This window comes from Bubalus kerabau, chromosome 10 (assembly GCF_029407905.1).
Source record: "Bubalus kerabau isolate K-KA32 ecotype Philippines breed swamp buffalo chromosome 10, PCC_UOA_SB_1v2, whole genome shotgun sequence".
In the NCBI taxonomy this organism is placed as follows: Eukaryota; Metazoa; Chordata; class Mammalia; order Artiodactyla; family Bovidae; genus Bubalus; species Bubalus kerabau.
Window position 1 is genome coordinate 108168089 of NC_073633.1, and position 214412 is coordinate 108382500.

General features: G+C 41.4%; 5 protein-coding genes and 2 long non-coding RNA genes across 12 annotated transcripts; 6 read left to right on the forward strand and 1 right to left on the reverse strand.

Moving 5' to 3' along the window:
* Positions 1–7105: 7105 nt before the first annotated feature.
* PATL2 (PAT1 homolog 2) lies at positions 7106–80796 on the reverse strand. Of its 6 annotated transcripts, none has more exons than XM_055538946.1 (14): positions 16519–17121; positions 16116–16206; positions 15297–15502; positions 13784–13926; positions 13213–13293; positions 12849–12987; positions 11317–11437; positions 11122–11219; positions 10858–10911; positions 10624–10757; positions 10342–10501; positions 9710–9850; positions 8939–9036; positions 7106–8065 (listed from the first exon to the last, which is right to left on the reverse strand). In XM_055538946.1, the coding sequence occupies exons 1-14, from the start codon at positions 16555–16557 to the stop codon at positions 7888–7890; spliced, it is 1683 nt and encodes a 560-aa protein (XP_055394921.1). In that variant the 5' UTR covers positions 16558–17121; the 3' UTR covers positions 7106–7887. The 6 variants fall into 6 exon arrangements, with proteins under 6 accessions (XP_055394921.1, XP_055394920.1, XP_055394923.1 ...); XM_055538945.1 differs by having other exon boundaries at positions 16014–16206; XM_055538948.1 differs by having other exon boundaries at positions 16463–17121.
* On the forward strand, positions 13983–15340 carry LOC129621929 (uncharacterized). The gene is made up of 3 exons (XR_008699820.1): positions 13983–14714; positions 15052–15104; positions 15210–15340. It is a non-coding gene; the product is annotated as an uncharacterized LOC129621929 (long non-coding RNA).
* Positions 28350–30402, forward strand: LOC129621928 (uncharacterized). The gene is made up of 2 exons (XR_008699819.1): positions 28350–28557; positions 29280–30402. It is a non-coding gene; the product is annotated as an uncharacterized LOC129621928 (long non-coding RNA).
* LOC129621927 (beta-2-microglobulin) lies at positions 34049–42317 on the forward strand. The gene is made up of 4 exons (XM_055538953.1): positions 34049–34206; positions 39921–40196; positions 40701–40728; positions 41701–42317. The coding sequence occupies exons 1-3, from the start codon at positions 34140–34142 to the stop codon at positions 40712–40714; spliced, it is 357 nt and encodes a 118-aa protein (XP_055394928.1). The 5' UTR covers positions 34049–34139; the 3' UTR covers positions 40715–40728; positions 41701–42317.
* LOC129621926 (beta-2-microglobulin) lies at positions 55355–61594 on the forward strand. Its single transcript, XM_055538952.1, has 4 exons — positions 55355–55512; positions 59266–59541; positions 60046–60073; positions 61077–61594. Exons 1-3 carry the CDS (start codon positions 55446–55448, stop codon positions 60057–60059), a joined length of 357 nt encoding a protein of 118 aa, XP_055394927.1. The 5' UTR covers positions 55355–55445; the 3' UTR covers positions 60060–60073; positions 61077–61594.
* A 9958-nt stretch (positions 80797–90754) lies between the features above and the next one.
* On the forward strand, positions 90755–128624 carry TRIM69 (tripartite motif containing 69). The gene is made up of 7 exons (XM_055539033.1): positions 90755–90877; positions 113470–113946; positions 114783–114878; positions 117492–117725; positions 118503–118525; positions 118608–118732; positions 128083–128624. Exons 1-7 carry the CDS (start codon positions 90755–90757, stop codon positions 128622–128624), a joined length of 1620 nt encoding a protein of 539 aa, XP_055395008.1.
* A 6160-nt stretch (positions 128625–134784) lies between these two features.
* TERB2 (telomere repeat binding bouquet formation protein 2) lies at positions 134785–183551 on the forward strand. The gene is made up of 7 exons (XM_055538954.1): positions 134785–134876; positions 134991–135072; positions 135838–135977; positions 138066–138127; positions 140890–140975; positions 171142–171230; positions 183076–183551. The coding sequence occupies exons 1-7, from the start codon at positions 134813–134815 to the stop codon at positions 183216–183218; spliced, it is 666 nt and encodes a 221-aa protein (XP_055394929.1). The 5' UTR covers positions 134785–134812; the 3' UTR covers positions 183219–183551.
* The last annotated feature ends 30861 nt before the right edge of the window (positions 183552–214412 follow it).

The window sequence follows — 214412 nt, forward strand, 5'->3', positions numbered from 1 at the left end:
TCCAAATCCAAGATGTCTGGCTCTGGGTTGGTGATCACATCATTGTGATTATCTGGGTCATGAATATCTGTTTTTGTATAGTTCTGTGTATTCTTGCCACCTCTTCTTAATATCCTCTGCTTCTGTTAGGTCCATGCCATTTCTGTCCTTTATTGTGCCCATCTTTGCATGAAATGTTCCTTTGGTATTTCTGATTTTCTTGAAGAGATCTCTAGACTTTCCCATTCTATTGTTTTCCTCTTTTTCTTTGCCTTGCTTTCTGAGGAAGGCTTTCTTAGCTCTCCTTGCTCTTCTTTGGAACTCTGCATTCAAATGGGCATATCTTTCCTTTTCTCCTTTGCCTTTCGCTTCTCTTCTATTCACAGTTATTTCTAAGGCCTCCTCAGACAACAATTTTACCTTTTTGCATTTCTTTTCTTTGGGGATGGTCTTGATCACTGCCTCCTGTATATGTCACGAACTTCCCTCTGTAGTTCATCAGGCACTCTATCAGATCTAATCCCTTGAATCTATTTGTCACTTCCACTGTATAATCATAAGGGGTTTGATTTAGGTCATACCTGAATGGTCTGACCTTCAACGTGGGATAGATCCTCTAGGCCCGGGCGGCAGTGAGGAGATACCCCTCGTCCAAGGTAAGGAGCAATGGCTGCGTTTTGCTGGAGCAGCCGTGAAGAGATACCCCACGCCCAAGGTAAGAGAAACCCAAGTAAGACGGTAGGTGTTGCAAGAGGGCATCAGAGGGCAAACACACTGAAACCATACTCACAGAAAACTCGTCAATCTAATCACACTAGGACCACAGCCTTGTCTAACTCAGTGAAACTAAGCCATGCCTGTGGGGCAACCCAAGATGGGCGGGTCATGGTGGAGAGATCTGACAGAATGTGGTCCACTGGAGAAGGGAATGGCAAACCACTTCGGTATTCTTGCCTTGGGAACCCCATGAACAGTATGAAAAGGCAAAATGATAGGATACTAAAAGAGAAACTCCCCAGGTCAGTAGGTGCCCAATATACTACTGGAGATAGTGGAGAAATAACTCCAGAAAGAATGAAGGGATGGAGCCAAAGCAAAAACAATACCCAGCTGTGGATGTGACTGGTGATAGAAACAAGGTCTGATGCTGTAAAGAGCAATATTGCATAGGAACCTGGCATGTCAGGTCCATGAATCAAGGCAAACTGGAAGTGGTCAAACAAGAGATGGCAAGAGTGAATGTCGACATTCTAGGAATCAGCGAACTGAAATGGACTGGAATAGGTGAATTTAACTCAGATGACCATTATATCTGCTACTGTGGGCAGGAATCCCTCAGAAGAAATGGAGTAGCCATCATGGTCAACAAAAGAGCCCGAAATGCAGTACTTGGATGCAATCTCAAAAACGACAGAAAGATCTCTGTTCGTTTCCAAGGCAAACCATTCAATATCACAGTAATCCAAGTCTATGCCCCAACCAGTAACACTGAAGAAGCTGAAGTTGAACGGTTCTATGAAGACCTACAAGACCTTGTAGAACTAACACCCAAAAAAGATGTCCTTTTCATTGTAGGGGACTGGAATGCAAAAGCAGGAAGTCAAGAAACACCTGGCGTACCAGGCAAATTTGGCCTTGGAATATGGAATGAAGCAGGGAAAAGACTAATAGAGTTTTGCCAAGAAAATGCACTGGTCATAACAAACACCCTCTTCCAACAACACAAGAGAAGACTCTATACATGGACATCACCAGATGGTCGACACCGAAATCAGATTAATTATATTCTTTGCAGCCAAAGATGGAGAAGCTCTATACAGTCAGCAAAAACAAGACCAGGAGCTGACTGTGGCTCAGACCATGAACTCCTTATTGCCAAATTCAGACTTAAAGTGAAGAAAGTAGGGAAAACCTCTAGACCATTCAGGTATGACCTAAATCAAATCCCTTATGATTATACAGTGGAAGTGAGAAATAGATTTAAGGGCCTAGATCTGATAGATAGAGTGCCTGATGAACTGTGGAATGAGGTTCGTGACATTGTACAGGAGACAGGGATCAAGACCATCCCCATGGAAAAGAAATGCAAAAAAGCAAAATGGCTGTCTGGGGAGGCCTTACAAATAGCTGTGATAAGAAGAGAAGCGAAAAGCAAAGGAGAAAAGGAAAGATATAGACATCTGAATGCAGAGTTCCAAAGAATAGCAAGAAGAGATAAGAAAGCCTTCTTCAGCGGTCAATGCAAAGAAATAGAGGAAAACAACAGAATGGGAAAGACTAGAGATCTCTTCAAGAAAATCAGAGATACCAAAGGAACATTTCATGCAAAGATGGGCTCGATAAAGGACAGAAATGGTATGGACCTAACAGAAGCAGAAGATATTAAGAAGAGATGGCAAGAATACACAGAAAAACTGTACAAAAAAGATCTTCACAACCCAGATAATCACGATGGTGTGATCACTGACCTAGAGCCAGACATCCTGGAATGTGAAGTCAAGTGGGCCTTAGAAAGCATCACTACCAACAAAGCTAGTGGAGGTGATGGAATTCCAGTTGAACTATTCCAAATCCTGAAGGATGATGCTGTGAAAGTGCTGCACTCAATATGCCAGCAAATTTGGAAAACTCAATAATGGCCACAGGACTGGAAGAGGTCCGTTTTCATTCCAATCCCAAAGAAAGGCAATGCCAAAGAATGCTCAAACTACCGCACCATTGCACTCATCTCACACGCTAGTAAAGTAATGCTCAAAATTCTCCAAGCCAGGCTTCAGCAATATGTGAACCGTGAACTTCCTGATGTTCAAGCTGGTTTTAGAAAAGGCAGAGGAACCAGAGATCAAATTGCCAACATCTGCTGGATCATGGAAAAAGCAAGAGAGTTCCAGAAAAGCATCTATTTCTGCTTTATTGACTATGCCAAAGCCTTTGACTGTGTGGATCACAATAAACTGTGGAAAATTCTTGAAGAGATGGGAATACCAGACCACCTGACCTGCCTCTTAAGAAATTTGTATGCAGGTCAGGAAGCAACAGTTAGACATGTTACAACAGACTGGTTCCAAATAGGAAAAGGAGTACGGCAAGGCTGTATATTGTCACCCTGTTTATTTATATGCAGAGTACATCATGAGAAACGGTGGACTGGAAGAAACACAAGCTGGAATCAAGATTGCTGGGAGAAATATCAATAACCTCAGCTATGCAGATGACACCACCCTTATGGCAGAAAGTGAAGAGGAACTCAAAAGCCTCTTGATGAAAGTGAAGTAGGAGAGTGAAAAAGTTGGCTTAAAGCTCAACATTCAGAAAACGAAGATCATGGCATCCGGTCCCATCACTTCATGGGAAATAGATGGGGAAACAGTGGAAACTGTGTCAGACTTTATTTTTTGGGGCTCCAAAATCACTGCAGATGGTGACTGCAGCCATGAAATTAAAAGACGCTTACTCCTTGGAAGAAAAGTTATGACCAACCTAGACAGCATATTCAAAAGCAGAGACATTACTTTGCCAACAAAGGTCCGTCTAGTCAAGGCTATGGTTTTTCCTGTGGTCATGTATGGATGTGAGAGTTGGAATGTGAAGAAGGCTGAGCGCCGAAGAATTGATGGTTTTGAACTGTGGTGTTGGAGAAGGCTCTTGAGAGTCCCTTGGACTGCAAGGAGATCCAGCCAGTCCATTCTGAAGGAGATCAGCCCTGGGATTTCTTTGGAAGGAATAATGCTAAAGCTGAAACTCCAGTACTTTGGCCACCTCATGCGAAGAGTTGACTCATTGGAAAAGACTCTGATGCTGGGAGGGATTGGGGGCAGGAGAAGGGGACGACAGAGGATGAGATGGCTGGATGGCATCACTGACTCGATGGACGTGAGTCTGAGTGAACTCCGGGAGTTGGTGATGGACAGGGAGGCCTGGCGTGCTGCGATTCATGGGGTCTCAAAGAGTCGGATACGACTGAGCGGCTGATCTAATCTGATCTGAATGGTCTAGTGGCTTTCCCCACTTTCTTCAATTTAAGTCTGAATTTGGCAATAAGGAGTTCATGGTCTGAGCCACAGTTAGGTCCCAGTATTGTTTTTGCTGACTGTATAGAGCTTCTCCATCTTTGGCTGCAAAGAATATAATCAATCTGATTTCGGTGTCAACCATCTGGCGATGTCCATGTGTAGAGTCTTCTCTTGTGTTGTTGGAAGAGGGTGTTTGCTATGACCAGTGCGTTCTCTTGGCAAAACTCTATTAGTCTTTTCCCTGCTTCATTCCGTATTCCAAGGCCAAATTTGCCTGTTACTCCAGGTGTTTCTTGACGTCCTACTTTTGCATTCCAGTCCCCTACAATGAAAAGGACATCTTTTTTGGGTGTTCTTTCCAAAAGGTCTTGTAGGTCTTCATAGAACCGTTCAACTTCAGCTTCTTCAGCGTTACTTGTCAGGGCAGAGACTTGGATTACTGTGACAGCGAATGGTTTGCCTCTGAAACAGACATTCTGTCATTTTTGAGATTGCATCCAAATACTGCATTTCGGACTCCTTTGTTGACCATGATGGCTATTCCATTTCTTCTAAGGGGTCCTTGCCTACAGTAGTAGATATAATGGTCATCTGATTTAAATCCAACCATTCCAGGCCATTTTAATTCACTGGTTCCTAAAATGTCGATGTTCACTCTTGTCATCTCCTGTTTGACCACTTCCAATTTGCCTTGATTCATGGACCTAACATTCCAGGTTCCTATGCAATATTTCTTTTTTACAGCATTGGACTCTACTTTCATCATTAGTCACATCCACAACTGGGTGCTGTTTTTCTTTGTCTCTGTCTCTTCATTCTTTTCTGGAGTTACTTCTCCACTGATCTCCAGTAGCATATTGGGCACCTACCAACCTGGGGAGTTCATCTTTAAGTGTCCTATCTTTTTGCCTTTTCATACTGTTCGTGGGGTTCTCAAGTCAGGAATACTGAAGTGGTTTGCCATTCCCTTCTCCACTGCTTATTGGGCTGCTGTTTCTGCTTACAGGCCCTGGGTGGGGCAGTGTCCTTGGGACTGGACCAATCCATCATAGTAGGGCTGACTTGATGATGATGTCAAATAATACCATTATATTAATAACAGGATGGGAAAAGGGTAGAAGTGGTAGAGTTCCTGTTTCCTACTTCTCTTTCCTTTAAGAACTATATGACTCAAGATCACAGCAGAGGGGGCAAGAAGAGATGGGGAGTAGGCATTTTGGAAAGGTCTCCTTAAGGATACCAGTGCCTTTCTTAACACCTTCTTTTCCACAATCTATGGGGTCACACAACTATCAAAGGCCAACTCCTATTTGTGCTTTGATTCCCATCCTCCTCCTGTTGTTGGAATTTGTAAACTTTTTCTCTCCACCATGCCTACCCTTCCCCCACGCCTTTATAGGTGTGCTTTCATGATTATATATATATATAATCACTTTAAAAATAGCCTTTTAACCTACAGTGAGTACTGCTGCTGCTGCTGCTAAGTTGCTTCAGTCGTGTCCGACTCTGCACAACCCCATAGACGGCAGCCCACCAGGCTCCCCCATCCCTGGGATTCTCCAGGCAAGAACACTGGAGTGGGTTGCCATTTCCTTCTCCAATGCATGAAAATGAAAAGTGAAAGTAAAGTCGCTCAATCGTGTCTGACTCTTCGCGACCCCATGGACTGCAGCCTACCAGGCTCCTCCATCCATGGAATTTTCCAGGCAAGAGTACTGGAGTGGGGTGCCATTGCCTTCTCTGACACTGAGTACTACCTACTGTCAAAATTTCTCTGCTTCCCTTTCAGAAGATTCCAAATTGACTCTTTCTGTAGTCAACCCTCCTCTCCTTCCCTCAGCCTTTCTATTCAGGCCAACATCTCCACCTCAAGTGTCCCTTAAGGTCAGTGAGCATAAATGCCAAAACCAACCATTACTGCTCTCTCTCTTCATTCCACACTCCTCCCTTGAAATACTTTTTTCCAGCTTTGGTAACCCCCTAGTTTTCTCCCTATCCTTTCCCACAGATAATACTTCCTCAGTCCCCGAGGTTGGCTTTTCTTCCTATATCATCTTTCCCTCTCTCCTAACTTGTAATACCTCTGTGTGATGATAGCTCCCACTTCAGTGTCTTTATCCCTGACCTTTTCCTTCAACTCCAGACTGCTCTTTACCTACTTGATATATCTACTTGGATTTCTAACAGGACTCATATTAAATGTCTAAAATAATGATGATTACTCCCCAAATGCACTTTTCTGTTTTCCCCCACATTATTCTAGGGCACCCACCATTCACTCTGCCAGAGAGGCATCCTGGATACTTCACAACCACCCTTATGCAGCCCATCAGCAATGTCTGTCAACTCTTATTTCCAAAACCTCTTTCAAACCTCTTCTCTCTGTCTCCACAGCTCTTTAATTCTTGCTCCAACTTTGAGGGGGAAAAAACCCCAAAACTTTTGAACATTTTTTTCCTCTGCTTTCTATCCTGTTTCCCTAGCAATCAGCAGTCAAGAATGATCGTCTCAAAACAAAAGTGACAAAATCAAAGTCACTTCCCTGTTCAAAATGCTGACATCCAAGCACAGTTGGAAAATCCAGATTTTTAAAAAAGGGTTACAGATGTGTACCCTGCCTCCTGCTCTCATACCTCATCACCCCCACCCCTTATCTGTATACTTCAGCCACATTTTCCTTCTTTCTTTTCTTCAAACACACCGAGTTCATTCTCACTTTAGGGGCTTTGTGCTCACTAGTGCCTCTGCATGGGACACTCGTCTTTGATTCCAGCCTGACTTTAACCTCTAATTGACAGACCTTCCATTTCACTCCAGTCACCCATCCTCCAGTTGTGTTTCCCCCACAGTATTTATTACTACTTGGTTATCTTCTGTCAGTCCCTGTCCAACCAGAATGTGAGCTTCAGAAGAGCAAGGACTTTTCTTTGGTCATCACTGTTTCTCAACCACCTAAAATGGTACCTGCTTCAAAAAAGGGGCTCTAGTGTTTGTTGATGAGTGAATGACCCTGTTTGTCAAAGTAAACCAAACATTTCATATCTCAAGGGCGATATTTATATCCAACCCTCTTAGCTCAGCTAGGGCTACTTATAAAAAATGGCAACACCAGAACAGTTTTCAAAGTCAATCTATTGTTCAACACAACAAGGACTTGTCCCTCACATTAAGGACACTTGTGAAGCTTCACACAAAAGAAAGTGACTTTGATTATACCTCTTAACTTACAAACAAGCTGAAGCACTACATTCTGTTATCTTTTAAATTATACCTCATTTTGCTCTGCCTTTTTAGGCACATAGTTCAGTTTTCTGAAGCATGAGTAAAAGTTTTGGGCAAGGTCTGCTGATATATCAAGGCGTACAACTGTCTTCAGACTCTCTGGATCCCTGTGGGCAAAACCTATACACAGCTAGCGTCTGATCACTTAACTTTCCCCATATATAGGCATTCTGGAACAACCTGATCAGTAGATCAAAACAAACCTACTAAAAGAGGGATCAACTCCAAATAACTTCCCTTTATTGTATGATGTGATTAGTAACTCTGTCCAGCAGATGCAAAGTTCTGAGGAAAGATGACTTACTTGTTCTTTGTGCGTTTACATCTTGTTTACATTTGAGTTGTCCCTCAAATACTTTTTGAATGAATAGTTCAACTTCTCAAACTAATTCTTACTCTCAAATATCTTAGTGTGATAAATAATCAAAGTTCCTAGGGAAAAAATGGAAAGGTTTGGCTGAAGAAACAGGCCATACAACCCTAACTTGGAGCAGACTGGTTACTCAGTAAGTACCCACGTCTAGAAATACTTCGAAAAGCAAATTATCCTCCATAATCTTGGTTTAAACATAGTAGAGAAGTGGTAGAGCCTAGTCTGGGCTTCAACCCGGGGCTATGATCTTATTTCCACGGTCACATACTCCATCCTAGCCTCCAGCTTCTGTACCAATTGTTTGTCCACGTGGTGACAGAACAGGGGAAGAAGGTTGCTGGGGAAGGCCAGGGGTTCTGCCAGTGAGGCTGTAGGCATCTGAGCAATCTCCCAGGCAGTGAGAATCACCATGTCTGTCCTGGAGGGCAGAGAAGAAACACATCGGCATCTTAGTGTTTATGCAGGAAATATACTTAGGGCCCAGGTTTCTTGTTATCTTTGACCACCACTTACCACCCTCTGCACCCACAGCAATTAAGATAGAGCGTTTGCCTGTTTGGTATGTGCCAGGCAATGCTTAGTGCTTTACGCCTCTTCTGTCTTGCTTAATCTTCAGGTCTCTAACTGGTTAGTACCATCATCCTTCGATCCCTAGTTTATAGGGGAGGAACGGGCTAAAGAAAGTGAAATAATGTGCCCCCATGTTATGCTGCTGGTAAGTGACAGAAGCAGAATTCACACCTAGGTCTGCTAAACTCTAAGGCTTGTCTCTATTCTTGCCTGGAGAATCCCATGGACGGAGGAGCCTGGTGGGCTACAGTCCACGGGGTCGCAAAGAGTCAGACACGACTGAGCGACTTCACTATATATTGCCTCCCATGGGGGACAGCACTCTAGGCACTACAGGGGAGAAAAAAAAAGGGGCAAAACAGCTACAACTCTGCTAGTCGCCTCTTCTCTGTCCAACTTCCTCCCCCGTGCTTGATTAAACCACTCAGGAAACAGCTAATCTGGTTTAGCCTACATATCCCAGGGGGGTTCCCAGGTGGCACTAGCAGTAAAGAACCTGCCTGCCAATGCAGGAGATGCAGGTTTGATCCCTGGGTTGGGAAGATCCCCTGGAGGAGGGCACGGCAACCCACTCCAGCAGTCTTGCCTAGAGAATCTCATGGATAGAGGAGTCTGGCAGGATACAGTCCATAGGGTCACAAAGAGTTGGACACGACTGAAGCAACTTAGCACACATCCCAGTGGTACTGAAATAGTATTTACAAGGTTTTTATGATCTTACCAAGCCGAATGGTCACTGCTGGGCTCCTTGAGGGAAGAATTCAGTGATACCAGCTGCTCCCCATGACTTAGCAGTGCATAGAGCAAAGATATGCCAAACTGCAAGTGATAAAGTGTCAAAGTGTCCAGGGTAAAAATGAGTTTACCATAGGCATCCAGTGCTTCCCTGGCTCTGTTGTTTCCCAACTAAAAGGGCAAGTTCATAGGTACAGACGGAGTCCAACACCCACAACCCATCAAGTTTTACCCAGGCTGGCCAAGAAACTCTGAGCTCTTTCCAAGGAAATCACTGCTCTGAACTGTCCAAAAGATTCCTCTGGGAAGCTGATGATGAAATACACAGTTGTGGTCTCTACCCTGAGGAGTCAGAGACTGTAGGTTGGGAATGGACCCAGGAATTTGATGTGGGTAGGATGTGGAGCCCATTTTAAGAGGCACTGCATGAGGCAAAGATCTTCAGAAGGGGTTCACAGGATAATCCACTAGAATATTAGAAGATATGAGATCTTTCACATATAGATCTCACCTTGTATTTATTATGCACCTAATTTAAGTATAGTGTTCCATTTATATGATTTATAAACACACAGGTGGTATAGTTCAGAATATTTTTTGTAGTAAAAGGATTCACTATCAAAAATGTTTGGTGACTTCTGATCCAGAGGCACCATCATCATCTGGAGCTTGTTAAAAAATCAACCTCACCCTGGGTCTATTCCAATAAGCACCTGGAGCCTCCTGTGGAGAGACGGAAGCCTTCCACACGTGTTACCTGATTCTGAAGCACCATGGTGATTGGCCGCTCAGAGGAGCCAGGTGGTAGCCGCATGAGTCCCTGAAGTCCTTGGAGGAGTTCACTGAAGGTCAAGTGCCTGATACATTTGCTCAGAGGTTGAAACAACATTTGCAGGGCCTGCAGAAAGATCATAAAGGGCCTCTCTGACTCCTTGACAACTTCACCTCCAGGCTCTTTCTTGCCAACCTGCTTCTAGCCACTTCTGATCAGCTCAGACCTACCAGGCCTATCACCACTGAAGTGCCTTCATCCCTAGCTGCGACCCCTCAACACCACTTGTCCTACATGCCTTCCCTAAGCGAAGGAGCCTGGGGCTCGGCACTTATCAGGTGGTCCTCATCTTCTCTAACCGCCAGAGCACACGCACACCTGTGTTACATATGCCCACGGGTTTTCCTTTCTTCACTGTGCCTGAAGATCAAAGATCATCAGCTGTTCCTGTGGCAGTCTTCTATAACCCCCTCCCCTGAGGGTGGCAGGGTGAGTCTCCCTCACCACCCAAAACCTTCTCTGGCTTCTCTGAGGGTGGGAAGTAGAAGGAGGAGAAGGGATAAGCATTGCTAACCCATCCACAAAACCATCCTCTCCTCCACTCCGTGCCACACTACCTGATCGGCCATGTCCCTCTTGACCAGGAAGGGCAGGTGGCGGGTGATGGCCAGCAGCAAGCTGACGGCTCGATCCCGGGGCAGGAAGGGGAGGAGCCGGGCCACCAGGGCTTTCCCCTTCCCCACGGACAGCGCCTGCAGGAAGCCCTCATCCGCAGCCCTGCAGGGACACAGGCGAACATCGCAGGGCTCGGCTAGAGCAGAGGGCCGGTGTTAGAAGGGAGGGGCCGAAGCTAAACTACTGTCTGCTCCTGGGAAAGGGTGTGACCGTCCCACACTCACTCCAGATTATTCTGCCCCTGGGCCTTTAAGGCCTGGAAGAGCTTCTCAACCCGGCTGCTCTGCTGCTCAGAGTCACGGGGCTGCGCAGGCGCATCCTGCTGGCCATCCTCTATCTCCAGCAGCTGAAGGAACATCTGGGAGCGTGAGGGTGGGGAGAGAGGGAGAAGGGGCCAGTGTGAGCATATCCTGTTCTCAGCGGAGGCAAGGAACTCACTGCTAAGGCTGAGGTCTCACCTTCTCAATCCGGTACAGCACCCACAGCCTCTGACTGCTTGCAGCTGCTGTCTCCTAGAGAAAGAGTCCCTGGCTGTCAGCCACAACTCCAACAGCAGCAGCCCACGCCTAGGCAGACCAGGACGTGAGCTGGAAAGACTAAATCGCGAAGCCTGATTACTCCCCTTTCTCTTAGCTCACAATCTGAACTCATGTATGACAGTGCTCCAGACCTTTCTCCAAAACACAGGGAGAGAAAAAGACTGTAGGAAGATAGACTCCTACCTGCTCTTGAGTTCCGTGTGGCACAGCATCGATAGCTCGGCGAGGGGTAAAACACGTCGATACAGCTACCTGGCCCAGGGAACCCTCGATTCGAACCACTGTGTGGAAGGAGTCAGAAAGGCACGTGCCCCTCTGCTTTCCACCTGGGTCCAGCCAGATGTCCGTCCCAACCCAGCAGGTCAGCCCCGGTCCTACCTGATTCATAAGCCTCCGCCTTCTGAATGTAAGGTGTGACCAGCTTGAGAGACTCAAATCTGCTTTTTTGCCCAAGCAGCTCTTCATCTGCCTGCTTCTTCTCTAGTTTCTGATAATATTCCTGAGAGTTCACGGATTAGTTAAATGTATACTCGGTTAAACGTAAGAGTTAGGGTTCTCCAGTGCAAGCTCTTAGTACACCCTTGTCTACAGCATTCATTCCAGAAATGCTCCTGGGATATAAGGCTCTTCTAGAGCCACAATAAAACATCTTCAGCACCTTAAGCCCCATGCCACCTGATCTGGGGCCCCCATCCTAAGGACTTGAAGAGCTAGGATGGAAAGGCAGAGAAGCAAAGCAGAGAGCCCGGAAGTAAAATGTGTCCCAGGGTCTGCAGGCTTCCTTCACTCCTTATTCTAAGTTATATGCGGTCACCCCATCCTCCCCTCTCCCCATTTTAATTTGATGGTCCTACCTGTTCTGTCCCAAATCAGCATTCTCTGATGGCATGACAAGCCACCTCTCTCCATGGAAGGACAGAGAGGACACTGCTGTCCACTGGCCTCTCGGCCAGCTCTACTCTTGTGGGCTGGCATAGCAGCTCTACTATCTTAAGACTGCGAAATCCAGAACTAAAATAAAGCCACTGACTGAGTTAAGCAAAGGTTTGAAAAAGCTCCTTCATTGAGAAACAATGTCTAAAAGTCAAGAGTGTAAGATGATCACATTCAAATTTTGAAGCATGGTGGGAAGAAAGGAGGAATCTAACGTCAATAGGAAGGAGATAAAGGTGGGAACCTTGCTAGTGGGCTCAGGTGGTTGAAGAGAAAGTGAAATAAAACTTAGACAATCCAGAAAGTGAAAGTGCTCAGTCATATCCGACTTTTTGTGACCCCATGGACTGTAGCCCACCAGGCTCCTCTGTCCATGAAATTCTCCAGGCAAGAATACTGGAGTGGGTAGCCATTTACTTCTCCATGGGATCTTCCCAACCCTGGTATCAAACCCAGGTCTCCTGCACTGCAGGCAGATTCTTTACTGTCTGAGCCAAAGGGAAGCCCAGACAACCCAGAACTCATGGACAAAGGGTAGACAGGAAGAAGACAGAAAGGAGTAAAAAAAACCTGCCACATTTGTTCAAGAAATTGAATTCCATTACCTATAAACGTTTCTTGTGCTTTAGATCTTAAAAAGTAAAAGGTAAGTAGACGAATGTTTATAACAAGTCATTTCTAAGAGAAACCAATGTGTACGAAAGATGAGAATGTCATTTTCAGACTGATTAGGAGAAATTCTTGTCAAAGGATGGAGACAAAAATCTCAGAGTGTTTAAGGAATCACAAATAATCCCCTGCAGCTGAAATTTAGGAGAAAGGGAAGGAGTTTGGATGCCAAGTATAGAAATATGACCCCATCCTTTCACAGTCGTCCCTCCCACGAGAAGGGACTTGGTGACTGTGAGCTGAAGGAAGGCTCTCAGGGCTATAGAGTCAGGCCATTTGCCTCCAAGGTCAGAGGCCCTGGGACTCACCTGGTAGTAATAGTCATCGAGGCGGGGGTTTTCACTCTGCAGCTGAACCATCTGCACTTTTACCACCCAGTCCTTCTCCTTCTGTGTCATGAGGTTAGCATAGGAGTCTGGCTGCTGAGACCACTTCTTGGCTGGGGGACTTCAAGCCAGGAGGAGGGCTCTTTAGACCTACACCTCCCTGACCCTTCCTACCTCAACCCCACCTGCCTACCCCATCCCCAGAGAACTCCCCAAGGAGTAGAGAGCCTGGAGCTGGATATCAGGGGGAGGGTGGGGGTGGGGCTTTGGGGGAGGTGCCTTGCCGCAAGGGAAAACCCAGCATGCAGGGTGTTTCACTCAATCCTGCTCCTCCTCTAGGCTTTACCTTCGTGTTCGACCCTGCTGTTGCTGCTGCTTCAAGATCCGCTGGTGCTGAGGGTGGAGCTGGGTCAGATGACTAGGGAGACTTAGAAAGAAACGTGGGCTGGGTGGGAGCAAGCTCTTAGCACCCTCCCCCTTTCTTTTAGCCTCTGGGAACCTCAGCTGGACAGCTATGGGACCTGACCTGCTCAGGACCCTACCCAATGTCGGCCACATGAAGCATCACTATCCTAGCTCAGCAGGGTTCACATCCCCTCCAAGATGTATATCCCTGAGATGGGGCTGCAGGAAATCCCGACACGATAGAAAACCATTTGGCCTGGATATCAGGACTTCTGAGTCCTAGGCTCAGTACTCCTGGGCCAGCTGACCTCAGAGAGTGCTGGGCTTCCATCTCCTCATCTGTGAGGGAAGGGACTGCATGTCATCTCATACTTCTCTTAGTGAGTTTCTCTAAGTATTTTTCTGTGGCAGCTGGTAGAAGGGCAGCCATGCCTCCTCAGCTACTACCTCCCATCTTCTGGAGGTAACCCAGCCTGTCTGGACCCCAGGGGAGGGGCGCCCTGATCTAGCACCTGAGCCTCAGGGGCCACGAGGTGGGCAGGCTGCAGAGGAGCGATGGGTCTGGCGCAGGTAGTTGAGGTCCAAAGTGGCGGGCTGCAGAGCCGGCACTGGGGAGGGAGGGTCGGAACGGAAGGGGAGCCAGGTGGTCCGGGGTCTGCGAGAGGAATTTCAGGGTCTGAGAGAAGCACGTCTCCACCAACAGATCCTGCCTTTGCTGCTGATTGCCTTTCTGCCCTAGGGTCTCACCTGCCTTTGCCTTGAAGAACCTCACCCAACATCTGCCACATAGGGGCCCCTCCAGCCAGTCATGAGGACACCAGACTGTGGGCCCCCTTGTTTCCAGCAGGTTTGTCACCCCCTAGGGAGTAACTCTTGGCCCCTGACAATGTGGGAGCCTGTGCTTTTTCCTCTGTGTGTGGGTCAACTCCCCTTCTTTTCCCGCTCTGAGGGTCGTCAGACCTTGTCTTCAGCCCTTCTCAGACCCCTCTGAAGCCCTGCTCAGCCTACACTTCCCTTCTCTTCTCCCTGCTGGATTTCTGGCAGCCCCTCCACGCCAGGTCATGTGTTCTTTCTAGCACGAGGCTCAGTGCTATTTATGTTCTGTAAGCTGGAATTGTTTGCCCTTTTTCTAGGAAGGCCAGCTGTCGCAGGACCCGCTCTGTCCTTTACCAAGCTTCTCTGAACGACAGGCGTCCCCCTGTCCATACCCTTACCTCACTTTGCTGCATCCCCAGAGCAAGGTCAAGAGCAGAGTTTAATGTTAAGAAAGGGGACCCTCCAAACACTGCTTCTCAGTACCCTGTCTTTTTCTCACAGCATGGAGACTGGAGACACTTATCTGCCACAGAAAGTGCAAGGAGGCAGGGGGCATCCCCGGAACACCAGGGGCCGTGATTCCAGGGGAGCTAAGACCTTTCTGGAATGGGAGGGAGGAAAACTCAGGTAGAAATGAGCCCCTGTGATAACATCTACATTCACCAGTGTTAATGGGGGAGGTGAGCAGCAGGACCAACAATTTCCAATACCCAGGATACAGGCAGCCTGGCCCTCCCTCAATTTCAAAGTCAGTAGGGTCAGGACCCCCTCTCCTTCCACCAAAGGGAAGCCAGCTGGCATCTGAGGAGTTAAGCTGAAGCAGGGTCTGAGTAACTTCATTTCTGCACGGGAACCCCTTGTGCCTCCCCACGTGCTGATGGAATCCAAGGGACTGCAAAGACACAGGGGTCCAAGGTCAAAGACGACTCATTTCACCAGCTGGAGTGAAAGTGACTCATTTCAGGAGCAGAGCAGGATCCCTGGGTGGCTGACAGCCCTGCTGGACCTGCATTCAAGGTGAGGGCAGCATCAGAAACTAAGCGGGAGACAGACAGAAGGAGGGAAGGAAGGCGAGAGTCTACTGGGGTTCAAGCCTGAAATAGAAAGTTTTCACCCACCTAGAGAGGGGTGAAGAGAAGAGAGATGTGGCGCAACAGCCTGTGAGACGCAGACCGCTCGGGACAACCCCACACCCTCCTGCCGCGGCACCTGGCTGTTGTGGACAGCGCTCTGGACAGCTGGATCCCCCAGATCATTCTCCTCCTCCTCCTCCTCCTCCTCCGCTTCCTCCTCCTCCATGTCTGGTGCTAAATCTGGATCCAGTTCCTCTTCCTCCAATTGAGAGGCAGACACCAGCCCTTCCTCCAGAGCCAAGGGGACATGGGGCTTGCCTGAGCCTTGGTCTAAGCGGGAGCCTGTGGAGGAAGTAGAAACAGGCTCAGCTGCAAAGCGCCTGGCCGAGAGAGGATGCTTCTCTTGGCACTTCTGCTCACGCACCATCTCCAGCACATCTTCAAACATTGCCTCTTGCTGTATGAGTTCAACCCAGCCTCACTATCCCAGGACGCCCCTAGCCACCCCTGACTGCAGCAAATAGGACCCGGCAGGTACCAATCGCCGTCACCTTCCTCAGCCCCTCTTGCATGGCCTCATTAATACCACCACAGGCTTTTCCACCTGCTCAGCCCCCTGACAGCCCTTTCTGTGCCTCTTTAATCAACCAAGTTCCAGCTGCCCTGACTCATGGCAATTTAACCCTCATGTGCCAGAGACTTTACATGTATATGTTCATGTATCACTCACAACAACAATACAAGGCTGGTGTTGATCATTTTTCTCTGAAGGTGAGGAAAATAGACCCCATAAACGTGATTTCAGTCACCCTCATGATGTAGCAGTAGGTAAGAGAACTTGGGGATTACTCACAGCAGTTCGACTCAAACCCATGTCTATCCACTGAACCACATCCCCAAGCCGCTGAACTCCTGGGACTTTTATCAGATACCACAGACCACTTGGTGATATTACCCTGGAGGCATTTTATCTTTTCGGGCTGGCAGACTTGCTCCAAGGCTGTTTCCTCTGGCGAGAGAGCATTGTTAGCCTCTGGAAGGTAAACCTGGGGCAGGGAAGAGACCCAGAAACCCCTGTCCTTAGTAAAGGATGGTCTAGCATCGAACCAACCAAAGTCTCCCCCCAGCAAAGCTGTCAGAAAAGTTTTGATCCAGATCTCCAAGGAGCAGAATCCCAGGCTCTCAGATGGCCCTAAACCCCCCCACTCTCTGACCTCAGCTCTAGGGAGCTATCCTGCAAAGGGACAGAAAGGAGAGGCAGGGCTAGGAGTTGGAGGAGAAGCACTCCCACACAGTCACTACCAGCCTCAGTCTGTGCACAGGGAGGGGTGCCCAGCCGTCTGGCTGCCAGCACCCACCCCAGCACCGTGGCTGTCCTTTCTGCCCAGCGTGGCCATGGCAGCCTGGGCCAGGCAGGCTCGCTGCCCGGGCTTTAAGATTCCCAGCCCCTGCCTTGCTCCCCCGTTAAAGGGCCAGCATCTCCAACCACTGCATCTTGGTAGAAATGTCAGAACACAAACTCATGAGAAAGAAAACCCTTGAAAGGGCAAGAGAATTAGAGTGCATTTTGAACCATCCGCGGTTGTGAGTACAGTTTATTGGGATGGGTTATTTGGGAGCAGGTATTTAAGAAGAGGATCCCTGTTTTCCACAGTCTTAATAAGAACTTTGTCAGGTTATGTTCTCTTCAATCCCTAACCTTGCTCCATTAAATTGGATAGGAAATCCCCGGTGGATCGTGAGGCTACTACAGAGTAGCCAGGTTCTCAGTGCTTAAGGGCAGGATGCTTGTGGAACCTGAAGGGCCACCTGCAGATGATTGCCCTTCCTGGTGAACTTGTGTCTGCTTGAGCTTGAGCCTGTTACCCACTCCTAGTGAATGCAGAAGTCAGATTCTCCAGATGAAAACACTTCTGCATGAGTTATATAGATAACTCCCTATCTTCTTGGCTGCTGTAAATGGAAACCTGGTTCTGATGCTCAGGAGTAAAGAGAAAAGGAAATAACAATAAAAATCAACACTTCAGGACTGCTGGTAGCAAATGCTGAGACCCATTTGGGCCTCATCCAGCTCCTCAGTGATTCTGGGGTCTGTGCCCACATCCTGTGTTCAGCTGAAGTACACAGGCTTTACACAAGCTCTGAATAAAACTAAAGAAATGAAGATAACTCTCTTCATTAAAAATGCAAGTGAGAGGCCTATTGTCATGGTTATAGAGCCATGATTCTGGTGCCTCCAAAGAAAAATATTCTTTTCAAAAGTTTCTCTGTAGGTTAGAACTATATGAGTGAGGGGACAAATTTAAGTAGCTTGAAAGTTACTGATGCAATCTTAAAAACGACAGAATGATCTCTGTTCGTTTCCAAGGCAAATCACTTAATATCACGGTAATCCAAGCCTATGCCCCAACCAATAATGCTGAAGAAGCTGAAGTTGAACGGTTCTATGAAGACCTACAAGACCTTGTAGAACTAACACCCAAAAAAGATGTCCTTTTCATTACAGGGGACTGGAATGCAAAAGTAGGAAGTCAAGAAACACCTGGAGTAACAGGCAAATTTGGCCTAGGATTATGGAATGAAGCAGGGCAAAGGCTAATAGATTTTTGCCAAGAGAACACATTGGTCATAGCAAACACCCTCTTCCAACAACACAAGAGAAGACTCTACACATGGACATCACCAGATGGTCAACACCAAAATCATACTGATTCTATTCTTTGCAGCCAAAGGTGGAGAAGCTCTATACAGTCAGCAAAGAGAAGACTGGGAACTGACTGTGGCTCAGATCATGAACTCCTTATTGTCAAATTCAGACTTAAATTGAAGAAAGTAGGGGAAACCACTAGACTATGCAGGTATGACCTAAATCAAATCCCTTATGACTATACGGTGGAAGTGAGAAATAGATATAGGGGACTAGATCTGATAGATAGAGTGCCTGATGAACTATGGAATGAGGTTCGTGACATTGTACAGGAGACAGGGATCAAGACCGTCCCCGTGGAAAAGAAATGCAAAAAAGCAAAATGGCTGTCTGGGGAGGCCTTACAAATAGCTGTGATAAGAAGAGAAGCGAAAAGCAAAGGAGAAAAGGAAAGATATAAACATCTGTTTGGTGGAGGATGCCATCTCTGGGGCTGAGATTGTCCCTTGCCTTCCAGCTCTGGCTGTCGCCCGCCTGTCTCTCTGCCTCTGGTGGGGGGAGGGGGGCAGGGCCAGTCCGCAGCCAGCTAGCTCTCCTCTGGTGATTGCTCAATCCTTTGTTCTGTGAGAGCACCAGGCTGTACCTTAGAGCTTTTCGAGGAGAAGTTCTCTCTTTTTTTTCTCTCTGGCTGTCCCACAGTTTGGGTTGCTATTTCACATTAGCTCCTTCAGATTGTCCTCAGGGCTTTCAAGCCAGGTCCCTACCCTATGCATGCATGCGCCTCCCTGTTCAGCCCCCACTCACTGCTGGTGGACTCAAGTGTCTGGGATACCAGAGTCGTGGCTAGGCATGTGATCTGTCTCCCCACAGGCCTACTGATGAGAGGGTTTCCTGGTGTTTGGAAACTTCTTCTCCTTCACGACTCCCTCCCCGGGAAGGGTCTCCATCCCTAACTCTTCTGTCTCTCTTTATCTTTTATATTTTGCCCTACCTCCTTTCGAAGAGAATGGGCTGCCTTTCTGGGTGCCTGGTGTCCTCCACCAGCGTTCAGAAGTTGTTTTGTGGAATTTGCTCAGCGTTCAAATGATCTTTCAATGAATTTGTGGGGGAGAAAGTGGTCTCCCTGTCCTATTCCTCTGCCATCTTAGGACTGCCCCCACCTCCTAATAATATCACCTTGGAGGAAAGGATTTCAACATGAATTTGGGGAGAACACAGATATTTATTCCAAAGCCATGACCTTTGAGGAATATAGGCTAACGGTATAAAACTACTATTTTTTAACTGATATTTTATGTTAAATTATAATTGGTTATGAAAATCTCAAAAATGATACTGTTCCCTAAAACTATGCTTGTACTTGCATTGTAGGATAGGTGCATATGTAGACAGAGAAAGTTGAAACTTTTGAAAAGTTTGAAAACTTTTCCAAAAGTTTTTCAAAAGTTTGAAACTTTTCCAAATCTATATTCAATCTATAGGCAGGTAATTCAACTTTCTGTGATTAATCTGAAATTGCCACATTCACAAAGAAAACTCCTAGTTAAGAGAAACTCAGAGATTGCATCAATAAATAAATGTTGAGCAACTAACACTTCATTTCAAATTTTTTTACTTTTTCACTTCAGTGTTCATCTATTTAAATCATCTGTGACATTTAGAAAATTTTTTCACCTTAGGATAATACAGTTATTAATAGGGCTTCATTGAATTATACCTAAACTCTGCAAAATATTTGTTATACACAATTGAATGAATTACAACTGAATAAATTAGATTGGATAAACAGACAAAAATGAAGGCTTTCACACTGAAACTATATTAGTTTTATTTTTCAGACTGCTTGAAAACAAGTTGGAGGAGACTGTTAATGATAGGCACAGTGATAGTTTATTGCATTTTTCAGCCTCTTTTTTTTCATGTTAAATAGCTTGGAGTTTTAAGTTCAACTTTTCTGCTTACTTTCATATAGATGAATTAACATAAAACTGAATGGCTGACACAACACCAGGACCATTAAGTGGCTCATAGACCAGAACTTAACTCTATTAAAAGTTGCTTCTTTGTACAGTTTGATCATGAACTTCAAGTGTTCTAAGTAGAATGTGGATAGGACTACTGCTGCTAAGTCACTTCAGTCGCGTCCGACTCTGTGCGACCCCATAAATGGCAACCCACCAGGCTCCCCGTCCCTGGGATTCTCCAGGCAAGAATAGTGGAGTGTGTTGCCATTTCCTTCTCCAATGCATGAAAGTGAAAAGTGAAAGTGAAGTCGCTCAGTCGTGTCCGACTCTTAGCGACCCCATGGACTGCAGCCCACCAGGCTCCTCCATCCATGGGATTTTCCAGGCAAGAGTACTGGAGTGGGGTGCCATTGCCTTCTCCGATGGATAGGACTACATTTGCTTAATCCTGATTTGATGGTGATGATGGTTCCAGGATGTCTTTTGGTTTCATATCCAACTCTTCTGTGCCTAGAATATACCACCTCCTGTGCTTGGTCCACTTCCCCAACACTGGGCTTTCCTGGTAGCTCAGGTGGCAATGAATCCACCTGCAATGCAGGAGACCAGGGTTCAATCCCCATAGTATCCAGGATTAATTCAGAGAGTCACCTTTCAGAAATGGTGCTGAATGTATAGTCACCAACCTTAGTGTCTACACTATGTACTCCACCTGATTTTCTCTGTTCAAAAACTGAGGTTTTCCTTCCTGGAGAGGCAAGATGAAAGTCAATATCCTTTCCTGCTTTACCTGAAATGTGGTAATTGCTATCCACTGAGGTCAATGTCACTCTAAATTAGGGCTGAGGCTGGCTCTTGTCATCCATCCTATTGAGCTGGAAGAGGTGGACTCAACCAATTTGGTTAAGAATCTTCAGATAGTGGTATCAGTCATCCTCAGATCTGGAAGGATGGTCTGAGACAGGAGAGAACCAGGATGGGCTGTGGTCACTTTCTGAACCCTTGTGAGAGTCTGCCTCCTCACATTTCATTTTGAAAAATTTCTTACAAAAAGTAGAAAGAATGATAAATTTAACTTCTGTGTATCCTTCACTTGGTAGTTGATAACATTTTGTCTATCAGTATTCTTTAAATAAACTTCTCTGCTGTATCAGGCGGTATCTGTCTCCAGTGATCAGGGACTTTGGCTAAGAGACTATAAACAGAAAATTCACAGAAGGAAAACAAATAATATGTAAACATGTGAAATATGTTAAACATTTCCTCTTGAGAATATAAATTCTTTGGACCAGCCCAGCACCCAGCACCTAGCAAGGTGACAGTAGATGCGGGTAGCACCTGACGGACTGCTGTAAACACCGAGGCCTGACGGACAGGCTGGGGCCGGACCAAGAAGAAAGAAGCAAAAGCTTTGGGCAATGTTGTCCTGGGAACTAGAGGGCTCTTGCTCTTACTCTCGTTCCCTGTTCAGCATGGCAACCACTGGTAGAACAGGAGTGGTTTGGCCCACTGGGTGCATGGTGGAGGAGTTAAATAGTCCAGAAATTGCAGGGCCCAAGACTCCTGACCAAGCCAGGCTACAGCAAAGCTCCTCCACGCTCATCTGTAGAGCTGATGAGAGCTCTCCCTCACACAGGAGAGTATCCTGAGTGTGCTGTGTGGCCAGATTTGGTTAACCAACAGGAAAAGACAACATGGAAAAGGCAAATATTTATAGTGACCTAGATACCTGGCAACAAAGGCCCAAAACTGATTCTGGAGCTGTATTTTTTTTTTTCCCTTGCTGCTGTTATAAAGCACAACAAACCTGATAGCTTAAACCAACACGATCTATCACCCTACAGTTCTGTGAGTCAGAAGCTCAACACAAATCTCCTGGGCTTAAAATTAAGCAGGGTTGCTTTTCTTGCTGGAGACTATGGGACATTCCATGAGCTTACCTTTGCCAGCTTCTAGAAGTTGCCTGCATTCTTTGACACATGGCCGCTTCTTCACCTGCAAAGCCAGCAGCTGCAGCCCTCTGATCATGCTTCTGTAGTCACATCTCCCTCTGACCACAGTCAGGGAAAACTTTCTGCTTTTAATGACCTCTGTGTTTATACTAAAGACAGTGAAAGTAAAAGTGAATTCACTCAGTCGTGTCTGACTCTTTGCGACCGCATGGACTGTAGCCTGCTAGGCTGCTCCGTCCATGGGATTCTCCGGGCAAGAATACTGAAGTGGGTTGCCATTTCCTTCTCCAGGGGATCTTGCCGACACAGGGTTTGAACCTGGGTCTCCTGCGCTGCAGGCAGACTCTTTACCTTTACACTAGGCTGACCCCAGTCATCTCTGATAATCTCCCCATCTCAGGGTTCCTAACCTTAATCACACCTGCAAAGTCCCTTATGCTATGTAAGGAAACATATTGAGAGGTTCCAGGAATTAGGCTATAAACATCTTTTTGGGGGGATGAAGAAGACATTATTCTCCCTACCACAAGGTGTGATATGGAGAAAAGTCTAGCATTGTTAATGGTAAGTAGGCAGTTCTGTATATAATGACATGGAAAATATCTATGATATATTGTGAACTAGAAATAAACATGTTCAGTAAGTATTTATAGTATGTCCTAATTTTGTAGAATTTCCATTGTTCCCAATAAATGCTGAATGAATTCTCTCTAAGCCACCCCCACTGTCAAAGCCTGGCTTCTGGGGGCAGATGGTGGAGCCTACCTCAACCCTCAGCTCTCAGGGTATTGGGTGGCAGCCGGGGTGGTTTTGCTGTCATTGGTCATTAGATTTTTGGCTAATTTGACAAATGATTAGTTGTCTTTTAGCAAACCCATTTGTGGCAAATTGATCTAACAATGATAGTAACAATGATGACAATAAATAATGAAAGAAAAAATGATCACAGATTCACCAACCCTCTATTTACTGGCTCCCGCCTTTGCACCTAGACTGCCCCTACTCTGTGTTTGATGGCTCTTGTGTTTGATGTGTATACATCCCTCGCATTTTTGTCCTGTTCATTTTGTTTTAAATTTCTGATTCTTCACTGAACAATTCTTTCTTCACAGTCCTGTTTAAGGAGACGTGTTTAGAAAAGTTCAAGAAACCAGAAAGTGGGGAGGAAAGAATCTGATGCAGGTATAGGAGGGGGTGGCCAGAAAGGGCCACACAGTCTGATTGGTCAGAGGCAGGTGCCAGTCAAGCAAGCTGGAAAGTGGGAAGGTGGGGTTTAGAGGAATTTGCCGAAAGGGAAAAAGGACATTTGCAGGAGATTCTTAATTTTTGAGAGTGCTGCATGGAATCCCAGGCAAGATAGAAAATCCAAGTTGGGATTCTGCAGTTTGGGGTAGGTTCTGAGATGCAGACCCAACAGCCTACGAGGGGAAGAGACCCAAGAAAGGCGGCTGGCCAGTAGCTTCGTCGTTGGCGCAGTAGTCCCCAGGCGTGGCGCCTAAGCCTTGGCTCCTGCGGTTGTCCTGTGCCCCACACTGTTAGGGGGTCTTGGCTTTAGCATTTAGTCAATGCTGCTCTTGATCCAAGCTGAGGACTGAGGCTAACTCTAACTCCATTTATGCTTTTAGTGGACACTGAGTTCTGAACATCTAATAAGAGCAGGCTCTGTAGTTATAATATAAAAATATATCACCTTCCCAGCTATATATAATATTCCAATATATCCACGAAGGGATGGGCAGCAGAGCTTAACTGCTTCCTGAGGGGAGGAGAGTGAGCGGCAAGAGGCACAGGAGGGTGCTCTCACCTTCACTCAGTGGGCCTCTGTCTCCATTTTGGCAGCAGACCCACATTCACATACAGGAACTGTAATTAAAAATAAAAAGCAGTCAATACTGATACATTGTGGTTACTACTGTTTATAGCTCTGCACTGCTTGATTTATTTAATACCCAGTTGGTATGATTTTCCAATGAGATCACATTGGCAGTTGGAAGAGTGTTGTGGTTACAAACAAGCCTGTGGGCAGAGATTCCTCAGCAACCAAATCCTTCATCTATCTCAACTTTAGTCTGCCCAGGTAACTCTCCCTCAATTAGTGATAATAGTACTTGATTTCCCAGGATCCTGCCAGGTTTTTTGCCCTCTTTTCTATGGCTTCTGACTTAGTAGCTCTCAGCACACAAAACAACTGCCCTCTGTGTCCCATTTCCTTTGGATCTGTTGCCTGTTCTATAACAGCACAAACCTGAGAATTCAGTCAGAATGAACACCTTAGGTGGCTGCTAATAAATTAATTTATTAGCAGGAGTGGCGGCTGAGAGGAGTTACCCCACGTCCAAGGTCAGGAGCGACGGCAAGAGAAGATACCCCATGTCCAAGGTCAGGAGCGGTGGCGTGAGGAGATATCCGACATCCAAGGTAAGGAGCAGTGGCTGCGCTTTGCTGGAGCAGCCATGAAGAGATACCCAACATCCAAGGTAAGAGAAACCCAAGTAAGATGGTAGGCGCTAAGAGAGGGCATCAGAGGGCAGACAGACTGAAACCACAATCACAGAAAACTAACCAATCTGATCACATGGACCACAGCCTTGTCTAACTCAATGAAACTAAGCCATGCCATGTGGGGCCACCCAAGATGGTCATGGTGGAGAGGTCTGACAGAATGTGGTCCACTGGAGAAGGGAATGGAAAACCACTTCAGTATTCTTGCCTTGAGAACCCCATGAACAGTATGAAAAGGCAAAAAGATAGGTCACTTAAACATGAACTCCCCGGGTTGGTAGGTGCCCAATATGCTACTGGAGATCAGTGGAGAAATAACTCCAGAAAGAATGAAGGGATGGAGCTAAAGCAAAAACAACACCCGGTTGTGGATGTGACTGGTGATAGAAGCAAGGTCTGATGCTGTAAAGAGCAATATTGCATAGGAACCTGGAATGTTAGGTCCATGAATCAAGGCACATTGTAAGTGGTCAAAAAGGAGGTGGCAAGAGTGAACGCTGACATTCTAGGAATCAATGAACTAAAAAGGACTGGAATGGGTGAATTTAACTCAGATGACCATTATATCTACTACTGTGCACAGGAATCCCTTAGAGGAAATGGAGTAGCCATCATAGTCAACAAAAGAGTCCGAAAAGCAGTACTTGGATGCAATCTCAAAAACAACAGAACGATCTCTGTTTGTTTCCAAGGCAAACCATTCAATATCACGGTAATTCAAGTCTATGCCGTGACCAGTAATGCTGAAGGAGCTGAAGTTGAATGGCTCTATGAAGATCTACAAGACCTTGTAGAACTAACACCCAAAAAAGATGTCCTTTACACTATAGGGGACTGGAATGCAAAAGTAGGAAGTCAAGAAACACCTGGAGTAACAGGCAAATTTGGCCTTAGGAGTACAGAATTAAGCAGGGCAAAGGCTAATAGAGTGTTGTCAAGGGTAGGCACTGGTCATAGCAAATACCATCTTCCAACAACACAAGAGAAGACTCTACACATGGACATCACCAGATGGTCAACACCGAAATCAGATTGATTATATTCTTTGCAGCCAAAGATGGAGAAGCTCTATACAGTCAGCAAAAACAAGACCGGGAGCTGAATGTGGCTCAGATCATGAACTCCTTATTGCCAAATTCAGACTTAAATTGAAGAAAGTAGGGAAAACCACTAGACCATTCAGGTATGACCTAAATCAAATCCCTTATGATTATACAGTGGAAGTGAGAAATAATTTAAGGGACTAGATCTGATAGAGTGTCTGATGAACTATGGCCAGAGGTTCGTGACATTGTACAGGAGACAGGAATCAAGATCATCCCCAAGAAAAAGAAATGCAAAAAGGCAACATGGCTTTCTGAGGGGGCCCTACAAATAGCTGTGAAAAGAAGAGAAGAGAAAAGCAAAGGAGAAAAGGAAAGATATAAGTAGCTGAATGCAGAGTTCCAAAGAATAGTAAGGAGAGATAAGAAGGCCTTCCTCAGCAATCAATGCAAAGAAATAGAGGAAAACAATAGAATGGGAAAGACTAGAGATCTCTTCAAGAAAATTAGGGATACCAAGGGAACATTTCATGCAAAGATGGGCTCAATAAAAAACAGAAATGGTATGGACCTAACAGAAGCAGAAGATATTAAGAAGAGGTGGCAAGAATACACAGAACTGTGCAAAAAAGATCTTCGTGACCCAGATAATCATGATGGTGTGATCACTCACCTATAGCCAAACATCCTGGAATGTGAAGTCAAGTGGGCCTTAGGAAGCATCTTCACAAACAAATCTAGTGGAGGTGATGGAATTCCAGTTGAGCTATTTCAAATCCTGAAAGATGATGCTGTGAAAGTGCTGCACTCAATATGCCAGCAAATTTGGAAAACTCAGCAGTGGCCACAGGACTGGAAAAGTTCAGTTTTCATTCCAATACCAAAGAAAGGACATGTCAAAGAATGCTCAAAGTACCACACAATTGCACTCATCTCACACGCTAGTAAAGTAATGCTCAAAATTCTCCAAGCCAGGCTTCAGCAACACGTGATCTGTGAACTTCCAGATGTTCAAGCTGGTTTTAGAAAAGGCAGAGGAACAAGAGATCAAATTGCCAACATCTGCTGGATCATGGAAAAAGCAAGAGTTCCAGAAAAACATCTATTTCTGCTTTATTGACTATTCCAAGACTTTGACTGTGTGGATCACAATAAACTGTGGAAAATTCTTGAAGAGATGGGAATACCAGACCACCTGACCTGCCTCCTGAGAAACCTGTATGCAGATCAGGAAGCAACAGTTAGAACTGTATATGGAAAAACAGACTGGATCCAAATAGGAAAAGGAGTACGTCAAGGCCGTATATTGTCACCCTGCTTATTTAACTTATATGCAGAGTACATCATGAGAAATGCTGGGCTGGATGAAGCACAAGCTGGAATCTAGATGCCGGGAGAAATATCAATAACCTCAGGTATGCAGATGACACCACCTTTATGGCAGAAAGTGAAGAATAAAGAGCCTCTTGATGAAGGTGAAAGAGGAGAGTGAAAAAGTTGGCTTAAAGTTCAACATTAAGAAAACTAAGACCTTGGCATTTGGTCCCCTCACTTCATGGCAAATAGAAGGGGAAACAGTGGAAACTGGCTGACTTTATTTTTCTGGGCTCCAAAATCACTGCAGATGGTGATTACAGGCATGAAATTAAAAGACGCTTACTCCTTGGAAGGAAAGTTATGATCAACCTAGGCAGCATATTAAAAAGCAGAGACATTACTTTGTCAACAAAGGTCCGCCTAGCAAGGCTATGTTTTTTCCAGTAGTCAAGTATGGATGTGAGAGTTGGACTATAAAGAAAGCTGAGTGCCGAAGATGTGATGCTTTTGAATGGTGGTGTTGGAGAAGACTCTTGAGAGTCTCTTGGACTGCAATGAGATCCAACCAGTCCAGCTTAAAGGAGGTCAGTCCTCAGTGTTCATTGGAAGGACTGATGCTGAAGCTGAAACTCCAATACTCTGGCCACCTGATGTGAAGAGCTGATTCATTTGAAAAGACTCCGATGCTGGGAAAGATTGAGGGCAGGAGGAGAAGGGGACGACAGAGGATGAGATGGTTGGATGGCATCACCAACTCAATGGACATGGGTTTGGGTGGACTCCGGGGGTTGGTGATTGCCGGGAGCCGGCATATTGCATATTGACTGCATATTGCATATTGCATATTGAGTGCAGCACTTTCCACAGCATTATCTTTCAGGATCTGGAATAGCTCAACTAGAATTCTATCACTGCCGGGAGCAGGAGCTCTGCCCATGGCAAAGGTCATGAGGAAGGAGGCTCGGCATGTGCAAAGGCGGGATCGAGCCTCAGGAGTACCCCTGGAAATTCTCGAGCATCTACCCCCAAACCAGAGTCTGCCTACTTTCTGCTTTGTGCTCTCACCAACACCTCTGACTTCACAGGGGGGCTGTCCCCCACTACCTCTCTCTGAAAAAAGAGTTAGCTTACAGCTCCAGTTAATAATTCCTGGGTGTGACAGTGTTTCAACCTACAAACTCCTTTGGATATCTTCTAGCCTGCCTGAATAGGTTTTTCCGGCCACATGTGATTGTTCAGAGCCTCCCAACTGTGACAGGCAGGAGATGTTCTAAACTGTCTAAACACAGATTCCTTTGAGTAGTTAAAAGATTGATTAGAAATTGTATTGGTGAAGGGTTTTTCACTTATTGGGCCAATGTTTGCTGCTAAGTCTCCATACTCCTTACCTACTGTGTCCTTGGCAGTGTATTGATTGATATAATGGGTGTATAGAAATGTAAGTAGTAGCCTCAATGTTTGTAACCTTGGACCCTTGAGTTAATTCTTTTCTTGATTGAGCCCACCTCAGCTTTGCCCTATAGGAATGCAGCTTTGTCCAATGCTTTTTTGGAGGCTGGTGCCTGACTTTGGAATAATCACCTTTAGAGAAAAATAAGTTTCTTAAAATGTTAACAGGCCTCCTGGCCAGAAGATGATGTAAATCACCTGAACTTTTGCATATGATAAGTTTGAAAGCCTGGCTTCGATTAGAACCAGGAACTGCTGTCCTTGCATGACTCCACCCCTTCCCCCATTATCCTCTATGCACAACTTAAGGTATAAAAACTACTTTGGATAATAAAGTGCGGGCCTTGTTCACCGAAACTTGGTCTCCCCATGTCGCTCTCTCTCTCTCAAATTCTGGCTAAGTCTCCATCTGGAGCGCGGAACCCGCCATGCTTGCTAATTATGCCTGGGCTTCTAAGATCCGACCGGGGAGGCCTCAGTGTCTCCTCTCCTTCGGGAGAACGGAAGGACGCCTGCGGCATACGTAAGTGGTGCAAACTTCTTGTCTTGAAGTTTTATTGGTCTCCCGCGTAAACCAAGCTACTCAGCCTCTTTTCTCCACTGAATTTTCCTACTGAGCTATCCTCATTCTATTACTCTTTATATCTTTGATAAATATTTAAATAAATAGGTCACCTATGCCGTCTCTCCTTCGAATACCCTGGATCAGCTGGGGCTGGACCCCGGCAGGTGATGTACAGGGAGGCCTGGCGTGCTGTGGTTCATGGAGTCACAAAGAGTCGGACATGACCGAGTGACCGAACTCTCCTGAATAAATTAGTTATTGTGCTGATTTCAACTCTAGGTTGGCATCTCCTGGTTGGCAACCTGGGGTCTTCTTATGCTTTATTTTTCCTTACAGTATTTACATTTGCCACAAAGCCTGCACTCAACTGATATTGCCTGCATTTAATAGAATTTAACATAAATGATTGAGGATTACCATCCCCCAAACAGACCTAATCAGGATGAATTTGTAAGAAGGCAGCCATCTTCAAACTCAGCAAGTAAAAACATTTAATGATAATTCTCTCTGGATTGCAGAATCCCTGGGGTTTTAATTTTCTTCTTTATAGTTTTTAGATTGTTCTGACCTTGTATCATGTGCACACATTTTTTTTGGGCAGAAAAAAATAAACATAAGTTAAAAAAAAAATACTACTACACATGGTGATACTGGCTCTTGTTTCTCGGCATCACTTCTAGGTTTTAATTCTCGCCCTGAGCCAAGCCACCCAGTGAAACATTTCCTGTGAACCTTCTCAGAAGTGGTTTTCAAGTGGATATATGAAGCCTTGCAAATCACATGGGCTAGCACTTGAATCGTAGCTCAGAGTGAACATGGACAAGCGTCTTAATTCTCTGAAACGGTCTCTTCATCTGTAAAAGAAAGACCTACCTTCTGGATTGTCATGTAGTTGGATCAGCAGCCTCCCAAACTTTAATGTGTGGATGAATCACCTGGGAGGTTGTTAAAATGCAGGCTCTGACTTAGTAGGTCTAGGATGGCCCCAAGGGTCTGCATTTCTAAGAGCTCCTAGAAGTGGGGCTGACGTTGTGCTGCATGAGCCACGCTCTGCAGAGTGACACAACATCTGCCAGAGCCCGGGCACGGATGTCCTAGCTGTGCTTGTTCCTCTCCTTGCAGGGGGCCTGGGTTTTCTGGCTGCTTGATGAGCCCGCCTCAGAGAAGCGCTGACTGAGATCTCTTAAGGTGCAACCCAACTCACCTGAGCTTCAACCTAGTCCTATTTTCTCCCCACTTCAATATCCTTACTTTGTTTTTTTCTGTTCAAGGACTTCATTCTTCTTTGGCCTAACAAAGATACTGGTACCTATGCTTTTAGGTTATAATTTTTAATTAATTATTTTATTTTTGGCATTTTTAGATTTTATTTTAATTATTTATCTTATTCAAAAATAAAATAATAAAATAATTATTTTATTTTTAGCTGCTGCGTGCATGCTCGTTCTAGTTGCTGTGAGCAGGATTACGCTACAGTTCTGAGGCGTGGGCGTCTCATTGCGGTGGCTTCTCCTGTTGTGGAGCATGGTCTCTAGGGCATGTCCACTTCAGTAGTTGTGACCCAAAGCTTGTGCAATCTTCCCGGGCCAGGGATTGAACCTGTGTCCCCTGCATTGGCAGGCAGATTCTTAAAACACTGGACCACCAGGCAAGTCCAGATTATTTTTAAAATGTTATTGAGGTATAATTGATATATAATAAATTGCACTTAGAGTATATGATTTAATAAGTTCTACAGTATGTATACACTTGAGAAACCATCATCATACTCAAGATAATGACATATCCATCACCTGCCCTAAGTGTCCTTAAGCTCCTTGATGCACCCTCCGACCCCTGGATACCAACCATCTGCTTCTGTAACATAGACTAGTCTGCCTTTCCTAGAATTCTAAATACAACGAATCATGCACATTTACTCTTTTACTATCTGACTGTTTATCTTTCAGCCTAATTATTTCGACCCTATGGATCATAGCCCGCCAGGCTCCTCTGTCCATGGGATTCTCCAGGCAAGAATACTGGAGTGGGTTGCCCTTCCCTTCTCCAGAGGATCTTCCTGACCCAGTGATCAAACCCGCGTCTCTTATGTCTCCTGCACTGGCAGGCGTGTTCTCTACCACTAATGAAACCTGGGAAGCCTCATTTATTATCTCACTTTTTTCTTTCAGGCTAATTATTTCATCCATGGTATTGTGTGTACCAGTAACTCATGTCTTATCTATTGCTGATAGTGTTTCATTGTATGGATAGCTGCCATAATTTGTTTATCCATTTGTCTGTTGATGGAACTTTGGCTTTTTTCCAATTTCTGATTGTTACCAATATAGCTGCTTTTAGCAGTTTTGTACAAGTCCTTGTATCGACATACACTTTCATTTTCTCTTGGGTAAACACCTAGAGTGGAGTGGTTGGGTCATTTGGCCAGTGTATGCTTAAGTTTAAAAAACTTAATCTATTTCCAAAATAGATGTACCATTTTACATTACCAACAGAAGAGTATGTAGTTCCATTTCTTCCACATTCTTGAAAATATTTACGACTGTGAATAAACACAGTAAAAATTTTTTTTTAGGCAAGTCATTAGGGCCAAAAAAACCATTTCCATCATTTATCCTACTCATGGGAGATAACACTATTGAGAGAGTCATTTCCTAGGCAGGTTGATAAGAAGTCTAGGGGGTCTGGAATTCTCAAGGAGGAAGAAGGGACAAACTTTTCCTTCTCTACATTCCTTAGGATTATATAACAATAATGTATCCTGCCTGAGGACAGTCTCTGGATTAAACCTTCTGGCTAATTCTGTTATCTTTAAATGTAGATTACGGGAGTAGGTCTGGTGAGGTCTTTACAACCTCCAGACATTCTTTGGATTCATTGGAGAGTACATAACTTCATTGCTAAACTAGCAAGGGGGTACTCTTTCTGCCCCCTTCTGATGCCTATGTCAGAAGCTTTCTCTATCTCCTTTATACTTTAATAAAACTTTATTACACAAAAGCTGTGAGCGATCAAGCCTTGTCTCTGGCCCTGGATTGAATTCTTCTCCTCCAAGGGCCAAGAATCCCGGTGTCTTCGCGTGATTCAACAACCTTTCACTATCGAAAGGCCATGTTTGTAGATTTCCAGAAGTTTGCTCTCATAAGAGAATATAAAAAAGTAATTGAAAAAAGCACTTTTCTCTGTCTTCACTGCTTTTTAAAAAAGTGTTTTTAAAATAGATTTTCTTGGGGAATAGATCAGATTCTATCTTGTAAGAATTTTAAGTATTACAGTATTTGTCTGTGATGTGGTAAACAAGGACTATAGAAGCTTCCACTAGCTCTCCTTCTTCCTATACCCCCAGGGCAGTAGAAAATAATTCAACACTAACATTACAGGCCCTCAGTTCAGTTCAGTTGCTCAGTCCTGTCCGACTCTTTGCCCCCCATGGACTGCAGCACACCAGAACTCCCTGTCCATCACCAACTCCCAGAGTTTACTCAAACTCATGCCCATTGAGTCAGTGATACCATCCAACCATCTCATCCTTTGTCGCTCCAGTCTCCTCCCACCTTCAATCTTTCCCAGCATCAGGGGCTTTTCAAATGAGTCAGTTCTTTGCATCAGGTGGCCAAAGTATTGGAGTTTCAGCTTCAGCATCAGTTCTTCCAATGAATATTCAGGACTGATTTCCTTTAGGATGGACTGGTTGGATCTCTTTGCTGTCCAAGGGACTCTCAAAAGTCTTCTCCGACACCACAGTTCAAAAGCATCAATTCTTTGGCGCTCAGCTTTCTTTATAGTCCAACTTTCACATCCATACATGACTATTGGAAAGACCATAGCTTTGACTAGACGGACCTTTGTTGGCAAAGTAATGTCTGCTTTTTAATATTCTGTCTAGATTGGTCATAACTTTACAGGCCTTAAGAGCCTTAAATGAGTTAACAACAAACAAAAGGGAGGGGAAGGAGTGTCATTCCTCATGACATTATATCTGACAATTATTCTTTTATTTCAAGAGAGCTATAGAGAGAGCTGGTAGAAAAAGTAGGTAAAGAGCATCAATAATCGTAGTAGACGCTTAGGATCACAGAACACCCAGTATGTGCTCCCTGGGGCTCTCTCTGTGCACATTCCCCTTCATTAGGTCTGTGGAGAGTAACCTGCTTTCTTTAGTGTAGACCCAAGCTCCACAACAGGGATTACTGAAAGGTCTAAAACTAGGGGAAAGGAATCCAGATGACATTTCTTGGGCTCTCTGGGGAAGCACCACCCACCTCCCTTCAGCTGCACACCAGGGTGATTTCCAAGACCTCTGTCACTCTCGGCCCCCAGGTTCACTTCCTCTTCCGGGTATTCCACTCCAGAAATGATCCTTGGACTCAGCCACCAGGTAATGTCAGCTCCTTTTTATGTTATCTACGGAGAGTGGGTCTTCTTAACGAGTCTTTGTAACACTGACACCCTCTTAGAATCTATAGGTCTAACTTCTTTGTTTGAGCCCACAGAAGATGCAACCCAAATTCATACTAAAATTGTCCAGTCCTCTATCTTCAGGCCAGTCTGTACCCTCACTCTTTGTTTTCCTATCCCTAAAAATGTAACGGGGTAATTCCTACATCCTAGGGTTTATTCACGTATTCCCTCATATGTTCAGCCATCCCTTCCTTCATGAGTTTCACCAGCCACTCATCTGTACACTCATTCATTCAGTTCATCAAGTACCTAGTCCGTGCCAACCACCATTCTAGTGTGCTAATTCGCAGGGAGTAACGTCCCTCGAGGCGGTAGATACTCTGATGCTCTAAGCAGTTACTGCTTTTATAAGAGTTTTACCCTCAGTGGTCATTTCTCCACAAACCATCAATTACTTAAATTACAACGGCAAGATACGGACCAGAGTTTCTTGGCACAGACGTTCCGAAATGCCTTTCCTTTTTGGAACATATTCAGGAAGCAAGAAAGTCCTCCTTCATGCCAGATGGTTCTCTGAGCTGGCTCCATGAGGCCTCGAGGTTCCTGGAAACTTTTCTTGCCCAGAGAATCCAGAAGACTTGCAACGTATTTCTGGGCTGGAATTGCGAACCGAGTTCTGATTCTGCCCAGTACCGTTCAGTCTCTGTCCTTACCCTTAACAGTTCTAGGCTTCAGTTTTCCCGACTGAAAACCAGGTGCTAGGCTCCTAACTGGCTGTGGCATGCATGGTAAGCAAGTCCCTTTGCCTTTCTGGTGCTGTTCCGAAAAGCGAGGGTTCGTCCACACTGAAGTTCTAGGGTGAGCGGTGTGCGCCGCAAGCTTGGGCGCGCACCCCAGATAAGAGGGCGCTGATGTACAGGCAGCGAACGCACCGAGCCCAACCCTGCCTTCCTAAGCATCATGAGACTTACGAGAAAATGAAACTGAAAACCGGGAAGCCTGTTTCTAACCTGCCCCGGCCTAGTTCGCTCGGAGACTTGTGACGGCCCGGCGGGCAGGCTTCCGATTGGCTGCCTGAGTGCGGACTATAAAGGCGAGCGCGGAACCCAGCCGCTCACTCCGCCACCGCTGCTGCAAGCATGGCTCGCTTCGTGGCCTTGGTCCTTCTCGGGCTGCTGTCGCTGTCTGGACTGGACGCCATCCAGCGTGAGTGTCCTCTCCTCTCTCCCCTCTTCCGCCAGCCCGTCCTGTCCCGATCACACCCACTTGGCACCCTGGGCACTAACCCTGTCCACCCCCGTCCCGCTCCCAAGTTTTCCTTCCCAGCTCGGTGGAGGAGCACCCGGCTTCGTCTCGGGCGGTGGAAGCGGCGGGGTGCGCGGGGAGTGGGGAGGGGGTGCGACCCCAGGTCGCCAGCTTCCCCGGGATGTGGGGAGGGAGCCCCTGGCTAGCCCGGACGGTACCGCGTGGGTCGGGACGGAGTTCCTGGGTGCGGATGTGGTTCAGGGCGGGCGAGGTGGGAGAGGGATTGTCTTCCGCTGGTTCGCGGGGCTCTGGCTGCCCCCGCGCATCTCTGGAGTGGGGGGAGGGCTGGCGGGTCCCAGAGGGCAGGGTTGGGGGCTGCGAACGGGTGGAGACAACGCGTGGGCTTTGGGGGAATCGCCGCCAGCGTATGTCGGCCAGCTGGCATCCTGAGGGCCAGGAGCTTCCAGCAGGAGCCGGGCAGGTTCACCTGCCCCTCTGTACTTTTCCCCAAATAAGGGACCAAACCAGAATGAGGAATTTTCTGGCGACTTTCGTGGAATGCCTTGAGGTTTAACAAACCAATTCTCGTCGTTAATTCTCTTGTTCTCCTTACACTTCGCTTTGAATAATAATCATAGAGGTCCCCGTTGACAGCTGTCTGTCCTGCGCTGTGTGCTGCGTCATTTAATTGTGAAAGGGGTCTGCGATGTAAATACGGTGCCTATTATCAGGATGTCACAAATGAGGAAAGGGAGGCTGAAAAGTTGAAGTAAGTTAACCCCGCAGGGGATCAGTCGCAGACTGTAGAACCTGATCAGAGCCTTGGCCGGGTGGTGCGCGCCTAGGGTAGTCACCGGTGCTTTTTTCCCAATCTTCTGGGGTGAGGTTCTAGGGAGCAAGCTGGGCGGGTATGGGCTGTGGCCTTTGTTCACAGAGGGCTTCCTCCTTTGGCTCCTGGCCTGGTTCTTTCCAATATGAAGTGTGTCTCTACTTTCAGTTTTGAGTAAGTGAAGGTTTATCAGTCAGAAAGGTTGTAAAACTAGGGCTAATAATCAACGCACTTACCCAGGGTGTCAGGGACACTGCGTTTAGACACCTAAGTACACTGAAGCTCGGATTTCTCTTTCATGTGAAAATGGAATTTAAAATTTATTTGCCAAAAAAACACATGATATCTGTATTATCACTATTATTGATATTTTGTTGTGGCTATAGAATTCTTTCAAAAAATAACAAGCAGACACTAAAAAGTATGTTCATTAGAAAATTTCCAAGATAATACATGCCTGGAAAATACACGGGGGATTTATAGAAGACATACAAAAAACATGTAAGTGTGATTCACTTTGGGAGGAAGAGGTCTATTTTCTGCTCTTTCCCTGTGTAGGTTTTATTTCAGTCTGGGTGTAAATTAAGTTTTCAATTAAACTACAGAAGCTAAAATAACTCCCCCCAGTAAGTTAGGCCAGATTCAAAGTAGGCCTGTCTGATACACCTCCTCCTCTTCAGTTCAGTTCAGTCGCTCAGTTGTGTACAGCTCTTTGTGACCCCATGAACCAAAGCACGCCAGGCCTCCCTGTCCATCACCAACTGCTGGAGTCCACCCAAACCCATGTCCATTGAGTCTGTGATGCCATCCAACCATCTCATCCTCTGTCATCCCCTTCTCTTCCTGCTCTCAATCTTTCCCAGCATCAGGGTCTTTTCAAATGAGTCAGCTCTTTGTATAAGGTGACCAAAGTATTGGAGTTTCAGCTTCAAAATCAGTCCTTCAGTGAACACCCAGGACTGATCTCCTTTAGGAAGAACTGCTTGGATCTCTTTGCAATCCAAGGGACTCTCAAGAGTCTTCTCCAACACCACCATTCAAAAGAATCAATTCTTCTGTGCTCAGCTCTCTTTACAGTCCAACTCTCACATCCGTACATGATCACGGAAAAACCATAGCCTTGACTAGACGGACCTGTGTTGACAAAGTAATGTCTCTGCTTTTTAATATGCTGTCTAGGTTGGTCATAACTTTGCTTCCAAGGAGTAAGCGTCTTTTAATTTCATGGGTGCAATCAGCATCTGCAGAAGTCAGCCACTGTTTCTACTGTTTTCCCTTCTATTTGCCATGAAGTGATGGGACTGATGCCATGATCTTAATTTTCTAAATGCTGAGCTTTAAGCCAACTTTTTCACTCTCCTCTTTCACCTTCATCAAGAGGCTCTTTAGTTCTTCTTCACTTTCTGCCATAAAGGTGGTGTCATCTCCATATCTGAGGTTATTGATATTTCTCCTGGCAATCTTGACTCCAGCTTGTGCTTTTTCCAGCCCAGCGTTTCTCATGATGTACTCTGCATATAAGTTAAATAAGCAGGGTGTCAATATACAGCCTTTTCCTATTTGGATCCAGTCTGTTTTTCCATGTAGAGTTCTAACTGTTGATTCCTGACCTGCATACAGGTTTCTCAAGAGGCAGGTCAGGTGGTCTGGTATTCCCATCTCTTCAAGAATTTTCCACAGTTTATTGTGATCCACACAGTCAAAGGCTTTGGCATAGTCAATAAAGCAGAAATAGATGCTTTTCTGGAACTCTCTTGCTTTTTCCATGATCCAGCAGATGTTGGCAATTTGATCTCTGGTTTCTCTGCCTTTTCTAAAACCAGCTTGAACATCAGGAAGTTCACGGTTCACGTATTGCTGAAGCCTGGCTTGGAGAATTTTGAGCATTACTTTACTAGCGCGTGAGATGAGTGCAATTGTGCGGTACTTTGAGCATTCTTTGGCATTTCCTTTCTTTGGAATTGGAATGAAAACTGACCTTTTCCAGTCCTGTGGCCACTACTGAGTTCTCCAAATTTGCTGACATATTGAGTGCAGCACTTTCACAGCATCATTTTTCAGGATTTGAAATAGCTCAACTGGAATTCCATCACCTCCACTAGCTTTGTTTGAGATGCTTCCTAAGGCCCACTTGACTTCACATTCCAGGATGTCTGGCTCTAGGTGAGTGATCATACTACTGTGATTATCTGGGTCGTGAAGATTTTTTTTTGTCAGTTCTGTGTATTCTTGCCACCTCTTCTTAATATCTTCTGCTTCTGTTAGGTCCATACCATTTCTGTTTTTTATTGAGCCCATCTTTGCATGAAATGTTCCCTTGGTATCCCTAATTTTCTTGAAGAGATCTCCAGTTTTTCCCATTCTATTGTTTTCCTCTATTTCTTTGCATTGATTGCTAAGGAAGGCCTTCTTATCTCTCCTTACTATTCTTTGGAACTCTGCATTCAGCTACTTATATCTTTCCTTTTCTCCTTTGCTTTTCTCTTCCCTTCTTTTCACAGCTATTTGTAGGGCCCCCTCAGACAGCCATTTTGCCTTTTTGCATTTCTTTTTCTTGGGGATGGTCTTGATCCCTGTCTCCTGTACAATGTCATGAACCTCCATCCATAGTTCATCAGGCACTCTGTCTGTCAGATCTAGTCCCTTAAATCTGTTTCTTACTTCCACTGTATAGTCATAAGGAATTTGATTTAGATCATACCTGAATGGTGTAGTGGTTTTCTCCACTTTCTTCAATTTCAGTCTGAATTTGGCAGTAAGGAGTTCATGATCTGAGCCACAGTCAGCTCCCAGTCTTGTTTTTCCTGACTGTATAGAGCTTCTCCATCTTTGGCTGCAAAGAAAATAATCAATCTGATTTCAGTGTTGACCATCTGGTGACGTCCATGTGTAGAGTCTTCTCTTGTGTTGTTGGGAGAGGGTGCTTGCTATGACCAGTGCATTCTCTTGGCAGAACTCTATTATACTTTGCCTTGCTTCATTCTGTACTCCAAGGCCAAATTTGCCTGTTACTCCAGGTGTTTTTTGACTTCCTACTTTTGCATTCCAATCCTCTCTAATGAAAAGGATATCTTTTTTGGGTGTTAGTTCCAGAAAGTCTTGTAGGTCTTCATAGAGCTGTTCAACTTCAGCTTTTTCAGCATTACTGGTTGGGGCATAGACTTGGATTACCGTGATATTGAATGGTTTGCCTTGGAAACAAACAGAGATCATTCTGTCATTTTTGAGATTGCATCCAAGTACTGCACTTCGCACTCTTTTGTTGACCGTGATGGCTACTTCCTTTCTTTTAAGGGATTCCTGTGCACAGTAGTAGATATAATGGTCATCTGAGTTAAATTCACCCATTCCGGTCCATCTTAGTTTGCTGATTCCTAGCCTATCGATGTTCACTCTTGCCATCTCCTGTTTGACCACTTCCAATTTGCCTTGATTTATGGACCTGACATTCCAGGTTCCATTTGCGATATTCTTAGAAAAAAACCCAGTCAAACAAACACCCCCTCCCCCCTCCACACACATGCACACAAACCTGCCCATCTCCCTCAGTGGGAAAATGCCAGGGGGGATGAAAATGTGCTTTCACTACTATAATAGTATATACAGTACAATAACAAGTTATTAGAAATTCATTGCAAAGAGGTTTCTGATTTATCTTCACTTTCAACTGTGGAAAAATATCAGGGCTTCATTGTATTTCCAACCTAGCTTTTGGTACAACTGGGGACATTTTCTTTGATAATAGGATGTTTCTAGAGAGATACATCTGATCACAGTGGCCTGGTTAATAGAAAAATGGAGTTTATAATATTTTCTTTCTACATTCCCATGAAGTGTCTAGACATGCATTCCATTAGCAAACCCCCTGTTCTGTAGCAACATATAATATCGTCAACCTGGCAGATTATGGAAGTCACTTGGCCATGCTCATTAAAAATGCAGATTCCACTGTCACATGCATTACTCCACTTGGTCCTAATGGAGAGTATGATGTTTCCTATTTGCCACAGTCCTCACTCTTCCCTATTGTTCTTCCCCAGCCCAACCCACTCATCTAAGGTGCTTTCCAGCCCCTGTAGGTGTTTCACTTTTGTTTCTTTGTTGTCTGGCTCATGAAATCAGGTGCACATTCAGATAGAGATTTGTCATATACACTCTAGACATGATGAACAGGTTGTGTTCTGTAGAAATATACTTTGGGTTGACTCTGTTAGGAACCTGAGCAAGGAGGTAACAGTAATCACACCTGCCATTTACCAAGCAGCTGCACTGCGCAGGGCTCTGTACTAGGCACCTATTGAGAAGTCTGGTGGGTGTGCATCTAGACAGGAGACCAGGAAGAAAGAAGTAAATGTAAGGAAAATAATTGACGGGGCTGAAACAGGGTATAATCAGGGAGTGTTTTGATGTGGCCACTCTGGAGGGTGTGTGACGTGAGAAATGAAGCTCGATCAGTAGACTGGGGCCAAATCATGTAGACTCTTGAGTGATATAGATTCTATGTGCTGAGGAGCCATGAAGCCTTCTTGAGAGCCTCCACACACAATTCTTAAAAGATACAGCACAGTGTCCATTGACAGAAAAAGATGTTACTAGAAATCTGCGAGAAAAAGCCTGAAAGACATGTGTAGGGGAATTATGTTGGAAAGATACTAAGTCATGGTGTATCCCACAAACTGGAGGTGGCCTTTTGCAAAAATGGAAGGTCATTTGGCCCAAGGGAAAGTGGAATTGGGAGAAATGGAGGATCCAGTATAAACATTTGGTGCCTGATCTAGCTTTAGACCAAGGTAGCCCCAAGTGGAATGCTCTGCAATTTCATCTGTCTTTCCCTGCCGCTCCTCAGGTCGTCCAAAGATTCAAGTGTACTCAAGACACCCACCAGAAGATGGAAAGCCAAATTACCTGAACTGCTATGTGTCTGGGTTCCATCCACCCCAGATTGAAATCGATTTGCTGAAGAATGGGGAGAAGATTAAATCGGAGCAGTCAGACCTGTCTTTCAGCAAGGACTGGTCTTTCTACCTGCTGTCCCACGCCGAGTTCACTCCCAACAGCAAGGATCAGTACAGCTGCCGAGTGAAACACGTTACTTTGGAACAACCCCAGATAGTTAAGTGGGGTAGGTTTTCAAGTTCTTTGGTTAACCACTGACAGTTGTTTCTGAGCACAGCCGCGGCATATAGCTGCTTTGATATAAAAACATCTGCATACTGGGATTATCAGGGAATGTTATTAAAGCTCTGCGTAGTGGCACCCTCTGAGAGAGCTGGGCACAGTGTGGTCGCTGAGAACAGTGGCTTCCCTGCAGTGAGAGCGGGCACTCCCAAGGCTTCTTCCCTGTGGCCTCCTTGGCTCTCCTGACAGCCTCGGGCACACCCAGGACCAAGGAGGGTTTCCGGAAGGCACGGGCCTTGTGTGCAAGCCCTGCTATGGTAGGGCCCTCCAACCCTGGCATCCTCCAGTTCTCTGGATGGCTTGGGATCTCAGGCTGGTAGGAAACGTCTAGGTTTTTCTTCACAGGCTCTTCTGCCATCTTTGTTTATAACAAGTTTAGACTTTTGTAGTATGCAGTATTTCAGAAGTCAAACCTAACTGTTTCCTTTCTCCATTTTCTTTTCCATAGATCGAGACCTGTAAGCAGCACCATCGAGGTGGGTTTCTAAGCTTAAGAAGCCCTATTGTAATATCAGTATCCTGGGGACCATTACAGACAGCTCTAATATGATAGGCCTCACAGTCTGGAAGACATTAATCAGGGTAACAATTCAGCAGGCAGAGAAGAATCCCATGGGGTCCCATTCCCTGCCCCTGGGAGCGGGGGAGATGAGGAAGGCTGTAGTCCTGGGTGTGACTTTCCCAGCATCACTAACCCTCTAAAGGGAGGACAGAGGAGCTGCAGGTGTGGGGTTACAGGCAGAGGCAGCTGTTACCCACAGCACCTGCAAGTGTTTGCTCTTCTGCCGTTTCCATATTAGGCATCTCTGGGCCTTCAAAGGTGAACTGTCCCTCCCTTTGCGTGGCAGCTCTTTGCTAAATAGCCTGAAGAGAAGAGTGACATGGGTCTGCAGAGACACCATTCCTAAGTGTCTGGGCACTGTAGTTGGGTCTTGAAGCTCCCAGTCCAGTAGAGGAGAGAAGTGGAAACAAGATTGTTGTGACTCGATGTAAAGAACTGTAACAGATGTATTGCAGCTCTAGCACCCAACTCGAGCAGCATGAGACGGGGATTGGACTTCTCTGCCACTGCAGGTGGGGGCCAGAGCAGATAATCCAGCTTTTCTGGGAGATTTTATTACTCAGTGTGTCTTGGCATGGAAAACCTATTCAAATTTCCTGTTGCACTGTAGGACAGGGAGGTTAATTTGCAAGAGCATCAGAGAGTTTGGCTGACCTGCCCAGTGTCGCACAGTTACTAAATGTTAGAGTGAGGATCTGAACTCTAATACCAGCACTCTCTTGTCTAAGGTTGTAGGAGAACCAATGGGATAAACTAAATGGTTTGCAAAATCACCTGCAGTTTTATCAACAGAGATTTATACAGTGAAAGTTAGATAAGTTTGGTGGTGCTGTCTGTGATATAAAATAAATGTATTTATTATTATTCCTTTTCTCTTTTTTTTCAGATTTGAACATTCTTCATTTGGTCTAATATCAAATTCTGTTTCCTTGCTCTTTAATACTGATATGCTTTTATGCTTTATGCACATAATCAGAAGTGGTATTCATGTTATCACAAATAACTTCTTTATAATTTTGCCTTGGCTGCTGCACGTCCATGTTTGGCCTTCCTATGCAGGTGTCTACAGTGGAGGTGCTGGCATCTTAGAGGTGGGGAGGACAATTTCAGATTTACCATCAACATCTGGGTGTCTTCTGCATACGAAACTGCGTAATAAGATACTTATGCATGTTAAAGTAAGCCTCCAATTTTGTAACTTTGGTTACAATTTTGGGAAAATTTTGGAAAGATAATTTTTAGAGTTATGGAAATTTGTTAATTTTTAGAATTATGGAGATTGTAGATGAAGCATTTTGCCATATAAAGTTTATATGTTATCTCCTATATCTGTTAGAAACTTGGTTGTGCCTGGTTTTACTATATATTTTGTTTCACTAAAACAGTGGTAAAACATTGTGTTCAGCTTCTCAAAGGAACAACAGCTGACTTCTCAATGTCAGTGGGATCCAGAACATAGCAGAAAGTCGTCATGAATGTGATGAAACAACTTCCTACCTAAAATTCTCTATTCAATAAAAATCCCTTTAAAAAAAATGACTGCATGATAAACATTATTAGATAACTAAGATTGCTGCACCTGTCAGATCCTCACTAAGCATCTAAATGATACATTTGAGGCAGAGGGAAGGCCTAAAATATGAGAGAAAAGGGAGAGTAATACAAATGTATCAATTTTGTAATCTAAATATAAAATAGTAATGGTTGGTAAAGTGGTTAGAAAAATAAAACACAATAACCTAAGTGTAGAAAGAGTAAACAATGTTAAAGTATTTGATGGACTTTTTACCCTGAAGGGTAAAGTTACAGACTTTTTGGTAATTTAAATATGTACAATATATTTTTGGGCTGTCCTCAAAAAGAACATAGGCTGAATATTTAATATCCAACTAGAAGATGGCATAGGAGCTTATGGAGTGGTAGTAATGTTTTTTTCAATACTCAGTGAATTTATCATAAAAAACTCATAGCTGGGGAAAAAGGCAAATTTACTTAGACTTATAAAGGTTTTCTTAATATACATAAGCAGACACATGCACTCATTAATAGAAGTCTATTATAGGTATTTTACAGGTAAAATCAGAAATAAGGATCTTTCCTGAAGTTACACCATGGAACTTCCCTGGTGGCCCAGTGGCCAAGACTCTGTGCTCTCAGTGCCATGAGTGAGAATTTGTACGCCTCAACCAAAGTCCCACGTGCTGCAACTAAACACCAGAGCAGCCAAATAAGTAAATACTTTAAAAAAATTAAAAAAGATGCCCACTGTCCCTTTTGAGTGATGTTATACTAGAGGTCCCAGCAGTAAATCAAGACAATGAAAAAAAGTAAAAAGAATAAATATTTGAAGAGAAGAAACAAAATTGTATTACTTTGATGCTATATATAGATTATATAGAAATGTCAATAAGATATAAAAGATAAATTCTCTTATTAATCCTAATAATAAATTTGCTGGACAAAAACATAAAAATGCATTTCTTTGTACGGGTAACAAAGTAAATTAAAAATATATAATTTATAATAGCAATAGACATAGTACTTAGATTTATATAAATGGGCTTCCCAGGTGGCGCTAGTGGTAAAGAACCTGCCTGCCAATGCAAGAGACTTAAGAGACATGTGTTTGATCCCTGAGTCAGGAAGATCCCCTGGAGAAGGGCACAGGAACCCACTCCAGTATTGTCTGGAGAATCCCATGGACAAAAGAACAATTTATGATAGCAACAGACATAGCACTTAAATATATATAAAATAGATATGCTATATATATTCAAATAGTGTTTAAATGCACATGCCAATATAAAGCTAACAAAAGATGTCAAGCTTTTCAGCCTCCATATGTTGGATTTTTTAATAGTTTTTCTCTAGATGTCAAGCTTTTAATGGAAAAAGTATAATGTTTTATTGAAATAAATTAATGACAAAAAATGAGAGAGTAAGGTTATGGATAGGGAGATTAAATATCCTAAAGACATAATTTTTTCCCAACCTGATATATAGATCTACTGTAATTATTTTAAAACATTTTAATAGGTTTTCATGACACTTGACAAGTTGATCCTAAAATACGGAAGAGGGTTAATGGAGGGAGAAAGATAAAGATGCTCCTGAAGAATAATAAGGTGAGAGATTTATAATTAAAACAGAATGGAAATGACTCAGGATGGATCAAGACCAACGAACAGAATAGAGCCCAGAAACAAACTTGTGAATACACGGAAACTTGATACACAAGGCATTTCAGATCAATTGTAAAAGGAAGGGCTTTTGAAAAAACATGGTGCTGAGACAAATGGCTATCAATATGTGGTGGAAAAATAAGTCCCTACCTCACGCTATGGGCTTCTCTGATGGCTCAGTGGTAAAGAGCCCGCCTGCCAATGCAGGAGACGTGGGTTGGATTCCTGGGTTGGGAAGATCCCTTGGAGAAGGAAATGGCAACCCACTCCAGTATTCGTTACTGAAGAATTCCGTGGACAGAGGAGCCTGGCGGGCTACAGCCCAATGGCGTCGAAGAGTCAGACACGACTTAATGACTCAACAACAACCACCTCACACTATGCACAACTGTAAGTTCCATCAGAAAAAGAGCTAAATACCAAACAAAAATTTTAAACACAGGAAAAAAAAAAACCCATTTTTATGAAAAAAGCCCTCAACATAGAAGTCACAAATTATATGTATATAGCTAAAGACTGATTGATTAATCTCATGATTTAGAACTACAATAAAGTTAGACTCCATAAAAAAAGTAAAAAGTCAAGTCACAGATTTGAATATATTTGCCATACCTAAAACAAAGGATTGTATCTAGAATATATCACACTACAAACCAATATAGTATTATATATAATAAATTAATGGAGTATGTATATACATAATGCAAATTAAAACCCATCATACCATCAGAATGACACAAGCTTTAAAAATCTGGATATGCCAAGTGTTGGGAAAAACATACCCTAAGGAGAACTCATTACATTGCTGGTGAGAGCATAAACTGATAAAACAACTTTGGAAAACTAGAGTATTATGTAGTAAAGTTAAATACGCACATGCCCTATGACCCAGCATTTCTGATCCAACATAGAGAAGCTCGTGCACAGGCACCTGCAATAGGTGTAAAAACTGTTCACTCGGCAACACTTTCCAATGGCAATCAACTGCAAACAACTTAAAGCTGGATTAAAAAGATACATTCAGACAATGGAATGCTATACAGGTTGAAAATGAAAGAATTGTCCAACTGTCCTTATAAAAATGAACATGGATGAATCACAAAAAAAATGTTAGTGAAGAAAATCCAGCAAGTTCCCCCAAATATATACAGTGATTCCATTATATACAAAATTAAGCAGTGCCCAAAAGTAAATAGCATTATTTATATATATGTTTATATGGAGCAAGTAAGATAAATAATTGTTGCAGTGTTATTTACCATAACTAAGACAAGGAAGCGACCTAAATGTCCATTGGCAGATGAATGGATAAAGAAGAGACAGGACATACGTGGGCTTCCCTGGTGGCTCAGATGGTAAAGAACCCATCCGCCTGCAATGTGGGAGACCTGGGTTCGATCCCTGGGTTGGGAGGATCCCCTGCAGGAGGGCATGGCAACCCACTCCAGTATTCTTGCCTGGAGAACCCCTATGGACAACGTAGCCTGTCCACGGGCTTCAAAGAGTTGAACATGATTGAGCAACTAAGTACACACTACACACACACAATGGAATATTACTCAGCCGTTAAAAAGAATGAAATACAGGGTAGGAAATGGCAACTCACTCCAGAATTCTTGCCTGAGAAATCCCATGGACAGAGGAGCCTGGTGGTCTACAATCCATGGAGTTGAAAAGAGTTGGATATAACTTAGCAACTAAACCATCATCATGTATTCTATCACTTCAGTTCAGTTCAGTCGCTCAGTCGTGTCCGACTCTTTGCGACCCCATGAATCGCAGCACGCCAGGCCTCCCTGTCCATCACCAACTCCCGGAGTTTACTCAAATTCATGTCCATCGAGTCGGTGATGCCATCCAGCCATCTCATCCTCTGTCATCCCCTTCTAATGTAAGTCTGGGAACATACATTAGTTCATTAGAAGTGGGTATTTTTTGATAGTAGTTTTAACAGGTGATTTACATTTTTATCTTTATTTTTACCTATGTTGTATGAACTTTTCATAAGGGATAAGAACTTTATAATTTGAAAAAATAAGCTAAGTGGAAAAGTTACTTAAAATACCAAACAGAAAATGCTGTAAAGAAACCAAAAGGAAAAAACAGAAACAAAGCCCCAGCTCTGCTGGCACCAGCATCATGGTCCAAAGGTTAAGTCCACATTGTTTTTCTTGGCACCAAAGTCCTTCACAGGCTCTTTGAACCCTCTATGTGAAATAGGTTGCTTTTCTGGAATCATTATCTATCCAAGGTATATGAACCAGAATGTCTGAACTCTTTGAGGAAAGAATTTTCCCCAGACCAGCCCAGCACCCAGCACCTAGCAAGGCGACAGTAGATGCGGGTAGCACCTGACTGACTGCTGTGAACACGGAGGCCTGATGGACAGGCTGGGGCCGGACCAAGAAGAAAGAAGCCAGAGCTTCGGGCACCGTTGTCCTGGAGACTAGAGGGCTCCTGCTCTCAGCATGGCAGCCACTGGTAGAGCCAGGAGTGCTTTGCCTCAGTGGGCGCACGCTGGAGGAGTTGAACAGAAATGGCAGTGCCAGCTGGGCCTACATCCCCGGGGCTGCCTCAGCTCAGCCAGGGCCATGACAGGAGGGGAGGACCAAGGCTCCTGACCAAGCTGGGGCCCAGCAAAGCTCCTCCCCTCAGCTGCTGGGCTGCTGAGAGCCCTCCCTCATAAGGAAAGTACCCCAAATGCGCTGTGTGGCTAGATCTAGTTAACTAACAGGTAAAGACAACACAGAAAAGGCATATGTTTACACTGAGATAGGCTCCTGGCAACAAATGCCCGAAACTGTATGATTCTGGAGCTGTATGAATGTTTTTGTTTTTTTCCTTGCTGCTGTTATAAACTACCACAAACCTGATGGCTTAAAAAATACAATCTATCATCCTACAGTTCTTTAAGTCAGAAGTCCAACACAAATCTCCTGGGCTTAAAATTAAGCAGGGCTGCTTTTCTTGCTCGGAGAAGGCAATGGCACCCCACTCCAGTACTCTTGCCTGGAAAGTCCCATGGATTGAGGAGCCTGGAAGGCCGCAGTCCACGGGGTCGCTAGGAGTCGGACACGACTGAGCGACTTCACTTTCACTTTTCACTTTCATGCATCGGAGAAGGAAATGGCAGCCCACTCCAGTGTTCTTGCCTGGAGAATCCCAGGGATGGGGGAGCCTGGTGGGCTTCCGTCTATGGGGTCGCACAGAGTCGGACATGACTGAAGTGACTTACCAGCAGCAGCTTTTCTTGCTGGAGAGTATAGGATATTCCATGTGCTTACCTTTCCCAGATTCTAGAAGTTGCTCACATTCCTTGCTCCATGACCCCTTCTTCACCTGCAAAGCCAGCATGCTGCAGCTCTCTGATCATGCTTCTGTAGTCACAACTCCCTCTGACCACAGTCAGGGAAATAAATTTCTCTGCTCTAATGACCTCTGTGGTTATACTGAGCCTATCCAAATCATCTCTGATAATTTCCTCATCTCAAGGTCCCCAACCTTAATCACACCTGCAGAGTCCCTTATGCTATGTAAGGTAACGTATTGAGAGGTTCCAGGAATTAGGCTATAAATATCTTTTTTGGGGTATGGGGGGAGGCATTATTCTCCCAACCACAGAAATGTCTATTATTGTTCATGATAAGTAGGCAGTTCTCTATATAAAGATCTGGAAAATATCTGATATACTATGAACTAGAAATCAGCAAGTTCATTAAATATTTATGGAATGTCCTAATTTTGTAGAATCTCCATTGTTCCCAATAAATGCTGAATGAATTCTCTCTGACCCACCCCCCACCCATCATATCCTGGCTTTTGTGGGGTAATGGTGGGGGCTACTTCATCTACTCAGCTCTCAGGGTATTGAACAGCAGAGGGGAAAGTCCCACCTCAGTATTGTAGTCATTGGTCATTAGATAGATTTTTGGCTAATTTGATAAATGAAAAGTTGTCTTTTAGCAAACCCATTTGTGGCAAATTGATCTACAGTTAAAACCATAATAGACAACAATGATAATAAATAATGAAATAAGGGAAAATGATTACAGACTCATCACACTTCTACTTACTGGCCCTCCTTTGTACTGACACTGGTCCTACTGTGTGTTTGATGGCTCTTGTGTATACATCTCTGGCATTTTTTTCCCTGCTTGTTTTAAATTTCTGATTGGTTACTAAACAATTCTTCCTGGTTTCTTCACAATCCTGTTTAAGGAGAAGTGTTTAGAAAAGTCCAAGAAACCAGAAAGTAGAGAGGAAAGAATCTGATGCAGGTTCAACATAGGAGGGGGTGGCCAGAAAAGACCACACACTCTGACTGGTCAGTGGCAGGTGTCAGTCAAGCAAGCTGGGAAGTGGGAAGGTGGGGCTTAGAGGAATTTGCCCAAAGGGAAAAAGGACATTTGCAGGAGATGCTTAATTTTTGAGAGTGCTACATGGAATCCCAGGCAGGATCAAAAAATCCAAGTTTGAATTCTGCAGTTTGGCGTAGGTTCTGAGATGCAGACCCAAGGGCCTACGAAGGGAAAACACCCAAGAAGGGCGGCTGGCCAGTGGCTTAGTCACTGGTGCAGTAGCCCCCAGGGACGGCGCCTAAGCCTTGGCTCCTGCGGTTGTCCCGTGCCCCCACAGTGACAGGGAGTCTTGGCTTCAGCATCTACCTAACCTCACTCTACATCCAAGCTGAGGACTGAGGCTGACTCTAACTCTCTTTATGCTTTTAGTGGACACTGAGTTCTGAACACCTCATAAGAGCAGGCTCTGTAGTTATAACTTAAAAATTCATCACCTTCTAAACTGTATACAATATTTCAATATATCTATGAAGGGATGGGCTTCCTAGTTGGCACTAGAGGTAAAGTACCTGCCTGCCAATGCAGGAGATGTAAGACACACAGGTTAGATCCCTGGGTCAGGAAGATCCCCTGGAGGAGGAAATGGCAACGCACACCAGTGTTCTTGCCTGGAGAATCCCATGGACAGAGGAGCCTGGTGGGCCACAGTCCACAGGGTCACAAAGAGTCACACACAACTTAGCATGCAGGCAAATGAAGGGATCGGCACCAAAGCTGAACTGTTTCCTGTGGGGAGGCGAGAGGGAGGAGCAGACACAGGAGGGCAACTCTCACTTTCACTCAGTACACCTCTGAGTTATTGCATTTTGGCAGCAGACATCCATCATGTATTGGAATTGTAATTAAAAATAAGAAGTATTCAGTACTTGCAACACTGTGGTTACTACTGTTTAGTTTTGTACTGCTTACTTTATTTTATACCCAGTTGGTATGATTTTCCAATGAGATCACATTGGCAGTTGGAAGAGTGTGGTGGTTACACACAAGCCTTTGGCAGAGATTCCTTAGCAACCAGATCCTTCACCTGCCTCAACTTTAGTCTGCCCAGATAACTCTCTCTCAATTAGTGATAACAGTACTAGGCTTCCCGGGATTTTGCCAAGTTTTTCCAGCCCTTGGTATGGCTTCTAACTCTCAGGAAACAACACTCCCCTCTGTGTCCCATTTCCTTTGGATCTGTTGCCTGTTTTATAACAGCACAAACCTGAGAATTCAGTCAGAATGAACACCTTAGGTGGCTGCTAATAAGTTAATTACTGTGCTGACTTGAACTCTAGGTTGGTGTTTCCTGGTTGGCAGTCTAGAGTCTTCTTCTGCTTTATCCTTACAGTATTTACATTTGCCACAAGCCTGTACTCAGCTGACATAGCCTGTATTTAATGGCCCAGACAAGTAAAGATTCTACCTGCAATGTGGGAGACCCAGGTCAATCCCTGGGTTGGGAAGATCCCCTGCAGGAGGGCATAGCAACTCACTCCAGTATTCTTGCCTGGAGAATTCCATGAACAGAGGACCTTGGTAGTTACAGTCCATGGGGTCGGACACAGCAACACTCACTCATTCAATGGAATTATCAGGCGAGTGTATCCTCCTTAGTTCTGTCTTGTCACAACAAAGATTTGGAGTGATGGACATTAAAGCCCTCAGCGCGTCACAGCTCTCAGGTCTTGGACAGACCGTGTTATAGCTCTTAGACAAAGTAGTGTTACAGCTCCATTTTATTTAGAAAATAGCATGGGAATCCATCCTCGAGGTGTGAGGGCATGCCGACCCAAAGACGTGAAGAGAAGAGAGTGGGGGAAGGTGCCAGCGTGCGGGAGAGAGAGACAGCACACTTTCGCTCCTCTTTTTATATGTTTTTCCTCCCCATGGGCCTGCCCTATGTAAATTGGGCTAGCCAGGAGTGCTGTTTGTTCTACCTGAGGTCCTCGTTCCGGTCCTCGGAGCTTCTCTTGACCTTCCTTTGTTCTATTTTCAAGGGCTTTCCCCTGCCTTGTCTTTTAGCCACCGCCATTTTGGACTCCTGTTTTCTATTCTAACTACCTAACAGAATTTAACACAAAAGACTGAGGATTTCCAGCCCCCAAACAGATCTAACCAGGATGGAATTTTATTTTTTTATATGAAGTAGAGTTTATTTACAATGTTGTGCCAACCTTTGCTGTACAGCAAAGGGATTCAGTTATACACGTATAGACATTCTTTTGAGCAGGCAGCCATCTTCAAGCTCATTAAGCCGATTAACGATAGTCCTCTGATGTGCAGAATCACTGTGGTTTTAAGTTTCTTTATAGTTTTTAGATTGTTCCAATTTTCTATCATATGTGTATAATACTTTTTATCTATGGCAGAAAAAAATAAATGTGGGTTTAAAACAATACCCCAAACTACTACACATTGTGTTAATAGTTCCTGCTTCTCTGCATCCTTCGTATGCTTTTAATTCTTGCCCTGAGCCAAGCCACCCAGTGAAACATTTCCTGTGAACCTTCTCAGAAGTGGTTTTCAAGTGGATATATGAAGCCTTGCAAATCACATGGGCTAGCACTTGAATCGTAGCTCAGAGTGAACATGGACAAGCGTCTTAATTCTCTGAAACGGTCTCTTCATCTGTAAAAGAAAGACCTACCTTCTGGATTGTCATGTAGTTGGATCAGCAGCCTCCCAAACTTTAATGTGTGGATGAATCACCTGGGAGGTTGTTAAAATGCAGGCTCTGACTTAGTAGGTCTAGGATGGCCCCAAGGGTCTGCATTTCTAAGAGCTCCTAGAAGTGGAGCTGACGTTGTGCTGCATGAGCCACGCTCTGAAGAGTGACACAACATCTGCCAGAGCCCGGGCACGGATGTCCTAGCTGTGCTTGTTCCTCTCCTTGCAGGGGGCCTGGGTTTTCTGGCTGCTTGATGAGCCCGCCTCAGAGAAGCGCTGACTGAGATCTCTTAAGGTGCAACCCAACTCACCTGAGCTTCAACCTAGTCCTATTTTCTCCCCACTTCAATATCCTTACTTTGTTTTTTTCTGTTCAAGGACTTCATTCTTCTTTGGCCTAACAAAGATACTGGTACCTATGCTTTTAGGTTATAATTTTTAATTAATTTATTTTTGGCTCTGCTGGGTCTTAGCTACTGCGTGCAGGCTCTCTCTAGTTGCTATGAGCAGGATTACGCTACAGTTCTGAGGTGTGGGCTTCTCATTGCGGTGGCTTCTCTTGTTGTGGAGCATGGTCTCTAGGGCATGCCCGCTTCAGTAGTTGTGACCCAAAGCTTGCGCAATCTTCCCGGGCCAGGGATTGAACCTGTGTCCCCTGCGTTGGCTGGAGGATTCTTAAAACGCTGGACCACCAGGCAAGTCCAGCTTATTTTTAAAGGGTTATTGAGGTATAATTGACATATGATAAATTGCACTTAGAGTATATGATTTAATAAGTTCTACACTATATGTTGCAAGGAGAGCCAACCAGTCCATTCTAAAGGAGATCAGTCCTGGGTGTTCATTGGAAGGACTGATGCCAAAGCTGAAACTCCAATACTTTGGCTACCTCATGCGAAGAGTTGACTCATTGCAAAAGACTCTGAACCTGGGAAGGATTGGGGGCAGGAGGAGAAGGGGATGACAGAGGATGAGATGGCTGGATGGCATCACCGACTCGATGGACATGGATTTGAGTAAACTCCGGGAGTTGGTGATGGCTAGGGAGGCCTGGCGTGCTGTGATTTACGGGGTCACAAAGAGTCGGACACGACTGAGCAACTGAACTGAACTGAACTGAACAGTATGTATACACTTGAGAAACCATCATCATACTCAAGATAATGACATATCCGTCACCTGCCCAAAGTGTCTTTAAGCTCCCGATGCACCTTCTGACCCCTGGATACCAACCATCTGCTTCTGTTACATAGACTAGTCTGCCTTTCCTAGAATTTTAAATACAAAAAATCATGCACATTTACTCTTTTACTATCTCACTTTTCCTCTTTCAGCCTAATTATTTCAGCCCCAAGGATCATAGCCCACCAGGCTCTTCTGTCCATGGGATTCTCCAGGCAAGAATACTGGAGTGGGTTGCCATGCCCTCCTCCAGGGGAATCTTCCCAACCCAGTGATCAAACCCATGTCTCTTATGTCACCTTCACTAGCAGGAGTGTTCTTTACCACTAATGAAACCTAGGAAGCCTCATTTATTGTCTCTCTTTTCTTTCAGCCTAATTATTTCATCCATGGTATTGTGTGTACCAGTAATTCATGCATTGTTTATTGTATGGATAGCTGCCATAATTTGTTTATCCATTTGCCTGTTGATGGAACTTTGGCTTTTTTCCAATTTCTGATTGTTACCAATATAGCTGCTTTTAACAGTTTTGTACAAGTCCTTGTATCGACATACACTTTCATTTTCTCTTGGGTAAACACCTAGAGTGGAGTGGTTGGGTCATATGGCCAGTGTATGATTAAGTTTAAAAAACTTAATCTATTTTCCAAAATAGATGTACCATTTTACATCATCAACAGAAGAGTATGAAGTTCCATTTCTTCCACATTTGGGAAAATATTTACTGTGAATAAACGCAGTAAAAATTTTTTTAGGAAAGTCATTACGGCCAAAAAAACCATTTCCATCATTCATCCTACTCATGAGAGATAACACTATCAAAAGGCCATGTTTGTAGATTTCCAGAAGTTTGCTCTCATAAGAGAATATAAAAAAGAAGTAATTGAAAAATGCACTTTTCTCTGTCTTCACTGCTTTTTAAAAAAGTGTTTTTAAAATAGATTTTCTTAGGGAATAGATCAGATTCTATCTTGTAAGAATTTTAAGTATTACAGTATTTGTCTGTGATGTGGTAAACAAGGACTATAGAAGTTTCCACTAGCTCTCCTTCTTCCTATACCCCCAGGGCAGTAGAAAATAATTCAACACTAACATTACAGGCCTTCAGTTCAGTTCAGTTGCTCAGTCCTGTCCGACTCTTTGCCACCCCATGGACTGCAGCACACCAGAACTCCCTGTCCAACTCCCAAAGTTTACTCAAACTCATGCCCATTGAGTCAGTGATACCATCCAACCATCTCATCCTCTGTCGTCACCTTCTCCTCCCGCCTTCAATCTTTCCCAGCATCAGGGGCTTTTCAAATGAGTCAGTTCTTTGCATCAGGTGGCCAAAGTATTGGAGTTTCAGCTTCAGCATCAGTTCTTCCAATGAATATTCAGGACTGATTTCCTTTAGGATGGACTGGTTGGATCTCTTTGCTGTCCAAGGGACTCTCAAAAGTCTTCTCCGACACCACAGTTCAAAAGCATCAATTCTTTGGCGCTCAGCTTTCTTTATAGTCCAACTTTCACATCCATACATGACTATTGGAAAGACCATAGCTTTGACTAGACGGACCTTTGTTGGCAAAGTAATGTCTGCTTTTTAATATTCTGTCTAGATTGGTCATAACTTTACAGGCCTTAAGAGCCTTAAATGAGTTAACAACAAACAAACAAAAGGGAGGGGAAGGAGTGTCATTCCTCATGACATTATATCTGACAATTATTCTTTTATTTCAAGAGAGCTATAGAGAGAGCTGGTAGAAAAAGTAGGTAAAGAGCATCAATAATCGTAGTAGACGCTTAGGACCACAGAACACCCAGTATGTGCTCCCTGGAGCTCTCTCTGTGCACATTCCCCTTCATTAGGTCTGTGGAGAGTAACCTGCTTTCTTTAGTGTAGACCCAAGCTCCACAACAGGGATTACTGAAAGGTCTAAAACTAGGGGAAAGGAATCCAGATGACATTTCTTGGGCTCTCTGGGGAAGCACCACCCACCTCCCTTCAGCTGCACACCAGGGTGATTTCCAAGACCTCTGTCACTCTCGGCCCCCAGGTTCACTTCCTCTTCCGGGTATTCCACTCCAGAAATGATCCTTGGACTCAGCCACCAGGTAATGTCAGCTCCTTTTTATGTTATCTACGGAGAGTGGGTCTTCTTAACGAGTCTTTGTAACACTGACACCCTCTTAGAATCTATAGGTCTAACTTCTTTGTTTGAGCCCACAGAAGATGCAACCCAAATTCATACTAAAATTGTCCAGTCCTCTATCTTCAGGCCAGTCTGTACCCTCACTCTTTGTTTTCCTATCCCTAAAAATGTAACGGGGTAATTCCTACATCCTAGGGTTTATTCACGTATTCCCTCATATGTTCAGCCATCCCTTCCTTCATGAGTTTCACCAGCCACTCATCTGTACACTCATTCATTCAGTTCATCAAGTACCTAGTCCGTGCCAACCACCATTCTAGTGTGCTAATTCGCAGGGAGTAACGTCCCTCGAGGCGGTAGATACTCTGATGCTCTAAGCAGTTACTGCTTTTATAAGAGTTTTACCCTCAGTGGTCATTTCTCCACAAACCATCAATTACTTAAATTACAACGGCAAGATACGGACCAGAGTTTCTTGGCACAGACGTTCCGAAATGCCTTTCCTTTTTGGAACATATTCAGGAAGCAAGAAAGTCCTCCTTCATGCCAGATGGTTCTCTGAGCTGGCTCCATGAGGCCTCGAGGTTCCTGGAAACTTTTCTTGCCCAGAGAATCCAGAAGACTTGCAACGTATTTCTGGGCTGGAATTGCGAACCGAGTTCTGATTCTGCCCAGTACCGTTCAGTCTCTGTCCTTACCCTTAACAGTTCTAGGCTTCAGTTTTCCCGACTGAAAACCAGGTGCTAGGCTCCTAACTGGCTGTGGCATGCATGGTAAGCAAGTCCCTTTGCCTTTCTGGTGCTGTTCCGAAAAGCGAGGGTTCGTCCACACTGAAGTTCTAGGGTGAGCGGTGTGCGCCGCAAGCTTGGGCGCGCACCCCAGATAAGAGGGCGCTGATGTACAGGCAGCGAACGCACCGAGCCCAACCCTGCCTTCCTAAGCATCATGAGACTTACGAGAAAATGAAACTGAAAACCGGGAAGCCTGTTTCTAACCTGCCCCGGCCTAGTTCGCTCGGAGACTTGTGACGGCCCGGCGGGCAGGCTTCCGATTGGCTGCCTGAGTGCGGACTATAAAGGCGAGCGCGGAACCCAGCCGCTCACTCCGCCACCGCTGCTGCAAGCATGGCTCGCTTCGTGGCCTTGGTCCTTCTCGGGCTGCTGTCGCTGTCTGGACTGGACGCCATCCAGCGTGAGTGTCCTCTCCTCTCTCCCCTCTTCCGCCAGCCCGTCCTGTCCCGATCACACCCACTTGGCACCCTGGGCACTAACCCTGTCCACCCCCGTCCCGCTCCCAAGTTTTCCTTCCCAGCTCGGTGGAGGAGCACCCGGCTTCGTCTCGGGCGGTGGAAGCGGCGGGGTGCGCGGGGAGTGGGGAGGGGGTGCGACCCCAGGTCGCCAGCTTCCCCGGGATGTGGGGAGGGAGCCCCTGGCTCGCCCGGACGGTACCGCGTGGGTCGGGACGGAGTTCCTGGGTGCGGATGTGGTTCAGGGCGGGCGAGGTGGGAGAGGGATTGTCTTCCGCTGGTTCGCGGGGCTCTGGCTGCCCCCGCGCATCTCTGGAGTGGGGGGAGGGCTGGCGGGTCCCAGAGGGCAGGGTTGGGGGCTGCGAACGGGTGGAGACAACGCGTGGGCTTTGGGGGAATCGCCGCCAGCGTATGTCGGCCAGCTGGCATCCTGAGGGCCAGGAGCTTCCAGCAGGAGCCGGGCAGGTTCACCTGCCCCTCTGTACTTTTCCCCAAATAAGGGACCAAACCAGAATGAGGAATTTTCTGGCGACTTTCGTGGAATGCCTTGAGGTTTAACAAACCAATTCTCGTCGTTAATTCTCTTGTTCTCCTTACACTTCGCTTTGAATAATAATCATAGAGGTCCCCGTTGACAGCTGTCTGTCCTGCGCTGTGTGCTGCGTCATTTAATTGTGAAAGGGGTCTGCGATGTAAATACGGTGCCTATCATCAGTTCAGTTAAGTTCAGTCACTCAGTTCGTGTCCCACTTTTTGCGACCACATGAACCGCAGCACTCCAGGCCTCCCTGTCCATCACCAACTCCCGGAGTCTACGCTAACCCTAACCCTTGAGTCTGTGATGCCATCAAAGCATCTCATCCTCTGTCGTCCCCTTCTCCTCTCGCGCTCTATCTTTCCCAGCAGCAGGGTCTTTTCAAATGAGTCAGCTCTTCCCATCAGGTGGCCAAAGTATTGGAGTTTAGCTTCAACATCAGTCCTACCAATGAACACCCAGGACTGATCGCCTTTAGAATGGACTGGTTGGATGTCCTTGCAGTCCAAGGGACTCACAAGGGCCTTCTACAACACTACAAGTCAAAACCATCAATTCTTTGGCGCTCAGCTTTCTTTATGGTCCAACTCTCACATCCATACATGACTACTGAAAAAACCATGGCCTTGACTTAGACGGACCTTTGTTGACAAAGTAATGTCTCTGCTTTTTAATATGCTGTCTACATTGGTCATGAAGGAAAGTATGACCAGCCTGGAGAGCCTATCATCAGGGTGTCACAAATGAGGAAATGGAGGCTGAAAAGTGGCAGACAGTAGAGCCTGACCAGAGCCTTGGCCGGGTGGTGCGCCCCTTGGGCAGTCACTGATGCGTTTTTCACAGTCTTCTGGGGTGAGGTTCTAGGGAGCAAGCTGGGCGGGTATGGGCTGTGGCCTTTGTTCGCAAAGGGCTTCCTCCTTTGGCTCCTGGCCTGGTTCTTTCCAATATGAAGTGTGTCTCTACTTTCAGTTTTGAGCAAGTGAAGGTTTATCAGTCAGAAAGGTTGTAAAACTAGGGCTAATAATCAATGCACTTACCCAGGGTGTCAGGGACACTGTGTTTAGACACCTTCTAAGTACACTGAAGCTCAGATTTCTCTTTCATGTGAAAATGGAATTTAAAATTTATTTGCCAAAAAAACACATGATGTCTGTATTATCACTATTACTGCTATTTTGTTGTGGCTATAGAATTCTTTCAAATAATAACAAGCAGACACTTAAAAGTATGTTCATTAGAAAATTTCCAAGAGAATATATGCTTGGAAAATACACGGGGGATTTCTAGAAGACATACAAAAAACATGTAAGTGTGATTCACTTTGCTGGGGGTGGGGGGTGGTGGTGTCTATTTTCTGCTCTTTCCCTGTGTAGGTTTTATTTCAGTCTGGGTGTAAATTAAGTTTTCAGTTAAACTAAAATAACTCTCCCCCAAATGCAGAAGCAATAAGTGGCTGAAGCCAGATTCAAACCCAGACCTGTTGGATATACCTCCTACTTTTGGAAATTACTGTTGTGATACCCTTGCAAACCCGCCCCCTGCACAAACCTGCCTAGCTCCCTCTAAGGGAGGATTCCAGGTGGGATGAACCTGTGCTCTCAATACTGTAGTATGTATTATGGTCTAGTTATTAGATCCGCCTGCAATGCGGGAGACCTGGGTTCGATCCCTGGGTTGGAAAGATCCCCTGGAAAAGAGAAAGGCTACCCACTCCAGTATTCTGGCCTGGAGAATTCCATGGACTCTATAGTCCATGGGGTCGCGAGGAGTCGGACATGACTGAGCAACTTAACTGTCACTTATTAGAAGCTCAAATGTAAAGAGGTTCTGATTTATCTTCACTTTGAACGATGGAAAAATACCAGGGCTTCATAGTATTTCCAGTCTAGCTCTTAGTGGGACTAGGGATCTTTTCTTTGATGATGGGATGATTCTACAGAGATATATCCAGTCACAGTGGCCTGGACTCCTCCTTCTCTGTACCTCCTGGACATAGAGGATGAACTGACCTATGTAATCATGTCCCCTGAGTGTATTTGTATTTGGATTATATACATATATTTATATCAGTCTGTAAATTTAGTAGCATTAACAGTTCACTTAGAAAAATATATATAGCTTATAATATTTTTTTCCACATTTTCATGGAGGGTCTAAACATGCATCTCATTTTGGAATCCACCTGTCCTGTAGCAATATGTAATATTCTCAACCTGGCAGAGTATGGAAGTCACTTGGCCATGCTCATTAAAAATGCAGATTCCACTGTCACATGCATTACTCCACTTGGTCCTAATGGAGAATGTGATGTTTCCCATTTGCCACAGTCCTCACTCTTCCCTATTGTTCTTCCCCAGCCCAACCCACTCATCTAAGGTGCTTTCCAGCCCCTGTAGGTGTTTCACTTTTGTTTCTTTGTTGTCTGGCTCATGAAATCAGGTGCACATTCAGATAGAGATTTGTCATATACACTCTAGACATGATGAACAGGTTGTGTTCTGTAGAAATATACTTTGGGTTGACTCTGTTAGGAACCTGAGCAAGGAGGTAACAGTAATCACACCTGCCATTTACCAAGCAGCTGCACTGCGCAGGGCTCTGTACTAGGCACCTATTGAGAAGTCTGGTGGGTGTGCATCTAGACAGGAGACCAGGAAGAAAGAAGTAAATGTAAGGAAAATAAATGACGAGGCTGAAACAGGGTATAATCAGGGAGTGTTTTGATGTGGCCACTCTGGAGGGTGTGTGACGTGAGAAATGAAGCTCGATCAGTAGACTGGGGCCAAATCATGTAGACTCTTGAGTGATATAGATTCTATGTGCTGAGGAGCCATGAAGCCTTCTTGAGAGCCTCCACACACAATTCTTAAAAGATACAGCACAGTGTCCATTGACAGAAAAAGATGTTACTAGAAATCTGCGAGAAAAAGCCTGAAAGACATGTGTAGGGGAATTATGTTGGAAAGATACTAAGTCATGGTGTATCCCACAAACTGGAGGTGGCCTTTTGCAAAAATGGAAGGTCATTTGGCCCAAGGGAAAGTGGAATTGGGAGAAATGGAGGATCCAGTATAAACATTTGGTGCCTGATCTAGCTTTAGACCAAGGTAGCCCCAAGTGGAATGCTCTGCAATTTCATCTGTCTTTCCCTGCCGCTCCTCAGGTCGTCCAAAGATTCAAGTGTACTCAAGACACCCACCAGAAGATGGAAAGCCAAATTACCTGAACTGCTATGTGTCTGGGTTCCATCCACCCCAGATTGAAATCGATTTGCTGAAGAATGGGGAGAAGATTAAATCGGAGCAGTCAGACCTGTCTTTCAGCAAGGACTGGTCTTTCTACCTGCTGTCCCACGCCGAGTTCACTCCCAACAGCAAGGATCAGTACAGCTGCCGAGTGAAACACGTTACTTTGGAACAACCCCAGATAGTTAAGTGGGGTAGGTTTTCAAGTTCTTTGGTTAACCACTGACAGTTGTTTCTGAGCACAGCCGCGGCATATAGCTGCTTTGATATAAAAACATCTGCATACTGGGATTATCAGGGAATGTTATTAAAGCTCTGCGTAGTGGCACCCTCTGAGAGAGCTGGGCACAGTGTGATCGCTGAGAACAGTGGCTTCCCTGCAGTGAGAGCGGGCACTCCCAAGGCTTCTTCCCTGTGGCCTCCTTGGCTCTCCTGACAGCCTCGGGCACACCCAGGACCAAGGAGGGTTTCCGGAAGGCACGGGCCTTGTGTGCAAGCCCTGCTATGGTAGGGCCCTCCAACCCTGGCATCCTCCAGTTCTCTGGATGGCTTGGGATCTCAGGCTGGTAGGAAACGTCTAGGTTTTTCTTCACAGGCTCTTCTGCCATCTTTGTTTATAACAAGTTTAGACTTTTGTAGTATGCAGTATTTCAGAAGTCAAACCTAACTGTTTCCTTTCTCCATTTTCTTTTCCATAGATCGAGACCTGTAAGCAGCACCATCGAGGTGGGTTTCTAAGCTTAAGAAGCCCTATTGTAATATCAGTATCCTGGGGACCATTACAGACAGCTCTAATATGATAGGCCTCACAGTCTGGAAGACATTAATCAGGGTAACAATTCAGCAGGCAGAGAAGAATCCCATGGGGTCCCATTCCCTGCCCCTGGGAGCGGGGGAGATGAGGAAGGCTGTAGTCCTGGGTGTGACTTTCCCAGCATCACTAACCCTCTAAAGGGAGGACAGAGGAGCTGCAGGTGTGGGGTTACAGGCAGAGGCAGCTGTTACCCACAGCACCTGCAAGTGTTTGCTCTTCTGCCGTTTCCATATTGGGCATCTCTGGGCCTTCAAAGGTGAACTGTCCCTCCCTTTGCGTGGCAGCTCTTTGCTAAATAGCCTGAAGAGAAGAGTGACATGGGTCTGCAGAGACACCATTCCTAAGTGTCTGGGCACTGTAGTTGGGTCTTGAAGCTCCCAGTCCAGTAGAGGAGAGAAGTGGAAACAAGATTGTTGTGACTCGATGTAAAGAACTGTAACAGATGTATTGCAGCTCTAGCACCCAACTCGAGCAGCATGAGACGGGGATTGGACTTCTCTGCCACTGCAGGTGGGGGCCAGAGCAGATAATCCAGCTTTTCTGGGAGATTTTATTACTCAGTGTGTCTTGGCATGGAAAACCTATTCAAATTTCCTGTTGCACTGTAGGACAGGGAGGTTAATTTGCAAGAGCATCAGAGAGTTTGGCTGACCTGCCCAGTGTCGCACAGTTACTAAGTGGTGCGGTTAGGATGTGAACTCTAATACCAGTATCCTTTTCTTTAATGTTGTTAGTGAACCAGTGGGATAAACTAATAGGTTATGCCCTTTTAATTCATCTGGAAAATCTCCTGCAGCTGCTACTGTTACCAAGAATGATTTATATACAGCACAAGTTAGATAAGTTTGGTGGTGCCCTCTGTAATCTAAATAAAATGTATTTGGTAATAACCCTTTTTTTCTTTTTTTTCCCCAGGTTTGAAGATGCCTCTTTTGGGTTGGACTAATTCCAAATTCTGTTTTCTTGCTTTTTAATACTGATAGACTTTTATGCTTTGTGCACATAAATAAGAAATTGTATTGATGTTACCACAAACATCTTCTTTTAATTCTCTTTGTGCCTACGTTTCCCTGTAGTGTGGTCTGTGTTGGCAGTAAGCTGCAGTGGAGGTGCTGTGCTGGCATCTTAGAGGTGTGGAGGGAAGAACTCTGACGTCCAACATCAACATCTTGGTCAAGTAAAGTCTTCAGGGTGTTTTGCGCACAAATTGTAGTCAGATACCTATGTGTGTTTAGAGTAAATCTCCAGTTTGTAATTTTCCTTAGAATTTTGCAAAATGTTGTGACAGATATTTGTCAGAATTATTGGAAATATGTTGTGGTGGATGGCATTTTGTCATATAAAATTATATTTAGTTCTTTCTTCTGTTGAGACATGGCTATGCCTATTTTCATTTTATTTTGTTTTACTAATTAAAATGTGGTAAAACTTGATGTGTATAGTACTTATTTTTAACTCCTCTTCTAATGCCTTCGTTCAAACAGGGAAGTGGTCTTCAGGTATCATTTGGAGAAGAATGTAAACTCCTGATGTGTAGGGTTTTGCTCACAGTGAAAGGAGCATCAACAATTTGCATTTTACAAATGAGGAACAGCCTCCCTAAGAAGTTAAATAAGTAAAGGGTCTGTGGTCTGCTGGGAGATCTGGCTTCTGTCTTTTAACCAGAATTCTGTTCCCTGGGCTAAGGAATGAGGAATGTGCAGACTCTCAGAGGGAGCAGAAGTATCTGGAGGATTTTTTAGTAAGCGATATATCCCAATGAAAAATACTAGACTTAAAAACCTCATAAGGCATAAATGAGGCATAGTTTATACTTGATGATCAGGTTTGTACATTTTTAAAAACTTGACCGTGAATTTGAGTTAGTGCTAGGTTCTGACAAGGTGAATAAAACTCAATACTGCTTTCAAATTGCCTTAGTGGAGGTGGAGACATGCACTTAAATAGTTAAAATACTTCCTGATAAGCAGTATAGCATAGTTATGTCCAAAGAACTAGGTGATAGGAGAATGTGTTCAGGGAATAAAATACTTAAGGTAGATTGTACAGTAGTTCTGTTTTTATTTCTTAAGGAACTCCTATATTGTTTTCCATAGTGATTGCTAATTTACATTCTCATCAACTATGTACTAGGGTTCCCTTTTCTCTAATATTTATCTATCTTTCTGACTGACTGACTTTCAATATGCAAACACACAAACTTTGGGTAAGTGTTAGGGAGCCATTTGCTTGTGCAGAGTTTTACTGGGTAGTGGTTCTTCCAGTTAAATGGGGCCTGAGTTAAGGAGGTAAAATGGTGAGATGTATAGAGGTATGACAGGTGTGGATAACTCCAAACAGTGGTGCAAAGATGAAACGTGCACCCTGGATGCACATTAGAATTGTAGGGTAAGGGAGTTAGAGAAGGCAGGGTTTGGAAAAAGAATGAGACCGGCACTTTACAGGAACAGATCACCTTTAATGAGGCAAGAAGTGGCAGCAGTCAGATTAGTGAGCTGCTGCCCTAACCCAAGAAAAAAGTAAGTATATATAGGCATATATGTGGAAAGCTACTGTCCCTTAAGGGGCCTGTTCTCCAAGGTTGTTCAGAGTAGTTTTCTCTTAAGTGGCTGGGGCAAGGAATTTTGGAGATCAGCCCAGAGGCTGGACCGGCTAGGAGCTGGGTGTAATCAGCCTTAATGTCCATTTTTTTCTTCAGGTGAGAGAGTTGTTTGTTTTGCATAGAATGGTGGGGAGGACCTGAAGGGGAGTTTTAATTCCTGGCTATTTTGAGCCATGTAACTTTCCTTCAAGAATTACCTATGGAACTTAAATAAAAAATACCAGCTCTAAAAATTAAAGCCTATTAAAAAAACCCACCACCTTCCCAAGCACCAATCCAGACCAACTAAATCACAATCTGTAAGTATGGAGCCCACATATCAGTAGTAGTATTTGTTTTTTTGCAGTTAAAGCCTTATTTTTTTTTTTACAGCAGTTTCAGGATCTCAGCAGCACTGAGGGGAAAGTGCAGATACTTCCCATATACCTCGCACCCACAAATGCGTAGCCACTATCAACATCCCCTGCCAGAGTGGTACATTTATTAAAACTGATGAACCTACAGTAACACATCATAATCAACAAGGTTCATAGTTTAAGGTTGTTCTTGGTGTTTTGTTCCATAGGTCTAACCCAGATGAACTTTTTGGCCAACCCAATATCATAACATGTATCCATCATTATACTGCCCTAAACTATGTGCTCTACCTATTAATTTCTGCCATCCCTGGAAATCATTGATCTTTTTTTCACTGTCTCCATAGTTTATCCTTATCCAAAATGTTATATCCAGAATCATGCAATATGCAGCTTTTTCATATTGACTTTTTCCATGTAGTTATATGCATTTAAAGTTCCTCCATGTCTTTTTTTAATGACTTTATAACTCATCTTTAAGCTTTGAGTAATATTACATTATCTGGATGTACCACAGTCTATCCACTCATCTACTGAAGTACATTTTGGTTTGTTCCAAATTTGGGTAATTATGGATGAAGCTGCTATAAACAGCATGTGCAGGTTATTGTAGATGTAAGTTTTCACAGTATTTGCTTAAATTTTTACATAGTTCTTATGTACAGCCAAGGTTGAGACTCATTGAGTTACATCATAAAAGGCTTTTTTGTTCCATGTCACTCAACAACTATTTTGTGAAAAGCTGCTTTGCTGGCTGATGTTTCAATGTAATGACACTTTGGAACATGCTTTAGTCTCCCATTTCAGAAGAAGAGATTGATCAAAGAGGAGAAATACTGGAGCTTAATTAAGCTTATTAAATATAACTGCAGTTGCAAATTAAAAAGTAATAAAGAATTAGATCTTATATTCTGACTTGGAAGAATACCCATGTTCTATGGCTGAAGCAGAAAAGCAGTTTCTAGAAAATATATATTGTAAGCCTTTATATATAAGTATATGCATTTTATATTTGTATCATACACCAAAGCCAGTCCCGTAAGTAACGCCCTGCTCTGAATTATTATTCAAGGCAAGGATGAGGGTAAATAAAGAGAAAGCAAGTCATTTTCCTTAGTGTCAGCTGGTGTTTTTCAGAAACCATATGTACTGGGGGGAGTGGGGAGGGACTTGGGGGAGGGATGGGAGTTGGGATTAGAAGGGGAAACCCCAGGCTCAGACTCTGAGCAGTGGTATTCCCCTCCTGCTGTTTACTGTGGCCAACAGTGAGGCCTGTGCCTTGCTCTTCTCAACACAGAGATGTGGCAGCTGAGCCAACCACCACCTACCATGGCCTGGCCAGATGGAAGGAGGGTAGGACCTATCAATACTGCCTACATTTTCCCAGGCAGAGAACTGGTCTCACTCCAGGCTAGGCTGGTGAAAGGGCCCAAGGAAGCTGTCGCTCAGTTTGGAGCAAACTGATTATTTGAAGAATTGTTTTGCTAATTGATATATAAATTTCTTTCTTTCAAGAAATTGATTTTATAATTGTTAGGTGGCGCTAGTGGTAAAGAACCTGCCTGCATTGGCAGGCAGGAGACATGAGACTCGAGTTTGATCCCTGGGTTAGGAAGATCCCCTGGAGGGCATGGCAACCCATTCCAGTATTCCTGCCTGAAGAATCCCATGGACAGAGGAGTCTGATGGGCTACAGTCTGCAGGGCCGCAAAGAGTCGAGCACAACTGAAGCAAGAGCACACATAACACACACATCATCAAGTAATGAAAATAAAAAGAAAATATTACAAACCTTTGTAATCTCTCATAACAGGATTACCACCTTTTGGATCCCACTGGATTCTCTCAACCCATCATTTTCCATTTTATGTTACAGAGATCTTTGTTAAATAGATTCTCCTTGCATTTCCTTGTAATTTCCCACTTAGGAGAATTAGATCCAAGAAACTAGAGAAAGCACAGAATTGGATGCGAGTTTTAGAACTGCAGGGCAGCCTGAGAGAACCCCATAACTTCACTGACCAAAGCAAGTGATACTGAGAAAAAGCTGTAAGGTGGGAGCTGTGACTTAAGGCAATAAACCATAGTAAAGGGAGAAAAAACACCTGGAAGAGTCTAAAGAAACACAGAAACGCAGGTTAGAATTCAACAATTTTAACAGAACTGCTCTGTTGACCCAAGGAAACATCAAGAGATGAGACTGTGACTGTAACTTAGTGGTTTGTGGATAATATTCCTCAAGAATGGTGCTCAGATCTTGGCAACATGGTAGTCATCCTGCTCATTCATTTCAGAGCATCAGTATTTACAATCTCAGGTATTCCATGCTGAGGGGCTACCTCTGATCCCATTTTTATATAGGCTTAAAACAAACCATATTAACCTTTTAACTTTTTTCTCAATCTCTCTAACCAGATTAACACCAACAAGAAAAGGTCCAGAAATGTATACAACAATCTCTTAATGATATTTATCTAGGGGCAAGGGCCAAGATGTCAGGAGAACATGAAGACAGAGTTTTAAAATATAATTCTACATACTTCTTTTATTATTTGAATGTATGTTCATAATTTTTGAAAAACAGAAAGTCTGTATAGGCAAAAAAAACCCAAAACCAACTTGTGAATTCCACCACCCAGAAATGATGTTCATTTTGGTATGATTAGTTTAAAAAATATTTTTACTTATTTTGCTGCACCAACTCTTGGTTGTGGCACACAGGATCTTTGATCTTCACTGCGGCATGTGGGATGTAGTTCCCCAACCAGGGATTGAGCCTTGGTCCCCTGCACTGGGAGTGTGGAGTCTAGCCACTGGACTGCCAGGAAGTCCCTAGTGTGGTTAGCTTTTCAGGAGATTTTAACTTTTGTTCTATCTTTTAAAAATTGGTCATTGTTATTATTTTTAAATTTTTTGGAATAATTGTTATATCTCACTTTGTTTCCACTGTCCCCAGTGAAAACATGGCATAAAGGGAAGCAGTACAGAGGGCTGGCAAATGTTCATTTCTAGTTTTTGTCAACAACTACTGTCCCAATATGTTTGGGCTGTCGCTTTTACTTATATTTCTTATATTTTAAACCAGATAAAACTCAAAGCCTTTAATAAAATCAGCATTTTGTCTGTGATGTAGCCATCAAGATTTTGCCTCACTTTTTCCTTGAATTCTAGGCTTTTACAAACAAAACAAACAACAAAAAAAACCAAAAAACACCTGAAGACTAAAATTGGGGTCCCAGATATCTTAAAAGAAACAAAGTTATCTGTGAGTACCTTAATTGGAAATGTTATGCATTAAAAAATATTCTGATACTTCAGAGAGCACAAGAAGAGTTTAATAGAAAAAAAAAACCCAAGTAGTAAATGTAATTACAAATCACACTTTGATCACATATCAATTACTTAAGTGAAAGTCACTCAGTCATGTCCAATTCTTTGGGACCCCATGGACTATACAGCCCATGGAATTCTCCAGGCCAGAATACTGGAGTGGGTAACCTTTTCCTTCTCTAGGGGATCTTCCCAACCCAGGGATTGAACCCAGGTCTCCCACATTACAGGCGGGCTCTTTACCAGATGAGCCACAGGGGAAGCTCAAGAACACTGGAGTGGGTAGCCTATCCCTTCTTCAGTGAATCTTGCCAACCCAGGAATCGAACCTGGGTCTCCTGCACTGCAGGCAGATTCTTTACCAACTGAGCTATGAGGGGAGCCCAAGTACTTACTATGCACTAAATTCCATACATCTCCTCTCATTAATTGGATACAGAGTTATTTATCTTCCTTAGTCCTCCACAACACAGATGATCACAAATTCTACAAAACTACAGCATATTAAAAAGCAGAGACATTACTTTGTCCACAAAGGTCCGTCTAGTCAAGGGTATGGTTTTTTCAATGGTCATGTATGGATGTGAGAGTTGGACTATAAAGAAAGCTGAGTGCAGAAGAACTGATGCTTTTGAATTGTGTTGGAGAAGACTCTTGAGAGTCCCTTGGACTGCAAGGAGATCCAACCAGTCCATCCTAAAGGAGATCAGTCCTGGGTCTTCATTGGAAGGACTGATGTTGAAGCTGAAACTCCAATACTTTGGCTACCTGATGGGAAGAGCTGACTCATTTGAAAAGACCCTGATGCTGGGAAAGATTGAGGGCAAGAGGAGAAGGGGACGACAGAGGATGAGATGGTTTGATGGCATTACCTACTCAACGGGCATGGGTTTGGGTGGACTCTGGGAGTTGGTGATGGACAGGGAGGCCCGCAGTTCATGGGGTTGCAAAGAGTCGGACATGACTGAGTGACTGAACTGAACTGAAGGAGATGTTATATTTCTATAAAACACAGGCCCAGCTGAAGATGGCAGTGATGTGCAATCTTCCCCTCCTCCATGGGCCACTTCCTCTTTTTACTGTTTTTCATTTAGAAAACAGAGAGGACTCTTGATGCCACACGATGCCATACTGTTACTTGAAGTGGTTTTCTAGGTATATTAAGCTGTCTGCAACTGTGTATACTATTTTCCTCATCTGAAGAGTCAGTGAATGTTTTACATATTGTTCTTGCAGAAGCAGGCCCTGAGTCAAGGATCTGGGTGTATTAATCTGTGATTTAGGGCTTCCGGGAGAAATCAAAAAGGGTGTGGGGATGAAGGATAGGAAATGAGAAGAAGCCAAATGAGGGTGTGATTTCAAAAATCCTACACTCAACCTATGCCCATGGGAGCTCAGAACACAGGAGTGCATGTCAGAGATTGTCCTGCCTTGTAGCAAAGGAGCTGGGCTTTGGTATTCCACATCAGCCTGGCTTTGCTTGGACGATGCCAGGAGTGTGAAGGGTGAAACAGAATGCCCAGGTACTTCCAGCTCACTCCAGTGCCTGAGGGTAATTTGCAGCCTAGGGGTAATGCACATGTGCTAACTGATAGCAGCAAAATATTGAAAAAGCTGGGGATGGACTCACAGACCATGGGTGGAGCATCAGTTTGCTACTGTGGGTTTCCTGTAAACTTCCTCTGGGGGTACACAGCACATGTAATCACAAACTTTCATTGTAAGTTATAAGTTTCTGACCATAAAGAAGGCAGAGTGACAAAGAATTGATGCTTCTGAATTGTGGTGCTGGAGAAGACTCTTGAGAGTCTCTTGGACTGCAAGGAGATCAAACCAGTCAATCATAAAGGAAATGAACCCTGAATACTCATTGGAAGGACTGATGCAGAAGCTGAAGTTTCATTGCTTTGGCCACCTGATGCAAAGAGCTGACTCACTGGAAAAGATCCTGATGCTGGGAAAGATTGAAAGAAGAAGAAGAAGGGGACGATAGAGGATGAGGTGGTTGGGTGGCATCACCGATTCAATGGACAAGAACTTGAGCAAATTCCAGGAGATGGTGAGGGACAGGGAAGTCTGGTGTACTGCAGTCCATGGGGTCACAAAGAGTCAGACATAACTTGGTGACTGAACACCAAAAACAAAGCATTAAAGTGTGAATGAATGCCACTGAACTCAGACTTGAGTTTAAATCCTAATTCCACAAATGGAAGGGGAAAAGTCATGTTTCTGTTTAAGTTTGAATTCCAACTCCACAAAAGAAATTGGAAAAGCCATTATTACTGTCTCGATTCTTTGTCACCAAATCCATAAATGGGAGAATCATCTTTACATCAAACGTTTACTCATTTATTTGGTCAATCATTCATTCAGTGAATATGGAGTGTCTACTCTGAGTCAGGTTCTGTTCCAGGGTTATTCTGAGAAGGGGATAGTGGTAAGAAGAGCTCCATAAAATGTAAAGCTCTAGGTAACTGCTTTATTTCCAGTGGTTATTTATTTTCACAGCTCACTAGAACACATAAAATTGCCTAAAACCACAGCAGGAGATACAAGGAAAAACTTCATACAGAGCTGGTTGGGGGGAAAAAACCAAGTAGAGCTGTTTCCGGAGTGTCTAGACCTGCCTCTGTCACAGTTCATCCTTTTTCAAATCTCTTAGCATTTCCTATCATTGGTTTCCTTATCTGTAAAATGAACAGTTCTCAGCTACTAACCAGTGATTACCTGTTAGAGTTCTAGGAGAGGGAGTTAACAGTCAAGTTCAGGCTTGGCAGACTGAGGTGGGCACAGTCCCTAGGACTCCAGTGTAGATTAGAGGCTTCAACTCCAATCATACCTAGCACCTCCTGTTTATAACAACTGTTTAATGGTAATCTTTTTACTAATTTGATTATGAAAGCTAAGCAACTTAGTATGTGAATGCTCTAGCCTGGCTGCACTGGCTACCGTAAAGAACTGTCAGATGCTCGCAACTGGCCTAGGATCTCTGTCACCCATGACATTGATGACTGAGAATTGCATTATATGCATGGCTCCAGTTCAGATATGGTATTGCTTGCTGTGGTATGATTCTCTGAAATGGTGAAAAATCTCTAGGTAAAAAACCAAAAGCAAACAAACAAACAAAACCAAATACATATCTTCCTTTGAGTTGCCTGGTAGTTGCCTTCTTGGAAAATTCAGTGTATATGGGTCTGGCATAGTAAATGATCAGTAAATAATCAAGGAAAAAAATTAAAATAATTGAAAAACAAAACTCACTTCATCATGTGATTGTAAAGCCCAGATTACAAGCAGGGTTTTTAAAGATAGAGAGGAAGAAAGAAATAGAGTGCGTGTATAGGCTGGGGTCCCTGGCTCAGCCCTTAAATATCTAGAGGGACCCCATCACCTGAACAAGCAAAGGCAGCCCTATTAATTTTCAAAACTTCTCCCAGAGAGACATACTGCCATTAGGAACCAGTTTTCCAGAAAGTGAGAGTTGCTAATCTAATGACTAGGGGGAAAAAGGAGAAGGCAATGGCACCCCACTCCAGTACTCTTGCCTAGAAAAATCCCATGGACGGAGGAGCCTGGTAGGCTGCAGTCCATGGGGTCGCTGAGGGTCGGACACGACTGAGCAACTTCGCTTTCACTTTTCACTTTCATGCATTGGAGAAGGAAATGGCAACACACTCCAGTGTTTTTGCCTGGAGAATCCCAGGGACGGGGGAGCCTGGTGGGCTGCCGTCTATGGGGTCGCACAGAGTCGGACACGACTGAAGCGACTTAGCAGCAGTAGCAGCAGGGGAAAACAAACAAACAAACAAGGCAACCAACTTGGCCCCTCCCCTTTCTCGGAAAACAGACCAGAGAAAGACTCCGGACTGCGAAGTCCCCTTTCTAACCTGAAACAGCGCTTTCTGCCCGGAGACTTGTGACAAGCTACCACGGGCTTGAATTTTAATTGGGCAGTTGAGAAACTAAAATAGCGGGTTAAAAGGAGAGAAAGCCTGTGATTTCTGCCAACGGGTTGGTGGGGATGGGGGCCCTGACTCTCGCTCCGTGACCTTGGCTCTGTTCTCTGGGCACTGCCGCCAGCCTGACACGCTCATCCTGAGACCCCGCGCGCTCCCGCCCGCCCCGCGCTCTGCTTCTTCCGTGCAGCCCCGACCCCTGGCTCCTGGGCTCGGCTTGTTCAAGCTCAATCTTGAGCAGACCAACAAGCCGCGGAGAGGCCGGAAACTGGCAGCTGCAGGAGCGCCGGCTTCCTGTTCTATTCTCACAGGACAGCTACCAAGACGGGACAGGGAGAAACAGGAGACAACATCACGGTCCTTGATAAGCTGCTGGGTGCGTGGGTGGGGGTTGAGGACGCTGGGCACTGCTTTGCAGGGCCGCCTGGTGTCACCCCAAGGGTTCTCTTTTCCCGGGCAGAGCGGAGGAGGGGCAGGCTGGTCACGAGGTCAGTGGTCTGTTGGGAGACAGGCGTTTGTGGGTCCAAGGTAAGGACCGCCTGAGTCAGCAGGTTAGCGCTTAAAGTGGAGCATTAAGCACTGGGCACTGTCCCCTCCTCTGGGCTCCCACCATTCTGCTCTGGGGCGCCACACTTCCTCACGAGGTTCAAGGACTTGTATCTAAATATCTCACACTGCTGTGCGTATCACTTCTGTGGCATCTTAGGTGTTTTTTTTCGTTAAAGCTTTATTGAGGACTAATTCACAAATCGTAAAATTCACCTATTTACAATGTTCTTCAGCGGGTTACAGTATATTCATGGAATTGTGAAACTGTCTTCTCAATATTAAAACATTTTCATCACCTCCAAAAAGAAACATTGTACCGATTAGCCATCACTACCCATTTCTCCCCAACCACTCCCAGGCTAAGGAAACACTAATGATTCTGTCTGGATGGATTTGCCTATTCTTTATAAATCATATAAATGGAATCATACAGTATGTGGTCTTCTGTGACTGGCTACTGTCACTTGCTATAGTATTTTCAAAGATCATCCATTTAAGCAACTATTACTTTATTTCTTTTTATTGCTGAATAATATTCCATTGTATATTACACTACATATTGTTTAGTCATTCATTAGTTAATGAGCATTTTGGTTGTTTCGACTTTTTGGCTATTAAAAAATAATACTATTATCGACTTTTATATGCATGCATGAATTGAACTGATGTATGCTAAGTCATTTCGGTCATGTCCAACTCTGTGTGACCCTATGGACCGTAGCCTGCCAGGCTCCTCTGTCCATGGAATTCTCCAGGCAAGAATACTGGAATGGGTTGCCATGCCTTCCGCCAGGGGATTTTCCTGACCCAGGGATTGAACCTGCATTTCTCATGTCTCTTGCACTGGCAGGCAGTTTCTCACCACTAGCACCACCTGGGAAGCCCCACCAACATGCATGTACAAGTTTTCAGTTCTCTTGGGTGGAGTGGAATTCCATCTAGAAGTGGAATTGCTGGGTCATATAGTAACTATATCTTTAACATTTTCAGGAACTGCCAGGCTGTTTTCCAAAGATGCCACACCATTTTACCTTCCCACCAGAAGCATATGAGAGTCCCAATTTTCCTACATCCTTGCCAACACCTTTTTTCTCTTCCCATCTTATTGTGATATAATTGACATACAGCACATAAGTTTAAGGTATTATATCATAATATGATTATCACAATAAGTTTAGTGAAAATCCATAATTTCATATAGACACAAAATTAAAGAAATAGAAAAAATGTTTGTCTTGTGATGAGAACTCAGGATTTTCTCTCTTAACTTTTATATATAACACCCTACTGTTCATTATATTTATCATGTACATTTAATCCCTATACATATAACTGGAAATCTGTACCTTTTGACTGCCTTCACTGAATTCTCCCTTCCACAACCCCCTGCCTCTGAGTAACCACACATATGATCTCTTTTCCTATGAGTTTATTATTGAAGTATAACTGAAAATGCTATATTAGTTCCTGTTACACAATGTAGAGATTCGATGTTTCTATTCACTTGAAGATAGTAACCGTGATTATACTGTCAGCATACAAAGATATCACATAGCTACACTATACATTTTATACCCGTGACTTATTTTGTAGCTGGAAGTTTGTACCTCTTTATCTCCCTCACTGGTTTCTTTCCTTCCTTACTCCCTCCTCTCTGGCAACCACCAGTTTTTCTCTGTAATTAGAATTGTTTCTATTTTGTTATGTCTGTTCATTTGTTCTGAAGTTTAGATTCCACATATAAGTGAAATCAGACAGTATTTGTCTGTCTCTGACTTATTTCATTTAGCACAACACCGTCTAGGTCCATCCATGTTGTCACAAAAAGCAAGATTTCATTCTTTTTTTATGGCTGAGTAATATTCATTATATAAATATATATGCCACAACTTCTTTATCCATTCATCTACTGATGGGCATTTAGGTTGCTTCCATATCTTGGCTGCTGTAAATAATGCTGCAATGACAGAGAGGTACATATATCTTTTCTAATTAGTTTTCTTTGAATAAGTTTGTTTTCTTTGGATAAATACCCAGTAGAGGAAATGCAGGATTATGAGGTAGTTCTAGTTCTCATTTTTTGAGTAATTTCTATACTATTTTCCACAGTGGCTGTACCAGTTTACATTCCCAGTTCACAAGGGTTCCCCTTTCTCTACATCCTTGACAACACATCTTATTGGTTATCTTTTTGATACTGGCCATTCTGAAGTGTGAGGTGATATCTCATTGCAGTTTTGATTTGCATTTCTCTGATGATTACTAATGTTGAGCATCTTTTCTTATGTCTGTAGCCATCTGTAAGTCTTTGTTGGAAAAATGTCTATTCAGATTCTCCGATCATTTTTAAATCAGTTTGTTTCTTTTTATCTTTTGTTATGTAAGTCCTTTGTATACTATGGATATTAACCCCTTATTAGATATAAATTTGCAAATACCTTCTATTCAGTAGGTTGCCCTTTCATTTTGTTAATAGTTTCCTTTGCTATGCAAAAGCATAGATGAAGTCCCATTTGGATATTTTTGGTTTTATTTCCTTCCTTTGCTTGCGGAAACACATCCAAAGAAATATTACTAAGAGTGATGTCAGAGAGCTTACTGCCTTTATTTTCTTCTAGAAGGTTTGTGGTTTTAGGTCTTCTATATAAGTCTTTAATCCATTTTGAATTTATTTTTGTGTATACTGTGAGAAAGTAATCCAGCTGTTTTTTTGCATATAGCTGTCAAATTTTCCGGACATCATTTACTGAAGAGGCTATCTTTCCCCTACTGTACTATTCTTGCTTCCTTTGTCCTAGATTAACTGCCTATAAAATGAGGGTTCATTTCTGGCCACTGTGTTCTGTTCTTTGGTCTATTTGTCTGTTTCTAAGATGGGCAGGTCATGGTGGAGAGGTCTGACAGCATGTAGTCCACTGGAGAAGGGAATGGCAAACCACTTCAGTATTCTTGCCTTGAGAACCCCATGAACAGTATGAAAAGGCAAAATGATAGGATACTGAAAGACGAAGTCCCCAGGTCAGTAGGTGCAGAATATGCTACTGGAGGTCAGTGGAGAAATAACTCCAGAAAGAATGAAGGGATGGAGCCAAAGCAAAAACAATACACAGTTGTGGATGTGACTGGTGATAGAAGCAAGGTCCGATGCTGTAAAGAGCAATATTGCATAGGAACCTGGAATGTTAGGTCCATGAATCAAGACAAATTGGAAGTGGTCAAACAGGAGATGGCAAGAGTGAACGTCGACATTCTAGGAATCAGAGAACTAAAATGACTGGAATGGGTGAATTTTACTCAGATGACCATTATATATACTACTGCGGGCAGTGAAAGGTTGTTGTTGAATCACACGCAGACACCGGGATTCTTGGCCCCCGGAGGAGAAGAATTCAATCCAGGGCCAGAGACGAGGCTTGATCGCTCAGAGCCTTTGTATAATAAAGTTTTATTAAAGTATAGAGGAGATAGAGAAAGCTTCTGACATAGGCATCAGAAGGGGGTAGAAAGAGTACCCGCTTGCTAGTGTTAACAATGAAGTTATATAATCCAAAGAATGTCTGGAGGTTGTAAAGACATCATCAGACCTACTCCCATAATTTACATTTTAAGATAACACTGTCCTCAGGCAGGATACATCCTTGTAAAGACCAGGTCTACTCCCATAATTTACATTTTAAGATAACAGAAGGTTTAATCCAGAGGCTGTCCTTAGGCAGGATACATTATTGTTATATAATCCTAAGGAATGTGGAGAAAGAAAAAAAGGTTTGTCCTTTCTTCCTCCTTGAGAATTCCAGACCCCTCTCTCCTTGGGGACCCCTAGACTCCTTATCAACCCGCCCAGGAAATGACTCTCTCATTCCCCTCTTTTCTTTTAGGGGAATTATGTTGCCTAGGGAAAGGGGGCGTCGTTCTCATTCCATAACTGCTTCTGAGCTGACAAGGGGTGTTGTCCCTAAATTGGTGAGGCAACATATTCTCCTAATCCTCATATTGAGGATATCTGATCCAGGGGCCCCAAATAGTAGCTGGAGGAAGCTGCAGCAGTAGCAGGAGTTTGAGCAATCATTTGTAACTTAAAAGTTTTCATGCGGCTAGAAACAAATCCAGTTATACCATTATAGATGCAGGGAGCAAAGAGCAAAAACAAAACAATCAGAATCAAAATTAAAAGTCACATTATGTCCATAGTTAAAGTGCAAAGTGTTGCACTAGTCCATTTTAGGGTTGGTAGATGTCATCAGATGAAGAAGAGGCATCGCATGTGATTGTTGTCAAAGGTATTCACAGACTTGGAGAAAGTCTTTTCCTTGAAGTGGAGATGTCCACCTCCGGAAGCCTTCCACTGATGAAGAGGGGAGTGCTCCACAGACCCAGCAGTTAGACCGATTGTGGAATGCAGCATAGGAGTGAGCCCAGGACAGGAAGGCATTGTCTTGAGGCTCAAAAAGCAGACTCAGGATTTTTGGAGTCAGCAGAAGTAGACTCACATAGATTATCAGGCCCATCCGCTGCCCTTTGCTTAACTCTAGAGCTCGGGTCAGGGCCACAAGCTCTGCTAACTGAGCACTGGTTCCCTGGGGGAGAGATTTTGCTTCCAAAACCTGTTCAGCAGTCACCACGGCGTAACCTGCTTTATGCTTTCCATCCTGAACAAAAGAACTGCCATCTGTAAATATTTCCATGTCAGGATTGTCTAATGGGGTATCCTTTAGATCCTCCCGAGCTGCATAGTTTAAAGTTAGGAATAGAGAACAATCCTAATCAGGTGTTTCATTTTCCTTCTCAGGAAGGAAAGCGGCAGGATTTAGATTTCCACAAACTTTAAGCTTAGTTACTGGTCCTTCTAACAACGATGACTGATATTTAAGAAGCCTACTGTCTGTCATCCAAATATTAACCTTAGAATTTAAGATTCCACTCACATCATGAGAAGTCAGTAAGGTAAGGTTTCGTCCATTAATTATTTTTAAGGCTTCAGGTGCTAATAAAGCCACTGCCCCAATTACTCTTAGGCAGTGGGGCCACCCACGTGAAACTACATCTAATTCTCTGCTTAGATAAGCAACAGGTTGCTGGTGAGGCCCTCCGGGTTGTGTCAAAACTCCCAATGCCACACCTTTTCTTTCAGTGACAAACAAATTAAATTCTGACCCTGTGGGCAAGCTAAGAGCTGGAGCTTGCATGAGAGCAGTCTGAAGAACCTTAAAAGCCTTTTGAGTTTCTGGAGACCAAACCAGTTTGTTGGTTTGGGCCTGCTGAGTTTCAGCTATAAGTTTATATAAAGGCCGGGCAAGTTCCCCATAACTCGGAATCCAAATGCGACAGTAACCTGTGATTCCCCAAAATCCTCTCAATTGTCTTAAAGTCATAGGTAGGGGATGATTTAGTATAGGTTTAATTCTCTCAGGGCCTATGGCCCTAGTCCCTTCTGATATGATTAGGCCCAGATATCTAACCAATTGTTGACAAAGCTGAGACTTTTCTCTTGATGCCTTGTAACCACAGCCTGCCAGAAAGTTTAAGAAATCTTCTGAGGCTCACAAACAAACTTCCTCTGTCTCAGCACAGAGAAAAATATCATCTACATACTGTAACACCACTGCTTCAGAGATATTAAAGTTTTGTAGATCCCGTGACAAACTTTGTCCAAATAAATGAGGACTGTCACGAAATCCCTGGGGCAAAACTGTCCAGGTTAACTGAGAAGCTGGCTGAGTAGGGTCTTCAAAGGCAAATAGAAATTGACTTTCTTCCGCCAAAGGCACTGAATAGAAGTCATCCTTTAAATCAATTACTGAGAAATATTTGGCCCGTTCAGGAATTTCAAACAATAGAGTATAAGGATTAGGCACCATGGGGTGTAAAGGAACTACAGCCTCATTTATTATTCATAAATCTTGAACTAGTCTCCATTTACCATTCGATTTCTTTATACCCCAAATAGGAGTGTTGCAAGGACTGTTACAGGGAATTAATAGTCCCTGCTCCTTTAAATATTTGATGATGGGTTTTAACCCTTCCTCAACTTCAGGTTTCAGTGGATACTGCTTCTTATGTGGGAATACGTACGGGTCTTTGAGCTTAACAACTACAGGAGTAGCATTTTGTGCTCGACCCACAGATTTTCCATCAGCCCATACTCTAGGATTTACATTTTGTTCAACTAAAGGGAGAGAAAGGAAGGGCTCCATATTCATGAAAACAGAGGCATGGACCTTGCTCAGTATGCCGTCGCTGCTGCTAAGTCGCTTCAGTCGTGTCTGACTCTGTGCGACCCCATAGATGGAAGCCCACCAGGCTCCCCCATCCCTGGGATTCTCCAGGCAAGAACACTGGAGTGGGTTGCCATTTCCTTCTCCAATGCGTGAAAGTGAAGTTGCTCAGTCCTGTCTGACCCTCAGTGACCCCATGGACTGCAGCCTACCAGGCTCCTCCGTCCATGGGATTTTCCAGGCAAAAGTACTGGAGTGGGGTGCCATTGCCTTCTCTGTTGCTCAGTATATCCCTTCCCAAAAGGGGTGAGGGAGATTCTGGCACGATCGGAAACTCGTGTGAAAAGAGCACAGAATCCCAGTTGCAAGATAAAGAATAGCTGAAATAATACCTTTTGGCTCGTCCAGACAGTCCCATTACGGAAGCGGATCAGGAAGAAAGTGGGCCAGGGGCTTCAGTAAGCACAGAGTAAGTTGCCCCAGTATCTAAAAGGAAATCAACGGATTGGCCCCCCCACAATTATTAATACCCGGGGTTCCTCAGGTGTAATTAGGACAGGAGCTTGTGTGGGGACCCCCGGGCACCTTCAGTCCTGATTGTCTTGAGAGTCCAACTCCTGAGACCTACGCCTCTGGGGGCAGTCTCTCTTCCAGTGTGGTCCTTTGCAGACCGGACATGGAGCCGGGGGCGGCTTAGATGCCTGAGGGCAATCCCTCTTGAGGTGCCCCTCCTTTCCACAGTAATAGCAAGCCCATCCCTTTTCACCTGGGTCCCTCTGGGCATTTTTCTCAGGCTGTTTAAGAACGTTTTTCATAGCCATGTCGAAGGCTTCTGCCTTTTCCTTTGTCTTTTTTTGCCTTTCTTTCTTTTCCTCATATTCCCTACCATAATAGACTGTCTGAGCCAGTTGTAACAGAATATCTAAAGACTGATTTGGTCCATACGCCCGTTTTAATAGCTTTCGGCGGATATCTGGAGCTGACTGAGTGAGAAATCTATCCTTTAAGATCACTTTTCCCTCTTCACTTTCAGGATCAATCTCAGTGAATCTGTGAAGGGCTTCTCTCAGTCTATCTAGGAATTTACCAGGAGCTTCCTTCTCCTCCTGTTCTATGTCGCCAATTTGCCATAGTTTAAAGGCTTAGAATGCGCCTGCCTAAGTCCTTCAAGAATACATCTAACAAAATGACTCTGATCCCATCTTCCTTTAGCTGTGTTGAAGTCCCAGTTTGGTTCTATAGTTGGGACCGCCTGATTCCCCCTGGGGAGGGCCGCTATCTCGTTCTCCCTCTTCCCTACTGATTCATTACCAAGCCATTCATCTCCATAAGCAATCGCTTTTCCCAAAACTCGAGTCTTTGACTCGGGAGTCAGCATTTGTCCCAAGATATACATCATATCCTTCCAAGTGAGGTCATAAGGCAGAGTAACACCTTTATAAGCTCTAATATATTTTTCTGGGTCCTCTAGATAGTTTACCAGATCCTCCTTGATTCTTTGTATTTCTTGATAAGAGAAAGGCTTATTAACTCTCACAGACTGATTATTTCTCCCAGTGGGTGTTTCATAAAGAGGCAACAGCTTGTGCGGCTGTTCCTCAGTCTCTCTGGCTGTTCTGCGCATATGATCCCAGGGATAGATTGGAGAAACCTGTTTTTCCTCTTCTCTTTGTCTCCTGTCCTCCATCTCATCTTTTACTTCGATGGTCTGAGTTTCTACTGAAACCAGAGTAGCCTGAGGTCTTACTGAGACAGGAGTTGTTTGGACCTCCATGTGGGCAGTTTGAATCTCAGTTTGGATTTCCACTGAGACCAAGGCAACCCTTCTGAGGGGGGTTCTCTGGCTTTCAGTTTGCTCAGCTTGGAGCCCCGGGTACGGGGGCAAAGTGGGAGGACAGGAGGGAGCTGAAGGTTTCACGCCCAAATCGATACCCTTAGGACATAAGTCTGGCATATTTTGCAGAGAGAAAAAGGGCAACACATACGCCATTTCTACCCATTTCCCTTGTTCCTTACAGAACCGGTCTAATTATAGAACAGTATTAAGAATCCCTCCAACTGGCCACTGTTTGCCGTCCTCCAATGGATACCGTGGCCATGCAGTATCACATAGGAAGACCAGGTATGTCCTCTTTAAGCCCTGGGGATCAAATCTATCCCAGTTTTTCAGGATACAGTTCAAAGGAATGAGGCTGGAATTGTTAGCTCCCATCTGTAAGAGAGAAAAAAGCGACCAAGGCCATTTTTCTACCGGAGGCGTCCCTCCCTGCTCTAGATGGGGGTGTAGACAGACGTTACACCAAAAGCTTTTCCTTCCTGGTCAGACTTAGTCTGTCCCTTACCGACGCAGGCGCAGTCCACGTCCCTCCTGGTTCTACCACCGAGATGGGGTGGGGATGTACCAGGGGTAGACTTGATAGCATCCCTACTTGACGTCCAGCTCTTCATCTTTAACCTTGCTTGCCTCTGATGTCACCCAGGGGGACACTACTGGGGGAAACATTGAGTCACCTGAGTGCCTGTGCACGACCCTGAGTATTTCCTGACCACAATAAGACCGACACGAACATAAAACTGAGATGTTCTTTCCAAGCGTCACCACACCAGTATAAGAACCTCCTCTGATCCACTAAGAGCCAGCGTTACCAAAGAAAAAAAACCCATTGCAGTCCCAATCTGAGTAACCTTTAACCTCAGAGATGTTCTTGGAGCTAGAGCTCCATCTAGCTTCCGAACTTTTGATTTCTACCGAGGCTAGGCGCTTTCTTGGCTACCCATCCAAGTTTGGGACCTAAGCCACAGTACACAGTAACAGTATAGATCACAAGTCCCTTGAAAGTCTATGATCCGATAGATTACATTAGTACTTCTAATTCCCAAGGAGTTATGAAATGGTCAAAGAGACTGAAAAGTTTGACCGAGAAAGGAGAGTTCAGTCCACACGCTTTGCCCATTTCTGGTTTGTTTCCGAAGGAGATATTGGGTGCCTCTTGACATTGGCAGGTCGGTATAACCCCCTGACAGGTTTCTGCCATAAGCCTTATGAGATCACCGTGGAACCCCAGGGCAGGGCTCCTTACTTGCTTCACACAGGGCATGTCATTCATTCACACAAGCACACCGTAGAGTTAGTAAAGCACAGCAGAAAACATGTTTGCTAAGAGAACAAAGAACTAAAGCTCCAAGCATCCTTACCTTGTCCTGAAGGATCCCGGACGAGCCTCGAAGATGAAAGGTTGTTGTTGAATCACACGCAGACACCGGGATTCTTGGCCCCCGGAGGAGAAGAACTCAATCCGGGGCCAGAGATGAGGCTTGATCGCTCAGAGCCTTTGTGTAATAAAGTTTTATTAAAGTATAGAGGAGATAGAGAAAGCTTCTGACATAGGCATCAGAAGGGGGTGGAAAGAGTACCCGCTTGCTAGTGTTAACAATGAAGTTATATAATCCAAAGAATGTCTGGAGGTTGTAAAGACATCATCAGACCTACTCCCATAATTTACATTTTAAGATAACACTGTCCTCAGGCAGGATACATCCTTGTAAAGACCAGGTCTACTCCCATAATTTACATTTTAAGATAACAGAAGGTTTAATCCAGAGGCTGTCCTTAGGCAGGATACATTATTGTTATATAATCCTAAGGAGTGTGGAGAAAGGAAAAAGGTTTGTCCTTTCTTCCTCCTTGAGAATTCCAGACCCCTCTCTCCTTGGGGACCCCTAGACTCCTTATCAACCTGCCTAGGAAAGGACTCTCTCAGCAGGAATCCCTTAGAAGAAATGGAGTAGCCATCATGGTCATCAAAAGAGTCCGAAATGCAGTACTTGGATGCAATCTAAAAAACGACAGAATGATCTCTGTTCGTTTCAAAGGCAAACCATTCAATATCACAGTAATCCAAGTCTATGCCCCAACCAGTAATGCTGAAGAAGCTGAAGTTGAACGGTTCTATGAAGACCTACAAGACCTTGTAGAACTAACACCCAAAAAAGATGTCCTTTCATTACAGGGGACTGGAATGCAAAAGTAGGAAGTCAAGAAATACCTGGAGTAACAGGCAAATTTGGCCTAGGAGTATGGAATGAAGCAGGGAAAAGGCTAATAGAATTTTGCCAAGAGAACACACTGGTAATAGCAAACACCCTCTTCCAAAAACACAAGAGAAGACTCTACACATGGACATCACCAGATGGTCAACACTGAAATCAGATTGATTATATTCTTTGCAGCCAAAGATGGAGAAGCTCTATACAGTCAGCAAAAACAAGGCAGGAGCTGACTGTGGCTCAGATCATGAACTCCTTATTGCCAAATTCAGACTTAAATTGAAGAAAGTAGGGAAAACCACTAGACCATTCAGGTATGACCTAAATCAAATCCCTTATGATTATACAGTGGAAGTGAAAAATAGATTTAAGGGCCTAGATCTGATAGATAGAGTGCCTGATGAACTATGGACTGAGGTTTGTGACATTGCACAGGAGACAGGGATCAAGACCATCCCCATGGAGAAGAAATGCAAAAAAGCAAAATGGCTGTCTGGGGAGGCTTTATAAACAGCTGTGAAAAGAAGAGAAGTGAAAAGCAAAGGAGAAAAGGAAAGATATAAGCATCTGAATTCAGAGTTCCAAAGAATAGCAAGGAGAGATAAGAAAGCCTTCTTCAGCGATCAATGCAAAGAAACAGAGGAAAATAACAGAATGGGAAAGACCAGAGATCTCTTCAAGAAAATTAGAGATACCAAGGGAACATTTCATGCAAAGATGGGCTCGATAAAGGACAGAAATTGTATGGACCCAACAGAAGCAGAAGATATTAAGAAGATGTGGCAAGAATACACAGAAGAACTGTATAAAAAAGATCTTCAAGACCAAGATAATCATGATGGTGTGATCACTCACGTAGAGCCAGACATCCTGGAATGTGAAGTCAAGTGGGCCTTAGAAAGCATCACTACGAAAAAAGCTAGTGGAGATGATGGAATTCCAGTTGAGCTATTTCAAATCCTGAAAAATGATGTTGTGAAAGTGCTGCACTCAATATGTCAGCAAATTTGGAAATCTCAGCAGTGGCCACAGGACTGGAAAAGGTGAGTTTTGACTCCAATCCCAAAGAAAGGCAATGCCAAAGAATGCTCAAGCTACCACACAATTGCACTCATCTCACACGCTAGTAAAGTAATGCTCACAATTCTTCAAGCCGGGCTTCAGCAATATGTGAACCGTGAACTTCCAGATGTTCAAGCTGGTTTTAGAAAAGGCAGAGGAACCAGAGATCAAATTGCCAACATCTGCTGGATCATTGAAAAAGCAAGAGAGTCCCAGAAAAAACATCTATTTCTGCTTTATTGACTATGCCAAAGCCTTTGACTGTGTGGATCACAATAAACTGTGGAAAATTCTTCAAGAGATGGGAATACCAGACAACCTGACCTGCCCCTTGAGAAACTTATATGCAAGTCAGGAAGCAACAGTTAGAACTGGACATGGAACAACAGACTGGTTCCAAATAGGAAAAGGAGTACATCAAGGCTGTATATTGCCACCCTGTTTGTTTAACTTATATGCAGAGTTCATCATGAGAAACGCTGGGCTGGAAGAAGCACAAGCTGGAATCAAGATTGCCGGGAGAAATATCAATAACCTCAGATATGCAGATGACACCACCCTTATGGCAGAAAGTGAAGAGGAACTCAAAAGCCTCTTGATGAAAGAGAAAGAGGAGAGTGAAAAAGTTGGCTTAAAGCTCAACATTCAGAAAACTAAGATCATGGCATCTGGTCCCATCACTACATGGGTAATAGATGGGGAAACAGTGGAGACAGTGTCAGACTTTATTTTTTTGGGCTCCAAAATCACTGCAGATGGTGATTGCAGCCATGAAATTAAAAGACGCTTACTGCTTGCAAGGAACGTTACGACCAACCTAGATAGCATATTGAAAAGCAGAGACATTACTTTGCCAACAAAGATCTGTCTAGTCAAGGCTATGGGTTTTCCAGTGGTCATGTATGGATGTGAGAGTTGGACTGTGAAGAAAGCTGAGCGCTGAAGAATTGATGATTTTGAAGTATGGTGTTGGATAAGACTTTGGAGAGTCCTCTGGACTGCAAAGAGATCCAACCAGTCCATTCTAAAGGAGATCAGCCCTGGGTGTTCTTTGGAAGGAATGATGCTAAAGCTGAAACTCCAGTACTTTGGCCACCTCATGTGAAGAGTTGACTCATTGGAAAAGACTCTGATGCTGGGAGGGATTTGGGGCAGGAGGAGAAGGGGATGACAGAGGATGAGATGGCTGAATGGCATCACCAACTCGATGGACATGAATTTGAGTGAACTCCACGAGACGGTGATGGACAGGGAGGCCTGGCGTGCTGCGATTCATGGGGTTGCAAAGAGTCGGACACGACTGAGTGACTGAACTGAACTGAACTGATGCCAGTAGCATACTGTTTTGATGACTGTAGCTTTGTAGTAGAGTTTGAAATCAGAGCATGTGAGACTGTCAGCTTTGTTCTTCTTTGTCAAGATTATTTTGGCTAGTCAGGATCTATTATGTTTCTTTACAAATTTTAGAATTATATGAAGAGTGTCACTGGTATTTTGATAGGGATTGGACTGAATCTGTAGATTATTTTGGGAAGTATGGTCACTTTAGCAATATTAACTCTTCAAATCCATGGACACAGTGTATCTTTCCATCTGCTTATTTCATCTTTGATTTCTTTTATTGCTGTTTATAGTTTTCTGAGTACAGGTCTTTTATGTCCTTAGATTTATTCTTAGGTATTTTATTCTTTTTGATAGGATTGTAAATGGGGCTGTTTTCTTTCTTTTTTTACACAGCATCACAGCAGGGTTTATTGTTTCTTTGGTACTGTTTTCTTAATATTTCTGACAGTTCATTGTTACTGTATAGAAATGCAACAGATTTCTGTATATTAATTTCATATCCTGTTACTTTACCAAATTCATTGATGAGTTCTAGTAGATTTACGGTGGTGTCTTTAGGATTTTCTACATATAATATAATGTCATCTGCAAACAGTGAAAGTTTTACTTCTTCCTTTCCAACTTGGATTTCCTTTTTTTTTTCTTTTTCTTGTCTTACTGCTATAGTTAGGACTTCCAATACTACACTGAATAAAAGTGGTGAGAGTAGTGGGGAGAATAGGTATCTTTGTCCTATTTCTGATCTTTCAGCTTTTCATTATTGAGTATAACATTAGTTGTGGGCTTGTCAATGTATGGCCTTTATTATGTTGAGGTATATATTCCCTCTATACCCACTTCATTGAGTTTTTAATCATAAGTAAATGTTTAATTTTGTCAAAATCTTTTTCTGCATCAATTGAGATGATCATATAATTTTTATTCAGTTAAGTTCAGTCACTCACTCGTGTCTGACTCCTTGTGACCCCATGAACTGCAGCACGCCAGGCCTCCCTGTCCATCACCAACTCCTGGAGTTCACCCAAACCCATGTCCATCGAGTCGGTGATGCTGTCCAACCATCTCATCCTCTGTTGTCCTCTTCTCCTGCTGCCCTCAATCCCTCCCAGCATCAGGGTCTTTTCAAATGAGTCAGCTCTTTGCATCAGGTGGCCAAAGTATTAGAGTTTTAGCTTCAACATCAGTCCTACCAATGAACACCCAGGACTGATCTCCTTTAGGATGACTGGTTGGATCTCTTTGCAGTCCAAGGGACTCTCAAGAGTCTTCTCCAACATCACAGTTCAAAAGCATCAATTCTGCGCTCAGCTTTCTTTATAGTCCAACTCTCACATCCATACATGACTACTGGAAAAACCATAGCCTTGACTAGATAGACCTTTGTTGACAAAGTAACATCTCTGCTTTGCAATATGCTGTCTAGGTTGGTCATAACTTTCTATCCAAGGAGTAAGCGTCTTTTAATTTCGTGGCTTCAATCACCATCTGCAGTGATTTTGGAGCCCAGAGAAATAAAGTCTGTTCTTGTTTCCACTATTTCCCCATCTATTTGCCATGAAGTGATGGGACCAGATGCCATGATCTCCGTTTTCTGAATGTTGAGCTTTAAGCCAAGTTTTTCACTCTCCTCTTTCACTTTCATCAAGAGGCTCTTTAGTTCTTCTTCACTTTCTGCCATAAGGGTGGTGTCATCTGCATATCTGAGGTTATTGATATTTCTCCTGGCAATCTTGATTCCAGTTTGTGCTTTCTCCAGCCCAGTTTCTCATGATGTACTCTGCATATAAGTTAAATAAGCACGGTGACAATATACAGTTAATGTGATGTCCTGTGAATGCTGACCCATCCGTGCATCTCTGGGATTACTTGATCATGATATATGATCCTTTTAAGGTATTGTTGAATTTGACTTGCTAATATTGTATTTTGTAAGGATTTTTACATCTATGTTTGTCAAGGATTTTGGCATATAATTTTCTTTTTTTGTGATATTTGTTTGGTTTTGGTACCAGGATGATACTGGTCTTATACAATGAGTTCAGAAGCATTCCTTCCTCTTCAGTTTTTTGGAACAGTTTGAGAAGGATAGGTGTTAACTGTTCTCTAAATGGTAAGTCATCTTGTCATGGGCTTTTTTTTTTTTTTTTTGATTGGGAGTTTTGGAATTACTGATTCAATTTCATACTAGTAATTGGTCAGTTCATATTTTCTCTTTCTTCCTGATTCAGTCTTGGGAGGCTGTACATTGCTAGGAATTTTTCCATTTCTTCTAGGTTGTTCATTTTATTGGCATATAATTGTACCCAGTAATCTCTCTTTTACTTTGATTTTCGTTTATTTGGGCTCTCTCTTTTTCCTGATGGGTCTGGTTAATGCTTGATCAATTTTGTTTATCTTAAAAAAAAAAAACAACTCTGACGTTTCATAGATCTTTTCTATTTTTCAAGTACCAGTTTCATTTATTTCCACTCTGACACCTTTATGATTTCTTTCCTTACACTAACTTTTGAGTTTTGTTTATTCTTCCCCCTTAGAACTGAACCGCCAGGAAGTCTTGTCTCCAGGTATGTTTTTAATTTCTTCTTTGATTTCTTCAGTGATCCATTGATTGTTTAGTAGCATATTGTTTAGTCTCCATGTGTTTTTTTCCCCTTGTAGTTATTTCTAGTCTCATGGCATTGTGGTTGGAAAGATGCCTGATATGATTTCAGTTTTCTTAAGTTTGTTGAGACTTCCTTTGTGGCCTAGTACATTATCTATTCTGGAGAATGTTCCACGTGCACTTGAAAAAATGTGTATTCTACTGCTTTTGCATGGAATGTTCTATATATCTGTTCAGCTGTTCTAATATAGTGTTTAAGGCAGTGTTTCCTTATTGATTTTCTGTCTAGATGATCTACTGATGTATGTGGGGGTATTAAAGTCCCCTACTATTATGTTACTGTTGACTTCTTCCTGTATGTCTGCTCATATTTGCTTTATGTATTTAGGTGCTCTGTGTTGGGTGAACAATTGTTATTATCTATTTTTTTTTTGGCCATGCCATGTGGCTTGTGGGATCTTCGTTCCCTGACTAGGGATCAAACCCTGGGCCCATGGCAGTGAAAGCACTAAGTTGTAACCACTGGAGTACCAGAGAATCCCCATATCTATCTTTTTAATTATAGTCATCCTAGTTGGTGTGAAATGGTATCTAATTATGGCTTTGATTTGCATTTCCCTAATGATGATTAATGATGCATTATTTTTAAATTACAAAATAATTTTAAAGAAGTATCTTCATGCTGAGGTTTTGAGAAGTTTAACTATCTAGGTCACATGTCCCAATATCACAGGGACTAGACTCAAACCAAATCTCTCTATGGCTAATGCTTGGACTCCATACCCTCTTTTCTACAATAGAATCTAGGATAAAACTTCACTAGCTGCCTCTGTTAGAAAGGGAATCCTGGCCAAGATGAACCTCTGCATGGACTAATTGGTTCATTCATCTCTTATTTACTATTAGAAACTCAAATATACACAGAGCTTTTTAGTCTCTCCATTTTCACTCTGAAAAAAAAAAAGTGTTTTATTGAGATTCTCATAATGGATCTTGGATGAAGTAGTGACCCTTTCTCCTTGGTTAATGATTTTGTGCTTCTCTTTATGTTAGTGCCCACTGGGCTTCTCCTTCTCCTCCTCACCATCATCAGGACATGGAATGAGGAGGGACACAAAGTTTAAACTAAGTTTAAATGCACAGTTATCAAAATTTTTGAATACACTTTCCTCTATTTATCTATATATTTTATGCTGCTGTCAATCTTATTTTAAGGATTATTAATGCTTAATTTTTCCTTTTTCTTCAGTTAAAAATTCAGATTGAGCTTTCTCGTAAGTGGCTCCCAGAAGATTCACCCCACCCCACTGTGGGAACACAGCAGTTGTGGAGGTGGAAACAGGAATGGAACCAGAATCAGAGTTCAAATATACTGGAAAATCTGAGCTCAACCAAGAGCTGTGGGACATTGAGGAGTTTCAGTTCAGTTCAGTTGCTCAGTCTGTCTGACTCTTTGCGACCCCATGAATTGCAGCACGACAGGCCTCCCTGTCCATCACCAACTCCAGGAGTTTACTCAAACTCATGTCCATCGAGGTGGTGATGCCATCCAGCCATCTCATCCTCTGTCGTCCCCTTCTCCTCTTGCCCTCAATCCCTCCCAGCATCAGGGTCTTTTCCAATAAGCCAACTCTTCACATGAAGTGGCCAAAGTATTGGAGTTTCAGCTTTAGTATCAGTCCTTCCAATGACTATCCAGGACTGATCTCCTTTAGAATGGACTGGTTGGATCTCCTTGGAGTCCAAGGGACTCTCAAGAGTCTTCTCCAACACCACAGTTCAAAAGCATCAATTCTTCGGGACTCAGCCTTCTTCACAGTCCAACTCTCACATCCATACGTGACAACTGGAGAAACCATAGCCTTGACTAGACAGACCTTTGTTGGCAAAGTAATGTCTCTGCTTTTCAATATGCTATCTAGGTTGGTCATAACTTTCCTTCCAAGGAGTAAGCATCTTTTAATTTCATGGCTGCAATCACCATCTGCAGTGATTTTGGAGCCCCCAAAAATAAAGTCTGACACTTTTCCCACTGTTGTTTAGCATTCACTATAAACTTTGGCACAGGTTACTTATTTCTCTGAACACTGGATCTAAAAAGCACAAAGAACACAAGAATGTACTATGGTATCAAGGTGAGTTCCAGACAAGCAAGAGAATTCCACACATCTGTGGAAGGGGGCACAACTCTGGACATGATCTTGGAAGTGGAACTGATAGGACTTGGGGAAAGTTATGAAACAGCTGAACTCACTTGTGAATCTCTAGACCCTGCAGTGATTAACCTAACTCACCATGTCTCTGTTGTGATTACTGAAGAAAGGAGGAGGTCAGGTGGAAATACAAGGTCACTGCATGGCCAAACTGGCAGCTGTGTGGTGAGCAGTGATAAGAAGGGGTTGATAAGGGACAGAGATGCATCTGTGACCAACAGTACCTACCATAACGCCCTGGAAGAAGAAACTTTAAGTTGCACATTACTTGGTTATATCCACTGTTGAAATTGTATGGATAGGCACTCAAGAGATTGAACTGAGTAAATGACATGTCTACTTTACAGAATGTGGCCACATCTGTAGGCAGTGCCTCTGCACTTCCCTTAAATATACTAAAAATTGTCCAGTTTGTTTGAAAAAATTCAGCTGCCATCAGTACCACTGCATCTATATATGAAGTGTGCTATGTTGCTCAGGACAGACGGATAACCTAGTTAAGATTTTCCCATGACCTTATGCAGAAACTATAGATTGTTGCCATTCAGTACACTGAATTAAAAAAGCCTTGTTTTAAAAACTGCTCTCTGGAGTATATAGAAAACTCTTTCATCGTACACGCTATGAGACTACCTTTTGATTTGTTTCATGCTGCAGGGCTTGACTTGGTTGTCATAGCATGCTAGAGGTTGGTGGTTGTCCTCAAAGCAAATTTTCCTTTCTTCCTCATAACAGTCAATTTTAAATTGGCCATATATGGGCATTTTTGGTCATGTAAATAAGGGCAACATCCTAGAGATCATGGAGCAAATAAATGGAAGGAACCTGAGAGACTGACAACTTTGCAAACCAGAGCCACCTACAAGTTTGGGCTTTTACTTGAGAGGTGAATAAACTTCATTCTTATTTAAATAAACATTATATGGGGTCTTGTTTAAAGAAATGGAAACTTTATTTTAATTAATGGACTAAGGAGGGTGATATTTCCCTGGTTTCTTTGAATTTCATGACTCCACTAGAGTAGAAGGAAGTCAGTCCTTTATAACCACCTCGCCAACCAGCACGGTGGAGGTAGGTATAAAAGCAGGCCCCATGTCCTGCTGGGACTCCTAGTGGCTGTTAAAATCAGCCTGAGATGTCTAGACACTGGAATCTAGAGTTGGGCTTCCGTGCTTTTTGACCTGCCACACCAGAGAGAGGCTGCCTTAACCCTAGGTTTACAAGTGTGCCTGCCTTCCACCATACTGGTCAGCTAATCTACAAGTTGGTGTGCATCTATGTGAACAAATACATCACTGCATCCACATCCCAGGTGCTCCTGCAGTCTGACTGAGTCACAGGCCTTGAGAAAGCCTCCTTCTCACCATCCTCCAGCACACATTAGCTCTTTTTTGTTTTGAAGAAAATCATATAGGACTCATAATTTCATCTGCACTTTACAATTATAGAGGACATGATTTCTCCTATGTTCTCTCCTTTTCCCTCAGAATGAAATGTGAAGTAAAGTGTATTCTGTACTTACAATTGTTGTAGCAGTGTTGCTTTTCTCCATGGAGGCTCAGTTGTGCCAATGGAGCAGTGCCCATCCCAGCACCATGTCTGTTCTACACACTGTATTCTCTGCAATGTCTCATACTTCAGACCTCAGTTGCTTGACTTGGCACAGTATATGCAAGATCAATGTGGTATACACCTTTTATGTGGGTTTCTTTGTATGTTATAAAATGAAACGAGGAAGAAAAATAACATGAAAATTAAAAAAAGTGATAAATATTAGATGTAGAACTTCCTACATTTCAATAGTCCATCTTTTGTGTTTCACTTTGGAGACCATAAATTGCTCTATGACATAGCACAATATATCACAAACTTGGCTAATGATTGAAACACCAGAGGTGCCTATTAAATACAGATTCTGCTTTTGCATGTATTATCCATGCAATTACTAGTGGTAAAGAACCCGCCTGCCAATGCAGGAGACATAAGAGACACGAGTTTGATCCCTGGGTCAGGAAGATCCCTTGGAGGATGGCATGGCAGCCCACTCCGGTATTCTTGCCTGGAGAATCCCATGGACAGGGAGCCTGGAGGGCTACAGTCCATAGGGTCACAAAGAGTCGAACACTACTGAAGCGACTTAGCATGCATGCACATGTCCATGTGATTAGGGAAAAGGGCATATTTTCTCCAGCTTGCCAGAAGCCCTTGACTCTCCCTAATGTGCTCTACCCAGCCATATTTACCTTATGTAGACATTGGAGTTTTTGATCTCTGCTTTATGGGAAAAAATGCCTTTGGGGGAAGTTGGGCAGCCATGGCGGCAGGGCCCTGCGCTGACTCACACGCAGCAGTAGTCTCTGCAGTCGCCATGACTGTAGCCGCTCTCTTCCCATACAGTCAGCGCCTGCGGCTAGCCAATGGAGAGAGCCCCCAGCAAGTGTTGCCCTTTGAGCTCCTGCTGCACTGAACAACCGAGAAGGACCCCAATCAGGGCTGCCCTCTGAGTGCTGCCTGTGCTGAGCAACAGGGAAGAACCTGCCAGGGCAGCCTTCTGAGTGTCAGCTGCCAGTGGCTAGAAAAGAATTCTAATAGTATTATATCTCCTGCTCCAGTAGCCGCTGGAAGACAAGAATATACAATGGGGAAAAACAGTCTCTTCAATAAGTGGTGCTGGCAAAATTGGAGAGCTAGTGTAAAAGAAAGAAATTAGAACACTTTCTAACACCAAACACAAAAATAAACTCAAAATGGATTAAAGACCTAAATGTAAGACCAGAAACTATAAAACTCTTAGAGGAAAACATAGGCAGAAGACTCTTTGACATAAATTGAAGCAAGATCCTCTATGACACACCTCCTAGAATAATGGTAATAAAAACAAACAAATGGGACCTGAAAAGTGAAAGTGTTAGTCTCTCTCTTTGCGACCCTATGTAGCCTTCCAGGTTCCGCTGTCCATGGGATTCTCCAGGCAAGAATACTGGAGTGGGTTGCCATTTCCTTCTCCAGGGGATCTTCCCGATCCAGAGATTGAACCTTGGTCTCCTCCATTGCAGGCAGATTCTTCACCATCTGAGCCACCAGGGAAATTAAACTTAAAAGCTTTTGTACAGCAAAGGAAACCATAAACAAGATGAAAAGACAATCCTCAGAATGGGAGAAAATAATTGCAAATGAAGCAACTGACAAAGGATTAATCTCCAAAATATACAAGCAGCTCATGCAGTTCAATATCAGATAAACAAACAACCCAATCAAAAAATGGGTAGAAGACCTAAAAAGACATTTCTCCAAAGAAGACATACAGATGGCCAATAAACACATGAAAAAAATGCTCAACATTGCTCATTGTTAGATAAAATGAAAAGTGAAAGTGAAAGTTGCTCAGTTGTGTCCGATTCTTTGTGACCCCATGGACTATACAGTCCATGGAATTCTCCAGGCCAGAATACTGGAGTGGGTAGCCTTTCCCTTCTCCAGGGGATCTTCCCAACCCAGAGGTCGAACCCAGGTCTCCTGCACTGCAGGTGGATTCTTTGCAAATTAAAAACTACAATGAGGTATCACCTCACATGGTCAGAGTGACCATCATCAAAAAATGTACAAACAATAAATGGGGGCCAGGATATGGAGAAAAGGGAACCCTCTTGCACCATTGGTGGGAATGTTAATTGACATAACCATATGCAGAACAGTTTGGGGATTTCTTTAAAAACTAGGATTAGAACTACCATATGACCCAGCAATCCCACTACTGGGCATATATCCTGGGAAAACCATAATTCAAAAAGACACATGTACCCCAATGTTCACTGCAGCACTATTTACAATAGCTAGGACATGGAAGCAACCTGGATGTCCATTGACAGGTGAATGGACAAAGCAGATGTGGTACATATATATACAATGAAATATTATTCAGCCGTAAAAAGGAACAAATTTGAATCAATTCTAGGGAGGTAGATGAACCTAGAGCCTGTTATAGAGTGAAGCAAGTCATAAAGAGAAAACAAATACTGTATATTAATGCATGTATATGGAATCTAGAAAAATGGTACTGATGAACCTATCTGCAGGACAGGAATAAAGATGCAGACATAGAGAACAGACTTATGAACACAGCCAGGGAAGGAGAGTGTGGAACTAATTGAGAGAGCAGCATTGAAACATATACATTACCATGTGAGAAACAGCTAGCTAGTGGGAAGCTGCTGTATAACACAGGAAGCTCAACCCAGTGCTGTGTGACAACCTAGAGGAGTGGGGTGGAGTAGGGTGGAGGGTAGGAGGGAGGTTCAAGAGGGAAGGGACATATATATATACTTATGGCTGATTCATGTTCTTGTGTGGTAGAAACCAACACAACGTTGTAAAGCAATTATCCTCCAATTTAAAATAATTTTTTTTTATAGTATGATAGACCTATGTTGTTAAAAAGATGAATAAGATCGTATCCAAGATGGTAAAGAATCTGCGTGCAATGCAGGAAACCCCGGCTTGATTCCTGGGTCAGGAAGATCTGCTGGAGAAATGGACAGTGACCCACTCCAGTATTCTTGGGCTTCCCTGGTGGCTCAGCTGGTAAAGAATCCACCTGCAATGCAGGAGACCTGGGTTTGATCCCTGGGTTGGGAAGATACCCTGGAGAAGGGAAAGGCAACCCACTCCAGTATTCTGGCCTGGAGAATTCTGGGTCGCAAAGAGTGGGACACGACTGAGTGACTTTCACTTTCACTTGCAAGAAGCTCACAACTAGGGGTCAAGAGATGTGAAAACAGTTATAATACAAAGAAAGAAAGAAAGAATGTAGTGAAGGGCTTCCCTGCTGGTCCAGTAGTTAAGAGTCCACCCTGCAATGCAAGGGACATTGATTAGATCCCTGCTCTGAGAAGATTCCAGGTGCCAAGGGGCAACTAAGCCAGTGCTCCACAATGCTGAAGCTGTGCCCTGGAGCCCAAGAGCTGCAACTACCAAGCCCACGTGTCACAGTGACTGAAGCCCGCATGCCTAGAGCCCCTGCTCTGCAACAAGAGAAGCCACCATAATGAGAAGCCTGAGCACCGCAACGAAGAGTGGCCCCTGCTTGCCACAACTAGAGAAAACCATGCAGCAACGAAGACACAGCACAGTCAGTAAATAAATAGATCTTTAAAAAATAAATAATAATGCAGTGAAATAAAATCTATGATGGAAATTTCTGCTAGTTGCTGCTGGGGCATAAAAGAGGAAATAACTGACTTCTCAGTAGCTTTCTTGGAGTCTTGAAGATGGAAAATTGAACTTTCAATTTATATTAAGTTCCACTGGAGTTCTTGAAGATTAATACCTCTTATAGATACTAATATCTCTTGTTATATTTCAAGACAAAGTTAATTTGAAGGGGCATTAGTTTTGTAAACTATTTTCTGTATCAGTGTTACTGCAATAACAATAACAATAGCTATGACTATTTATTGGGTGCTTACTATATGCCAGATGCTGCTCAGTACTTTACATAAATTATCTCATTTAATCCTCGAAACAATCCTCTGAGTTATGTATTACTATCTCTATTTTACTTTTTATTTATTTAAAAATTTTTTGGCCTTGCCACGTGGCTTGTGGGATCTTAGTTCCTCAACCAGGGATGGCACTTGTGTCCTCTGCAGCAGAAGGGCAGAGTCCTAACCACTGGACCACCGCGGAACTCCCTATCATCTCCATTTTACATATGATAAAATTGAGGCTTGGAAAAGAAAAGCGACTTTGGCTTATGACTATATTTTCGTTTTCCACTACCCCCATTACCAATTATATGGTAAAACCTGGTATGTAGTTTATATTTTTTTATTAGTGTATAATTGCTTTACAATGTTGTGTTAGTTTCTGCTGTAGGACAACATGAATCAGCCATATGTATACGTATATCCCCTCCCTCTGGGACCTCCCTCCCACCCCACTCCCCCCATCCCACCCTTCTAGGTCATCACAGAGCTGGTATGTCGTTTATTAAACACCACTGTCTACTGCCCCCTTGCCCAAAACTTTATTTTTGAATAGTGAAATAAAATCTTGAAATGCCTTTTTGTGAGATTTTGGACCTTTTGCTAAATAGGTTTTGGAATAACAAACTTCGAAGGTAGAAGGGAAGCCTCAGGAATTCATACTTTACAGATGGAAGAACTGATTCCAGAGGAGTTAAGACATTTTAGCCAAGGTTACTCATCGTTCTGGAGGGAGACAAGGCTTGTCTCTCCTAACCCACTATTCTTGCCCCAGGGTCAAAGACTCAAGAATGTGCTGACTTCAATGTTTAATACAATCATCTTTACTAAACATTGTTAAACATTTTAACCAACAATAAAACATTCAAGATGAAACATTTTTTTTTTTTTTAACTTGGGGACATGATTTCTAGGTGATCATCAGCATTTCATAGCCATTTATTTGACAAAAAACTTGATCCAATGAATGCTGTGTACCATCAAGGTAAGCATGACACAGCATAACCCAGCAGCTGTTCATAACTTAGGGAGGGGGCAGACATGCATTCAAACTGCTAAAATAATTATGTACAAACATGTACAAAGGAGAAGAAGAAGAAGGCAATGGCACCCCACTCCAGTACTCTTGCCTGGAAAATTCCATGGACGGAGGAGCCTGGTAGGCTGCAGTCCATGGGGTCGCGAAGAGTCGGAAACGACTGAGCGACTTCACTTTCACTTCATGTACAATGGTCTATTACGCTATACAAATGTGTGAAGCAGTGGTTCTCAGCTGGAGGATGGGTCCCACTCCCATATCCCCAGCAGACATTTGGCAATGTCAGAAGATAATTTTGATTCTCACAACTTGGGGGTGGGGGTGATACTGGCATCTAGTGAGCAGAGGCCAGAGATGCGGCTAAACATCCTCAAATTCATAGGTCAGCTCCCCAACAACAAAGACTTAGGCAGCCCAAAATGTCAACAGGGCTGAGGCTGAGGTGGTATACAAGCAGCAAAGTATTTTCTACAAGGGACTGGTTATGGAAGAGTTTACTGAAGAGATAAAGATTGGGGTGAGGGAGGGTTGGCCCCCAGAAGAAGAATCAGCATGTGCACAGCCACAGAAGCAGCATATGTAAGCAATCACACACTTGTGGGAGGGTCATGGGCCTAAGACTGAACAGCTAGGTAGGAGCTGACATAGGAGAAAACAGACTGAGTTGGAGGAGCCACTGTGAGAACCACGGGTCCTGTTCTGGCGCTTAACAGGTCACTCAGGAGCACAGGCTAGGTACTGATCACTGCCAGTGAAAACTGTCAAAGTGTTTAAAATGAGACTTCTCTCATCTTGTGTCCTTATGGTCTGGGGTTCTCCAGGCATATTACTTTCTCAGAGACACAATGCATAGGCTGTTTCAGTGGAATGTAAGCTCTCAGGTGGAATGGGAGAAGGCAATGGCACCCTACTCCAGCACTCTTGCCTGGAAAATCCCATGGACGGAGGAGCCTGGTGGGCTGCAGTCCATGGGGTCACTAAGTGTCAGAAACGACTGAGCGACTTCACTTTCACTTTCATGCATTGGAGAAGGAAATGGCAACACACTCCAGTGTTCTTGCCTGGAGAATCCCAGGGACGGGGGAGCCTGGTGGGCTGCTGTCTCTGGGGTCGCACAGAGTCGGACATGACTGAAGCGACTTAGAAGCAGCAGCAGCAACAGCAATGCCACTCAGCTGGGTCTCAACGCTGTGATGAAATCAGGAGCAGGGATGAAGTGGTTATTCCTCATGCATTAGTCTTACAGGCAAACGATGATGTTCCACTTTCGGGTAGCAATGTAGGCCAGCAATGGGGATATGTGACCCTTAAGATTAGACTGCCACCTTGAATCTAAATGAGTTGTTTTCCATTCCCTGCCAAAAAACGGTGGGCAGGGAGGCTGTTCCAATCAGGGTTTCTCTTTCTCTTAAGCTAACGATGACCAAAGCAACTGACAAACTGTCACGGAATCTGCCAGACCTCACTCTGGCCTTCCTGTCTCCCCAGCTCCTGAACTTTCCCTCCTTCTCTCATGCTCTGGGCCCATTCTTAGCAAACTAACAAGTCTTAGACTCCTGATCTGCAACCATCCTAGAGGCCTGTTGAGCTCTGGTCCAAGTGTCTATCTCTGCCCCCTGGTGGCCTGCTGATAGAGCTTCATGGAGGTGAGCAACCTTTTTCTAAGTTAGCTGGTTTACTGAATATAATGTGGAAAACTGGATCACAGAAGAGGGCATGGATTTTACAGCATGAAAGAAAATTCAGGGAAAGAGTTAACTTGTGGCAGTTTATAGCTTCTATATTCTTTCCAGGCCTTGGAATAATTGAGAATTTAGAGAAGAGAGTATGGTAGGAAGTATTGAAATCCACCACAAACTTTTGAGAAAAATTAACTATACAAAAATATACTTTCCTTCTTTCTGTAATCATGTTATTATAGTTTTATATTGAAAAAATTTTATTTGCTCATTATACTATCACACTTGGTATTTAACACTTAAAGTTGAATTGATTAAACATGGTAAATTGAATTCCTTCAAGATCTCTTCAGAGCTAAAATAATGCAGTTATACTCTGAAGTTAGTGTTTTCTTGATTGTCATATAGATATAAGATGTTTATTTACTACAACTACAGGAAAGTAAAGAAAAAACTCACTAAGATTCATCAACAAGAAACTGTGACATGAATTATCATTTCCGTTAGTTACCACTTCTTATATAGTTTAAATTATATGTATATTAGTCATTAAGATCAGGTTCTAATTTCCTCTATCACAGGACATTTAGATTTGCTCTTACCCTTCTCTGTCCTTAGCTGTTGAAACAAAAAAGGTGTAAGTATTCTGTTTATAATTTCTAGAGAAAAAAGTTTCCATTACTGCCTATTCCTACTACATTCTTATTCCTTTACAGTGAGGTCAGTAAAAATACTTTTTTCTAATAATAAAAAAATTGTGTAATTGTGAACCTCCCCTTATTTCAAAATTTCAAGCAGAAGCTGGAAAGGAGTGAATTAAATGACTTAAGATCTCTTTCAATTCTGAGCTCTGATAAGTCAAAAAATTCATAATTCTCCATTATGTGAAAATGGCAGGATCTGTGAAGCATGTCTTGCTAGTATGGTGACTCTCTGCCATGTGATTTGTCCTGTAAAGATGAATCATATTTCTCTGATCTTTTGGTTAATTCTTCAGAAAATCTGCCCATCAAAGTTTTAAAAAATTACTTTGAAGTAATAAAAACTGAGAAAAAATGCTCTTAAATAATGCAACAAAGGTCCTTACCAAACAACAAATTCCCTTAAATATTTTATTAATTATGATTTCATAAATCACAATTTAAAAGTCAGGAAAAAAAATCTCAGGGAAAAACTAAGTATTTCTTCTGCAAGTTTCCAAGGACTTCATTACTCCTTGCCTTTTCTCTGTTCTAGAAGAATGTGCTTGGTGAGTGGAGAAGGATGGCTTTCTTAGACAGGCTTAGAAGGATGAAATCAATCCCTGACTTGGATTTCCCTCCCTCTGCCTTAAGGTTAGACTTTCCATAAGGGTCTGTCAGTGGGTGTGATTTCCTAAGATTTCCAGGTAGAGCAATGTCAGAAACTTCTTTGATTTCCAATTGCATTCCTCCCTCTAGAGCAGTAGGAAGTTTTTATAGGTTTTTTCCCTCACAAATTTGATCCATTTGATAAATTCAACTGTATAAAACACTGGTTGGCTTTCTGGTGACTAAATGATTATTAGGATAATGGGTTCTTGGTCATACAAACAGTTCAAACCCAAGCTTCATCACTTAATTACTATGTAACCTTGGCAAGTTCTTTAACCTCTCTAAGCTTCAATGTCAGTTGGCGCTAGTGGTAAAGAACACTTCTGCCAATGCAGGAGATGTAAAAGACGTGGGTTCAATCCCTGAGTCAGGAAGATCCCCTGGAGGATGGAATGGCAATCACCTCCAGTATTCATGCCTGGAGAATCCCATGGACAGAGGAGCCTGGTGGGCTACAGTCCATAGGGTTGCAAAGAGTCAGATGCGACTGAAGTGATTTAACACACAATCTTCAATCTCCTTAAAAATGGAAAAATATCTATCTCATAAACTTGTTGTTGTACAGTCACTAAGTCATGTCTAACTCTTTGCGAACTCTATATAATGTTATATGAGGATTCATTTATACACAGTATTTTGCACAATGAAAGATCAATAAATATTAGCTAATAAGATTAAGAGAATCCCTTGATTTATAGCAGCGGCTATACTCTTGAAAGTCAGGATAACTGGCAAAACCTCAACTGGCAAGATGAATTCACATGAAATACATACATTTCATATCACAAAATTCACCCTGCTATGGTGTGCAATTCAGTGACTTTTTGCATATTCACAAAGTTGTACAACCATCACCATTATCTAACTTTAGAACATATTTATCACTCCAAAAGAAATTCCATACCATTAGCAATCACTCCTCATTTCCCTCTTGCTCCAGCCCTAGCAACAACTAGTCTACTTAATTTTTAAAATTTTAATGTTATTGGTGTATAGTTGATTTACAATGTAGTATTAGTTTCAGTTGTATGGCAAAGTGATTCAGTTATACATACACATATATTCATTCTTTTTTAGATTATTTCTCTTACAGGTTCTCACAAAATATTGAGTAGAGTTCCCTGTATTATACAATTGCTGGTCCTTGTTGGTTATCTATCTTATATATATAGTAGTGTGTGCATGAATATCCCAAGCTCTGGATTTGCCCTCCCCCCGACATTTCCCCTTTGGTAATCAGAAGTTTGTTTCTGTTTCGTAAATAAGTTCATTTGTATCATTTAAAAAATTAGATTCCTCATACCAGTGATATTCGATGATATTTGTCTTTCTCTGACTTACTTCATTTAGGATGATAATCTCTAGGTCCACCCATGTTGCTGCAAATGGCATTATGTCCTTCTTTTTACGGCTGAGTAATTTTCCACTGTATATATGTACATCTTCTTTATCCATTCCTCTCCTGATGGACATTTAGGTTGCTGCTGTGTTGTGGCTGTTGTAAGTAGTGGGGGTGCATGTTATCTTTTTGGATTATGGTTTTCTCCTAATGTATGTCCAGGAGTGGGACTGCTAGATCACATGGTAGATCTACTTTTAGTTTCTTAGGGAACATCCATACTGTTCTCCATAGTGGTTATACCAAGTTACAGTCCCATCAAAAATGTAGGAGGCTTTCCTTTTCTCCACACACTCTTCAGCATTTATTGTTTGTATTTATCAGTTCAGTTCAGTTTAATTGCTCAGTTGTGTCCGACTCTTTGCAACCCCATGGACTGCAGCACGCCAGGCCTCCTTGTCCCTCACCAACTCCCAGAGTGTACTCAGACTCATGTCCATTGAGTTGGTGATGCCATCCATCTCATCCTCTGTCATCCCCTTCTCCTCCCGCCTTCAATCTTTCCCAGCATCAGGGTCTTTTCAAATGATTCAGCTCTTTGCATCTGGTGGCCAAAGTATTGGAGTTTCAGCTTCAGTATCAGTCCTTTCAATGAATAATCAGGGTTGATTTCCTTTAGGGTGGACTAGTGGAACTCCATGCAGTCCAAGCAACTCTCAAAGAGTCTTCTCCAACACCACAGTTCAAAAGCATCAATTCTTTGGCATTCAGCTTTCCTTACATTCCAACTCTTATATCCATACTGGAAAAACCATAGCTTTGACTAGATGGACTTTTGCTGACAAAGTAATGTCTCTGCTTTCTAATATGCTGTCTAGGTTGGTCACAGTTTTCTTCCAAGGAGTAAGTGTCTTTTAATTTCATGGCTACAGTCACCATCTGTGGTGATTTTGGAGCCCTCCAAAATAAAGTGTGTCACTGTTTCCACTGTTTCCCCATCTATTTGCCATGAATGATGGGACCAGATGTCATGATCTTCGTTTTCTGAATGTTGAGCTTTAAGCCAACTTTTTCACTCTCCTCTTTCACTTTCATCAAGAGGCTCTTTAGGTCTTCGCTTTCTGCCCTAAGGGTGGTGTCATCTGCATATCTGAGGTTAATGATCCTTCTCCCGGCAATCTTGATTCCAGCTTGTGCTTCTTCCAGCTCAGTATTTCTCAAGATACTTTGCATATCAGTTAAATGAGCATGGTGACAATATACAGCGTTGACGTATTCCTTTTCCTATTTGGAACCAGTTTGTCGCTCCATGTCCAGTTCTACCTGTTGCTTCCTGACCTGCATACAGATTTCTCAAGAGGCAGGTCAGGTGTTCCCATCTCTTAAAGAATTTTCCAGAGTTTGTTGTGATCCACACAGTCAAAGGCTTTGGCACAGTCAATAAAGCGGAAATAGATGTTTCTCTGGAACTCTCTTGCTTTTTCCATGATCCAGTGGATGTTGGAAATTTGATCTCTGGTTCCTCTGCCTTTTCTAAAACCAGCTTGAACATCTGGAAGTTCACGGTTCACATATTGCTGAAGCCTGGCTTGGAGAATTTTGAGCATGACTTTACTAGCGTGTGAGATGAGTTCAATTGTGCAATAGTTTGAGCATTCTTTGGTGCTGCCTTTCTTTGGAATTGGAATGAAAACTGACCTTTTCCAGTCCTGTGACCACTGCTGAGTTTTCAAAATTTGCTGACATATTGAGTGCAGCGCTTTCACAGCATCATCTTTTAGGATTTGAAATTGCTCACCTGGAATTCCTACAAGACCTTTTAGAACTAACACCCAAAAAAGATGTCCTTTTCATTATAGGGGACTGGAATGCAAAAGTAGGAAGTCAAGAAACACATTGGACCACAAGAGACAAAGGAGACACTCAATACATCAAGGAGAATGAAAATTAATTTATTAAATGAGTGTTTAGTAAATTACACAGCAAGCTTTAAGAAAACACTTTCTACAGGGTGCTGGGGTAAAGGGTCTGTTACAAGAGCAGAGATTCAGAAAGGTTACCTTAAGTAAAGAGGCATTCTGAGGATAAACATCCATCCATCTAACACATTTGTTGAGCCCCTAGGAAGGCAAGGTGTTGTGTTAGGTGCAGGAATCCAGGAAAAGTCAAGGGACAGTGCTGTGGTTAATGTAACACAGTCACTCCCCACATCTGTTTCTATAATGTACTTCTTGTCTCGATCATCTAACTGATTCTTTCCACCCTCCAGTTCCATTCCAGTTCAGTTGCTCAGTCGTGTCCGACTCTTTGCAACCCCATGAACTGCAGCACGCCAGGCCTCTCTTGTCCATTACCAACCCCCGGAGTTCACTCAAACTCACGTCCATCGAGTCGGTGATGCCATCCAGCCATCTCATCCTCTGTCGTCCCCTTCTCCTCCTGCCCCCAATCCCTCCCAGCATCAGGGTCTTTTCCAATAAGTCAACTCTTCGCATGAGGTGGCCAAAGTATTGGAGTTTCAGCTTTAGCATCACTCCTTCCAATGAACACCCAGGACTGATCTCCTTTAGAATGGACTGGTTGGATCTCCTTGCAGTCCAAGGGACTCTCAAGAGTCTTATCCAACACCATAATTCAAAAGCATCAATTCTTCGGCACTCAGCTTTCTTCACTGTCCAACTCTCACATCCATACATGACCACTGGAAAAACCATAGCCTTGACTAGACAGACCTTTGTTGGCAAAGTAATGTCTCTGCTTTTTAATACGCTATCTAGGTTGGTCACAACTTTCCTTCCAAGGAGTAAGCGTCTTTTAATTTCATGGCTGCAATCACCATCTGCAGTGATTTTCGAGCCCAGAAAAATAAAGTCTGATACTGTTTCCCCATCTATTTGCCATGAAGTGATTGGACCAGATGCCATGATCTTAGTTTTCTGAGTGTTCAGCTTTAAGCCAACTTTTTCACTCTCCTCTTTCACTTTCATCAAGAGGCTCTTTCTGCCATAAAGGTGGTGTCATCTGCATAGCTGAGGTTATTGATATTTCTCCCGGCAATCTTGATTCCAGCTTGTGCTTCTTCCAGCCCAGCGTTTCTCATGATGTACTCTGCATATAAGTTAAATAAGCAGGGTGACAATATACAGCCTTGATGTACTCCTTTTCCTATTTGGAACCAGTCTGTTGTTCCATGTCCAGTTCTAACTGTTGCTTCCTGACCTGCATATAGGTTTCTCAAGAGGCAGGTCAGGTTGTCTGGTATTCCCATCTCTTTCAGAATTTTCCACAGTTTATTGTGATCCACACAGTCAAAGGCTTTGGCATAGTCAATAAAGCAGAAATAGATGCTTTCTGGGACTCTCTTGCTTTTTTGATGATCCAGCAGATGTTGGCAATTTGATCCCTGGTTCCTCTGCCTTTTCTAAAACCAGCTTGAACATCTGGAAGTTCATGGTTCACGTATTGCTGAAGCCTGGCTTGGAGAATTTTAAGCATGACTTTACTAGCGTGTGAGACGAGTGCAATTGTGCCGTGGTTTGAGCATTCTTTGGCATTTCCTTTTTTTTTGGGATTGGAATGAAAACTGACCTTTTCCAAAGTCCTGTGGCCACTGCTGAGTTTTCCAAATTTGCTGACATATTGAGTGCAGCATTTTTACAGCATCATCTTTCAGGATTTGAAATAGCTCAACTGGAATTCCATCACCTCCACTAGCTTTGTTCATAGTGATGCTTTCTAAGGCCCACTTGACTTCACATTCCACCCTACATATCTGCATTGGTTTTTTTTTTTTTTTTGGCCTTACGTTTAAAATTCATCTTCTAGATTATATTTATTTATGATTCTCCATGGTGTGACCTTTTTGTTCCAAACTCTACCTCATGGAAACCTTTAAGCTTCTGCTTCGATTGTCAATTTCCTGATTCTCTCTCTTGTTTCCAGAGCTAAATTCGCAAGAGGTTCTGTTTTTCCCATACCATCTTTTTTCACTGAGTCACATCTTGGGTTGTTGAACAGCCTATGGAATGGGTCAGAAGCCCACCTGTATTTTAATTACCTGGGAGATGGTCAGTGGAGGTCACAAGCTATATGCAGGCTTTACCTTTAGCATGGACTACGGGAATGACGGCAACTGTGATCAATATATCTAGTAGGTCCTGGGGGTGAATCTTAGTTTAAAAATACTGTGGGAAGTATTGTGAAGCTGTGGGAAGAATAGAGCATAGCCTTTTCTATAACACTGCTTAACATTGACCTTGAGTCCCTATACCTGTTGCTGGAAGGAAATTTAACTTGAAATCTTTGAAGAGAGGCATCCACATTGATGACTGCTGAAAGTCCATTACTTAATCTGATTAAGATTGTGTATGAAAGACATATTGAAATATCCTCCCCTACCCTCTCCCCAGCCCTTCTCTACAAACATAAAAGGATTGGATAAATGGTCAAAAACAATTTAAGCACTGGTTTTCAAGTGTTAGAATAAAACTGATTTTTTTTCTTCTCTTAGAAATTCATCCAACTCAAAACTATAAAGAGGATGAAAAACAGACAAAATAGACAAATGAAAACAGATAAAAATAGTCTGTAAGCCTGGACTACAGCCTATGACTACAACCCAGTATAGCGAAAGTCAAACAGGAATGTGATAATGGATGCCTAGGGATGCAGATTTTATACAATGTGAGAGTAATATTGCTCTCCAAAGAAAGTGACCCAAGACCAAAAAGCTCTTGTACTGGACAACAAGAACAGGCAAGCAGACTGAAGTTGGAGTTTTTTTCTTTTTTTAAATTTCCATTTGTCACAAAGATTTGAGGTATAGGGAAGGTGAAGTTGAACAAGGACAAATAGTCATGCCTGTAAAAAGCAGTCTGTTGGTACGGAATAGTGAAGGACATAGACTCTGCATTGTAAGAGACCCTGAAATGCTAATCATGGGGAAAAGCAAGCACTAGCACATACTGGTTCATACAGCAAATGACCTTAAATATGGTCCTGCCTCCATCCTCTTGGAAGTCTCTTGCAAACAGCCTAGGAAGAAAGCTCATTCAATGTTAAAAAAAAAAAAAAATAATAAGTAGCATCCATAAAAAGAGAATGAGGAAAAATGTCCAGAGCAAAGCACTGAGAACTTTGGAATTAGAGAATATGAGAAGGAAATTAAGAGCAATGTGGGCTAAAGGGAGAGGCTCTTATATTTGTCTGATAGACGTTGCAGAAAGACATAAGAATGGTGGAGGGGTAATATTCCAAGAGAGATGGCTCTATTAGGTCCAGGCAGGCAAGACCCAGGTTTGAGGAGATTAAGTGTCAGGGGTAAAGAACACAGGCAACACAGGGAAACTAGGGAGCAAAGGTCTAGGAATTCAAGCCAAAGCATTTGGATAGAAAGAGGTGAAAATATAAGTGTGGAAAGAGAGCAAGAGAGTTATCAATGAGTATGGAATCTGATGAATGGTGAGGCAAAGCATTTTTAGCCATGTTCTCTTGGCTAGAAAAGATCTGAATATGAGTGAAACTAAGTTTACAAGGAGAGGCAAGCACAAAGTTATGACTGGTAACGGAGGGTTAGAAATGAAGAGTTAAGAGTTCTGGATACTTAGATTCTTGAGGGGATGTACAGCAGATAGAGACAACTGAGGTCTTAGGGTCAGAACCCTTTGGACTCCCTTGATTAGACTGACTTGGCTGTCAGAGCAAATTCTGAATTCTAGTTTTCCTTTCAAGAGCATGAGAGAAACCTATGGACTAATCATCAGGGATTCTGCCTCAGAATAAATTTTCCATCTATATTTAAGCTTTTCATCCTGTTGAGGACACAATTTGCAAATTGAAAAATAGTATTTGTACATTTAACATTTCTTTTTTCTCCCATAATAATGTTCCTCACTTCTGTCTGCCTAAGATCTGATCTTTTGAGTCCCATCTTATATAGCCTATATATTTCCATTGACCACACCCTATGCTCTCCTAAAACAAACTAGGGAGAAGGTGATGGCACCCCACTCCAGTACTCTTGCCTGGAAAATCCCATGGATGGAGGAGTTTGGTAGGCTGTAGCCCATGGGGTTGCAAAGAATCGGACACGACTGAGTGACTTCACTTTCACTTTTCACTTTCATGCATTGGAGAAGGAAATGGCAACCCACTCCAGTGTTCTTGCCTGGAGAATCCCAGGGATGGGCGGAGCCTGGTGGGATGCCGTCTGTGGGGTCACACAGAGATGGACACCATTGAAGCAACTTAGCAGCAGCAGCAAAACATACTAGAGATATTACCTTGCCAACAAAGGTCCATCTAGTCAAGGCTATGGTTTTTCCAGTGGTCATGTATGGATGTGAGTTGGACTGTGAAGAAAGCTGAGTGCCGAAGAATTGATGCTTTTGAACTGTGGTATTGGAGAAGACTCTTGAGTCCCTTGGACTGCAAGGAGATCCAACAGTCCATCCTAAAGGAGATCAGTCCTGGGTGTTCATTGGAAGGAGTGATGCTAAAGCTGAAACTCCAATACTTTGGCCACCTCATGCGAAGAGTTGACTCATTGGAAAAGACCCTGATGCTGGGAGGGATTGGGGGCAGGAGGAGAAGGGGACGACAGAGGATGAGATGGCTGGATGGCATCACCGCCTCGATGGACATGGGTTTGAGTGAACTCCGGGAGTTGGTGATGGACAGGGAGGCCTGGCGTGCTCATGGGGTTGCAAAGAGTCGGACACAACTGAGCAACTGAACTGAACTGAAAACATACTTAGCTCTACTATACAAATTATCCTCCTGCTCTGAGGAGGTTTCATCTCAGTCTCCATTTCTATACTCCTGAATCACAGCGTTTCAGCTTTAGCATTTAGGAAAGGGTAAGAATACACAGAGCTGGTAATGGTATATGCTGGGAACAGTGGATCCTGGCATTTGAAAAGTCTAAGCTGGGGGCAAAGCCATTTCAGGAATCCTGGCAGAATACTCTGGAAGAAGGAGAGCCCTGGGCTGTCAATGGTGACAAGGTCCTCCACACAGCTAAATCAGACAGATCCCACAGGGCCCTGAGACTCCAGAAGTTCAGTTCTGGTAAAGATATGGCCTGTGAGATGGAACTCCAGACTTGGTTTCAGGCCACCCTCTCGTTGCTGATTCCAGAACAGAGACAGGCTCAACCCATGGCTAGTGCTCAGATGAGGTAGAATAAAGGTGAGTGGAGTGGGCAGGGAAATGCCACTGCTAGACCTGGGCAAGGCTCCCACTCTGACCCTCCTCCAGCTATATTCTTCTTTATAAGATAAAGAGTCCATGACTGGAAAATGCTCTCTCCCATAAATATTTTAAATTACATGCCATGCATCCAGGACTCTTAAAATTCTCTATTCAAGAGATTCTGTGTCCACTGTTAGGACCTCCATAGCTCCCATAGGCAACTGTGTGCCCGAAGGGTAGCTGTGTATAGGGGTGTGTGTGTATGCATGTATGGGGCTTTGTTGTGTGGGCTAGGTTTTCCACATACATGCTTATGAGGTATGGGATAGGGTAAAGGAGTTGGGAGGTTAAGAAGAATGGGCCAGGGACTTCGAGTAGTACTTTGCCATGACCTACAAATGCTAGTGAAACCTAGATGTGAGCAGTTCAAGGGCAGAGCCTCTATCTTACCCACTTCTATGCCCTAACAAGTTTGGGCATTAGAACAGAGCTGGAATTATTGAATGTTTACTTCATCAGACTCTTAGGTACTGATATCAAATCCACTCCTGCTGGTTACTATTTAATAATAACAGCTATAATACTGTGAATCATTTATTCTGGGAAACATCTGGCAATACTGTGAACCATTTATCCTGGAAAACCTGCCACTATAAAACATCTTGAAATGCCAGTTAAAATGTAACAAACATCCTTTGTAATGCATACCTGAGTGTACAAGAAAGTAAAGTGAAATTCCAAAGAATACAGACTGGAAAGCAGTGAGATGGGCTGGAGTCATTGAGAGCTGTATCAGCACTGAGAGTTTTTGTGTATCTCAGGAAAACCCAGATTTAACAATTAAAAAAAAAATTATTTATTTAACTTATGTAAAATTGATTTAACAATCTTTAGACCCACATCAAGTAGGGAGTTGGACCTCAGACCCTTAAATAATGGTAACACATTTGAAGGGTTACATCCTCAGTGAAGGAATGGCAAAGAAAAATAATAAAGGACCTTTACTATCATGATCTGGGGTCTGAGTGATAAGAGTGTCTGTGGAGAATTTTTAACCACAAGCTTGCCCTCCTACAGGGTTAGGCTTAAAATTTATAATCCCCTCTATGAGCTAGCTAGCGGTAAAGAACCCTCCTGCTAACGCAGGAGATGTAAGAGAAGCAGGTTCTATCCCTGGGTCAGGAAGATCCCCTGGAGGAGGGTATGGCAACCCACTTCAGTATGCTTGTCTGGAGAATCCCATGGACAGAGGAGCCTGGCAGGCTACAGTCCATAGGGTCACAAAGAGTCAGACATGACTGAAGCAACTTATTTAGCATGCATGCTTTGAGCTACAGATTTGAAACCAATAATATTAACATAAAATGGTGGAGGGTTGGTGTAATTTGGATCTCCAAGCAGAAATAAACACAAGATATTCCCTGTACGGACTTACCTTTAATCTAGACAAAATATAAAATAGAAGAGATTTATAAACTAAATTATACTAAGTTACACTGCTGCTGCTGCTAAATCGCTTCAGTCATGTCTGACTATGCGACCCCATAGATGGCAGCCCACCAGGCTCCCCCGTCCATGGGATTTTCCAAGCAAGGGTACCGGAGTGGGTTGCCATTGCCTTCTCCGAAATTACACTGAATTACACTAAAATTAAGGACTTCTTTTCATGGGAAGACACTATAACGGGGATGAAAAGACAAGCCATAAACCAAAGGTGGGAGAAGATATTTACAAAACAACCAAAATAGAACTAGTATCTGGAATATATAGAGAACTACTCTGAATCAATAAGACAAACAACTCATTAAAAAAATGAACAAAAGACTTAAGACACTTCTTCTCTTAACAAAAGATGATCCACAAATATGTGAAAAATGTTAAACTGTATTGCTGCTGCTGCTAAGTCACTTCAGTTATGTCTGACTCTGTATGATACCATAGACGGCAGCCCACCAGGCTCCCCTGTCCCTGGGATTCTCCAGGCAAGAACGCTGGAGTGGGTTGCCATTTCCTTCTCCAATGCATGAAAAGTGAAAAGTGAAAAGTGAAAGTGAAGTCGCTCAGTCGTGTCTGACTCTTAGCGACCCCGTGGACTGCAGCCTACCAGGCTCCTCCATCCATGGGATTTTCCAGGCAAGAGTACTGGAGTGGGATGCCATTGCCTTCTCTGGTTAAACTGCATTAGGTAATCACAAAAATAAAAACTAAAGCTATACTGAGGTACCATTACACATCAGTTGGTTTGTTATAAGACAGAAAATGTGACAAAAATAGACATTGGTGAGGAAGTGGAGCAACCAAAATTTTCATGTTCTGCTAGTAGAGTATAAATTCCTACCATTGTTTTGGCAAACAGTTTGGTATTATGTGGTAAAGGTAAAGGTGTTCATATCCCATGATCTATCAATGTTATTTCCACATGTATAATGTTTACACATGTCCACAAAAAAATACAGAAAAGACATACAGTAACACATGTAAGAATGTTAATAGCATTGTGCATTTTTTACAAATTGAAGGTCTGTGGCAACCCTGCTCTGTGCAAGTATATTGGTCCCATTTTCCCAAAAGTATTTGCTCACTTTGTGTCTCTGTGCCACATTTTGAAAATTCTTATAATATTTCAAGCTTTTAAATTAGTATATTAATATCTGATATATTACATATTATTATATAATAAATATATAATTATATGTATTATTAAATTTCTATCACAGATATTATTTGTGATTAGTGATCTTTGATGTTATTGTTGTAATTGTTCTGAGGCCCCACAGATCACACTTGCATAAGACAAGGATACTTAATAAATGCTGTGTGTGTTCTGACTGCTGCAGATGGGCCATTCCTTTGTCTCTCTCCTTTGCCCTGGGCCTGCCTATTCCCTGAGACATAGCAAGATTGATATTTGGCTGACTAATAACCCTACAATGACCCCTAAGTGTTCAAAGGGAAGGAAGAGTCACATGTCTTAAATCAAAAACTACAAAAGATTAAGCCTTGGTGAGGAAGGCATGTCAAAAGCCAAGACAGGCTGAAAGCTAGGTTTCCTGTGCCACGTGGCCAACTTGTGAATGCAAAGAAAAATGTCTTGAAAGAAACTAAAAGTGTGAGTCCAATAAGCTGTGAAGAGTAAAAAAGCAAGACAGCCTTACTGCTGATAGTGGAGGAAGCTTTAGGGGTCTGGGTAAGAGATCAAACCAGCCACAACAACCCTTAAATCAAAGCCTCATCCAAGTAAGGCCCTAACTCTCTTCGATTTCAGGAAGGCTGGGAGAGGTGAGGGGGCTGCAGAAGAAGAGTGTGAATCTAGCCGAGGGGGACACACGGCTCCAGGAGCCATCTTCAAGACATGAAAGTTCCAGGTGAAGCAGCCAGTGCTGAGGTAGAAGCTACAGCACACTGTTCACAAGCTCTCGCTGAGGTCATTAGTGAGGTGGCCACACTGAACAGCAGATTTTCGGTGCAGATGAAGCAGCCTTATGTTGGAAGAAGATGCTACCGAGGACTCTCACAGCTAGAGGGGTAGTCAGTGGCTGGCTCCCTAGTTTCAAAGGCCAGAACGTGTCTCCTGCTAAGGGCGAACCCAGCTGGTAAGTTTAAGTTGAAGCCAGTGCTCATTTACCATTCTGAAAATCCTAGGGCCCTTAGGATTTACATTAAATCTACTCTGCCGGTGTTCTATAAACAAAGCCTAGATGACAACACATCTGCCGACAATATGGTTTACTGAATATTTTAAGCCCACTGTTAAGATCTACTGCTCAGAAAAAAATTCTTTTCAAAATATCATTGATAATTTGTCTGATTACTCAAGAACTCTGATTGAGATGTACAATGAGATTCATGCTGTTTTCATGCCTGCCAACAGGACATGGGACAAGGATAATTTCAACTTATAAGTCTTTCCATTTGAGAAATACATTTCATAAGGCTATAACTGCATTAGATAGTGATTCCTCTGATAGATCTGGGCAAAGTAGATTGATAGTGTTCTGCAAAGGATTCACCACTATAGATGCCATTAAGAACACTTATGATTTTTGGGGAGAGGTCAAACTATCAGCATACACAGGAATTTGGCAGAAGTTGATTAAAATCCACAAGGAAGACTTTGAGGGGTTCAAAACTTCAGTGGAGGAAGTACCTGCAGATGTGGTGGAATATCAAGAGAACCAGAACTGGAAGTGGAGCCTAAAGATATGACTCAATTAACTGCAATTTCAAGGAACTAAAGAGCTTCTTGATCAAGGTGAAAGAGAGAAAAAGGTGGCTTAAAACTCAATATTCAGAAAACTAAGATCATGCATCCAGTCCCATCACTTCATGGCACATAGATGGGGAAAAAATGGAAACAGTGACAGACTTTCTTTTCTTGGGTTCCAAAATCACTGTGGATGGTGACTGTAGTGATGAAACTAAAAGACACCTGCTCCTTGGAAGAAAAGCTATGACAAACCTAGACAGCGTATTAAAAAGCAGAGACATTACTTTGCCGACAAAGGTCCGTATTATAGTCAAAGCTGTGGTTTTTCCAGTAGTCATGTATGGATGTGAGAGTTGGACCATAAAGAACGCTGAGCACTGAAGAATTGATGCTTTCAAACTGTGGTGCTGGAGAAGACTCTTGAGAGTCTCTTGGACAGCAAGGAAATCAAACCAGTCAATCCTAAAGGAAATCAACTCTGAACATTCATTGAAAGGACTGATGCTGAAGCTGAAGCTTCAATACTTTGGCCACCTGGTGCAAAAAGCCAACTCATTTGAAAAGACCCTGATGCTGGGAAAGACTGAGGGCAGGATGAGAAGGGGATGACAGAGGATGAGATGGCTGGATGGCATCACTGACTCAATGGACAAGAGTTTGAGCAAACTCTGGGAGAGACTGAAGGACAGGGAAGCCTGGTGTGCTGCAGCCCATGGAGTTGCAAAGAGTGGGACACAACTGAGCCACTGAACAACAAAAACAACTGGAGGTCTAGTGGCAGTCACCTTCCAATATGGGGGGTGTGTGGCTTTGATTCCTGGTCAGGGAGCTGAGATCCCACATGCCTGGCAGCCAAAAAACCAAAAAATAAAACAGAAGCAACATTATAACAAATTCAACAAAGACTTCAAAAATGGTCCACATTAAAAAAAAAAAAAACTTTAATAGAGGAGAAGTTGCTTGTTACGGATGAGGGAAAAACGTGGTTTCTCGAGATAAAATCTACTCCAGGTGAAGATACCATGAAGAGTGTTGAAATTACAACAAAGGATTTAGACTATGACATAAAATTAGTGATAGAGTAGAGGCAAGGTTTGAGAGGACTGACTCCAATTTTGAAAGAAGCTCTAGTGTGGGTATAATGCTATCAAACAGTGCCACACGCTAAAGAGAAATCATTCGTGAAAGGAAGAGTCAATCAATGCAGCAAACTTCACTACTTATTCCAAGAAACGTCCACAGCCACCCCAGCCTTCAGCAACCATCACCCTGAGAAGTCAGCAGCCATCAACACAGAGGCAAGACTCTCCACTAGCAAAAAGACTCCACTTGTTGAAGGCTCAAATGATGGTTAGCATATTTTAACAAAAAAGTATTTTTAATTAAGATATGTACTTTTTAGTCATCATGCTATTGCACATGTAATAGATTACAGTAATAACTTCCATATGCACTGGGAAACCAAAAATTTCATGTGATTCACTTTACTCTGATATTCATTTTATTGTGGTCGCCTGTAAGCCAACCCACAACATCTCCAACATATGTCTGTATATAATATGTATTCACCAAAGAACATGAGCAGGAATGTTCCTAGCAACACCATTTATAGTAGCTCCACACTGGTAACTACTCAAAAAGTCTATCAACAGTAGAACAGAGAAATAAATTATGGCATATTTACACACTGGATATTATACAGCAATGAGGATGAATGGACCAAAATTATATAGAATATGAATAAATCTCACAAATATAATGTTGACAAAGGAGGTCAGCAACAAAAGAGTATATATTTGCATTTATATAAAATTAAAAACAGGTAAAACTAATATATTGTGTTGGAAGTCAGGATGGGGGTCAGTCTTAATGAGGGATAGTGACTTGAAGCAGGCATATGGGGGGGGCTTCTGGGATGCTGAAAATGTTTTTCTTTTTTTAATGCTGTTTTCAATTTTATTCTTTTTTCAAATAAACTTTTTATTTTATATTGAAGTATAGCCAATTAGCATTGTGACAGCTTCAGATGGACAGTGAAGGGACTCTCAGTCATATACATGTATCCATTCTCCCCCAATCTCCCCACTCCCATCCAGACTGCCACATAACTTTGAGCAAAGTTCCCTGGGCTATACAGTAGAACCTTGTTGGTTATCCTGAAAATGTTTTGTTTCTTGATCAGGGTTATGATTACACAGATATGTTCATTTTGTGAAAAGTCATTGATTGTATATTTATGATTCTACATTTTCTGTATAAATGTTATTTCTGGAACATGTTTTTTAAAAAGGAAGGGTGAAGGGCCTGGATGATATTATAGTTGATGATATTATGCCATTGACTGAGGAATATGACTGATCTTCCAATTCTTTGCACATGACTTCTAGAAAACAAAATGAAAGGTAATAAACAATAGAACAAATGTTTAAAGTAAAACTTTCAACTGATACAAGGAGAAAGTGAGTGGAAGAAGTGATATACAATGAAATACATTTCTTTGATTGGGTACTCTTTCGTCTTCTGCCTTGGTTCTCTATTAAAGTTTAATAATGTTGGGAGTAGAATAAACTCTGATGTTAGAGAACACTGAATTTACTGATCACTTTCAAAGAAGAGTTGATAGTGCTTTTACTCTGGCTGCACCAATTCTCAGCTCCTTTAGGAACAGAGCCCACTACTCTGAAATGCTGAAATGGGCAACAAGAAAGAGAAACTCATTTTAGCTGTTCTTTTTCAAAGGTATCTTCCAACCTCTCCTCCAAAACTGATTCAGACAGCTACGCTGAAGTGAATGATGTGATCACCCAAATATCCTCCAAAGTGCAGATACAAGATATTACTACGGAATTACACTGCCCATTGTGTAATGACTGGTTTCGTGATGCACTAATGCTAAGCTGTGGCCACAACTTCTGCCAATCTTGTATCCAAAACTTTTGGAAGCAGCAAGCAAATGAAACATTCTGTCCTGAGTGTAAGATGTTATGTCAATACAGTAACTGTACATTTAATCTTGTACTGGAGAAGCTGGTAGAGAAGATTAAGAAGCTACCCCTGCTTAAGGGCCATCCACGGTGCCCAGAGCATGGAGAGAACCTGAAACTGTTCAGTAAGCCAGATGGGAGACTAATATGCTTTCAATGCAAAGACGCTCGATTGTCTGTGGGGCAGTCTAAAGAATTCCTGCAGATCTCTGATGCTGTCCATTTCTTCACGGTGGGTGAGCCCTGGGTCTTCAACAGTCTTGAGCAATTCCTTAGGAAGGCTGGGAAAAATCATTTGTTGGACTTCTTTCAATACCACCCCTTCATTCAGGTGATTATTAGAAAGCTCAGAGGGCTCAAAAAATACAATGTATCTTGCAAAGTTCTTTCTCTGTAGTTGTCAATTATAGGGAAGCAGTAAAGGAGCTCTGGCCTACTTCCTCAATAAATCAAACATTTACCTAAACCTTGCCTTGACAGCATTCTACTAGACACTGTACAGAACATGGACTTGTAAAATATTGCTTTTGTTATAAAAGTCTTGAAATTTAGTCAAGTTTAAAGTGAACAAAACAACAGAAGGAATATAAGACAGTCTACTGTTGAGAGCTAAATTTTTGTCACATTTGTAATTCACAAATGTTTAGAATTTCAGAGATTAGAGAAAACTGAAATAGTCAGGGGAGGCATGGTGAAAGAAAGCTGGAAAGGGGGGCAATTATTTGAATTTGGATGGACAGAAGGAAAAAACGAGTGTTGTGAGAACAATGTAAGTAAAAGTAGAGATAGCAAGAACAGTGTAAATATATTAGAAAATGTACAGAGTTCTGTTATCTTCCTCAAAGCCTTGTAGCTAGCTAATAAGAAGATAAAACTTAGTTTCTTTGCAGTTTGTAATTTTCTTCACAATTTTTGGAAGAGACAGGAATTATGATACAAGGGAAAAGGAGACTTTTGTAGCAGGAGCTTGCTTTCTTTCCCTCTGACACCCTGGGGCTTTGGGGTAGATGTTCTTCATGGCCCTTTATCTCCCAATTAGCATGGGTTAATTCTTTATGGTTTCCCCAGGAGGAGCTTACCATTCATCAGGGTCAACTGGAGGCAACCCTGAAGGAGCTTCAGTCCCTGAAGAATATGCAGAAAGATGCTATTGCTGCTCACAAGGTGAGGAGCAGTGTAGAGGGATCATGAGACAGAACTGGAATTGTACCCTCTTTGTAACTTCAGCTATGTGGGTGGAAAGGTACCTTTACATATACAACAAAATGCCAAATGGCACCAGGCTATAGAAGTAGAAAACAGACACTGTAGAGTGGAAAGAAATATGGCAGTGGAGTAGGTTCCCAATAGCTGATCAACAGAGAGAGCAGACTGACCTTTCCCCTAGATAAGCTGATCCTTTTCATGGTGCAGTCACTAGGTGATTGCTATGGGGCTGTGATCTGTCTGATCTTTCCTATTATCTATGGCAAAATAAGAAATTTATTTTTAAAAAATCCACTAAAGATTGCTATGTTCAAAGAAATACCTTTCTTTCCTTTGGGCTTAAAACCAGGCCTCTCTGAACCAAGGTCTCTTAGATTGCTGGCTTTTCTCTCTGATCTAATCCTTCTTAGCTTTTCCCAAACTAAATAAAACTACTGCTTATACTTTCAACTTCACAGGACCTCTAGGACAACATTAATGGTTAGGGACTTGGCAAATCAGTTCCTAGGCTGGGGGAATAATTTGGGAGTTCTGTTTCTTCATTAATTACCCTATAGAGGAGAGTCTTCTCTGGCATTTGACATCTGGAACAAGAAATAAATATAATGAGGGAAAGAAGAAGGATAGATGGAAATAAAGATGTCTTAAGAGAATCGTGTTCCTGTTGTAAGAGTTCTTAGTTCGGCTATTACTGTCAACACTCATTCATTCAACAAATATTTGAGTGGTGCAGCATTATGCTAGATATTGTATTCCAACTATGGTGGGAGACAGATGTTAATTAAATAATCCCACCAATAATAAAACATCACTGTGATAATTACTATAAATGATTATAAATATACAGTATATTAGAGTATATAAATGGAGAACCTAATCTAGACGGAAGAAGTCACTTACTAAAAATTGAAATTAAAAATTTCTTATTAAAAATTGAGAATTGAAAGGATAAGTGTTACCTTTAGCCAAGTGAACTGGGTGAGGAGAATATGAAGGAAATGTCCTGGAGAATGTTCTATGAAGAGGAAAGAGCATTATAGAAAAGTTCTTGAGACAGGAAGCTAGTTACTACGTTAAACAGAAAGAAGGCCAATTAAGATGGATCTTGGTAGGCAAGATGAGACCGAAAAGGCAGATAAGGCCCAATCATGTAGGCCCTTGTAGATAATGTTATGAATTTTGAATTTTATTCTGTGCATAATTGAGAAGTCATTAAAGGGTTTAAACAGGACATGGTCTCATCTCATTTTGAAAGCATCAGTCTGGTGGCTGTGTGGAGTGTGGACTGGAGAAAGGCAATGGCAAGGATAATGGTTAGAAGAAGACTACTGCGGTGATCCCAGAGAACGATGATGGCTTGGACTAAAATGGCAGTAGAGACTGAAAGAAATAACTAGCTTTAGCATATGCTTTGTAAATAAAAACTACCTGCATGTGGTGACTGATTAGATGTGAGAGGCGAGTGGTGATATCAAATAGACAGTTGGATATATGAATCTGGAGTTGAGAAGTTGGTCTAGGCTTAAAATAAGAAGTCAGTGTATAGACTACACTTCAAAGTTGTGAGAGCAGAGGCTTTTACCGAGAACGAGAGTGTAGAATGAGAAAGGGAAAGAGCCCAGGACAGAATATCAAGTAATTTAATATTCAAAGCTTGGTTAGAGACACAACTAACAAATGAGACTGAGAAATAGTGGTGAAATAGGTAAAAGGAAAAATGCAAACGTCTGACCTAGAGGATAGTGAGAGTTAAGACTATTTTAAAGAGTACAATTACAGTGATTGACCATAGACTATAAGCTGGATAAGAGGGGACATGAAGACAGAAAAGTTGATGAACAGAAATGGAGGGGTCAATGAATAGGAGGATTCTATGAAATCCAATAACAGTTGCAACAGTGGAACCTGGGTAAGTGAACATAAAAAGTAATTCTGGGTATGGTACAATTGCTGGGGAAGATAAAACCCTCAGTGTGACTAAAAGAATGAGTAGCTGTAAGTAAAAACCACTAGAGATGATGATGCGGAACCGAGAGGCCAGCGTGTCAGATGGCTAACCCGCGAGGAAGAGAGCTGCCAGTGTAACAGCTACCAACTTCAAGTGCTGCAGGCATTGCCCATCTCTGGCTCTTTTTGTACTGGGGTGCCTCCTCCAGTTCTGATTTCTTAAAAAAGGGCAGTTCTTCCAGCCTGCTATGGACCCAGTCTAACAGCATCACTTGGTAGATACTGGTTTGTACTTCTGGATAAAAGGGTATTATTGTTCATTTTACAATGTTTGATTAACCCCACAGTCTTATTTAAGATGGCATTGGTTACCACCTCAGTTTTTCAACAGCAACCTAGAGATGACTTTTGACTATTTCAACCCTGACTATTAAACTAGCTGGGAAAGACAGAATAAGTTTTCCAAAAGCCTCCTTTTAGTACAGTTGAATGTTGATATGCAGTATTTGTATGCATTTTCCTGTTATGGTATTTCCCAAGTTGTGTGAGTGCTGGTGGTGTGGGCCCCCATCCCTAAATGCTAGTCTCAGTAATTACCATGGTGATGATCATGGAGGTTTCCAGGAAAACAAGCTACATCTGCAGCAGCACATCTCCCTGGAGTTTCTAAAGCTGCATCAGTTCCTGCACAGCAAAGAAAAGGACCTTTTAAGTGAGCTCCGAGAAGAGGGGAAAGCCTTGAATGAGGAGATGGAGCTGAATCTGAGCCACATTCAGGAACAGTGTCTCCTAGCCAAGGAGATGTTGGTGAGCATCCAGGCACGGATGGAGCAGCAGAACCCCTTCGACTTTCTCAAAGTGAGACTCCATACCAACATGACTATGGGTACAACAGAGAGGGGAAGAGAGGGTTGGAAAGAATGTACAAGCAGATTTTCCCTTCCAGGAGGGGAAAAAAAATCTGCTGTAGTGATTTTAAGATTCCCTGGGAGAAAAGCAGAAGGTTCCTTTTGCCTTATACTCAATTCAAAGTTTTCACACGCCTAGTAAAGAAGATAGTAAGATGCTATTAAAAGAAATATGTTTTAATATTTCCCCATAAAGAACTCTGAAGCTTTATTTCTCAAAAATAAGAATGTTGCCACCTAAACTGTATCTTTTACTGGCTCTCAGTAATCATAAATTGACCTGTTTGAAAAGCTGTTTGCCAATCTTTGCTACCTGACGCTTCACCTCTAAAGTGGCATTGGTTACTACCTTAGGACTCAGAAGCTTAATTTAGCCATAGTAAAGAAAGTGGCCTTGGGGTGGGAATATCTATTGTGTTGTTCTCCTGAGACTACGTGGCAGTACAGGTAAAAACAGCTTAACCTTAATTTTTTTCTTGTTTCCTGTAAAAACAAACTCTAGAAAATCAGAGGAAAGTAAGCCAGTTTATCCTGGGATAGATGAAGGATGAAGATCAGAAAAAAGGCATTTGGAGGATGAGAGGAGTTGGTGGCAATGGGATGGGGGCCATCTGCACAGGACTGCAGTTTTGACCATCAAATTCTGGTGGTGGCCAGTAACACCAAACAAATTTCTGGAGCTGATGAACATGCATCTAACCTTTCCATTTCTCCTTTCCTCTTCTAGGACATCACACCTCTCTTGGACAGGTAAATGTTTCCTTGTGGTATTAATAGCCTGCCTTCAGTCCCTGGAGGATGTCTAAGAATAAACAATTTACGTCCCCTGCAGCTTGGAGCAAGGAATGAGAATGCTGACGCCCAAGGAGCTTGTCTCCAGAAAGCTGAGCCCAGGCGTGTTCAAAGGGCCCATCCAGTACACGATGTGGAGAGACATGCAGTCCACCCTCTCTCCAGGTAACAGTGGGTAGGAGCCATTGGTTCCTGGGGCTCCCAATTTAATGTTTCATTCTCAGGACCTCTTCTGTGGCCCTAACAGTACGTTTGAGTCTAGAAGGAGGGAGGGGTGAAGTTTAGCCAAAAGGCTAGTTGGTATGACTGAATTTCTTCTCTTACTGTTATCTAAGAATGCAGGATCTTATACTTGTGAATAGAGTCTGGTGTCAGAACTAACTTCTCAGCCTATGATTTTGCTTGACTGTTCTATCAAATGTAACAACCAATATTTTAATATTTTTCTAAAACAGTTATATAAGTCTCTGAGGCATCTCTGCCCTGAAGGTGGAAGTTACTATACATATTCATCATATGTATGAGTACAGTTCCTCTTGTGGTTAATGTTCATAACATAGAGTATATCATCTTAGGAGATTGTTTACAGATCTTAAGTGCTTCAAAAGAAAACCAATTGTTTCAATAGCTGTGACTAAGTTTTTGTCATCCTGCAGATACTAAAAAAAAAAAAACCCCACAAAAAAACGGGACAGGACAGGACAAAAGAACACAAACAACATTTCAAGAACATAAAATAAAGTTCCAAATAAAAAGTTACAGAAATAGAGCTCTAAATAAAGTTTTTTATAGACTCGTTATTGTTTGTAATTACTGATTTAATGAAAATCACACATCTACCCCTGCTAATTTTTCCAGGTAGCTGACAATAGAAGAAAATTTGCTAATTTTAATGTACAATTTGATGAGTCTGACAAATGTACACACTTATGTAAACATCTCCAAAATCAAGATATAGAAAATTTCTGTCATCCCCAAAAGTTCCTGCATAACCCTTTGTGGTCAATCTTTTTCTTCTATCCTCAGTTGTGCATAATCACTGATCTACTTTATTTCACTTTGTCTTTTCTAAAATCTCATACATATATTACGTAGTTTTTTTTCTGTTTGGCTTTTTTCATTTAGCAAAATGCTTTTTGAGATTCACCTATGTTGTTGCATGTATCAATCACTGTATTTTATGGATACATCACAATTTGTATATTCATTCACCAATTGATGGACATTTGGATAGTTTCTAGTTTATGGCTAGTATGAAGAAACCTGACTGAATATTTCTTTATAAATCTTTTTGCTTTCTTTTTTAAAATTTTATTTTTATTTAACTGATTTATTGGCTGTGCTGGGTCTTCGTTGCTGCACTTGGACTTCCTCTAGCTTTGGTGAGCAGGGGCTACTCTTCGTTGCAGAGCTTGGGCTTCTCTTGTTGCAGAGCATGGGCTCTAGGGCACATGGGCTTCAGCAGTTGCAGCACCTGGGCTCAGTAGTTGCAGTGCACGGGCTTAGTTGTTCCACAGCATGTGGAATCTTCCTGGACCAGGGATTGAACCCGTGTCCCCTGAATTGGCAGGTGGATTCGTAACCACTGGACCACCAGGGAAGTCCACGCTTTAATTTCTTCAGGGTAAATATCTAATGATGGGATTGCTGGGTTGTGTGTTAAGTATATGCTTAACTATAAGAAACTATCACATTTTTTCCCCTTAAATGGTGGATTCATTTTAATTCCCACCTCCAATGGATGAGATTCCCAGTTTCTCCAAATCCTTGCCAAAGTTTGATAATGTCTATCTTTCCGATTGTTTTAAATCCATCAAAGAAAATATTTTGTTCAAGCTCCCAAAACAAATTTGAGAAGTTATGCTGGATTTAAATTGAAAAAAAGCCAAGTTAAAACATGGAAATAAAGTTTTCATTTGATGGACGCTGAAACCAATGGATACGCTGGATCTATCCCATGTGGTATTTTTTGAGTTTTTTTAAGGGTCTACCAGGCTAAACCCTTCGTTGCCTTTACCGCTTTTGCTTTGCTTTCCCACTTTCCCTTCAGCTTTTTTTTTTTTTTTTCTGCCTCTGGTTCATCCAGCATGGAGTAATATCCATGCTGGTCTAGAAGACTCCTTTTGTTTCTCTTAATATCAGTCTCCATTTTTATGTCATCTTTTAAATCTTTTACTACATGTTGAGTTTTACCATGACAATGTTTGGATACCACCACAGTTTTATTTTACCTTATTAAAAAAAAACTTTTCCTCATATAGAATTGTGGGTTGATAGACTCTACTACTTTAGAAAAGCCACTCCATTGTTTTCTCACCTGTATAGTTTCTGATGAGATGTCTATTATCATTTTTATATCATTTCTCTGTATGTACTATCTTTTTTTCCTCATGGGTTACTTTTAAGATTTAGTTTTTTGTCACTTTTTTCCCACCAAGTTGACTATGCTGGGTCTTGGTGTGTTTTCTTGGATCCATGGGTTTATAATTTTCATCAAGCTTGGAAAAATGTTGGCTATTATTTTTTTTTAGTTTTGTACCTCTCCATCTTTTCTTCTCTAACTCTTCTGGAACTCTAATTTTACACATGTTGTTGTTGTTCAGTCACCAAGTTGTGTCCGACTCTTCGCAACCCCATGGGCTGCAGCACACCAGGCTTCCCTGCCCCTCGCTTATCTCCTGGAGTTTGCCCAAGTTCACTGCCTCGGTGATGCCATCCAACCATCTCATCTTCTGTCACCCTCTTCTTCTGCCTTCAATCACATTAGACCACCTAAAATTGTCTCACTTCTCATTGATGCTCAGCATTTTTTAAGCCTTTTTTCTGTGTTTCATTTTGAATAGTTGCTATTGCTATTCAAGTTCTCTCATCTTTTCATCTGCACTGTCTAATCTTCTGTTAATCCTGTTTAGAATGTTTTTCATTTCAGTTACATTTCTTCAAAAAGTTGCATCTTTTTATATCATCAGTTTCTCTCTTTACCATGTTTATTGTTCATTTACATTCTCAGGCTAGTGAGAGAATCCATAATATCTGTTTTAATGTCTTTGTCTGCTAATACCACCACTGGTGTAATTTCTAACATGTTTTTATTGTGTGAGTTTTCTCCTGACTGTGGGTTATGTTTTCCTGCTGCTTTGCACGGCTGATGTATTTTTTTCTCCTTAATAAACTTTATTTTTTAGAATACTTTTAGATTTATAGAAGAATTGAAAATATAGTAGAGAGTTTTCATATACCTCATCCCTAGTTTATATTATATTTAGTGTGATACATTATTTACAATTAATGAACCATTACAAATACATTACTAGTAGCTAAAATCAATAGTTCATTTGAATTTCCTTCAGTTCAGTTCAGTCGCTCAGTTGTGTCCGACTCTTTGTGACCCCATGAATTGCAGCACGCCAGGCCCCCCATCCATCACCAACTCCCGGAGTGAATTTCCTTAGTTTTTACTTAATGTCATTTTCCCATTCCATGATCCCATCGAAGGTGCAACATTACATTGAGTTGTCATGTTTCTTTAAGCTCTTCTTGGCTGTGACAATTTCTCAGGCTTTCCTTGTTTTTTGATGATTTTGACAGTTTTGAGGACTGCTGGTTCTGTATGTTGTAGGATGCCACGTTAGTGCAATTTGTCTGATGTTTTTCTCACAATAATGCTAGGGTTGTGAGTTACTGCGAGGGACACCATGGAGGTAAAGTGTCATTTTCATCATATCAAACATACATTTTGTCAGCATAGTCTATGACTGTTGATGTTGGCTTTAATCACCTGGCTGAGGTAGTGTAAGTTATTTCCCTTCTCTTTTCCATACTTTGGAAAGCAATTTATTTTGTGCAGCTCACACTTAAGGAATGGACAGTTATGTAATTTGTCTCTTCTGGCTGTCAAACACGATCAGTTTTACATTGCTATTTGCTAACTTTGTTGTAATCCTTTAAGCTCTATTGATTTAACTTTGGCATTTAGTGAAGTTATTTGAAATAACTTTGCTCCTTTTGACACTTTAAGCTTTGTTGAGCCTTTAAGCTTCGTTAGTGTGTTTGAATAGAAGCCTTTAATCTTGGGCTAACTCTGCCAATTTTCTAAGATATTACCCTTCTGAGTACTCTGTCTGATGTTCCACATATTATAACATTTTCCCATTCTGACTGGCAGGATTGAAAACTATTCCCAGTCTTGTGTGAGCTCTGCTTTCTGGGGATTCACTCTCTGGATTTAATGAATTTCACTGTAGTCATGCGGCAATACTCAGTCACATCCTTGAGGGAATCCCTTTGTAGATGTTTTGATGTCTCTGTGCAGCTTCCTCCTCTGTTACTCCACCCTGAAAATTTTAGCTCTCTCAGGATCACAGTGTTTTTCTTCTTGTACTCTTTGCCCCCAAACTTTACTTCTAGCATCATTTAAAGCACAAACGGACTTTTTCCTTACTTTTGGTATAATTTTACATTTAAGAAAATCAAATGGGATTTATTTAATATATGGCTATTTTAATAATAATGTAACTATGGTCAAACCTTGGTAAAATATACTTTATACTTCTTATTTCTAGGCCTTTGCTTATTCTTATTCTGCAGATTCGTATTTTCTTCTTTCCTGCCTTATAAATGAGGCTGTTGCTTTAAGACAGGGGCTCATACTTTTTCTGTAAAGAGTCAGACAGTAAATATTTTAGGTTTTGGGGGTTGTTTGGTCTTGTCAAAACTACTTAACTATGCCACTGTAGTGAAAAAGCAACCATGGACAATATGGCCATTCATGTATTTCAGTGCAGGGAATTGTTTTTATCTTAAAATATTTTAATATATTTTCTTTAGTTTTGTGTGTATCAATAAAATATCACCAAAATTCACTCCTTCATTTGACATACTCAGAGAGGGCATACTACATGCCGAGCATTAAGTTGTGCTCCAAGGATACAGAAATAAAAGACATAGTTTCCGCTCCCCAGGAGAGTCTCGAAGACCAAGTTAGAGTCTGCCGCAACCTTCTAGGTGAAAAATTATTAAGATGTAAGCCAGAGGCATGGTAATGGAACATAAAGAATAGATTCCAGAGACAGAATTCTGAGAGCTGAAATATACAGGACAGTAATTAGCAGTAAGGCATAGAGAAAGGTGATGTCAAGGATGGAAATACAGGGGATGCAGATTTTGGAGGGGGCTGATGAGTTCAATTTTGGCCATGTTGTGTTGACCTACAGAACAATTAGATGTATATATTCAAATGGATAATTATTCTAACTGGAGCTTAGGAAAGAGGCCAGAGCTGGAACAAATAATATCAAGCGGGGGTAGCTGAGCTATTGATATAAATGAGATTGCCTAAGGAGAATGAGAACATACAGTCAAGGAGAGAGCGTGTTATAGAGAATAACAACAGATGAAGGTCAATTAAGCCTCAGAAGGGACTGAGGAATTATCTGGCCAGAGAAATAAGAGAAAAAACAGGAAATGAAGTCCCCATGGAATCTAAAGCAAAGAGAGTGTCAAGGAGAAGGGAATGGTCACTCATACCAAATGCAAAGATAAATTTAGAAAATAACTGGAAGAGAGATGCTTTTAACAATTGGTGGCTTTGATAGGGGTTATTTCAAAAGAGTGGAATGAGTATAAATTATTATATATTGTATAGGGTTCAGGAACAATTTGGAATGAGGCAGTAATGAAGTGAATAGATCACTCATTTGAGAAGTTTCAATAAGAAGGGAAGATGTATATGTGGAAGCAAAGACAAAAGAAGACTTCTAAAAACATACTGAAGGGAAGCAGCCTGTAGAAGGGCAGAAATCAATAGTATAAGAAAGGGAATAATTGGTGAATGTTGGGAAGAGTGAGAGCTACAGAAAAGAGAGGTACTGACTTTACTTAGCTTGTTCCAAAACTGGAGAGGAGATAAAGACGGTAGAAGCAAATAATTTTGTAAGACAGGGTTTGCAGTATGAGTAGGAAGAATTGAGAGATTCATCTCCTCATTCATCTATTCATTTATAAAATGTACTGTAGTTTCTCTGTGAAAGAGGAGATCGAAGCCTTCTGCCTGGAAGTGAGGAGCGAAGTGGTGGAACAGGGATTTGAGGAGGAGTTGAAGGTTTGACATTGCTGTTGTGAGGAAGTGGAGAGGCTTTGATTTGGGAAATGTAAGAGTTTGGGGCAGTGCTGATGGCCAAGCATAGAGTAGAAATAATGAATTTGTAGCAGTATCTGTATGCATGACTTTGTGATTTTCATCCTGCAATGGTGAGGAATTAGGATGTGAATTTGAATAGCTGAATAGATCCAAGGTTGGAGAGTTGCATGGCAGATGCTGCAGAAACAGAAACATAAGAGGACAAAAGTGTTGAGGTTATTGGCAATGAAGCTATAAATGCTAAACTGTTTAGAGAAGAATTTTAAGCCAGGAAGCAAAGAGATTAGGATAATGAAGAGAAATAGGAGACTAGAGATGTTAATGAAGTCAAGTAATGGTTGTAGGAAGAGATGGGAGTGAGAAAGCTCAAAAAATAAAAGAGTATGGCATACCTGAATTGAAGATTTTAGAGAATGAACAGTTCCTGATGACTACAAGTTCCAGAATATAGTCATTGATATGGGCACCTTAAATGTAAAGGAGTCAAAAGTCATTAGCAGTAAAGTCAAACACATACAAGAAGAGAAGGGCAGCTATATCCAAAAGACAGTAAAATCCCTTGAAATGATGGGCTAGATTTGATGTAGGAAAGTAAGGCCAACCTAAAATGCAGGGGGTATAACCAGGAAAAGTTTGTAGATGATAGCATTAAATAGAGAGAGAGGGAAATGTGAAAAGGAATGACAGGAGCCTCAAATGAAGAATGATTTTTTAACATGAGATTGAGGAATAGAGCACAGGTCTGGAAGTGGTTGTGGTGGCTACCTGATCTCCAGCATCTGAATTTAGAAAATGAACAGTCTCTTGAACTTCTGGAAGTTGTTATTCAGTTAGCTTCTCTTTTTTTTGGAAGAATCAGTCTGGATTATGTTAAATTAAGGAGGTGATAAGGGAATTCTATAAACTGAAGATGTATGAGAGTTAAATGGGAAGGTAGATCCAAAGGGCAGAGTGGAAATGGTTGGGTGGGAACAGATGGAGGATGGGTGAAGGCAGAGGAAGTAAAGAACAGAATAATGAGGATAAAAGTACAGTAGACATTAAATCATTAGAGATATCTACAATCTGGGTATTTATGCAAAGGATAACAGGAATACAAGGCGTGGTGAAATTAGTTGGTGTCAAAGATTCATATGGAACTCTAATTGCAGTTCATTTAATTGTTTAACAAATAGTTACTTGAATACCTAGGAACAGTTTCAAATTTTGAAGATAGATGAGGAAACAAAACAAAGTCCCTGCCTTTCCAGAGATTACACTCTAGTGGAAGAGACAATCAAGTAATTTCACATACTGATAACTACTGTGAAGAAAACAAAGCATGATATATTCAACAAATAATTATTTATGAGAGAAAAGAAAGCAGGATAAGAGTATAAACCATGATAGATGGATGAACATGCTACTTTAGATAGAATGCCCAGAGAAAATCTCTTTGAGCAGGGTCTCCCTGTGTTTAATTGTAGACATTTCTAAACATACTGAAAAGTTGAAAGAATTTTACAGTAAATACTTCTATACCTAGCTAGATTCTATCAATAACATTCTATTGCACTTGCACGAATAAAGGTCTGAATGATGTTAAGGAGTAAACAATGTGGGGAAATAGTGTCCAGGGACAGAAATAGAAAGTGTAAAGTCCCTGTAGTAGGAATGAACTTAGTATGTTCAAAGAATAGCCAAAAGGCGAGGGTGGTTGGACCAAACTGAATGGGGGGAGGGAGGTGGTAAGCGGTTGGAGATGAGGTCAGAGAAGTGGGTAAATCATGCAGGCCTTGTCTCTTCAGTAAGTACTCTGGATTTTACCTTGGATGACAGGAAGCATAAGAGTATTTTGAGTAGGAGAACTAGATGATCTCATTCTTCTTCTTGGCAGAATAGGCTGCAGACAGGCAAGAGTGGAAACAGAGCAATTAAAAAGCTACTGCAGTAGTTTCAAGACACTGGTATTTGTGGAAGTTATGTCTATACATTCTGAGTAGGCTCAGAATATATTCTGAAGGTGGAGCTGACAGAACTTACTGTTGGACTGACTATGGCATAAGAATAAAAGCTGGGATGCAAAGCTGACTCCTAGGAATCCTCAAAGCGAGGGCAGGCTGAACTAGCTGGAGATGTCAGAGGCTTGGTGATGAGAGCAGATGGGGGTTCTAAAAAGGTTAGCAGGAATTCTTTATGATACCTTCAAAGAAATTACAGTCCTCACATCCTAAAAAATAACAACCCTACATGAATGAGGATCTATCTGTGAGAGTGAGAAGATTTGGCCTACATGGAAAATCTTCAGGATTCTTCAAAGTCTCTTTGTTAGAAAGAAAAAGTCTCTGGGATGATGGAAAAGACTCAAGCTTTTCTGAGAAGAGAGAGATAGGCTGGATTGTTCTTGCTTCTGAGGATAAATAAATCCACTAACAATAAATGTGTTACAAATACAAATGCATATTTGTATCTTTGTCCATGATTTGAATAGTTTTTGTGTTTCCTTTATCAAATTTTGTGCCAAGGCTCAATTATCTCACATTTAGAATTTGTGTCACCTTCTTGCTAATATGCTTCCAACCTCTCTTCATTTAGAAATTCCTTTTTTATACTGCTGTCCATTGATCTGTCTAAACCACTTGTCAAATTACCTGTGATGAAGGACCAGTTTTAAAAACTGATGTTTGTAGAATATAAATGTTATTTGAAAAAATGGAGTTAAAAAAATTACAAAGTGCAAGCCCAGTTTTTTAACTAAATTGATTGAGATAAAATTACTCTGATTTCTATGACAGTTTCTAAGAGCTCACTCTTAATTTCTCTACCATCCTGTCCCAGACTAGCAATTATATAGTTTGTGAGTCACAGTTGGATCATCAGTGGCATTAACCATTCCAGACCTCAAAAGTTCCAGTGTCTATTAAACCAAATGCAAACTTACCACCACTGTCCTCTAAATTCTGTATCAGTTAGTTCAGTCTCATCTGCTCCTAACAGGCAAGCCCTTATCTTCTCTATGCAAGCTACTGTTTTTTAACCCATTCTGTTTTTGCCATTGTTTACCCAAACACCTCATACATGTTACATCAAACTAAAATACTTATTGCCTTAGAGATCTTTTTTTGGGCACACTTACTAAATCTTTATCCTTTCAGCATTTCTTATTAGAGTATAAACTGCTTCAGAGTAAAGTCTGATTTTTTACCACAAATATAAAAAATGTCTAGAATGTAGCCACATGGATATCAAAACAATATATATATATAGAGTATATAAGTTATTACCTGCCCATCTAAGCATATATGGCATGGGGAGATAAAGCACATAAATACTGTCTATGGGAACTTGCATTCATCCCTTTTCCCCGATGCCCTGCTTTCTCTTATTTTCTTACTAGGCCTATCTCCATTAACTCTGGACCCTAAAACTGCTCACCCAAATCTAGTGCTCTCCAAAAACCGAACCAGTGTGTGGCATGGTGACATTAAGCAGCTGATGCCTGATGATCCAGAGAGGTTTGACTCAAGTGTGGCTGTGCTGGGCTCAAAAGGCTTCACATCTGGAAAGTGGTACTGGGAAGTGGAAGTAGCAAAGAAGACAAAATGGACAGTTGGAGTTGTCAGAGAATCCATCCTTCGGAAGGGCAGCTGTCCTCTAACTCCCGAGCAAGGATTCTGGCTTTTAAGACTAAGGAACCAAACCGATCTAAAGGCTCTGGATTTTCCTTCTTGCAGTCTGAAACTGACTAGCAACCTCAACAAGGTGGGCATATATCTAGATTACGAGGGCGGACAAGTGTCCTTCTACAATGCTAAAACTATGACCCACATTTACACCTTCAGCAGCATGTTCATGGAGAAACTTTACCCCTACTTCTGCCCTTGCCTTAATGATGGCGGAGAGAATAAAGAACCATTGCATATCTTACATCCACAGTAATCTGTCATACTATTGTGTAAATTCAGAGAGTTATTAAAGAGGTACTGAAACAGTTTACCAGTCTCACTGGTTTCTCTTCCCAATGTATGGGGAACTCTGGAAAATGAAAAGAGGATTCACAAATTGAATTCCATTCTCAGTATTCTAAATGGATTTCACTGGAGCTTTTTGAGATGTTATTCTAATTCTCTGGGGTCTACTATGACATAGGAGCCACTTTCATGAGCATGCTCATCCATCCTTTTTTACCAGAGCAAAATGCAACTGGAGTTTGTGATGTTCAGGAACCCTTTTCAAACATGATCAGAAATTCTATCATGCAGTCCTTATTCTCCAACACAATGACTCTTAACAGATTATTTTTAGATGTGCACTCTTCTTCCTATTTAATTATGCTCTTATGTAAATTTTACAAAACATTTATTTCCTGGAACCTGTTAATTAAAAGAAAACTGCTCCTGAGATTTAAAAAATAAGATGGACTGGGCTAGTTTATAATCTGGTCTTGAATTCTCTCAAGATAGTTTTTTAGTCCAGCTAATCTCTGACTCTTTCTCAGTCTCTTTTTCTTGCTTTACCTATCTGTGGAGCATTTGTTTTTCTGTATTCAAATATATTTAAGTATATCCATTTACTTTTGACTTTGTCCTTGCAAACATTCCTGCCTATAATTTAAACAGCAGTGTATTTCATCTTGTACTCCCCAATATATTCATTCTCTCGCTTGTTGCTTCTTTCTAAGCATTACTAACCTCAGCAGTACCCTTGAGGAACCATCCCTGTCTCCTTTCCACAGAACTCCCATCTAACTGGGCTTCATTCTCTATATCTGACAGTTTTTTTGGGAGGGATGGAGGGCAAGGAAGCAGTGCTTAGGATCTGCAGCATGGCCCTCTCAAATTACAATCAGCACAACTCTTTTGGCAAGGTAAAAGCCCCCTATCCTATCTGTCATAGTGGAAGGATACCTACACTACAGGTAATATTTATGTAGTGCTGGAATACACAATAGACATACATTTGTAACTGCTGATTTGGGCAAACAGCCATGACATGTTATGGCTACATTTAAGAAATGTTTTTTTTTTTTTAAAAATGAATTCATTTAAACCAGAATGTAATAAAGACCTATTCTGTGCCTGGAACCTTGCTAGATGTTTTGAAGGATATAAAAGTATAAAAAGAAAAAAAAAAAAAGGTTCACCTAGGAGGACTTAAAAGAAATTCAGGTACCTGGACCCCATTTAAGACCAATTAAATAAGAATCTCTAGCAGTTGGGGCCCAGGCATGTGTAGTTTCTAAAAGCTTACTAATGTGTCCAGGGCAGAGAACCACTGAACTAAAGGAACATGATTTCTCTCTTTTTTAAATCTTAAAAAAAAACACAACTTTAAACATAGAGAAAAATTACATACTTGTATGATAAACTCCCATATACTCTCCACCTACATTACCAATCATTAACATTTTGCCATATTTTCTTAGTCTCTCTTCCTGACATCCACCCCCATATGATTTTGTGTGTGTCTATAATTATAACTAATGTAATTTTTGCTGAACTACTTTAGAAGAACTTGCAGGCATTAGGATTCTTATTCCTAAATACATCAGCAAGTATCTTCTAAGAACCAAGATATTCTCTTACATAATCACAGTACTAAATTATCAAATTCAGAAAACTTAACATCAACACAATACTACTTATTAGCTAATATACAGTCCATATAAATAAGTAAATATTTCTAATGGTGGGATTTTAGGCACTATGGTTAAAAAAAACCCTCAAGTAATATGACAAAGAATTTGGGGGAAAGATGAGGGTCTAATTAAGTCATATACAGGCAAAGTTTTAGATAATTGACATGTAAAGTCTGTCCTTTGGGACAGACAAGTGCTACAGAGTTCAGAGAAAGGGGAGGTCAATATTCACCAGTAGAGGAGGAGAAAATTTAAAGGAAAAGATGTGATTAAGTTGGACAAAATGAAAGATAAGTAGGAATGAATGTAAATTCTAATCTAGACTTGGAAAATGTATTTCTTAAAAATCAATGTTTTGTGGTAATGGTTGCATAGCCACACAAATATACTATAAATAGTGTTAGTTGCTCAGTCATGTCTGACTCTTTACAACCCCATGGACTGTAGTCCGCTGGGCTCCTCTGAATTCTCCAGGCAAGAATATTGAAGTGAGTAGCCATTTCCTTCTCCAGGGAATCTTCCTGACCCCGGGAGCAAACCCGCATCTCCCGTACTGCAGGCAGATTCTTTACCTGCTGAGCCATCAGGGAAGCCCATACTATAAATAAGCGAACTGTAAACATAATGGGGAATTTTTATGAGAAGTATATTATACCACAATAAAGTGTTTTTTAAAAAGGGAAAGAAAATAGTGAATGTTTTATTCAGATCACCAGGGGAATTACAACAGGCCACAGGTGTATACATATTTTCCACTATCTATAGGAATCAACCTTTAATACTTTTTCAGATATGCTACTTCAGCTTTCCGGTATTTGTCTTAACAGAGATGACAGAAAATTTCCCACAGTTTCCCCAGATAATTGGTTATTCTATATTGAATAATTTGAAGAACCCAGTTACTGAGAACTCAGATTACAATTAAAAATAGGAATTTTTTTTAAGGAGTATGAATTATAAAACACCAATATAGGACTGCCCTGTTAGAAACAGACTCTGAATGCATGCATGCTAAATCATTTCAGTTGTGCCCAACTCTTTTGTGACCCCATGGACTAAAACCTGCCAGGATGCTCTGTCCATGGGATTACCCAGGCAAGAATACTGGAGTGGTTGTCATTTCCTCCTCCAGGGGATCTTCCTGACCCAAGGATCAAACCTGCGTATCTTATGTCTCCTGCATTGGCAGGTGGGTTTTACCACTAGTGCCACCTGGGAAGCCCAGACTCAGAATAGTTTTCACTAAGAAGCATGACTGGGGCTATCTTATATACTGTTTTCTCTCATGCCACAGGAGATGAGGCCGATAATAACCAAAAAATGAAGTAGAGGATAAAGAGTCTCCAGTCAGTGTGTTGGGATTCACTGAGGTGAGAACCTCAAAAGGAAAATGCCTTGTAAAATACATTCTGAAGAGTATATGTAATACAATGTACAGTTTGGAGAATAATACAAAAAATCCCACTCATTAATTCACTATCTAGCTTTGGAAATACAACAGTATTGAAAACTTTTGAGGGCCCCTGTGTATCTCTCCCAGCCCTGAGTTAATCACTATTCTATGTTTTGTGTCTGTTTTTTCATTTGTAAAAAATTCATAAATACATTTTTCCAACAAACGTATTGTTTAGTTTTCCCATTTTACATGTATGTTTAGTTTTCCCATGTATGTATTCCTAGAAAGTATAGTTTCATTATGCCTGTTCTTTGAACTTTAAATAAATGGAATCATGCCGCATGTCTTCCTTAGCTTTTTTAAATTCAAACTTTTGTTGTATTCCAGTGTATGAAAATTAAACAATTTAAATAATTCAAACTACTGTTAATAAGTAAGTAGTTGTTTTTAGTTGTTTTATTTTTTAAATGATCTCTGTTGCTATCCTTATTAGCAACAATGCTGCCATACACATTATTGGATATGTGTACCGGTAAATGGGAGCAAGAATTTGTCTAGGTTTATACCTAATAAGCAGTGGCACATAGGGCATGCAGATCTTCCAGTAAGTAATGCTCAATAGTTGGTCAAATTGTGCCAATTTACACCATCACTAGCAGTGGGAGTCCCCATTAATCTAGGGCTTCCCTTGTGGCTCAGCTGGTAAAGAATCCGCCTGTAAAGTGGCAGACCTGGGTTCCATCACTTGGTTGGGAAGATCCCCTGGAAAAGGGAAAGGCTACCCACTCCAGTATTCTGGCCTGGAGAACTCTGGGCCGCAAAGAGTTGGACACGACTGAGCAACTTTCACTTTCACTTGTCATTTTTATTAGTAGGAGGGTACATATGTAAGGTGGATACATAATGGTATCTCATGGTTTTAGCTTGTATTTCCCTAATTACCACTATGGTTGAGCATCTTTTGAAAAGTTTATTATCCATTTAAGTTTCCTCTTCTGTGAAATGCCTATACAAATGTTTGTCCAATTTTTGCATAAGATTGTCTCTTATTGATTCACAAGATTACTTACATGTTCTGGATACCAATCCTGTTGGTTGTTTGCACTGCAAATACTTTCTCTGACAGCTTAATACTTTTGTCTCATTTTTAAAAATTTCTTCTCACAGGTCAGAGATAGTCTCCTGTGTTTTATTCTACATATTATAAAGTTTTGCCTTTTATGTTTAAGTGCTTAATTAGTCAATCAGCTAGAAAGTAATAAGTATACATGTGCATGCACCTGAAAACATAATTTCAACATATAAAACAAAAATTAACAATATATTAATAAATCTGCAAACAACGGGAGACTTTAACATGTCTCTCTCAGTAATTGATAGAAGAATCAGACAATATGATTAACAAATTTGACTCAATGAACATAGGTTAGATAGAACACTGTACCCAACATCTGAGAACATCCAACAGCTGCAGGACATTCTTTGTAAATACACACAGGAGTCTGAACATATATTTCAGTCAGAAGGAAAGTTTCAAGAAATTTAAAATGATTATAATCACACCAGTTATATTCTTTGATCTTAAGTCATTTAAACTAGGTATCAATAACAAGATAACTAAGCAGTCACATAAACTTGGAAATTTTTAGTATTTTAAATAACCCATGGATCAAAAAAATCCTATTGAAAATCTGAAAATATTTTTAATTGAATGATAATAAAAATAACATCTGAAAAACTGGCAAACTGTTTAAAGGAAATCAATAATCTTATATATGCATACTAGCAAAACAAAGTATGAAAAAAAGTCATCTCTTTCAAGAAATTAGAAAAAGAATAGCAATGTAAAGCCAAGAAAAGTAAGAAGGAAATTGTAAGGGCAGGAATTAATGATATACAAATGAAACATATGAAAGTATCAAAAATGTCACAGGTTTGTTCTTTGAAAAGGCTAATAAGAACTACAAACTTCTGGTAAGACTAAGAAATGAAAAGAAGGCACAAGTAACTAGTATCACAAATGAAAATGGAACCACTGCTGCAGAGCCTGACATTACAAAACATCATAGAAGTTTTTATTGCATGCTCAGTCACTCAGTCATGTGTGACTCTCTGTGAACCTATGAACTGTAATCCGCCTGGCTTCTTTGTTCATTGGATTTCGCTGGCAATGCTCAACTTTATATCAATATTTAAATTTTAGAATAAATTGACCCCATGCAGGAACAATGTGCTTATCAAAACTGATGTGGGGGAACGCTAAAGAATAACATAACTTGAACGCCGGTGATACATTAGTATATTAGGTTTTTTAAAAAAGGTTTTTGGGTTTTAGTTTTTTACTTTTTTTAGTCTTGCAATGGCAGCTTTTGAATCCTAAACACTGGACTACCAGGTAAGTCCCTTTTAAAATGTGATACTGATATTTTTGTTTAAGAATTCTTCTCTTTTAGAGACTCCAACTAAAACATTTATTTAAAAGAGATAAAATGGGTTTTGTTTCAAAATAATGACACAGCACAAAACCTTTGTTAATACTTAGGGCTTAAAACTCACAAGCAGGACACCTTCCTCCTCTGCCGAGTCAGGGAAAGCTTAGACTGCTGCTGCTAAGTCACTTCAGTCGTGTCCGACTCTGTGCGACCCCATAGACGGAAGCCCACCAGGCTCCCCCGTCCCTGGGATTCTCCAGGCAAGAACACTGGAGTGGGTTGCCATGTCCTTCTCCGATGCATGAAAGTGAAAAGTGAAAGTGAAGTCACTCAGTCGTGTCCGACTCTTAGTGACCCCATGGACTGCAGCCCACCAGGCTCCTCGGTCCATGGGATTTTCCAGGCAAGAGTACTGCAGTTGGGTGCCACTGCCTTCTCTGAAAGCTTAGACAACTCTTCACAATTCCACAAGCAGCTGCACACAGCTGGTAGAGACCAGAACCTTCTCCGTCGTGCCTCAGGCTTTTCGGAGGCATTACTCGGACAGCCAATCATGGAGCTTGGCTTCGGACCCGGGACCAATCAGTGGCCTCACCTCCCGCCCCGCCCCGCCCCGCCCCGCCCCCCAAGTCCTCGCCTGTGAGGAGCGTGAGGCAGCGCCATGTTTCAAGGGCAGCGGGGTTGGTTCTGTGGCAGCGTCAGCCACGACCTGAGGCAGTTTTGGGGTAGGAGGTTGGGCAGCAGGGGTGGGTGAGGTGGTGAGGAGAGCACCGCCCCTCCTTCTGGTACCTTGGCCCCAGGGCACTTGCTGGGCTCACCCTGTGCTCTTGCCTCCACAGTGGCTGAAGGGGGGACTATCAGTGACCCGAGGGCCGCCGACTTCTTGTTCAGCTGCGATGCCTCACACCCAGACACGCTGAGGTACCTGAAGGTCACCTGGGGGTACCTTTGGGGACATGAGGAACCAGGAGTTGTCGCTGGCAGTTGCTGTCGGCTAATAAATATTGATAATAGGAAGAGACTGGAAACGAACAAATTCAGTCCGGGGTGGATGTGCGGGGAGGGGGAGGGGCGGGCGCGGAAATAGCGCACAGACCCTTTTTCCTGCCGCCAAGGCCTGGCCTCCTACCCACGCCTCCAGTCTTGTCCCGACTTCAGGTTGTGTTTTTCCAGCAGACTTTCCCACATCCGTGTGATGCCTTGTAGAATTCTCCTGTTGAGTATATTTAAACCAAAAGTGATTGCCTGTTATCTTAAACGTTGTGTTCTGAAAATGTGGGTAATTTTTTGAGTAATAACTCCTACTCCCATTAGTCTGTTAATTAATCCAATTAATCCAAGGTCAAACACCGTGTTCCGTGCTCCTGTAAATGTTCTTTGTTCTTGCTGCCACTATTTTAGTACACACCGTAAACTGCCTCTTGCCCTGGTATCACAGGAACTTTCTGGGAGGTTGCTCTGACTCTGTCCACCATTGAGCCCCCTTAACCTTGCAGTGGGATTATGTTTACGGAACAGAGGTCCGATCACGGTTCTGGCTCCCTCCCTTTCTCACCCCTTCACTCCCCACCCTCCAGTCTCCTGATCACCTACAGATAATTCTGTTTCCATTCATTTATTCTTTCTTTTGAAATGTTGAATACATTCTTGTTTATTTCATAACCTAAATTATTTCCTTTCTCCTAGAATATATCAGAGTCTTGATTACATAGAAGATAATGCTACAGTTTTTCACGCCTACTATCTCTCCTCTGTAGCCAATGCTGAAATAAAAAACTCGGTGGCTTTAGGTCATTTCATTCTTCCTCCTGCAAGTCTGCAAAAAGGTTAGCAAAGATCTTTAATCGCTCCGAAACTCCGAAATCCAGCTATGTCATCCAGCTTTACTGATATTTGTTCTTCATCAGAGCTTTTTGTTTTATGTCATTTAATATAAATAGAAAAGCATGTACTTTGGATCAGATTGCCTTGGGTGTGTATTCTCGATTTGTTTATCATTCAGTCTTACATTAACCGAGCTCCTACTGTGCCACGTTTCAACCAAGGCGCTGGGGATTCAGTGGTAAATAAGACTGATGCAAATACTGTCCTCACATTGTTCACTGGTGAGAATCCAGCACTTAACTAGTTTTTGTGGCCTCCAGCAATTTCTCCCCAGTTGTTTTGAGGATAATATATTAAGTAATCTGACCTGTGAGTATATAATAAACGCTCGTTGCTAGTTTTGACTCTCACCGTTATTTTTTCTGTTTTTTTTCCTCCACTGATATTTCAAGATTCATCGTGATAATAAATCCATGTGTTTGTATTGTTTTTATATTATTTAAAGTACTTGCACATTATTTCAGCAACCATATGAAGTAAAGAGCAAATGAATAAATTGTTCTGAGATTGGTTCTTTCAGTTTTCCCTGCTAGGAACACACATTCTTAGCCTGTTCTGTCCAAATCCTACTATCCCATTTTTTAGACCTTATTATTACCCAGTTCTTGATGTATTTCTTGATGTGTAGGTGTCCATCCCTAGAAAGACAGACTGAAAATAGTACAAATTCCCAGCGAGCCGAGTATTTAAAAAAAGAAACAACTTGAAAAATATTTCTGTAGAAGAGCTTTGGGAACTTCAAGGATTGGCTTTCTTCCGTAGTTGATGTCCTGGCAAAACCTAGTTGTAACTTAAAAAAGAAATTGTTCTAAGTGGTCACGCAAATATATTAATAACTGGATAGGAGAATTGATTTACTTAAAATCAGTGAATACCTACCTTCAGGGAGCTTATATTATGGAATGACTATCTGATCTAAGCTATCACTCCTATTAAATCTTTGGGTTTAACAACTTACATTAAAATGTATTTGACTTAAAAAAATCCGTTTTAAATGAAAACATGCTCCTTTTAAAAAATTAAAAGTATGCATTATCATTCACCTAGACTGGGATTGTCTAGTAAAAGCAAGAAAGGCAAATGTAAGCAACATACTAATTTTAGGTTTCCTAATACCCACAAGTTAATAAAAAAAGATGAAATTCATATTAAGAATATGTTTTATTTAACATAGCTAGAATATTATTTCAATATATAATCAGTATAAAATTATTGATAAATTTTTGTGTTCTCTTTTTTGATTCCAGGGTTTATTTTAAACTTACAGAACATCTCAAGTTGGACTAACTACACATTTCAAATATGTACCTACATTTATCTAGGTAGCTTAGGTCTAGAGGAATCTAGACAGCTTAGGTCTAGAGGAATGTTAACATTTTTATCCTTGAGTGGGCTACTGTGGAAACCTGAGATCATTGATTTAAGATGTCAGTCCTTTGACATGCTGAACATTGTAGAATTCCTGCACTATCATGCCCAATAGACATGTTGCTCACCCTACCTTCTTTTAACAAACTAAATTATTGAATTATTTAAAGTGAAAGTGAAGTCGCTCAGTCGTGTCTGACTCTTTGCGACCCGTGGACTGTAGCCCACAAAGCTCCTCCGTCCATGGGGTTCTCCAGGCAAGAATACTGGAGTGGGTTGCCATTTCCTTCTCCAAATTTGAATTATTTAAGCACTCCACAAATTCAGGAATTTTATGCCTTTTATTTTGACTGGACAGTTATCTTTATTAATGCTTGGCCTAAACACACTGACACCTTATGAAAATATCATAGCAGAAAAAGTTTAGAACAATGATTTACATAATGCATTGGAATCATCTGGAATTTGTTAGAAATGCAAGTTCCCAGCTTCTCCTCAACAATCTGGTTCAATAGGAGTCCTCATTTTAAACAAATATCTCAGGTACTTTTGATACAAGTGGAATAATGCCGGCCTAGAAATTTGAAACCTAAACAAAATTCAGTGAATTCTACAAAGTTACTGTTTGAAAAATAATATTGGATTTATTTTTCTTACTACAGAAATAAGGAGAAAAATTGGTAGTTTTATTTGGGAACAAGACCAACATTTTCTGATAGAAAAGGTAAGAGTAAATTAAGGTATACAGTTTATACAGAATATACAGTTTAAACAAAAAATTTGAAAGTGTAATCTTTAAAATATGTACTAGCGATGTGTTCAGAGAAGGCAATGGCACCCCATTCCAGTACTCTTGCCTGGAAAATCCCATGGACGGAGGAGCCTGGTAGGCTGCAGTCCATGGGGTCGCTAGGAGTCGGACACGACTGAGCGACTTCCCTTTCACTTTTCACTTTCGTGCATTGGAGAAGGAAATGGCAACCCACTCCAGTGTTCTTGCCTGGAGAATCCCAGGGACGGGGGAGCCTGGTGGGCTGCCGTCTCTGAGGTCGCACAGAGTCAGACACGACTGAAGCGACTTAGCAGCAGCAGTGATGTGTTAGTTCCAGTGACCCAGAGTAAGGAATTTGGAAGGCATGTTTTTATTGAACATTATCTCATTTGGCATTGTTTTTACACTAGTAACATGAGTGAAATTGAGATTTTTGTATGAATAAAATAAAAAGCTTGAAAGTTTGCCTCAGTCATATTAAGGGAATAATAGGTACACAGTATTTACCAGTTCTTTGCTGCCAGTGTAGATGCTATCTGATTAATTTCTTGTTGTACTATTTGTTAAATGTTATGAGTAATACCTCAATAAATGTATGCAATACTGTAAGTTTTTTAACTTTTGTCATCCTGTCTCACATTTGCCATGTTTTTTATTCACTTCAGAATCTTTATGCAAAGGCAAAATTGGTATAAGAATTTATCCAAAAAGAATAATGATGGTGATGGATTATAATACTTAAATTATTTTTTTTTAAATCCATGATTCCACAGTGATACTCCAAAGCATAAAGAAAGAAAAAAAAAAAAAAAGAACAGAGGAACAAAAGGAGGAAAAAAGGCAGAAAGGAAAGAGGGAAGGAGGGAAGTAAAAGATGGGGTAGGGAAAATTTCCTTTTAGAATAAAAGGTAATAAATGTAGAAAGGATGATAGGGTAGAAAATTTGCACTTTACTACTCCCAATAAAATAGTTGATTTAGGCAAGGGCCATAAATGGATGCTAAAATCATTATCACCTCACAGATTACTTATTAATTACAAAGGCAAGCATTGCTTATACTTTTACAATGGAGGGATCTGGCAGACACAGTCTTAACCAACTGATCAAATTTAGCATCACCAATTTGAAACAACCTCTTGTTACGCTCAATGTGATATAATAAAAAGGACACAGTATAGGGAATTCCGGAGAAGGCAATGGCACCCCACTCCAGTACTCTTGCCTTGAAAATTCCATGGACAGAGGAGCCTGGTAGGCTCTAGTCCATGGGGTCGCTAAGAGTCGGGCATGACTGAGCGACTTCACTTTCACTTTTCGCTTTCATGCATTGGAGAAGGAAATGGCAACCCACTCCGGTGTTCTTGCCTGGAGAATCCCAGGGACAGAGGAGCCTGGTGGGCTGACGTCTATGGGATCGCACAGAGTCAGACACGACTGAAGTGACTTAGCATAGCATAGCATAGCATAGCATAGGGAATTCCCTGGCAGTCCAGTAGGACTCAGCACTCTTATTGCTGAGGGCCCAGATTCAATCCTTGGTCTTAGAAATAAGATCCCAGGAGCTGCCAAAGCAACATTAAGAAAACACAGTATTATCTTGTGTTCTTGTTCAAGGTTCTGAATTTAATTATGAGCAAACTCAAATCCTTGACTTGTTAGAGTGTTCCTGGGACATAAATGGTGGTAGAATGGTTATTATTTGATAATAATTACTGAGTATACAAAAAGACCCTTGAAGATCATTACTCTGTTTTAGAAATGAGAAGACTGAGATAAGAAGGTAAGACCTCTGACTTAGTTCACATAGCCAGATATTAGCAAAGTGGAACCAAATTTTCTCAGCTCCAGCCCAATCCAGTGTTTCTTTAATGTATTAGTAGCATATGCCTGTATTGACTGTTGACTCTAGAAATTGTATGATTATATGATAAAGGATTTTGTTCTTTCAAATATTGATTGATATTGAATATTAACTAATTATAATAACACAACCATGGAATTTGTAAGTAGAAGTTACCTCTTTTAATGGCAATAGCAAGGGTAAATCTGGAAAGTAATTTGGGAAATTTTATTATTGTTTAGAGTGGGCTTGCAACCTATATATAGAAATTTCCTAATGGAATATTATGTAAATATAGATACCAGACTCTGAGGTTTGTCAACTTTAACATAATCTTTTGGAAAAGCTTTATATATGTTTAGTTCTTTTGTAACTCCATAGCTAAATGTTTCACTTTAATTTTGAAGGGATAGCAATTTGTTCAACTTACTTCATATTTTTGATTTGTAACTTGCAGGATGCCTAGAAATTTTCATGTCAAGGATTTTAAGAAAGTTTAAATAACACTTTTTTTGGCTTCTTCTTTTTTTTTTTTTAAAACCAAAGAGTTATATGACCACATTAGGGAAAATTTCAAAAATCAATAAGAGAATAAAATCAGTCAGTTTACTATCTAACACAAGTATAGCTTATATTTTTAAAATCCAGGTCTCCTTTCTTTATGTATCTCTAAAAATAGATAATTCTGTGTGTGTGTATATACAAAATTTTGTGAGTTTTTCCTATGAAAAAAATAGAATGGGTCTGAGTTTGTAGATACTTTTGTGACTGTTGGTATATATATTGCCAATTTACTTTAAAAAAAAAATGATATTGATTGCATGATTGGTATGGCTGATTTTTTTAAATGTGATTTTTTTTTGCTATCCACAGCATGATGAAGTAACATCAAATGAACTAAAGGTCTTTAGGGAAAGCAGTGTACTAGCAACAGATCACAAGAAAGACTTATCCAAAAGGTACTGAATTTGTATACTTCACTGATTTGTATACTTCATTCAGTATACACACCTTTGAACACTGTGTCTTAATCTCATTTAATCTTCAGTCTTCTTATGACATTGGTATCATTATCACCATTTTACAGAAATTGCCATTTTACAGAAAAAGAGATCAAGTATAGGTCAGGTCAGTTCAGTTCAGTTGCTCAGTCGTGTCCAATTCTTTGCAACCTCATGGACTGCAGCATGCCAGGCTTCCCTGTCCATCACCAACTCCCGGAGTTTACTCAAACTCATGTCCATAGAATCGGTGATGCCATCCAACCATCTCATCCTCTGTCATCCCCTTCTCCTCCTGCCTTCAATCTTTCCCAGCATCAAGGTTCTTTTCTAGTGAGTCAGTTCTTTGCATCAGGTGGCCAAAGTATTGGAGGTTCAGCGTCAGCATCAGTCCTTCCAATGAATATTCAGGACTGATTTCCTTTAGGATTGACTGTTGGATCTCCTTGTAGTCTAAAGGACTCTCAAGAGTCTTCTCCAACACCACAGTTCAAAAGCATAAGTTCTTCGGCACTCAGCTTTCTTTACAGTCCAGCTCTCACATCCATACATGGCTACTGGAAAGCCACAGCTTTGACTAGACAAACATTTGTCGGCAAAGTAATGTCTCTGCTTTTTAATATGCTGTCTAGGTTGGTCATAGCTGTTTTTCCAAGGAGCAAGAATCTTTTAATTTCATGGCTGCAGTCGCCATCTGCAGTGATTTTGGAGCCCCCCAAAATAAAGTCTGTCACTGTTTCCATTGTTTCCCCATCTATTTGCCATGAAGGATGGGACCGGATGCCATGATCTTAGTTTTCTGAATGTTGAGTTTTAAGCCAACATTTTCACTCTCCTCTTTCACTTTCATCAAGAGACTCTTTAGTTCTTCACTTTTCTGCCATAAGGGTGGTGTCAACTGCGTATCTGAGGTTATTGATATTTCTCCCAGCAATCTTGATTCCAGCTTGTGCTTCATCCAGCCCATCATTTCTCATGATGTACTCTGTATATAAGTTAACTAAACAGAGTGACAATATTCAGCCTTAACGTACTTTCCCAATTTGGAACCAGTCTGTTGTTCCATGTCCGGTTCTAGCTGTTACTTCTTGACCTGCAGATACATTTTTCAGGAGGCAGGTCAGGTGGTCTGGTATTCCCATCTCTTTCAGACTTTTCCACAGTTTTTTGTGATCCACACAGTCAAAGGCTTTGGTGTAGTTAATAAAGCAAATGTTTTTCTGGAACTCTCTTGCTTTTTTGATCCAGTGGATGTTGGCAATTTGATCTCTGGTTCCTCTGCCTTTTCTAAATCCAGCTTGAACATCTGGAAGTTCATGGTTCATGTACTGTTGAAGCCTGACGTGGAGAATTTTGAGCATTACTTTGCTAGCATGTGAGATGAGTGCAATTGTGTGATAGTTTGAACATTCCTTGGCATTGCCTTTCTTTGGGACTGGAATGAAAACTGACCTTTTCCAGTCCTGTGGCCACTGCTGAGTTTTCCAGATTTGCTGGCATATTGAGCCCTCATAGATCAGTTTTTAAAGAATCCGGCTGCAATGCAGGAGACCCTGGTTCGATTCCTGGGTCTGGAAGATCTGGAGAAGGGATAGGCTACCCATTCCAGTGTTCTTGGGCTTCCCTTGCGGCTCAGCTGGTAAAGAACTTGCCTGCAATGTGGGAGACCTGGGTTCGATCCCTGGTTGGGAAGATCCTCTGGAGAAGGGAAAGGCTACCCACTCCAGTATTCTGGCCTGGAGAATTCGAGGGACAGTCCATGGAGTCTCAAAGAGTTGGACATGACTGAGTGACTTTCACTCACACAGTCATTGAGTGCAGCACTTTCACTGCATCATCTTTTAGGATTTAAAATAGCGCAACTGGAATTTCATCACCTCCACTGGCTTTGCTTGTAGTGATGTTTCCTAAGGCTCACTTGACTTCACATTCCAGGATGTCTGGCTCTAGGTGAGTGATCACACCATCATGGTTATCTGGGTCATTAGATCTTTTTTATATACTTTTTCTGTGTATTGGTGCCACCTCTTCTTAATATCTTCTGCTTCTGTTAGGTCCATACCATTTCTGTCCTTTATTGTGCCCTTCTTTGCATGAAATGTTCCCTTGGGATCTCTAATTTTCTTGAAGAAATTTCTAGTCTTTTCCATTCTATTGTTTTCCTCTAATTTATCATTGATCACTAAGGAAGGCTTTCTTATCTCTCCTTGCTGTTCTTTGGAACTCTGCATTCAAATGGGTATATCTTTCCTTTTCTCCTTTGCCTTTTACTTCCTCAGACAACCATTTTGCCTTTTTTGCATTTCTTTTTCTTGGGGATGATCTTGATCGCTGCCTCCTGTACAATGTCACGAACCTCTGTTCATCATTCTTTAGGCACTCTGTCTATCAGATCTAATCCCTTGAATCTGTTGGTCACTTCCACTGTATAAGATTTAGGTCATACCTGAATGGTCTAGTGGTTTTCCCTGCTTTCTTCCATTTAGGTCTGAGTTTTGCAATAAGGGGTTCATGATCTGAGCCACATTCAGCTCCTAGTCTTATTTTTGCTGACTATATAGAGCTTCTCCATTTTCACCTGCGAAGAATATAATCAGTCTGATTTTGGTGTTGACCATCTGGTGATGTCCATGTGTAGAGTCTTCTCTTGTGTTGTTGGAAGAGGGTGTTTGCTATGACAAGTATGTTGTCTTGGCACAACTGTTTCAGCCTTTGCCCTGCTTCATTTTGTACTCCAAGACCAAACTTGCCTGTTACTCCAGTTATCTCTTGATTTTATACTTTTGCATTCCTGAAATGAAAAGGACATCTTTTTTGGGTGTTCATTCTAGAAGGTCTTGTAGGTTTCATAGAACCGTTCAACTTCAGCTTCTTCAGCATTAGTGGTTGGGGCATAGACTTGGATTACTGTGATATTGAATGGTTTGCCTTGGAAATGAAAAGAGATCATTCTGTTGTTTTTTGGATTGTATCCAAGTACTGCATTTTGGACTCTTTTATTGACTTTGATGGCTACTCCATTTCTTCTAAGGGATTCTTGCCCACAATAGTAGATAAAATGGTCATCTGAGTTGAATTCACCCATTCCAGTCCATTTTAGTTCACTGATTCCTAAAATATCAATATTCACTCGTATCATGTTTGACTACTTCCAATTTACCTTGATTCATGGACCTAACATTCCAGGTTCCTATGCAATATTGTTCTTTACAGCATCGGACTTTACTTCCATCACTAGTCACATTCACAACTGGGTGTTGTTTTTGGTTTGGCTCTGTCTCTTCATTCTTTCTGGAGTTATTTCTCCACTGTTCTCCAATAACATATTGGGCACCTACTGACCTGGGGAGTTCATCTTTCAGTGTCCTATCTTTTTGCCTTTTCATACTGTTCCTGGGTTCATGAGGCAAGAGTACTGAAGTGGTTTGCCATTCCCTTCTCCAGTGGACCACATTTTGTCAGAACTCTCCACCATGACCCATCTGTATAGGGTGGCCCTACACAGCATGGCTCATAGTTTTATTGAGTTAGACAGGGCTTTGGTCCATGTGGTCGGTTTGATTAGTTTTCTGTGATTGTGGTTTTCATTCTATCTGCCCTCTGATGGATAAGGATAAGGGGCTTATGGGAGCCTCCTGATGGGAGAGACTGACTGAGGGGGAAACTGGGTCCTATTCTGATGGGCACGGCTGTGTTCCCTCCTTGGGTACGGCTAAGCCCTCTTGGAGGAGGTCACCATTAACCCTACCACAGAGTGGCCAGAACTTACACAGGACTGGGAAACTGACTCTTGGAGGGCACAAACAAAACTTTGAGCACACCAGGACCCAGGAGAAAGGAGCAGTGACCCCACAAGAGACTGACCCAGACTTGCCTGTGAGTGTCGTGGCATCTCTGGTGGAGGTGTGGGTCAGTGGTGGCGTGCGGCAGGGTCAGGGGCACTGAGTGCGGCAGTGCGTGCACGACCCTTCTGAAGGAGGTCGCTGTTATCCTCATCACCTCCACCATAGACTGGCCTCAGGTCAAACAACAGGGAGGGAACACAAGTGTAGGTAGATGAAGTAATTTCCCCAAAGTCACACAAACTTTTAATAAGTGAGGAGAAGCAGGATTTTAACTGGGTCAGTCTAATTCCAGAACCCATGCATTTAACCATATTATGCTAGATTATCCTTACAGAAAAGAAACAGGATTTTTTTGATTACTGTGCTATTATTTTAAAATGTATATAATATAATAAGGAAATAAACTAAATATTAGTAATTTTATTAGGATTGGAGGATTAGAAAGAGGATTTCCCTCTTTTCCAAATTGTGTATAATGTGGCTACTTTGGCTTAAGAAATTAAAGTTATATTTTAAAAGACAAACAAACATGGACTTGGCATTGTGTTAGGGCTAATCTGTGAGATGCACCCTTCTTTCAGGCTTATTCACTATCTAGTCCCAATACTATATTTTCCACTTCAGGGATTTCTAGATGTTCATAGGGAGCATTAACTATTGAAAGTATGGGATTTAGCTGCTGAAATAAAATGATCTTTCTTCAATATAAAAATTAATGAGTTTAATTTATGTAGTGTAGTTTTTTTACCTTCAAGTTTTTTTCCCATAATATTTTCTTGTTCCTTTTGTACCTCCTATATAGTTTTCCTTAATTTGATATACATTGTTATCTGATGTAGCACAAAGGTGTGTATTTAATTTTAGTGAACTATTGCTTCATGGTCCCGTGACTTATAGATAATCCACCACTTAAGTTTGAATATCCATATTCTAGGTCTTTGTATTAAAAAGCAGAGACATTACTTTGCCAACAAAGGTCCGTCTAGTCAAGGCTATGATTTTTCCAGTAGTCATGTATGGATGTGAGAGTTGGACTATAAAGAAAGCTGAGCACCGAAGAACTGATGCTTTTGAACTGTGATGTTGGAGAAGACTCGTGAGAGTCCTTGGACTGCAAGGAGATCCAACCAGTGCATCCTAAAGGAAATCAGTCCTGAATATTCATTGGAAGGACTGATGCTGAAGCTGAACCTCCAATACTTTGGCCACCTGATACAAAGAGCTGACTCATTTGAAAAGACCCTGATGCTGGGAAAGATTGAGGGCAGGAGAAGGGGATGACAGAGGATGAAGTGGTTGGATGGCATTACCGACTCGATGGACATGGGTTTGGGTAGACTCCGGGGGTTGGTGATGGACAGGGAGGCCTGGCATGCTGTGGTTCATGGGGTCGCAAAGAGTTGAACATGACTGAGCGACTGAACTGAACTGAACTGAATCTCTATTCATAGAACTCCTTTGAACTTGTTATCCTTTTTGAGATAAGAAACTGGTAAGGTTAGGAAGAAAAATGAAATTGAAAAGTTGAGACCATGAAGATATTAAGGAATTAGTAAAGGAGAGAATAGTTATCCTAAGTGACCTTGTAAGAGAAGAATGGGAAAAGGAAATTTTTTCTTACTTTATTTTTTTCAGTTTTATATATTTATTTTCTTTACAATATTGTATTGGTTTTGCCATACATTGACATGAGTCTGCCATGGGTGTACATGTGTTCCCCATCCTGAACCCTCCTCCCACCTCCGTCCCCATCCCATCCCTCTGGTTCATCCCCTGCACCATCCGCGAGCACCCTGTATCATGCATCGAACCTTGACTGGCGATTCGTTTCACATATGATAATTTACATGTTTCAATGCCATTCTCCCATATCATCCTGCCCTCGCCCTCTCCCACAGAGTCCAAAAGAGTGTTCTATACATCTGTGTCTCTTTTGCTGTCTCGCATACAAGGTTATTGTTACCATCTTTCTAAATTCCATATATATGTGTTAGTATACTGTATTGGTGTTTTTCTTTCTGGCTTACTTCACTCTGTATAATAGGCTCCAGTTTCATCCACCTCATTAGAACTGATTCAAATGTATTCTTTTTAATGGCTGAGGAATATTCCATCGTGTATATGTACCACAGCTTTCTTATCCATCTGCTGATGGACATCTAGGTTGCTTCCATGTCCTGGCTATTATAAACAGTGCTGTGATGAACATTGGGGTACACGTGTCTCTTTAAATTCTGGTTTCCTTGGTGTGTATGCCCACAGTGGGGTTGCTGGGTCATAAGGCAGTTCTATTTCTAGTTTTTTAAGGAATCTCCACACTGTTCTCCATAGTGGCTGCACTAGTTTGCATTCCCACCAACAGTGTAAGAGGGTTCCCTTTTCTCCATACCCTCTCTAGCATTTATTGTTTGTAGACTTTTGATTCGCAGCCATTCTGACTGGTGTGAAATGGTACCTCATTGTGGTTTTGATTTGCATTTCTCTGATGATGAGTGATGTTGAGCATCTTTTCATGTGTTTGTTAGCCATCTGTATGTCTTCTTTGGAGAAATGTGTGTTTAGTTCTTTGGCCCACTTTTTGATTGGGTCATTTATTTTTTCTGGAATTGAGCTGCAGGAGTTGCTTATGTATTTTTTAAGATTAATTTGTCTGTTGCTTCATTTGCTATTATTTTCTCCCATTCTGAAGGCGGTCTTTTCACCTTGCTTATAGTTTCCTTTGTTGTGCAGAAGCTTTTAAGTTTAATTAGGTCCCATTTGTTTATTTTTGCTTTTATTTCCAATATTCTGGGAGGTGGGTCATAGAGGATCCTGCTGTGATGTATGTCAGAGAGTGTTTTGCCTATGTTCTCCTCTAGGAGTTTTATAGTTTCTGGTCTTAGGTTTAGATCTTTAATCCATTTTGAGTTTATTTTTGTGTATGGTGTTAGAAAGTGTTCTAGTTTCATTCTTTTACAAGTTGTTGACCAGTTTTCCCTGCACCACTTGTTAAAGAGATTGTCTTTTCTCCATTATATATTCTTGCCTCCTTTGTTGAAGATACGGTGTCCATAGGTGCATGGATTTATCTCTGGGCTTTCTATTTTGTTCCATTGATCTATATTTCTGTCTTTGTGCCAGTACCATACTGTCTTGATGACTGTGGGTTTGTAGTAGAGCCTGAAGTCAGGTAGGTTGATTCCTCCAGTTCCATTCTTCTTTCTCAAGACTGCTTTGGCTATTTGCGGTTTTTTGTATTTCCATACAAATTGTGAAATTATTTGTTCTAGTTCTTTGAAAAATACTGTTGGTAGCTTGATAGGGATTGCATTGAATCTATAGATTGCTTTGGGTAGTACACTCATTTTCACTATATTGATTCTTCCAATCCATGAACAAGGTATATTTCTCCCTCTATTTGTGTCATCTTTGGTTTCTTTCACCAGTGTTTTATAGTTTTCTATATATAGGTCTTTTGTTTCTTTAGGTAGGTATATTCCTAAGTATTTTATTCTTTTTGTTGCAATGGTGAATGGAATTGTTTCCTTAATTTCTCTTTCTGTTTTCTCATTGTTAGTGTATAGGAATGCAAGGGATTTCTGTGTGTTGATTTTATATCCTGACTTTACTGTATTCATTGATTAGCTCTAGTAATTTTCTGGTGGAGTCTTTAGGGTTTTCTATGTAGAGGATCATGTCATCTGCAAACAGTGAAAGTTTTACTTCTTTTCCAATCTGGATTCCTTTTATATCTTTCTCTGCTCTGATTGCTGTGGGCAAAACTTCCAAAACTATGTTGAATAGTAGTGATGAGAGTGGGCACCCTTGTCTTTTTCCTAACTTTAGGAGAAATGCTTTCAATTTTTCACCATTGAGGATAATGTTTGCTGTGGGTTTATCATATAAAGCTTTTATTATGTTGAGGTATGTTCCTTCTATTCCTGCTTTCTGAGGGGTCTTTTATCATAAATAGATGTTGAATTTTATCAAAGGCTTTCTCTGCATCTATTGAGATAATCATATGGTTTTTATTTTTCAAGTTGTTAATGTGGTGTATTACATTGATTGATTTGTGGATATTGAAGAATCCTTGCGTCCCTGGGATAAAGCCCATTTGGTCATGATGTATGATCTTTTTAATATGTTGTTGGATTCTGTTTGCTAGAATTTTGTTAAGGATTTTTGCATCTATGTTCATCAGTGATATTGGCCTGTAGTTTTCTTTTTTGTGGCATCTTTGTCAGGTTTTGGTATTAGGGTGATGGTGGCCTCATAGAATGAGTTTGGAAGTTTACCTTCCTCTGGAATTTTCTGGAAGAGTTTGAGTAAGATAGGTGTTGGCTCTTTACATTTTTGGTAGACTTCAGCTGTGAAGCTGTCTGGACCTGGGCTTTTGTTTGTTGGAAGATTTCTGATTACAGTTTCAATTTCCGTGCTTGTGATGAGTCTGTTAAGATTTTCTGTTTATTCCTGGTTCAGTTTTGGAAAGTTGTATTTTTCTAAGAATTTGTCCATTTCTTCCAAGTTGTCCATTTTATTGGCATATAGTTGCTGATAATAGCCTCTTATGATCCTTTGTATTTCTGTGTTGTCTATTGTGAGCCCTCCATTTTCATTTCTAATTTTGTTGATTTGATTTTTCTCCCTTTGTTTCTTGATGAGTCTGGCTAATGGTTTGTCAATTTTATTTATCTTCTCAAAGAACCAGCTTTTGGCTCTGTTGATTTTTGCTATGGTCCCCTTTGTTTCTTTTCATTTAATTCTGCCCTAATTTTTAAAATTTCTTTCCTTCTACTAACCTTGGGGTTCCTCATTTCTTCCTTTTCTAGTTGCTTTAGGTGTAGAGTCAGGTTATTTATTTGACTTTTTTCTTGTTTCTTGAGGTAAGCCTGTATTGCTCGGAATCTTCCCTTTGCTGCTGCTACTGCTAAGTCACTTCAGTCGTTTCTGACTCTGTGCAACCCCACAGACGGCAGCCCACCAGGCTCCCCCATCCCTGGGATTCTCCAGGCAAGAACACTGGAGTGGGTTGCCATTTCCTTCTCCAAAGCATGAAAGTGAAAAAATAAAGTGAAGTTGCTCAGTTGTGTCCGACTCCTAGTGACCCCATGGACTGCAGCCCACCAGGACCCTCCGTCCATGGCAAGAGTACTGGAGTGGGTTGCCATTGCCTTCTCCGGAATCTTCCCCTTAGCACTGCTTTTACAGTGTCCCATAGGTTTTGGGTTGTTGTGTTTTCATTTCTACGCATATTTTGATTTCTTTTTTGATTTCTTCTATGATTTGTTGGTTATTCAGCAGCATGTTGTTCAGCCTCCATATGTTGGAATTTTTAATAGTTTTTCTTTTGTAATTGACATCTAACCTTACTGCATTGTGGTCAGAAAAGATGATTGGAATGATTTCATTTTTTTGAATTTACCAAGGCTAGATTTATGGCCTAGGATGTGATCTATCCTGGAGAAGGTTCTGTGTATGCTTGAGAAAAAGGTGAAATTTGTTGTTTTGGGGTGAAATGTCCTATAGATATCAATTAGGTCTAACTAGTCCATTGTATCATTTAAAGTTTGTGTTTCCTTGTTAATTTTCTGTTTAGTTGATCTATCCATAGGTGTGAGTGGGGTATTAAAGTCTCCCACTATTATTGTGTTATTGTTAATTTCCCCTTTCATACTTGTTAGCATTTGTCTTAGATATTGTGGTGCTCCTATGTTGGGTGCATATATATTTATAATTGTTATATGTTCTTCTTGGATTGATCCTTTGATCATTATGTAGTGTCCATCTTTGTCTGTTACAGCCTTTGTTTTAAAGTCTATTTTAGAGGAGGAGCCAAGATGGCGGAGGAGTAGGACAGGGGGAACACTTTCTCCCCCACAAATTCATCAAAAGAGCATTTAAACGTCGAGTAAATTCCACAAAACAACTTCTGAATGCCGGCAGGGGACATCAGGCACCCAGAAAAGCAGCCCAACTCTTCGAAAGGAGAGAGAAGAAATACAGCTCCATCCACCAGAACATCGACACAAGCTTCCCTAACCAGGAAACCTTGACAAGCCACCTGTACAAACCCACACACAGCGAGGAAATGCCACAATAAAGAGAACTCCACAAACTGCCAGAATACAGAAAGGACACCCCAAACTCAGCAATTTAAACAAGATGAAGAGACAGAGGAATACCCAGCAGATAAAGGAACAGGATAAATGCCCACCAAACCAAACAAAAGAGGAAGAGATAGGGAATCTACCTGATAAAGAATTCCGAATAATGATAGTGAAATTGATCCAAAATCTTGAAATTAAAATGGAATCACAGATAAATAGCCTGGAGGCAAGGATTGAGAAGATGCAAGAAAGGTTTAACAAGGACTTAGAAGAAATAAAAAAGCGTCAATATATAATGAATAATGCAATAAGTGAAATTAAAAACACTCTGGAGGCAACAAATAGTAGAATAACAGAGGCAGAAGATAGGATTAGTGAATTAGAAGATAGAATGGTAGAAATAAATGAATCAGAGAGGATAAAAGAAAAACGAATTAAAAGAAATGAGGACAATCTCAGAGACCTCCAGGACAATATTAAACGCTACAACATTCGAATCATAGGGGTCCCAGAAGAAGAAGACAAAAAGAAAGACCATGAGAAAATACTTGAGGAGATAATAGTTGAAAACTTCCCTAAAATGGGGAAGGAAATAATCACCCAAGTCCAAGAAACCCAGAGAGTCCCAAACAGGATAAACCCAAGGCGAAACACCCCAAGACACATAGTAATCAAATTAACAAAGATCAAACACAAAGAACAAATATTAAAAGCAGCAAGGGAAAAACAACAAATAACACACAAGGGAATACCCATAAGGATAACAGCTGATCTTTCAATAGAAACTCTTCAAGCCAGGAGGGAATGGCAAGACATACTTAAAATGATGAAAGAAAATAACCTACAGCCCAGATTATTGTACCCAGCAAGGATCTCATTCAAGTATGAAGGAGAAATCAAAAGCTTTTCAGACAAGCAAAAGCTGAGAGAATTCTGCACCACCAAATCAGCTCTCCAACAAATACTAAAGGATATTCTCGAGACAGGAAACACAAAAATTGTGTATAAATTCGAACCCAAAACAATAAAGTAAATGGCAACGGGGTCATACTTATCAGTAATTACCTTAAACTTAAATGGGTTGAATGCCCCAACCAAAAGACAAAGACTGGCTGAATGGATACAAAAACAAGACCCCTACATATGTTGTCTACAAGAGACCCACCTCAAAACAGGGGACACATACAGACTGAAAGTGAAGGGCTGGAAAAAGATTTTCCATGCAAATAGGGACCAAAAGAAAGCAGGAGTAGCAATACTCATATCAGATAAAATAGACTTTAAAACAAAGACTGGGAAAAGAGACAAAGATGGTCACTACATAATGATCAAAGGATCAATCCAAGAAGAAGATATAACAATTATAAATATATATGCACCCAACACGGGAGCACCGCAGTATGTAAGACAAATGCTAACAAGTATGAAAGAAGAAATTAACAATAACACAATAATAGTGGGAGACTTTAATACCCCACTCACACCTATGGATAGATCAACTAAACAGAAAATTAACAAGGAAACACAAACTTTAAACGATACAATAGACCAGTTTGTCCTAATTGATATCTATAGGACATTTCATCCCAAAACAATGAATTTCACCTTCTTCTCAAGCGCACATGGAACCTTCTCCAGGATAGATCACATCCTGGGCCATAAAGCTAGCCTTGGTAAATTCAAAAAAATAGAAATCATTCCAAGCATCTTTTCTGACCACATGCAGTAAGATTAGATCTCAATTACAGGAGAAAAACTATTAAAAAATCCAACATATGGAGGCTGAACAACACGCTGCTGAATAACCAACAAATCACAGAAGAAATCAAAAAAGAAATCAAAATTTGCATGGAAACGAATGAAAATGAAAACACAACAACCCAAAACCTGTGGGACACGGTAAAAGCAGTCCTAAGGGGAAAGTTCATAGCAATACAGCCACACCTCAAGAAACAAGAAAAAGTCAAATAAATAACCTAACTCTACACCTAAAGCAACTAGAAAAGGAAGAAATGAAGAACCCCAGGGTTAGTAGAAGGAAAGAAATCTTAAAAATTAGAGCAGAAATAAATGCAAAAGAAACAAAAGAGACCATAGCAAAAATCAACAAAACCAAAAGCTGGTTCTTTGAAAGGATAAATAAAATTGACAAACCATTAGCCAGACTCATCAAGAAACAAAGGGAGAAAAATCAAATCAATAAAATTAGAAATGAAAATGGAGAGATCACAACAGACAACACAGAAATACAAAGGATCATAAGAGACTACTATCAACAATTATATGCCAATAAAATGGACAACGAGGAAGAAATGGACAAATTCTTAGAAAAGTACAACTTTCCAAAACTCGACCAGGAAGAAATAGAAAATCTTAACAGACCCATCACAAGCACGGAAATTGAAACTGTAATAAAAAATCTTCTGGCAAACAAAAGCCTGGGTCCAGACGGCTTCACAGCTGAATTCTACCAAAAATATAGAGAAGAGCTAACACCTATCCTGCTCAAACTCTTCCAGAAAATTGCAGAGGAAGGTAAACTTCCAAACTCATTCTATGAGGCCACCATCACCCTAATACCAAAACCTGACAAAGATCCCACAAAAAAAGAAAACTACAGGCCAATATCACTGATGAACATAGATGCAAAAATCCTTAACAAAATTCTAGCAATCAGAATCCAACAACACATTAAAAAGATCATACACCATGACCAAGTGGGCTTTATCCCAGGGATGCAAGGATTCTTCAATATCCGCAAATCAATCAATGTAATACACCACATTAACAAATTGAAAAATAAAAACCATATGATTATCTCAATAGATGCAGAGAAAGCCTTTGACAAAATTCAACATCCATTTATGATCAAAACTCTCCAGAAAGCAGGAATAGAAGGAACCTACCTCAACACAATAAAAGCTATATATGACAAACCCACAGCAAACATTATCCTCAATGGTGAAAAATTGAAAGCATTTCCTCTAAAGTCAGGAACAAGACAAGGGTGCCCACTTTCACCATTACTATTCAACATAGTTTTGGAAGTTTTGGCCACAGCAATCAGAACAGAAAAAGAAATAAAAGGAATCCAAATTGGAAAAGAAGAAGTAAAGCTCTCACTGTTTGCAGATGACATGATCCTCTACATAGAAAACCCTAAAGACTCCACCAGAAAATTACTAGAACTAATCAATGACTATAGTAAAGTTGCAGGATATAAAATCAACACACAGAAATCCCTTGCATTCCTATACACTAACAATGAGAAAACAGAAAGAGAAATTAAGGAAACAATTCCATTCACCATTGCAATGGAAAGAATAAAATACTTAGGAATATATCTACCTAAAGAATCTAAAGACCTATATATAGAAAACTATAAAACACTGGTGAAAGAAATCAAAGAGGACACTAACAGATGGAGAAATATACCATGTTCATGGATTGGAAGAATCAATATAGTGAAAATGAGTATACTACCCAAAGCAATCTATAGATTCAATGCAATCCCTATCAAGCTACCAACAGCATTCTTTACAGAGCTAGAACAAATAATTTCACAATTTCTATGGAAATACAAAAAACCTCGAATAGCCAAAGCGATCTTGAGAAAGAAGAATGGAACTGGAGGAATCAACCTACCTGACTTCAGGCTCTACTACAAAGCCACAGTTATCAAGACAGTATGGTACTGGCACAAAGACAGAAATATAGATCAATGGAACAAAATAGAAAGCCCAGAGATAAATCCACGCACATATGGACACCTTATCTTTGACAAAGGAGGCAAGAATATACAATGGATTAAAGACAATCTCTTTAACAAGTGGTGCTGGGAACTCTGGTCAACCACTTGTAAAAGAATGAAACTAGAACACTTTCTAACACCATACACAAAAATAAACTCAAAATGGATTAAAGATCTAAACGTAAGACCAGAAACTATAAAACTCCTAGAGGAGAACATAGGCAAAACACTCTCTGACATACATCACAGCAGGATCCTCTATGACCCACCTCCCAGAATATTGGAAATAAAAGCAAAAATAAACAAATGGGACCTAATTAACCTTAAAAGCTTCTGCACATCAAAGGAAACTATTAGCAAGGTGAAAAGACAGCCTTCAGAATGGGAGAAGATAATAGCAAATGAAGCAACTGACAAACAACTAATCTCGAGAATATACAAGCAACTCCTACAGCTCAACTCCAGAAAAATAAATGACCCAATCAAAAAATGGGCCAAAGAACTAAATAGACATTTCTCCAAAGAAGACATACAGATGGCTAACAAACACATGAAAAGATGCTCAACATCACTCATTATCAGAGAAATGCAAATCAAAACCACTATGAGGTACCATTTCACACCAGTCAGAATGGCTGCGATTCAAAAGTCTACAAGTAATAAATGCTGGAGAGGGTGTGGAGAAAAGGGAACCCTCTTACACTGTTGGTGGGAATGCAAACTAGTACATCCACTATGGAGAACAGTGTGGAGATTCCTTAAAAAACTGGAAATAGACCTGCCTTATGATCCAGCAATCCCACTGCTGGGCATACACACTGAGGAAACCAGAAGGGAAAGAGACACGTGTACCCCAATGTTCATCGTAGCACTGTTTATAATAGCCAGGACATGGAAGCAACCTAGATGTCCATCAGCAGATGAATGGATAAGAAAGCTGTGGTACATATACACAATGGAGTATTATTCAGCCATTAAAAAGAATACATTTGAATCAGTTCTAATGAGGTGGATGAAACTGGAGCCTATTATACAGAGTGAAGTAAGCCAGAAAGAAAAACACCAATACAGTATACTAACACATATATATGGAATTTAGAAAGATGGTAACAATAACCCTGTGTACGAGACAGCAAAAGAGACACTGATGTATAGAACAGTCTTATGGACTCTGTGGGAGAGGGAGAGGGTGGGAAGATTTGGGAGAATGGCATTGAAACATGTAAAATATGTATGAAATGAGTTGCCAGTCCAGGTTCGATGCACGATACTGGATGCTTGGGGCTGGTGCACTGGGACGACCCAGAGGGATGGAATGGGGAGGGAGGAGGGAGGAGGGTTCAGGATGGGGAACACATGTATACCTGTGGCGGATTCATTTTGATATTTGGCAAAACTAATACAGTTATGTAAAGTTTAAAAATAAATAAAAAAAAAAAGTCTATTTTATCTGATATGAGTATTGCTACTCCTGTTTTCTTTTGGTCTCTATTTGCATGGAATATCTTTTTCCAGCCTTTTACTTTCAGTCTGTATGTGTCCCTTGTTTTGATGTGGGTCTCTTGTACACATAGGGGTCTTGTTTTTGTATCCATTCAGCCAGTCTTTGTCTTTTGGTTGGGGCATTCAACCCATTTACATTTAAGGTAATTATTGATAAGTATGATCCCATTGCCATTTACTTTATTGTTTTGGGTTTGAGTTTATACACCTTTTCTGTGTTTCCTGTCTAGAGAATATCCTTTAGCATTTGTTGGAGAGCTGGTTTGATGGTGCTGAATTCTCTCAGCTTTTGCTTGTCTATAAAGCTTTTGATTTCTTTTTCATATTTGAATGGAATCCTTGCTGGGTACAGTAATGTGGGCTTTAGGTTATTTTCTTTCATCACTTTAAGTATGTCTTGCCATTCCCTTCTGGCCTGAAGAGTTTCTATTGAAAAATCAGCTGTTATCCTTATGGGAATCCCCTTGTGTGTTATTTGTTGTTTTTCTCTTGCTGCTTTTAATATTTTTTCTTTGTGTTTGATCTTTGTTAATTTGATTAATATGTGTCTTTGGGTGTTTTGCCTTGGATTTATCCTGTTTGGAACTCTCTGGTTTTCTTGGACTTGGGTGATTATTTCCTGCCCCATTTTAGGGAAAATTTCAACTATTATCTCAAGTATTTTCTCATGGTCTTTCTTTTTGTCTTCTTCTTCTGGGACTCCTATGATTCAAATGTTGGGGCATTTAACATTGTCCCAGAGGTCTCTGAGACTGTCCTCGTTTCTTTTAATACTTTTTTCTTTTTTCCTCTCTGTTTCATTTATTTCTACCCTTCTATCTTCTACCTCTTCTTTTCACAGCTATTTGTAAGGCCTCCCCAGACAGCCATTTTGCTTTTTTGCATTTCTTTTCCATGGGGATGGTCTTGATCCCTGTCTCCTGTACAATGTCACGAACCTCCGTCCATAGCTCATCAGGCACTCTATCTATCAGATCAAGTCCCTTAAATCTATTTCTCACTTCCACTGTATAATCATAAGGAATTTGATTTAGGTTATATCTGAATGGTCTAGTGGTTTTTTCTTCAATTTAAGTCTGAATTTGGTAATAAGGAGTTCATGATGTGAGCCACAGTCAGCTCCCGGTCTTGTTTCTGCTGACTATATAGAGCTTCTCCATCTTTGGCTGCAAAGAATATAATCAATCTGATTTAGGTGTTGACCATCTGGTGATGTCCATGTGTAGAGTTTTCTCTTGCATTGTTGGAAGAGGGTGCTTGCTGTAACCAGTGCATTTTCTTGGCAGAACTCTATTAGTCTTTGCCCTGCTTCATTCTGTATTCAAAGGCCAAATTTGCCCGGTACTCCAGGTGTTTCTTGACTGCCTACTTTTGCATTCCAGTCCCCTATAATGAAAAGGACATCTTTTTTGGGTGTTAGTTCTAAAAGGTCTTGTAGGTCTTCATAGAACCATTCAACTTCAGCTTCTTCAGTGTTACTGATTTAGGCATAGACTTGGATTACTGTGATATTGAATGGTTTACCTTGGAAATGAAAGAGATCATTCTGTCGTTTTTTAGATTGCATCCAAGTACTGCATTTCGGGCTCTTTTGTTGACCATGATGGCTACTCCATTTCTTCTAAGGGATTCCTGCCCACAGTAGTGGATATAATGGTCATCTGAGTTAAATTCACCCTTTCCAGTCCATTTTAGTTCACTGATTCCTAGAATGTCGAGGTTCACTCTTGCCATCTCCTGTTTGACCACTTCCAGTTTACCTTGATTCATGGACCTAACATTCCAGGTTCCTATGCAATATTGCCCTTTACTGCATCGGACCTTGCTTCTATTACCAGTCACATCCACAACTGGGTATTGTTTTTGCTTTGACTCCATCTCTTCATTCTTTCAGGAGTTATTTCTCCACTGATCTCCAGTAGCATATTGGGCACCTTTGACCTGGGAAGTTCATCTTTCAGTGTCCTGTCTTTTTGCCTTTTCATACTGTTCATGGGGTTCTCAAGGCAAGAATACTGAAGTGGTTTGCCATTCCCTTCACCAGTGGACCACATTCTGTCAGGAAAAGAAATGCAAAAAAGCAAATGGCTGTTTAGGGAGGCCTTACAAATAGCTGTGAAAACAAGAGAATCAAAAAGCAAAGGAGAAAAGGAAAGATATAAGCATGTGAATGCAGAGTTCCAAAGAATAGCAAGGAGAGATAAGAAAAGCCTTCCTCAGCCATTAATGCAAAGAAACAGAGGAAAACAATAGAATGGGAAAGACTAGGGATCTCTTCAACAAAAGTAGAGTTACCAAGGGAACATTTCATGCAAAGATGGGCTCAATAAAGGACAGAAATGGTATGGACCTAACAGAAGCAGAAGATATTAAGAAGAGGTGGCAAGAATACAGTGAAGAACTGTACAAAAAAAAATCTTCATGACCCAGATAGTCACGATAGTGTGATCACTCACCTAGAGCTAGACATCCTGGAATGTGAAGTCAAGTGGGCCGTAGAAAGCATCACTACGAACAAAGCTAGTGGAGGTGATGGAATTCCAGTTGAGCTATTTCAAATACTAAAAGATGATGCTGTGAAAGTGCTGCACTCAATATGCCAGCAAATTTGGAAAACTCAGCAGTGGCCACAAGACTGGAAAAAGTCAGTTTTCATTCCAATCCCAAAGAAAGGCAATGCTAAAGAATGCTCAAACGACTGCACAATTGCACTCATCTCACGCTAGTAAAGTAATGCTCAAAATTCTCCAAGCCAGGCTTCAGCAATACCGTGAACTTCCAGATGTTCAAGCTGGTTTTAGGAAAGGCAGAGGAACCAGAGATCAAGTTGCCAACATCTGCTGGATCATGGAAAAAGCAAGAGAGTTCCAGAAAAACATCTATGTCTGCTTTATTGACTATGCCAAAGCCTTTGACTGTGTGGATCACAATAAACTGTGGAAAATTCTGAAAGAGATTGGACTACCAGACCACCTGACCTGCCTCTTGAGAAACCTATATGCAGGTCAGGAAGCAACAGTTAGAAGTGTACATGGAACAACAGACTGGTTCCAAATAGGAAAAAGAGTACATCAAGACTGTATATTGTCACCCTGATTATTTAACTTCTCAGCAGAGTACATCATGAGAAACGCTGGGCTGGAATAAGCACAAGCTGGAATCAAGATTACCGGGAATATCATTAACTTCAGATATGCAGATGACACCACCCTTATGGCAGAAAGTGAAGAGGAACTAAAAAGCCTCTAGATTAAAGTGAAAGAGAAGAGTGAAAAAGTTGGCTTAAAGCTCAATATTCAGAAAATGAAGATCATGGCATCTGGTCCCATCATCACTTCATGGGAAATAGATGGGGAAACAGTGGAAACAGTGTCAGACTTTATTTTTTGGGGCTCCAAAATCAGCACAGATTGTGATAGTAGCCATGAAAGTAAAAGACGCTTACTCCTTGGAAGAAAAGCTATGACCACCCTAGATAGCATATTGAAAAGCAGAGACATTACTTTGCCAACAAAGGTCCATCTAGTCAGGGCTATGGTTTTCCAGTGGTCATGTATGGATGTGAAAGTTGAACTGTGAAGAAAGCTAAGTGCTGAAGAATTGATGCTTTTGAACTGTGGTGTTGGAGAAGACTAGTGAGAGTCCCTTGGACTGCAAGGATATCCAAACCAGTCCATTTAAAGGAGATCAGTCCTGGGTGTTCATTGGAAGGACTGATGCTAAAGCTGAAACTCCATTACTTTGGACACCTCATGCGAAGAGTGACTCATTGGAAAAGACTCTGATGCTTGGAGGGATTGGGGGCAGTAGGAGAAGGGGACAACAGAGGATGAGATGGTTGGATGGCATCACTGACTCGATGGACATGAGTTTGTGTGAACTCTGGGAGTTGGTGACGGACAGGGAGGCCTGGCATGCTGCAATTCATGAGGTTGCAGAGTCGGACACGACTGAATGACTGAACTGAACTGATCTTCTACCTCATTTATCCTATCTTCTGCCTCTGTTATTCTACCGTTGCTTCCCTCCAGAGTATTTTTGATCTCATTTATTGCATTATTCATTATATATTGACTCTTTTTTCTTCTTCTAGGTCCTTGTTAAACCTTTCTTGCATCTTCTCTATCCTTGTCTCCAGGTTATTTATCTGTAACTCCAATTTGTTTTCAAGATTTTGGATCATTTTCAATATAATTATTCAGAATTCTTTATCAGGTAGATTCCCTATCTCTTCCTCTTTTATTTGGTTTGGTGGGCATTTATCCTGTTCCTTTACCTGCTGGGTATTTCTCTGCCTTTTCATCTTGTGTATATTGCTGTGTTTGTGGGTGGCCTTTCTGTATTCTGGCAGTTTGTGGTTCCTCTTTATTGTGGAGGTTCCTTGCTGTGGGTGGGGCTGGATGGGTGGCTGTCAAGGTTTCCTGGTCAGGGAAGCTTGTGTTGGTGTTCTGGTGGGTGGAGCTGGATTTCTTCTCTCTGGAGTGCAATTAGGTGTCCAGTAATGAGTTTTGAGATATCAACGGCTTTGGTGTGACTTTGGGCAGCCTGTATATTGAAGCTCAGAGCTATGTTCCTGTGTTGCTGGAGAATTTGAGTGGTATGTCTTGCTCTGGAACTTTTTGGCTCTTGGGTGGTGCTTGGTTTCAGTGTAGGTATGGAGGCATTTGATGAGCTCCTATCGATTAATGTTCCCTGGATTCAGGAGTTCTCTGGTGTTCTCAAGATTTGGACTTAAGCCTCCTGCCTCTGGTTTTCAGTCTTATTCTTACAGTAGCCTCAAGACTTCTCCATCTATACAGCACCGATGATAAAACATCTAGGTTAATGATGAAAAGTTTCTCCACAGTGAGGGACACCTGGAGAGGTACACAGAGTTACACAGAGAAGAGAAGAGGGAGGAAGGAGATAGAGGTGACCAGGAGGAGAAGAGGGGGAATCAAAAGAGGAGAGAGCGAGCTAGCCAGTAATCACTTCCCTGTGTGCTCTCCTGATGTTCAAACTGGTTTTAGAAAAGGCAGAAGAACCAGAGATCAAATTGCCAACATCTGCTGGATCATAGAAAAGGCAAGAGAGTTCCAGAAAAACATTTATTTCTGCTTTATTGACTATCCCAAAGCCTTTGACTGTGTGGATCACAATAAACTGTGGAAAATTCTGAAAGAGATGGAAATACCAGACCACCTGATCTGCTGCTTGAGAAATTTGTATGCAGGTCAGGAAGCAACAGTTAGACATGTTACAACAGACTGGTTCCAAATAGGAAAAGCAGTACGTCAAGGCTGTATATTGTCACCCTGTTTATTTAACTTATATGCAGAGTACATCATGAGAAACGCTGGACTGGAAGAAACACAAACTGGAATCAAGATTGCCGGGAGAAATATCAATAACCTCAGAATGCAGATGACACCACCCTTAGGGAAGAAAGTGAAGAGGAACTCAAAAGCCTCTTGATGAAAGTGAAAGTGGAGAGTGAAAAAGTTGGCTTAAAGCTCAACATTCAGAAAACGAAGATCATGACATCCGGTCCCACCACTTCATGGGAAATAGATGGGGAAACAGTGGAAACAGTGTCAGACTTTATTTTTCTGGGCTCCAAAATCACTGCAGATGGTGACTGCAGCCATGAATTTAAAAGACACTCCTTGGAAGAAAAGTTATGACCAACCTAGATAGCATATTCAAAAGCAGAGACATTACTTTGCCAACAAAGGTTCATCTAGTCAAGGCTATGGTTTTTCCTGTGGTCATGTATGGATGTGAGAGTTGGACTGTGAAGAAGGCTGAGTGCCAAAGAATTGATGCTTTTGAACTGTGGTGTTGGAGAAGACTCTTGAGAGTCCCTTGGACTGCAAGGAGATCCAGCCAGTCCATTCTGCAGGAGATCAACCCTGGGATTTCTTTGGAAGGAATGATGCTAAAGCTGAAACTCCAGTACTTTGGCCACCTCATGCGAAGAGTTGACTCATTGGAAAAGACTCTGATGTTGGGAGGGATTGGGGGCAGGAGGAGAAGGGGACGACAGAGGATGAGATGGCTGGATGGCATCACGGACTCAATGGACATGAGTCTGAGTGAACTCCGGGAGTTGGTGATGGACAGGGAGGCCTGGCGTGCTGCGATTCATGGGGTCGCAAAGAGTCAGACACGACTGAGCGACTGATTTGATCTGATATGATCTGATGTGCTTTCCACAGTCTGGACCGCTTAGAGATGTTCACGGAGTTACACAAAGAAGAGAAGAGGGAGGAAGGAGACAGAGGTGATCAGGAGGATAAAAGGGGGAATCAACAGGAAAGAGACAGATCTAGCCAGTAATCTGTTCCCTAAGTATTCTTCACAGCCTGGAACACACAAAGAGATTGACTGAGTTGGGTAGAGAAGAAAAGGGGGAGGGGGGAGATAGAGGCAACCTGGTGGAGAAAAAGGAGTTTAAAGCGGGAGAGAACAATCAGGCCAGTGATCTCGCTCTCACGTAAAAATGGGTACTGAAGATCGTGTTCTTAAAGGTAGAAAGTTGATAACAAATACCAAAAAGCAAAGATTAAAAATCTAGAGTAGAGATTAGATTCTCAAAAATACAGTATTAACAGAAAACAAAACAACAACAACAAAACAACAAACAAAGTCACAAAAGTTATGAAATATATATATATGAAGTTTGCTTTAAAAATATGGTCTTTTTTTTTGCAAGGTAATAGTAGGTTATAAAAGTGGAAATTAAAGGAGTAATAGGGGACTTAAAAGAAAAAAAATTTTTTTAATTTAAAAATTGATAATAGTAAAAATATATCTAGGACTTTCTCTGGAGCTGTTCCAGACAGTGTGAGGTCAGTTCATTTTCTGATAGTTCCATGGTCCAGCTTGTACTTCTCAAGGTCTATAGGCCCCTTCCTATGTAGTCAGTGCTAACCTACAGAGTTTTAATCTATAGCACCTGTTGCTTCCAAAGCGGTTCCCTCTGTTTATTTTAGCTTCTTCTGTTTGCTGGTCTCCTCAGTGTCTAATTTCTGCCCTGACACAAGGCGGGGCAGTGGTGGTCACTTTTTTTAGGTTCACTTGTTCAGTCGTGCTATGGGGAGGGAGGAACACTGCAAACAAATATCACTGGCGTGTGCTCACAGTGATTCAGTCATGCTGGGTTTGACCCTGCTCACGGCATGTGTGCTTTCCCAGTCTACACTGCTCAGGCTCTAGGTTGCTCTGCTGGGAACTGTCTGATGCTGGCCCTGGGTTGCATGGCACAACCCAGGTCTAAGCCACTCAGATTCAGGTTCTCGGGTACTCCACAAAGGTGCAGACTCGGTTGGGCCTGCGTTATGTGCCCGTCCCAGTTCCGAGCGGCTTAAGTGACCAGGTGCTTGGCGAGCACAGTTGCCCCCAGTTGAAGGCTATGACTTATCCCCTCCCCCGTCCCAGCCGCTTGGTTTTCTGGGTGTACAATGGGCGTGCCTTCTCAGGTGTGCTGTGTGTCTCTTCTGAGGAGCTGATCTCTGGCTGTGACCCTCCTGGCAGATGTTGACCATCCAGAATCCCAAGAAGTCTTGGTTAGCAACAAAGTCTGCTTGCACTTTGGTATGGGATGCCTCTCTGGGGCTGCAATTGCCCCCTTCCGGCTCTGGCTGCCCTCACCTGTCTGTCTCCGGTGGGGGATGGGCCGGTCCACAGCCGGCTAGCTCTGCTCAGTCCTTTGTTCTGTGAGTGGGCCTTTGTTCTGGCGGTGTCTTAGATTAAGGCTTTTATAGTTATCCCACAGTCTGGGTTACTATCTCAAGCTAGTTCGCTCAGATTGCTCTCGGGGCATTCAGGCCCGGTCCTTGCCCAAAGCAATGCAGCCCGCGCCTCCCTGTGCAGCCCCCGCTTGCTAGTGGGGTTGCCAACGTCTGGGCTGCTGCTCTGCTGGGAGTTGCTGAAAGGCAATTACAATTGAGGAAACAGGTTCAGAGAGTTAAATAATTCACCCTGTATTATTTAAGTAGTGAAGGTAATTTGAAACCAATTCTAGAGTCCAAACTCTTAATCATTGTGCTGTTTTTCTTTCCCAGTATGTTCCCAAATCTTCTGAAAATGGCATGAATTTTTGCTTATTTTTCTTGTTCTTGTTTTATAATAAATGTAATGCATCTAGTTTGACAAAATGGAAAATACTAACAACAACAACAAAAAGAATAAAGAGAATTTAAATTGTAAGCAAACCCACCACTCAGATAACCACCATCAACATTAGTACATTTCTTGCTAGTTTTATACAGATACACACATTAAATGGGCTTACCGGGTGGCACTAGTGGTAAAGAATCCACCTGGCAATGCAGGAGATGTAAGAGACATGGGTTCCATTCCTAGGTCAGGAAGATCCCCTGGAGGAGGGCATGGCAACCCGCTCCAGTATTCTTGCCTGGAGAATCTCATGGACAGAGGAGGCTGGTGGTTGAGAAACCAGACACATGGGCATAGACGTCCATAGGATTGCAAAGAGTTGGACATGACTGAAGCGAGTTCCATGTACACATTAAGTAGAGTTGAGGTCGGACAGCAGAGAGTCTGTCTCTTGATTTTCTGTTTATTATTGTATGGGCAGTTCCCCATTTTGAAAAACCTTATTTGATATTATGTCTGTAATGGCTGTATTGGGATTTAATCTTATTGTCTGTTTAACCACCTCCCTTTAAATTAAAAAAAATTTATACTTTGCTACTCTTGTAGCACCTTCATAAATATCTTTTTAAAAATAAATCTTTCTCCACTTTTTAGATAATTTTCTTTTTGTTTTTTTTTGGCTGCACCATGTTGCTTCCAGGATCTTCGTTTCTTGACCAGCTACTTGGCAGTGAAAGTACAGAGTCCTAACCACTGGACAGCCATGAAATTTCCTAGATAATTTTCTTAATGTAAATTCTCAGATGTGGATTTTATGATATTAATGAAACATGAATGTTTTTAAAGGCCATGATGCCTATTGTTAGTTGCTTCCCATAAAAGTACAAATTTAAAAATCCCACCAGTGTTTGTCTCACTGCATCCTCATCAGTATATTAATAAGTCTTGTGCTAACTTAATAGATGAAAAATAGGTTCTTGGTTTAATTTGCATTTTTTATTAGGTTTGAATCTTTTTTATTAGTATTTTACATGTCCTTTTCTATGACTTATTTTTACCCTTTCCTTATTTTCTACTGGGAGTCTTACTGTTTTTCTTATCAACTTGTCTGATATCTTTATATAATAGCTATATTATACTTTTTGTCACATTGCCACATATCCAGTTTGTCACATTGTTTCCTCAGATGTTTATCTGTCTTATATTTTTTGGAGACATAAGTTTTGAATTTTTACATTGTTAAACTAATCACTTTTCTTTTTCTTTTACTGCTTTTGTGTCCAGAAAAGTTCTTTCCCATTTAGATATGAAATAGGTTTTTTATTCTGCAGATATTCATTTTGTATATGGTATATGTTAACAGTTGAAGATCAAAATTTATTTCTGTCTTACAAATAAGTTTCCACCAGTTTTTTTAAAGTCATAAACATCTCTGTTTATTGAACACAAACTTGGTGAGCAATGGTGCCAATAGTTTTTATCCATACCTCAAATAACTGTCACAGAAAATGTAAAATTCACTGTTCTTTCCCCATTTTTAGACTTCTACCAGTTTTTTAGAATAAATCTATCTCCAGCTGATGTGTGATTTTCTTTGTCATATGTTGTTTTTAATATGTCTGGAGATCTGTTTTTAGGCTATGCTCTATTTCATAAATCTGTGGATTTGTTTTGATATTCTTCTAAGTTATATAACTTAAATACAATATTCTTTTAAGTTATTTAACTTTATGTATTTTAATACCTGACAAGGCATGTAAATACTAAACTCATTGCTCTCCTTTTAAAAATCTTTTCCTTAGTTCTTCATGCCTACTTATTATTTTCTATTGTCAAATTTTATTTTTAATAGATAATATATTCATATGGTTCAAAATTCAAGATACACAAAAGGGGAAACTATGAAATATACTCTTACCTCTGATGCAGGGTAGCTCCTCTCGGCCACTGCCCCTGTCCTTGGGCATGGGGTAGCTCGTCTCGGCCACTGCCTCTGCCAACCTAGATAGCATATTAAAAAGCAGAGACATTACTTTGCCAACAAAGGTCCGTCTAGTCAAGGCTATGGTTTTTCCAGTGGTCATGTATGGATGTGAGAGTTGGACTATAAAGAAAGCTGAGTGCAGAAGAAGTGATGCTTTTTAACTGTGGAGAAGTTCACAGTTGATGCTTTTGTTGGAGAAGACTCTTGAGAGTCCCTTGGACTGCAAGGAGATCCAACCAGTCCATCCTAAGGGAGATCAGTCCTCGGTGTTCATTGGAAGGACTGATGTTGAAGCTGAAACTCCAATACTTTGGTCACCTGATGCGAAAAGCTGACTCATTTGAAAAGACCTTGATGCTGGGAAAGATTGAGGGCAGGAGGAGAAGGGGACAACAGAGGATGAGATGGTTGGTTGGCATCACCGACTCGATGGATGTGGGTTTGGGTGAACTCCAGGAGTTGGTGATGGACAGGGAGGCCTGGTGTGCTGCGGTTCATGGGGTCACAAAGAGTCGGACATGACTGAGCAACCGAACTGAACTGAACTGATGAAATATACTGGCTTCTAGATAGCCCGTTTCCCTCCCAGAACAACCAGTATTATCAGGTTCTTGTATATGTGTATACTGGCAAATTCAAGTAAATATTCTTCCTTTTCTTCATAGATAGTAATATTCTATAAACGTTGTTCAGCACCTTTCCTCTTTTCACTTAATAATTTTAGATCATTCCATGTTAACTACATAAAGAATGTTTTCATTTTTATGCTATGTAGTATTTTATTATATGGATTTACCATAATTTATTTAACTGTTTTCCTATTTTACTGGACTTGAGGTAATTTCTCATTTGCTGTTAAAATCAGTGCTTCAGTGATTGATCAAGTAATGTCATTTTGTGTGTGTGCAAGTGTCTGTAGAGTAATTCTTAGAAGGGGGATTGCTGAGTCAGGAGTATATACATTTTGTATCCTTGATAGGCCTTGTCAAATTGCCCTCTAAGAGGTTAAACCAACTTACATTCCAATTGATTTTGTATTTACATGGCTAGGGTAACCAGACATCCAGATTTGCTTGGGACGGTCTTGGTTTTAGCACTGAAAAGCCCATGTCTGAGAAATCCCTCAATCCAGGGTAAACTGGGATAGTCACCATTCTTCTATACTTTCTCTGACACAGTGTGATAACATTTCTAGCTTCACATTAGCCTTTTGCTAATATATGTTACCCCTTCCCTCTTCTTTACCTCAGCAGATTCTGGCTTTTCTTTATTTTCCTCTACAGTGCCTGGTAGACACATGCTACTTTGGAAATATAGACCTTGTTAAGACTTATCCTGTAGTGTGGCATTCCAGATGTGTTATGGGTAAAATAAGGTGAAGGCTGTTTGCCAAAGAAATACATAATTTATATAAAAAATAAATGTCATAAATAAAAAATGGGTTTTGCATGCAGAAATTTTGTACTATATGTATTCATTCTTTTTTAAAAGAAATTATTCATTTTTGTCTGCACTGGGTCTTTGCTGCTGTGCACAGGGTTTCTCTAGTTGCAGCGAGTGGACTTCTCATTGCAGTGGCTTCTCTTGTTGTGGGGCATGGGCTTGGCATGAGGGTGCCCCATGGCATGTGAAATCTTCCCAGACCAGGGATCGAACCCGTGTCCCCTGCTTTGGCAGATGGATTCCTAACCACTGGACAAAGACCTGTATTCATTCTTTCTTACTAATATTTTCTTTAACGGCTCCTTGCGTTTTGTGTCATTTTTTAAGAAAGCCTTCTATGAGATTATTATTATTTTGCTATGGTTTTTCTTAATGATATTTTTAAATTGAAATCTTTGACACATTTCAAATATATCTTGGTGTAAGATGTGAGGTATGGATCTCACCTTCTTTTTTTTCTTCAGATAATTACTTACTTTTATCTGTTGGTTTGAATGAATAATTTATCTCCCCCCCTGCCACTGTATTGAAATGCCACCTTTATCCTAGGTTAAATCCCTTTAAGTATTTGGGTCTATTTCTGGACTTTATTATTAATATATTCTATTACATTCATTTGTCATACAACAGTACCACTGTTTTAATTATTTATAATATTATTTAATATCTAGAGCTAGTTCCTCCTCCTTACTCTTTTCCAAATTTTCTTAGTTAACTATTCTTCCTGGTTTATTTTTCCATCTGAATTTTGATAGAATTTGAACCAGCCTGTTCATATTAAAAATTCCTGTTGTTATTTTTAGTAACATTACAAAAATTATAGGTTAATTTAGGGAGACTTTGATGCTGAACCTTCCTATCTGATAAAATGGTATATTTTTCCTCACTTGTTCAAGTTTTCTTTTGTGGACCTTAAAAATTTTTTTTCAGGGGACTTCCCTGGTGGTCTAGTGGCTAAAAATCCGTGCTCCCAATGCAGGGGGCCCTAGTTAGATCCCTGGTCAGGGAGCTAGATCCTACATGCTGCAACTAAAGATCCCGCATGCTGCAACTAAGATCTGGTGTAGCCAAATAACTAGATAAATATTAATTTTTTTTCATATTTTCTTCATATGAATCTTATATTTCTTTTAAGATTATTCCTAGGTATTTTTTCATGTTATTATAAATTTAATCTTACCTCCTGTTAGATCTTCTAACGTGATTGTTCCTGTGAATTTTAGAATTATTTCTTCTTGAGCACTAAAATCCCTTTGAAAATAATTGATAATTTTCAGTATTCCTATCCAAGACAATGCCTTTTTTGTTTTTATTTTTTGATATCTCAGTAAGGTTTCCTAATTTTTCTACACATAGAATCAGAAACTGCTTATTATGTTATTCCTAGATTTTTATGAACTTTGTTGCTATAGTGGATTGGATCATTTTTTCCATTTTATTTTCATTAGTCATCGTTGATACATAGAAAATTTATTTATTTTTGAGTATTTGTCTTACATTTGCTCAATTGGAATCTTTAAGATTCTAAAAATATTTCAGTTTTTCCTCTTGGCTTTTCAGGGTACACATTTATATCATTTGTTAATAATGAAAGTATTTTTTCTTCCTTTTCTCTATATAGCTCTTCTATTTTAGTAGCTATCTCTTCCATTTCTTGCTTTTCCCTCCCCCATCTCTTTCTGCTTGGCCAGAAATGATAGAGCCATGGTAAATAATAACAATGATAATGGGTATCCTTGTTTAGTCCCTTACTTTTCTGGGAACATTGTTTTGCTTTATTTGTAGGACTCTTCCTAAATGAACTATGGTTTCTCTATTTTCATTTCTTTTCCTTTAATTTATTGGCCATGCCTCATGGCATGCAGGATCTTAGTTGCCCAACCAGAAATCAAACCCATGACTCCTGCAGTGGAAGCACAGAGTCCTAACCATTGGACCGCCAGGGAAGTTTCCAAGCTATAGTTTTTTTTAGATGGACTTTTAAACAAATTGAAAATAAAGTCTTTGTTATAACTCAATATAATTTTAGATATTTTTTAGGAAAATAAATTTAAGGATGACCTCAATGTTTTATTATTGAAGTTTTTATTCTCATACGGTTGTATTATCTATGGATTATATACATAATATAGTAATATAAATATATTACTAATATATTATAAATATATATAAATCTAAATATAGTAAACATTGCTATTTGGGAGTTAGAAAATAAGATACTTCAGTTGAAAACTGCTTAGCTCTGTAAAAATTAGAATATAATTAATTATACTATATAACCACACTCAGAATAATTTAACTTTTTCTCTTTTTAACTCAGAGTCACTTAGTGTACCTCATGTTTTTTCCCAGACATCATTTTTGCTTAAAATGTGCAAATACTAATTAATAGAGTTCCAGTTATTTGAACACAATAGCAGTAAATGTTACGATTATTTAAAATGGAGCCTTTTCTTTTAGAGTATTTAAAATTACATGTGTATTTATGTTTTTTATCTAATTATAAGGTATTATTGAATTATTATGCTTTCAAGAATATTGGGGAAAAGACCAGGTCTCTATTACTCAATAAATACTTGTTTTGTGAAGCAGTCAAGAAAACCAAAAATATCTGTTCAGTTCAGTTCAGTTCAGTCAGTCAGTCATGTCTGACTCTTTGCAACCCCATGAATCACAGCATGCCAGGCCTCCCTATCCATCACCAGCTCCCAGAGTTTACTCAAACTGTTGTCCATTGAGTCAGTGATGCCATCCAACCATCTCATCCTCTGTTGTCCCCTTCTCTTCCCTCCTTCAGTCTTTCCCAGCATCAGGGTTTTTTTCACATCAGTCAGTTCTTTGCATCAGGTGGCCAGAGTATTGGAGTTTCAGCTTCAGCATCAGTCCTTCCAGTGAACATTCAGGATTTATTTCCTTTAGGATGGACTGATTGGATCTCCTTGTTGTCCGAGGGACTCAAAAGAATGTTGTCCAACACCACAGTTCAAAGGTATCAATTCTTTGGTGCTCAGCTTTCTTTACAGTCCAACTCTCACATCCATACATGACTACTGGATAAACCATAGCTTTGACTAGCTGGACCTTTGTTGGCAAAGTAATGTCTCTGCTTTTTAATATGCTGTCTGGGTTGGTCATAACTTCCAAGGAGCGAGCTTCTTTTAATTTTATGGCTGCAGTCACCATCTGCAGTGATTTTGGAGCCCCCCAAAATAAAGTCTGTTACTGTTTCCACTGTTTCCCCATCTGTTTGGAAGCACAAAAGAAGTTCATAGTTAATGTTTCACCTAATAAGACTGAAGTCTTATCACAGAGCAATACATTGCTATACATATTGCCTGGAATAATTTCTAATTTGTATAACAAGTCCAAAAAACAAATATAAATATGACTTTCTATATGTTTCATTTTATAGCACAGAAAAGCATTTTATAAGGACTCCAGTTGTAGAAAAGCAGATGTACTTTCCTCTTCAGCACTATCCAGTGAACAACATGGTAACAGGTAATTTAAAATATAATTTAGAGTCAACTCAAGTAGGGAAGAAACAAGGGAATATCTTGTACAAAGTATAACTCCCCTGTCATACACACTAATAGGAGACCTCATCACACATTAAATAAATTAATCTGCAGAACTGACCCAAAATAGGCCCTGTATTTCCTGTGTTAAAATGCTGGTCTATTGGTAAGGTGGAAACACATCCGTGTTTACATAAGACAGTTCCAGTTTATGCCTGTTATCCTGGCATCAACTTTTGCTCTTAAGTGTCCCAATTTGGAAAATTAATTGTATAAAATGTTAGTGTTAGTTGCTCAGTCATGCCCAGCTCTTTGCGGCCCCCAGGACTGTAGGCCCCCAGTTTCCTTTGTCCATGGAATTCTCCAGTCAAGAATACTGGAGTGGGTAGCCATTCCTTTCTCCAGGGGATCTTCCCGACTCATGGATCAGGTCTCCTGCATAGTAGGCAGATTCTTACCATCTGAGCCACCAGGGAAGCCACCAGGAAGCCACCAGATTAACTGCTTGAACAATCCTAATTATATAGTTTCCTATGAGAATCGGATGAAACATAGGTCCCTTCCCCTAAGCATACATACATACAAACATAACACATAAACTTTACATATAATTTAAAGAGGCTCACATGTGCCCAGAAGCCCTTTCATGGGTCACCCAGATGTTGAAAGACTCCATATTTATAGGTTTTCTAGTGCCCAGCATAAAAAGAAGGCAGTTAATTGAGGCTGACATTGACAGGGTGCAAACAAAGGAGCTAGTTGAAAAGTGGCCGTTGAAATTTGAATAGTGTTAAGTGAGGCAAAGTAGGAAATATTATTTGGATAATTTGATGTGGGTAGTATTTAGCAGGGTCATTGTTAATTTTAAAAATAGGGGATTTAAAAAATTTGTTTTTAAAACACTACAATTAAAATGTGTGGATTTTTGGATGTTTCATTATAAAATCATTTGTATATTTATCATTTTATCTTTTTTAGCAGTGTCATAATTACCTCTTGCAACTAGCTTACAAATTCCTAATGTCTTCTATCATATTACTGTTCGTCTAACCAAGTTTATCTATCCAATTGTTTTATTAGTTTTTTCCTTCTATTCATTTGAGTAATATAAATGGCCTTCAGAAAAGCAATTAAGAACTTTGAATGTATAGTTTGGGGCTGAGTGTTGGATATATCAAAGAAAACTATTCCAACTATGATAGTAGAAAAGTCAGTTCTGGAACTCTTAGGAGCAATTTTTTTTTTTTAAACAAATTCAACAGGTTTTATTGCTTCATATGGTACATTCTTTTTTTTAATATAAATTTATTTATTTTAATTGGAGGTTAATTACTTTACAATATTGTATTGGTTTTGCCATACATCAACATGAATTCACCACAGGTATACACGTGTTCCCCATCCTGAACCCCCCTCTCTCCTCCTTCCCCATACCATCCCTCTGGGTCATCCCAGTGCACCAGCCCCAAGCATCCAGTATCATGCATCAAACCTGGACTGGCGATTCGTTTCATATATGATATTATACATGTTTCAATGCCATTCTCCCTAATCATCCCATCCTCGCCCTCTCCCACAGAGTCCAAAAGACTGTTGTATACATCTGTGTCTCTTTTGCTGTTTCGCTTACAGGGTTATCATTACCATCTTTCTAAATTCCATATATATGTGTTAGTATACTGTATTGGTGTTTTTCTTTCTGGCTTACTTCACTCTGTATAATAGGCTCCAGTTTCATCCACCTCATTAGAACTGATTCAAATGTATTCTTTTTAATGGCTGGGTAATACTCCATTGTGTATATGTACCACAGCTTTCTTATCCATTCATCTGCTGATGGACATCTCATGTCCTGGCTATTATAAACAGTGCTGTGATGAACATTGGGGTACACGTGTCTCTTTAAATTCTGGTTTCCTCGGTGTGTATGCCCACAGTGGGATTGCTGGGTCATAAGGCAGTTCTATTTCCAGTTTTTTAAGGAATCTCCACACTGTTCTCCATAGTGGCTGTACTAGTTTGCATTCCCCCCAACAGTGTAAGAGGGTTCCCTTTTCTCCACACCCTCTCCAGAATTTATTGCTTGTGGACTTTTGGATCGCAGCCATTGTGACTGGCATGAAATGGTACCTCATTGTGGTTTTGATTTGCATTTCTCTGATAATGAGTGATGTTGAGCATCTTTTCATGTGTTTGTTAGCCATCTGTAATGTATGTATTCTTTGGAGAAATGTCTATTTAGTTCTCTGGCCCATTTTTTGATTGGGCCGTTTATTTTTCTGGAATTGAGCTGCAGGAGTTTCTTGTATATTTTTGAGATTAGTTGTTTGTCAGTTGCTTCATTTGCTATTATTTTCTCCCATTCTGAAGGCAGTCTTTTCACCTTGCTTATAGTTTCCTTTGTTGTGCAGAAGCTTTTAAGTTTAATTAGGTCCCATTTGTTTATTTTTGCTTTTATTTCCAATATTCTGGGAGGTGGGTCATAGAGGATCTTGCTGTGATATATGTCGGAGAGTGTTTTGCCTATGTTCTCCTCTAGGGTTTTTATAGTTTCTGGTCTTACGTTTAGATCTTTAATCCATTTTGAGTTTATTTTTATGTATGGTGTTAGAAAGTGTTCTAGTTTCATTCTTTTACAAGTGGTTGACCAGTTTTCCCAGCACCACTTGTTAAAGAGATTGTCTTTAATCCATTGCATATTCTTGCCTCCTTTGTCAAAGATAAGGTGTCCATAGGAGCAACTGTTGACTGCAAAGAACAGTGAACTAAGAAGAAGTACAGTTGCCCTTTGGATAGCAAGTGTTTGAACTTCCAGGGTCCACGTATATGAGGGTTTTTAAAATAATAAATGCTACAGTTCTACATAATCTGCAGCTGGTTGAGTTTGCAGATGTAGAACCACAGATAAAGAGGAACATTGAATCTCCAGGGCCATACATTGTAACTGGATTTTTGACTGCTGGAAGAGTTGGCACCCTTAACCCCCCCATTATTTGGAGGGTCAACTGTACTTAAGTACTACGATTGGGAGTAGCTGATTGCTGCCTAGATTTTTCCCTAGATCTAAATATTCAGATAAGATGTAGGTACCTTAAACCATGGATGGTTATGGTATAGTATTGGTATTGATTTTGCTTCAGGCAGCTCCATCACCATGTACTAAATGTCTTGTGCTCATTTGGATTTACTGACTGTTTGATAACATAAAGACCAATAATATTAAAGTCAGCCATGCAATAAAGACAAATGCTTAGATTTGGACAAGTAACAATGCTGTTCTATATCTCATTGCCATCTTACTGTTTAAAAAGACATGGAAGTGTTATATAAAACAAACTAAAAAAGAACTATAGGGATGTCTCTGGTGGACCAGTGGTTAAGACTCAGGGCTTCCAATACAAGGGGCCTGGGTTTGATCCCTGGCTTCCCAGGTGGCACTAGTGATAAAGAACCCACCTGCCAGTGCAGGAGATGTAAGAGACATGGGTTTGATCCCTCAGTCAGGAAGATCTCCTGGAGGAGGAAATGGCACCCCACTCTAGGACTCTTGCCTAGAGAATCCCATGGACAGAGGAGCCTGGAAGTTACAGTCCATAGGGTCACAAAGAGTCAGATGCAATTTAGCACACAGGCAGAGAGCTAGATCCCACGTGCCACCACTAAGATCCAGTGCAGCCAAATAAAATTATTAAAAACTGTAAAAATAATCATTAGTCATCTTTAAAGTATAATTTTAACCTGTGGTAAGCTGGTATTGATTTTATTGGTAGAACTAAAGTAAAATCTTCTAATTTTTTAATTTGTGAAGTTGAATAATTATTTTTTTCTTTCTAATACTGCATTAAATTTAAAAATAGTACTTTCTTGGAAGAAAGCTTTATTTAAAAAATAATTTAATTGTCTTTAATTTTGACATAAAGTGACAGTCTTTCCTTTTTTATCATGCCCATTTGCCTGTACAGGAAGAAATAACTTCCTGTTGAGAAAATCAGCGTGTGTTAATTGAAAATGTAGGGCAGTGGTAATCTGATTGAAAATGTAGGGCTGCAGTATTCTAATTTAGCAGCGTTATCAACATTTGTGACTATAACTTTACTGTCTCTTCCTCAAAATGGGTTGAGTTCAACTCAGTGAATGTTAAATCTCTTAAAATAAATCTAATTATATGTCTGGTTTTAGAAAATACAAGTTGGAGCTATACCCTAGAACAGGGTTTCTCAGTCCTGGAACTGTCATATATGGCATTTTCAGTTCAGTTCAGTCACTCAGTCGTGTCTGACTCTTTGCAACCCCATGGACTGCAGCACGCCAGGCTTCCCTGTCCATCACCAAGTCCTGGGGCCTACTCAAACTTGTGTCCATTGAGTCGGTGATGCCATCCAACCATCTCATCTTCTGTCATCCCCTTCTCCTCCTGCCTTCAATCTTTCCCAGCATCAGGGTCTTTTCAAATCAGTCAGTTCTTTGCATCATGTGGCCAAAATATTGGAGTTTCAGCTTTAGCATCAGTCTTTCCAGTGAATATTCATGATTGATTTCCTTTAGGATGGACTGGTTGGATCTTCTTGCTGTCCAAGGGACTCTCAAGAGTCTTCTCTAACACCACAGTTCAAAAGCATCAGTTCTTTGGTGCTCAGCTTTCTTTATAGTCCAACTCTCACATCCATACATGACTACTGGAAAAACCATAGCTTTGAAATTGACAGACCTTTGTTGGCATTTTAGGTCAGATGATTCTTTGTTGTAGAGAGCAACCCTGGCCAGTGCCCATTAGATGCCAGTAGCACCCCATCCAGAAACATGCCCCTCTCCACCACATGACCCCCATGTTGTGACAACCAGACATATATCCAGGTGTTACCAGTGTCCCATAAAATATCAAAGTTTTCTTGGTCTGTTTTTTGTTTATTTTTTGCTTATGATGGGAATTAAGTTCTCTCAGTCTGCTGTCACCGGTTATAACCATAATAAAAAATTCTGATTAACAGCTCCATATGTGGCTTCCCAGTGGCTCAGTGGTAAAGAATCTGTATGCAATGCAGGAGATGCAGGAGACACCAGTTTGATCTCTGGGTCAGGAAGATCCCCTGGAGGAGGGCATGGCAACCCACTCCAGTATTCATGGTGGGAAAAGCCTATGGACAGAGGAGCCTGGAGGGCTATGGTCCACAGGGTTGTAGAATCAGACATGACTGAAGCAACTGAGCACATATAGTTAATAAAAAGGAAAAGAATAACTAATAGTGATAAATTTCTTGCAGGCAAAAAATTTCAATCCTAGACCCCCATGCATTAAAGTGTGAAGTCTTAACTCCTGTCTACCAGGGAAGTCCCCAAACCAAAAAGTTCTGATAATTAAAAGTTTGGGAACTTATAAGAGATACTTTATTAGTTACATATTCAGTTCAATTCAGTTCAGTCACTCAGTCATGTCTGACTCTTTGTGATCCCATGGACTGCAGCATGCCAGGCCTCCCTGTCCATCACCAACTCCCGGAGTTCACTCAGACTCATGTCCATTGAGTTGATGATGCCATCCAACCATCTCATCCTCTGTTGTCCCCTTCTCCTCCTGCCTTCAACCTTTCCCAGCATCAGGGTCTTTTACAATGAGTCAACTCTTCTCATCAGGTGACCAAAGTATTGGAGATTCAGCTTCAACATTAGTCCTTCCAATGAACATTCAGGACTGATCTCCTTTAGGATGGACTGGTTGGATCTCCTTTCAATCCAAGGGACTCTCAAGAGTCTTCTCCAACACCACAGTTCAAAAGCATAAATTCTTCGGTGCTCAGCTTTCCTTATAGTCCAACTCTCACATCTATATGTGACTACTGGAAAAACCATAGCCTTGACTAGACAGAACTTTGTTGGCAAAGTAATGTCTCTGCTTTTGAATATGTTGTCTATGTTGGTCATAACTTTTCTTCCGAGGAGTAAGCATCTTTTTATTTCATGGCTGCAGTCACTGTCTGCAGTGATTTTGGAGCCCCCCAAAATAAAGTCTGCCACTGTTTCCTCTGTTTCCCCATCTATTTGCCATGAAGTGATGGGACTGAATGCCATGATCTTTGTTTTCTGAATGTTGAGTTTTAAGCCAACTTTTTCATTCTCCTCTTTCACTTTCATCAAGAGGATCTTTAGTTCTTCTTTGCTTTCTGCCATAAGGGTGGTGTCATCTGAATATCTGAGGTTATTGATATTTCTTCCAGCAATCTTAATTCCAGCTTGTGCTTCATCCAGCCCAGCATTTCTCATGATATACTCTGCATTTAAATTAAATAAGCATGGTGCCAATATATAGCCTTGATGTACTCCTTTTCTTGTTTGGAACCAGTCTGTTGTTTCATGTCCAGTTCTAACTGTTGCTTCCTGACCTGCATAAAAGTTTTTCAAGAGGCAGGTCAGGTGGTCTGGTATTCCCATCTCTTTCAGACTTTTCCACAGTTTATTGTGATCCACACAGTCAAAGGCTTTGGCATAGTCAATAAAGCAGACATAGATGTTTTTCTGGAACTCTCTTGCTTTTTCGATGATCCAGCGGATGTTTTCAATTTCATCTCTGGTTCCTCTGCCTTTTCTAAAACCAGCTTGAACATCTGGATGTTTATGGGTCATGTACTGCTGAAGCCTGGCTTGGAGAATTTTGAGCATTACTTTACTAGTGTGTGAGATGAATGCAATTGTGTGGTAGTTTGAGCATTCTTTGACATTGCCTTTCTTTGGGATTGGAATGAAAACTGACCTTTTCCAGTCTTGTGGCCACTGCTGAGTTTTCCAAATTTGCTGGCATATTGAGTGCAGCACTTTCACAGCATCATCTTCCAGGATTTGAAATAGCTCAACTGGAATTCCATCACCTCCACTAGCTTTGTTCGTAGTGATGCTTTCTACGGCCCACTTGACTTCACATTCCAGGATGTCTGGCTCTAGGTGAGTGATCACACCATCGCGATTATCTTGGTTGTGAAGATCTTTTTGGTACAGTTCTTCTGTGTATTCTTGCCACCTCTTCTTAATATCTTCTGCTTCTGTTAGGTCCATACCATTTCTGTCCTTTATCGAGTCCATCTTTCAATGAAATGTTCCCTTGGTATCTCTAATTTTCTTGAAGAGATCTCTAGTCTTTCCCATTCTATTGTTTTCCTCTATTTCTTTGCATTCATCGCTGAGGAAGGCTTTCTTATCTCTTCTTGCTATTCTTTTGAACTCTGAATTCAGATGCTTATATCTTCCCCTTTTTCCTTTGCTTTTTGATTCTCTTGTTTTCACAGCTATTTGTAAGGCCTCCCAGACAGCCATTTTGCTTTTTTGCTTTTCTTTTCCATGGGGATGGTCCTGATCCCTGTCTCCTGTACAATGTCACGAACCTCCGTCCGTAGTTCATCAGGCACTCTATCTATCAGATCTAGGCCCTTAAATCTATTTCTCACTTCCACTGTATAATCATAAGAGATTTGATTTAGGTCATACCTGAATGGTCTAGTGGTTTTCCCTACTTTCTTCAATTTAAGTCTGAATTTGGCAATAAGGAGTTCATGATCAGAGCCACAGTCAGTTCCCGGTCTTGTCTTTACTGGCTGTATAGAGCTTCTCCATCTTTGGCTGCAAAGAATATAATCAATCTGATTTTGGTGTTGACCATCTGGTGATGTCCATGTATAGGGTCTTCACTTGTGTTGTTGGAAAAGGGTGTTTGCTATGACCAGTGCATTCGCTTGGGAGAACTCTATTACCATTTGCTCTGCTTCATTCTGTACTTCAAGGCCAAATTTGCCTGTTACTCCAGGTGTTTCTTGACTCCCTACTTTTGCATTCCAGTAGCCTGTAATGAAAAGAACATCTTTTTTGGGTGTTCATTCTACAAGGTCTTGTAGGTCTTCATAGAACTGTTTAACTTCAGCTTCTTCAGCATTACTGGTCGGGGCATAGACTTGGATTACTGTGATATTCCAAGGTTTGCCTTGGAAATGAACAGAGATCATTCTGTCCTTTTTGAGATTGCATCCAAGTACTGCTTTTCGGACTCTTGTTTACTCTGATGGCTACTCCATTTCTTCTAAGAGATTCTTGCCCACAGTAGTAGATATAATGGTCATCTGACTTAAATTCACCCATTCCAGTCCATTTTATATCACTGATTCCTAAAATGTCGACATTCACTCTTGCCATCTCCTGCTTGATCACTTCCAATTTGCCTTGATTCATGGACCTAACATCCCAGGTTCCTATGCAATATTGCTCTTTACAGCATTGGAGTTTGCTTCCATCACCAGTCACATCTATAACTGGGTGTTGTTTTTGCTTTGGCTCCATCTCTTCATTTTTTCTGGAGTTATTTCTCCACTGATCTCCAGTAGCATATTGGGCACCTACAGACCTGAGGAGTGCATCTTTCAATGTCCTATCTTTTTGCCTTTTCATACTGTTCATGGGGTTCTCAAGGCAAGAATACTGAAGTGGTTTGCCATTCCCTTCTCCATTTATATATTGCTGTGTAACAAATTGCTTCAAAACTTAGCAGCTTAAGACAGTGAACACTTATTATTTTATAGTTTCTGAGGACCAGGAATCCAGGAGCATCTTAGTTGGATGGTGGTAGTTTAGTTGCTAAGTTGTGTCCAACTCTTGTGACCCCATGGACTATAGCCTGCTATGCTCCTCTGTCCATGGGATGTCCCAGGCAAACATACTGGAGTGGGTTGCTGTTTCCTCCTCTAGGGGATCTTCCCGACCCAGGAATAGAACCCAGGTGTCTTGCATTGCAGGCAGATTCTTTATTGAGTGAGCTACGAGAGAAGCCTTAGTTGGATACTTATGTCTAATAATCTCTAGTAAGGTTGTAGTCAGAGAAGGCAATGGCACCCCACTCCAGTACTCTTGCCTGGAAAATCCCATGGACGGAGGAGCCTGGTAGGCTGCAGTCCATGGGGTCGCTAAGAGTCGGACACGACTGAATGAATTCCCTTTCACTTTTCACTTTCATGCATTGGAGAAGGAAATGGCAACCCACTCCAGTATTCTTGCCTGGAGAATCCCAGGGATGGGGGAGCCTGGTGGGCCGCCGTCTATGGGGTCGCACAGAGTCAGACACGACTGAATCGACTTAGCAATAGCAGTAGCAAGGTTGTAGTCAGTTTGTCAGCTAGTTTGCAGTCATTTTCAGTTCAGTTCAGTTGCTCAGTCATGTCCGACTCTTTGCGACCCCATGAATCGCAACATGCCAGGCCTGCCTGTCCATTACCAACTCCCGGAGTTCACTCAGACTCACATCCATCAAGTCAGTGGTGCCATCCAGCCATCTCATCCTCTGTCGTCCCCTTCTGCTCCTGCCCCCAGTCCCTCCCAGCATCAGAGTCTTTTCCAATGAATCAACTCTTCACATGAGGTGGCCAAAGTACTGGAGTTTCAGCTTTAGCATCATTCCCTCCAAAGAAATCCCAGGGCTGATATCCTTCAGAATGGACTGGTTGGATCTCCTTGCAGTCCAAGGGACTCTCAAGAGTCTTCTCCAACACCACAGTTCAAAAGCATCAATTCTTCAGTGCTCAGCTTTCTTCACAGTCCAACTGTCACATCCATACCTGACCACTGGAAAAACCATAGACATTTTAGGGACAGGAAAATCCATTTCAAAGCTTATGCATATGGTTGTTGGCAGGCTTTGGGTTCTTGTTGGGTTTTGGCAAAAGGCTTAGCTCTCACCAAGTGGACTTCCATAAGGGCTGTTCACAACGTGGTAGCTTGCTTTCCTCAGAATGAGAAATGCAAGTGCGAGAAAGAGTGTGTCGAAGACAGAAGCCAGTGTCTTTTCTATATCCTATTCTCAGAAGGGACATATCATTACTTCTGCCAAGTGCTGTCAGTCATACAGAACAACCCAATTACAAAGTGGGAGGAGCCTATACAAATTTATGAATACCAGGAGATAGGGATCCTTCAGGGCCATCTGAGGGGCTGGCTACCACAGACTCATATAGAATTGTCCACCAAGAATGTCTTTCCTAGGAACTCTCTTTTCTTCCCAATTATTTTGGGTTACATTTTCTAAAACATGAGCTAGTTCCTACCCCAAACAGTTGCTTTGGGAATGAATACCTGACTTGAGCTGGACCAATCACAGTTCTTTGGATTTCTAGACATGGAGTGCAGCAAGTAATGTCCTTCTTATTCAAGTGACCATAGCTCTAAGATATAAAACTTGAGAGCTATTGGTGGCCATATTTTCTACCCTGTAAAGAAAGTCAGCTTGTGTTGAGAAGAAAATTAAATTAATATGTATAGGAAAAAACTGGAGATCAGTGAGATGGCCATGAGAGCTAGTTATTTCTGAGGCTTGGCAATATGTATGCCTTCCTCATAGTTTGGTTGATATTGCAGTGTCTTTCCAGTAAACTCACCTTCAGCTAGTTTATTTATTTTTTAAATTTTTTAAAATAGATTTTTTTGGGAGTATAGTCATTTTACAATGTTGTTTTCATTTCTGCTGTATAGCAAAGTGAATAAACTGTGTGTATATGTATATCCCCACTTCTTTGGATTTCCTTCCAGTTAGGTCACCACAGAACACTGAGTAGAGTTTTCTGTGCTATGCATGCAGTAGGTTCTCATTAGTTTCTGTTTAAGCTAGTTTAAATTGGGTGTCTGTCAATTTCAGCCTGAAGTCCTAACTACTTCAAAACTGCTACAGTAATCCAGTTTTAAATCATAAATGTCCTATCCTTATTTAACTTGCAGGAATAATTTTATTAATATAGTAAATATTTTAAAAATTTCTATCCTCCCACATACCTTTAGAAACTTCACACAGTATGTATGTGCAGTTAATTACATGTTACTATTTTAATGCACTAGTTTATTTTACACATAAATCTAGCCATTAGGCAAGGACCATGAACAATATGGAGAATAGTAATAGTGCTTTAAGAGATATTCTAAAGTAAATGGTTATGTTTAAAATATCTTTAAAGATGCTAATGAATTTTATGTTATTGGCCTCATAGTTAATTTATTAACTGAATTTATTATCTGTTATTATAAACAATCAAACTGTATAGATATACTGTTGATGGTGGTGGTCTAAATTCAGTCATCTCTGAGCTTTAGCAGAATTTTTTTTCATATGGTATTTACTTTTAAATTAGATTTCAATATTAGTATAAGCCACAAACATTTATATTACACATAAAACATTATCACTCAGATAAGCAACTGCTATCAAGGTAATATTACTCAAAATCATTGAGTCTGTAAGCTCTTTCCATTCAGGTTTTCTTTTTGATTCTCATATCTATTTCAGATTATTAATGACATTGGAATTACTCACACCTACAACCTTTGTTGACTAAGTTGTGATATCAGTTTTCCTCTTAATTTTTTATTAAAGACTGTTTTCTCAGTGTTAGCAATGCAGGAAGGTGTTGCTTGCCCTACTAGGGAAGATGAGCTAGCTGTTCATGTTGTTAGTAGCTAGCTGGATAGGGAGTTCTAAGTGATTACATTTTAAGCCAGACACACGTCCCAGTTATTTTGGTCTAGGTACTTTTAAGTTCCAGCCCTAACTGGTACATCACACTCTCTGTAGTCAAAGTGGCTAATGAAGTATCTGGTGTTTTAGAAAAAGTATAAGGCTAGGGGTAGTGGTGAAGAGGGGAGGAAGGTGTTCCCTGATAGTTACCGCATTTTATGGAGAATATTCTCACTGGTATTTCTGCTTTTTACTTCTTTTCTAAAAACATTCTTTGGAAATCTTAGCTCTAATAAATCAAAGACCTTGAAAAGGAGATAGTATGATAGAATTTCCAATATATATATATTCTATTCTGTAGGTTATATATCAATTGATGCCATGAAGAAATTTCTTGGGGAGCTACATGACTTCATTCCTGGAAGTTCAGGTTATTTGGCATACCATGTTCAAAATGAAATTAACATGTCTGCTATAAAAAACAGATTAAAGAATAAGTATTAAGTTAAATATTGTCCTTCTATCTGGGCATTTATTTTCTGTAAGCTATTACCAAAGATGTGCATATTTTAAAATTCTTCTCTTTGGGACAGGAGGTTGGGGGAATGGGGAAGAATTCTTTCTTCCTCAAAATATACCTTTAGGAAATTCAGAATCATTTTGGCTCTCTGTTTTGACCTTTGGGATGGCCTTTCCCCCCAGCTTGTAAGGTTATGTCCACAAATTCTGAGTGCACAATTGTTATGGAATAATTGTCAATGAAACATACTTCATGAATTCTCAATCTCTCTCCCTCTGTCAGATATTCTTTTGATTTTTAATGTTCTATTAACTATATATATATATATTTTAAGTTTAATGTTGTAAATGCTAAGTTGTATGATTCTGGTCATCTTATTTTGATTAAAATCTCAGAATGTGATAGTTGAATTACTGTTTCTGGCTTGAAAAAATATGTTAAGAAATAATTCACAGTTCATTATATGGACAGTTTCTGATAATCAATGTATCAGAAGTGATTTAATGTAAACAAATGTTAAGTCTTCTGAAATGAATCCACAAGATACCATACAATCACAGTGCTAGAAAGGATCTTAGAGAATATTGGGTCCAACTTGTTTGTTTTTAATGAGGAAATGAAGGCCTTGACAAAGTGTCTTGCTTAGAGTGACTAACTGGAGGCTAAACGGGGACTGGAACATGGTCCTCTTTTAGCTACTGTTTGAACCATAAAACCATACTCTGACTGGCAAAGCAGTAGACTAAAAGGAGCCTGGGGTCCTGAGGACATTGTGGAGATACCTGCCACCCCAGCCCTGGGTTGCCTACCTCTAGACTTTCATGTGACCGAGAAAATGTCTTCTTTGTTTAAGGCACTTTATTTTTGTGTTTCTTTCTGTCAGACTAACCATAAATGAGGCATAAGAACAGGCTACTGACCTTGTTTTATGGGAGATAATTGTATGGAAGATAACTAGTTCTTTACATCTGTAAGGTATTAATCTTGAAGTTATAAAGGTGATCTTAATAACATAGCATGTCTTTTACATTTATAGCAGCTTTAGTTAAAAAAAAAATAGTTCTTTCAAATGGAATGTTTACACTATTACTCAGCAGTGTGGAAAACCTGAAAATAAACTCAGTGTTTAATAATTAAGTAATAGAATGTACCTTAAAATCATATTTCATTGATTTAATGGAATAGCCATTTTTTCTCTTTAACATCTTTATTAAGATACAATCACATACCACACAATTCACCCATTTAATGGGTACAACTTAATGGTTTTAGTATAGTGACCGAGTTGTGCAGCCATTACCACAGTCTATTTAGAACTTTTTCATCACCCTAGAAAGAAACCCCTTGCCTATTAGGTCAACAGCCATGCTGCTCTCCCATACCCATACCCCTGACTGAAGGCAGCCACTAGGTCTACTTTCCATCTTTATAGATTTGCCCATTCTGGACATTTTTTGTAAGTGGAGTCAAGGAACACATGCTCTTCTGTGACAGACGTCTTTCACTTAGCATGATGTGGAGTTTATTCATGTTACACTTTGAGGTACCAGTACTTTATTTTTTTTTTTATCATGAAGTAGTATTCTATTGTGTGGACATTTAAGTAGAAAAAGATAGCTATTTTGCTTTGCCAGGCAAAGGGAGACACATTGGGCTTCTGCCTCAAAAAACTGTGTCTTCAGGAAGTTGTATAGTCTTAAGTACATACTTTAGACGAGAACAAGGGCTAATAATCAATGATCTAATAAGCATCCATATCAGGAAACTAGAAAAAAATCACCAGCAACTCCCAAGGAAAATAGAAGGAAGAAATAATATAGATAAGAGGGGAAATTAATGAAATAAGAAACAAATCTATAATAGAAAGGGACAACAAATCAAGAAAATTTTTGCTTTGAAAAGGCTAATTAAATTGATACATTTCTAGCAAGACTAGGTAAGAAAAAGAGAAAGAAGCACATAAAACCAGTATCAGAAATGAAGCTGAATTTTAAAAATTTTGAGAGAAATTTGACCAAATTTATGCCAGTAAGTTCAAATATTTAAATGAGCTATCTAAATTCCTAGGAAATCTGTTTTACTAAATCTGACATGCAAAAAATAGGAAATATGATTAGTCCTATAACTATAAAAATTATGAATTTACAAGATAAAAAGCTTCCTATAGCCCCATGAGTTACTAGTGTTGTGGTGTTGGCAAGCTATGTACCTATTTCCCCATCTCAGAAATGAAGATAATAACATAATGTCAGGGCTTCCTTGGTGGCTCAGTGGTAAAAGAACCCACCTGTCAATGCAGAAGACATAGATTCCATCTCTGATCCAGAAAGACCCCACATGCCTTGGAGCAGTGAAGCTTGTGTGCCACGACTATGGAGCCTGTGCCCTACAGCCTGGGAACCACAGCTACTGAGCCCACGTACTAGCGCCTAGAGCCTAGAGCCTGTGCTTTGCAACAAGAGAAACCAGCACAATGAGCAACTACAGAACAGCTCCTGCTTGCTGCAACTAGAGGAAAGCCCTCGCAGCAATGAAGATCCAGCACAGCCAAAAATTAAATAATTAAATTTTAAAAGGTAGCGTAATGTCATAGGTAGTACTTTGAGGATTAAATTCTGATAGGGGTACTTTGCATATGGCCTGGTAGTTGACACATACCCTGTGTATGCTGGCCATTGAGTCTCCTTTACGGTCTGGGTGTGTACCACTAAATGCAAAAACACGTTCTGTGGGCACCCTGCTGTGCCTGTTCTGAAAGGTAAAAGGGCCTGGTTTCTCTTTTTCTGAAGTAAAAGTGCTCAGGGGCAATAGATGCATCTTAAATTTTAAAATAAATTAGATGGTAAATCAGTCTTGTCCTTAAACCAGATTCTCTCTGCTCTCCTTTTGTACACCTGCCTTAGAGCCACTCTTCGACTATTTTCTGTTGCTCTGTGTGCAGTTGCCTACACACCTCCAGGCATGAATCTCAACTCTAGTGGCTTGGAGAAGGCTATATCACAAGTTGTAATTTATACGTCAACTCAGTGAATCACTGTTTCTATTCTTCTGTTTCCCAGGCTATTATTGTCTGATTCCTGTTCTGACTGCTCCTGTGATCTCAGGGCGTACAGTACTTTCTGGCCAGAATATCACCTATGTCTCCTGTGCTACATAAAGTTCTTTTTGGCTTATCTGATCTCTTCTTATACTTTGTCACTCTGGGGCTTTGCTCAGATCTGGTTGTTTAACATTCTTTAGGAGATTTGCTCTTCCTTGGTTGGAGGGCTCTTCATTCCTCTAGTCCCTGCCTCTGTCGCTTTGAGCTTGTGACACAGACTTACCCACCTCCCAGAATTCCCAGGTTTGTTTTTCCTCCAGTCGAGTTGTTCTTTGCAGCATTGCCTTCTTAAATAAGAGCTTAAGAAGGAATGGTGGGATGAATTGGGAGATTGAGATCGACATATATACTCTGTGCATGCTCAGTCACTAAGTTGTGTCCGATTCTTTGCAACTACACGGACTATAGCCTGCCAGGCTCCTCTGTCCATGGGATTTTCCAGGCAAGAATACTGGCCATTTCCTCCTCCAGGGTATCTTCCCAACCCAAGGATCGAACCCTCCTCTCGCGCATTTCCTGCACTGGCAGGCAGATTCTTTACCACTGCCCTACCTGGGAAGCCCATATATACAGTACTATGTATAAAATAGATGATTAATGAGAACCTACTGTGTATCACAGGGAACTCTACTCAATGCTCTGTGGTCACAAAGAGAGGGTATATGTATCTGCATAGCTGATTCACTTTGCTGTACAGCAGAAAATAACAGCACTGGAATGCAACTGAACTCTTGATTTGTATTTTTTTTAAAGAAAGAAATGCAAAAAGAAGGAGCTTTGGGACCCTCGCCCCTCTGGTGGGGGTTTTTTTTTTTTTTCCTCTGCCACACTGTAATTTCTTCCACGCTGCTCTTTGGAGTCCATTTAATTTCTTTGTCCTAATTGGTCTCTTCACTGTACCTCCTCTGTATTGTGTTTCTTCCTCATCTGTTAGATTTTTAAAGCTGTTTCTTTCCTTCCCTCCATTCCAATTGTTCAAATCCTGTCTTACCTTGAAGTATCATCTCAAAGGATAAGTCTGAATAAAGCCTCTTTCGCAAGTGCCCTCTCCCTACAGGACTTAAAGTGCTTTGTTTACTCAATGTAAAATTATAAATATTTGTGTATGATTAATGTGTAATTCTTTGTGCCCTCTACTAAATACTTAGGGTCTGGAGGACAGGGATATTTCTTACTTCTCTTTGCAGCTCCCAGAGCACCCAGCATGGTGCCTGGAATATGGAGGTTGTTCAGGAACTATTTGTTATATTGAATTCATGAACATGAGACCCCAGAGGATAAAGCAAGTGCTTCCCTTGCTTTCCAGCCTGAGACCAGCAGTGCTCTGAGTGGCTTCATTGCTTAATCAGGAAATGGGTTATATGAACCTGGATATCCTAGATGAAACAAAGTCTTTCATAAAGCATGTTCATCAGTCTTGTAAGAATTGTCTCATTCATTTATCAATGAACATCTATTGAAACTAAGTGCTATACCTAGTGAAGAGAGAAGATGGGGAATAGGACAAATGCCATTAAGGCACTAGTAATCTTGTTTAGGAATTTGAAACATAAATGTCTGACTGTAAGGCAAAGTGAAATGGGTACTCTAATAAAGTATAAACCAGATTCTCTGAGAACACTAGTCCTTGATTTCAGGAGGGAGAAGGAAGAGGGACACTGGCATAGATGATGATGGCTCAGAAGAAGAGCAACTTTGTTTTTACCAGTGGACTCATAGCATTGGCAAGTAGCCACCAGCCAGATGTAGCTCTTGAAATGTGGCTGGTCTAAACTGAGATGTACATAAGTATAAAATATGTAGTGGATTGTTGAAAATGTAGTACAAAAAATTAATTAATATTGATTACATGTTGAAAATAATATTTTGAATATTTCACTTGTTTCTTTCTACTTTTAATGTGAGTTCTTGATGATTTATAATTAGATACAAAGTTTTAAGCCCACGTGGTTTTGGTTTTCCCCATGATTAGAAACTATACATCCCCAAGATACATTCCTGTCACTATGTGAAGGCTGAGAAAAATGAAAGACAGGGTAAATCTCAGTCAGTCAGTCAGTTCAGTCACTCAGTCATGTCTGACTTTTTGCGACCCCATGGAGTGCAGCACGCCAGGTTTCCCTGTCCATCACCAAGTCCCAGAGCTTACTCAAACTCATGTCCATAGAGTTGGTGATGCCATTCAACCATCTCATCCTCTGTCATCCCCTTGTCCTCCTGCCTTCAATCTTTTCCAACATCAGAGTCTTTTCCAATGAGTCAGTTCTTCGCATCAGGTGGCCGAAGTATTGGAGGTTCAGCTTCAGCATCAGTTCACCTTCCAATGAACATTCAGGACTGATTTCCTTTAGGATGGACTGGTTGGATCTCCTTGCAGTCCACAGGACTCTCAAGAGTCTTCTCCAGCATCACAGTTCAAAAGCATCAATTCTTCAGCACTCAGCTTTCTTTATAGTCCAACTCTCACATCCATACATGACTACTGGAAAAACCATAGCTTTGACTAGACGGACCTTTGTTAGCAAAGTAATGTCTCTGCTTTTGAATATGCTGTCTAGTTTTGTCATAGCTTTTCTTCCAAGGAGCAAGCATCTTTTAATTTCATGGCTGCAGCCACCACCTGCAGTGATTTTGGAGCCTCCCGAAAATAAAGTCTGCCACTGTTTCCACTGTTTCCCCATCTGTTTACCATGAAGTGATGGGACCGAATGCCATGATCTTAGTTTTCTGAATGTTGAGTTATAAGCCAACATTTTCACTCTCCTCTTTCGCTTTCATCAGGAGTCTGTTTAGTTTTTCACTTTCTGCCATAATGGTGGTGTCATCTGCATATCTGAGGTTATTGATATTTCTCCCAGCAATCTTGATTCCAGCTTGTGTTTCATCCAGCCTGGCATTTCTCATGATGTACTCTGCATATAAGTTAAATAAACAGGGTGACAATATACAGGCTCAACATACTCCTTTTCCTATTGGAACCAGTCTGTTTTTCCACGTCCAGTTCTAACTGTTGCTTCTTGACCTGCATACACATTTCTTAGGAGGCAGGTCAGGTGGTCTGGTATTCCTATCTTTTAAAGAATTTTCCAGTTTGTTGTGATCCACACAGGCAAAGGCTTTGGCATAGTCAATAAAGCAAAAGTAGATATTTTTCTATAACTTTCTTGGTTTTTTGATGATCCAGTGGATGTTGGCAATTTGATCTCTGGTTCCTCTGCCTTTTCTGAATCCAGCTTGAACATCTGGAAGTTCATGGTTCACATACTGTTGAAGCCTGTCTTGGAGAATTTGGAGCATTATTTTGCTAATGTGTGGGATGAGTGCAATTGTGAGCATTCTTTGGCACCGCCTTTCTTTGGGATTGAAATGAAAACTGACCTTTTCCAGTCCTGTGGCCACTGCTGAGTTTTCCAAATTTACTGGCATATTGACTACAGCACTTTAGCAGCATCATCTTTTAGCATGATGCCTACCCCTAATCCTAAAAGGGTAAGTCTGGCTCTGGGAGATACTTAGCCCTGAATATCAACTGTAATCAGCAAAAACACCTGAATTATCAAGACTTGGCTCAGAACTTGGTCTTGTATGTGCCTGCGTATAAAGCTATTGTATCTCACAGGCTGCCGGATCCCAAGGAGTTCCCGACCTCACAAGACTTGTCTGAGAATCTGTCACCCAGCCAGGGTGTTTTCCTTTCTTAATCAGCAAATCCAGTGAAATAAGCCTTGTCTGCCCAGTGGGGTTTTTGACGGTGTTTTGCTAAAGCCTAAAGTTGACAGAAGCTATAAACACAAAAATCAATAATTTATCTGTAGGATAGCAAGGCATGCCTAGAAATAGAATTGGGAAACAATCCTTCCACGGTATGTCGAGTAATAATAAAATGCTTAGAAACAATGTCCACAAGAAAGGCACAGGATCTGTATAAATAAAGCAGTAGAGTCAATCTGAAAGAAGTAATGAAAAATGCCAACAAAATGGAAAACTGCGAGAAGAATTAATGTATCAATTTCTCCCAATTTATCATGGAATTCATACAATCTTAAAGGACCACAATACTTTACAAACATTTTACCATGTTAAACAATTAGCACCACTCTCAAATTGGTAGCTTTAGATGAAATATGAGTGGAGTGTTATGTCCATAATTTATTTTGGCAGGTAAATAATATTAAACTATAAGCATTAGTCTTATCTCTTATAAAAATATATGACTTAATTGCATCTTCAAAAGCATTTACATTCAGCTTGATTTAAGTCATTCTGATTTCTTTTTATTTTTCATTCTAATTTATCTTTTAATTTTAAAGATAATGTTGAAGTAATTTAATTTTCATTGAACAAATCGAGGTGATCTGTTGAAGGGAAAGTAATGTTTAGATGGAAAAAAATTGAGTCATATTTTGTAAGCTTTTATTACCTTCATTTTAGCAAAATCACTGTTTTCAATTATTTATATAAATATCCTTCCGTTCAACAGAACACGAAAGCTGTGCAGTGATAGCATTCTTGGATATTTTGTCAAATTTCAGTCTCATGGCACTCATAATTTCACACATTTTAAAGTCTTGTCTTGAAGATTTACATATTATTTGATAGTTTATTGGTGGATGCTTGGGGCTAGTGCACTGGGACGACCCAGAGGGATGGTATGGGGAGGGAGGAGGGAGGAGGGAGGGGGGTGCAGGATGGGGAACACATGTATACCTGCGGTGGATTCATTTTGATATTTGGCAAAACTAATACAATTATGTAAAGTTTAAAAAAAAAAAAAAAGTAAATGCATCACATACTCACCTCACTTGCACTGTTGCCCATGACTGTTAGGAGGAGCTGCAGGAGAGTTCCTGAATTCATCTGAAAAGCTGGTGTCGGGGGGTGAGGACCGGGGGTGTCCCTAGGAGCTGGAGTGGGTGCCAGGCACCTGTAGGAGTTCCAGGTCCAGAGAAACTACGGAGGGACTTTGACCATGGTTTCTTGACCATAGTACTTAATTTCACTGTGGTATCTTTATGCTTTTATTTGTACTTTTTACTACTGTAATACAGACAAAATGGAAGACCAGTATTGGACTGTGGTATATTCAGCAATGTCATATCACTTAAGATTTATCTGGTCTTTGGTGAGGATTATTCTCAATGTCATGCTCTATGAAGCTATAGCATTGATAATTGTAAAACCTGTTTTATATACATATGAAAATGCAGTGTCATGGGTCTGAAATGTTTCTGAAACAATCTCATAAGAAATAGAAACTGTTATTTATTTTTTAAATATTTATTTATTTTTCTGCACCTGGTCTTGTTTGTGACATGTGGGATCTAGTTCCCTGACCAGGGATTGAACTTGGGCCCCATGCATTGGGATAAAAAATATTTTTTTCCCTAGTTTTTATTTAGTTGTTAGCTCTAAATATGGCAGCTAAGGTTCTATATAAGAAGACTAGGTCTGGATATGATGAAGAATTTAAGAATAGAAGTCTTAGGAGTTTTGTTGTGGTAAATAAAGCAAAACAGGGAAAAGCTCAAGTAACACTTTGCTTTAAATGTGAGATAAGTGCAAGTTCAAAAATAAGAAACGTGGTGAAAAGGGCCACTCCAGTATTTATTGAGGAAATATTGTGTGATGGGCCAGGTAGGTTCCCATCCCATGAACTGTACCTTCTAGTGGGCAGATGAGACACCTCATTTTCTGAACTCCAAGCATGCCCTTGATGTGTTTTTACTAGAGGGTGTGGTTGGACCTATTTGAATTGTTATGTGTAGCAGCAGAATCAGGTGAGTCAAAAATGCTCTAGTTCTGATGTTCTGCAGGTTATGAGGAAGGCCTTACAAACAGGTTTGGGTGAACAGATTTCACTTGTGTTGCTTCCATTGAAATTCCAGTACTTTGGCCACCTGATGTAAAAAACTGACTCATTGGAAAAGACCCTGATGCTGGGAAAGATGGAAGGTAGGAGGAGAAGGGGACGACAGAGGATGAGATGGTTGGATGGTATCACCGACTCAATGGACATGAATGAGTCTGAGCAAGCTCTGGGAGTTGGTAATGTACAGGGAAGCCTGGCAAGCTGCAGTCCATGGGGTTGCAAAGAGTCAGACATGACTGAGTGACTGAACTGAACTGAACTATTGATTCCATTAAATATTAACAGTTCTGTGATGAGGCAGAATCAAACAGGGTCAAAATCATACATGGATCATTGGAGTCAGACTTTTAAAAAATGTTTATTTATATATGTATTTATTTATGGCTGTGCTGGGTCTTTGTTGCTGTGTGGGCTTTTCTCTAGGTACAGAGAAGGGAGGCTACTCTCCGGTTGCAGTGCAGGGGCTTCTCATTGCAGTGGCTTCTCTTGTTGTGGCGTGCAGGTTTCTGTACTTGGGGCACGTGGGCTCAGAAGTTGCGGCTCCCGGGCTCTGTGGTGTGCGCGCTCAGTAGTTGTAGCCCAGGGGCTTAGTTGCCCAACAGCATGTGGGATCTTCCTGGACTAGGGATGGAACGTGTGTTTCCTGCACTGGCAGGTGGATTCTTTACCCCTGAGCCACCAGGGAAGCCTTGGAGTTAGTCTTTTAATAAGTGAGCCACAAAAAGGAATAACTGAGCCTCATGGATGATGATGGGCATCTTACTTGCATTCATCTCTTTAATAATAATCGTTGGTATTTGTTGAGTGCTTGTTGTATACCATGCACTTTAAATGCGTTTTCCAATTTGTTATGTAATTGTACCAAAGATATGTTGGATACTGATGTTTAATGTCTCATTGTCAAGTAAAGGGCACTCACCACCATCTATTAATACTCTCTCTGTTTCCATGAGCTCAGCTTCTATGGCTTAATCCTGTTATGGAAGGCTTGCAAGACACACATCTCAGCAGATTATAGTTGAGGATTTACATTCCTTACCTAAAAATAATAGAAAGTATTTTACATGCCACCTGGATGATGTGATTTTTTTAACAAATCAAGTTAAGTTGTAAGAAACAGATAAAAATCACAGACAGCTAGGAAAGGATAAAGTGATGATCAGAAGAAAACTTTGCATAAGAAATAAAAACACGATTACAAAATTTAAAAAAAATTAATTCATGCCAAATTATCATCCATAATTTAAGCTACAATTACGGAATTCACAAATAATATGTTGACGTCATGAGATGTACTTAAGTAGAAATTGACTAATTTTAGTAAGAAACAACACCAGTAGACATAACACAAAAATAATAAAAAATGATAAAAAAATCACATCATCCAGGTGTGTATTCTCTTATCATTCACTTTTATTATTTTTGTGTTATGTCTACTGGTGTTGTTTCTTACTAAAATTAGTCAATTTCTACTTAAGTACATCTCATGACGTCAACATATTATTTGTGAATTCCGTAATTGTAGCTTAAATTATGGATGATAATTTGGCATGAATTAATTTTTTTAAAATTTTGTAATCGTGTTTTTATTTTTTATGCAAAGTTTTCTTCTGGTCATCACTTTATCCTTTCCTAGCTGTCTGTGATTTTTATCTGTTTCTTACAACTTAACTTGATTTGTTAAAAAAATCACATCATCCAGGTGGCATGTAAAATACTTTCTATTATTTTTAGGTAAGGAAAGGAAGAAATGAATTCTCTGGTGGTCCAATGGTTAAGGCTCCATGCTTTCACTGCAGGGGGCTCAGGTTTGATCCCTGGTCAGGGAGCTAAGATCGCATATGCCACCAGGCAACTAAGCCCACGAGCCACAACCCGAGAAGAGCCATGTGCTGCAAGGAAGACCCAGCATAGGAAAAATAAAAAATAAAAATGTTTCCCCCCTCCTGCACCCCACCGCATCCCATCTCTCTAGGCTGATACATATGTGTACTCATGGCTGATTCACATTGTTGTCCAGCAGAAACTAACAAAACACTGTAAAGCAATTATTCTCCAAACGAAAAAAAAATTTTTAAAGTAATATCAGGCCCCCCCCAAAAATATCACTGGAATATGTAATGAAGGTATATGGGTCAAAATTCAATTATCTGAAAAAAAAGTACATAAATTTAAATGAGAAAGAAATTGAAAAGTCATGAACTTTGCTTATCTTTCTGGCTTATACGTTAGCACTTTCCCTTCCCAGTGGTTGGGGGTTGAAATCTCATGCACTAAAACAGAATATATTTGAGAAAGACAAATATTTGAGAAGAATTGGATCACATTTACAAATATTTATTGGCTCGTGCAGATTCAATAGTGAAATCACTTTATAAATTTTTGCTTTTTCTCTCATGAACACTTTCTAAATGACTCAAGATGCTGTCATTGGTAACTCACATGGAGCCTGGCTATTTTTAAGTATTGTATCAAACTTCAGAAAGGCAAGTAAATACATATGCAAGTGTTTGTATATTCATTAAAGCTTTCATTTAAAGTCAATAGCAAATGAATACATTAATTCTTTTGCTCTAGGGAGTATTCAATATTGGTGGTGGTTGTTTAGTTGCTAGGTCATGTCCAACTCTTGTGACTCCATGGATTGTAGACCACCAGGCTTCTCTGTCCATGGGATTCTCCAGGCAAGAATATTGGACTGGGTTGCCACGCCCTCTGCCAGGGGATCTTCCTGACCCAGGGATTGAACCTGTATCTCCTGCATTGGCAGGCAGATTCTTTACCATTGAGCCACCAGGAAAGTCCATTTTCAATAATAAATGACTGCAATTACTGTCAATTTTGAGCTGAACAAGTAACACAATCAAATTTTGTTATTTTTCTATTAATGAAACAATAGTTAATGTGATGAACTAAGGGTAAAATCATCTCTGAAACCGTGTATCAGAGAAGAAATATCTAATTAAATTAACTTTCAACACAAGAAGTTCCTGAAGTGGTGATCTGACATTTATTAAAGTATTAAAACCACAAAGTGTTTGCACAAACTGTTTCAGAAGAGAGAAAAAGTTGTAACTGTGCATCTAGGTGTATCTTCCCTTCCTGAAGTTGCAGTGCCTTTCAGAAATGCATGTCTTTACCCCTGTCCAGAATTGATTTTCAAGTGTGCACAGTTTTAATCATTAATCAGTATGGAATCATGGGAAATAAATCCTTTCATATATGACTTTAGTACATCCAAACATGAACCTTTCACCTCATTGTCATCTACCTTTGGATCCACATGCATTTCTGGTATTTTTTGAAGCCAAAAAAGCCTAAGGAAGAAGAAAGCCTAGCAAATCAGTAAATACGTTGTTTTCTCTGTGTGTACTTGTGAATTGGCAGAGATTTCTCATTTTTCCCATGACCTGAGTTTAGTTTTCCCTTAGTGACTTTTTCTTTACACCTTTAATATGTGCAGAGTTTTATCACAGAATATATTGTCATCCTGTTTATTTAACTTATATGCAGAGTACATCATGAGGAACGCTGGACTGGAAGAAACACAAGCTGGAATCAAGATTGCCAGGAGAAATATCAATAACCTCAGATATGCAGATGACACCACCCTTATGGCAGAAAGTGAAGAGGAACTCAAAAGCCTCTTGATGAAGGTGAAAGTGGAGAGTGAAAAAGTTGGCTTAAAGCTCAACATTCAGAAAACAAAGATCATGGCATCTGGTCCCATCACTTCATGGGAAATAGATGGGGAAACAGTGGAAACAGTGTCAGACTTTATTTTTCTGGGCTCCAAAATCATTGCAGATGGTGACTGCAGCCATGAAATTAAAAGACGCTTACTCCTTGGAAGGAAAGTTATGACCAATCTAGATAGCATATTCAAAAGCAGAGACATTACTTTGCCAATAAAGGTCCATCTAATCAAGGCTATGGTTTTTCCTGTGGTCATGTATGGATGTGAGAGTTGGACTGTGAAGAAGGCTGAGTGCCCAAGAATTGATGCTTTTGAACTATGGTGTCGGAGAAGACTCTTGAGAGTCCCTTGGACTGCAAGGAGATCCAACCATTCCATTCTAAAGGAGATCAGCCCTGGGATTTCTTTGGAAGGAATGATGCTAAAGCTGAAACTCCAGTACTTTGGCCACCTCATGCGAAGAGTTGACTCATTGGAAAAGACTCTGATGCTGGGAGGGATTGGGGGCAGGAAGAGAAGGGGATGACAGAGGATGAGATGGCTGGATGGCATCACTGACTTGATGGACATGAGTCTGAGTGAACTCCGGGAGTTGGTGATGGACAGGCAGGCCTGGTGTGCTGCGATTCATGGGGTTGCAAAGAGTCGGACATGACTGAGCGACTGATCTGATCTGATGCTGCTTTTCAATGAACTCCAGTCTCTGAAAACTCTCAGAAATGTTTGGCCTTGTGTGAACAAAAGAACAGAAAGCACCTAGAACAAATCTGAAACTGTAACACCTGAATGCTATTCTCCACAAAGAAATAAACAAGTGTTGTAGAACAAGAAAATGGTAATATAATAAAAATAAGATTGGGAGTCACAGAAGAATCAAACAATGAAGTTAGAAGATACTATTTAGCTACTGATAGTAAACATAAGTTGTGGATAATCCAATGTCTGTGCTCAAATAAATTAATTAGTGCACTTTCAGGGTGAAATACGGATTGCTTTGTTTAAAGATACTTCTTTTTATCTAGAGAGACATTTTGATGCCGAATAGAAGTGGAAGATATCTGAAAGTCACATTATGTATGCACTATAATGATATCATCTCCATAGTTTGAATAAATCTGGGTTTGTATATTTACATAAACAGTTTCACTGGAAACCCAAAATGACAACTAAATTTGTCCAAAAGGTCAGTGGTGTTGATGGGTAAGAAGCAAAGTCAGGTGAATCAGCTGAAGAACAGGGCACAAACTGTTTTAAAATAAAAATCAGTTTAAATTGTTTGACTATGGCATTTGGTTTGCATGAATAAACATGATATTGTTTCGTTCAGTTCAGTTCAGTTGCTCAGTCGTGTCCGACTCTTTGCAACCCCATGATTAGCAGCTCTCCAGGCCTCCCTGTCCATCACCAACTCCCGGAGTTCACTCAAACTCAATCCATCGAGTCAGTGATGCCATCCAGCCATCTCATCCTCTGTCGTCCCCTTCTCCTCCTGCCCCCAATCCCTCCCAGCATCAGAGTCTTTTCCAATGAGTCAACTCTTCGCATGAGGTGGCCAAAGTACTGGAGTTTCAGCTTTAGCATCATTCCTTCCAAAGAAATCCCAGGGCTGATCTCCTTTAGAATGGAATGGTTGGATCTCCTTGCAGTCCAAGGGACTCTCAAGAGTCTTCTCCAACACCACAGTTCAAAAGCATCAATTCTTGGGCACTCAGCCTTCTTCACAGTCCAACTCTCACATCCATACATGACCACAGGAAAAACCATAGCCTTGATTAGATGGACCTTTATTGGCAAAGTAATGTCTCTGCCTTTGAATATGCTATCTAGGTTGGTCATAACTTTCCTTCTAAGGAGTAAGCGTCTTTTAATTTCATGGCTGCAGTCACCATCTGCAGAGATTTTGGAGCCCAAAAAAAGTCTGACACTCTTTCCCCATCTATTTCCCATGAAGTGATGGGACCAGATACCATGATCTTCATTTTCTGAATGTTGAGCTTTTAGCCAAGTTTTTGCTCTCCTCTTTCACTTTCATCAAGAGGCTTTTAGTTTCTCTTCACTTTCTGCCATAAGGGTGTCATCTGCATATCTGAGGTTTTTGATATATCTCCTGGCAATCTTGATTCCAGCTTGTGTTTCTTCCAGCCCAGCATTTCTCATGATGTACTCTGCATATAAGTTAAATAAGCAGGGTGACAATATACAGCCTTGAGGTACTCCTTTTCCTATTTGGAACCAGTCTGTTGTTCCATGTCCAGTTCTAACTGTTGCTTCCTGACTTGCATATAGGTTTTTCAAGAGGCAGGTCAGGTGGTCTGGTATTCCCATCTCTTTCAGAATTTTCCACAGTTTATTGTGATCCACACAGTCAAAGGCTTTGGCATAGTCAATAAAGCAGACATAGATGTTTTTATGGAACTGTATTGCTTTTAATGATCCAGCAGATGTTTGCAATTTGATCTCTGGTTCCTCTGCCTTTTCTAAAATCAGCTTGAACATCTGGATATTTACGGGTCATGTACTGTTGAAGCAAATGGCAGCCCACTCCATTACTCTTGCCTGGAGACTCCCATGGAGGAATGAGACTGGTAGGCTACAGTCCATGGGGTCGCAAAGAATTGGTCACGACTGAGCAACTTTACTCACTCACTCACTCACTGTTGAAGCCTGGCTTAGAGAAATTTGAGCATTACTTTACTAGTGTGTGAGATGAGTGGAATTGTGCGGTAGTTTGAGCATTCTTTGGCATTGGAATGAAAACTGACCTTTTCCAGTCCTGTGGCCAATGCTGAGTTTTCCAAATTTGCTGACATATTGAGTGCAGCAGCATCTTTCAGGATTTGAAATAGCTCAATGGGAATTCCATCACCTCCACTAGCTTTGTTCGTAGTGATGCGTTCTAAGGCCCACTTGACTTCACATTCCAGGATGTCTGGCTCTAGGTGAGTGATCACACCATCATGATTATCTGGGTCGTGAAGATCTTTTTTGTATAGTTCTTCTGTGTATTCTTGCCACCTCTTAATCTCTTCTGCTTCTGTTAGGTCCATACCATTTCTGTCCTTTATTGAGCCCATCTTTGCATGAAATGTTCCCTTGGTATCTCTAATTTTCTTGAAGAGATCTCTAGTCTTTCCCATTCTGTTGTTTTCCTCTATTTCTTTGCATTGATTGCTGAGGAAGGCTTTCCTATCTCTTCTTGCTATTCTTTGGAACTCTGCATTCAGATGCTTATATCTTTCCTTTTCTCCTTTGCTTTTCACTTCTCTTCTTTTCACAGCTGTTTATAAGGCCTCCCCAGACAGTCATTTTGCTTTTTTGCATTTCTTTTCCATTGGGATGGTCCTGATCCCTGTGTCCTGTACAATGTCACGAACCTCCATCCATAGTTCATTAGGCACTCTATCAGATCTAGTCTCTTGAATCTATTTCTCACTTCCACTGTATAATCATAAGGGATTTGATTTAGGTCATACCTGAATGGTCTAGTGGTTTTCCCTACTTTCTTCAATTTAAGTCTGAATTTGGCAATAAGGAGTTCATGATCTGAGCCAGTCAGCTCTCAGTCTTGTTTTTGCTGACTGTATAGAGCTTCTCCATCTTTGGCTGCAAAGAATATAATCAATCTGATTTCGGTGTTGACCATCTGATGATGTCCATGTATAGAGTTCTCTTGTGTTGTTGGAAGGGGTGTTTGCTATGACCAGTGTGTTCTCTTGGCAAAACTCTATTAGCCTTTGCCCTGCTTCATTCCATATTCGAAGGCCAAATTTGCCCGGTACTCCAGGTGTTTCTTGACTGCCTACTTTTGCATTCCAGTCCCCTATAATGAAAAGGACATCTTTTTGGGGTGTTAGTTCTGAAAGGTCTTGTAGGTCTTCATAGAACCGTTCAACTTCAGCTTCTTCAGTGTTACTGGTTGGGGCATAGACTTGGATTACTGTGATATTGAGTGGTTTCCCTTGGAAACGAACAGAGATCTTTCTGTCGTTTTTGAGATTGCATCCAAGTATTGCATTTTGGACTCTTTTGTTGACCATGATGGCTACTCCATTTCTTCTAACAGATTCCTGCCTGCAGTAGTAGATATATAGGGGTCATCTGAGTTAAATTCACCTATTCCAGTCCATTTTAGTTTGCTGATTCCTAGAATGTCAAGGTTCACTCTTGCCATCTCCTGTTTGACCACTTCTAATTTGCCTTGATTAATGGACCTAACATTCCAGGTTCCTAAGCAATATTGCTCTTTACAGCATCGGAATTTGATTCTATCACCAGTCACATCCACAACTGTGTATTGTTTTTGCTTTGGCTCCATCCCTCCATTCTTTCTGGAGTTATTTCTCCACTGATTTCCAGTAGCATATTGGGCACCTACCGACCTGGGGAGTTCCTATTTCAGTATCCTAGCATTTTGCCTTTTCATACTGTTCATGGGGTTCTCAAGGCAAAAATACTGAAAGGGTTTGCCATTCCCTTCTCCAGTGGACCACATTCTGTCAGACCTCTCCACCATGACCCGCCCGTCTTGGGTGGCCTCAAGACAATTTAAAAATGACATGAAAAGGAAAACAGCCTTCCAAATAAGTGGTGTAATGTCCATTTGTAGTACTGAAATAAAAAGAAAAAAATGTAAAAAAGAGAATTAATAAAAATATTTTTGTGAGGAGATGAGAGTACCCATTTTTTGTTTAAATAGTGTATTGACTGAATATTGGCTCTGATTACTGCATTCAGCCAGTTCCATCAGTTCCAAGCAGCCAGTTGCAAACAGTTCCATCCATAACCCTGATGCTGACTTTCAGTGTAATGTCAGGGCTGAGTCACCAGAATTGGGTGGTGAAATTTTACTAGTAAGGCTTTTTGCCACCCCATTTCAGTGTGGACCACAGGAGAATGTGGTAGACAGTCAGGGCCTCAGGCAGAATGGGGTTAGGATGAGCATGGATGCTCTTAGAGGATGTGCTGGTGATAACTCACATTCTAAGATGTGACTTCAGAGGCAGATATTATTGAATGGTTAAAAAAAAAATTTAGTCGTGATATGAAATTAGCCCTTAGCCCTCATTACTATGTATAAAATAGATAACTAATGAGAACCTACTGTATAGCACAGGGAGCTACTCAGTGCTCTGTGGTGATTTAGATGAGAAGGAAACCCAGAAATGAGTGGATTTATGCATATGTATAGCCGATTCACTTTGCTGTATGGTAAAAATGAACACATCATTGTAAAGTGTCTATACCCCATTAAGAAAAAAACCTGATTGCATCCAAGGCACTTGTGTAGGCTCTAGGGTTGCCAGCATTGGATAAGCAATTAAAACCTATCCTCATGGAGCTCAAAGTCTGGTTGGGAGAAAGAGAAGAGAAGAGAAGATGGGGGATTAATAAATCCATAAACAAAGGAAACTGCAGAGATATATGTTGTTAAGTGCTGTGAACAAAACAAGCAGGGAAGTGATTTAGGGAATTTCTGGTGATGATAACAGTGTTTGTAAAGATGGCTAAGGGTATATCTCTAAGAAGGTAACATTTGAACAACAGCCTGAGAGTGCAGGAGCTCCGTGTGTGCCAGAGACGAGGGGATACTTGTGGAAGTGTGTTCTCAGGAGAGGGAACAGAACCTGCAAAGACCCCGAGGCAGGGGCACAGCGAGGAGGCCTGTCTGTCTGGGGCAGGGAGAGGGAGCAGGACCGAGGAGATGCAGGTCTCACAGGGTCTTTATTGTGACGACTGTGGCTCCTGCTCCAAGTGACAGGACGGCTTTGGAGGGGGTGGTAAAGAGAGGCTTTGTGGACTTAGTGTGAACAGATGTTAGATTTACATTTAGCCTCCAATTCTATCACACAGGGGATTTTTTTTTAAGTTTCTAACATAATATTAGGGCTTCTTAGATGGTGCAGTGGTAAAGAATCCACTTACCAGTGCAGAAGATGCAAGAGACACGGGTTTGACTCCTGGGTCGGGAAGATCCCCTGGAGAAGGGCGTGGCAACCCACTGTAGTATTCTTGCCTAGAGAATCACACGGACAGAGGAGCCTGGCGGACTACAGTCCATGGGGTGGCAAAGAGTCAGACATGACTGAGTGACTGAGAATATTGTCAAATGAAGAAAAGCATTAAAAATGCCCAGGAGTTCAGTGGCAGCCAGAGAATGAGATGTTGACTGTCTCATGAATGCGAAACCATCTTAGGAGATGATACACACTTTCTCTAGTATACAGATCCTTCTATAACCATCATTTCAGTTCTGTTCAGTTCAGTTGCTCAGTTGTGTCCAACCCTTTGCAATCCCCAGGGACTGCAGCATGCCAGGCCTGCCTGTCCATCACCAACTCCCGGAGTCACCCAAACCCATGTCCATTGAGTCGGTGATGCCATCCAACCATCTCATCCTCCATCATCCCCTTCTCCTCCTGTCCTCAATCTTTCCAAGCATCAAGGTCTTTTCAGTTGAGTTAGTTCTTCATATCAGGTGGGCAAAGTATTGGAGTTTCAGCTTCAACATCAGTCCCTGCAATGAACACCCAGGACTGATATCCTTTAGGATGGACTGGTTGGATCTCCTTGCAGTCCAAGGGACTCTCAAGAGTCTTCTCCAACACCACAGTTCAAAAGCATCAATTCTTCTGCACTCAGCTTTCTTTATAGTCCAACTCTCACATCCATACATGACTACTGGAAAAACCATAGCCTTGACTAGACGGACCTTTGTTGGCAAAGTAATGTCTCTGCTTTTGAATATGCTGTCTAGGTTGGTCATAATTTTCCTTCCAAGGAGTAAGTGTCTTTTAATTTCATGGCTGCAATCACCATCTGCAGTGATTTTGGAGCCCCCCCCCCCCCAAATAAAGTCAGCTACTGTTTCCACTGTTTCCCCATCTATTTTCCATGAAGTGATGGGACTGGATGCCATGATCTTAGTTTTCTGAATGTTGAGTTTTAAGCCAAGTTTTTCACTCTCCTCTTTCACTTTCATCAAGAGGCTCTTTAGTTCTTTGCTTTCTGCTGTAAGGGTGGTGTCAACTGCATAGGTTATTTTATTTCTTCCAGCAATCTTAATTCCAGCTTGTGCTTCTTCCAGCCCAGTGTTTCTCATGATGTACTCTGCATATAAGTTAAACAAGCAGGGTGACAATATACAGCCTTAATGTACTCCTTTTCCTATTTGGAACCAGTCTGTTGTTCCATGTCCAGTTCTAACTGTTGCTTCCTGACCTGCATACAGGTTTCTTAAGAGGCAAGTCAGGTTGTCTGGTATTCCCATCTCTTTCAGAATTTTCCACAGTTTATTGTGATCCACACAGTCAAAGGCTTTGGCATAGTCAATAAAGCAGAAGTAAATGTTTTTCTGAAACTCTCTTGCTTTTTCATCCTAAAAAAGGACTTTCTAAAAAAAAAAAAAAAAAACAACAAAAAACATAGCACTTTCCCATTTTCAAATACTTCATGTGTATGTATTCTTTCTGTTGTAAAGAATGTTAGTACTAGCATGCTTTATTGATCATTAGAAAATATTTGTTTAACAGAAAATTGTTTTTAAAAAGCAGATAAACATTCAGAAAAGATCATTAAAATGGTTTATTTTAAAACTCCCTTCTTAGAGTAGGTCACTGCAGTCAGTGAACATGTTATTCATACTTTTCAGCACAATTATAGTTTTGCTATTTAAGACTTACAGCATAGACCACTTTTTAATCTTATTTTTTTTTGGATTTATTTTTATTTTATTTTTGGCTGTGCTGGATCTTCGTTGCTGCACTCAGGCTTTGTCTAGTTGCTGTGACAGGGGGCTGCTCTCTAGTTCCCATGAGTGCGAGGGCTTCTCATTGCAGTGGCTTCTTTTTTGTTGTTGTGGAGCATGTTGTGGGCTCTTGGTGCATGGGCTTCAATAGTTGTAGCACTTGGGCTTAGTTGCCCTGCAGCATGTGGGATCTTCCCAGACCAGGGATTGCACCCATGTTCCCTGCACAGGTGAAGGCTTACCCAGTGGACCACTGGGAAAGTCCCACTTGTTAGTCTTGATACTTGACACTGTGCCCCTGGATCTTGGCATGTTGGTTTTAGGCTCACAAACACTTTATGCCCCTGACTCCACGCAGGTGTGATGGAGGGCTTGTCATCATAGAGGGGCGGTCTCCACCCCTAGAGAGGTGGAGATGCCCGTGATGTGTGGAGAACTCTGATGTTCCACGTGGTTCCTGAAAGAGTGCATCCATGCAGGGGCGGGAGCCGGCCCGGGGCAGGCTAATCCAGGCTCACCTAACCATCGCTGGGGACCGGACTGCAGCAGAAACTCCGAATGTTGAATGTTGTTTTGTAAAAAGGACACAGGCGTACGTACCTGAGGGCAGATGACACAGGACACAGGCACTCGTTGCCCCTCCTCTTTGTCTCATGCCTCTGGTCCAGGGCTGGGTGACCTCACAGCCCAGGTCTCGCTGGTGGTCAGTGGACGTGATTGAATGCCTCCCTTTGCCCTGTGGTTGCTCATTCAAAGTGAAAGTGTTAGTTGCTTAGTTGTGTCTGACTCTTTGGGGCCCCATGGACTGTAACCCGCCAGGCTCCTCTGTTCATGGTATTTCCCAGGCCAGAGTAGTGGAATGGGTAGTCATTCTCTTCTCCAGGGGATCTTCCTGTCCCAGGGCTCAGACACATGTCTCATGCTTGGCAGGCAGATCCTTTACCACTGAGCCCCCTGGGAAGTCTGAACTGCTCTTTAGGTGAGAGCAAAGCCAGGGAGTGGAGGTCAGCCCCACAGTCGTCCAAGCAGACAGTGTGCTTCCTCCTTCATCAGAGAAGGCACCTCTGGTTCATCTCCAAGTGTGTCTCACTGGAAATAAAGTTGATGATTATCCATCTACTTACTCCTGAGAAACAGTTATCAGAAACATTAGTCTAGTTTTTATTGATGTAAACGTACTACTTTTCACAGTGAACCACGGTAGGCACTGGAATGTTTCTGTCATCCTCGATGCTTGAGGAGAACAAGTTTTCCTTTGTTTTGTATTAGATTACTAGTCCTGAGTAAACAAGTGTAATCTTTTATTTTTTTTCTCTTGACACACCTGGTAAAATAATTCAAATATAATACTTTTGAGAGGGTAATAGGCAAGAAGGCTAGGGGGTCTCCAAACGGAGGAAATAGGCTGCAAGTGTCAGACGTTTTTTATCTCTCTGTGAAGCAGCAGGAGAAAACAAACTACAAGTGTCAGATTTTTTTTCCCTTCTCTATATAAAATTAAAAGGTTTCTCTTAAAACTCTGTGTTGCCATAACGACACCTGGTTCCACCTAAACATAACTTTTCTCAAACCTTGCGATAACCAATGCGTTTTTCTTATGGAGATGTTTTTCTTAAGCTGTGTTAATGAACTATGTATTTACCCTAGGCTCTGTCTTTCTTTAGGTCGGTTCTGCTTAAGACTCAGAACCGATAAAGGCTCAACAAACCAGTATGTTTTACTCATACATTGTTCTCCTAATCTATGTTAATGAAACTATATATTTACTTGGAAACCTGCCTTTCTTCGAGATTCATGTCAGTGTTTTATGGCCCAGGATGACTCACCTTGTGCCAATGTTATGTCAAAATGCACGTTGTTGGTGAGGGGCCTGGTGCCACTCTGAGTTTTGAGACATTTCCTTTCTCTAATTATCAGCCTGCTGATGGGTATATAAGATACTGCTAAAGACTAGCATGGGGGCACTCTTTCCTGCTCCTTCTGATGTCTATATCAGAAGCTTTGTCAATCTGCTTTATACTTTAATAAAACTTTATCACACAAAAGCTCTGAGCGATCAAGCCTCGTCACTGGCCCTGGATTGAGTTCCTCTCCTCCAGAGGTCAAGAATACCGATGTCTTTCATGGATCAGCAACAACTTTTTATCTTGGGGTCTCATCTGGGATTCTTCAGGACAAGGTAAGAATGCTACTTAGAGCTCTAGTTCTTTGTTCTCCTAGCAAACGTGTTTTCTGCTGTACTTTACTAACTGTGCAGTGTGCTTGTGTGTGTGATTGATTGAAAGAGACACATGTGTATGAAGCAAGAGCTGTTTCCTAATCTGCGGTTCTGTGGTGACCTCATACAGCTTATGGCAGAAACCGTGTCGGGGATTATACTGACCTGCTGATGTCAAACAGAGAAGGCGATGGCACCCCACTCCAGTACTCTTGCCTGGAAAATCCCATGGACAGAGGAGCCCGGTAGGCTGCAGTCCATGGGGTCTCTAGGAGTCAGACACGACTGGGCAACTTCACTTTCACTTTTCACTTTTCATGCATTGGAGAAGGAAATGGCAACCCACTCCAGTGTTCTTGCCTGGAGAATCCCAGGGACAGGGGAGCCTGATGGCCTGCCGTCTGTGGGGTCGCACAGAGTCAGACACAACTGAAGCGACTTAGCAGCAGCAGCAGCAGCTGATGTCAAGAGGCACCCAGTGTCTCCTTTGGGGAATGGCCAGAGATGGATGAAGAATGTGGACCAAACTCTCCTTTCTCGGTCAAACTTTCCAGTCTCTTTGACCGTTTCATGACTTCCTGGGAATCAGAACTACTAACCTAAACTGTCGGATCATAGACTTTCAAGAGACTTGTGATCTGTGCTGTTACTGTGTACTCTTACTTAGGTCCCAAACTTGGATTGATAGTCAGGAAGTGCCTAGCCTCCCTAGGGGTTGAAAGTTGGGAAGCTAGATGGAGCTGTAGCTCTAAGAGCGCGTCTCAGGTTAAAGGTTATTCAGATAGGAAGTACAGCAGGCTTCTTCCTTTGGTAACTGTAGCTCTCAGTGGACCAGAGGAGGCTCTCCAGTGGCTTTTGTCCCAGGTCCCTAGATATTCTTTCTATGGAATCTGTGGGAATGAACTGGAAGGACTGGGCCTAATAACTCGAGAACAAAATCACTTTTCCCTCACTGGCCAGCCCTTCACCATCTCTTTTGTATCAGTTATACTGGTGTGGTGAACTGGGAGAGACAGTAGTGTCATACCTGTGTTGGTAAGAGACAGGTTAACTCCAGCCAGGGAAGGAAGCTTAGCTGGAAGACCTGTATCCACCCCCATCTAGAGCAGGGAGGGATGTCTCTGGTAAAAAGGTAGCACTGGCTGCTTTTTTTCTCTCTTACAGATGGGAGCTAACAACTCCAGCCTCACTCCTTTGAAAAACTGCTATAGATTTGATCCCCAGAGCTTAAACAAGACATGCCTGATCTTCCATTGGAGGATGGTGAACAGTGGCCGGTTGGAAGGTCTATAATGCTGTTTTACAATTAGGTTCTGTAGAAAACAAGGGACATGACTGGAAGTAACATATGTGTTGCCCTTTTTCTCTCTATGAGATGTGCCAGATTATGTCCTAAGGGTATAGATTTGGGTATGAAACTTTCAGCTCCTTACTCTGCTTTATGACCTTACTTGGAAGGATGTGATGTATAACCCGGGACAAATGCTAACTCCCGACTCAAAAACTCGAGTTTTGGGGAAAGCTGTTGCTTATGGAGATGAACGGCTTGGTAATGAATCAGTGTGTAAGAGGGAGGATGAGATAGCCGCCCTCCCCACTGGGAATCAGGTGGTCCCGACTATAGACCCAGGTTGGAACTTTAATACTGCTAAAGGAAGATGGGGTCAGAGTCATTGTCAGATGTGTTCTTGAAGGACCCAGGCAAGTGCATGCTAAGACTGTAAACTAGGCCAAATTGGCAAACATAGAACAGGAAGAGAAGGGAGCTCCTGGTAAATTCCTAGATAGACTGAGGGAAGCCCTTTGCAGATTTACTGTTTGTTCCCAAAAGTGAAGAGGGAAGAATGATGTTAAAAGATAGATTTCTCACTCAGTTGGCTCCAGATATCCACTGTAAGCTACTAAAAGAGGCGTATGGACCAAATCAGTCTTTAGATAATCTGTTGCAACTGGCTCAGTCTATTACAGCAGGGAATATGAGAAAAAGAAAGGCAGAGAAAGACCAAAGAACAGGCGGACGCCCTTGTGATGGCTGTCAGAACTGTTCTTAAACAGCCTGAGAAAAATGCCCAGAGGGACCCAGGTGAAAAGGGATGGGCTTGCTATTACTGTGGAAAGGAGGGGCACCTCAAGCGGGATTGCCCTCAGGCATCTAAGCTGCCCCCGGCTCCATGTCTGGTCTGCAAGGGACCACACTGGAGGAGAGACTGACCCAAGAGGTGCAGGTTTCAGGGGTTGGACTCTCAAGACAATCAGGACTGAAGGTGCCCAGGGATCCCCACAGAAGCCCCTGTCCTAATTACACCTGAGGAACCCCAGGTATTAATAACTGTGGGGGCCAATCCATTGATTTCTTTTTGGACGCTGGGGCAACTTATTCTGTGCTTACTGAAGCCCCTGGTCTACTTTCTTCCCAATCCACTTCCATGATGGGATTGTCTGGATAAGCCAAACGTTATTATTTCAGTCATCCTCTAAGCTACAACTGGGACTCTGTGCTATTTTTCACGTGCGTTTCTGACCGTGCCAGTCTCCCTCACCCCTTTTGGAGAGACGTACGCTGAGCAAGATCCATGCCTCTGTTTTCATGAATATGGAGCCCTCCTTTTCTCTCCCATTATTTGAACAAAATAGAACTCCTAGAGTGTGGCTGATGGAAAATCTGTGGGTCGAGCACAAAATGCTATTCCTATCATTGTCAAGCTCAAAGACCTGCACTTATTTCCACATCAAAAGCAGTATCCACTGAAACACGAGGTTAAGGAGGGGTTAAAGCCCATCATTGAGGATTTAAAGGAGCAGGGACTATTAATTCCCTGTAACAGTCCATACAACACTCCTATTTTTGGGTGCAAAGAAGTCAAATGATAAATGGAGACTAGTTCTAGATTTACAAATGATAAATGAGGCTGTAGTTCCTTTACACCCCATGGTGCCTAATCCTTATACTGTATTGTGTGAAATTTCTGAACAAGCCAAATATTTCTCAGTAATTGATTTAAAACATGCCTCCTATCCTGTACCTTTGGCAGAGGAAAGTCGATTTCTGTTTGCCTTTGAAGACTTTACTCAGCCAGCTTCTCAGTTAACCTGGACAGTTTTGCCCCAGGGATTTTGTGATAGCCCCCACCTATTTGGGCTAAGTTTGTCATGGGATCTACAAAACTCTGAGGCAGTGGTGCTACAATATGTAGATGATATTCTGCTCTGTGGTGAGGCAGAGAAAGCTTGCTTACTAGCTTCAGAAGGTTTCTTTAACTTTCTGGCAGGCTGTGGTTATAAGGCATCAAGGGAAAAGGCTCAGCTTTGTCAACAATCTGTTAGATATCTGGGCCTAATCATATCAGAAGAGATTAGGGCCATAGGCCCCGAGAGAATTAAACCTATACTAAATCATCCCCTACCTATGACTTTAAGACAATTGAGAGGATTTTTGGAAATCACAGGCTACTGCCGGATTTGGATTCCGGGTTATGGGGAACTTGAATGGCCTTTATAGAAACTTATAACTGAAACTAAGCAGACCCAACAAACCGACAAACTGGTTTGGTCTCCAGGTACTCAAAAGGCTTTCAAAGCTCTTCAGACTGCTTTCCTGCAAGCTCCCACTTTGAGCTTGCCCACAGGGTCAGAATTTAATTTGTTTGTCACTGAAAAAACAAAGGTATGACCTTGGGAGTTTTGACACAACCCCAAGGACCTCACCAGCAGCCTATAGGATACCTGAGCAGAGAATTAGATGTAACACCTGATCACAATTGTTTCCAGTTTTTTAACTTTATGCAGCTTGGGAAGATCTGATGGATACCCCATTAGACAATCCTGACTTGGAAATATTTACAGATGGCAGTTCTTTTGTTTGGGTTGAAAAGCATAAAGCAGGTTACACTGTGGTGATGGCTGAACAGGTTTTAGAAACAAAATCTGTCCCCCAGGGAACCAGTGCTCAGTTAGCGGAGCTTGTGGCTCTGACCCAAGCTCTAGAGTTAAGCAAAGGGCAGTGAATAAATATCTACACTGACTCCAAGTATGCTTATTGACTTTACATGCTCATGCTGCAATATGGAAAGAAAGTTTAAAATGGTAACAGGAGACTCTATTAAGCATTTCAGAGAGACTGAGAAACTTTTAACTGCTATATATTGTGCTAAAGAAGTAGCTGTTATGCATTGCAAAGGACACAGCAGGGACAGAGTAAAGTAGCTGAGGGTAATCAGCTGGCTGACTGTCAAGCCAGAAAGGTGGCACTTTATGAAACCCCTGCACTGCAGACACCTTTGATCTGGACAGGTCCTGTGGAACAGGAAAAACCACAATATACTGAAGAAGAATTAGAAAGATATGAGAAAAGAGGAGCAAAGATAACTGATAAAGGATGGTTACAGCCTGAGGATAGATGATTAATAATTCCTGAAAATGCTCAATGGAAAATTCTTAAGGGTTTAAGAATTTTCATTTAGGTGTAGAGAGTACTTGCCAGATGGCTTCTCGTTTGTTTGAAGGTAAAAATGTAATGAAAACTTTAAAGAACATTATCAAAATCTGGGTTACAACAAAGTGGAAAGTATCCTGGCGAGGACTGGGAAATTGATTTTACTCATATGCCAAAAGCAAATGAATATTCTTGCTTACAAGTTTGGGTGGATACCTTTACTGGATGAATTGAGGCTTTTCCTTGTAGTGAACAGGCTAAGGAGGTTATAAAAATTTTAATCCATGATATTATTCCCAGGTTTGGGTTGCTGCGGAACCTTCAGAGTAACAATGCTCCACCTTTAAAGCTGCCATATTTCAGGGAGTGTCAAAAGCTCTAGGAATAGAGTATCCCTTACACTGTTCCTGGAGATCCTACTCCTTAGGAAAGGTTGAAAAAGCTAATGACATTATTAAGAGACATCTACGCAAATTAACTCAAGAGACGCAAGACTTAAAGTTCTACCCAAGAGACGCAGGCTTAAAGTTCTACCCATAGCTTTAATGAGGGCTCAAACTGCCCACCGAAAGGAAGGACTGTCCCCCTTTGAATATATTTTTGGAACTCCCTTCTTATGTACAGACATTGTTCTAGACCCTGAAGCCTTGAAATTTGCTAATTATGTAACTCAGCTCTCAGCTTTTCAACAGGCATTGAAGGAACTCCTGATCCAGCCTCTGAGTCAAGCAAGCCTCCATTTGAGCCAGGAACTGAGGTCCTCATAAAAACACTGGGATCTGGGGGCCAATCCCTTGAGCCCCTCTGAGAAGGCCCTTACCAGGTTATTCTTTCTTCTCCCACAGCTGTCAAAGTGCCAAGAATGGACTCGTGGGCATCACATTTGAGTTAAGAGGTGGCACACTGACCAGAGCTAAGTGGCGTCATTTTATGTCTTTTCTGTCTATGCTCTGACTTTCTACTTTTCAGATGGGCCTGATAATCTGTGTTAGCCTACTTCTGTTGACTCCGAAAGTCCTGAGTCTGCCGTTTGACCCTCAAGACAACACCTTCCTGTCCTGGGCTCATTGTTATGCTGCATTCCATGATCGGTCTAACTGCTGGGTCTGCAGAGCGCTCCCCTCTTCAACAGTGGAAGGCTTCCCTTGCTGGACTTTTCCATTTCAGGGAAAGGACTGTCTCCAAGTCTGCAAATACCTTTGACAACAGCAATCATATGTGATGCCTCTTCTTAATCTGATGACATCTAACAACCCTAAAATGGACTGGTCCAACAATTTGTAGCTTAACTGTGGATATAATATGAGTTTTAACCTTGCTTATTGTTCTGTTTTTGCTGTTTGCTCCCTGCATCTGTTAACTGTGTAACTGGATTTGTTTCTAGCCATGTGAAGGCTTTTAAGCTGCAAATGGTTGCTCAAATTCCTGCGACTGCTGCAGCTTCCTCCAATTACTACTTGGGGCCCCTGGATCAGAGACCCTCAATATGAGGGTTAGGAGAATATGTTGCCTCACCAATTTAGAGACAATGCACCTTATCAGCTCAGAAGCAGTTATGGAATGAGAACAATGCCCCTTTCCCTAGGCAACATAATTCCCCTAAAAGAAAAGGGGGGAATGAGAGGGTAACAGGCAGGAAGGCCAGGGGTCTCCAAACAGAGGTTGCAAGTGTCAGACATTTTTTTTTTATCTCTCTCCTAAGTGGCAGGAGGAAACAAACTACAAGTGTCAGATTTTTTTTCCCTTCTCTATATAAAATTAAAAGGTTTCTCTTAAAATTCTGTGTTGCCATGAATACACCTGGTTCCACCTGAATTTAACTTTTCTCAAACCTTGAGCTAACCAATGCGTTTTTCTTATGGAAATGTTTTTTCTTAAGCTGTGTTAATGAACTATGTATTTACCCTAGGGTCTGTCTTTGTTCAAGCTGGTTTCGCTTAAGACTCAAAACCCATAAAAGCTCAACAAACCAGTATGTTTTACTCATACATTATTCACATAATCTACATTAATGAAACTATATATTTACTTGGAAACCTGCCTTTCTTCAAGATTCATGTCAATCGCTTTATGGCCCAGGATGACTCAACTTGTGCCAGTGTTATCTCAAAATGCATGTTGTTGGTGAGGGGCCTGTTGCCACTCTGAGTTTTGAGACATTTCTTTTCTCTAATTAGCAGCCTACTGATAGGTGTAAAAGTAACAGGAAATACTTTAAAAAAATTGAGTCTTATATTAACTTTGTTGTTCAATTGCTAAGTTGTATCTAATTGTTTGTGATCCCATGGACTGCTGCCTTTTCATACTGTTCATGGGGTTTTCAAGGCAAGACTATTGGAGTGGGTTGTCATTTTCTTTTCCAGTGGACCACATTTTGTCAGAACTCTTCACTGACCTGTTGGTCTTGGGTGGCCCTGCATGGCATGGCTCATAGCTTCATTGAGTTATGCAAGCCTCTTCGCCAGGACAAGGCTGGCAAATAACTAATGAGAACCTACTATACTTAGTGCTCTGGTGACTTAGATGGGAAGGAAATACAAAAAAGAGGGGATATGTGTATACATGTGGCTGATTCACTTTGCTATACAGCAAAAACTAACAGAACAGTGTAAAGTAACTAGTTCAGTTGCTCAGTTATGTCCGACTCTTTGCGACCCCATGGACTGCAGCACACCAGTCTTCCCTGTCCACCACCAACTCCCAGAGCCTACTCAAAGTCATGTCCATTGAGTCAGTGATGCCATCCAGACATCTCATCCTTTGTTGTCCCCTTCTCCTACCTTCCTCAATCTTTCCCAGCATCAGGGTCTTTTCCAGTGAGTCAGTTCCTCACATCAGGTGTCTGAAGTATTGGAGTTTCAGCTTCAGCATCAGTCCTTACAATGAATATTCAGGGTTGATTTCCATTTGGATTGACTGGTTTGATCTCCTTGCAGTCCAAGGGACTCTCAAGAGTCTTCTCCAACACCACAGTTCAAAAGCATCAATTATTTGGCACTTAGCTTTCTTTATAGTCCAGCTCTCACATCTATACGTGACTACTGGAAAAATCATAGCTTTGACTAGATGGACCTTTGTTGGCAAAGTAATGTCTCTGCTTTTTAATGTGTCTAGTTAGTAACTAACTATACTCCAATTTAAAAAAAAGTAAAAATAATGAGACATAATTCTGGTTAAAGGCATCAGAATGAGCACAGCTCATCTAGAGTTACATGAATCTTATGAAGTACTCAAATCATAATTCATGAGATAAGAAACTGATGAATGAGAAGATGGATGTTAGCTGAGCCTACTATGGTAATCATTTCACAGTACATATCAATCAAAACTCTCATGCTGTATGCCTTAAACAGTGATGTATGTAAATTATATCCTAATAAAACAAGATAAGTAATAAATTTTAAAATTATAAAAAGAATTAGGTCTTATTGGGATCATTTATATCAGCCCCATGAGAAGCCTTGTATTCAGGGGGTCTTCCTTCAAACACCAACTTCCCTTCTGAAGTTTCAGTGTTTCCTCAGTTCCCATGTGCAAAATTCAAAGCCTCTGAAATGGCACACAGAAGTGCTCCTAATCTGAACCCTGTAAATCGCCCTCACCTCTTATACCCAAACGCTTCTTCATTTTAGGTATGCAGAGTCATTTGTGATTACTTCTGTTCATCACTTCTGCACATGTTGTTCTTTCCTGACTGCGTGGAAAACTCCCAATATCCTCTGAGAGGTAACCTGAGTGTTAACTTTTCTAAATTGAATCCTATTCAGGGAGTGCACTTGAGCACCTCCCCTAAAAGGCTTTCTTTTGGACCCTGGACCTGCTTTCCCTGCCCTGGAGCCTGGCCCAGCCTGGCATCCACTACACTGAAGCCCCACAGTGAGTATGTGCCGTGAATAATTTGTGTCCTATGTCGGACACCTGTGAACACGGACTCAGAGCAAAACTTTTACAGTTGCTATTGCAGGGAATGGTCAAAAGGCGGCAGGCTTTTCTCAAGCCCAATTGTGATCGCCTGGGAAATGAAAGCTTTTGAGAGCTTTAATTCAGGGCTATAATTTAATGTGGAATGTGCCTGAATGAACACCCAAAAGCTTTTTGTGTTTTTCCTGAGTATCCTT

Bases quoted from the DNA above. Each gene is read 5' to 3' on its own strand.
- TRIM69 (XM_055539033.1), top strand. From the start codon at position 90,755: ATGGCGGCAGGGCCCTGCGCTGACTCACACGCAGCAGTAGTCTCTGCA. The intron at 114,879-117,491 runs GTGAGGAGCAGT...GGAGGTTTCCAG, and splicing joins ATGCTATTGCTGCTCACAAG to GAAAACAAGCTACATCTGCA. The intron at 117,726-118,502 runs GTGAGACTCCAT...TTCCTCTTCTAG, and splicing joins ACCCCTTCGACTTTCTCAAA to GACATCACACCTCTCTTGGA.
- LOC129621926 (XM_055538952.1), top strand. From the start codon at position 55,446: ATGGCTCGCTTCGTGGCCTTGGTCCTTCTCGGGCTGCTGTCGCTGTCT. The intron at 55,513-59,265 runs GTGAGTGTCCTC...GCCGCTCCTCAG, and splicing joins TGGACTGGACGCCATCCAGC to GTCGTCCAAAGATTCAAGTG.
- PATL2 (XM_055538945.1), bottom strand. From the start codon at position 16,557: ATGGCCACGCTGGGCAGAAAGGACAGCCACGGTGCTGGG. The intron at 16,207-16,518 runs GTGGGTGCTGGC...TCCCTGCCCCAG, and splicing joins AGGACAGCCACGGTGCTGGG to GTTTACCTTCCAGAGGCTAA. The intron at 15,503-16,013 runs GTGAGTAATCCC...CTTCCTCCACAG, and splicing joins TGGGTTTGAGTCGAACTGCT to GCTCCCGCTTAGACCAAGGC.
- LOC129621927 (XM_055538953.1), top strand. From the start codon at position 34,140: ATGGCTCGCTTCGTGGCCTTGGTCCTTCTCGGGCTGCTGTCGCTGTCT. The intron at 34,207-39,920 runs GTGAGTGTCCTC...GCCGCTCCTCAG, and splicing joins TGGACTGGACGCCATCCAGC to GTCGTCCAAAGATTCAAGTG.
- TERB2 (XM_055538954.1), top strand. From the start codon at position 134,813: ATGTTTCAAGGGCAGCGGGGTTGGTTCTGTGGCAGCGTCAGCCACGAC. The intron at 135,978-138,065 runs GTTAGCAAAGAT...TTCTTACTACAG, and splicing joins TCCTGCAAGTCTGCAAAAAG to AAATAAGGAGAAAAATTGGT. The intron at 140,976-171,141 runs GTACTGAATTTG...TTCATTTTATAG, and splicing joins AAGAAAGACTTATCCAAAAG to CACAGAAAAGCATTTTATAA.